This window comes from Accipiter gentilis, chromosome 4 (assembly GCF_929443795.1).
Source record: "Accipiter gentilis chromosome 4, bAccGen1.1, whole genome shotgun sequence".
Classification (NCBI taxonomy): Eukaryota; Metazoa; Chordata; class Aves; order Accipitriformes; family Accipitridae; genus Astur; species Astur gentilis.
In genome coordinates this window covers 21,401,251-21,604,915 of record NC_064883.1, presented here as the reverse complement: position 1 = coordinate 21,604,915, position 203,665 = coordinate 21,401,251, and the positions used below count along the sequence as shown (strand labels likewise).

The 203,665-nt window shown below is 39.0% G+C and overlaps 4 protein-coding genes and 1 pseudogene across 5 annotated transcripts; 2 read left to right on the top strand and 3 right to left on the bottom strand.

Annotated features, from left to right (window-relative positions):
* Positions 1–19,650: 19,650 nt before the first annotated feature.
* On the bottom strand, positions 19,651–24,305 carry LOC126037948 (sterile alpha motif domain-containing protein 9-like; annotated as a pseudogene).
* LOC126037796 (sterile alpha motif domain-containing protein 9-like) lies at positions 23,649–26,783 on the bottom strand. The gene is given in 8 exon segments (XM_049798570.1): positions 23,649–25,202; positions 25,205–25,254; positions 25,256–25,400; positions 25,403–25,777; positions 25,780–25,863; positions 25,866–26,092; positions 26,094–26,212; positions 26,214–26,783. Coding segments are annotated over 8 exon segments (1,956 nt in total). The 5' UTR covers positions 26,622–26,783; the 3' UTR covers positions 23,649–24,654.
* A 19,896-nt stretch (positions 26,784–46,679) lies between these two features.
* HEPACAM2 (HEPACAM family member 2) lies at positions 46,680–70,373 on the bottom strand. Its single transcript, XM_049798580.1, has 9 exons — positions 67,843–70,373; positions 62,037–62,387; positions 60,636–60,920; positions 53,742–54,038; positions 50,389–50,514; positions 50,280–50,304; positions 50,119–50,156; positions 48,713–48,786; positions 46,680–46,796 (listed from the first exon to the last, which is right to left on the bottom strand). Exons 1-9 carry the CDS (start codon positions 67,910–67,912, stop codon positions 46,680–46,682), a joined length of 1,383 nt encoding a protein of 460 aa, XP_049654537.1. The 5' UTR covers positions 67,913–70,373.
* A 62-nt stretch (positions 70,374–70,435) lies between these two features.
* Positions 70,436–172,875, top strand: VPS50 (VPS50 subunit of EARP/GARPII complex). Of its 2 annotated transcripts, XM_049798566.1 has the most exons (29): positions 70,436–71,135; positions 73,463–73,531; positions 82,197–82,319; positions 82,930–83,001; positions 87,661–87,714; positions 90,921–90,991; positions 91,410–91,527; positions 91,613–91,648; positions 94,726–94,808; positions 99,774–99,816; positions 102,798–102,896; positions 104,837–104,977; positions 110,446–110,581; positions 117,760–117,851; positions 118,616–118,710; positions 119,387–119,485; positions 122,842–122,932; positions 124,464–124,640; positions 132,300–132,418; positions 133,942–134,048; positions 142,596–142,717; positions 143,695–143,751; positions 148,212–148,292; positions 160,296–160,444; positions 161,559–161,655; positions 161,801–161,959; positions 164,347–164,468; positions 167,627–167,816; positions 169,281–172,875. In XM_049798566.1, the coding sequence occupies exons 1-29, from the start codon at positions 71,103–71,105 to the stop codon at positions 169,398–169,400; spliced, it is 2,955 nt and encodes a 984-aa protein (XP_049654523.1). In that variant the 5' UTR covers positions 70,436–71,102; the 3' UTR covers positions 169,401–172,875. The 2 variants fall into 2 exon arrangements, with proteins under 2 accessions (XP_049654523.1, XP_049654524.1); XM_049798567.1 differs by lacking the exon at positions 143,695–143,751 and having other exon boundaries at positions 169,281–172,874.
* On the top strand, positions 144,450–145,381 carry LOC126037802 (DNA replication complex GINS protein PSF1-like). The gene has a single exon (XM_049798587.1). The coding sequence runs from the start codon at positions 144,450–144,452 to the stop codon at positions 145,071–145,073; it is 624 nt and encodes a 207-aa protein (XP_049654544.1). The 3' UTR covers positions 145,074–145,381.
* Positions 172,876–203,665: the final 30,790 nt, after the last annotated feature.

Here is a 203,665-nt window from a genome sequence, read left to right as displayed (position 1 = left end):
CTTGTAGAAATTGACATCTACACAAAAATCTTAAATAAGGCATACTGATTAAATAATTGCCAGATCTAGAAACATAATGGAGAGAAGTGCATCTTTATGAAAAGAATCTGAAATCTGAAAAAAATTTTGAACAACCTGAAGTAGTTTGTGAACAAACAAGAGAACAGAGGTAAGTAATAGGCCTTCCAAAAGCATTTTTTCCCCAATTACAGTTGTCAAAAAAGCATCCAGAACTTTATAAGAAAAGATCTATTTTCTTTTCTCTTCATGTTTTTATACTGCAATTTTTTAAATCTGCAATTGGGGAAGTAAGAAGATTTGATGGAAACAGTCCAGAAGTTACTAGTACTGGGAAAGGGACAAATTCAATTAAAATAAAATCAAAGTTCCAGTATGACTGGACAGTTTCAAGTGTTTTGAATATCAATGTTTTGTCTTAGTATTACGATCTCAAATAAGTCTCTTCTGACCTTCACTTGCTCACACGTGATAAAACCTAGCTGAAGTACTTGTACATCTGAAAGACACCTAGAAATATAACTATGATGGGAACCTATGAACCAGAATAAAGCAGAATTCACTTTAGGGTCAACTTCTTCTTTGGTTATGACAAACAGTCCTCAAGTGAGAGTTAAAAAAGTACGGGCCTTTTACAGCTGATCAGTGAAGATAATCTCCTAAATATGGCCTGCTCTGAATTACTCTAGAAGGCACTACTGACTATAAGACAGTTTAACCTACCAATTTATTAAAATAGGCAAATCCTCCAAACAGAAATCCCTGTGCAACAAACTGACCACAGATGTGGTCAGGCTGCCTCCTGGAATTGCCTGTGCCCAGGGCCAGGTCAGCTTTTCCTAAAGTCAGCACTAGGTGTGACTGCACAGCATCGCAGAAAGTTAGATCTTGAAAGATCATACAGGCTACCTAAGCAAATATCACTGAAAATATCTGCTGCACACTTAGGAAAGTAGATGGTGATGGTACTTTAATATTAAGAACATAGCTTACATGGATTTGTTTCCATATATCAAGGCAATACCTGGGAGCCCAAGGGTGGATAAGACCCCCATATGAAGTTATACAGACACAGCACAAAATGATGGACCCTGGCTGAGGAAACTTAAAATCTGAGGATGGTGTTTCTGTGAGTTATGTGTAAACTTTTTTATCTACTAGTTGCATGGTGCAGTGAATTCATTATGTATTCAGGTAGATAACTGGGCAGTTGCTCTAGGTCAACCAGGTATGAAGCAGCTCTGATCCTGAAACAATTACTGTAGTGCTGAGATGCCATTAAATGAGGTCTGATTCAAAGCTAGAGATATGTGATTACAAGGCTTCTGGATCAGCGCTGGCTTTCCCTCAGGTGGTTCGGAGCACAGGGGAAGTGGCCATGCAGTTGTCTTTATTTCTTTATGCAGATATGTTCTGCAGATGTTTGTTTCAAGTTTCAAATGCTTTTAAAAATTTTCTTTGGGGAGCAGGTTAGGGTAACCTAAAAACCCCCAGAGCTTGGAAAAATACTGGGTGGTTGGGAATCTTGTTAAGCGTGATAAAATTGTATGTTACTTCAAGTTGACTAAAAATCTATTAAGTCAAAGAAAAAAAATCTATAAAGCAAACATAGCCTTGAGACTGATTTCATGCTATCCAGCACCTACTACCTATTTGAAAACGGGTGTAAAGTGCATGGGTGCACACTTAGCACTGATCACTTACTATGTACAATTGTAGGTAACTTCATGCATTGTAGGGCCATATCTCTATAGTGAGTCTGCAAGGTAATGGCTTGATCTTGTGCCTTGTACTATCAATGGTATGGTTTTCAGTGCCTTCAGTCATTTAGGATCCAGACACTGGAATGACATCTGGTAAAAGCCAGTCTGACTGTATTAACCTAGATTCCCAAAGTGATGCTTCAGCAGCCCCTTAGAAATCCCATTGCCTTAACATTATGCTGCAGCACATTTTATCCCAACACTGTTTGGATGTATGCTTCATGTCATCCAGAAGCACGCATTCTTTTAATGTATACTGTTTACAGGGCAATCACACTGACACAAAAAGAAAAGGAACCACTTAAAACAAGGTTTTGACATTGAGCTCATCAGCACTGTCTGGGATTGATTATTCTTCATTCAAAAACAAACTGAAAGGCACAAATTTTGTGAACATGACTTCTTAAGCATTTTGCAAGTAGAATTCCCTTTGACAAACACTCCTTTGGTGGCACAAAGAGCTCATCTTGCCCCTTTGCACATTAACTGGTGAAATACACCAAAGACTGTGTAGCTCAATTAGAAATGAGTTATAAGACCACCTTAAAATTAAGCTAATTTAAATTTGCCTTTATGTGAAAAGAATGGCCCTGCTTTCCACAAACATAAATTCTAAATTGTATCGAACGATCCAATATTTCCTACAGCCATAAATTATGTGGATGCTGTGTGCAAGCTGTGTAAATGAGTCTGTAAGACTCCAGTGCAAATGCTGAAAAGAAAAGAACTGTCCATGTTTGTGGAAGATCTCATGTAGCAACAATCTCAATCTACCTTTCTCTCAAATGGAGAGTATCCAAAAGTTAAACCATCTGCTGGGGGCTATATTCAAGATTAAGCACTCAGCCTGTCAGCCAATAGGCATGACTGATTCTTAATTTTAGGACACAAAAATGTTAATGTGAGATATATATTTTTTCTTATGTTTTTTTTTGGTGAACATTTCCCTTTTTAACCTGAGCCCTTTTAGGACTAATGAGATCAGCATGGTTTGTTGTACCGAAATACTTGTTCTACCTGCAGACACCTGAGACTATTTTCCCTCTATATTGCATGTCCAGAAAGAAACTTTTTAAAAAAATGGAAAAATGGTGGGAAAAAATTTTTGTACAGGAGGTGGAGCTGTCAAAGAACATGCAAATCTGAGTTAGCTTCTTTTCAGGTGTAAACAGGTTCTTCTAATGCAGCATGACTTACATTTACACACCTGGGCTATTATGTACCTCTCAAAGATTGCCACAGTAAACTTTTCAGTTTTAGGAATGTTAAAAAAATTCTGCTTCTTAACCAGCCATACTTTTAACTTTATTTGCTTGGGGAAGAAAACCAAAACCCTCATCCTTTTGTTCTAGGAACAAGTGATTCTGAAATAATAAAGGCTTTCTGTCTCTCCAGAGGTTCTTAGGTCCTTATTGCTTTTGGATGATGGTCACCTTCTGTTTAGATTTGCTGGATGCATTTATCCAGGCTGACAGGCCTTCTAATACCTGTAAAGTTGACCGTAGGGTTGTGTGTGCAGGCAAGCTGTATGGATTCTAACAAAACATGTTTACATGGTCTGTCCCTAACCAGGGACGTGCTGGTTTTTTTCTTTTGTTTAAGTAATCACCAAAATGACTCATTAGACTAAATGACCTTATACTGCTGATAACAAATCGACTGAAGGAGTATTGACCACAAATACCAACCCTGATATTTGTCATTCTCTCTTTGTGGAGCTTTCCAGAGGACACTCCATTTCCAGCTACATAAGTATCAGATCTGCACTGATGTGACTGAGTGGAGCTGTGACTGACTGATGTACAGGCCAATGATGACCTTGTCAAAGCCAGTGCTCAGACTTCTGCTCACCACGCATGTGTGTTTTTCTTGTCATAAGCGAGAACTAGATGAGAGGAGACGATTTAGAAGCTGATCACAGCAGGACCCTGACTAAAATATATGCCTTGACTTCTCCTCTCAGGGAGCCTATGTCTCTTCATTAATCGCTAGGAAGCCTGGGGAGATCAGCCAGGTACCTAAGCAACTGAAACTGGAGAATTTAAAAACCAGCCTCCCCATCATGAGTCAGGTGAATTACTGGGGCATCCATCCTGCTGGCTGATTTTTTGTGGGTGAACTGAAAAGTTACTATTATTTGCTACTGTGTATGGTGATGTTGTGTGATTAAGTTCTATTTAAAAAACATTTTAAAGGTGTTTTGTGCAGTTAGAGCTACCACTGCTTACCTGTTACTAATATAGCATTACAGTAATGTAGGCCTCCCTGTAGGCACAGTGACTGAAGAAGAAACTGCTTCAGGCTGACTGATATGAGTAAGCAGTGATGGAGCATTTTACGTGGGAGCAAAATGCAGCATGTGTGTGTGTATGTGTGTTTTTTTTTTTCTCAAAGGAATATATAAAATCAGTTATCCAAGATATCTATGCAAAGGCTTGTTTCATGTTCATTATTCAAAACACAGTATTTGCTACAGGCTATTTTTAATACTGTGCAAATTAACTTTCACCATTTGCTTACACCTATAACCAAGACCAATCATAAAGATAGTTTCTAAAGATATTTGATGTGAAAACCACTACAGATAGCTACTAAAAGAGCACATGCCCTCTATAGTTCTCAGTTTAGAGAGCTCAGTTACACCACATGTATACATATACAAATATATACAAGGAAATGCTACATTAAATAAAAAGTAGCAAAAAGGAGTTATTGAAAAGTCAGAATTCTTTGAACAGTTTAATCCTATGATTCAGTTCTAAAAGGTAAGTAAAATTATTGATGTGCATTGTGCAAAATGCAGAAATACTCAACAAATATTTCTCTCCCCTAGCTGGAAAGAAACAAGATTACACATTTCTCATGCATTAATGATGGAGTAGTCTGCAGCCCATTAGTAACTATGGAGGACGTTAAACAACATCTATTAGAAATAAATATTTTTAAGTCAGCAAGCTAGATAACTAGCACCCAAAAGTCCCTTAAAGATTTGGTTAAGGAAATGTCTGGTATGCCAATGCTGGTTTTTAATAAATCCTGGAGTAGTGAGGAAAGTCTAGAAGAGTAGAAAAGAGCTAACATTGATTCAACATTAAAAAGAAGGACATAAAGGAAGGCCTGAGTACTTATGCTGCTTTGACATCAGGCCCAGACAGAATAATAGGAAACAGGGCATGCAATTGAGTTAATAGAGTGAATGAATGGGAATGAAATTCATCTTTTTCAGTAAAGCTCTGGTTTCTTTAGATTGAGGATTTTAAACTAAATTGTTGCCATTTTTAAACAAAATTCCAAGTTTGCTTGGTACAGGTAACTGAACAGGTAAACCAGTGTAATTCATAGGATGTTTAAGTCTTACCTTGGCTCTCTGCTAGGCATTGCCACTGTTCAGTGCATCACACATTAAAACAGTTCATGAGCAAGTTTCACAACAGTTTTAAAAAGTAATTGACAAATCAGAACGATTTTGCCCTGGAGACTCATTCTGCCCATATCATGCCTCATGCTATTCAGCAGTTTTGCAAATGATCTGGGAGTAAATATGTGCTAAAGCTAGCAGGCAAATAAATGTTTGCTGGACTAATGCAGAGGAATCAGATTAAGTAATAAGTTGATTGTATTCCAGCAAGACACATTTTAATAAAGCTAAATAGAGGACATACAGGGAAGAAGGCGGCATGATGACAACACCTTCTGACTGGGGAACAGCAAAGAAAATTTTATATGGAAAAGGTTACTTTAGCTGTCCTAATAAAAAGACAATACTTCTCCCTGTATCTTATCTTGCTCATATCCTTAACTAAATCAGGACTGCAAAGCTGCAATGCTTATACAAGCAGAAACACGCAGAAGGTACAGGTCATGCTGGAGATAAAAGTTTCACATGAACACCTAGTGTGATACATATGTCCTTGGATACATTTATTTGGAGTATTGAGCAGGATAAGAGAATGATGGCACCTCTGTGAACTGTGTTGGCGTGGCCGATATTATGATGCTATACACAGTCCTGCGATGGAATTTGTCTCACTGAATCACACACACTCACAGCATAGACTTCTGCATGTGTTAATCTCTAGATGTCTTTCATAGTTAAAGGAAATGAGTTCATTTAACGTGATGGTCTTTTCATTATAAAAGGCATCCTAAAATAGCTTGAAGATGGCTGGCTGTGGCACACCGTAGGTGCTTCTCCTTAGGTTAAATGATTGCCATCTGTGGTGTCAGATACTTTAAAAAATACTGAGAAACTGCAGAGCATCTGCAGTTTCAGAGCAACTGCAAAAGTTATTCCAAGCTGCCTGAGAATCATGTACAAGAAGAATCCACATTTGTTTATGTTATCAGAAAGCTGAAAAATGACTTCTTAGAATAAAGAAGAAACAGAATAACAGAAGTATAAATTGGTGGTAGCTAAATAGGGAGCAAACTACTAAGGGGAAATGGAGAACTCTCCTGTCTGAAGAACAGTTGGGTATCTTCTTAGAATACACAGTTTAGCTGAAGACAAGATAGAGTACAGCGATGTATGAGTGAAAAGCGATGGCCTGTGTTGTACTGATTAGACTGGATGATCTAATGTTCTCTTGTGATCTTAACCTTGACAAGACAATAAGCTTCTCAGTTTACCTGCAGGAAAGATAAGATTCTGATGCAGAAATGCTCTCAGTATAAGAATGGAGGCATGCTTATTGGCAAATAAAGCTACTTAAGACAAGCTGCAAACCTGTGATTTAAAGTTTATTACATGTTAGTTAATAGCATTTGGTCCTTTCCACAGAGTTAAATTTCACAGCTTTCTGTGGGTCTGCTTAATACTAAAGCTATGGCACAAATGGGGTTTTATTATGGGGTGGGGACCATACAGAAGAAAAAATAATTATTATACAAGTCTTTTAGAATGCAGGTGGAAGACAAGTAATAATAAAAGGCAGATAACTCCCAGGTTGGCCTGTCTTAACTAAATAGTTATGACTAGCAACCCCTTGCCTATATCCTGGAAATGTTTGGTTAAAGATAAGCAGTCTTCTGTGTTGTTAATGCATCAAATAATATATTACCAAGGCACAGCTTTGTCAAGTGCATCTAGATAGCTACAGCTCTACCTCTTCAGGCTTGCCTTATGCTGCAGGACAGTATGTGTATGTCCATGCAGACCTCCATACTGGGCTGAAGTTTGCTTCTGTCAGTTCTCCAACCTTAAAACGGGGCAGCTCAATTGAGTTGGTTGCTTTACCAGTAAATGAGTCTCCTCAGGATCAGCTCTTTCTAAGAAACTGCAGCAAGCTGTGTTCATATCCACAAAGCTCAATAAGGTAGTAAGAAAATGTATGGTGGGTAGAAAAAATGATCAGAAAAGATTTGCAGAAGTATGTTTGGCTTTGTTAACTTCATCACATACACATGCAGGGCCCTGTAAAATATGCAACAGATTAGGAACTCCACAGAGAAAGTAACATCACTATTGTTTCCTAGAAACATGAACAGAACTCTGGTAATAGGGAATGAACATTTCAGCAGTGAGTAAAAAGACCAGAAGAAAACTTATCTGAATGTGATGCATACACTGATTTAGCCTTAACTCACTGCTGCTTCTGATGCATGTCTAGTCCAGAATTCACAGCACAACTCACAATTTGTTTTCACTTCTTCTAAATTAACCAATGCCACTCTAAAATATGCAGTTGAATGTTGATGAAAGAGCTAGTAAGAAAATAAAAATCTCCAAAAGCAAGTTGCATTGTCCTCCAGCTTCTACAATTTTTTCCCAGCCCTTGGTCTTGTACTCTTGATTTTCTTATATGGAGTAAGTATCAACCATTGTTTTGCTAGCCTAAGTAAGCCACCCTCTATGCTTCATTCTGTCCCCCTTCAGACCATGTTAGTCCTTTTCTGCAGCTATGCTATATAGAGTTTTTCTTGCATGTGAACGCCCATGGCTCTACCCAGCACTCCTGATGCTAAGAGGTTGCCAGATGATAAGAGATCTGATCATGGATATGATAGAGCTCACTAGCCAGGGTGGATGCTGTACACTGTGTAGATACACTAAGAGAAAGAAGCTCTTCTTTGAAGAGCTGACAATAGACATATAGCTGAGATGGACAAAAGGTGTGATGAGAGATGGAAGGTCTTGCTTCACTAGGGTGAGGTAAGAAGCTGAGGGCTGATATTGAAAAATACTTAAGGGTCTCAAGTAGATTTGTAGTAAGAGTTTAAAAAATGCTGTAGCTGATTAGGCACTTAAATCTTGGTGATTGCACTAGAAGCTGGGTTCCTTAACTGTCAACTGCAAATCCACAGCTTCAGGAAGTCTCTGAGGTAGCAGAATGAGGCAGTGGATTCCTCACAGTTTCTGCGATTTTCACTAGTTGCCTTGTCCTACTAGTTTGGAGATGACAGAGCATTAACAGTTACACATTATAAACCAGAGAGAAGTGTAACACCAAGTGAATTAACTCCTTAAAACATAAGCTCCTCCCTGTCAGGGAAACCTCCTCCTGAAAGCTGCCGTGCTGTGATGGTGCAAATAGGTGGCAAAAAGCCAGGTTCTAGGCTAGGTAGTTTATTTCCTAGGCACAAACATGACCCATTTCTCTAGAAAGAGATATTAATACCCCCTCTTATGATAGGGCCAGCATCTATCAACTCCATCGATGTTAGTTTTAAAAACCTTTACAAACCATCACTAGCTCGCCAGGATCACTCCTGAATTTTCAGGAAAAATTGCCGTGTGATCCGACATTTCCAAATTCATATTCAGTTGGACATATATTTGAAGTACCTAAAGTAATTTGAAAGGGAGGAGGGGAAGGAAACTCCATCTTATTAATACAGTGCTAACATTGTTAAAAAAAGTGAGCATGCCAATTGTTAATGCAACATTTACAAAAGTCTTTGCAGCTTTTACCCAAACTGTATCCCTGTCCAGCTAGTGAGAATGCTGTAACCTCCCACCCAAACATGCCCCTCTAACCCTTACTAATTCCTACATTTTTCTCATTCCTCTGCTGTAATGTTAGTTTGCTTACTAAAGTGTGGGTACCTAACTTGAGATCCAGCTGCTACTGTTTGTGAGCCAATCCATAGGACTGTGCATATTTTTGAAACACTGAGGCTGCTGTTTCCATGTAAAAACTAAAGCATTTCCCTGATAATGTGCAACCAGCTGGCTGACCAGTTTTTGCATATGCACAGTCAAGGTCTATTGTTCTTCATTTTGCAGTGTTCTGAGAGATTCACCACTGATTAGTGTCCCGAAAGAAAACTTACCATCTCTTAATTGATTCACTTAGAATTCCCAGGAACCCTTAAATTCTTCATGCGTATCTCATCAGATCTTAAAAGGAAACAAGAGTAGAAGATGTATTACTCTCTGACCTAAAGAGATTTATTAAAGATATTTTATGCAGGATTTAAATAGATGTTTATAAAGCAAGATAAACTTTGAAAACAGTAACTTTGTATGTTACTACAGATAACTATGGATAAATACCTAAGGAAAAATAAATGTGATGAACTGTGGTATGAAATAGTCTAGCTTTTGTTTAAGCTGAGTTTTAATGTCTTAAAAAGACATTTATGTTGTGGTATGTTTCCTGGACTGAATATCTATGTTATATAAAGGCCACTGAAGTGCTCCCTTCCCCCTTCCGTTTATAGCCTTTTTAGTTTAGATCAATTGTCATCCATCTGAACATGAAAAAACACTTCTGATATTTTTCCCTCAGTGTTTTCTCTATCTGCAGCAATCAATAAAAGAAATAAAAAAATATAAAAAGAAGAAATCAATGAAATTTTATCAAGCATGAAATGGCGTTTTAACAAAACAAGGGGTTTTGCTGAAGTAATGTTTCAGTAAGGAAGGAAATACCATTGACTTTATTACAGCTGCCTAATGTTTTCCACGAACTGCAGAAAATAATTCATTGTATCTTAGTGACCTACAATAACAGCTGACTGCTTGCACTTGATGGAAATGTGATTTGTGCCTACTAAAAATTAACTATTTAACTTCTCCATATTCTTCTCTCTGGTAACTCATTAGTTTCCTTTGCATTCTGTTTTGAACTGCTTCCTGAGATGTGAACACCAGTAAACACAAACACCAATTGCTATGCAATGTTCTTCCATGGAAGAAGAAAAATACAGGCAGACTGCACATTTCTGTGAGCTGTAAAACCCATGCTGGGCTTTGAAAGACTGCACTTAGATGAGGCCCCTTCTTTTTAACAGTCATTTTATCTCAAAGGTTCAAAACATAATAAATATAAAGGAACATTTCTGACAGTTGCACGTGTGTAGACACATGCATACACATGCACAATCAGCAGAAAGTTTCAGGGTGAGAATGTTAGAGAAGATGCAAAACTAGTAAAGGTTCAGGGCGGGACTGGATGAAGTGACATTGTAAAGGGAAAAGTAATAATTTGTCTAAGTAGTGTGGAGAAAAATGAGTGGGGATAAGGCAGGAAGATTGGGAACAAAATCTTTGTCTATTGAGACTTGTTAGAAGATTTACTCCCACCGTTGTTGCTGCCTCTGAGAAACAGGAGATGGATGCAAGCTGTCCTCCTGCAACTGACTTTGCTGGAAGTCCGACAGATTTCATATTTGCCATGTAATACCACCCCTTCATTACACAACTTACAGAATATGTTTTGTCCTTACTTAGACACCAAGATATTGGTGTCTAAGCAATATAGCACCAAGATATTGTACACACATCTGTGATGATAATACTGTACATATACACAGTATCTATCCACATAGTGTAAAACTGTATATGTAGGTACATCACATATACAATATCTATGAACATATACATCTACCTTGCATGTATATACAACTGCTAATGGATAGCTGTGCTGTTTACTAGGGAAGGAGAATTTGGCCAGGGATCATGAGCAAATTTTACTTCAATAGAAGGTGACCTGGGATCCTTCATGTCCATTCAGAATAAACAAGAATGAACATTTCACCTTCAAATTTGACCAGTAGTGCATGCCCCCATAATTTGTGTGAAAAATAGATATGAAAAAGAGATATATCTACTTTTACTACATAAAGAGGACTTTCTTCACACTGTATGTCTTTGAAGTGCTCTGCCTTATTTTTTTCTAGTCTTACTAGTTCAAATTAAGATAACTAGCATGAATCCAGCATTACTTCCACTGAAGTAATGCAGCTACACAGAGATAAAACTAGTGCAAGGAGACCCTGGAGTCTCCATTCTACCATTCCACACTGGTGGGATTTTGTTTCATTCTTTCAAATTTGTGAATGGAGGGACCACTTCACATTACCGAGGTGAAACAAGACTGTAAGCAAGAAAGTGTTAAGATATTACTGGAAGATCAGCCCTTTTAAACTGGTTGAACCACTGTATTGTTAAGATTCTATAGAAGTCTAGATCTCCATTTTATATGCTAGTCAGAAAATGTCATAGTGAACACTACAGTGGGTCTCATCAGCAAAGAAATTGTTTTGCAACGCACTCATGGCATGATGTCAGGGTACCACTCACTGAAACATGCATATCAGTTCCTCAGAGGTTTATGTTTAAAATATTAAGTAGGCCTGCTTATGAGATGAGCTCCCTTAATATCAGAAGCCAGGAGAACATGCCTGTTATTTAACCCTACCCTTTCTCTATAACATCTCTATAACTTCTTCACTTCATTTCCCACCTGCTGCTTAACGTACTGGACCCATATGTCACTTGCCTCTATGCATGTCAAGATGCAACTGGGCTCAAAGAATAGTTGAAATATTGAAGTGAGAAGGTATCTGTGGTTGTCGAACCACAGCAAGCTTATATAATGAAAAGTTTGACTCTTCTGTCACTGGGATGTCATTCAACAAAGTTCCCTGAGATTGTTCAGTGTTTTGTTGTGCTTTTTATTTATTTTATCCTTCCTGTCAAAGGGAAATGATTGGGTAATCAATTGGCACAGCCAACAAGCAGACTTAATGCCCCCACAAATACCTTTATATTGAATTCACTTTTACCTCGTGAAAAGAAGCTTCCATTTGTATAGACCTATATTCTTCCTTACCAGGAATTTAAATGAATGAAGAGAAAACACATAATGTAAACCTTGATGAACAGGTTTCAGAATGACAGCCATTTACTTAAATATAGTGAAAAGATTGCCATTTTACTAGACCTTTTCCCTCTTTTACCAATGCTTGTACTGATTCATATGACTCTATTTTTTTCTCCAGGTTAAACATCAGGAGATGAAGTCTCAGAATAAGGTCTTAGAGAGTCCTAACCAAATATTATCATACTACAGAATTTTATATTCTAATGTTGTTATTAAAAAAATGCCTTAATGGAAAAACTCCACTGAGAAATCTGCACAAAGATTACTTACAATACCAGTAGATAACGGTGCTCCCAGTGGCACCAATGCCATCAGGAATGACAGCACTGAAGTAAATATAGTTACAAGACATAGCTGTATCAGTGCTAAGGCAGAAAAGAATAATTCCCATAATCTTTGGTTATATGTTTGCACAGTAGTATTTAAAGAATACAGCATAAAGTCATGAGTATTCCCCCCCGCCCCCCGAAGGACATCTTCCAGATGAGCATGTAGTAATATCTATCTTGTACACTTTTTCATTCCTGTGTGTCCATACATTGTCCAAAAATGTACTGGACGTGTTGTCTTCTAATGTCAGCATAATTGTTCTTAAATACAGTTCAGAAGATGAGATGGTTAACTAACTGTGCAATTTCTCAGGTTACAGGCATTGTTAAATACAACCTGGGAAGCTGAGAAATTACCCTTCACTGAATTTACACTTGTGCACACCAAGTCAAGAGCTGTAAAATTAATCCCTGTAGTGTTGTAGACATTTAAAAGTATTTCAGTCAATGGTTGCAATTCAGCCTCAGCTTGGTGTTTCAGTATCTGATACATCAACATTTTCTTACTGTAGCTTCTTAACAGAAGTTGGGTATGTTTCTCTAGTGGAGTTAGATGCATGTAACTGCAGCTATGTCAATTACTCTACTGTGGGTGTGTAGCAAAACACACCTCCAGTGTTCTGCTTGGCATGTCTTTAGTGAGCTGCCAGCTTTCCAGACAAATGTAGAAGTCTAGAGGGTACTGTAGGAGAGAAACCACAGTGGAATGCTACCATGAAAGAGTTAAGATTGGAAGCCCTACAAAATATAAAACATTAATAATTATACTACAAAAAGCTACTCAGTAAATAACATGTGGTAATAAACTGTATTTTTGCATGCTACACCAATTGATCTTCTGTGGAAATATAGTCTTCTCTCATACTTGTTAAATATATCCAGACAATGAGACTGCTTGCTTGCCAGGTGGATTTTCCTTTTTTTTTTTTTTTTTTTTTTTTTTTAAATCTCGTGGAATAGTAGAGATAAATCCATGCCGAGATCACCACCCTAATTGCTGAAGAGAGTGATGCAAGTCATGCACTGTGATGCCTGTCAATCCATGCACTCGGTCCTCCACAATGAATGCAGGCAAATGGGACATCTCTTTTTTTCACATGCTAAAAGGACTCAGTGTATGTATCTTGCTAGGAGCTGGTGCAGGCAAGCAGTTCCTGGAACGGTGAGACAGCTCATCTGTAAATTGCTTTTGCTTCAGTTCCACAGCTGCAAGAGCAGCAAGCGCTGGAGCCAGATGAGTCCAGAGAAGAGACTTCACTAAAGGCTGGCCAGAAAGCCAAGCCACAGGCAGAGACACTGGTACATAAAATGCATTCCAGTGGTTGGCATCTGGGCCCTGCAGCTGCCAAGCACACCCAGTGTGTGGCTATGGGTGTTGGCTTCAATACTAGAACACTTTGAGGAGGAGGCCAACAACCAGTAACCAGAGAAGACAGCGCCAAGTTACTACAGAAATTACATTCATGTGCCAATTTGCTTGCTATTTCAAAAGGCAAAATTTTATCTCATAAGTATTGTTTTGAACATACCCACATGACAGTTAACAGAAATATGCTGATATTTGCTAGTGGGGGGAGGGGTAAACTACTTACATAAATGAAACGATGCTCCTTGGGGCACTGGTTAACAAAACAAAACCATACCCATTATACTATTCCTTAATTAGTGCACGAGTTTCCTTAGAGACCACAGCTCTGTTGGGGGACACAAGTCTGGTGTATTTCTTTCCAAGAGACAGTGTGGGGAGAGTTATATAAAACAAAGATAGAGGTGAAATGAAAGATATGCAACAAGGCTGAGCAAGCTTCAGCTCCAAAGACAGGCTTTGTGCACTATTAATGTGTGAGCACGTCAGAGCATCATGTAAAAACAGAAAGGTTGTATTAAACCTTTAAACATAAGAGAACTGAAGACATGGTTTAGAGTATAGTATGTCTAATGGGATGCATGCTACACAGTCGCAAATTGTATCAGGCCGTATATCCATCTCTCTTCACTGGAGATTATGTCACAACAGACGATTACATTTAATACTGTAATTATTTAATTACATTTAATAATGTATACAGGGTCAATGTATAAGCAGAATCTTTGCCTCCCTCCTGGGACAGTTACCTTTAAAAAATAAAAGCCCTTAGGTACTGAAAATACTTGAGCTGTGGTAGCAAAAACTTCACACAGGCTAATTTACCAATCAGATCACATGTTAATTAGCCAAAGGGATTATTGTTTTAAACACAGCGTTCATTTATCTTTGAGTGAGGCTTGAGCATGTTGCTTCTGCACAATTCTGCAGTCCCTGTCTCCCCAAGCCCAAAAGCAAAGCTGGAGTGCAGTGCTACTCTGAAGGAGAGCTCTCTCAAAATGTGAGGGTAAGATCCCATCTCAATGCCTCTCTCAGACCTCCCACCAAATCTTCTCACTTAGCAGCATCTGCAAATTCAGTTAAGAATCTGAATGTCAATCAATGGTTTTCTCTGGCTCAGTAATCATTCACAATAATGATTTTGTTATTGAAACTTCAGCACCAGTTCTGCTGAAGATTTACAGGCCAGAATGGAATCCAGCTCTCTGGCCTTTAATTATCCGAGCTGTATAGTGCCAAAAAAACCTAGAAAAAAAATATCAAAAGCCACTGAATTGGGCACTATAACTTTACAAGCTCTTGGGACATATTAATTGAGAAAGACAACATGGCCAATTGAAATAAAAAATCCTAAGTTTCTATCATATATGGACTTGAATAAATAAAAACAAAACAAGAAACCTCAAATTGCACCAGAAACCTGTCAACAATCTACTCTCATAATCTTCTTCTGAGATCTTGGCTTTTAAATGCCTATCTCATTCAGACTATAAATTAGTGGTGAACTCTTCAGCAGTTAAAATGGCAAGATGTAATAATCATCCTAGTTAATAGGAATGTTTTCTTAACTCAGTTAAAGACTGCAAAGTGAGAAACAACTACCTTAAATCCTCGTTTAACTCAATAATTATTTTGCCTCTGAACATAGCTGTTGCATATTAAGTGTTTGGGTTTAATCCCTTTGTATAACCAAGAATTTACTCACCAAATTACCATGTTCATGTCAATATAAAAAATATTGTGTGTGTATCACAGCAGAGCCTGTGAATTCAAATGGTAATGAGATCTTTTCTTTTCTTTTCTGTTCCTGTGTTACTGGACTAGATTGTGCTGTACTGGGGCTTCTTAACAGTTTGATGTCTGTGGAACAGATGGCTGAACAGAATGAGTTACTGATGCAGATGCAAAGTTAACACAGAAACATCTCCAGGCAGTGATAATAGAGATGGATGGCTCTGTGAGGGAAAGTTCACACATCGATGTGTCTTATCAGCACACTGTAGATCCTAAGTCCTTGACATTTCAGCTTGTTCTCAAGAAAGATGACTTCTCTTTGCTATTATGCTCATTTTGTTTCTTTTGATATTTGCCTTTTCATGACAACTGCAGGCTGAAGAAATTTAATGATAAAGATTAGTTGTATTTTCTTGTTCTGTAGGAAGCCTACTTGCAATACTTGTTACAAACAGCTTGACTAGGCAGGACTTTAAAACGCCAGTTTGTTTCTCCTTTTAACAAGACTCCCATTCCTGCTCTGTCTTTGCCTTCTACTTGGCCTTTTGGGAGAGTACGACCATATACCGACACATAAGTCCCAAATGATCCCTGTGGCCACACTGATCATCATTGTGAAAATCTCCTATACACTGATGCCAACAGGAGCTTTACCAAGGTTCTCAGTTGTTTCTTACATTCCTCTGCTGTGCAGTCCACTCGTCAGTCTATCATGAGGTGGTAACTCATGCAACATGGCATTCATAACATTGAGCATGTTTGAGGTATTTTTTGTAACTCTTCCTATGTTTTGTTTCATTGGAGAATCCGCATCCCATCACATGCATAAACTGGATCCCTCTTGACTGCTTGAACTAAACCAGTTAGTTTGTGCTGTTTTCTCATTTCCCTGAGTTACAAGACTCAAATACAGAAACTATCACTGAAGAAGGTGGGAAGCTAGCACGAGGACAGGTCTTCTTCATTCCCTTCTTTCTCACTCCTTCTCATTATCACCATTATTAATTCATAACTTACTGTATTCTTTGCTATTGCAACTTTTTCCTTCAGTGTCCCATCTGCTGCAAAGCTAGACCTCTCCCAATGCAGCCATAGCTGCACTGAAGCTGGTGCTACAGTTTGGCTCAGCAAGAAGTGATGGAGCCCTAAGCTCCTCTCAGGGAACACAGCTGCTGAGTAGGAAAGAACACATTTTTCATTATAAGCTTTTAAGCAACAGCCAGGAACAAGCAAGTGACTATGAAGAGGAAGTCAGAAGTTGTCTTGTGACAGGTTACATAAACTGAAGGTTTGTGGTTCCAATAGGCAAAGGGAAACCAGAAAAAGCTTTCTGTAGCAAAGAGTGCTCAAATTAAAGCAATATGGATTTGTCACAGCCAACACTCCCCTCAATGGAGGGTGAGTTGTGCTTCTAGCTGGGATCAACCCAAAGTGGGAAGACCCAAACTCCAAGCTGGGTCTCCTTGGTGCCCTTGGGTAAGGGTAAATCCCTCCAGTCACTCTCCTCCCGTCTTTTTCACTCAGGATGCATTAACTCTTGCCACACAGCCACCAGGATCGGGCCCTGTTCAAAGCATCCCAGCTTGGGTGTTTTGTGGTTAAACAAAATCCAGGTCATTCATTGCAGCCCCATCAGTCTCTGGTCCTTTGCTCAGCATCTGCCAAACGGGTGGCAGCGACGGAGAGGGCCTGCCACTGCCCTGGCACAGTTGACATCCTCAGACAGGCCCACTCTCGGTCCCCTCATGACACCGCTGGTGGTTACCCTCACGTGGGTTTGCGATGCAGGAGCGCGGTGGTTGGGAAGGGGAAGGCCCTGTGCCACTCAGGATGGATTTTGCTTGTAGTTGCTCTTGCGCAGCTTCTGGAGCAATTTCCCCACAGCTGTGGGTCTTCCCCTGAGGTGGCCCCCCTGCCGCACGTGGATGGCGTTTTCCTTATCCCTTTCACGCAGCACGAGTGGTCTCTTGCTAAGGTGACCGCAGCGCTTCTCTCTCACCCTGCTGGCGTCAGCGGAGGCAGCGGCGCCTTCCCCTTGGCCTCTGGCGGTTCGACGGGACACGCGTGACGGTGGCGCAGGAGGGCGGCCCACGCACAGCCCCCGCGGGCCGCGGCGGGCGGTGCAGCGCGACGGGCGCGGAGCAACAGCGCCGCCTGCTGGCCGCCGCCCGCCCCGCCGCCGAGAGCCTGAGGCGCGGGCGGGCCGCAGCTCCCCCGCGGCTCCCGCCCTCCTGCCATTTTGTGTCCGGAGCTGACACAGGCCGGGAGCGCTCGTTTCTTTATCCTTTTTCTCTCCTGTGGCTAAAAATTAAGTATCCGTGGCCTTTTTTATTTTTTATTTATTTTTTTTTATTGGTGGAAACACGTGTCGTTGCATGTACCAAAAGCCCCCAGATTCATCTCTCGTACAGCACCTGTATGGGTGAAATGTGTGGCAGCGGCTGGTGGGGAATGGCCTCTTCCTCAGGGCCTTCCTCCCACAGCCTTCCCTGCGCTGGAGGCTGCTCCTGGCCTGCCCAGCACTGGGCTCTCATCAGGGTTTCACAGTTGCTGCATTATTATGTGAATGATCTTGGTTGCTCCTGCCACACAAGACTGCATCATTACCTGCCTCATTGGCGCTGTAGATAAGCCCAGCTCTCATTTGTGATGAAATTCTTTCTGCCTTGTTTTCCTATTCCATAGATATTTTAGTTTATTTCAGCCCTGATCTTTCAAGTCTTGTACACTTTTGTGTGAGAAAAATACCCAACAACCCAGCAATAAATGTAAGTGTATATTTGCTCTGTGGAAAGCCTTGTGCCACACCATTTCGGTTTGAAATAAAAGTGTGAAGCATGAGTGACAGAGATACTGCTCCTTCCACCAGACAGAGGCAGGAGGAGGACTGGACAGCAAGAGTGTGTTAAATTTTAACAGGCAAATATTAAGTTATTCTTACATCTTTACTATGAGTGCATATGAATATTTTCCATTTTACATATGGAAATATTGGCATAAAATTGCTTACCTCATGTCATGTGAAGACTAAATGACAGACTTGAGATTTCAGTTCAGGCATTACCAGATAACGCGTGTGGTGCATGCAGCTGCCAACCTCAGATTTATGAAAAGAGGTGTTTTCCTATTGAGTAGATATTCATTATAAAGAAATATCAATGAAAAGGATCATATTTTTTACTCATATCATATACTTTGACAGAGTAAGCGAGTGGTAGTAGTAAGAGAGTGGTAGTTACTGCCACTGTTCCTATCCTAAATCGGAGCAGCCGTGCTCCAGCAGTTTGTTTCCCCTAAGATCTCCTTAGTGGAAATTTTCCTTTCTGTTACTAGTTGTGAAGCCATCTCTATGTCCTGTGCTTCTAGCTCTGATTTTAGACAAAGAAGGATATTCAGCACTCTTAACTTCCACCCCCTAAACTGATTTTTGCAGGCCTTGCACTCCTCCAGGAGAGGAATCCTCGGCTCCTGTTCCTACACAGGAGTTCACAGTCCACAAATGCTGCTTGGGCGCAGCAGGGACCCTAGCTGCTCCATCAGCACAGTGGAGGGAGCTGCTGAGACAGCATCACAGCGGTTTGTAGAAGTCACACAGCTTCTTGGTTGGGCGTCCCTGCCTCTCCTCCTTCCTGGAGAGCTGGTTTTGGCTCCTGCACAACCAGGTTGTATCAATCAGGTTGTCTCCTCCAGGTTTCTAGACTCAGCACTGACAGTGCAGGGCTGAGCTTTTAGCTTTGACTTGGCCCATCACAGCCCAGACCTGCAGCTTCTGGGGCTGTCACCTGTGTATAGGCTCTGCTGTTAGAACCTAAATTTGCATATGTCCTATATGAAGGGCAGTCTTTTCAGGCCTTGCAGCTGGATAAAATTAGACTTGTGCAGACAAATTTCCCCTCACATACACCTTTTTTCTCCTGTCAGAGTAAACCCTTTTTTAAACACCACTCCAAAGAATTCCTGAGTGTGCTGGAAAAAGCTGGTAGAGTTGTTTAATACGGGCAACACAGCATATTTTTTTCTTGACCTCACACTTGGAAGCTACTGAGCCCTTTGGCTTTAATTAACACAAAATACGTCTGAGGCAGATATTTGGCATGGGAGAGCTTAGTTTTCAAAATACAAAAAATAATGAAGTTATGAGCCATGAAAAAAATGGTCTTACAAAGTAATAGAAAATAGGAAATACTTGTAAAAAGCAATTCTGTCAGCCTTTGTGTGTGATACATATCACCAAATACAGTTCCACACTGCAGTTGAGGATGTTATCAAATATATGTATCTACTAATGAGCTACTGCTGATAAAAATACAATTTTATAACAAAGCCTGATATATACAAATAATAAAAATTTGTGTTTCTGTAAACTCACACAAGGATATAGTGCGGTGTCTAGCACGTAATACACTGTGCCAGATCCCAAGGGTTATTAGTAAATGTACACGCCTTGTGGGCAAAACAGTCTCAACTTAGGGAGTTTCACTTAATTTATTGCCAATTAACCTAAATGTTTAATTACTGATTGGGGTATTGAGAAACCAAGAAGACAAACAACTAAGCAAATACTTAGGGAAATGCCTTTCTTCCCCTTTCAGCTTCAGTCCAACACCTCTCCTTCCCCCTGCCGAGCCACAGCTCCCCTTGTTTTCACCTCTGCTCAGTCCTTCCCAACCCCCCAGCCAAGGCGACAGACCTGCAGTGGAGGAGGTCGGTCTCAGTGTGTAGTGGTTTATTTTTGCCACTCCTCACTTCTGATCCTTTTCTTCTGCTTCTCCGCTGCTCCTTCCTTCTTGTGTCTTCTGCCCCTGCGTGGGTTGCCCATGGGCTGCAGTCCCTCAAGGGTATCCCAGCCCTGATGTGGGTCACCCCTTTCCAGAAGTGTGTCTCCAGCCATGCCCCAACAACGTCCCCTTCCACATGTCTCCGACAGCATCTCCTCCACCATTTCTCCTGCCTGTCACAGCTCCCACTCTTTCTTCAACTTGTAGGATCGCCATGGGCTCCCCTGAACGGCGGAGGTTTGGCGGGCGACAGGGTGCTCACACCAGCGCTGGAGCCGGCTGGAACTGGCTGCGACCAGCCCAGGGCAGATCATGGCCTCCCGCCGTGGGGCACCTCGCAGCCGCCCACCGCCGCACCCTGCCGGGGGTGCCCATTGCACCCTGTACAGCTCAGCTGAGCTTGAGCACGTAGAAATACTTGCAGTTCTTAGGAGGCGTGACTTACTGAGATGAGATTCTGTCCTCCCACAAGATGTACAGCTCAGCTACTGATACAGGCCCATATACAAATGCATTACATTATTAAAGGATGTACAATATCAACAGAGAAAAAATGCTGCTTTGCAAATGAATGGCCGTTTACATTACCCATGTGCCAAGATGATGCCAGGTACGATGGAGCATCAGCAAATGTTACATGATACATGTTTTCTAACATACATTCCTTGTTCTTACATTACTTACACAAGAGTGTGAAAATCGTGGTGAGACATTCTTCATTACTAGCAATGGCAAAAAAGCTAGCAAGATAGTAGTGTTCTTGAAAGTGATGGTATTTAAAGGTAACATTTTCAAAATATTCTTTTTTAGTTTTTTGGTTTTTTTTTTTTTTGAATGATTTCTCATGTTGTTATCAACCAAAGAACTCTGAGTAGTAGTGACCAGTCTACAGGACCAACTCCCCCAACATTTCAGTTTGACTGTCCAAACAGCAGTTATGACAGTCGAGACACAATTCTGCATGGGACTGAAAGACTAAAATAGTGAGGACGGAAATATAATGGACAGCCCGAGGTTGTCATTTGCAATTGTTGACCAAAAAAACCAACAAACCCAAACCAAAAACCAGTTAAAGGATAATTTTGCCTGAAAAAGCCTTGTAGCTGAGAAACTGCAATAACTATTGTTTTAATTACAGACTTTGTGTGTTGTAGGCCAGGAGACAAGCAATGGAAAACCCAAGGTAAAAAGACACTCTTTTTATGTTTGGGCCATTTTTCAATTGGCATGAGGGAACAGGCTGCACTGGTACCCTAAAGTTTTCATTGCTGCCACAGTCTACATAGATAACCCTACCCTTCGCTCTTACATGCTAAGGAAGCAGAAGATCTTGGACAGCCTGTTCCTTCCAGATATTTCCACTCTGTCAAAGGGAATTCAGTTTCTGTTCTGAAAGTGAGCTAAAAAGCTGATCTGTTTTTCCTTTGTGAACAAATCTGTTCAGGCCACTGCCTTTCGCTGGATAGAAAAGAGCCAGAGGCTGCCTGGGACGATGCAGGGTTCCACAGAACTCCTTGAAAACCTCACTAAAAAACCTCACTAAAAAATGTTTCCCTTTTCCTGGAATCTTCATTTAGTTGTTTTCTATTTTGGGGCCAGAACAACAAGGAGGCTAGGAAGAAAGCCTCTACACATGGTGAAGTTTGTTCCACTTCTATAGAATGCTTAGAAGCAGACTTCTTATCACCTTAGAAGGATGTAACTTAGCGGATTTAGGTTTAATGCAGTTCAGAAAACATTTGCCAAAATCAAATTCTGTTTGCCTTTCAGAGTTGCTTGTGCACACTCCTCACACAAAAAGCATATGCTTCTACTATGTCTTCTATTTCTCTGTTAGCATTTTTGTGATTTCTGTGGAGGTACTCAAAAATGCCAGAAAATGAGCCTGCTTTGGAAGCCTCTGCAGTGTCCCTCTATACTTCTATACATTGAGATATGGGCCACTTCGAGATCTGTTTACTTTTCAGTTGCTCAAACTGAAATCACAAAATATTTCTGTGTATTTGGTAAAATGTTTTGAACCTTCTCATACAATTTTGCTTCTGCAATTTGTTTTTCATTGGTTTGTGTTTTGAAAAACACAAAGTAATCTTCAAAAAAGTCAAATGACCTTTTCAACTGTGATCGCAAATTACATAAAAAGCTGGAATTATGTTCAAGAACCTTGAACATTTCAGTCTCTGTGTTAGGGTTATCTACATTCAAAAGACTATTTCCTGATAGATACTTTGTCATATTTTTTCTACACTGCAAGTCTTTTTTGCTGAAAAAATGAACATGCCAAAGGATGTCAATAACATAAAGACCAGTCTCTATCTCTCCCTGATAACCAGCTGTATTTTATGTTTGAAACTTCCTTTTAAGCTTTTGATGCTGCAAATATTGTTCATTGTCTAAATTTTCAGCTTGCCACTGAGATTCTCTGAAAGGCTGTGAAACATTATCAGCAAGCTCTAGCAACTATTTCAGTTCCTCAGCTATCAGGACTTCACTCTTTGCTTTGCACTCTACGCAGTATCTTAGCTTACTTCTAAACACTTGACCTAGAGTATCTGATACGTATGAATTGTGTTGTGCTCTTTGTTTGGCTCCTTTGGCCCAGTATAATGCAGAGTCAAATTTCCTCTCTTTAATGTAGAAGAATATTGCTAAGGCTTGGTAAATGTAACCATTTTGCTCAAATCTAGTGGATCCTTGTTTTAACACATATTCCACATTACCACACTTCTCTGCTGTATGAATGGCTTCAGTTAAGGGGGAAACCATGTGTCTGACTCATTGCCATGTTCCTTGTGCTGTCTAGTAATCAGCGGCGTTTGCATATCGTGAATAAGTTTGTCTTGCTTTAACGAAGTCTCATAAAATAAATCTTCTTTCAATAACTGCAATGTAATTTCACTTTTAGGCAAGTCATAGGTTAGTTTCAATTCTGTTAGGCAGTGAGATGATATCAATGGCTGAATGATATGAAGACCTTTGTATCTCATGTATTCATGTACCTGATCATATATTAGAATATTGGAACAAATTCCCATCTTTTCTATTAATTTATCTTTACTGCAGCCAATCTCTTGAGAATTAATTCCTAAGAATTTTTCACATAGATATATTGAAACTGTAGATGTTCTTACATGTGAGTTTAACAGTGTTAGATAGCAAAAAAGTTGTGCTAGTTTAGAGGCAGTAGCCAAGTTGTGCAAGGTACTTTTTACCACTTTCTTATGTACTGTGGATCAAAGTTTTTCTTCATAATCATAAATAAATAGAAATTGTCAGGATTTGGATGCACCTTTAGAATATATTTTCATTTCTGATCAAAGGCCCTTTGCTCTTGTTTTAAAGAAATGCTGTTCAATAAATTGATTGTTGAACTTTCATCAGGATTGTGAGATCTCATACAGTTTAGAATGATCACTAAAGGAGTTATATACTGAATGCATTTGTCTGTTTGTGGTGGGTTGACCCTGGCTGGACGCCAGGTGCCCACCAAAGCCGTTCTATCACTCCCCCTCCTCAGCTGGACAGGGGAGAGAAAATATAACAAAGAGCTTGTGGGTCGAGATAAGGACAGAAGAGATCACTCACCAGTTACAGTCACGGGCAAAACAGACTCAACTTCGGGAAAATTAACTCTGTTACCAACCAACCAGAGTAGGGTAATGAGAAATAAAACCAAATCTCAGAACACCTTCCCTCCACCCCTCCCTTCTTCCCAGGCACAACTTCACTCCTGGATTTTCTACCAACCCCCCCCCCGGCGGCACAGGGGGACGGGGAATGGGGTTTACGGTCAGTTCATCACGCGTTATTTTCTGCCGCTTCATCCTCCTCAGGGGGAGGACTCATCACACTCTTCCCCTGCTCCAGCGTGGGATCCCACCCACAGGAGACAGTCCTCCACAAACTTCTCCAACGTGGGTCCTTCCAACAGGCTGCAGTTCTTCACAAACTGCTCCAGCGTGGGTCCCTTCCATGGGGTGCAGTCCATCAGGCACAGACTACTCCAGCATGGGTCCCCCACGGGGTCACAAGTCCTGCCAGAAAGCCTGCTCCGTGGGCTCCTCTCTCCACAGATCCCAGGTCCTGCCAGGATCCTGCTCCAGTGCAGGGTTCCCACGGGGTCACAGCCTCCTTCGGGCACCCACCTGCTCTGGCGTGGGGTCCTCCACGGGCTGCAGGTGGATATCTGCTCCACCGTGGACCTCCATGGACTACAGGGGGAAAGCCTGCCTCACCATGGTCTTCACCATGGGCTGCAGAGGAATCTCTGCTCTGGCGCCTGGAGCACCTCCTCCCCCTCCTTCTTCACTGACCTTGGTGTCTGCAGGGTTGTTTCTCTTACATGTTCTCACTTCTCTCTCCGGCTGCCGTTTTCCGTCGGTCCCAACTTTTTTTCCCTTCTTAAAAATGTTATCACAGAGGCATTACCACCATCGCTGATGGGCTCGGCCTTGGCTGGCAGCAGGTCCGTCTTGGAGCCAGGTAGTACGGGCTCTGTCGGACACAGGGGAAGCTTCCAGCAGCTTCTTACAGAAGCCACCTCTGTAACCCCCCCTGCTACCAAAACCTTGCCACACAAAGCCAATACACTGTTATAGCTGCCTGAATTACTTTCTGCAGAAAATAGACATTTTCTTGCACTTCAAAGTCATCCATGAGAAATAACACTGGTAAATACCCTGTGTCATTGTTTGCTCCACATGTGAGTAAAGTTGTCAGCTGTGTTCCAAAATCACTTGGTTTGTTTTTCAGAACAGTACATCTGAATTGCTTCCAGAGGTCGCAAAGGATATGCATAGCTAATGTTGTCCCACCACAGTCTGGGTGGTGATAAAGGTTGATAATTTTTACAGGTGATTGTTTAGCACGGTTAAATGAAGACACAATTAGGTGTTCAAGCTTTTCATAACTGTCTCTTCTGATAAAATCTCAAGTATAATTTTCATAAGAAAAATAGAAATTTCACCATGATACTTTACCACCTCGGTAAAAAAGTTCTTCCCGCTCTTTCAGAAAATTTGTAAATTTATCTGCATCCTTCTCTATTCCGGTGTCTTTGCATTCATTTTCACAAAGTATTTCCAATGTTGCCATGGAGTCTTCTTTAGAAGAACGGTAGAATGACCAACAGAGGGCAGAAGTCTTTCAGAAAACTGTCACTGATTTTAATTTTATGATGGTACCATTTACCATTTGCAGGGTTAAATTAGAAACACATTTGTTTGAAAGTGCTTCCTCACTAAGGCCTCTAGCATGCAGAACATCTTTTGATTGCTGGTATGGACCTGCACCAATGCAAATTAGACCATGTATTCTAGTCCTTTTAATTCTTGGTAAAATGTCATAAAAGCCTCAGTAAGGGGATCAGCTGAATCTTCCACTGTGGAAAGCAAAAGAAACACCATTAAAAACTTTCCACTCTGCTTTACATCTTTGTGTGAAAGAAATGAAGTAATTTTTCTGACACAAGCAGTTCTGTCTTGTGATGAAGTGGGATTTAGTGGTAGTTTATTATTGCTTTTGAAGTCAAATCCACCACTGCAGAAAATCCAGTTGGTGTCCTGATGTAGTTTCAGATTTTCAGCTTGTTCAGAAACTAAACCCACCTTGTTTACATGATCATCTGGGAAGTAAAGTTTGGCATTTCGATTTTTTTTTTAAGTCTTGAACACACCATTTCTGATTCAAAATCAAAGTCAAGCACAGCAAACCATTTTATTTCCTGTAAAAAGTCTAAATGTGAAGTTTGACTTGGGTGGCATTTGGTGATACCAAACTGTAGTAGTCATAATAAGAGCTATCTAGTGAGATCCTGTTACCTGTGAGTAGACTAACTAGCTTTAGTCCTTCATTTATTGACTTCTTTTGCTTTAACTTAGATTCTTCCTCTGCTCTTTTACAAGAATCTGCTAAAGCTGTCAAGATGCCTTTAAAAGTTTCAAATTCTTTTGTATTTTGAATATTTTTGGAACTAACACCATACTGGATGAAGGCAGCTTTTTTTCCAACTCTTACTCTTATATTCATATGTGTTGGTACAGAAATATTTTGTATCACAGATGCAGTGTTTGGGAACTACATCTATTTCAATGGCAAACATATGTGGTGGAGTAATAATTTTGTAATAATACTTTCAAAAATCTAAGTTCTTTAACGCAAGCATTTGCAATGCTGGTGTATTGCTCATTAAAGTACTTTCCAGTTAATTTATTCAAATGGTCAATGTATGCTTCTTTCTTGGAAACTTTTATTCCTTTAATTTCCCCACGTAGATTGTCACGTACTCCAAAATGAATAGTGCCATTTGTGCAGGAGTTCATACAGGCTGCAGCAAATCTAGAGACTTCATTGCTAAATTTCATCATGATATCCTCTTCTAGTGCCTTCTCTGTGTTGGTAAGTAATTCGAATTCATGTGCTGGATTGATGAGATTGAATGGCCCTGTTTCAAGGACATTAAGAATATTATACTGTGTGTATAGTGTACCATCACTGAAATTATCAAAAGGACATGGCATACACATCTTTCCAGTTGGGTGCTGCCTGTTTGACAGCGGCTTCCCTGATACATTCTCTTTGTCAGCTGACTTAATTGCTTTTTTGTATTCTATGGGCTCTGTCTTAGAATTCTTCAGTATACTGAAATTAAATGACCCATATTTCTTCTTGCACTCTTTCTTTGCAATTTCTTCATCTTATCCTTCTCTATCAAGACTCTATTCACTATCTTCTTGTTCTACAGCCTGGCATGAACCTTAAGCTAGAATGTCATGGTGTTTCAGGAAATACATTATTTGAAGAGCAGGCCCATGAGGTATGCCCCTTTCCACAAAATCTGCTTTAGGCATCAGTTTCAAAGTAAAACCAGTCACATCTTGGTTAAACAGTATTTCTGCATATTTCTGGTTAATCTTAACAGCTTCAGTTGCCCATTGTTTGACTTCCTCTTTTGTCCATTGTTCAATATGTTGATAGGAATGTGATTTCTCATTTTTTTTCAGTGTTTGCATTTTCCATTCTTTAAGGAAAAAATCACAGAATTACTAATCGAGTGATTTATAATAGCCTATTAACTAAATGACACATATTTCCTTACTATTATCAACCATTAATTTCTTCATTAGTGTAATCTGCCACATGGAATACAACAGTTCAATTAGGGGACATTGTGGGAATGTGAAGTAAGATCATATATAAGGCATTAGCTACTTCTAAGACAGATTTATTACAGAATGATTTTACTTGAATCCTGTTTTTAAACCACTTCTGTAGCTGACATTACACAAAGATTGTGACTGATACCTATTTATGGTCATTTGGACACCTATTTGTGGTTTTATGAGCTATCCAATAAAAAAAAAAAAATCATAAAATCACAGAATCATAGAATATCCTGGGTTGGAGGGGACCCATGAAGATCATTGAGTCCAACTCCTGACTCCACACAGGACAACCAAAAAGTTAAACCACATATCTAAGAGCATTGTCCAAACACTTCTTGAACACCAACAGGCTTGGGGCCATGATCACTTCCCTGGGGTGCTTGACCACCCTCTCAGTGAAGAACTTTTTCCTAATATCCAGTCTGAACTTCTCCTGACGCAGCTTTAAGCCATTCCCTTGTGTCCTATCACTGGACACCAGACAGAAGAGATTAGCACCTCCCTCTCTGCACCTCCCATGAGGAATTTGTAGACAGCAATGAGGTCACCTCTCAATCTCCTCTTTTCTAAGCCAAACAAACCTAGTATCCTCAGACACTCTTCATAAGTCATGCCCTCTAGTCCTTTCACCATCTTTGTTTCCCTCCTTGGGATACATTCTAATATTTTTATATCCTTATATTGTGGACCACCAAACTCCACACAGTACTTGAGGTGAGGCCACACCAATACTGGTTAAAATGGGACAATCATTTATTTTGACCAGTTTGCTATACTGTGCCTAATGCACCCCAGGATATGGTGGGCCCTTTTGGCCACCAGGGGCACATTGTTGACTCTTATTGCACTTACCATCAACCAAAACCCCCAGATCCTGTTCTGTAGGGCTACGCTCCAGTCTCTTGTACTCCAGTCTATACACACATCCAGGATTACACTGTCCCAGGTGCAGAATCTGGCATTTGTCCTCATTAAATTTCATATGGTTGGTGACTGCCCCACACTTTAATCTATCAAGAACTCTCTGTAAGGCCTCACAGTCAATGGTTCCTCTTAATTTAGTATCATTGGCAAACTTGCTTAGTGTGCACTCAGCTCCTCTGCCCAGGTCATTGATAAAAACATTGAAGAGAACTGGCCCTAAAATTAAGCCCTGGAGAACACCACTAGCGACTGGCCACCAGCCAGGTGTTACTCCATTTACTACAATGCTTTGAGTCCAACTCTTTAGTCAATTGTTCAGCCATCATGTTGTGTACATGTTGCAGATGGCTCTCATTAAGTTTCCAGTTTGGTGAAGAAGAAAAATAACTGCACACAGAAATCCAACCTTTTTTTCACCCTTAGATGAGGTTAGGTACAGAATTTGCTTGAATAGCACTGCAAAAATACATTGGGGTAGAAAGATACTGCTGGGATTACTTAGCTGTTGCTGTTGCAAATGAAAGGAAAATATTTTCTGTATTACCTTTTCAGTACTGTTTGAGTTCACTAAGGTTTCTCAAATTAAACAAAAGCAAGTAGTCCAGCAGCATTTAAGTGACAGGAAGATATGCATCTTACATTCCACTTGGTCTTAGTAAATGTGGACTTTTTGCAAAAACTTTAAAGAAAGAACCAAAATAAAATAAAAGAGAAGAAAAGAAAAGAAAAGAAAAGAAAAGAAAATCATTTCCCTTAACCTGTCTAGTTTTACTTTATCCTCTCACTTTCTTTAGGAGAATTATATTCATTCATCTGAAATATTTACTTTATGGAATTGCACCCACCTACAGTTGTTGCATTAGTGGTAATGGTCTCCTCCATCCATCTTTTCTTATTCATAGCTGAGTGTTCCTGAGATAAAATGACTTCTTAGATTTTTTCAGCGAAATTTTGTTTTCTGAAAGAACACTCGCTTATCTAAGCTACCCTAGCAACATGCTTTCCTCAATCTATTATTTGATTTCCTAAACTGTAAACTTTAATGGGAAGCAGTAATAAATATTTTTTATAGCTGTCCTACCTTTGGCCAAGCTGCCTCCTGATTTAACTAATGAACGTGAGGGCAGAGAAAAAAGTGGGGTTGCAGGCTACGGAAGCCTGCAGTTACTTTTTCTCTTAACAGACCCTCCCTTTTGCTCACAGAAAAAGAAAAACTAGTTTCTAGTTCTTTAAAATGCCACTATGGTAAGCACATATTGTCAAAAATTGAGGCTGCAGGGGGAAAGAAGCTCAATGTTTTTATTCCATGACTGAAGTAGCTATGGTATTCACCAGTAACTCCACCCAGGGTCTCTAAAAGCTGAGAAAAGAAACTGAAACTACAGCACTATTGCTCAGAGACAGTGTTCAACCCAGCAATGTGAAAGTATGGTTTTAACTCCCACCAAACTTGTACTTTCTAATAGAGATACAATTTACTCCTAACATAAAAGCAAACATGTTTATGTCCTTAAAACAGTTACTCCATCTTTCAGTGTTTGGAACCCCCCTAAAGAGATAAAGCTCCAGAATGAGATACTTTTATTTTCTTAGACTTGATGCTGTGTTTCTGTGTTCCATGTTGTTGGCTAGTTAATGGTTCTAGCCTACTGAAATACGTTCAAGATGTCCTTTTCCAACATGAAACAACTCTATCATAGTATTTCTGCAGAATAATTTATTTGAGGACATATTCCTTGGGGTATTTCACTGTAATCTTGTAACAACCACTTTTCATTTGCAGATGTTTAACAGATTTGGAAGAGTTTATTTTAGTAGATAATAGATAATTTTATATATAAAATTAATGTCTAAAAAAAATTTATCAGACTAAACCATCAGGTCTTCAAAAAATATTCCAGCCTAGGAGTAAATATGCATGTACTTATTTTAACTGTTCTGTTCTGCAGGTATTTTCCTGTAGTTGTTCAATACAGGTGTTTTGTTCAAGCACAAAACCCAACAGCCAAAATTCAGCTGAACTGCTCTTCTAAAGTATAGGAAAAAAACCCCTAAAATTAGTTCATAAACTTCTAACAGAAGCCTGGGGTCAGAAATAGTAGGAAGGAAAGAGCATCGATAGACATATGATCAGTATTTCCCAGTGGCAAACACCCATCTCTAGGGGAGAGAAATGATAGTGCCTGCTAGAGAATATTTATTATTCCTTACCTTTTCCTTGCGTGCTTCTAATTTACCCTTCCAACACAGTGTCTAAATGCTGTAGACTGGGCAAGTCAGAAGCTGGATGTTGCAGAGAAATAGATGCAAGGTGTTTGGGAGGTTCTACTGCTCTCATTCCCTTTTGCTTTCTCTTTTATGAACCAAGGTTGCTTCTGGTCTGCCTCTCCTAACTTCCTGTTTGGGAAGTCTTTGTTCTCTTAGGAAATTAATGCCAGAATTCTGTTCTAGGATGCCTTTATTAAAACACTTACACAACACTGTCTTGAGGTCCTATCCAGAAACTTCAGAAATTAGGAAACACCGTCTGAGCAATACTTAGTTAATAAAATGCAATTAATTAGACATGTGGTCTTAAACCAGCAGAACTTTCCTGGAATGAAGGGGGGGAAAGGGAAATAATACAAGAGATGCTTTTGAGAAATGTGAATATTCTTCAATATAGGCACTTTTGAATAATCAGGCTTACCAACTTGCTCCTCATCTTGGTTGTTTGACTTCCCACACTGCAAATATGTTAGTTTATTCCTGGTCTCCTTTGGAGCAAACAACTAGTTTGATTTGAAGTGTAGCTTGGGTATAGTTCTGTGGATAGTTTACTCCAGAAATGTTTTCCCTTAGGCAGTGTGCTCATATTCCACTGTACCAGCCTCCAGCACCCAGTGAAAAAGCTTTATCTTGTAATACCCTGCTATTGACTGCTTCTACTTCCAGTGTTTCACGGTACTGACACCAATCTTGCAATACCCTACTCCAGTGACCATTGCCATTACCCTGTTTTTTCATCCTTTGCCCTTGACTGTCTTGAATGACCATGATAAGCAGCAAGCATCTGAAGAAGATAATGAAGCCCATTGAAACACATTTGGGAGGGTGGCAGCAAGAGTGCTTGCACTAGCAGTTGTGTGCCCAATCCCACAGATTAAGAGGTTGAAAATCCTTGTATAGGGCGTAAGGACTCACATTGGAGCAGTTCATGAAGGACTGCAGCCTGTGGGAAGGACTCAACCTGGGACAGGGGAAAAGTGTGAGGAAGAAAGAGCAGCAGAGAGGAACAGCTATGGACTCACCAAACTGTTACAAACTGACCAGAGTCCCCCGTTCCCCATCCCCCTGCACCACTTGGGGTGGCGGAGGAAGGAGGTGGAAGAGTTGAGAAAGAAAGAGTGAAGTTTAGCCTGGGAAAATGGAGTAGGGTAGGGGAAGTTGTTTTAGTTTTTTTCCAGTGTTTCTCACCATCCGACTCTATTTTAATTGGCAATAAATTAAATTAAGTTTTCCCAAGTCAGGTCTGTTTTGCCCATAATGGTAACTGGTAAGTTATCTCCCTTTTTCTTGACCCAGGAGCTCTAGCACCTTATTTTCTCCCCTGTCCTGCTGAGAAGGGGGAGTGAGAGGGTGACTGGGTGGGCATCTGGCAGTCAGCCAAGGCCAACCCACCACAATCCTTTAGAATGATACCTGTTCTGAGGACAACTGGGTGAGGTCACCAGGGTACTGCAAGTTTTAGAAAGCAAACAGCATCTCCAGCCACCACAAAGCCAGCTGTGGAAAAGCCAGCATCTCTTCCAGCTGTCGATGCTGATCATAATACTATTGTTTCTATCCTTATATGCTTCCCTATGTATTTTAGCTATGTGTATTTCTTAAGTCCTGGCATGCACCTGTCTGCTATTGCACAAATTCTTGTAAGAAAAAATATATCACTATTTGTTGAATCCCTAATTGCTGCACTTTTCAGGAATGCATCCTCAGCAGATAGAATGGTATGGCTGTGCATTAAACACTCCTGTATATTCTCATGTCAAGGCTAAGGGGTACAAAGTAATGCTTGATGTGATGCAATAAAAAGTCACCTTTCCAGGCTATGGTGCAGGTCTGACATTATTTTAAGCACTCTTGTATGGAAAATTATAAGAAATAATAATACTGTCTTTGACTCAGCATGTGAGAACATCAAGTGCCATGAAGTACAGCAACTTATTTAGATGCTGCTGGCCGTGAGCACTGTGGACGTGAACCACTGCTGCACCCTTTTGCTTGGGGGAGAGTGGCTGCTTTCTCTGGCAGGTGCCTTTGTTTATAGAGGCATAGCCTTCTTCCCTGGAGATCATCAGTTTTCTCCCTGCAGCTGTGTGTGCTTGCTGAGGCAGCTGGTTACTTCTCATTTGTAGGAATCCAAGCAATGCCCAAGTTGAGCTGCTGCCCCAGAAGGGCTGTTGAATTTCCCCAGCTTTATCCCAGTTAATAGAGTCACAGCCCTGCTGCAAGTTAGGGGGACTTGCCTGGTGTTCCAGGTTACCTACCCCATGCTCGAGGCTGCTGGCTGGGGGGCTGTGCCAACAATATATCCTCATATCAACCAGATCATTGTTGGTATACCTGGCTAGCTGTGTTTTCTCATCTATCATTACCACTAGTCAGGTTCGATCCTATCAGTCTTGTGAGACAGACTCCTCTTTAGCTGCTCTGGTCTCTGTGCTTTGACTAAGTTGTTCATCCATTGTTTTCACAAGATTTAGGGTTTGAGGTTTTTTTGGTGTTAGCTATTTCCGTTAACCATGTCTGCTGTTTTGGTATGGTACTTCTTGCCTATTTGGCCATCAGCAGCATCCCTTTCCCACAAGTTTTTTCCCTTCAGATGCCATTGGCAGACATTTAAGCATGAAGTTTGTTGGTGTGGTTCTCCAGCACAAAATCAACTCTTCTAGAATCAATTCATTATTTATTAAAATAAAATTCTTATTGCACATCAGGTCTTACCCTGTGGTCTCATTATTCAGCAAAACTGAGTCAAAGATACTATCTTGTTTCTCAGTGACTGGTATGGAAACTCAGCGCTGAAATCCTGTCCCCTGCTGCAACTCATAGGATTTGTTCTCTAAGATATATTAGAAGTTCCCGTAATGACACCATTCTTTCTGCATTTTCTTTGCCTATTGAAATTAAAGATCACTGTTCACATCCAGGGTGATCTGTAGATCAGACTGCCAGCAGTTCTCAAGTTTCCAGTTATAAGAGCTTCCAGAGTTATTTTGATTCCTGCTATTTCCTCTAATTTCTTTATATTTGTCAAATCATTATATGTACAATATTATTCTGCCATTTCAAACTTTATCTTTTGACACATATATTCAATGATTATTACCTCACTGTATTTCTGTTACCTTAATAATTCCTCCTATCACATTGTGCACCAACACTTGCAAAAATCCAGCCAGCTCCTTGAATTCTTATTAGTGAAAAAAACATCTGCATGATCTTTTACCAAACTTGTTTCTTCTTCCTTTTTTTTCCCTTTTTTTTCTAATTCAGCTCTGTTCCCTAAGTTCCTACTCACCCATTTCTCATGTTGTTTCTCCTTGCTGATCTACTGATACCTACTGATATTTATCTGTTCCAGCATCTGCTCTATTTTTCAGGTGTGGAGGTCACACAGAGGCCTCCAGAACTTTTTATTTTCAGAGGCAAATCACTTCTGTGTCTACTCTGGCAATAGCCTCTCAACTTTTCTTTAAGAAGACTTACTAGTCACGTAGGCCTGTATTTTCCTGATGCTGATGTGACTGGCCATCTCTCTCATAATTTCCTCTGTTTGCCCATCATCCTCCTTTAAGTTCTTTCTTGAAACCTCCTGCATGTTACTTTCTTCCATTCTAGGGTTGTGCTTCCTGAGGCTTCTCTTTAAAGAAAGGAAATGAAATGACAAATACCAATCAGAAACACCCACAAATACATATACAGTGATCACTGCATTGTATTCTTCATGTTTTTCTGTCTGCTGCCACTGGCCCACAGGAAGGTATGTTCCCTGGCATTTACTTAAATTCTCAGTTGCTGAATAGGGAAAGTTGAGTGAAAGGCATATGACCCTTTTACCTGAGGACGAACCTTGCAAGCACTGTAATGCTAATAGCAACCAGTCCAGAGAGAGTGAGACCTGCTAGTCTTTTAGGAGCAGCAGGCAGGTCAGCATAGATCACTTCCATGTAGTTCTTGGTTTATCAGCCAGCAGAACTGATGTTCAGTGTGGGACTCACACCAGCCTTGCTTGGTTGGGCGCTCTGGTGAGCTCACAGCCTGAGGGAATCTCTGCAGGCATAAGCCTCTATCTACATAATCTTAGTGCTCATGTAAAGAGCAGCTGCACTCCTTTGATTACTGCAGGCCAGTTATCTGTTGAGCCACTCTGTGGGTGTTAGTTTCATTTTCTTAAATTGCTGGCTGTTTCCTGATTATATGGTGTGGTGCTGTTTCCCTGAGCTGTGTGGTATGGGCTGATGTGACAACCATTCATTCCCTGCACCAACATTTAACAGATGGCTCTTAACCTGACATTCCCCAGCAGCTTGTGATCTCAGTGGGGTCTGAAGCAGTATCATCCTTCTCTGAGTTCTGGCCTCTTTTCTTGCACTGTATGATTGTGTGGTGAGCTGGCCCAAGGAACTGAAGCACTCTGTTATGTTTCAGCTTACTCTATGTGCAGATCAGATCTGGTCAGCTTTCTGTGAGGTTGCTTGAGCTTCTTACTAGCGCAGGTCAGACCATTCCAGTGGAAGGTTCTGTAAAACCACATATTGTATGGACATGTGTATTTGCAGGTTACCAAAATCTACTCAAACAACAGCTGAAATTGTTAGGCATATTCTTTTGTGTTCTGCAATGTCAGTCAAAGTATGGGAAGGCTCTAACAGGTAATTGCAAAATGGCTCTGATTGCTCCTAACTTGCCTTGTTCTTTGCTGTTATTTTTTGTAAAGTAACTGGCTGCTTAAAAGGCTTGGACATTGTAATCTGAAACATTGCTGTTACCTGGTTAGCTGCTTCTCTAGGAAATACACAGCTCCCTTCTCACCCTCACAATTTCCCTCTTTGTTTATGCATTTTGTTATAAAATTATACCTTGCACTTATAATATACAAGGCACTTGGGGAGTCAGAGAATTGGAGGAAGCCGGGCTACCAGGTGTCTCTCGGGAATGAACCTGCAGACCTCTGAGACAACCCAACCTATTTGATCTAGAATAGACTAGAATAGACTATTTTTTCAGTTGGAAGGGACCTACAACGATCATCTAGTCCAATTACCTGACCAGTTCAGGGCTGACCAAGTATAACCACGTTGTTAAGGGCATTGTCCAAATACCTTTTAAACACTGACAGGCTTGGGACTTCGACCACCTCTCCAGGAAGCCTATTCCAGTGTTCAACCACCCTCTCTGTAAAGAAATGCTTCCTAATGTCCAGTCTAAACCTCCCCTGACACAGCTCTGGACCATTCCCACACTTCCTGTCACTGGATCCCACCCAGGGAGAACAGATCAGCACCTCCTTCTCCACTTCCCCTCCTCAGGAAGCTGTAGAGAGCAATGAGGTTGCCCCTCAATATCCTTTTCTACAAACTAGACAAGCCCAAAGTCCTTAGCTGCTCCTCATAGGACATTTCTTCCAGCCCTTTCACCAGCTTTGTTGCCCTCCTATATGTACTAAGTAGGTCTTTCCTTTTCCTTGTCTTATTAGAGATGGAGGAGTGATCACAGCCCCTTTTGTTAGAAGAACTTTTTCTACATACTAGAAGACTTATTTCGTCTTTCATGGTACCTTTTCCCACCAAGATAAAACATTATTTTAGGCTTTTTCTAAACCTTTTTTTCTCATTTATGTTGCTTCTCAAAGGCTTTCCTGATTTGGCTGTATCTTTCAGACACACTTGAAAGGAATTTCAAATGGAATCCAGTTTTCTAACTGCCCTAGCTTGCTCCTTAGAATAGTGATCTGGAATATTTGAATGTAATTGGAATGTTCTGTAATTTTAGACACAACTTGTGGATGGGTCTAAGCATGACAGGCTTAAAGGACTTGGAAAGTGCTTGAAAGCCAGGTTTTAAATTGAATATGATTTGATAAATGTAAAAAATCAGCAAGGTGAAGTTAAAGAGGAAAGTGTAGCTGTAAGGAAAACGTATGAATGACGTCCAACACAATTTTGGTTTTCTCCCACGTAAGCTTTTGTTTTCACTTAGCAAAACAACCTTATTCATTTACTATTAAGATGGAAAAAAGCTATATAGAAGCTACTTTTCAGAACTACAGGAAATACAAGAGATGTACCTCGGTGAAAATCTCAGTGTTGACATTAGGCAGTACCTTTCTAAGAAGAACATGTGTTCATTTTTGGTTGGGGTATGCTGTTGTATTGAGGTGCTCTAGTTCGGAAGCCCTGCCCTAATAGTTCTACATTAAATTGTATCTGAGTTATGAGATCCACTGTGACCAGCTTTGTACTTTGCCCTGGAACGCAGCACATAGCCTGAAGAGATACATACATATTATCTTTTTAGGTGGAGCAGGATTTCCAACATGCTGGTATTTGCATTGCATGTTTAACTGAACTGTGATGCAAATTTATACTTGAACAGACTCCTTAGATGTCTAATCTTTTATTTGTCTTCTATGCAGCCTTGTCTATTGTTTATTTACCACAGATTCTAATCAAGAAATGATCCTTTGCTTTTTTCCTCATTATTTTAACCACACAGCACAGCTGTCACTTTCTGTCCTGAGGCTGTATCAGTTTCGTTGCTTACAATGTGATCCCTTTATATCTGTCTGTGAAGTGTTTGAAAACTTTTGCTGCAGTTCTGTGCCTCTCTAGAAAAGCCTTACGGCCTCCACAGAAAAGCAGTGAGGGAGCAGGGCTTCTACTGTGTAGGAGCTGGGCTCATTTCATGCACTCAGTAATTTCCCTTTATGAGGAACTACTTGTTGAGCAAAAATTTCTGTATAGACTGACATGGACTGTTAAATTGTCAGCCAGTGATAAAGATTGGATCTTGCACTTTGATGTTTTTAAGAGATGCTTATGAACAACATTCTGCAGTTTTTCATGTGTGAGTAGAGAATATACTCAAAAATACACCATGACTTACTTAATGCTCAAGGGCATTCTAATACAATGGTATTAAAAAAAATCTTTGGTTGGCTGCAAAAATATTCTTGTCACAGCCATTTAGCTACCTACAAAGTAGATGTTATAAATCAGGAAGCCTCTTAAAGGAGGCAGGATTGAGGAATCAGTCCCCCTTCAAATGTACAAGTCATCTGGGACACGCTTACTTCACATGTCTGTCAGAAAAAGTTAGTGTTTGCTAGTATTAACTCATTTCCCTTTCTCCTTCTCTCTGTCCCAAGCATAGTTACCCAGAGCGTCCTGATATCTCCTGTGGGAAGCCATTGCCCTCTAGCTTCCAGAAAGATGTATGATAGAGATGCATTGATAGCAGCGTGATGACAGATTTTCAAAGGAATTACGTGAACACTGAAGAAAGTTCACAGGAAAGATATGATTGTATTTTATCTGAGTAAGGCAAAAAGAAATAAAAAAGAATTAAGCTACTTAAAACAAAAAAGTTTTTAAACTTGAGATTATAAAACAATGAGCTCTTTCCTTTTCAAGGTTCAGCTTTCTACAGATAAAGCTTGGAGGTACATGCACAGTGCTGTGCTTGTATTTTGCCTTTGTATCTAGCTTAGCTGGCCATACATGTTTTAAGGGGATGGTTAATGGAAGCATACATTTTCTTTATATTAACATGAACTCACTGTGTTATAACTGCTAGTGTCATTTTTTTCTGAGAACTATCTGCTAATCATGTCCTTCCCTGGACTCACAGAATCACAGCATAGCTGAGATTGGAAAGCACCTCTGGAGATCATCTAGTCCAGCTCGTGCTCAAAGGAGGGTGTTAGGAAAATCTCATTCCCTAACTATTATACCAATTAATCTTTATAGTACAAAATTTTATTAACTTTCTTTAAAAAAAATATATATTTTACATTGTATACTGAATAGCCATGCTTAAGCAAGCAAGCTAAAGAACACCAGCTCATCATAGGGAGGAGGGCGGCCTAGCCTAGATAAGACTTTGCTTCTCAGAATCTTAAAAGCTGTCGATGAAGGATAAAAGATACCCCTGGACAACCAAGATAACACCAGCATCCTAGCCCCTCTAACACATCTTTGAAACCGTCCCATTGTCTGTCATCATAGATAAGTAACTGTAGCAAGACCTACTCCAGGGCCGTCTGATCAAGAGAAGCAGGTGGATGATGACACCACAGAAACATAGTTGCTCTGCAAAGTTTTACTATGATTAGTAAACAGTAAGATGTGTTTGTTAAGTAGCAATTAGTCAAATTGTGTTGCACCTAACATTTGAAACACTTGTAAAACTACATTCAGGTGCCCCAGTTTGAATGGGACACCTCATGCACATGAATAAAAGAATTACTCTTGTAATTCTATGCTTTGCATCCTAGCCTCATTCCTTAGTTGGCATGGGCCTGTTGCAAATTATCTTAACAAGGGTCAGCTACAGCAGGTTGCCCGGGACTGCATGCAGTTTGGTTTACAGTATCTCCAAGGATGGCAACTCCACAGCCTTTCTGGGCAGCCAGTTCCAGTGTGTGACCACCTTGACAGTAGAAAAGATTTTTCTTATATTCATAGAGTGTTTACTGTGTTTCAGTTTGTGCCCATTGCCTCTTGTCCTGTCACTGGGTACCACTGAAAAGAGCCTGGCTCTGTCTTCTTTGCACTCTGCTTTGAGGTATTTATAAATATTGATAAGATCCCCCTGAGTCTTCCCTTCTTCAGGCTGAACAGTCCCAACTCTCTCAACTCACCATTGTATGTCAGATGATCCTTCATCAACATTGTAGGCCTTTGCCTGATTCAGTCCAGTATGTCCATGCCTTGAACTGGGGAGCCCAGCACTGGACCCAGCACTCCAGATGTGTCTCACCAGTGCTGAGTAGAGGGTCACCTCCCTTGACCTGCTGGCAACGCTTCTCCTAATGCCAACCAGGATACTGTTGGCCTTCTCGATCTTGCTGTAGTCCTAATAGTATTGTGGAATATTAGTCTGTTGCCCTGTAAGAAGGGGTTAATGTTTCAAAGCCATAACGAAGTGTAAGATAGAGCATTCTCATATAAGCAGTGGTGAAAGCCCAAAGTGACATTCTTCAGTATTCTTATGAATTGCCTTTAAGCTATGTAGTAAGAAAAGACCAAGTTCTACACACCACCTTGTGATTTGTTACAAGTGCCTGGAGCTGCTCTGACTGCTGTTGCTGTTCCTACACTCTGCGTCCAGTTATGGCTTATCTTCCCTACCTTGATCTCAAGTCCACAGCCTTACTTCATCAAAGCAAGCCATTCTTCACCCTCATCAGTGGGTAAAAACCTCCACAAAAGGGAATGAGAAGAAAACGTGACAGGACTTTTTCTGATTTTTTCCCTCACATTGCAAGTTTTGAACATACTACATTCTCATTACCCCCATCTCACATTTGAACAGCCAGATGTATACATCATCTAGTTTCATGGACAAACTCTCCATTCGTTTTGGTAAGATTTGGAATAGATCTTACAGCAATAAATAAAAGATGAGCAATCTCTTTTGAATGTGGTGGTACCAGTGAGAAAAGGCCAAGAATCCAATATGAAAAGGTTTTCTTTTTCAGCCATTAAAATTCTCTGATGTTTCAGAGCTGTTTTCTCCCCAGAGTTTATTGTTTTTATGCCTCTACCAAAAGCATTTTTCCACCAGAAGTAGCTAAGTGGACTGTGCAAATTTTGGAAGAATAGTAAAGAATGAGCAGTTTGAATAGGAATTTAAACCACTAGTGTGTTTTTGCTTAACAGCCAGTAACACACAAGACACAATGAAACAAAAATAGATGAGAACACTATAATATAAGCAGGAGGCAACTTGCCTGTGTTTGCTCTCTGTCTCTTGCCATAACATATTTCTATTTGCAGAGCTAGTTCTCCTGTCATAGCTAGAAGAATTATTTAAGCCAGTCAATGAGCTTTTCTTCTTTCTACAGCAAAATAATTTTCCCTAGCAGTTGAGTTTTTGTCAGTAAATTGTGGTTGTGAGGAGTAGGAACATGGCTGCCATGACCTGCATACACCTTCACATTTTTCAGAGAGGTTGTAGCTAGTTGCAGAGAGGAAGCCCCGGGGTGGCAGGGGGGCCGAGGGGTACGGGAGGGCTGGGGGTGCTCTCCTGTGCTGCAGTGGGACAAGGGAAGGGAGAGGGTGTCCAGGGGACATTTTGCTTGACCTTCCCCAGAGCAACAGGCAGATTTTTTTTCCTTATTTATAAACCTAGTGATATATGTCCTTTCCAGTGAAAATGCATTGCCATACAGCGACCTACAGAACTATTAGGCTTTATGTGCTGAATAAACAAAATTATTTTATTAAAATATTGTAAAGGTATTTTGCAGAAGTTTAAAAGACTGTTAGGTGGACTTTTGGTTTAGATTGCTAAAGTCATCTCACGTTATTGACAGATGGCTTAATTTGAAATGGCTTGCTGATCTATTACCAAGACATAAGAATAGATTCTGAAACAAAACGTTTCGGGAGCCTTATAATGCACTTAGGCATGGGCCAAATATGCCTACAGTGAGCTTAAAAGAATGAGGAACAGAACTGATATTGAACTGATTTATTTTTGTTTGTCATGAAAATACTTAGAACAATGTATACTCCTGGCAGTTTTAAATACAGAAGCTCCAGAGGTGGAAAACAGTTATTTCTGTAAATCCATGTGTATTTTTTGTCCTGTGGCCCTACAGTGACATCAAATGTGGTAAGATGGAATGGTGTCGAGCACATCAGAAATCTGTATGCTCATTTCAGAAAAAATATCCACTTCAGCAAGATGAGGATAAAAATCAGACTTTGCACATCCCAAAGGGTTGTCCCAGTTTGAAACGCACAGATGAAGTCAGCTTTGAATGAATGTTGTGGTTTAACCCCAGCCAGCAACTAAGCACCACGCAGCCGCTCACTTACTCCCCCCCACCCAGTGGGATTGGGGAGAAAATCAGGAAAAGAAGTAAAACTCATGGGTTGAGATAAGCAAAGTTTAATAGAATATAAAAAGAAGAAACTAATAATGATAATGATAACACTAATAAAGTGACAGCAGTAATGATAAAAGGATCGGAATGTACAAATGATGTGCAGTGCAATTGCTCACCACCCGCCGACCGACACCCAGTTAGTCCCCAAGCGGCAATTCTCCTGTCCCCACTTCCCCCAGTTTTTATAGTGGACATGATGTCCCATGGTATGAAATACCCCGTTGGCCAGTTTGGGTCAGGTGCCCTGGCTGTGTCCTGTGCCAACTTCTTGTGCCCTGGCTGGGCATGAGAAGCTGAAAAATCCTTGACTTAAGACTAAACGTTACTTAGCAACAACTGAAAACATCAGTGTGTTATCAACATTCTTCTCATACCTAGCTCAAAACATAGCACTGTACCAGCTACTAGGAAGACAATTAACTTTATCCCAGCTGAAACCAGGACAATGAACCATGGAGGAATTTGTGGGGATGGCCCCTGAGCTTTTCTATCCTTCAGGACAACTTCAGTACTTCAGAGTTCTGCCCAAATGTTTCTACCTACAGCCTCTGCCTGATGCCTTCATGTCAGAGGGTTATTTCTTAGGGAGAAAATCTGGTGACTACATTTATCTTTGAGATCACTTCAGTACTTCTCTTGAACCTGGGCAGCACCAGCTGCCTCTGTGAAGTGCCAAGTCCTCTTGTCCTCACACACAACAGTGAAGTTGTCCTTTTCCCTTTTTTTCAGCATCATGAGATCAGAATACTCATTGGAAACAGTGCTATTTTTCCTTGTCTTTGAAAGAAGGAGGTGGGAAGAATGTTTAGTAAACATGGATTAGGGAGGTATTTTAAATAAGTGCAAATTATTTTTCATAATACAGAGAGCTTTAAATGATCCCATCCAGCCTGTCTGAAAGGGTGGACACACTGTATGCTTTCTCATTACTTACCCTAATGATTTTCCACACATTTAGCTGTTACTGAAGTATCCTTTTTTTCTGTATATTATTCTAATTAAATTCATAACTCCTTTTTTCCCTGGCTGCAGCTAACTGACACCATCTAATAGCTGACCCTGTGGAAATAATAATGAATTTTCCTGCAGGATTCAGACACCTGCTAACAGAACTTCTGGAATAGGATTTCTCTATTTGTGAAGGGACTTGTAGCGCACTGTCTGTTTAAACAGAGTAAGATTGGTTTCATTTGCAGCAGAGAATTATAATTTTAATATATAAATAGCCTGAACATTCGGCAGCTTGCAGAAATTACTTGAATATTACTTGCTCTTCTAGTCAATGAGAAACAGGCTTTTCAGCAGCAAATAGAAAACCAGATCAAATGCAAAGGAAACAGAATTTAATGAGAACACATTATTTTGAATAATATACATATGTACATTTTAAAATTGTAACTGCCTGACAGATCAGTTTCTATGTTTGTAAATTAAAAGAAAATGTTACATTAAATGAGTTAAAAGAATGACTTCATTTTAAACCCCAAATGTATTTTGCAATCTGACATATTGCATTTATTACTTTCCAAGCCAATATGGAGACCTTCTCTTGTAAAAGTCAACCCCAATGAAAAACTCCCATATACATTCTTTTGCCATTTTTTTAATAAAACAAGTGTGGGAGGCATCTTGGGCTTGACTCCTCCCTGTACCTCCCACCAACTATTGTAATAAAACATATAGGTTTTACACTGCAATTTTTAAGCTGTCCCTTTGTCTTTTGTAGTCACAAAAAATGAAAAAAGTAAGGAATGAAAAAACCCACCATATTATTCAAGAAAATATTAATTAAAAAGAAGAAGAAAAAAAAAAATTTAAAATGGGCAATTTGGAGCACCCAAAGGAAAGGGATTGTCAATCTGAAGAGAAATTGGTACTTCAAGAAATGCTGGCATAAGCCTTTGCCATTCTTGCAGTTGTTGGCATTTCCTTTCAAAATATATTAAAGAAAAAGAAGTCAAAGAAGTTTTGTATTTTCAGGTGCTTTGATTTCCTGTTCCCATGTCTTCATATACATCTAGGAAAGAACATACATGTAGAGAGAGATTGATAGACAGATAACAGTTGACCACAATGCTGTCTTTCTTTTCTTTAAAAAACACTGTTGCAAACATATAAACAAACCAGCAGTTCTAACCACAAAAGTAAAATAGTTCTTCAGCCTGAATGACAGCTCTGGGGGCTTATTTGTAATGCACTGATATTTGACTGAATTTTTAGTATGCATAAGTTCTCTAGTTTTGAAAAGATAAGACAGGTCTCAGCCATAAATAATATAATGGCTAATATAGCACCTCGCATTGCTGCTTTTTCAGTACAGATATTTCAAGTTGCTCACACATTATCAACAATAACGTACAGGAGCACCTGCAATAAGGTAGCAGTAATGGTAGGCTGAGTCAGTGTAGTCCGCAGTACAAACCCCATGCTGAAATGCCTGTCAAGGGTTTGCAACCTTATTGCTCTTCAGCAGTTTGCAGAGCAAAATTTGTTAAATGGTTAATGCTTGATCTGAGAGAAACAGTGTGTATGAGGGGTGAGGGAGATGATAGAAATTTATTCTCATTTGAAGTGAAAATGAAACCTAAGTTACAACCAGTTTCTGCTTGCAGAAGAGCTGTGAGCTGTCAGTGCTTATGTACAAAAGTTGGCTAAACTTCTTGCTCATTAGCTTTTGCAGCCATTTGCAGATTTCCTTCATATGTGGAAGAGCCCATAGTCCAGTTTGTCGCAGGATTTACATTTAGTTTAAAAAATGTGCAAGGGTCATACCCCTCCCCCCCGAAATGGCTTAAAAGAGTGTGTTTAATGAAATAGTTGAGTATGTGGCAGCCACATAACACCCCGTGACTGTGGAGCCCAGAGATGGAGCAGAAGAGTTTCCTCAAAAACTTATTTCACGTTTTCCCTTTGATTCTTTGGAGGAGCAGGGGAGGTAAATCTGCAAAAGACTGTTGTGAACAGTGACTAATATCACCATGAGAATGTAAAAGTACAAAGCCAGCCATCATCTCAGCTCATTTTTTGACTGCAATTAGGTTATGAGTCCATCAGTCCAAACCCAAGAGAGTTTAAGAGTTTATTTAGTTTCCAGAAGTATTCTTACTTTTTAAGAGCTGGGGCACATCTAAAATTTTGTAATTATATAGAGCATCAGATGCATATGTGCATGTGTGGATGAATGGATAAAAAGGCTGATAAAAGCATAAGGAAAAGTGGAAAGAAGCAGCTATTCCCAGTGTGTTAGGCATTGGCTAGTCTGTGAATTTGCTGGTACTGTCACTGGGATTTCTAGTAGCAAGAGAGAGAACGTCAGCTAACACTGGTAGATGTTAGATTCAAAGAGAGGATTTGAAAGATTCTCAGACTGTAAATCTGAGAATGAAACACTGTTCTTGACTTATTTTTCTTTGCACATTAATTCTAACAAATGTATGAAATTACAGCAGTTCCAGTCAGACCCACTGGGAAGAAGAGTAAAATGATCACTTTACCAACAAACCTGTTTGGCACCCATAGTATCCGTTCTTTTGTTTTGCACAAGGAGAAATTCCCACCGTAAGCAGAGTGCAGGCAAGTTCTATATCATTTTTCCCATGAACATTGCTGATTACTGTACCGATGGCTGCATACCAAGTCCGTGGGATCCATCCATAAGCAATCATCACTTTGCACTACAGGAGTTTAGAATTACTTTCCCAGCTCCATTCCCTGTTCTGTGGTGTTTTGTTTTTTCCTTATACTGAATGCTGAAGCATCCTGCTGCAAGTGCCAGTATCGACTTAGTTGTCCTTATTTATCTCCCACTCAGAGTGCTCCTTCGCAGCAGGTCAGGAGTTGGAAAATTCATGAAAGTGATCTTTCTAATCTGAGTAGTTTACCCATTGTCATGTTTAGCGGATTTTTTTAGTGAAAATTTTATTCCTATGTTTCTTTTTAAAAATCTTGATATATGAAAAGATCAGCAAAATGGGTTTATGCAAATGAATCCTTTACAACTATAGAACATGTTTGGCGAAGTTTGAGCTGAAATCTGAACTGTTAGAAAGTTCAAGTTACCTATACTTTGAATTTATTCCTTTTTTAGAGGGGTCATGTATCAGTGAGAAAGTTGAGAAGGAAGATATGTAGGAGGAAGAATAAGAAAAGATGTACTTTATGAATGCTATTTTTTACATCTGGTTTAAAAATTCATCTTAATGTTCAAAGGGAGTAACTCCAAGCAGAACAAAAATGTCATTAGTAATTCATTATTGCTTTCTCACTGATCAGCTTGCTTTACAGGCATGGCTTGTTACGTCTGCATACATAATTTGGACACACAGTTGAAGATGTAACCTGCACAAAATTTTTAATAGTGTAAGTACTGAATACTAATGCAGTCACATAAGCATTGTGATTACTCATCCAAATGATTAGTATGTTGGTAAGAGTGCATATTTTCCTTTTGAACCATAAAAGAAAAAGAACACATCATAAAAACATGAAAAATGTGATATAGTAGGCTTGTTACCAAATAAAGTCTTGTGTGCTGTTCTTAATTTTCAAGAAATACTGTTGATATTCAGAACAGATTTATGGCAGCTATACCACAATTACAAAAACTTTACAGTGCATTCACTCTTCTTATGCCAAGAAGTGATATGAAGTAGGTGATTTGTACAAAACCAGGACTACCAGACACTAACTGCATAAGCACAATGTGCCGTGGTCTTTCTGGTATTTAACTCAGCAAAAGTGTTTTTGTGGAGTTCCCGACCAGGGTACTGCAGAACAAGAATTCTTTTGCTTTAAACCATTAGTTAAGATACAAATTAAGGCATTGCTTACTCAGGTAACTAAGCATCATACATTAATATTTCAGTGACTTTTTTAACAAACACTGGTTATTGATCAGCTGACCAGTTTCAACATTGCAACTTCCCTCCCCACCCCAGTTCTACTTGGCACATGGTGGGCAGGTCTGGAAGCCGTGCTGCCAATTAAACTGCTTTGATTGAAGATTTAACCTCCTCAGCGGGAAGTGCTGATGTCTCAGTGCCATGAAACTATAGCCATCCTCTTAAAACATTTGGGAATTTTCATTTGAAATTGTGTTTGAAGATCTTAGCTTTTGTTTTTCACACTTAGACAAAACTGGCACGATGAGACAACAGACTGGAGTCTTGAGGAAAAGTGAGGGATTGGATAGGAAATGGTAGAGGAACTAATGTAGCTTATACATGTTTTCCTTACACTTTTCACTAGAATCAAACACCAGCTACCAAAATGTAAATTGTTCTGGGTACAAAAGTATTTGTCTTTGAGCTACCACATGAGTGCACATGGGCTTTAACTTACTGTTGATGGTCTTGTTGCGGCTGCTCAGGAATATGCTGAATAACTTCATAAACCGTACTAAGCATATCCTGGCCTGGGACAAAGACAGAGCCAGGAACAGATTGGCTTGAAACCTAAAAGTAGCAAGGAGTATTCCTACTGTAAGTACAAAAGGGAGAAGATTCAACAGAAATTAAACTGATAAGGTAACTTCTCATTTTTTTAACTTTTCTCTACCAATGATTTGCATATGTATTTAACAGTTCATCTCTATTAGTTTACATTTCATTTTCAGTAAGTTTTCATCACATTTATAGTAAGGCAAGCAATAGTTTCAAATTCAATTAGGATCTTGGAAGAATTGGGATGCAGCTCTTGCATTTAATATAGCACATATTTTCTATTAGTTTACCACAAGTCAAGGAATGAACATTTAATAAAGAGAGGAGGAGGAGAATAGATAGTAAAAGAGGAGAAAATATTCAGGGAAACAGTTCAGCATAAAACTCCCACCAGCATGTCAAAGAGAGGGAACTGCAAGGAATTTCCATGAATGAAGTAACAATGAAATTGTTCAGTATGTCAAGTATACAAATCTGCTGTTACGTCAATACAACACCTACAGTCCCCATCCGTAAGGAATTCTCAGTCTTTCTGCTTATACCCAACCTTGATTATCTGCACTTTCTTATTTTTCCTTTTTTCTGCTAACTAACTAAAATGAATCAGTGGATCAAATGCTGACTTTTTCTGCAATGCCATAAATCTGAGTAACTGAACAAAACCAGTGGAGTCTACCCCGTTTCTTGAATTTTCACTGAAAATCAGAATAGATTTCATTGCTTGTACATCCCTTCTGTTGTCCTTGTCACCTCTGTCTCCCTCCTGACCTACTAAGGCCCCGATTCTGCAAGAATGTGACTTTGTGATATGATCAGCCTAAGGGATGTCACAATGTGCTTAAGGCTGTGATGATTTAGGGCCTGATCTCCATACTTAATAAGCTTCCTAAAGTCACAAACCTTCACAGATACAGTTTGGCTCCTCTGTTTTCTAAAAGCCTTTTATCTCTGCTGCTGTAAAAGTCTGTCCTCTCCACTAACCTTTATGATAGCACTCTAGCCCTAGAAATGTCTATTTCAATCATCTAACCCCAGCAGAGAAAAGGGTTTATTAATGCATGACTGGGTTTTGCTAATACATCATGTATTATGAGAACTAATCATAACAACAAAATAGGTGTGACTGTTGATGTGACCCTGTGTGATCATGTTTTAAGAGTTCGCCCTTACCTGACCATACTGATGGTCTCCAAAGGTACAAGATTGTATTGCCAGAAATTTTCCCTAGCAAAGGGAAAGTGTTGCTTCCACTTCCGGCTAGTTTCAGTCTGTTGTCCTTAAATTTTGTGGCCCTATTTCTCATTTTTTCTTTGTCCTTTTACGCCACATCAGAATGATCTCCAACTGCTATACAGTAATGTCAGCAAAGACACAATGCAGAGAAGTAACATATGTAGTAGGAATTTTTCTGCTAGCAAAATTCCTGTGCTTAACTCCTCCCCCACAATACATGAGGCTAACACAATAATTCTTGTGAAATATAGCTGAGACTTAGTTTGCATATGTTTACAATGAAAACTTTAAAAACCCCCTTGAGGCTTTTCTGCACTGCCAAAGTTGTATATTGCATGAGCAGGTCCAAGGTAGAAAATGGTGTCGCAATAGTTAATTTGCTTGTGTGACACAAGTGGTTCAGTGCTGCCCATCTACCCAACACTACTAATATTCTTTTAATATAGGGTAGCTGAACTGAGAATGTTCTTTTTAGAGCTTGTTGAGTTCCTTACTGTACCATGTTGATACAAGTACTGAACTAGTAACACAGTAAAGAAAGTGTAAGTACTGGATAAACAGTAGACATGAATATGTCATATAGACATCTGTAAAAAGCAACAGAAGCAAACTGACAGAAAGATTCTAGTATGGATATATAGTACACCTTAACAAATAGAAAAGAAACCATCAGTTTATGATGTAAAGTCACATACCCTAGAACCACTGGCAAGATCAGGAATAGCGACAAATTCATATATCCCAAAGTCATCCAAAGCACTTTCATGTCCTAAAGTTAGAACAAACATGAAAAAAGGTATCGGGATGTAATATGAACCTGGAAAATAATGACTGGCAAAGTAATTTGGCCTAGTTTTTAAAACATTTAAAAATTGGTTGTTTGATCTTCTTTAAACTACTTCCCTGCCAAGCTCCTAAGCCAGTGTGGAGCGAGGCAGGGCAGCTACACAGCCAGCATGCACAGTGCCTTGGCTATCTCCAACAGCTTGGACCAAGTGAGGAGCCTCTTGCTAACCTCAGTAACAGTTTTGGTAGAGCCCTTAGGACTTTCTTTGCTGGAAGGCTAAACAGACTGATTTACTTTCACTTCCCATAGAAAAGAGGCCCAATCCATAAGCTCAGCACATCTACACTGTAGTGAGATGGTACCATCTGAATCTTTCATAATGCTGAGAATCAAAAAAGTGAACACGATACTAATAGGTGCCACATTATTAAACCAGTTGACAAATTATATCTGGGACTTGAGACACAACTTTTAGTTAGGGTGGGAGTCTCTTTCTCTATCTTCCCACTGTCCAGGAGATCCGAGACTCTGTTGTCTCTTGTGCATCACTCCACAGCAAAGGGTGCAGCACTAAAGACAGCGCTGAGATTCTCTCCTCCGATACCACTTGCTGGGGTGAAGTATCCTCTGTGCTCAAGTGAATTTCTTACCTTCCTAAGCTTCAGGTACTTCCCTATTGTCTTGTATGTAGCAGTTTATTGCTTATTTTGATGCTTTGGTAGAAAGGGATGGGAATAAAAGTGCTACCCTTCCAAAGGATGGCTGGTCTCCAGCCTCTCCTGCCCAGGATCATGTAGGAAGGATTGTGGGAGGAAAACAAGCAGTGAAAAAACCACACTAGGTCCTGATGACACAGAAAAAGGTAGTATAGAATATGGTAGAGGTTAAAATATATATACTGTAATATCATGTTATTATCTCATGATTTTGGTATCAATTGGTGCCATGAACATTTAAAATTGTGATCCTCCCATGGCGTATCACCTCTTACTACTATCCCATAGTAACACTAATTTATTTCATATTGGCAAGAACAGTGGAATACAGGTGATTCTAATCCCAGAATACTGGGATTAACAGCTAGAATTCAAACCAACAGGGTACATACTGCTGCGAACTCCAGGCATGAGCTAAACCCACGCTGACCTGTGTTCATTTTGGTTCTATCTTAAGTAAGCTAACATTGAAGTGTCCATCCCAAGTTAAAAGCACACTTCCCTTCCTTTCCTTCTTTCTTTTTGTATGTGCAGATGCTAATTTTTTTGCAGGAATGGATTTTGACCTTATGCTTACATTTCTTTTAATTAGCATTACCTGAAAATGTCTGCGCCTTTCTGTAATCAGCTTCTGGCCTAGAAAACATAAACATGTTTTTCAGTTTGATGTCATAAGCCAAGGAAAGAAAATTAATATGATAAAATGCAATTCTCTTGATGGAAAGGACTTCCAGACCTAGGAATGATTTATTTTTGTACCTGCTCTGCAGCTTCTGTTGTATCACTGAAAAGAAGAAAAAAAGAAAAATCATTCTTTTTGTTCTGATGGTCCAAAAGAAGAGCTGGAGCATGCTTAACTTTTACATACCTTTATGTGGCTGATATCTTTTCCATATGAATAAAAAGGCCATAGCTAGGATCAAAAATAATGAAATTCCTGTTATTACTGCAAGAGATGACAAAGATTTTCCTTTTTGGGCCAGCTTTTCCAGTCCTGTGACAAAGAAGGTGAGTACTGTATTTAGTCTCTTGTTCTGTACAATGTGCTACAATGACACTGAAAAATGTGTCTTTTGAAGTCATCTGAAGCTAGTCATCCTGCACAGAGATACAAAATAGATACAAAGTTTGGGTTCATATGAACGGGTAATATTTTTTTCCCCCCACAAACCTCCTGAACTGGGAAATTAATGATATGCAGTCCAGAACAGATTGGTACCTAGAGCTAAATGAAGGTCAGTAAACGTAATCCACAAATTACAGTACCACAAAAAGTAGATGAATATTCTAATTCTAGGCAGAGAGACACCAAACTACCATGCAATTAGGTGACAATTAGGTGAGCAGTTTGTGCTAGAAGGGAGGAAAATCCTAGCTATAGGAGCTGTAGAGTAGGAGGGGATAACTGAACTATTGTTATTTTTTCTAAAGATTTTCAGGTCACTGACAGTCTGGTTGTCTATCAAATCCCATCAGAAGCCAATAAATTATGTTTGTTTGTATTCACGTCTAAATATATCCAAAGTATTTCTTTCCTTTGCTCAGATCTTTTGGTAAGATACGCATTAGCAGCAGTTCTCCAGCAGGATTTACTGACACAACACAAATACAATATGTATATAATAACATACATAAAAGCATGTGGAAAACATTTGCATAGAATTTGCAAAGAGACAAATATGAAAGTTAAGAAAAGCAAGACATAGTTGCTTGTGCACCCTTAATTTCCTCCTCCTGCTTTGAATCATGCAGAATTCATGTAATTAAGGGTCATGTCACAATCCATACAGTAAATTAATGCTGCATATTTGTCAGTGCCAGCTTTATTAGTACAATTCAAATATGTATTATTTAGCTGGATGTGTTTCCAGTACTTCAATGAACTCCTGTACAGAGAGCTAGCATTGCTTACATCTACTTACACCTCCATGTAATTCACTGGCATTTTGCTGGCTAAATGTGCAGTGGTTATTGCAAAGATTATATATGTACATTTCAAACCAGATGCATCCCAAAGATACAGAAAAATAAATCACTGCAATTTCACCATATTTCTTTCATACTCCTGCAATGTACTGCCTTCCTCAGAAAAAAACCCCAAATGCTGGAGAATCAGCTGAGTCCTTAAAAATGTTCTTTAAAATGAATAATTTCAAATTTAGGCTCAATAAATCTTTCCTCCACAGGCATACCAGTATAGAAAACAAAGATGTGCTCTTTGTGTGCATTTAACACACTTAAGTTGACTCGAGAACCGAGCAATGACTTGTGTACATAACGAGATACCACTTCCTCTATTTTAAAATCTAACTAGTCTTGGCTAAAACTGGGTAACAGCTTAGTGCAATCATTGATGTAATTGTAACTTATTGATTTAATTGTTTTCTTGATGATTTTTAGCACTAATTAGGCAGCTGTTTATAGCACCATATAGGTGAGTTTCAGTCCCTTAGGTGAGGAAGTTGTGTAAGGTCTTTTGAAACAACAGAGTTCCTGTCGCTGCTGAAAATGGGGTTTCCAGTATTTTGAGAGGCACAGTCCAGGCCCTGTATCTAGGATTATGGGGGCAGGGGGAAGGGGTATGGAATAATATTCATAGTATTTCCTTAGTGTGTTTAATCAGTTGCAACCAGAATTTAGCCTGAGCAGGATTTCTGAGGTTTAGCCTCGTGTGTGAATTCATACCTCTTAGATTCAATCAGTGCTGCATTGTAAAGTGTAGGCCTGACATCTAGATTTAGTGCTATCTGAATAAATACTCATCAAGAAGAAAAGGGCTATAGAGAGGGAAACTGATATTTTTAAATTTTTGAATACACAGGATAAAATATTTTAAAAATATTTATTTAGGCAAAATATTTGTAATTAGGAAATGTATGATTTTAAGTGCAACTAAACATGAAGCTGTGGAGTTTTCCCTTCTTTTCGGCCTTTGAAAGGAAATGTCAGCTGAATTTCTTAACACTTACTGATGAATATTCAGATATATAACATAGCTTACATGAACTTCCTGGAGAAATATCATGTTTATTTCTACTGACACATAGCTCTGGCTGCATTTTCTTTCACCACTAACCACAATGTTTAGTCTTAGAGTGCAGTATTCTCATGGTAAAATTTCAATGCATCTTCTTTCCAGTACTGAAAGCCATGGATTTGTGATGAATCTGTAAGTCAGCCTGAATGATGGACATCTGCTCTCCTTACTTACCTGACTAACAAATGCCTGAGCTTTTTGTCTGTACAAGTGAAATTGCTTTGTTAAAGTTTTCTAAAAGGCAATCTATTCTATCTTGTTGAACATTAATAGCATACATTCCTTATCTGAAAATACTTGTATAGATTTGTATTAATAAGACATATCAGACTTCCTCAATATCTTGTTCTTTGCTGTATGTTTCTGGAGATTTTCTGAAAAACAGCTTTGTTGCTGTTCAACGCAATCTGATACAGGAACTGAGGTTATAATGTATGGGAAATAAAGGTGGGCGTTCAGCAGAACCTAGCAGTCAATCCATAGATTCATAAGTATGACAGTGGAATCATTTTTATGAACAGATTGTAATAAAACCATTCATCATCACAGCTTGCATTATTATCATACACTGAACTAAGGTTCTTATAACAGCTAACCACACTGGAAAAATATTAAAGACCTTCATTGCTGTGAGTCTGTGCCTGGTTATTTTAGTCAGTGATGTATGCTTGAAACTCTCCCATGCACTGGTTGGCTGGTGGCCCCAGGGCTCACAGCTCCTGAAAACTGTGGGGCAGTGAGCCTTGGAAAAAATCTGCCCTTGGGAGGAAAGACCCACCTTGGCATTCAGCAGATTTCCACATCATTCTCTTCATTCATCTTTATCATTTTTAAAGGCAAAAAGTAAGAAACAGAATAAGAGACATATAATTTTGCCATGTTACTTGGTCATGATGAGGTCTGCCTACTGAGGAAGCTTTTCTACACAGGGGATAAAGTTCCAAATGGCCAAACATATTTTAGAGTCAAACTCCCACAAAACTTCAGCATCTTGGTGGGTCTTCTGCCCAGCCACGTCACACTGCGAGTAAAACCCAGATCCCACTGAACGGCCAAAATCCTTTTACTACATTGTTAGCAAGACCTCTCTTCTGATACATACTCTCTCTAAGAATTATTTCCTTCTTCTGGGGTTGGCACTCTGCTGAGACGGTACAGTTACAGCAATGAATTAATGTTCTTACCTACAGAAGTAACGACGACTGTGAAGTGAGTTTCATCTCGTTTTCCAGTCGCATTGTTGAAAGCACAGCACATGTAATCTATTGTCTTCTGGGCCACTTTATCAGATACAACTTCCAGATGGGGTCCATATTTGATTACATGAGTGGTATTGTCAGCCCTTTGAATCCACAAATAAGTATTTGGTGGATTTGAATCTGCTGAGCAGTCAAACAGTACAACTTCCCCCATGTCCACTGTAAACACTGCCCCTATATTCAGACCTTTATCTGATTTAACTCTAAGTCCATAAGGTCCATCTGCATTGAAAAAAAAAGAAAACACAGTGGAAAAATTAAAATTAAAGTACATAATTAAACTTTAAATAGAAGCATATCTCTAAACTTAGAATTTGTAAGTTAGACTAGTCTTTAGAACAGCTGGCATTGCATTCAATCATTTCAATTAAAAGGCTTTCAGTTCAATAACTTGACCTGTATTAGGTTTATCTCAGACTACACCCACTTAATACTGATCTAATCACTGTTTAGGGAAAAAGCACAGGTCTATGCATTGTTCAGTACGATAAAAAGAACGAAAACTGAAAACAGTTGGGAAAAATGTGAAGTAAAGCAGCATGTCTTCTTCAGGGGCATATCTGACCCTTTCTACTTAAATGCCAAACTTATTGTCATAAGTAATTTCTCTGCACATTTAAAAGTGAACAAATTAGCCTTGAAATATATAAACATTCACTGTAATGCTTTGCAGTATAATAATTATTTGGGGAACTATTCTAGAGGCATAATATAGAGTGGGGTGTGCCTTACATAACTTCAGAAAAAGTTTTCCATAAATAAATGCTAAAATAAACTTTAACCTTCCTTCCACTTTAGTAGGCTTCTATTATTTCAACATTTATGTTTCTTTCAAGAATAAGCCCTTCTGCTGAAAGCAAGCTGTGTTTCTGAATATAATTAGAAGAGGCATATATTGTCCAATAGTCATAGGTTTATTATTCAGAAAATTGAGCAGCTAAGTATTTTTAGGGTAATCTTCATGGGAAAATGGGAAGGGAAACTAGATATTTAAATACGATATTTCCCATGCTATTTTTATTGATCATTTCATATCATGGGGTTTTTGTAACTTTACATGTTAAAATCTACTTTTTACAGGGATCTAAGTATAGAAATTAATGTAGAGAATATAATAATCAAAATGTGCCTTATTAAATTACTTTTTCCAGTCAAAAGAACTAATCATTTTAATGTTGCTAATTTCCTAAGGTCTTACATACATAATCAAAAATGCATAGACCTAATATTGACAGAAGCCAAAAGAAGAAAATACGCAAAACATCTTTTGGGTGGGATCCCTGAAGTTCAGTAAAGCTGCTGACAAGTGCCTGACACAGAATGGCACAGCAAAAAGACAGATAAGTAATATTATGCCCATTGTAGACAGTGGAATAAGTAATATTTCCACCTTCCTATGGTTGTCTGGAAGCATTAAGATAACGTAGCTGGGTTTGAATGTGAAATTCCCTGCTACATGAAATGGCACACTGGCACCAGAACTTCCTCTAACGTGCACACTTCTATTTATTGCCTGTCTTTTTTTATGAGACTGATTTATTCTTCAGGAACACATAGGCAAACACACTTCCCTATTTGTGAAGGCTTAGACAAGAGAATGTACACCATCACGCCATGACCTCAGTTCAGTCCATTTTTAAACAAATGTCCATATTTCACAATGTAAACTTGCCAACCTTTTTATTTTCTCTACTTATTTCTTAGCGGTAAGACTTTTGCAGTCTCGTTTCCAGGAAGGCCCAACATCATGCATAATATTGACTTGGGAAATGCCATACTGATTCACTTCAGAATGAATTAGCGTTGCTCCCACCTACATCACAGGGGCCACTGAAGAATCAAGGCATTTTTTAAACTCTAGATGCTGGGCTGCTTCTTCACAGGCTCTGCAGTTCCCGAGCCATTTGCTTTACTGTATCCAAGAGCCAGCTGACCCTGTAATGAGCATTTCTGGGAACTGCAGATCTATCACCACTGCTTTGGCTTGGCTGACCTCACTCGGGCTGCACGTTTCTGTGGACGGGAAGCGCTCCCAGAACACCAGCCTCTTACAGGGGCTTGCCCCTTAGAGGTATTTACTTCCCTTTTTTCAGATGGGAAAGGACTGGGATGTACTGAACTTTGACTTTTTCATAAATGAAAGTAAAAACCCTCACACACTATTTACAGGCAGGAATGCACTTTTTTACTTTTCAGAGCAATTCAGCGGATCCTCCTATCCATTTCTTCTATCTTAGAAGAATTAGCTTTTATTTTCATTGATAATATAACTTTTTATGTATGTAAACAGAGATTAATGGTAAGAATAGCTGACTGGTCTCTGTGCCCCCTCACTAGACTGGGAGATTTGCCACAGTCTGCAAAAGAATCAGAAATGAGTTCTGCTTTTTTATCAGTATCATAACAATGCAGCGTAGACAGACAACACTAACAACGTAACTACACTTTTGTATGAGACCTGCAAATTGAAAGAAACGATTATAAAAACAGACACACGCTGGCTGGGGAACTATGTTTGAAAAAAACAAAGAAAGGTTTTCTTAAGACATAGTCAAATCTTGGCAAGGTCCGAAAAGTGGCATTCCCTGATGAAGACAACACGAGCAGCGGGTAACCTTTTTGCTTCGTGTGGATCGGTCTTTTGCCTCTCCTGTGTACCGTGTACATCATCGAGATCCCTAAACACTGGGTAGCTGAGGGATATACACAGCTTCGAGGATGATTCTGAAATGCAGGTAATTAACCATTTCCTCTCTAGGACTAAATATATTCTAGCTTTGGGAAGTCTCAAGGAAGGAATCCCACTTAGTCTGTTAAATTCAACTCCGTCAGCACAGTATGACAGTTTTCTGCTGCAGCCTCCATGACAGCAGCTTCTTCCAGTCTTGAAATAATTTGTTTCTGGGTCATGCTACTGCAAGAGCCATGTTCTGGGGTACATTATCATCGCAGCTAATGGAGAAGCAGAATAATAATGAGAAATGAAGAACAAAACACTTTTGATTCTCAGTAAAAAAACACAGTGACAGCCTTCGTGGATCCCTCGGCTCTATTTCTCCTTTCTGGTATTGTTCTCAACAGAAACCTGCCTCTTGTCTCAGTAAAGCCAGTTAACTAAATGACTTGTAAAATAATAAATCATCCGTTCTGAGTAACAATTTACTGCTCTGTGGGAATATTTCCAATTTCTCCTATCACCATGAGACTATTACAGTTTCCAAGCAGATGGCAGGTATTTACTGTGAGTGACCTTTTTTTTATCACCTCCAGTAACTCCCCCGCAGCAATGACATATGGCACATAGAGATCCCGGGACCTGTTCTGGATTGTTATTGACAACTGGGAGCTGGGAGACAAACTACCTCTGCAGGCAGAGGTTGGACCAAATTATGTGACCTCGTATGGCTCAGAAAGTAAGACCTGAGCTCTCATCACTAACTTGGATATGGATAGTAGCGCAAGTATGGCAGTCTTTCAGCATTGCATTGTTTTCCCTTAGTATTTTTTTCAAATTTTAAATTATGCACAAAGCAAACCCTCAGTTCTGATGAAATAAAAAGTACATTCTGAAAATGCAAATACTTATAATAATACTTCCACATGTGGAGAAAAACTGAATCTCAAAGTTTGATCTTTTGAGCTGTATATCACAATCACTCGAACAGCAAAAGCTTCCAGAAACGTGGACACCAAAGTAACTTTGAGATTTTAAAGTTCTGCTAAACAATGGGTAAAAAATAGGTTTTCAGCTTAGAACTTGAAAAGATTTTTCAAATTTGCTGGAAAATACATGTAATTGAAGGAGGGAGAAGAGAGGAAGCCGTACCATAACTGAGACTGAAGGGGCACACACCTTCAGTCAGCACAAGTGACCCAGACACCCGCCAGCGCGGTAAGTGCTCTGGAGCCAATCCTGTGTGCAACAGGTCAGAAATGAGAATGCCGAACACGCTGTGCCACAAACAGAAAGAGCAGTCTGAAAGGTAGCAAGAGTGGCAGATACTTTTCTAGCCTGACCTGATTTTACTGCATTGTAAGAAGGCTGTCAGGTTGTGCTGGATACAGTGTCCCCAAGTTTTGTATAGGTATTCTTTGAAGAGAGAGGTGTATAAGGCCCATTCATAGCTTATTAAGGTGAGAAAAGCAGCAGAGGCAGTGCAATCGTATACATGCAGCTCTCGTTCTTAGCACCTTAAGCACTTAAGTGAGCTGAGGTTGTGATTGTACAAAAGCAGGCATTTAAAAATGTGCTACCTTGAGGAAAGAATATGATGATTATGTTTTTATTACAGTAATGACAAGTTAAAACTCCATCGGTGCTGGCTATTTCCTTGTAGAGCATATTGTCATGATTCCTCTGTTTAATGTGATGGAAGCTCAGGTCACATCTGCCCTGTTTAGAACTGTTTGCAGACGATCCTTCATCTTCATATCTGCATTGCTGTCAATTTTATAAGCTGCACCTAAGGGATCAGCTCTCATCTAACAATGTCCTTGTTGGTCTTTGCTAATTTAGGCAGTCTCTTTCTCTTCTCCTGGTGCAGTATAGAGACACACACATTTTAGATGCAAGACACCCCCTTATCCAATTCTTCCAAGTTAATAATTAAAAATAAATAAGTAGCAGAATGGATAATCAGAGATGAAAGGAGGAGGAAAATATGACATAGTAAGAGTTACAGGTTCTGAATATACTGGTAGTGCAATCATACCAGGTCTGGGGCATGGGCTGTCTACTGGCTGCCAGATTACAGAGCCTGGCAAAAGCAAGAGGGAGCACCAGCCCTTGGCTGGACAGGAATCCAGTTCCAGCCCATGCACTGTGCCATCCGCACAGTGCCACTGGATAGACTGGTGTCCTGGTTTCAGCTGGGATAGAGTTAATTTTCTTTCTGGTAGCTGGTATAGCGTTATGTTTTGGATTTAGTATGAAAATAATGTTGATAACACACTGATGTTTTCAGTTGTTGCCACGTAGTGTTTATATTAAGTCAAAGATTTTTCAGCTTCGCATGCCCAGCCAGCAAGAAGGCTGGAGGGGCACAAGAAGTTGGGAGGGGACACAGCCAGGGCACTGACCCAAACTGGCCAAAGGGATATTCCATACCATGGGACATAATGCCTGGTATATAAACTGGGGGGAGTTGGCCGGGGTGGGGGCATGGATTGCTGCTCGGGAACTAACTGGGCATTGGCTGGGAAGTGGTGAGCAATTGCATTGTGCATCACTTGTTTTGTATATTCCAATCCTTTTTTTATTATTATTGTAATTTTAAAAAAATATTATTATTGTCATTATTATTTTCATCCTTTCTCTCCTATTAAACTGTCTTTATCTCAGCCCACAAGTTTTACTCCCCCCCCCCCCCCCCCCCCCCCCCCCCGATTCTGTTCCCCATCCCACTGGGTGGGGGGAAGTGAGCAAGCAGCTGCCTGGTGCTTAGTTGCTGGATGGGGTTAAACCACAACAACTGGTTATATCTGGACAGGACTGGCGGCAAGTATATCCTGACCTGTCTGATTTCAGCTCTCATCTGAAAAGGACAGTTCGACCCCTGAGGACATGAGGATCAGAGCCTGGCAAGGTCACATACGTAGCATGTGCTACTTGCAAAACTTGGGAGGCACTAGGAGTTGACACTACAGGAGGCATAAGGAACAAAATGGGAGTGCCCTTCCTAAGATTTAAAGTATCGTTGTTGAATGTTGACTAAACCAATCTTTTGTTCTCTCCAACTCATTTTGTTCATGAATTCAATCTATGCTCACAGTTAAGTTCCCCTCTGCTATTGTTTCCGGTCCAAATATATGGCTAGCTTATAGTCTATTCTTCTGTCAAAGTTGGTCTTTAAGCAACTCTTCTCGTTCCCTCATGTTTCCCACTTGATGTGGAAAGCAAAGACTCCTTTCAGCTCTGTTTCTGCTAAACCAGACTGAGGTCTCTTCTCCATTCTTTTCTGTTCTGCTTCTTTTGAGTTCAAGATCATTACTCTGGGATGTGCAGGAACTGCACACCGTATTCTATATGTGGTCTCATCTTCCATGTGCCATTAGTATTCCCCTTATTTCCTTGTTGGAAATGGTTTGCCAACACACCCTAGAATTACCTATGTCTTTCTCATGCCTGAATCACACTTCCAGTTTACAGACATCTTGCGATAGCTCAATCACCCAGGCTCGCTGCTTCAGTTATTTCCCAACCAATCTCCATCTTATCAGCAGTTCATGGTTTTTATTCTCTAAAAGTGCGTGCCCATTTATTGTTTACCAGCAAATTTCATACCAGTTCTATTACTCTGTCAGTCATTCAGTCCTCTCAGTTTAATGCCACAGGTGAACTTCAGTGACATACTCCCAATCTTTATGCTGAAGTCATTAATGGAAGTATTAAACAGGACTGGACTCGAAATGATCGTGGGGAAAACAACTAACACCAGTCCTTCAGCCTGGTATTTTCTGTACTTAGCTTTTTGACACTGTTTGCTGTCTCCATTTTCAACAATATTTTCATGTATACCCATCTGAATATTTTTTTCCTTTGAGTCACATCTTCTCCAGATCTAAATATGTCTGTACTTTGGAATTCTTGAAGTTCCTATTTGAGTTCTGCAGTTCAGACTCATCTTCACAACTATGTAACACTGAGTAACTTCTTATTACACTGTTCTATGTTAGAGCTGTATACAAACAAGCTCATTTTGAATGCCAGCTCACATATAATGTTGACTCAACTGTTTTCTGCCCGTTTCCATAGTTAGAGGCACTCTTTCCAGCCAGATCATTTATACAAAGGTAAATATGAATATTTCATATACTCACAATATATGGTTGGTGCAATTATCTCACTTTCCAGTGCACTGACAGGATTAGATACCAGACAGCTGTAGTTCCCAATGTCTTCTTTTACAACAGGAACAATTAGAACTGTTGCATTGTTTGATGAAAAGGTGTAATTAGGGCTGGCATGGAGAGGCTTCCCATTTTTCATCCACTGGTAAATTACCCTTGTACCTTTTTCCACAGTACATTTTAATGTAATATTCCCTACATACTCCACTACCCCTGAAGATGGTTCACTATGTACAATTGGCTTTGTGACAGGAACTGTAAAATAAAAAGATAAGAAGAGTTATAAAAGTGATGAGCCAGTATATTACAGTCTTCACTGCCAAGAAGATACAAATAGCAGTCACCATCCTCTCTGGAAAGTACTCAGATTTCAAATTTATTTATTAAATGTGGTTGAATGTTGAAAAAAGAAGGCCATATTCTCATCTGGTGACTGTAAGAATTGTTCTAGTACTTAAATAAAACTTTACTGTTTATATTACTGGTAATACAACAAAGGCTGCAGCCAGGTATACCATGGCCTCCAGCTCCTGCCTCATAAGCAGATCCCTGAGGCCACAGAAACGAAAAGAGTGCAAAGCATGACACTGCCCACAGTGTGCAACTTCCTCAGCATGGCTGCCTGCAGCTTTGCTGGCAGCAGGCACTGCTGAAATACACTGTCGATCCGGTCCTGAGGATGGCTGCAAACTGGGACAAGTATGGGAGTTAAATGGCAGCCTCAACTTTGTCACGTCAATATGTCATTCATTTAATTATTTCAAGCCCAACAGTTACAGGGCTCGGTCTGTATAATGCATAAATTATAACAGCCTCTTATCATTCTTTTAGATAATTTTTTCTATTCCCCTCCCCCCCCCCCTTTTTTTTTTTTTTTATATCTCCACAACAAGGAGCAGAGTACAAAGAGGAAACTTCAGTATTTTAGGAATTCAGATCTGGGCTTCTTTTACAGACACAAGGTCACCGGCAAAAGTCAATAACTGCTCTTCGATAGTTACAGAAAGTAAAATTGTTCAGGGAGAATGACTATTTGAAAGTTAATGCATCCTCATGACTGATAGCACAGCAGAGCCTTATGAAACAGTAATTCTTAGAAGTTTGTCTAATTTAGTATTAATTATTGGTTTCTATAATCCTTCATTTTTTACTTATGATCCAGAAACTTTAGTCAATATATTAATTTTGTTTCAAGATGACATATTGTAGGATTCCCTGCAGCAGCAGTGGAAAACAACATAACTTGTTAGTATTTATTCAGGTATGGTTGGATTACATTGTACACGATTGTAACTGGATACTAAGAACTAGTACTTCAAAACTATTGCAATTTTATTTTCAAAATGAAGATACTGTATTTTACTAACTTACCATCAACAGCTACTTGAATCTTTTGACTGGCAGCTATTGTCCCGTTTCCACGGACATTGACTTTTACAATATAATTGCCCTCATCACTGATACGCAATGGATTGATCATCAAAGATGCATTAGGTGGCATGAGGGTAAACTTGTGTTGATATTCCAAGTCTGGAACTACTGTTTGATTTACAGAGCCAAGCAAGTATTTTGGATTACTTTGAGGCCTCTCAAAAAGCCAAATTATCTGGATTTCAGAAGCTGTAGCATTGAAATTGTAGTCAACAGTAAGATGGAGTGGTTGCCCTGCAATACCATGGATAGTATGAGATGGCACTGTCAACTTTAAGGCGGAACAAATACCTGCATAAAAATGAAAGAACAAAAAAAAAAATAAACAAACCCAAACCACAAATGGAAACACTAGAAAACCTCAAATGAGAAATTGTCACAGAGAAAAAACTCTCAGAGTTAAAGCTTACACTTTTTTGGGTGTAAGATTTCAGAAAGATTTCAGAAAGGGGCAAACTCTCATTGACCTCAGTGATGTTGCATCTAGCTATAGAGCTTCAGTTCTAAAATATATGAAAAGCCAAAGGAAGGATATTTGCTATTTCTGTGCAGAGGATCTTTTATTGTTGAAAGTCTGACATAAGGCCAAAGGTTTGCATTTACCTCAATGTTTAAAGTATTTTCCCTTTAAAATAATTCCAATTTCTAGAGCTTATATTGTCTAACAGTCTTGGATTGGAAACTCAGTTTTTTAAGATTTTTTTTTTTCCTGAGTTTAGCTAGGGAGAAATTTCTTACTGTTACTTTGCCAGTTATACTCAGAAACTGACTGAAAATCTAACAAGCAGTACTTCCATGAATTTGTCTGATTAAAATGATGGATAGTTGTTATTACTGTCTGCACTGTACACATAAGACTAAATTCAAGAAACATTACTAAGCTTGCAAAAGTAAAGTATTAAAATTTTAGGAAAGAGCAGAATTAAGGTTTGCTGTCGATATGCACGAAATAAAAATTTTCAGCCACATGATTAATCCTGTTCTCCGAGAATCCTGCCTCCCTCAGATGTGCAATGAAGGCCACTCCTGAGTTAATCATCAGTGTTGCTGTGTTCATTTTAATGAGTAATTTTTAATTGTGTCAGCTTTAGACAGATTTATAGAACATTATTAAAACTTTACTCTTAGGACTGAGTGATCAATTTCCACAACACTCACAAGTACAGCAATGGTGTGAAGTGTTTACATTAATGAATTGATTTCACACCACCATTATTGTTTTCACACCACCATTATAACTGATCAGACTTTACGGATGAGGAATTTATGCACATAGAAAATTAACAGCAAAAATAGCCACTCATTTTGGATGATCAATTTGAAATATTAAGGATTGGATTTTTCAAAATACACATAAACAGATTTTAGTATGTTCAGGATGCAACTCCTAATGACTTCAGTTGCAGGTTTCAGCGCTCAGCTTTGAGTGCTCAGTATTGCTGAAAAACACACTGCCAAGTGCTAAGTCAAAACCCTGGGAAAAAAGCAACCTCTGATTAGTAATAACGTAAAAAAAAATTATTTAAATAATCCATCTACCACTGCACAGGAGCGCACTGGAAACTGAGAGAGAGAATGCACCCACCGCCCAGGGCAATGTGCAATGCTTTCACCATGCACCACCTATTCCTTTCCTCCTGCTGAACACCTTCTTTTTGACATGCTTTCCAATACCTGTAATAAAAAAGTAACTCTCCTGCCGAAGTACATATACCCTTTACCTGGAAAGGGAGGCAGAGGAAGATATGTGTGAAAAATACGACTGTGCTATTAAAGATTAATATAATGCAGAGACAACTTTGGTTTTTGCATCTCCTACCTTCATAACATTTGTCTTTATAACAAAAAGAAATCGTTAAAGGTTCATTTGTGTCTGATTTCCTAGGTTATATAGCAGGAAAAGATAAAAATGTCAGTTCAGTAGCATAATATGGTATCTGTATATGTCCTCTGGGTTATAATCTTCCCATTTCACTGCACAGCTGTTTGCCACTTGAGCTAACAGCAAAGAAAACTGTCGCTGGGGATCAGGGTAGGGACACAAAAACGGTGTGGGGGTCACTGATGTAGCATGACAATATGCAATACCAGTAATTGATGTCAGAGGTACTCTGGAAGGGCATGAAAAGTAGCAGAGCAGAGATGCCATGGAAGGGGACTGGCTTGTGGGTAGCCAGCAATGTTGTCCATGCTGCTGAAGGTGCTGCACAAAACCACATCAGAGATACTAGCTTTATTTCAGGAAAAAACCCTATTGCTAAGAAATCTCGGGTCATATTCTGTCCATTCTAGTCAGTTTTACAGTCAATACAAATCCAGCTACAAAGTCTACCTCCAAAAAAGTAATTTTGTTGCTGGCTTCACTTTTCATAAAGTTGAGCAATACTATACTCAACTACAGAAGTCAGTTCCTGGCGTCTCTGTAGGTAGGACAGGAAAACCCGAGGAGAACGTGGCAGAACACTATAGGGGTGATGTGTATAAAGACAGTGAAATCCCTTGACAGAAAGACTGGTGAACCTACCTTCTCAGGGGCTAAAGAAGAAGCGAGCGAAGGATTTCAGGTTGCATGGGCACTGATGTGGAAAGGACGGTTGGGGGTCAGCTGAGATGGGAGAAGAATGGGACAAAAAGGGAGGAAGAGTGTAGAAAAACTACGGAGAGACTTAAGTGGAGGATGCCCAGGAGAGAGATGTTTACATGCTTAACTTTTTCTAGATCAAAAACCTGAAACAGCTGAAGCATACCAAACTGAACCCTCCTCCCCTACCCCTCTTTAAAAATATTTTTGGCCTGGTGTTCTTCCACTGTTTTCCAATGCTGCACAATGCTTAGGGACTTGCTAGACTCTGGTTAATGGGAGATTAGTTTTTTGGGATTTGTAACATTTCTCAGAGGCGAAATCCCCCCTGCAAACCTTAAAATGCAAATCAGATTTAAACTGCTGTCGTCCATTTGAAAAAAAAAGAGCGCAATTCCTCAGTAAAATCCTTCACAAAATATTCAATGTAGGAAATATATTTCACATAACCCACCAAGTACATTTCAATTTTTAAATCTCCTTGACTTAAGTCAAAACCATCTCTCAGACACTGGGAGATCTGTAAATGATCAATTAAAAGATCTGCCCATATCCTTCCCGATTCTTTACGCATGACATTGCTTGATTTTTGGGTTTATCTAGCTGTCAATAAGCAATTGTGCTGTAGGACAAGAAGCTAGTAACAGCTGCAGAGTAACCATAAAATATGTATAACAAATAATATTTCTCACAGATCCATTTGTGCAGAAAATTAGCAAAAACCAAGCAGGTCTAGTGAGTACAAGGAAAACCAGGGTGACCAGTACAGAAGGTATCACCATAACAGAGTAAGATAATTGTGGCTGGAAAACTTAATTTCTTCTCAGTTAAAAGAGATGGGAAAAGAAACCGTAAATCAACTCGGTTCCACTTGATTCTTGGGGAAAAATGGCTCTATGTAACCGCTTGGAAAGACATTTTGATCTGCAGTTAAGCAAATTCTTTTAGCAAAGACCAGCGGTGGTCAGGGAAGAAACTCCGTTTTCCCCTGGAGTCTGTTCAGGAGTGGCTTTGGGTGAGTGCAGGCTTTGCTGCTCTGCTGAGGTGATTTCACGGAGTGCCATCCACATGCAGGAGCTCCCCCGTAGCTGGCAGGGCCAGAGGCAAAGCAGGCTGAGGCTCGGGGAAGCTGTTAGGAGACAATGGCGCTCTGTTGGAAGGCTAAGTTTTACAGGAGCAAGGCTGAGAGACTTCTAGCTTTAACAGAGACCTAATCTTTTGCAGTCTGGAATAGTAAACTAATTTCATAAGTTTTGATTTTTAGTCAAAACTGAAGACTGTTAACGACTAATCCTTGAATTAATGTAAATAGTGAAATTCAGCCAATGTGCCAAACTCTTACTTCATCCTCATGGGGCACAAATTCCATATAATTTAAGCCTATCTCTATAGCTTTCTACATATAATACCCATTTTTCCAAGACAATGGAATTCCAAAAACTAGTTTTTGTGTAATAACCATCAGGCAAGCGGGCTGTACCAAAATGACCTCCACTTGGGGCTCAGTGATCTGTGCTTTGCTTCCATCTCACTTTGCTATCACCAGTATTAGCAAGCACAACAGAATTGTTGTTGACATAAAACAAAAGCTGCAGCTTTAGTTTAAATAAAAAACTATGACATAACTTTTGAGTTTAAGGCACAAACTGAAACCCGCTTAGCAAGGTTTTGTTGTTCTCTGAATTTAACATGCACATCTCCCTGTCAAAGTGAGTTTGCATTCTCAACTGCTTTTCACCAGAATGTTTATTTAGCTCTTCTGCTCTCCAAAAACCCCGAACTTGGAGTAAAATGTAATTAGATCAGTGGCAATAGTTTTCACACTTTTTGGAAATACGTTCATTTGTGAAAAAAAGAGATATAATGGACCAGGAAATTTGCAATTCCTATACCCGCAGTTATAGCAGCAGGGACTGAGGCATACTCTTCCCCACTTTGGGATTTTTGCTGCAGAACAAGGTCCACTGAGCTTTGTTATTTGACCTAATTCTTGCCTCTGTGGTCACTATCTTCTGTGGGCTTTGTGTCATGCCCCCAGTGCACCCGATTCTTGTTGTGAGATAAAGTACAAGCTGCGCATTTCCCATACTAGGAAACATGTATCTCTGAGTAAGAGTATATGATGAGACTTCCTGGTGAACAACTGTGTACAATAAAGCACTCTGCTTGCATACCAGTATCTCTTGTAGAATTTTAATAAAAAATGTCAAAGTTGTAATGTAGTTAAAGTGAATATTTACAGTATCTTGTTATCAAACACTGTTTTCATTTTTAAAGAAAAAATCTGATGAAATTCATATAAAACTGCAATTGTTACGAAGCCAAACTCTTGGCAAAGTATTTAGCTTAAAATCAAGGAAACTAGCTGATGGTAGATGAAGCTCACAAAGGTGGTTAAAGAAAAATTGTCCTTACACATGAATGAGTAGAGGATGCACTACATTTTTAATAGTATATATTCCCTCTGTTGATATTTACAAAAACAATTAAATACAGAAAAAGTGAACTACAAGAGTTTGTAGAAGTTTATCTAACATTTGATCACGATATTCCTGTTAAAGTGCCTAGAAAATCTATTTTTTTTATCAACTGCATGGATAACAAATGTATACTTACAAAAACTGCACCCAGATACCAAACAAATGTACTATTAATGGGAACACATTCTTCAGTTGATTGAAAGCTTAATTTAGTTTTAATACCAAGTGCATTTAAATATTACATACAAATTTCCCCTGTTAACTGTAAGGCATCATAATGAATTGAAAAATAATGTATCAGCACTGTCTCAACATAATGCATTTTTAAGGAGATGTGTAACAGCTTCTGTATAAACTTTGGTTCAGAATCTGTCCCGCCTTACTTGGTAAAAAGAACGCACAATGTATGTATTACTTAATAAAATGTGACAATATATATATATATATATAACCAATGCCCACATTTTATTTACAGATTATGTATAGTGCTAATTTTTGTCAGTTGCTAAAAAGTTTCTAGCTCCACTCATAAAACAGGGTGACACTATCTGATTAAAAGCTTTTAGGCTACCTTCTTAAAATAAAACATCTGACAGTACAATAGAAATATCTTTAAATTTAGAAGTATAAAACCAATTCACATTTCCACAATGACAATCAAATATAATTCATAACTGTTTCTTACCCACAAGCAGAAAATATATTTTGCACTGTAAGTCCCAAAATAAGTTGGCTAAAGGGCTCCATGAAAGCATCCTGTCCCACACAAATCCCACCTTCTTCTCAGTGCTAAGCCAGGGCTTGGACCTGCAGCTGCTGGTTTATTTGCTAGGGAAATCAGCAATGAGTTAACAGGCCCTATCCTGTCCCCTGCCTTATGTGATTTGAATATGTGTATACAAAGAACAAAGGGAGTGGAGCACCTGTTAAATGAGCACCCATCTTCATTGCCTCTGACTTTATCGTAACCCTTCCCTGGCAGTCACAGCAAATATGACACAGAATGTAATAAATGAGGCATAGAATACAAAGTACGTTCAATTAATAAAAATAAGTGAATGCATCCAATGTATGGGTTATGTAGTTATTAACATCCTTTGGTTACTGTTTCATAAAAAAATACCGTGCTGCTAGATGGTTCTGCTTATTTAAAGAAGCATTCAGAAGATTTTTTTTCAGATCTTGTCCAGTGACAGCCTCTCCTTTCCTGTTATAAAAAATATTAAAAGCCTTCCTTAAATTTTTTTCGAGCACTTTCAAGCCCGTAACTTTTCTGTATCTTTCCTTGACGTAAGAATAACTTGGCGATGATTTTGTTCCCTTTCTCTAAACAACATGTAATGTGAAGTGTCTATCAGGCATCTTCTAACAAAAAATCCTGTGGCTAGAGTGGACAGCTTACTACAGTTGTTGAGTTAGCTGCTGATTACTGTTTATTCTGCATTAACTTACATTGGTTTAATTAATATTAATATTAACGTATGATTTGGATTTTGTCCAAGGCTGTCACTCACTGTACAAATCTAATCAGCTGCAAACCAGGCAACCTCCCACAGTTGCATGTGCAGTAACAGTTTGCAACAGCAAATATTTGCATCGACAGGGATGGTTTATTCATAGAAAAACACACTAAGTTTTTGCTAAACAGCACTTAACGCAGACTATTATGGATTAACAAATATTAGGCTAGACTGCATCCTGCCTTGTGCAGGAGGAATTGGTAGCAAGGAATTGCCTCCCCCCACTGCAAGGGCCTTGCAAGGTGCTAAGCCCCCACCAGAAGGGCTGAACACTCAATTTTTACTTAAGGGAGGTGAAAATACCCAGATCCTTCTAGAATTCTTAGCAGCTCTGTACAACCAAATGTAAGAAACATGAGGGTTGTTTCAGGTTAACAAAAATCCAAGTACAGCACTCCCACCAGAAATAATGTCACCACCCGTCATGGGCCAGTAGACGAAGAGGGTATTTTGCATATTCCCAAAGGCTTCCCCGGTCCACTGTCCTGCCCCTCCTGAATGCTGCTGTTTATAACCTGTTTAATCCATTTAACTGTAGGCTAGATGTATCAAATTGCAACCTTTTACAAAACCTGAGTTAGAAATTATTATCTAATTGGTTTCAACATGTAGTGAGTCGCAGATTCCAATTTCTAACTGAAACGAATGGGAGCTTTCACACTGGGATAAAGTCTGTGTTGGTGTTTTAAATGCCCTATGTTGGCAAAGAAAATTAAAAAAAAGAAAAAAGGTATTAGCAAAACTATAATTTTCAAGTGTGTCCCCTTATTTCCAGCATTTGGATATGCTCTTGATGTCATTAATATGCTGCAACTTTTTACACTAACTTACACAAATAAAGTGGCCGCTAAAAAAAGTACATTATTTTTTCTATAGGATTCTAGCTTGTGCTGGTTGTTAAATGTTGTTTAGACTTAATCAAACCCCACTCACTTCTTTTTAATAAAAGCAACTACATTAAAGCAACTTTATTTGCAGCGGTAACATTCTGAATACTTAAGTATTTCTGAAAATTTTAGTTATTATTAACAAGTAACTTTGCTATGTGCTAAACCTGTTAGAGGTTTTCCACAGAAATAACTATGGATTATATTCCCAACGGTAGCCAGAATTAATTAATTCTTGCTAAAGAATGCACAGAGGGGACCACTATTCCCGACTTCCCTTCATCACTATGTCAGTGCAAACGGCGAGCAGCATGCTTGCTTTTACGTCACACCCTGCAACAAGTTATGGGCCAGCTGGGGAGCTAAATAACAACGGGACTAGAAAACACACGCTGAGCTGACCTACGTGCAGACTCCAATAATTCCAAAAGGAAAGACAACCTTTTCTGCAGGCATTACTATGCTGCAGCGGATGTGTTGGTAGCTTTACTATTGAATGTCATCTCCAGTTAAGCAAAGATTATAGGATAAGTTCCTCCTTTTTTTGTATTCGTGTAAAATATTTTAAAAGTTATCAGCTTTTATTTTTTTTAGTTGAGATCTAGACAACCCAAGTATAGAGACACACATGCCTGTTTTGTGACGCAAAAGCATCTTCCATGAAGAGCTCCAAGGCCCTTGTGCGTAACACCTGAAACAACCCGAGGCAAACAGAAAATTGTCATTGTCCAAGCGTATTTCCCAGCTAGTCTGTCTCTTTAGACAGCGCCTCATTTCGTCTTCTCAGATAACTGCTTTCAAAGTCTAAACAAGCGAACCCCAATGCTCAAATACTCTATGAGCATCCCCTAAACCCCAGAGGCGCCCTTGGCCTGCTGGGCCACCAGTGCCGGCCGAGGCGTTCGTGGATACAAACGCAACGAAGAGGCCAGGGCAGAGCGCGGGTTTTGGCGACACGAGTAGCAGCGCCTTCAAACAGCAGACTGCCAAACCGCGAGCTCCTTCCGCTGCTCCGGAGGGCTGCCACAGCCCCACCGACGCCGCCGTCCACGCCGGCCGGAGCCCTTCCTCCTCCGCGGCCCAGTTCCGCTTCCCCGGGCGGAGGCGCCTCCCGCAGCCACGGCGGCGGCTGGCTCCCCGCTTGCCGGGAACGGCCGCGGGCCCGCCCCACGTCTCCTCACGGCGCCCCCGCCCCGCTCCCCCTCACGACGACGACGCCCCCGCCCCCAGCCCGGCCGCCCCAGCGCCTGCCAGAGAGGAGCCGCCTCAAGGCTGCCGGCGCCAGCCAGGCGCGCCGCGGCGGAAGGAGCCGCCCCCACCCGCTCCCCTCTCGGGTGCCCGCCCTCCCGGCCGTGCTGACGGGGGTTGTAGTTGGGCGCCGCCGCCCGAGGACTACCGGTCCCAGGGAGCAGCGGGCGGGCTCTGTCAGGTGGCGTCCAACATGGCTTCCCCGTGCCCGTCGGGGCCGGAGCCCGCCGCCGCGCGGAGGTGCTGAGCGCTTTCGGGGCGGCGGCGGCGGTGGCGGTACCGGTGCCATCATGCAGAAGATCAAGTCGCTGATGACCCGCCAGGTGAGCGGCGGGGGTCGGAGGGCAGCGGGGTCCCGGGCTCTGCCCGGGGACGCCGTGGCCGGGCACCCAGCGAGGGGAGTGCCGGTGGCCGGCGCAGGCGTGTGCGGCCGTGCCCGGGCACCCTGATGGGCCTCCGGGGCGCGGGCATCGCCCTCAGCCCGGCTTGTGGGGAGAGGGACGTCTTAGTGTGTCTTAGCTCTCGGTACGCATGCATCTAGCTGTTTGTTTGTTTGTTTTTGGTTTTTTTTTTCCTTTCTTTTTTTTTCTTTTCCTCTTTAAATCAAGAAATGGAAGCATGCATAGGTGCCAGCGTGTAGCTTGTGCCATAACAGACAAATTGGTGTTGAAGATGACACGACTGGTCTATGTCAGTTTCCTTTTTTTACGTACAGTTTTGGAGTGCTGGGCCGTGGTACTGGGACATGGCTTTGTCTGAAAGCAAATGCTTTTGATCAAGACTGAGGCGAGGCTGTGGAGGTGCCGGGGAGGTATTTGGGTGGGCACATATTGAATGTGTGCTACAGTGCTTAATGTGTTTCTGTTAGCCCACTTCTTTGTACCAGTTGTGTCTAGGATTATGTAGATCTAGTCTATGTTTGGACCAGTGTTTCTAAGGTTGAGAGCCTTTTTAAAGGAGTGCATTAGAAGAGGATTCGAGTCATTTGCATATATGAAATACCTCAAAAATGAACCCTCTTTGACCGTGTGTCTACATCTGGGAGACTTGAGTCTCCCACCACATCAGGTATTGTAGACAGTTATAGAAAATAGTGGGAAAAGCAGAAACTGAACTTTGTTTTTTTTTCTAAACTATGCCCTCAGAGTTGTCATGCTTATGTGGGAGACAGGGCTTAAAAATGGGCACCGGCATGGAAGCTGAATTTCCAAATAATGTTCTGGTCCCCTTCAGTATAGGGGTAAACAATCAGTTTTCAGCTTGACTAAGAGGAGTTGTGGGAAGCCTGCCCAGTGTGGAAAGGTTGTGGTCTGAAAATGAAGCGACTTACACAATTTTCAGCCTTTGGGAAGGGTTAAGTTCCATTTCGCATTTGATAAGTGAAACTTTTACTGCTTCCGAAGATAAACTGCTAGTAGTACTGCAGATTTTTGAGAGGATGTGTAGAAGATTTCATGTGAAGTATGAGAAGCTGCAGCAGTTGCTTTGGTTGTTTATTACGTTGAATTGCTGATGGATAGAGCTGAGTCACCTTTGGTGGTGGTAACTGGAAGGGGAGGATGTTTTGAAATGATGTGCAAGGAAATCTGAGAATCAAAACCAAAATGAAGTGGGTTTACATCCTAGGAAGAGGAAACAATTGTAAAATGTAGTAGTTACCACAAAAGTGATGAATTTGTAAAACACTTTATCAGTTTCAAAGGATAAATACAAGATTTTCTCATCATAAACTCACATAGTAATTGCATAGGTCCTTTTGTTTCAAAGAAAGTGTAGGTATCCAGGGCCTGAAAGGGACTTGGAAGCAGCACTGTTAGCATCAACTGGAAGAGTAGGAAGGAAGTCTGTCTGAAACTTGTGGCTCCTGTGAACACCCTGAAGACTCAAGAGAACCAAATCTGAAACTTGAATGTTTAGATTCACCTCTGCCTAGGGAGCTGGTAGAAAATGTGCTAAGCAGCATGTTCTGTGGTATTGCTTCATAGAACTGTGAGTGTGTTCGATATTCAGCAAAAACATACTCAGCTGATTAATTGATGCTTCCTGTACAAAGCTTCAGTCTACTGGAGCTTATTCCATTTATGTGGCTTTATGTGTCTTAAAGAGTAATAATTATATAAAGCAGCTAATGTGGATTTTGCATCTTCTTCAGTTTAGTTATGCATAAGGAAAATCAGTCCTGATAGTGTTATATGGTAGACAGACAAATGTACTATCAAGCAAAAATAATATAATTTTGCACAGAGTAGGTGGCACTTGACTTGAATTCAATTATTTGATTCCATTAAACCATTAAGTTAGTGGAACAAAGTATGTTACGTTTTTTGGACACATGCTTTTTTAAATTTTAAATAACATCTGGAAGTTGAGAGGAGGACCCCTTTGTGAAGGGAATGTTAGTGAACTGTACTGAAAAGGTACTTATTGCATCACAAAGCTGGAAATACTTAGATGTTTGAGGAGCATAATTTATACACCAATGGTCTTGCTTAAATGTTTATAGAATACGGTCTTACCCTTTCAGCCTCATGTCAGTGTAATTTATTAAGGACTTCTAGGTATACATTCAACAGCAGGTAAGACTTGTGCAGTTTGATTGCAAGATACATAAAGTAGTCAATCTTAACTGACTATTAAAATTCTTTTAAAGGGTCTAAGAAGTCCTCAGGAGAGTGTTCATGACCTCAGTCCTATTGAAAGCTTTCGGATTCCTAGTAAGGTATGATACACAGTCCCTCTATTCCCACCCCCTTCATTTTTACTTTATCATTTTATAGTTACACGACACTTAGTTGTTTCTTTTTTTTTAACACCAGGTTTGCTGTTGTTCTTTCTGACAGTTTTATTTCTCGCTGAAAATATTTTTTTTTTTTTTTTATGAAAGAATTAAGTGATATGAGGCAAAACAGTTCACTGACTCAGAATGAACTTGCATTAAAATTTCTTTCTTGGAACTTTTGAGTTGTCACTGGATGCTGATCTTAATATTATATAGACTTCCTGCTGGAATGAAGGAAAAAAAAAAGAATGAAAAAGAAAAGTGCCCTTTTTTTTTTTTTTTTTTTTACCCCTTTGGAAAGTAGATACTATATGGGTAACCTGGATAGTTCTAGTCTTGATGTTTAAACTCTTCATGGTTTTGGTGTGGTAAGTACGTTTCATAGTTTCATGATTTTAATCTTCAGCCATATACAATTAACTTCATGTTCTACTTTAAATGCTATAGCTTTATAATAACAATATTTTTTTGGCTTTTTTGGGGGGTCTCACTACTTAAATGATGCCAGCTCACTGTTGTCTCACAAATCATGCTGAATAGTCTGGGTGTGAGGGAAAAATTGTCACAATATTTGACTGCTCCTTATACCCTCTTGATCTGAGTGGATGATTCACAAGGCTTGCTGTGGATGTTTATTATTTTCTCCTAATTTGGATTTTGCCTTTAACCAATGAGATATTTAAGTTACTGACTTGAATTTGGATGCCTTATTTTAAAAAAACCCAAAACAACCCCCTCCTTGTGTTTCTTTGTCTCTGTATAAGTGCTGCATAATATATTGCTTGTGCTGAGACAGACCAGAAAATCAGCGTTGCTGTATATTTAAAAAAACAAGTAACAATTTCTGAATTGGTACATAATACTCTGTTAAACACTGGCCAATATATTGATTTCAAGGAGTGAAAGTATTCAGTTGCAGCAATGTTGAAAGCACTGTCTCATCTCCGTGGCTTAGATTTCAAGATTGCAGATTCCTGCCACCCACTGAGTATCCAGTTTCAAACTGTCTTTTTTGCCAGGTTGACTCTCCAGGTAGGAGTAGATGTAGGATATCTTGCCTGAATTTCCATTCTTTAATAGTTAGATGTTATATGTCTAGTAAGCCTACACCTTGTATCAATAACAATGGGAAAACAAATACTTGTCAATAATTTGTAATTTTTTCATACATTTATGTCAAACATTTGTAATGTGAAAACATTATCTGCAACTGTTTGGGATACAGAATATCCTTGTAGTTATGAATTCTGTGCCTGAAAAGACAACATTAGAACTTGTCACCTGATTATTATTTTTTTAAAGCTGATAAAATTAGAGTATTATTTTCTTCTGTGCCACAGATTAAGACTTTTATATTTTTCATTCTTCTAATCTGGTTTTTTTCCTTCCAAAATGTTGTAGGTGACTAGTTCTCAAAATTCCGAATTGCTTACATTAACTTTTTCTGTCTCAACAAGCTGTATTGAGTGAAAGTATATAAAGTTGCATGACTATGTGATTAAATGAAAACATCAGATCACAAGAATCTTGAGAAAAATTACTGTGTTTTGAACAGTTTAACTCCTGGCTATGGTCCCAGGCCATTTGTCACAGTCACTTTACTTCCAGCCCTTTTCTTTTGGAGGAAGGATTTATATCGTCATGCCTCCTTAACTGTGCTAAAACCTTTATTGTAGGATTTTACTTTTCAAATTATAAGACATCAGATGAGGCACTGTAATGTGTCTCCTGTCACTGTGAGCCATAGATTCAGATATCCTTTCTTGAAAACAGGCGTTTTTTGGGGTGAGGAGGGGGAGATATTTTCTGTGTTTGTGGTATGAGTAACCGTCAAGGAGATTAAGTTTCAGTACTGCACAGAGGTTGAAAGTCATTGAGCTTTTGGATATTGGTATTCGTTTTGAACTGAAGCTATATTCAATGCCATCGCAACATACTGATGTCACAAATCAGAATTACGTTGTAATTATAGGATCAAGCAGCTTTGCTGGATATAAGCTAAAGCCCCTCAATAATTATTTTATAATACTGGACAAGTTTGATGAAGGGAATTCCCTTTTGAATGCAACAGTAAAGACTAAAGAAAAAGTGGAGATTTTTAAAGGCAACAAGTAAAAGCGTAACTTCATAGTGTTGCAGACTGCTATTTGAAAGCATGTGTTGCTCTCTGCTGCCACATTTAAGTAACTATTCTTGTTTATATCTTGAATAACAAAAGTCTCAAGCTCACCAGCCAAATACTGTTTTGATGATAGAATGGTTATGATGCTGCAATTTTCATCATCACGCTTCCACATTCGAAGTGGTATCTCCAGAGTGATTTAGGGCAAGTGTTACTGAAAGTTTCAAAAGCTGAGTTAAAGCTCTAGAAAGGTATACAGAATGAAAGGCTGCAGAGCCAGCATGAATTACTGGAAAGAGCACAAGCCATTGATAGATAATGATAACTCCAGGGACAAAAACATGTTTTTGAAATGGGGGACTGTCACACTAGTGTGGCGGTCAAATGGGAAATTCTAAGCACAGGAAGAAAAATATGTTGACATTGCAGCAAAAGTCATTTGAGTCTTGATATCTGAAAGTTGTTGGTTTGTGGACTGGTGGCTTGCTGCAAGCATGTTAGTGATGACTGTGCTCCTCAATTTTTTATTTTTAAACAATGAAATTATTTGCTACCTGAATATTTTACTGGATACCTCCACGTATATGCACTTGCATTAACCAGTATTCTAGTAAGTTCTGCAACTATCTCAAAAAATTTCAATTTGCTTCTGTCATATGAAGGCAAATCATAGCAGACTTGCTTTCTGTTCTGTTCTAATACAGACTCATACTGCCAACTCGGTCACACAGAGAAGTAAGTGTATAATAGTTTAATTCGGTGATATAGTCTGTAGATACGGCGAATCCTGCAAGGCTGGGTTTCTAGAAGAGAAAGTTGTCTGCAGAGGGATTTCATATCTTTATTGATTGAGATACCTTACTTCATCTGTGTGGCCTGATCGCCCTGGGGAACTGTAATTCTTTTTGAACCATTCTGTTATTGTCAGCTTTGTTGTTTCCCAAGTTGGTAACGGGTAGATTCTGTCACAAAAGGGTGAGACAGGTATTTTGTACACTTGAATTCAAGTGTGTGGGGTTAATAATGAGTTCATGTTGAATTAGATTATATTTATCTTGATGATAATCAGCTCATACGCAATATACAAATATTAGTTGACTTCGTGGCTTATGATGGTGAACCACACTGAAAGTCTATTTTTTAATGCTTTAGTCTGTGTGGGTTTCTATTTCCCCAACAGTAGCTGAGTGCTTTTCAGGAGTGCATTAAGCAGTGGTGTGACTAATACCTGTTCTATGGATCAGGCTTTGTTGTTCTCTCCACCAGGAGAATTGTTTTCATAGTGTAATGTTTGTTTTGGTAGAGTGAGGGCATTTTAATAAGTACACTGTATGCGTACCGAAGAAAGAAAGATCAAAAGAAGGTTCTGGGCATTTCATGTGAAAGATAAGGGAATACCACGAACTTCCCCGTGGGACTACCTTCCCTAGCTGTGGATTAGCTGGGGGGGGAAAAAGGGGAAAAAAATTTTGGGGCGAGTTTATAGATATGGATGTCTCATAATGTATGTATAACTGTAATATATAAATATATCTTTTTATATAGATAAAAGATTGTGGGTGTATATATATTAAAAAATACTTCTGGCATTATTTATTTCTTGGTGGTAGGATGTTGCAATGTATCTGCTGATTGAATCTTGAGCAGGGCCCTCATCCTGGTATTTAGGATTAGCTTTTAACATAGGTGTGATCCAAGTTCAGAATGGAGGGATATAAATTGACAGCATGTTCACTGGTATGTTTTTGGCTCATGACAAAGAGGGAAGCTGTATCCAAATAAGTACAGTGCAGACTTGGCCCCTGGCACTCTCTGTGTAGAGGTGCATAGGCTGTTGCTGACCTTTAGCTCTAATTAGATCAGAAACTTTTTAGATTTCTTTTTTTTTTCTCCGAGTAGTATCAGTTAACTTTTTTTCGGTGTCTTTGCTTCCCAAGTCTTTTGGTTGATGATGACTGGAATGCAGAAGGTGTTTGCTTCAACAGTCTACCAGTAATGCTTCATTTGACAGAGAAATATTGGTTTTGGTGTTAGAGACAGTGTAGAATACAAAGAGAGTGGGAGTGTGACGCACTTGGGAAATAACTGGGTAAGTCATCTAAAACTTGCTGAACTGCATTTCAGATGAGTCTGCAATGAAATGACTCTTTTGAAATATATTTCAAGGAATTGCCATGGGCTCTGAGACCTGTAAACTTTTATTTCTGTAGAACAGGAAGGCAAAATGATGTGAGAAGTGTGTAGTGTGTGGATGCAAACACTGTGTTTTATTTAGCAATCACTTATTCAAGTATGCAAAGCTGTCAGACTGATAGAGTTGGGTGGTGTTTTGGCTTTTTGTTTTCTCCCCAGAAACTGTCTTTCACTGATCTATTTAGGTGGCATTATGAAAGAGAGACCTGCTGCTTAGGGTTGCAGTAATTGTAACCTGAAGGGAAGTATGTTTGACAGGATAAATTGTCTTTCCATGAAAGTATGATCCAAAGTACTGGCAAAAAAAATTTGCACATTTGGCATCACAAGTGAAGCAAGTTTTATGTAGAAGGCGAAGTCTCTTGCTGAAGAAAACTTTGGAAAAATGAGTAGCCCATGAAACAGCATTTTAGATGGCTGTGTTGGCCCATTACTGCTTGGAGCATTCCTGCTGCTGAATGTGTGTATTAACCTGGGCAGGTGGATTGAAATGACTACTACGGGGCCCAGCTTGCCGATGTGCTGCTCTTCCTGATCTCCTCTGTAGCCAATTCATTCAGTTTAGCAATAGCGAAGTTCTCTGTGCGATTATCATCGTATGATTCCCTCCGTCCCAATTTTTTATAGATTTTTCTATTCAGAATAGCACTCGGAATGGCTGAATTTACATAAAATTTACATAAATTTTCCTGACAAGTGTGTTTTAATATTGACTTGTTCTTTTTAAAGGCAGATATTTAAGTGGCAATAGTTAGAAAAGTTTTGAGGTGGAAAAATGCCTTCAGGAATTTAATAGAACTTCTCTCCCTACCTCTGCAAAGTGTGTGAGTACTAGCTCCAAGTGCTCAATCTGGCCTTCCCTGAGGCCCCTGAAACTATGGGCTTCATGTGTATATAGTACGTATGTATCTCTAATTGAAGGGATGAGGAAAATTGAATATCAGCAAATAAACTTTAGCCAAGGACATTTGCTTCCTTCAGTGGTGAGTGAATAGATTGGCCTTGAGCATGTTAGTTATTTGAAACTAGTGGAGCATGATGTACTGGAAGCTGCAGTTCATCATGGCATAAAGTCTGGTGGCAGGTAGTATAATTTATATGGGAGCTGAAGTTTATCCTGAAGAGTTGGTCTCACTAGACTGTTTTTCTAGAAAGAATGAACAAGATAAAGAAAAACCCTGTCCATTTAATAAATATTTCCCTAGGTAGTGTTTTGGCAAGAAACACCAAGATGAACAATCTTTCTAAAACAGGACAAAATTGTTTCCTAGTAATTTTCCTAGCCATATCAACATCAGTTTTATTTTTGTGGTGAAAACTGTGGTCTTCTACAAAGATGAAAAGGCCATTGATTAGGTTTCATTGAAATGCTAATATTGAAAACAACCCTCCCAATTTATTATCACGTGGCACTAAATCCAGATGCGTCCATGATGGCTTTCTTAATACGTCCTTGGGCGATGTCAGTCACCATTGACATACAGCATTGACGTATCATTTCACCAACATGACAAGATATCAATAGTCTCAAAATTCAAACGATCCTGAAGATTTTTCCTTGGGTTTAGTTTTTCTTCTTTCTTCTTTTAACAAACCATGCAGGAACTTGTAGTATCAGATGATAAATTAGATTATTCCATTTGCAATGGTTCAGTGGACAAATTGAGCTGACCCTGTTGCCTGCCTTGGATAATTTTTAATTTTAGTTTTGTATAGCTAATACTCAATGTACTTACTGTAGGATGTTAAGCTAATTTATAGAGGGATGTACACCATAAAGCTGCCATTTGTTAGGGAGTCCAGAGGGAAATAATTTTCTGTTTGTTTTAAAGGGCAGGAATACACATGGTTAGATAACAGTTTCGTTGCTTTATAAATTAAATTATTGCAAGAGCAGTATGCCATTGAATCTGACTGTGTGTCTTCTGCCAATGCGTGCGCCCTCACGTGATGGCAACTTCAAAGCCATAGATTAAAAAGTTGAAACAGACTCTGAAGGGACTATTTTTCAAGAATCTTTTCCTTCCCATCCCTCGTAACCTGCCCCCCGCTCCTCTGTTTCTCGTGCCCTTCGTAAAGCTGAAGCGTGAGGCGGAAAGGTGTCGCCGCCGGGCGAAGGGATGGCTCTGCCTGCCTGGAGCCCTGCCTGTCCCTCCGGTGCCGGTGTGGTGCCGCAGGCTCTTCCCTGCCGGCTGCCTGCAAACTTGTCGTCTTGGTACCACCTGCTGTCACCGCCACGGAGCTAACCAACCCACCCTTTGCCTTCGCCCCAGCAAGGCGCTGCTGTGGCTTGTGGCGTCGCGGATGTGTGCCCGCCAAGAGCGGGACCGTGCTCAAAACCCGGTTTTAAGAGTTTGTCTGAAGAGAAGCATCGTTCTGCTTTGGTTTCGTTACGTGTTCTTGTCGTACTGTTGCTTCTGCGTGTTGTTTCCTGATTTCTCTCACGTCTGTGGGTGCGCTCCCTCCTCGGTCCGTGCCTTCCTCCTGCCGGGCCCGTCTGTGGTTGGGAGGCAGGTCGCTGCCTTCACCCCGCGGGGCGAGGCAGGTTTCTCCGTCTCGCTGCACGGCAGCCGGCCGCCGCCGGGAAGCGCTGGCGGCAGCGACTAAAATCAGGCGTTTTCAGCCGGTCCCTCTGCGGAGATCTGAGGCGCTGGCGGCCTCACGGGAGAGGAAGACGGTGGCTCCTCCACGGCTTTTCTCCAGGTCACCCTCTGCCCCATCTCGGCTCGAAGCCGCCTTCCAGCTGCGTCTTCGCCCGCGCTCCAGCGGGTGGCGCCCGAGCACCGCCCGGCGCCAGGGGGCCGGGGCCGGGGCCGGGGCCGGCACCAGCCTGGGGCGGTGCGGCGAGCCGGCCGCCCTCTCCTTTGGCTTCCGTTGTGCCCGCTCGTGTCACCGAGGGTTCCCGCCGCTCGGGGACACGAAATCCGGTTAAAATCCGGTTTTCTCTGTATCGGAGCCATTGCTTTTCGCCCCCCCCCCCCCCCCCCCCCCCTTTTATTTTCTTCTTTTTTTTCTGCGAGAGGTATGTTGGAGGAGCAGCGGCTCCTTCTGATGCTTTTCCAAACTCTTCACTCGTCACCCCTTGGCTACCTCTAATTCCGTAGAGAAACAGAACCTTGCTTTGTATTGAAAATGTCACTTTGCCACATAATGTGCATGCGTTGACCTTCTTTCAATTGATGTACAAAATAAGCAAGTTAGTGGTTGTTTAGTCAATAAATCTAATATCTGATGCCTCTAGCTGGTGAAATAAGCCCTTGAGCTCTTGGTGATGAAAATACCAGCATCTTGTCCCACTGTAACAGCTTGGCATTGTTGGAAAGCTTGGGGTCTTTATGGGACACTCAGTCTGCTGGATCGCTTTACCAGGGTTAAATTCCAATATCGAGCAATTTGATCCATTTTATATTGATTTTTGGTGAAAGCATATCCTGGCATTTCTCCCTTTTGAGTCTCTGATAAAAGATTTTCGTTCCTTTGGGGGGAACAGCCTCCAGGAGAGGGCTAGTGTTAGTTGAAATGTCCAGTATAAGAGGGGAAGATGAGGCTCAGGCTCAAGTCCTTGGTTTGTTGCAACCAGTGGAAGCAGCTGGGTTGTTGAGAAGACCTTCCAGGGGAGATCGTGACAGCAGGGAGAGGTGGATGCTTACCTCTTGAATACTAGCTTTCAGAAAGCTGACAGCACATCTCTGCTTAGACCACCCTACTAGTCGGATAAAAATCTGAAATCTGTTGATTTTGTGCAAAGAAGGCAGATCTGTTCTGGTTTTGCCTGTAAAAAATTCAAGTATTTAAAGGCATGGCTTTTGTTACAGTGAATTCTGAGGGCTGAACTGAAAAGTTACACGTTTGTAGTGACACTATTTACCTTAGGTTTACAAAGATGGTTCTTCTGGTTTAAAAAATTGGGGTTTTATTTGTTATGTTTTTGTGGGTTTTTTTTTTGCTTCTGGAGAAATAACCTGCCAATTTAGTTTATTATGAGAATTTCTAAACTTAAGGAGGAAAAAACTGTGGACTCAACATGCATTTGTGCCATAAATGTATTGATGAAGAAGTGTTTAAGCGATCTGCAACACTGGTGTCTGCACTATGTTCTTTGAGAATTTTTAAATATCTTACTGTTCGTAATGGGAAGAACAAGTTGCAGTGTACTGATCTTTCTATTCTTTGCCATTGCTTCTTATATTAATGTTGTAAATGGCTTTTGAAAAGTGTTTGTTATGGTAAAACATTGTTCTTGTTAGGATGTGATATTAGATCATGGAAATCCTTTTTTGTTTTGTGAAGGAGGAGCTCAGAGAACTACGTGAAGAACCAACTGATCCTCAAGCTCAGCAAGAAATAATTAACAGCATTGAAGAAGTTTATTTTTCCAATGATTCCTTTGATATTGTGAAGTATGAGTTAGAGGTAAGCTCTCTTCTTAAAAGAAAAGACAGTAATATAACAAAATGAGGGTCAAAAGTATGCTTTTTTCAATGAGCTATTTTTCGTTTTGTTTCTTATATCTTGCATTAATACAAAACTGTACCCTCCCGCCTCATCTTGCTGTTGTGGAGCTTCTAGCATATAGTATTGGTACAGAGGCTTTCTATTAACGTGGTAGAATTAGTATCAGTTGTGCTAACAGGCACTTCATAATTTAAACTACAGTGAAAAAGCCAAAATAGTTGGAGGAAAAAAAGAAATCCATTCTGTATTTTGGGTATTTTTTTAGCAAACTGACTGAGACATCATAATTTCAATGATTAGGGGGGTTGTGGGTGTACATATATGGCTTAAAATAAGATAAATTTGAGGTAATTACGATATTATATGATGTAATTATGATAACACATTGTTTATTTGAACACTGATTTGTTTCAGTATCCATCATTTGAAATAGTGGATTAATTCTGCAAATTAGATTGCAGAAGCAATAACAATGTTTCTTTAATGGAATTGATTGGTTAGTTAATATTACGTATGTATTTAACATCCTTTAATTCCTCACTGAATTTAATTTGTTGTTTACATGCAGAGGCTTCCTCCAGTACTTAGTCTTCAAGAACTGGAAGAGTACAGAGACAAATTAAAACAACAGCAAGCTGCTGTAAGTAAAGTTGTTTCCTCTGCCCTCAGGCAATTTGTTGTATTGTCTATAAGTCTAGCCAGAAGTGTAACTGAAAAAGGTTTGATTTCTTAAACATTATATATTAAGCATTTTTGTTTTAATATTTTTTTGTGTGCTTTTATAGTGGAAAATCATATCAGTAAATCATATAATCGTGTGAAATCATAGAAGTAAATCTTGGCAATAAATATTGTAACAAGGAGCTAATGTGCTGTTTCTTTAGAAATGTGATTTTCTGAATGTTCAGCTTTTCCTGTGTATTGCAAGAAAAGTAATGTTCAACACAGTGCTGAATAGTGCAGTAGTATCTCTTTTTTTGAGGTATTTCTGGCAACGAAAAACATAAAATGTTTTAAAAACTCTTTCTTTAGAGTTGCTATTTTATCTTCTTTTTCATTGCCAATTTGTTAATTGTCAACAAGGGTTTCTAGTGAATACTGGTACAGAGTTATTACATAATGAAACAAATGAAATGTAAACAAGAGTAATAACTATAATTTACGGGGGAAATCAGAATTGCAGCTTCTGAAAGGTACTTGTTACCTTTCAGGCTTTTTTATTTTCTATTCATACATTAATTATTGATTCATTGCTCTTTAAAATATGAATAATATGGTACAGGAAATGAATGTATTAACTGTGGCATTTGGAGAGTACCTGCAAGTAAAATAACAGTAATAATCCTAATTCATGTCTTTGAATGAATGAAATGTATAGAAGGAGAATATTGGGTCATTAACAATACATAGAGAAAAAGTTCCTTCTGCCTAAGACTGCTTTTGCCAGAATAAACCTATGAAATTTTGTAAAGTATTAGTGAGAAGTTGAGCAAATGAATATTCCATGTTTCTCATCAAGAGGTATAAGGGAAGAAGTTGAAAGTGGGTGGAGGTTTTTGGTTTTGTGGTTTTGGTTGGTTTTTTTTTTGGTTTTGGTTTGGGTTTTTTTTGTTGTTGTTTTGGTTTGGTTTGTTTTTTAAAGTAAGAGGACATCTCATGGTGACCTAGTTTTGCAAGAACATACACTAATGACCGAGAGACAACTTCAGTGAGATATGCTGGATAATCCTAATACCTGTTGTCAGTTTCTTGGCCATTCTGCCTGCATGATGGGAACTGGCTGCAGCTGGGGGAATAGTCTCAGTGCATGGGTGCTGCTGAAACATGAGAACTGGAAAGTGTAGGAAGCCAATGAATAATAGGGTTGAGAACTGAGCACAAGGTTTCCAGTGAATGTGGCCCAGATGTGTCTTTCTTTTAGAAAACGAACAAAAACCCTCAAAGCTAAAACTTTGGACAACAAACGTGTCCAATTCTTCCCCCAGCACCCCTCCCCAGTCGGGACTGGGCCTTTCTTGTGTCTTCCTTAATCTAGTCTAACTGATTCTGCTATAGGAAGGAACTGTTGCTTGGATTTATTTTCTTCCTTGGGCATGTGCCAAGTTGCTAAAATTTCTTGTGTGCTGTATATAATTTCCTTGTGTTGTATTTCCAGGTGAGTGTGAGAGACTGTTGCATGTTTTCTTCTCCTGTCTCAATTATTGTCCATTTATCTTGTGATGTATCATTTAGATTGCTGTCTCTCTTAAAGGACGTTGGTGTCCTTCATGCAAGACTGTACTGCAGAATGTTGTACGTTGTTAGTCCAGTCCCGAAAATATTTCAATGCTGATTGTGGATAGATTATTAGATAGAGGACTCATGAAGTCTGTTGACAGATCATACAATACCTCTGCTTTTGAAAAAGAATAGGTGCTGCCTTTTTCACTTCAGTGCCTGTATCTATAGTTGGCATAGGAATTTACAATAGTGGTTCAGAGATAATTCCAACTTCTAAATTTTGGTAACACAAAGCACTCAAATGACTGAATTATAGGTGATAGGGCTCTGATCTTCCACTTTTCACTGACTGTTACTTTCTGCTTTTGCACAGCTGATCTTGGTCATGCCTTTGGTTTTGGGGTCACTATAGACTCTGTATTTTCTGTAGGACTCCCATTACAGTTTTCCATTCCATTGGATGGATTTCAACTCACTCAAGACTTCTTTAATATGTGTATCGTAGCTTTAATTTGTCTAATCAACTTGGTACAGACAATTTGAATTAGGAAGCTTTTTTGTTTTATGTCTGTTTGACTTAATTTTAATTAGTTTACTGATATCCTCAGCTGTATCTTTTTTTTTCTTGAGGAGATGAAATATTTTTTTCCTGATGTGATTAGGAAAGAGAAAATTGTTTGGTCCTCTAAAAGAACATTGTTGTTTGCATGCATTGATAACTGCAGTCATATTCATTGCTAGCAATTGCAATTCTGGATACCAAAAGTTAAGAATCACACAATTGTATGGAAGATGCCAAAAGGGATGGGACAATTTGGAAATGAATGGAAGTTACCTGGGATAGTATCGCTCATCCAAATGAAAGGAAAGCTTGGAAGGTCAGAATAGTAGTATCACTATGTTCAGGGAAAGAAAAAAACCCATATGGCTGTGGCAGATGCTTGACAGTGTTGAGGTTGTTATTAGTCAAGGGTAACTGAGAACTTGCAAAAAAAACAAAAGCAGTGCTGCCTTGGTTTAACCCCAGCCAACAACTAAGCACCACACAGCTGCTTGCTTACTCTGCACCCCTGCCCCAGCCCCCTCCCTGGTGGGATGGGGGAGAGAATTGGAAAAGTAAAAGTGAGAAAACTCATAGGTCGAGATAAAGACAGTTTAATAGGTAAAGCACAAGCCGCACACACAAGCAAAGAAAAACAAGGAATTCATTCACTACTTTCCATCGGCCCGCAGGTGCTTAGCCATCTCCAGGAAAGCAGGGCTCCATCACGCATAACGGTGACTTGGGAAGACAAACACCATCACTCTGGATGTCCTCCCCTTCCTTCTTCTTTCCCCTAGCTTTATATACTGAGCATGACATCGTATGGTCTGGAAAACCCCTTGGGTCAGTTGTGGTCAGCTGTCCCAGCTGTGTCCCCTCACAACTTCTTGTGCCTCCCCCAGCCTCCTCGCTGGTGGGGTGGGGTGAGGAGCAGAAAAGGCCTTGGCTCTGTGTAAGCACTGCTCAGCAACAGCTAAAACATCTCTGTATTATCAACACTGTTTTCAGCACAAATCCAAAACATAGCCCCATGCTAGCTACTATGAAGAAAATTAACTCTATCCCAGCCAAAACCAGCACAAGTGTAAAAACTGAAAAAGAAATGCGTCTTTTATTCCTGTGTACTGTTTGATGAATCCCTTTAACAGTGAAGAATCAAACTTCTAGACTTGTACTAGTGCAATGTGTGACTAGCAGTTATATCCCTGTCCTAAATCTTTTACAGGTACAGCGCTAGTGGGAAGAACAGGTTGAAAAAGGGACGTAAAAATTTCACAGCATACAGACTGTGCAGTGAACAAAGCTTCTTTAGAGCCCCAAGTTCATGTAGGCTTGTGTAGCATTTGGCCTGATAACATCCTTTCCTGCCCCCAGTCTGCTCTGGAGTGGTTCTTTTGCTGTCCTGCAGAAGAAAGCTTTATTATTTATAGAACAACCTAGAGGTTTTAAAATTCTTTCGTGATTTTTGGCCATTTTTTAATATGGAAGGAGGAAAGCATAGCTAGTTGTATGCCCCTTGTCCAGATTGCCAGCTGATGATATCAGGGTACTTTGAAGACCGTTTGTGTGCAGGTGCTTTTCCAGAGGATGGGAGCTGACCTGGTGGGGCCACTGTAAGTTTGTTACAGGAAAGCTGGTTGAAGATCCCAGCTTCATGCTATGTTTGACTAAGTAGTCAGATACATAAAAATCTCCTCATCTCTCTTCCCCAGTAGCGCATTGTGGGCTGGCTGACTGTCACGGCCAGTTTTATTTTATTCTCATTTCTGGGAGTATTGTTCCCCAAGAATATAGAGCAATACCAATAATTTTGTTGTCATGTTTGAAACTATGTTTGTAGTCCCTGCTGAAAAATGAAACAAAACACACTAGTGTCAAGCTTACATTTATTAGACTGTTACTGTTGGATTTTTTTTAAAGCTTGTGTGTGCACAAGAGACTCATCAAGGAAGCAATCCCATTTTTAAATTCAGTAGAGAGAGCAGTTCTCAGAAGCATTCCACCACTTTTCATTCAGAACAATGGAGAAAATTTTAAAATATGCATGTTCTGTGTGCTAAAGAAAGGGTATAATGCGCACAGGGTGAATATTCCTTTTGACATGGATTTTATTTAACACAATATCAGTCTGAAAGGTAGGTGTGCTTATGGCTTGCTTAGATCTCCACAGTAGATGGTTAACTTAATTTTGTACTCTAGCAGTAGCATAAGCAGAATGTAAACACTTGCAGTGTCCCATATTATTTCTATTTTCTATTCTAGCGTGTTCCTTAACAAGCAGAGAGGTAAGGGATTAATTTAAAAATGCCCACTAATTCCTAGATGGAACTGTAAACGTTTTTCTTTTCTTGCTCCTAAGGAAAGCTGATTGTCATTTTTAGGATTTTTTACCTTGTTGTGGCATATTTATTAATAAATTGGAAAACTACAGAACTAAATGATACAGAATCACAAACTTCTTGTAGAACTTCAGCATAGGGATGGCCTACTTAATTGAGATTGCTATGTATCCCATGCAATATTCTTCTTTTTAAGGTATCTAAGAAAGTTGCAGACTTGATTCTTGAAAAACAGCCTGCATATGTTCAGGTAAGACAACTAACAGTCACTTTTTAAGAGTAAATTACTCCATTTTGTGCTGTTATAATGCTGCACTTGTTTCATTGGGGATTAAACGTACTAATTTGTTAGTAGAGATGCTAGTGCCTGGTTGGAACTAGCTGTCTATGTATGCTAAACCTGTTATCTGTAAAGAATGAAGGGTGTATTGAGCTGTAGGCCCTTAGGATGATAAAGGCTTTGGCATATGACCATTTTAAGAAGGCTTTCTGAAAATATAAATTCAGAGGTTTGACTAATACCTGTAATGGACTTGAACAGGAGTTTCTTTAGTGCCTGTGTTAGGAATAGTTTCAGATCTTTTTCTGTAAGAGACCTGCCACTAATCTCAGGCAGTTGTGACAAGAAAGCATCTAAGAGAAGACTGAGCTGGAAGTAGAACCTCAACATGTCACAGATCTCCAAGAACAAAACAAAGCAAAACTACTTTAGCTGCTTGCAGTAGAATATTGGCACAGCTTTTCTCATTGCTCCCAAAACATAATTGGAACAGCTGTCATAATGATTCTCTAAAGAGAATGTGTTTTTTTTCTACCCATTTATTTTTAATAATGCCCTGATACGTTTGGTCAGCTCTGCCTGATTTTATCTGACCTTTCCAGGAAATGACAGAATTCTGCAAAGTGAAAACTTGGGATTGTTATCAAAGTAGTCTGAGAGTTATCCTGTGCTGGATAATTCTGTGTGTGTACAGCACCTTGCAAAAGCATTGTCATACCAGTGGTTAACATTCTTCCTCTTGGGTCCCTCTCTTCCTTGCCTCCTGCTTCTCAGCTGGTATACGCTGTTGCTGCAGGCTAGGGCTTGAACCTCCTGGGTGTTAACCCACAGTAGGTATCATGGAGCTGGAATTACCTTCCCCTTTCATCCAGAGGGCACAACATCCTCTTCTGCTGCTTGTGCTCACGGCCTGCACATCTAGCCTTAGTGACCTTGTGAGTGTCCCATCTGTGCTCTGGCATTTTGCTGGGTAGAAGGAGGAGTGCTGCTGTTTGAAGAAGAATGGGCAGGGGGGTTGTGTGTGAGCATTGGTTGCATCATCTCCTGCAATAGCTGTAAGAGTAATATTATTTCGGTTTTAATTAGAGGCGTCAGGTGGGAGGCTATTGCAGAAGGAGGCCGGGTAAGTGCTACAGTGGGTTGAGTCCTCATAAGATAGTGTAGAGGGGGGCAGAAAGGGTAATTGTACGGTATCAAATCCTTCTGGTATAGTTTTGCTGTTGTGCATGTTTGGAATTGATGTTCATTGAGTGCTGCTTTTTCTGAATCCACCAGCTTCAGTTTGGAAACCACCTCTCAATGCATAATAGTACTGTGGAGAATGTGCTGCTTGCTTTTTGCTGTGTAATGTTAATATTCTTATCCCAGCAACATCTTAGTGAGGTGTACATGTTTTATGCCAAGACATTCTTTCAGATGTTCCAAAGGGACAGTTAAAAATCCATCATGCCAGTAAGAATCTTTTAAAAACGTTTCTCAAATGTATGTTGTCTGATTAAGTCAATCCTTCAGTGTTACTTCAGGGCATAGGGTTGCACAGAGTTACTCTTGTCAGTAGACATACTTACCAGAGATTTCTGGTGGGCATCATGGGACTCACCTTCCCACTCACTCATGAAATGAATCTCCTGATGTGCTGTGGGTACTTTGGTAATGGCAGCTCCAGTTCAGTGTCCAGTGACGGTAACAGCTCATTAGAAAAAGCAAAAACGGAGTTGACTCTTTGTCTCCTGGACACTGTGCAAAGCAAAGTGTGGGGAAATCATGGTTTGCACCCCATTCCTAGTATGAAGTACTGGTCTAACAGGCACTACTGTGGGCTGAGAGAGGCATGGCACAGACACAAGGCAAGGGATTTATAGTTTTCCCTTCTCCTTAGAAGGAAAGGCATGCTTTAGGAACAACCAATGGGTGGAAGATTGTCTTTGAGAAGAGAAAAAATGTGTTCAGCCCTAAATGCTGGACAGAAGACTCCCTCTCTGAGGACTGTTAGGCTGCGCTCTCTCCCCATGCCTCTCCATCCAACGTTCAAAGGAGAGATTTTATAGATTCTTTGCAAGAGGCAAGACTGGAATGGAGTCGCTCCTTATTTTATGCGTTTCCTCATGAAAAAGGGAGCAATGGCCTTTTGAATAGCTCTGACATTTGCAAGGTATGTTTTTAGTGAGAAGTAGGTACTGAGGAAAGTAATCTTTGAATTTGGTTTCTTAAGATATTACACATATCAGCAACTAAGCTGTTACTTTTCCAAAAGCAACGTTGGTAACGTAAAGGAGGAACTGTTTTTGGTGAAAAGTGCAGCTCAGTGATTTGTTAGAATTACTTGTATCTTTGGAGACTGACCAGGAGCCAATCTTAAACTGAACTAAACTTTAAACTTGTTTTTGCTTGTCATATCTCTAGGATTACCTCAGTTTTCAAAGTGAAGGTCTCCCTTTTCCCCATGGAAAGCACTTGATACATTTTGAAATTATGAGTACTATTTAAAAAAAAAAAAGTTGTATTTTTTTCTGTAGCATGGGGACAGCATTCACTTTTCTGCAGTGCTGTTCTTAACAGAAGAAATCCTAATAGGTATATTAAAAATTTTATTTTTTTAAAGGAGATCAGATTGTGCTATGTACTTCACAAAGTCAAAATCAAGCTAAATTCAGGTCACCTGTGCTGAAGAATTTTCAGCTGAAATTTAACAGGATACAATTAACGTTCATTATGAAGTGACATCTATTAAATTGTAGAACACAAGTGCTTCTAAACGAGAAAATGCTGTGTGAAACTTTTTTTGCTTGTTTCTTTGTTTTGCTGCTCTCTGTCATATTAATGCAAATTAAACCCTGTGCTTCTGTCCCTGGAGGATTGATCATTCTGCTGTGGTGCATTAATGGTATAGAGATTCCTAGGCTAAATGTACAGTATATAAATGTATAGGGTCCCACTGCAATGAAAATGGATTTCAACTATCTTTCTTCAAAATAAATGTGTATTTTAAAGGATAGTTCTATATTAATGTTACATTCAAGTGCTTAGCATATATAAAATGATGAAACAAATAATATATAAAGTAACTCTACGAAGTCATAATAACATCTCAGGAGAACGCTACTAATCACTAGTCTTCACTGGTGTGTAGCATGACTTTAACTTGTCTATTTATTTAACCTGTTGTCTCTCTGTAGGAACTTGAACGTGTTACATCATTGCAGACTGGCCTTCAGTTAGCAGCTGTTATTTGCACAAATGGAAGAAGGTATCTTGCTTAAATAGTGGCAGAGATTGAAAGGGGGGAAAAATAGGAAGAAATCTGTAAACCCAGGAAGTTTGCTTGCTGATGATATTTCCTATTTATGTGCTGAATGGAATTAGCAATAGTAGTTAAAGATACTGAAACAAATACCAGCAGCTTTCCCTCTTGCAGCTCTCACTTCAATTGGGAGTTCTCTTTTAAACATGAACCTTTTGAGGTACACTATTGATCCACAGACAAGTTCTGGAGAAGGGAGAACCTACCTTCTTAGTAGTCTGTTGGTATCATCTTAATTTCTGGATTTCTGTAACAGTGCTGACAGTCTTATTTTCTAGCATGTATTTTGAGGGACATGTTAGAATTAGAAATAAGTTTTATTTTACATATCATCAAAGATTATGTTCATTTTTAACTTTTGCAGACACCTGAATATAGCAAAGGAAGGCTTTACACAAACTAGTTTGGGGCTTCTTGCAAACCAAAGGAAACGACAGTTGCTTATTGGACTGCTAAAGTCTCTGAGAACAATAAAAACACTGGTATGTACAGTTGTTTTTGTTCAGTGGCAAAATATTTTTCTTCATTTCTGTGTAGTTATCACTGTTGATTTTTTATTTTTTTTAGCAAAGAACTGATGTGCGTTTGAGTGAGATGTTGGAGGTAAGTCCCAGCCAGACTCTTATAATTTGAAGCTATTCTAAGTCTACTTTTGTCAGTCATCTTAGTTTTGTCCCTTCTTTCCTTCCTCTTGCAAACAGGCTATGGGTATGTGCATGTGATGAAATTATATTTTTGTTCTTTTTTCAAATGTTGTGAGAAACACTTCATATCAAATTAGATAGCCCCTGTGCTGGGGAGGGAGTATTTTCTGTCAAAGACTTACTCCTGCCTTTATATCTGAGCACCAAGTTCTTGAGTTAGTTCAGTAAGAGTGCTGTGGAGTCTTCACTCCCCTCCCTACCCTCAACTTATACTTCTTCTCTGGCCTTAGCTTGATATTTGGAAGAAAAAAGGTGGTGAGATTTAGCTGACTGTTGATATGCTGGGTCTGGATAAAGTACATCTACTGGTATATTACTGTACAAATTTATATATGGGCTCCCCACTTAGTATTTTATTTGTAAGTGCAGTAGCTTCAGTCCTTATTCAGTGGGTTGGTTTTTTAATAGTCTGTTGTAGAAAACATTGCAGCATGCAGGCCATGACACTGAAAATGCTACTGATACAATATATATACTGCCTAATAATGCAGTAGATACTGCATGGAGCAAAAATAAGATCTTGTCTTAAGGTGATTAATTGTATGAAAGACAGCTTCAGGATTTTGTTGACAACTATGTTTTAATCATGTAACAATTTTGACTTGATAGTTTGCCAAATATTTACAGCTAATACTGGATGGAATGTCTTTATGATAATCCCTAGTTACTAAATTTGGAAATTGAGTTTTAATAATTGTAACTCTTAAGATTCTCTGAGTTTAATTCCATCTTGGGTGATACACCTTGTCTCAGCACACATTCTTTACCAAGCAAGAATGTATTAATTTACAGGCTGCATACACATTGCCTTCAGCTCAGTAAGCCATATAGAATGATGTTGTGGTTTAACCCCAGCCAGCGACTAGGCATGACGCAGCTGCTTGCTGACTTCCCCCCCCCCCCGCAGTGGGATGGGGGAGAGAATTGGGGAAAAAAAAGTAAAACTTGTGGGTTGAAATAAAGACAGTTTAATGGGACAGAAAGAAGAAAATAATAACAACAACAACAACAACAGAATTGGAATATACAAAACAAGTGATGCACAGTGCAACTGCTCACGACTTGCTGACTGATGCCCAGTTAGTTCCCGAGCAGCAGTCTGCCCCACCACCCCAGGCAACTCCCCCCAGTTTATATACCAGGCATGACATCACATGGTATGGAATATCCCTTTGCCCTGGCTGTGTCCCCTCCCAACTTCTTGTGCCCCTCCAGCCTTCTTGCTGGCAGGACATGAGAAGCTGAAAAATCCTTAACTTGGTATAAACACTACGTGGCAACAACTGAAAACATCAGTGTGTTATCAACATTCTTCTCATACTAAATCCAAACCATAGCACTATACCAATTCCTAGAAAGAAAATTAATTCTGTCCCAGCTGAAACCAGGACAAATGATTAGCTTTTAATTTCTGTGCTGTATTTTTTTTACACAGGAAATCAGCTCTTCACTGTCTACTGGTAGGAGTTGTCTTGAGACAGAGGTGTGGGTGTTGCATTCACACACAGACCCTAATGTCTGATTATCATAATTTGCCAGTGATTTTTAAATGTTAAGGGCCAGAACTGCCCTTCCTGACCAAGTGCAGTTTTAGAGCTGCAGTCAGTGTCTGCTCCCAATAAGGTATCCCAGTTATTGGCCAATTTATTGTCTTTACTCCAAGAAGAAGTTAGTAGCTTGGAATATGCGTGAGAGCTATTAGTGGCCATTCACAGAGGAATATTTAGATGGAGTTCCCAATTAAAAAAAGACCAGACATGAAGCTATAATAACTTACAGGGGTGAGCTGCATGTGGAATATATTAGTAATGTATGTTATGCAAGCAGGCTTTCTGATTTGAGCTCTGTTAGACTTAATGGAGCAAGTACCAGGTTTCCAATGGAGAAAGGTACAAAGAGCTGTAAATGCAGCAATCATTATAGACCAATGTACTGTTCTGTTTTCATCTAACAGATAATGTATGTGGGGTTTTTTGTTTTTTTAGCTAAACTTGATCTGCATTAGAATGCTGCTGTTAAAACCAATTTCGTTTCAGAAACTCCTTTATGATAATAGCCAAATATAAATTGCCCTTGCGTTTTTACTCTTCAATCAATGACTTTGAAATTCCACTAATAGGTTTGCATTTGAGCTCTCTGAAGCACATAATGTAACGGATGTAATTAGGACAGAAAAGGAAAGCTCTTAGCTATTAAACAGGGTTTTCCTTCCTCCAAGAGCCTTTCTGGCCACATATCTAATAGAATAAAAAAGTAGTAGTTATATCCAAGGCACTGCCCATGTTCTGTTGGCAAGATCCTGGGGTTTTACAATTTTGTGTGTATGTTTTTGTTTTCGTTTTATCCTGGCATCTTCATATACTTCCTGATGGATCTGTCTACCTATTTGATATTCTTCCTATAAATTAGGACAATATTTCCATATTTTTTTCCTAAAGTATGTTCTTATTGTCCTGGGGCTTTGTATGACCCAGTTTTCTTTAATTTAAATTTCTAATTAGGTAAAGAATGTATCACATTAAATAGTGTTTATTTGGGCATAATGTTGGAGTGTCTCCCTTGTCTCTTTTTAGGTTTTGTAAACTATGGTAACAGCCTGCCAGTACCTGAACTTACCTCTTTCCTTGCTCATGAATAGATCATATTGTATTAACAGAGGTTTGAAAGTTAACTGGGAAGATATTAGTTGTTTTGTAATAAAAACTTTCTGACATGTTTTATATGAATTCATAAGGAAAAAAACCAAGTCATTTGCATAAGGTAATGTAATACATAGTGTTTTCCGATGTTGCTAACGTTGTCTGTTTCTAATTCTAAACTGCTTGCATGTTAAGTTCTGCAATAGACCCTCACTCATTAACTTTACTGCAAAATATTTTGTTCTTAATGTTTATATGTAAGCATGCAAGCAAAAACTGGGTGTTGCGGTGATTGCTTCAAAAGCCAACTTAGCTTTCCATTGTATTTTATCCTAAGGAAGAGGACTATCCAGGAGCTATTCAGCTGTGCTTGGAATGCCAGAAAGCTGCCAGCACTTTCAAACACTACAGTTGTATAAGGTAGGGTGACATTGTGCAGATTTCAGCTTCTGTATGATTTTACTTGTAAATGGTATAAAACAGTGATCATTAATTCTCATTCTCTAAAGCAGCTTTGATTGAAATGTAATTTTCTGCTTAGAAATTGAGGCATTTATAAAAGCATAAGCATGCTCAGTAGTTTCCCCCTCCCTATATAATCTATGTTTGAACTATGTCATTGTTTTGCAACTGTTGTAATATGTTGGCAGGTAAAGTTTCAACTAAGATTGCATTATAACTCTGCTACAACCTGCAGCCTAGAGATACCTGAGCTAATTTTTTAATAAGCAAACTTATATTCTGGAATTAATTTACCTACAGCAAGACGGCTTGTGGAGGATAACTTACCCTGATTTCTTGGTAATGAAATTAGCAAGTGCAGAGCTGTCATGGAGAAATTGCTTTCAGAAGTGGAACTAATTCGAATATCTGCATTTCCTAGCATAGAAACACTTGATGTTTCCACTGCTTTTTAGAAAGGAAAAAAAAAAAAAGAATTGGGTAAACATTAAGTTCAAATTCATAATAGATATGACAATAAAGGAGTAAAATGAAGTGAATTTTGGTGTTTAATCCACTAAGATCATTAGATTTTCTGTTATTTTTAATTAGACTTTTAAATTTGTGGGTAAAATTCTGACATTGTTAGATCTCCTGTCAGAATGGTCTCTGACTTAGAAGGGCCAAAATCTATGAAAACACATGCTTTGCCTTCCGCTGTGCTCTAAATGGATGCTTTGTTGCAACTTCAGAGTAGTTACCTATAATCCTCAATTTCAGTTTAGGATCTGCTTTTGAGGTATAGTTGTTTCAGGATCTGAAGATGCACCAAAAAATGTGTGAAGTTAGAAGTTGTACCTGGAAATAAGCCCCTCTCTATTTTGAAGTCACATTTCAGGCCTGCTTTTTTTGCTTTCTTTTTAGTTCTGTAAAACTTGTGTGTGTATATAAATTGACTGTACAGCCAACATTTGCCTAAATATATTAAAATTTTGAATCCCTTCCTTATGTAGTAGTAAATGAAAACTATATTTATTTGAATGAGGAAAAATGACTGTGATTTCCCACAGTCCTGGACAATTCAGTTGTTTAGAAGCAAGATGACTCTGGAACAACTTCTGCTGTGCTCGACTCTACCTTCTGTAGAGATGGCTCTTGCAGTCTTCCATACCTGTGTCCCATCTATACTGTTCAGTATGCTCTCCTTAGTATTTATTGCTCTTTCAGATGCTCTGTGGCTCCAAACATTAATCTTATCTCCTGCATTTTTTTCATCTGGAGAAATTGGCAACATTTATTCAGCTTGAAAAGGCAGCTTGATTTCTTAGAGTCTTACAGTGCTCATGTGGAGAACCTTGCTCTTTCAAGGTTTAGGTTAAATTACACAGTTTCTTTGACATAAATTCTCTTTTGTGTAAATGATATGAAAGTTTCTGTTTAATGTTGAATCACTTCAAGTTTTTATTGCAGCTTCAAAGTTTATCTCCACTACGCTATGTCCATTATAGCAAAATTTGGAACTTAAACTAACAGTTCATGTTTTTGCCATTTGGAATATTTAACTGCGAAAGTCATACTGTTTTAAATCTGATAGCATACTGACAAGATATGTGACAAATAGCTGTGAGGATTTACTTTGTTGTTGCACTCAAAAGGATATCCTTCCATCCAAGAAGACAGATTCTTGAAAGAAAGGATGATGACAGAAAAAATCAGCACAGCTTCTTTATTCCGAGAGAGTTTTTTGAGCTTGCTTGTTTGCATTGTGAGTGCAGAAGAACATTTTAGCTGCAAATCCCAGCCCTAGTGTGAACATTTCAGTCTCTGTGCACAGTTTTACTTGCTGAAGTCTGAGAGAATATGCATTGTATGGAATAATGTCTCACTAGCAGGGGATTGGGTTGAATGAATAAATAGTTCTTTTCTATTTCTGTTAAGGACTGCAGAAAAAACAGCTAGTCAAGAAAACAGACACATGCTAGCACTTACAGCGTTCTTATATGAGGCATCACCTCTCTATCTTACCATGAAATTTTTACAGTATCCCTTTGATTGTCCACTGTCCACATGACAAAATCAGTGCCTTCCTTTGTACAATCGTTCTTCACATTTTTCTTGCTAGATGGTGGTAGGAAATAGGTGTAGCTCTTAAACAGCAGAGGATTTAAACCTTTCTATGAAGCATATAATTTTTTTATTTTGGTGTCTACATAATCTGAAGAGGCAAGCAGATTGGCTTCTCTGCTAAGACTTCTTTGGTTTTAAGAGTGGCTGCTCATCCTCCTTTGAAATAATAGGATGGATGTCTATTATTTTTGTTCACCATTGTCGTATTTCTAGGGAATGCTTGCATTATGTGATTCATTTTTGTTTAAAAATAGAAATCAAAGTCTTTCGCCTTCTGCTTGTTGATCAGTTCTGATATGAGTACACTCTCTTGAAAAACCTGAGGGAAAATGTAGTGTCAGATAATGGGATGACTCTGTCTATTGCATTTGGGTCGAAATGTTACTTCTGTTATATTGCAGTAATGTGCCTTCTGAAAATGCTCTAATTTAGATTTGTATGGATGGGGATGCAAAAAAAAGACTCCTAATATGTTTTTTATTAATGAAATGAATGCCTTGAATTAAATTCTCAATTATGGTAAATGGGCTTTCATAATAGTCATGTAGCCATTGTGTCCAAGCACTGCCTTTATAATTCTGGCTTAGAAAATATATACAGATTTAGCTGGACACTGCGTTTCTACATTTTCACTTCAATACTTCATCAAAGTTACTTTTCTTATGAAATTTTGTGATTGCACCTTCTTTTCCTGAATTAGTCAGCATAAATGTAGGCTGTATTCTTGCAAACATATCCATATATCATAGCTTGGTTGAATAAATGAACTATGAATGTGTGTCTTTAAAATTGGTGCTTGAGCCCTCGCATGAAGGGGAAGACAATGCTGTCACAGGAGTTGCACTAAATGGTAGAGGTAAGAAAGATGTGGCATTTTTACCTTGGTTGCGTTTCCTGTGGAACAAGGTCTTTTTAATTTGTCCCCATCCTGCTCTTCCAGAAGAAAAGAAGCGTACACTATTCTGGAATGGCCCAGATCCTGGGGCATTTGCTGGGAATTGTGACATGAAGGCTCAGGTCCCAGAGCTGCCCAAACCTCCTGTGTCACCAGGTGATTGCAAGCTGAGGCTTGCCTGGCATTAAGAATAGTGGAAACAAGGAACTAGTTTTCATGAGGATCTATGATGGTGTACAGATGAAATTAGTCAAATGTGATCGCCTGCAATAATCAAGAAACGGTTTCTGCAACCCAGGAAGTTTTTCAACCCTACTTTGCAAGTTCTTCATGTGTGTGAGCAAGTTGCCTGGCTGAAGTGAAAAATCCATGTGTATTTTTAATTTAATTAGAAAAGGTAAAGAAATGCTAGATTAGCAGCAGCATGTTCATGACATTTGTTTGAAAGGAATCATAGTCTTGTGTTTATGTTACCTGCTACCATTAGGGGCTTTGTGAATTTTCATAGAACTTAGAGCAGTACAACTGCTTAATTTGTTCAGTCTGTGCAGAGACTAGCTGTGCGTTGCATCATTTTTTGCTAAAGTCAGCAGCTTCTATATTTTAGACCAGTTAATTTCAACATGTAAGCCAACTATGTTTTTATACACAGGGGATGATGGTCTATGCTGTACCTAGTTCTAAAGATGGAAAGAAGGAGTGATTCTGTGCACAGAGCAAGGTTTTTAGTCTTGTTCTAATGTCTTCTTGCTAGCTAAAAGAACTGGAGTAACAGGAAATGCTCATGAACTCCAGCAGGAGATGTAGTAACATGAAATTGTTATGGAGGCTTTTCTGTTTGAAGGCTTGTTGCATGTGGAGGAACAACAAAGAAATACTGGCTGCTCTATTTAGTGTTTAATGCCCGTTCTTTCTGATGCAGTTTTTTCGATATAAACCTTTCTTTGGAGGGTGTTGTATACAGGTTATCTAACAGAACCAAAAAAAGAGGGGTGATGGGCATATCACTTAAGTGGAGAGAACTGGGTAGGGAAGCTAGAATCTTTCTTTTGATAGTTAACATGATCTTTTCCCTTAGGAAAAGATTCAGAGCATGGTAGGAAGTTGTCTAAAATCAGTTATGGTGATTATCCCATGAAAACTGCTTTCCATGCTTGAAGAGAATATCCTGCCTGTTTCTTGGTTGCTTCAACCCTTCCAAACAAAAAGATAGTGGTCATATTTAGTGTCTTATTTTTCTGGCTGGTGTTCTGAAATTTTTAAAGCTGATTGTTGGAAAGGAGCAGTTGTGCCTTTCTTTGTCCTAAATAGTTTATCTTATGGTAGCTATTTTTGTTAATCTTTCTATACCAAATATAGCTCAGAGAAGTGAAATGATAGTCTTAAAAAGATTTTCTGAGAGTTGTGTAAGCTTAAGTTCTTTTTTTCCTATAGTGTTTATGTAAGGGGTTCCTGAGCAACAAATAGAAGTTACTATACCATAGTTCACAAAGACTTGACAGCCCTGACCTTTCCGGGTATATTCTGCTGTAGACCACAGTGCCAAATGAAAACATTTGGAGCATAAGTTCCTTGGGGGTCAGGAATGTCTTTGAATGCTTGGCTAAATCCTAGCAGGATGGGGTCTTGTCTGGGCCCTCTTAACACTTTTGCATTATAAACCTAGGATAATGTGCTGCTGCAACAGATATTTTAATTTGAAGTGTTAAGAATACTGCAAATGCCTGCAGTAAGTGCCTTTCAGTAATAACAGTAGTGTGGTGATGCTAGTCTGACACAGTAACAGCAGGTTAATGATTTATGATAAATTACTACATTGTGGCTCTGAAGCAGGCAAATCTGTTTTTTGGAAATGAGAAACTTGGTGTGAAATGTTAATATGAACAGTAGTTTTATTTTAAACGTTTTTCTTTTATTAATAGTGAGTTGAATTCAAAACTGCAAGACACCTTGGAACAAATAGAGGTAAGAATTAATACATTGATGTTTAGTACATGTTAGTATTTAACCTCTAGGTACTAGAGCTTTCTAATACAATGTTATTAGCAATTACAGAACATCCACATTTCTTTCAAATACTGTCTTTGGAATGCTATAGTCATTGCTATTCATGTAGACTTTTGTGCTGCAATCAACCTAAATGCTCTATAGTATGTTATTGAACTTACGTGCCCAGCTCACTCATTGTGACCACTTTAAGTAGTAAAGCAGTCAAATAGGCACATAAGATTTGAAGTACTGGAGCAAAGGTTATGCTTCCTGTATGAAGATGATGTGTGGTGGTTTTCAGTCCTTGAATTGCTGTGAATTCTTAAGATGATTCCTAAACAGTTGTGAAAAGTAAATTAGCAGCACGCCAATAGGTTTGGATAAGCTACACAAAAGATCACAGTTTCAGTGGAAATTTTAGAGGTCAGCAAGCTGGAAACTGCTGGATAGGGCCAGTCCTAAGCCATAGGAAGTAAGACTTGAATAGCTGGGAAAGATGTGACTAAGGTCAGTTTAAATTGATGGATAGTATTGCAAAAGCAAATGAATATAAAATGGTAAGTGTCTTGCTGGAAATTGGTGGCAAAAAAAAGTTCATGAGCAATAGGAGTTCTTTTAAGTACTTTACTAGGTAATTTTGAGCTGGAATTTGGCAAGTTTTTGTAAGAAGTCAAGTAATGTAGATATGTATAATGTATGTGTAGTGCATGTTATGGCTGTACATGTAATGCATAGCAGTAAGCTGAATTAGCTAGCCCAGCAGCTCTCTACGCATCTGTTCATGTGCTCTTTAGTACATGTATGATCGTACCTCGTTATGCGATTCCCTGTACAATTAGAACTTAGTTAAATTTCCTTCATTTATGCCTTTGTACTTTCGCTTTCTTGCAAAGCTTTTTTTTTGTTCTTTTTCACTGATACGTGCTCTATTCAGAGCATGGCTGGTTCACGCTCGCATAGGCTAGTCATTAAACTTGTCTTTGTTTTTTTAAGATCACTCTGTTTGCATTCCTATTGCTTTCATTTACTTTCCACTTATTACTTGTGAGGAAACATTGATGTTTCTTAAAATGAGACATGCATCTTTACTTCCTTCCAGTAACAGCTTTGCAGAGCTAATTCTGCTCATACTAAAATCTGGTAAAATGTGCCATGTTCGTTGGCGAAATCAATTCACAGCTAGCTAAATAAACATATTCAAGATTTTTATTTATTACTTGTGAATTTATAAAAATATCTTATCTTACTCCTGTGAAAGTTATCTTATTTTCTACTGGAATTATATCTATGCATATGGGAGAAGTGTAAGCCATCCTGCAGTTCACAGAGTGTTCCTGTGAAATACATGCTCTAATTAATATAGAATCATATTCTGCTAATTAATATTTCAGTAATGAGTCTTCCCAGTAGTTGAGTGCCTCTGCCTATGTCCATTCCTTTTTTTTTTTTTTTTTTTCTTGTAATTTAGGTTTTAACATTGATCTTACTTTTATACTATGTTACAAATAAAATGCAAGGTGGCTATAGTGGAAGGAACCATTGAAAAACGTGGCTGAAAAGATTAATGTACCTTGTGTTTAAGAACTCTGTTCATGCACAGCTTGATATCCCTGTTTCTCTTTTTGTACAGCTGTTCTGTGTGAAATAAGAGGAGAAAATAATTTTGTCTTAAAATCACTATATGGCTGAAATTCAAAATGCTGAGTAAACTTTTAAAGAAGTTCTGAATCTTTAGGTTACTTCTCCTTTTACCACTTTGCTTAGGAAAAAAAATGCACGTTTTGATTGTATCCTAGTCTCCTTTGTGCTTAAAGAAAATATTGATCTGCTTAAAAATACCAACAACATACACCCCCACCCCCCCCCACCCCCGCAACAGCAACAAAACCCACCCACCAAATCTCTGGGATTAAAATCTATAAATATTTTGTGGCTAATGAAGTATTTAATGAATATTTTCCAGTGGAGTAATTAAAAGTACATAGGGACTAAACAACCATCTCCTGTGGATTCTCTTTGCAAGAGCAAGACTACATTGCAAGATCCTTAAATAATAAAAATTGAAATGGCTTTAGTGACTAGCAAGGAGAGAAAATATCTGCTAGCTGTCTATATTATATGTTAATGATTCATGTTTTCTTTTCTTGCATTGTTGATTGAAAATAACTACAGTTAAGCTGTGTATCTCTGAATATATTACAGTGTCTGAGAATTGTGTTATTAAGCTACATAGTCAAATTCTTGAAAGCTTTATTAGTTAGTCATTAGTATATGATCCTATTTTAGGGTTTTTTTTCATTCAGTGAACGTAATAGATGAACTTCATTTACTGCAAAGCTGTTCAGTATGCTCAGACACAGCTCTGATGGCAGAACTAATAATTGTGTGTGTATGGGGTTTTTTTCCCTCTCCTATGGTAATGATCATTGTGCTCGTATAGTACTTCATAAATGACTTCACAATGAACTTTTCAGTCAGTGTTAGTTCCATTTAATAGATGGCAGTCAAAGGGTTAAGAAGTATGTAATTGAATTGGTTGAGCTGAAACACCTGTGGAGCATTTTCTTCCCCCCCCCCCCCCTCCGATCTGGGTTCTTCTTAGGAGTCAGAGTAAAGTTAGAAATCCCAGCTCTCCCATATTGGAGTACTAGACCTTCTCAAAGTAAATATCACTTTGAATTTGATTTCAGCAAAGTAGTACTTTTTACTGTGCTTGTTCTTGGAAATGGTGGAACTGTTTGGCTGACAGAAGCTTCAGAATGAAGTACTTTAGACTGCAAGAAGTAACATTTGAGCACCTCAGAATAGTCTGCTAATGTACAGTCTTGGCTATTTTACAAGCATAATTATCAGATTATTTAAATAAACATCTTTTCTTCACTTGCTGTTGTTTAATTAATGTATTACTTGGCCTGTTTTTATTCAGTGTTTAACATTTTTTTCCTTCATTTATATAGGAACAATTGGATGTAGCGCTCTCCAAAATATGTAAGAACTTTGATATCAGTCATTATACAAAAGTTCAGCAGGCTTACAGGCTGCTTGGAAAAACACAGGTTCGTACTCATCTTCTGAGTAAGTCGCAAAGAACAGTAGCATAACAGCGTGAAGCTTTGAGTACTGTGATGGAAGTTTATTTTCCTAATTGTCATGGTTTAACTCTAGCCAGCAATTAAGCAGCATGCAGCTGCTTACTCACTCCCCCTGCCTGGGAGGGGGAAGAGAATCAGCAGAGTAAAAGTGAGAAAACTCGTGGGTTGAGATAAAGGCAGTTTAATAGGTAAAGCAAAAGCTGCACACACAAGCAAAACAAGTAATTCATTCATTACTTCCCATTGGCAGACAGGTGTTTAGCCATCTCCAGGAAAGCAGGGCACCATCATGTGTATCAGTTACTTGGGTAGACAAACACCATCACTCTGAACGTTCTCCCCTTCCTTCTTCTTCGCCCAGGTTTATATGCTGAACTTTGCCTCAGGCAGGAATAACTCAGTTTTCCCTAGCATGTTTTTTTATGTGCACTACAGGGACTTTATCCCCTTCTACAGTACATAAAAGTTTTGATTGGTCATAATAATAACAACAACAACAGTACTGCCTCTGACGATCTGATCCGTTTTCATACCGTAGTGAGGCTAAACATGGTGGTGCCTGTGTAGCAATGTTTTGCTTAGAGAAGACATTCCTCCAGAAAGCTTTAGGTGCTGAAGATTGTATCAAAGTGCCTGTCCCCTGATGAAGACAGGACAAGAACCCTATTCGTTCTTTATTATGCTTGGGGTTTTTTAATGTTTCCCAGTATTCAGAAGTGTGGCAGACATTAGAATGCATTTTTTGAGTTTGTTTTTAAATTTTTGCTTGTTTTTTGTTTCTTTCTAATTAGAACCTTTCTAGCAAAGTGGTTTTGGGTTTTTTTTCCATGGCTTGACTGTGGTAAGAGTGCATCTCTGCAATAAGATAGAAATGGATTTCTCTTCCCATACTTTGACAATGTGCAGAATTATTGGACTGCCTGAAGACTGCAACTTAAAATCAGGGGAGAAGCTCAGTTAAACTTTTCCTTTGTTAGTGCATTGTGTGCAGTTGTATGCAATTTCTTTATTTACTGAACAAAAGTAGATCTAATGCATTCACTGCTCTGAAGTCTAGTGCATGGTACGTTGAGAAAGGCAGACTTTGTTTGAAATATCTCCCATTTTGACCCCTTCTCATTAAACAAAATGACAGGAACCTTCAGTATCTTCAGTACTTCTCATGTTTTCATTTGTCATTCTGTTTTCTTTGACTAATTCAAGTTAAGACTAGCTGCAGAAGATTGGTTATTTGTGATAGGATTGAAGCAGAATTGCTTGTTCATTTCTTATGGGGGTGATTGAGTTCTCAGCTCTTGTCAGTAGCAAAGAATGTCAAATAGCAAGTAGTAAAACAGAACACTTTGAAATCTGCAAGATCTGATAATTTCATTCTGGCAAATCAAATAATATTTTTATCAATTCTTATGTACCATATATACTGATTATTAGCATATCTTGAAACAATGAGAAAATTCAGTTTCTGAAATGGACTAACGTTATGTACCAGTCTATTAACAAAGGGTCGATAGGATAACTAGGGAAACAGCCTGACCTCAAACTCAGGCGTGATTATAAAACATATGTTATATAGTCATTAGTGTTTACTACATGTACTGAAGTTTGTTTTTCTGGAAAAAGTAAGCTTTGTTAAATGTAATTTTTTTTATTTTACTGCAAAGAGGCTTTTCATAAGAAATTTATCGATATGATGTGCATGCCTTTCTGTAACACTTAATCCTTTATATTCTTCAAGGAAGAACTGAGTTTAGCAAGCGGGTGAATTGAGGACTTTGTAGTTGTTGTTTTAGTTTCATTAATTGCAAAGGAAATATTTTTATCTTAGTTGGAGGTGTTTCCAGTGGGGAAAAACAGCACTGATCTCAACTCATTTCTCTTTGACACATTCATTCCTTTTCTTTTAGACAGCAATGGACCAGTTACATATGCACTTCACTCAAGCCATTCACAACACTGTGTTTCAAGTAGTCCTTGGATATGTGGAGCTGTGTGCAGGAAACACAGACACCAAGTTTCAGAAGTTACAGTACAAAGACCTCTGTACAGTATGTAATTCTTGCATATACTTATATTTTTTAATCTGAAGCTTTCCACTGTTGTAAGTGTACCTTATGTAAGTAGGGACTTGGTAATTAAAGTAAACCTGCAGCTACTATAGTTTCTTGATACAACTCATAGGCTAATTGAGAGATCAGTTATTCACAACTTAATGCTGATTTTGATTGCTCTAAATCTTAGCACTTTGGAGTTAGTATATACACCATCTAAATAAATGTAAAGAAGTAAATCATAGGATACAAACAGGAGACCAACATTTCAAAACTCCCATGTCTTCAGTATAATATGCTAGTTACTGGAATCACTATTAGCTTTGAACTTTATTTCGGTGCATTTAGGCAGTATTCACAATTTCTATAGTACTGCATTTCACTAAGGATTCTTGTAAAGATACTAACAATTGGAGTCTTCCCATTACTCCTAACTTTGTATCAGATGGATTGCACTTTTGGTATCAAGGCAAGGGACAGCTGTAATACTGAGATGCAAAAGCCTGATGATAGGCAGATCATGGATTGGTAATAACCATGGATTTTCCTCTAGTATAGATTTTAGGTGCAGTTTCTTGCATGTGTATATTTTGTTTTATTTTTTAAAAATGCTGTTAGAATGAATTACTGTATTTTGATTAGTATTTTTAGTTTACTCTTTAATTCTTTCTCTTGTGATTTTACTGTTACACCCTGAGAAATTTTCTTAAACTTTAGTGGTGGGAAGGGAGAGTGTGAGATATTTTAGGTGGTTCTAACATTGATTTGAAATTTGAAATGATGTTTCTATCTTGAACATTCTTCAGGACATTTGTTTCAGTCACAGGCTAAGCCCTCATCATACCTCATCAACTCAAGGATCCACCTGATCAGTTGCAATTTATTAAAATTTTATCAAAGTACAGTCACAAAGAGATTGAAGTTCATGTTCTGATCCATTTTCTGCTCTTTCACTTCTCAAATCTCCTGGGATTGTGCAGCTTCAACTAGTAAACACCACATCTGCATTGAAAACCATTTCATTTTGAAGAAGTGCCCTTTTGACTTAAGAGGCTTATGTAATCTAAAAGGCTTCATATGAGTGAAAGTGGATTATGAAAAATTAATTTATTGGGAGTAATTGACATAAGTATTAATGAACAGAATGAATAAGGTTCCAGATAGGTGGTATTTGCACTTCACTGAGATGAGTTCTAGTGGAAGAAAGCCAGCAAACCCTGATCTCTGTTCTCTGGACTGCAGCCCTTTCTGCTTTAAGTCTTCAGAAGGTGGTTTTGTTTTCATATCTTAGTTTCTAAAACACTTTTCTGAGGTTTTTTTTTTGCTTTATACTTCTGTATGCCCTTCAGTTTATTTCTCATTCTTTGCTGATGTTTATAATACTAAGCCCATTTATTTACACTTAGAAACAGTACTACTGAGTGCCTCCTGACATCTTCTAAAATACAGATTGTGTGCTGCTGTTGATCCTTACCCTTTTGTCACAACCCAGGCTGGACAGACCAGGGAGTCCTGTTAAATTCTGAATTCCCTCGGTCTAAATTAAGGTGAAATGACACCAAACGATCAGTTAAAGATTTTATTCATGACAGAAGCAAACTGAACTGGGGAGGCATGATTGTAGGTGGTAGGGTTTCTCACAACAGGAACTGGCATAAGACAACTACTGTAAACTGTGTAACCCAGGGTAACCATATACATCAATTCAGGGAATAAATTAAAATAAAATTAAAATAAATCCCTCCTGTTGAGTGACGAGGTTCAGAGTAGACCCCCTTTCTTTCTAGACTCCTCCTCAGAGAAGGGCCCAGAGGTGTCTGGATCCACTCTTAGTCCCAGACTTGGTCAATGGTTTTATGTCTTAAAAGGATGAGGTGTAGGGATTGTGGAAAAGGAAAAGGAAAGACAGAAGAAGACAGAGAGAGGAAAAAGGAAGCGAGAAAGATTTCACCTGTACTGGGTCCAGCGTTGGTTCAGTCAGCTGAGGGGTCCAGTCCCAGTGGGCTTGCGCACCTGGGGCTTCAGTTGGTGTCCTTTTATCATCCTTGCCCCTCCTTCAGGTGGGCACCTGAACTCGTCAGGTTAATGAGCAGTTTGTGAGCCTTTGGGTTTGAGGGTCATTTGTGGAGTAACTTCTCCTTTCCTGCGGACTGTGGCCACTGTTTGATCTTTGTATCAGAACAGCTTAACAGAACAGGGAGCTGCGCACCCTCTAGCACGCCCTCCCTCTCCTGTTGCTGATGTCTGAGCTGATGGGCTTTTCACCTTGGTTCCTTGCTGTGTGTACAGGGTTTGTCTTTAAGCAGAACTTGCCCCACCACAATGTTTGAGACATTAACTCTTTCAGTCTCTCACACCTTTACAGTGCAGGAGGATCTTTCAGATCACTGGAAATACTGCATTTCATAATACACAGAAAGAGAGTAGCTTTAACTGCATGGTTACAAAACTATTACCTCATTATGTCTGTTTGGTTTTCCTTCTGCAAAACCCTCATGAGATGCTTCTGTAGTTATATGAGCCTGCAATATCTGGAATATGGCAGACTGTATAAAGGATGCTACTCAAACTTTGGGACTATAATGTACTATGAATACTGGTGTAATTTCCTTGAAATTTACTGATTTTTTTATTATTATTTTTTTCATTACTGTCTTGGTAACAATTAGAGACAGACTGCAGATGGGAAATTTTGGTCTCTGTTACAAACCATGCTGTTCAGCGTCGGTTGTTACCTGTTGCAGTGCATTTGTGAAATCAGAGCACTGAATAAGCTGGACTATCATAGCAATTCCATTTCTAACTTCCCATAGAAAAAATACGAACATATTTTTATCTCTTGCATTCAGTTGTCAGGGAATAAATTGTTTAAGACTAAAATATGGGCCTTCTTTCTCTGTGTCTAGTTCCAGTGAGAACCCGTCTGTCTACACCGTTAAGCCAGGATGCTCTTCACGTATAAGTGTTTATGGAGTACTTACTCTAATTAAACAATGGAAATAATATAAAATTAAAGTTTTCCTTTTTGGGCAGACATCCTGTTGTGTGTTTCTAAAAAACTTTCTAAATGAACTCATTTAGCTCATTTCCATTTTACATGGGTAGTGGGGGACTACAGTGAGTTTTTTTCTTTGTTTTAATTTTTGTTTGTTTGTTTCTTTCTGGAAGTCAGATACTAGATTTTATAATAATGTCAGGTTTTTTTAAAGAATAATGTTTTCGGTAATTCTTAGGCATTTATGTAAGTTTTGTGCGTGTGTACTTTGAGTCCCTCTTTCCTTGTTGAGCATTTCTTTTCCTAGTGATTCACCTAACTCTTACATCCTTTCTCTTTTTGAATACTATTGGAGCAGGGGAGAGTTTGGCTGCTTCATCTTCAAGTTTTAATTTTCTTTATTCTAGCATAAGTTCAAAGAAATTCAGTTGTCTGTTTCCTTAGTCTAAATGGAATTATCTTGGTATTTAGTAAGTGAACCTTTCTTCCTGGCCACCTGGAAGCAAATATGTCTTCAAGTATAGTTATCTGCACAATCAAAGTTTAGCTTTTATAGCTACTAAAAGCCCTGAAATACAGTAAGAGTAACATTGCCTGATGAGTTGGCAGAGAAAGTTGCTGAAACAGCGGTTGAAATGGCAGGACAACTTACTGTTTAAATGATAAACTTACTACATTATTTTGTTCCATTGTTAGCAAAGGTCTATAGTATCTGAGATTAAAGTGTCTCAATAATGCAGTCACTAATGTACATCAACTCTTCAATTAAAGGATGTTTTAGGAAAAAAAAAAGTGTTCTCAATTGTTCCTTTTTTTATGTACCAAGAACTTGACTTTCTCTTTTTTTATTGGTGTGTCCAGGATGCCTAATTTGTATCCTTGAGGCAGCTCTGGTTTGATAGGGAACAGAACCAGAGTAATAATTCGTTTAAAAAAAACCAAGCAAACTGAAAAGACATAATGATTAATATGAGGCCTCCAGATACTTTTGCTAGTGGTATCTATTAATGCTGAGGAACAGTTTTTGAGTCCTTAACCATTAGCAGAGTGTTAGAGAATATGGCTTGGGCAGTATATGCTACTGCCAGGAACATTATTTAAGCTTAGGAAGCAAGAGAACATGATTAAATAGAAAATAAAGATGTGCAGGTTTTTTTTTGGTTTTGTTTTTTTTTTTTTTTTAATCTGAAAGCTGAAAAATAGGAGGGGTATAAGTGATGCATCTGCATTTGTGAAGAATTCTGTCCAGTCTAATGTTTATTCACCATCAAACCTAATATTGAAGGTTATCAACATTTTGTTGCAGTTTGTTGCTCAGGAAGGACACTTAGTGTTTAGAAAGCCACGGTTATATCAGTGGATGAGGGTGCAGTTCAGAGGGAATTGATTGCTTTGATTAAGGGTTTGCTTTCTATAGAATCCATGGTGGATTATTTTGGTTACGTTGACATCACTGTTGCAGAAGCTGTTACTATTTTTGAAGAGTTTTGTTGTAACTCTAATGCCAAAGCATTTATATCATCTTGGATATACATTTTTGGGTTAGCATGCAGTACCCAGATGGTAAAACTAACTAGCCTTGCAGAAGGCTTGTGGACACTGAAGTAGCAATGGGAAAGTATGAACTGTTTTCCGCAACAGTGTTAGTTTAAAGTGCTGATTTCCAGACTTCTCTGAGAACCTTTAAATAATAATGTAATTGAAATCCATTTGTGCTGCTGGACTTTGCCCTTTTTTATAAGCTGTGAGACTGTGCTTCTTCACAACAAGTGAGAGGAGGGTGACTTACCATTGCCACTCAGATAAGCAATATATTATTTTAGTCTTTTCTTTATCCAGGAAGACCCCTTCTCAAATTCATTCCTTTACCTGACAATCTCATCTTAGATATTTCTACTGTGTATCTATCTCTCTGATAAAATTGATACTTTTCACCTAATGAATATCTTAAATCATAAGTGGCTCTTTGGAGCAGGATGGATTGGGTGCCATCTAAGTTTGTTTATTTGTTTTTATACTGCTTCTTTATACAGCATTCAATCCAATGGGACATCAGCCAGGATGGCTTCTATGTACTACTGAAGTACAAGTGTCTGTATCATTGAATTGACACGGTGTCTGCATGTCACAGAGGTGGCTGCATCCCTCTTTGATGGTGTGATGTGCTGACTGTATGGTTTTACTTCTGTATCTACCTTGCTGTTCCATAAATATAAGAGAGGTGGTTAATATATGGGCCAAGTGACAGAAAGGAAAAAAAAAAAAAAAGGTGCTAACAAACAAAGTTTACACTTTTAGACAGCATTTGATTCGTTGACTAAAATCAGGCATTCATCAGCTCTCAAATACTTTTAAAAAGGAAACTGATATACATCAAGCACCTCAGCTGTATGAATACGGAAGTTTTTGTATTGTCTCTTCAAAAAATGAACATAATTAAGTTTCACAATATTATTTTGGTTTTCTGTAGCATATTACATCAGACAGCTACATTCCGTGCCTTGCTGATCTCTGCAAAGCCCTCTGGGAAGTCATGCTCAGTTACTACCGAACAATGCAGTGGCATGAGAATCATGACCAAGATGAGGCAGTAGCTGTGTCTTCTGGTAAGAAACTGTTCTGGAAACAAAACTTCTGATATTTCCAAATAACTTTTCTTGTGTTGAAGTTGTTAATTTGTGTGTTGGTACCTTTGTGGTCTTGACTCAGTGCCTTCAGCATTATTGCTTAGAGTGTGCAGTAAGGACTTAAATACTAACTGGATTTTTGTAGTCTTCAGCGTAAGGTTCATTTTTTTAATGAATATGTGTATGTGCCATTATTACAGATCTAAGCAATTTTATTTTAAACAGTGCTTATTGTTAAGTGGGAAGTCAGCTGTGGTAGATGACTTCAAAATCTGAGGATTTTTCCCTTTAACATAGGACCAATGTGGAATTTCAGATTTGTTTGATCAATGTTGAAATTTTCACTGCATATTAAGCTTAGTAGATTGGGATACTGGATTATGTACTAAGAAAGGTGACTGAAACAATAGGGAATGAATCTGTTGTAAATCTGTTGTGATTTTCAGGAAATCCAATTTCCTGATATGTCATATCTACTAGTGAATTTTAAATTTAAAATAACTTTAGATAATTACATTTACTTCTCTTGTTTTCATTTTGTTCTGATCTTTGCATGTGTAAAATAAAGCAGGTACCAAAAAGAGTTTATTGCATAGAAACATTATTATGGTAGACTTGCTCAGCTCCAGATGTAATTTTTAAAATAGTTCCCCTTAGTGTGGTTACTTGTGATATCCTGCAGAAAGAAAATCATTTGCACTGCAAAACCTTTTAAAGGAACCATTAAGCCTAATAAAGTCATATATTCAGTCACATGCATAATTTTAAATGCATTGTTTTTTAAATGCATGCCAGAGTGTTTTGGTATGTTTATTACTAATCCACTAACTCTTCTGTCACTCAGTTTTTAAGTTTCTGGAGAAGACATTGTGGCTTAGCTGTAATGTACAACTAGAACATATTTGAGCTACTGAATCACTCTTTTAAATACCTCAGCAATGATAAAGCGCACAAAAGGGAATTTCACAAGTATAATTTAATTTCAGAGGGACTATAAATATCTACCAAGTGAAGTCATTACTCATGCTGTAGTAATTATTAAACCTGTACATGGAAGCCTCATTCCATATTTATTGATTTAATAGCTGTGATATGTGCTAAAGCCAAAGAGTAAAATCCTGTAGAAAGGGTATGTAGAAGGGTATTTCAGAAGGAACCATAGAAGTAGTTCAGGAGATTAAGCTAAAATTATTCTCTCAATTAAACCCCATAGACTGGAGCAATAGAAGAAGCAGTCTTAACTGTTGTATGTGTATCTGGCTTTTATAATTTTGAGAACCGAAGGCTGTCCCACTATTTTTCTCTCGTTGTGCCAGTTAATGTCAGCAGTCTTACAAAGTACCATAAATGGGTCAAGGGACTCTTGATCTTAGGGCACAGACCCAGCGGTAGAAGTGAGAAGCTGGATTTAGAAGACATGAATTGCATAGCTCTGTCTATTTTAATTGTGATGCTTATCCAAAAGAAGTCCTGCATGGATTATGGAAAGGAGGGTGCAGTTCATCTAGATGGTGTGTTGTGTATTTGTGATTATTAATGCCTGTTACAGATATTAAAATGTACTTCGCATAACTTGGAAATAATTGCTGTTCTGTATTTCTGAGGAAAGAGGTATGTCTGCTTTATATTGTTAAATATTCTGCTTATTTGTGTTCTGGAAATTAGTCTAGTTTGAGACTGACGAGCAAAATGGAATAGAAAATACTTTCACAACAGGATTTTTTTGGGGGGGGACATTTTTAGGAGAGACTCTGAGATTGAGGCTTTTTTCTTTTTTTTTCCATAGAATTGAGTTCAGAATTTGCAGTTGTTCTTTCAGTTATAGTGTGGACTAGTCTTTGGGGATTACTATTTTTAAGATCAATTAAAAAAATACCTAACTTGGAATAAACTAAATGGAAACAGATAATTATCCCTAGATATAAATGCAATCCTAAAAATTTTTAAAGCATAAAACATATTTTAGTACCTTTCATGAAATAGGAAATACTAATGAGATTTAGTTTGCTGAAGTGTTATGACAGAGTGGCAGTAAATCATAGTGAAATGTATGGTATTGATAGTTCTATGAATCATCAATAATAACACTTAACTAATTGCTCTAATATACTGTTGGAAGGATGGAATTAAGTGTTCATATGTAGGACTTGTTTAATCATACTGAAGATAAAATTAGTGAGCTAAAAGTATCAACTCCATAGCATAAAATGAGTTCTAAGTCACATTTAATGAACTGCTACTTATTCTGTGATTTTGGTGTTCGTATAGAAAGCAGCAAATTGCCATGATACAGGTTTTCATCCCTGAAAATAAACTGCTTACTGGAATTTTTTGCATTGCACTGTTGGTCATGGTCAAAGTATTGTTTGTGTTTGTAGTATAGAATCAAAGAAAAAATTAGTTTTAAAGGGACCACTGCAGGTCTTATTGTCTTCCCTGCTCAAAGCAAAGTGGACTTCAAAGTTGCATTGGTTTGTGTGAGGTCCTGTCTGGTTCAGCTGGATTTTTGCATACCATAAAATTTACTGTGATGTTGATGTAATTCACATGTTTTTTAATTTAACACTAATTTAACAGAAGAATTGAAACTAGGCAGTAAAATGATAATTATGGCATTTAAACTCCTGATTTCACAAGTGTAATCCTAGTGGTAAAAGTTGGTAGCAACTGTAATAGCTGTAATAGATTCAATGAAAAGCAAGAAGAAAATGATGTAAGATGTAAATTTAACTTCAACCATTTTAATTTTCAAAACACTCCATTAATAGTGTTGTGTAAATTCTGTGCAAGACCTGCTTGGTATTCAAAGAATGAAGGTAGAGGACAGTGATTTGATTGATTTCATGGTTGGTTTTTTTCTCTCCTCTGCCTAGTGAGGATTAAACAAAAACCTTTTGTTATGACCGAAGGCTGCCTTCATGAATTTTGCAGAACTACTGAGAAATCTGAAAAATTACTGTATTTAAATCAGGCGTCTAGAATAATAACTTCTGGATGCTTCTGATTCTTATTTTTATATGAGTTATGAAAATTTATGTATTCTGCTACCTGTTCCAAATTTTTTAAAGCAGAAAGTGTAACTGCTTTTGGACCTTTGTCCAATCCTTGATGTTCAAGGAAATTATCCTAAATTCAGATGTTTGAATGTATGAAATTAGCTGCAGTACAGTTCATTAAAAGACTGGAAGCAAGACCTTTTAGCATGACTGGCCGTAAACCAGGAGCACGAGGTGATTGCCATAGAGAATATTGCATGTATTTTTATTGAACAGTAGCAACCATGTCCAACCATTTCTTCATAAATGGCAGTTCGTGAGGACAAGGACTGTGGTGTTAATCTTGAGAAGGGATCAAAGATACTGACTTGTTTAGACTTGGCTTCACTCTGCAGAAGTATAGAAGAGAGGAGGTTGCAGAAGCTTCTAAAGAGGATAGTGTGACTGAGATAGCTGGTTTTATTTACACATATAGTCAGAGAAAGGATAAATCCGCTTAGTGTTTCTCTGGTTGGGTTATTCTTTCTGTTTATATTTTGTTTATCCTTCCGTGATAAGTCACTTTTGAAAATGCATTTGTCAGAATTACTGCTTTCAGGAGAAAAGGAGCATGTTTAGGTACAGTTACTAAATTATAATTTACATGTACACTGGCTAATATTTGTTTTACGATTTTTCTTTCATAAGGAAAATTTTCTTTGAGTGCCCTGCAACAGTAGATGTAGTATGGAGTTATGTTTGAGTCTTGTTTTCACATCAGGCGGCCTTTTATCTTCTCATTTTGAGTAATTGGGTAAATTCTCAGCCTGCAAAAGCAGTCTCAATGACCTTAAACAGGAAAGAGCTGAACACAGCTTTGCAGCCTTGGAAGAAATTAATATCTATCCCTACTATAAGGCCAAATTCCAGAATGTATTTCGTTATGTTTTTAATTGTGAGGAGGATTTAATCAATTGAAAGTACCAGAGCTTTTACATTCTGGCTGCATATAGTATTGTACTCGTTCTGTATTCTTGAGGTTTAGCCTCATGGGCAGACTGATTTTAACTTAACTGGCTTGAAGATTCTTCTTGGTAGTATTCAGATGTTCACTATCGTAATACCCAGCTTGCAGGTGAAGCTCCCTCAGTGTTTGGTAAAGATCATAATTTAATAACATGTCCAGACACAACAAACAGCTCCACTTGAAAGAAGTTAAGCAAGGCCAGCATCCTTCTCAGTAACCATATTCCCCGCGTTTGCTTAATTTAAATGGAGCTACAGGTGTTGAAGGTTTCATATCTTTGTTGTTTCTCTTGCTTTGTTGTCATATAATAGATAATATATTTTATATATGCAATATCTAGAATTTTTTTTTATTTACATGGGAAATCCAAATAGTTCTTGTTCTGAGAAACATACTCTGAAAAGTTCAAAGCAGAAAACACATGGTTGATGCGGAGAAGGAATACGCATATCGTGCTCTTCTACTTACAGAGAGTCTGGCCTAGAACTGGGAGTATGAGACACTGGTAAGTGCTATTTAGGATTAGTGATTGTTACAGAAGGAAGCTCTGCTCACTTGCCAGCGAGCACTGGATGATGTAAAGAAAATACGGTCAGAACATGGTCAGACTCTGCTGTGTTCTTTTGTATTTTGGTTTAATTGAATTGTCAGTATCTGATACCAGTCATAACCATTCTTTTTCAGTCATAGCCATTCTTTCTTCTCTTAAATATGCAATAGTCCTGACAATGCTGCAGAGGTCTGTTCTGCACACATCTGTAAAGGTTGATTAAAATCTTGTTGTATTGGCCTCCCATTCCTTACTGGGCTTATTAGTAAGGTGGCCACAGTATTTACGTGATATTCAGCTAGACTGCATGGTCTGGATTCAGGGCAAGGCTTGCCATGGAAAGAGCATTTTGTCGTTGACAAAAAATATCTTAGCATTGACAGATGGAGGTTCTTTATGGTTTTGTACTCTTCTTCAGTAGATAGCAAATTAGACATGAAAAATTGCTACTGTCTCTGAGGAAAGTGAAATTAAGCCAGGAGGCTTTCTGGAAAAAAAACTATGAAGCCTAGTAATGAAGAACTGCAAAGGTCAGTCAGGATTAGCTCTCACTGTGGTCCTGGTAGCACATTACTACCTAAGGAACACTATTGTGACATGGATTCAGGATGCAGGTGGTGTTTTTGTCCTTGCTAGTTTTGAATGACCATATAAAATCCTGTCCCTGCACTGAGATCTGCTCATGAATGAAAAGCTGCTGGAGCTGCACCTGAGCTGTCTGGCAGCATCACACAGTTTAACAACTGAACATGCTTCACAGCCTCAGTGCTGTCTCCCTGGGTGGAAGCTGGATGTAATCCCACTGAGGCAGTTCAGTCCATGGCCTTGGATCACTTCTGAATTCCTTGCTGAGGCTAGAAATAATACCCACCCCCCCCACCCCCCCGCCCCATCAAATAATGTGTTCCACAAGTTAGGGTTGGCCAAGACACTACTGCCAGTTGTTGAGGATCTGTTAAATGTTCTACTCTTTCCTTTACCTTCCTGTTTGCGTTATAGCAGTGATGTGTCTACCTGGTCATGAAGTCCAACAGGTTAAAAAAGGGAGTCCATCTTTCAAGAACGCAATCTAAGTCAAGGGTGTTAGACAGGTGCTCGTCTGTTAGACATGTCCTGTTGCTCTCCACGTAGGCCCAAATTATAGGTAGGAACTGTCTTTCCCATGATATCATAAGGAACTTTCATTTATTTATTTATGTATTTTTTCCAGTTCCCTCTCTTGGTTCCTGCAGGATCAGGACTTTGTGCTGCCTGTTCCCGTGAAGCCTAGGCAGCAGGGATGGATGAGACTGCCTGATGTGTGTGCAAAATAATAGCTTGGAGCTGGGTGGAGGTTCTTGAGAGGAAATGCTGGAATCGGGGAAAGAAATGGCTTTGAGTTGGGAGCCTGTGTGTGGAGGTAGAGAGACAAGACCAGCTGGGCCAGGAGCAAGGCAGTAAATAGTCTTCTCAAGTACTGAAAATTAGGTGGAGGTTGCAGAGAAGATGGAAAGACGGGTCTGAGCTGCATGGCAATGCTGGGATACTGCAGGCAATCTTAATTCTTCTGTATTAGCAGCCTCTTGAATGATGGGGTAGAAGGAGGGCTGTATGTTTTGTAATATTCCAGTGTAATATTTTATGTGAGTTTTTATCTTTCTTGTCAAATCACTAAATGGTTTGGGCTTTAAAGGACATGCATAGTTGCTTGTCAGGAACAGCAGATTTTGCTTACCATGGGGAAACTTTGTATGTATAGTCTGGCTAAGACAGAGCTTTCCTGTCATCAGTCATAGGCTGTGAAGCAAACTGCATGACACTGTGCCATCACAGTCTGCAAGCATAACCACAACTGTATATTCACAAACCACATATAAAATAGTACCTTCTCTGTTTTAGAATGGAAATAAAACTTATTTCCCCCATGGGCAGAGGGAGGACCACATACAGGAGAAGTTTACCAGGCATTATAGTGCTTTTTTGGAAAGTGATCCAGTGCTACAGGAATGAAGGTTTTAGAATTAAATAAAGTAATTTGGAAGAACGAAAGACACCTGCTTGTATGATTGACATTATTTTATGCTTAAGCGTAGATTAGAATGAGAGGGGGGAAAAAAAAAAAGAAAAGAAAAGAGCATGCTATATTGTTTACATAGTTAATGAAAAAGTTTCAGTATTTTTCCTCAGAGTTGCAGACAGAATTTACCAGGGCAGAAAGTTAAAAATCTTACTTCTGAAATCTTTACTTTCATAATTCTTGTCTACAAAGGTAGAATATCTTAGAGGATCTTGTTGTAGAGAGCATTGCTCACTTCAGCATTGAACTTTATCTTGTGTATTTGAAATATCAGAATCTGTTACTCTCATCTTTTTTTGATTTTTATAGAATGGGGTATCCTGCTTACATAAAAGCAATCAGAAGTTCTCCTGGTCTGCATTAGCATACAATATTTATATGTGCTTTATTCATTTCCTTTCAAAAGTTTAGAGCAATGGAGCTCTCCTGGAGTTTGCGTAATGGGTAATATGATAGTGGCTAAGGCAGAAGTTTCTTTATAGGTAGAAAACTAGGATACATTTCAAGGCTTTTGGAAATACATACAATACCTTTCACCTTGAATTTCAGATGGCAGCAATGTGATTGGAACTGAAGAGAACAGTTTTGACCGCAGCTATGTAAAAAAGAAATTGGAACATGGGCTTTCACGAATATGGCAGGTATGTTTTTGATTATTTTTTTTTCTTTGTAAATATTTATCTCCTCGCTGCTGCCCCCCCTCCACTGGTATTAATTACAGTTATATTTATATTGATCTTCTTAAAGAAATCTCCCCAGGGATTTTTTTTTTTAAGTGATTTGTTTTGAGCTAAATATATTAAAAGCATGGAAATACAATTTCCCTGACTCAGTTACTGCTTGGTCACTATGCTTACAAACTCAGTCAAGATACCAGAACATAGTAACCTGACTTGCAGCCTGATTCCACTTCTCCCAAACTGTTTGCTGCCCCACAATCTATTTTCTTTTCATGTGCTTCTCTCTGTTATCACAGTCATACTGCTTTATGTTTCTGGTATAACTGTAGCTATGGAGAACCTGAAGTCACTTGCCTGGTTTTAACAGTATTCCTGGTCTGACTGCTGGGTCAGTTTGATGTGCAGTGAGACCCCAAATGTATGATGAAAAAGCTGTAAACCTTTTCCGTGGCTGAATTGTAATCCAGAGCTCTCTTTTTGCAGCGGCAATAAAGCATCTAGGATTGACCTTGTGTTATAGAGTGTTAAAGAAACTGATTCTAATATTATTTTAGAAAGGCAATGAGAAAGCACTCATGTTACAGAAAATGGAGTTCTACTCTAAATATCAAAAAGAAGCTGTAAGTGCAAACAAACCAAAAAGTGATAATGAACCAGGCATCTGAGCCTTCACCTTTTTGTCTTCAAGTGTATTAACTATACAAAAACTTGTTTGTGTTTTGTAGGATGTTCAACTGAAAGTGAAAACATATCTTCTGGGAACAGATCTGTCTAACTTCAAATATGATGACTTCATATTTGTACTTGATGTTACCAGCAGGTACTCTGATGTGGTCATAAGACCATTTAATACATGTGCACAAACTTGAACTCTGATAAGACAGCACAGTTAATTAAGGCTGATATTTACATTCTGATGCCAACTTTGTTCATATCTACTGACAGTTTGAAGACTGCTTCTTCTTTATGTGGGCATTTATGAGGATGTATTTGGGAGAGGTAGCATAAATTGCTTTGCTGCTCAAGTGGCGCTGAAGTGCAATATGATTTCAGTATTGTCCACCTTTAAGAATTCAGATGTGCAGATCTGACAATTTTGACGTTTCTAAAAGCTTTTAAAGGGACTCTCAGTCAAGAGCAGTAAAATACTGTGATACTGGTAACCTGTACAGTATTATAACCTTCTGTTTTGCTAATAAAATAACAAATTCAGGCTGTGAGCTGTACAGCTTGCCCTGCATAGCAGGATCTCAACAAGATATTTATTTTGCTTATGGCTCTTTGTCTCTATGTGTATGGGACATTATGATAGGATTTGGAGGGAAATGAGGCATGGACTTTTGTAGAATGAGTGAAGTGTTTGCAACTTAAAATTGGTGCTCTGCTTTTATGGAGATAGATGTACGCTCATGGTAACAATTGAGGCTTGTAATTCAGGTTGGAACAACAGTATTAATAAACCAATAAATATTTCTAAACTAGTTTTATTGTTACAGACTGATGCAAGTTGGAGAAGAATTTTGTGGCAGTAAGTCTGAAGTTTTGCAAGAATCTATAAGAAAACAAAGTGTTAACTATTTCAAAACATACCACAGGTGAGACTACTATATGTGTAGTGGATGAATCTAATGTCTTTTTTTTGTTGATTTTAACTTTAAATGCTTTCCAAAGGAATTCTACTGCATAATGTTCCTGCACTGAGGTTGACAGATAGTGGAATATATTTCATTATGAGAATAGGGCTCTGAATCCTGGAGAAGGGGAGAGGGTGGAGAAGCCTTTGCTTCTGCTGTGGTTGTGGAAAACTCTAGTTCTGCAGCGGGCAAGCCAGATAAAGATGAAAAACTTTTTACATAGAATTTCAGCAGTTTTTCACGCTGCCTCTTAAGCTGTCTCTAGGGATCCTGAGGATGAATGCCTCTGACGTCCATACTTCCTAGCCAAATTGTTACTTCTTTTTCTGTGCCATTACTTAAAAACAGCTGATCATGTATGGCTATGAAATGTTTTTTTTCAATATGCAATTTTGTCTTGTATCAAATGAGATGTTTAGAACTGAGTCCATCCTTTTTAGTCACATTTTCGTAGTTTTTTCATGGCAGTATCTAATGTTTTGGTCAGCTCTACTATCATACCTGAGGCCAGTGCAGTCATATGCAGGCAGTCTCTGGCCTCAAATATGATATATGGCTATGACAGCTTCAAGACTTGTCTGTCTGTTTTAATTGTCTTGATTTCCCAAATGTTTTGGTTCGGATGATTGACAACTCTTTCATTCTAGTTATCTAGTATTTATCTTCTTTCTGGGTGTAAAAAGCTAGGAAGATATGAGAAGTACAGTGTTCCTTACTCTGAGAAACTCTTACTTTCCCAGTCTTGATCTGTTGTCCTGTTATATGGGAGCTGTCATACAACTAATACTTCCAAACCCATTTGGTCTGAGACTTTCTGCCTAAAATGCATAAAGTATAAAAATTATGACAGGAGAACATGAAACAGTGTCTAAATTCAGAAGCTGAGAATGTGGTCTGGAATTTTTTCCAGCTTTGGTAGTTTGTAGTTAGGATTTCTTTCTGGACATTTGATTAAGACTTCAGTTCCAGTTGTCTAAAAAGCTTGAGCCTTAATCAGATGCACATTATGTCTTGTCAGGAGATGAGTTGATTAAGATGCCACGCCCCCTATCTTTATTTCTTGAAAGCATTTTTGAACCCTGAACTGAATTTCGTGAACTGATTTGGAAACTGAGCTTGCAGCTCTAGGCTCAGAAGAGGTGCACTGGTCTACGTAACCATCTTTTACTACACTGACTTACCACATAATAACTTACTTGTTTAAGTAAATATCGTATTGACCATTATGGTTTTGCTTGTGCTTAAAGGACCTATTTAACAGCTTAGTTAGGGAATCAAACACTAATTTTCTGAATTATCTTTGAGTACAATAAAGGTTAAGGAACACTGATGGAATACGTATAGAACTAATACTTTTCTGAAATAACTTCTTGTTTTTATTAAGGTAACATTTCTTGTAATTCTTGTGAAAATAAAAGGAAATACTTATTGATATGACTCAAATTTTGTGAACCTTTTAATACTTTTTACATGTTTTATGCTGTGTGGGTATTGTAAAGATTAATTAGGTGATGTTTTCATCCTGAGAAGGAACCTCTCTCTCAGCTATATCCCTCAGGTTGATTTATATAAAAGCTTTAAGCATCTTGCCTTTTCAGATCAAGTTAATGTGGCTTTCACTCCCTTTGTGTACTTAATTGGAGGGGGGGCGGGAAGCTAGCGCTTTTAAGGATTCATTAGTACATAAAAGCTACATAGAGCTGAAATGCTCAGAGTCCAGGAGTTATCAGTTCTTTGATTGTGTAATTTGACATACATGCCCTCCTGGGTGATGTGGTGTTTTGGAGAACTGCCAACATAGAGAAAGTATTCAAAGGAAGTGGTCATGTCATTCAAAAAGAGTAGAAGAGCAATGTAATACTAGAGCATACATGAAGCCTTTTTTGGGTAAAAGTTGGTTATTTTGAAAAATTAGAGTGGACTTTTGGCAGAGAACATCGTTAAAGTGATTGGAATGCAATTTACTTTTTGTTCCAATACATTTGTAAAAAGGTGTGTCTGATCGCTATAAAGCTTTTGAAGAGGAGGAATGGATCAGACCTTCCATGTGTGCCACTTTCTAGACTTGTATGCTGGTGAAAATGAAGAGCATTTGTTCAACTACTTTGTCACTGCATTAATTTCAGCTTTGAAATGATACAAAAACTGGTGCTGTGTGGCTTTTAAATGTTTGCTTTTCTAGGACTTTTTCTCCTTAGTTGCTCTCAAAGAATTTTAATCCATAATGCTAACTTTCACAGCATCTCTATCTGTTATTTCTGTTGGCTTTGCTGCGAGAAGATCTGCAAGCTATGGGTACTCAATGCCTTGAAAATACCATTTGAAGTCTATTTGCATTTAACTGGTGAATATAAACAGACACAGCAAACTGTAGTCATAATTCAAGACATTGCTCATCCTATTGAGGCAAGAAAATTTTAATTGTGGTGATTATAGTTTGTTATTGAAATAGTGGTGTTTCTAGAATATTTTACTGCCTAATTAGAAACGCAGTGCATAATTTACTAACTGCTACTTGTTAAATAAAACAATATAGCGTATATTAAGAAGAAAAGATGCAGCAATGTGACCTCAATGAGCACTCATTGCTGTCTTTTCCTATATGTGTTCCTGCTTATGTGGCAAACAGATTTTCTTTAATAAAGATATTTCTGCTTATGGCTGAACAGAGGCTTTTCTAATGATTTAAACCATAACAGAAACAATGCAGAGATGTAATGGCTTGGTTACGTTTCCCTAATACATGTTCTATATTAGTTCCAAGGTAAAGTTAAGCTATGAAGAAAAATATAGCTTAGGAGATTAATAGCCATTTAACTTTTTTCTTTTTTGAAAAGTTGAGATGTCTGTAGAACATTAGTTCTTTCCACTTCCCTTTGCTAACTGTTGGCTTCAGTGTGTTTGAAAGAAGCATCTATCTTGTGTGGGCTCACAGAAGCTGTTGTACTGCTAATAGAGTGTTTGTATATATTATATTGCTTTCTGCAGTTTACACAGAAAAAAAAGGTCCAGTACTACTGCATAATCACAGATGTTTCTCTATACTTTCTAATGGTTTTGACAAAAAAAAATGTTTGCAAATTTTGGAGATTTACATTCATTGAGAATTTCTCCAGAGGTGTTGTAAAACATACACTGTGTTAGTAGCCACAGCTTTTAGGTGGTCTGTCAGTTGAAAGGATGGGTTGAATATCTGTTTTCAAGTGTGACTTTTTATACAGTTTTTGAAGTTTTTTTTCACTGCATAAGTTGAATAATTGTCTACTTCCTGATTTACTCTTGCTGCCAATTAAGAGTATTCATTTGTTGTATTTCAGAACCCGTCTTGAAGAATTAAGAATGTTTCTGGAGAATGAGACCTGGGAACTGTGTCCTGTTAAATCAAGCTTTAGTATTCTGCAGCTTCATGTATGTTCTGTGAATAACACATACAAATGTAGTAATGGTTTAATGGCTAAGAGTCCAGGTGTTCTGAGAAGTAGTAAGATCTATGAACTACTGTGCAAATGTTTTTAATGGCTGCTAAAACCCCCTAAATTTCACTTCATGATATTGGAAACTTAAGATTCAAATGCTTTCAAAACAGTAGTATTCCTGTTTCAGGCAAGTAGAGATTTACAGAAGATGCTAAAGTTGTAAGTATAATGTTAGCCTTTAATTTCATGTTTTAATGTGGTGTTAATATATCAGTTTTCCATTTCTAAATTATTTATCTGAGAGTAAGATCCTAAAAGTTGAGTGCCTAAAAGTAGTCACATGAGTGCTCAGTAGCTTGTACCAATTCCGGCACTGTTTCTGGAGACATAGGTCACAGTGAGTCATTTGAAAAGGGGAAAAAAAAGAAGTTAATTCTTCTGTGGTGAAGTCCAACTGAAAGCAAGTACTTGGTGTGCTCACCTGCTGTCCTAAAGTGATTTTTGTGAAGTTTAGCATGTGGTGGGTGAATTTCACCTGTTTTGCCAAATGAAATATGGATGCTTATGATTAAAGCTATCACAAGTGCAAAAATGGATGTAGCTGAGCAATCTCAAGCAAAAGACAATTTTGCAGCTTCTGTAGAGCTAACTGTAAAAGTAAGCAAGAGGCTACTGCGACAGTAATAGCACAGAGGGAAGAGGAAGGAGGACCGTCAGTAGCATCCAGCAGCAAAAGAAATAGTAATTTTAGTAGAGAAATGGGATTATAAATCCATATATATTGCTCAAGGGACTGGAGCAGCAGAAAATGTCAGAAAGTAACTGATTCATGTAAACAAACAGAAATCTAACATTGCAATCCTTCTAGCTGCATATGTTTTGATCTTTAAACCTTTAGATAAATGATAATGTACACTTTGCCATTTATGAAGATCAATAGCTAGAGTTTAATAGATAAAATTGGTAGGTCAACTGAGATAAGTCAAGGTTTTGTAGAAAAAAATGTCTAAATCTGTGCACTCAGCTGGTCATCAGAAACCTCATGTGCAATGGGTTTGAAAAGTAATAAATTTTGAAAAGAACATTTTAAAAATAAAATATTAAGAAAAAAATTTCATCGTTCGTTAGTGAATTACTAGGTAACTTGTGTAAAGAAAACTACATTTTTTTGATAGAATTTAGGTCTTGTTTTATCTCCTAATTTCTGTGAAATAAAAAATCCACTTAGCTTTCACATAGTTTTAGAAGTGAATACTTTCAGAATGCAGGAGATGTATTGCATGTCATAGCCAAAACCTGGTAAAATTAGAAAGACAAGCAGTATAAGATTGCCAATTTCAAGGTTAACTTGAGCCAGCATGAAAAGCATGTTTAAATAGACCGCAAGCTTTGGCTGAAAGTTTTTGTATCAGGTTAATTGTCCACAAGTTTGTTGTTATGCTCTGTTTTTATGGAACTGGAGTCATAATAATGCTGAAACTGTCTTGTTGGTGATTAAAATTGTACTTTATTTCTATTAATAGGAATTTAAGTTCATGGAGCAGTCACGTTCCCCATCTGTGTCACCTAGTAAACAGCCTGCTTCAGCAATTTCAACAACAGTAACGTTATTTGAGCAGTACTGTAATGGAGGAAACCCATTTGAAATTCAGGCCGACAGCAAAGATGATGAGACAGAAGACGTGTTAGCTTCCAATGGGGTATGGAGTATTTCAGGAAAAAAAAAAGGAAAAGCAAATCTTGCTCTCAGTAAATGATGATTTATTTTGTGTATCAGTGGTGGCAAAATGTCTTAGTACAAGGATCAGTTAACTGCAGTACTGTGTAAAATCACAAGCCACTTCTTTAATTAGGTAGGTTGCTTTGGTTGCTTTGCTTTTAACCATGCCAGAGAGCCAGGCATCCTGTTTAAAGTTCAATTTGTTTTGCAGTGGATCAATATTTTTTTTTTTCTGCTGCAGTCAAGTGTTTCTGAAGGCTAGCAATACATGTTCAACCTAAATTAGTATTTTTCCAGGGGTTTAAGTTAGCTTTCTTTGTGGAAGCAATTTTGTCATTTTAGGACTGGCTTTCTGGCTTCTCAGGAAAGAATCACTGTGGGTTGCTCCTTCCGTTGTATTTGTTCACAGCTATGTGATGTGCGATGGATTATCTGATGTTTGTTAGGCAGTTTTTAATTGTAATTCAAGTGCTCAGGACATCCACTTTACAGTAGGATCTACTATAAAACTGAAAAATAACTTTGTGTATTTTTTTTCAGAATGCTGTCAAAATCTAGTAGTGTCAAATATGTTTTAATGTAAAACTTTGTACCATTCTTTTAAATACTGCATTAGCATATTTTTGTTACAGCTTATGCTCTGTTTATCCCTTTGATGAATAATGTTTTCTTGGGCTTTTTTTGTGATAAGGTTGGGTTTAGTTTTTTGTTTAAGGTTAGTTAATCCAGCCATCACACTAATGGCTTTCTCATTTTCAGCTTCCTCTTGTATTCCCTGTGGAACTTGAGTTGCAGAGCAGCTTGAGCAGCTTGATCTGTATCTGACACGCTTGAGTGCGATGCTGCAGTGCCTTGCCTTCTGTGGGCAATGATGCAATCTCTTTCCTACTGTGTCAGTTGAAGAGAAAATACAGTTGATTGGCATAAAATATTGTTGCATTGTGCTTCAAGGAAGCTGCTCAAAAGCCAGTTTCCTGGTGGTAGTTCTTCCTCCTGTCAAGTAATAGAGCAGAACATATGTCCTGCCTTTTTCATATCAGCAAGCTGAGAAGAGTTGCATGGTTATCACTTTTAGACTTACACGTAGACTCCAAATGAGTGTGTTAAGCAAAGATGAATGCACTGCGGGGCGTGCTGAAAACTGCAGAATTCCATGGTACTTTGTAGAAACCCATTCTGAAACAAAGCTTTTGGGGAATCTGGACAACCGTTTGGTAGATATTTGCTAAAATGATCCTTAGTGAAATAAGGATTAATGATGATACCAAGAGTACTCTTGAAGTTTTCAAAATGAAAGCTCCCTCTACTGAAAAGTTCATTTCAGAGTTTTGTATATGTTTGTGAGTAGTTTTGCTTTTTAGAAGATTTTTTTGAAGGACTAGAAAATTAACTTAACTTTGGGGATTGTTTGTTTCTTTGGTTGTTTTTTGTTTTTTTTACCCCAAGACAGCTTTCTTCTGAAGGTTTGACTCTGTAACAAATGTGTAGAGCCATCATGACATGCACTGTGAGTGCAGAAATACATCTCAAATATTGCAGGATATTTTTTGCAACTATTTGCATGTAGAATAATTAGGAAGGTGTGAAATTATTTTACAAAGATGATGTTAACTGGAGCTACTGAGACTGTATAACATCTTAATAACAAAAAAGAGTAATTGTTGGAACATGATTTCCATCTCCTCTGATTCCTTGCAGGTTGCTGCTGGCAAATGAATGCAGACACTGTCCCCATATTTTTGTGCAGTGACTTGTAAGCAGAATACTTAGACTTGTAGAAGGCTAGAATTGTCTTCATTTCTTGACTATGGATATGTTGAAGAATTTTTCTTTCTATCTTCACACTTGTGTGAGATATGAAAACTTTGCACACGAGCTAGAACAGAGCTGCTTCATTCTTTCAAGTTTTAACATTTTACCCTTCAGAATCTGTTTCTCCTAGCTCAAGTAAAATTTAAATGACATCAGCTTCCTCTGGACTAAGCTTTTGCTTCTATAATCATGAAATCATTTGATGAAAAAGTTAGGTAGCAAATGCTGATGAACCTGTTGGAGATACTGTTTTGTTGGCTCTTGCCAGCCTGAAGCATCACACTGCTGCCAAGCAGACTGCTATCAGTAATACTCTCTTTGGTCTTCAGTTGTATTTTTTTTCCCCCTGTTCTCCAGTGAAGAACCTATTTGGAGGATTAATAGAGCTTAAAAGAAAAAAAAAAAAAAAAAAAAAAAAAAGCTTTTGCTTTCTGTACAAATACAGTGTTTCAAGTACAAAGTCTGCATGCAGTGACAGTTACACAGGAATTGTCATATTATGCGAGACCAGTGGTGGTTCTCTTACAGCATCCTGCTTCTGGTAGTGGTTAGCACAGACACTGCAGGCCTATGAGAGGTTAATTGGTCCTGCAAGTCTTACTGGGACACTTTGTAACCTGCATAAGTTACAAAACGTAAATGTGTGGGATGGTTTTCCTTTATTTCTTCCTGTATTCTCTTGAGAAAAAGGCAAGGAAGCCACCTTCACCCCAGAACGACGTTCTTTATCGTAATGGAGTAATATCTTTATCCAGGTAGTTATCTGTTATCTTTGTTGCCTTATTACCACAGGGAGTCAATGAATTTGACCATCTAATCATCCTGGCTAAAAATGTCTCTTTCTTCTGAATTTGTCTCTAGCCATTGGAAAAAGCCTTTCTTGTATGTAAAGGTTACTGCTCATATATTGGTTGTTCACTGCTGTCTATTTTTTGAAGGTGTGTGAGGCTTAATCCCAGCCAGAGCTGAAGCTAGTTAAGACAGTAAGGATTAGTTCGTTGCTAAGGGATTGCCCCATTCTTTGCACGTAGGTGCTGCGGTCACTGCAAGCACCGTGGTGGAGATGGCGTTCTAGTAAATCACTGCCAGGATGCCGTTTGCCTTCTCGGGTGGGGCTGAGAGTGGCTGCCTCAGCGGTTCAGCAGTGGCAGGCTGTGGTTCTGGTAAAATAAGCTAGAGGGAGTCATGATTCCATCAATTACCAATAGGCTGATGTGTCACGCGTGTAGCGAAGTCCATGTTGTGGTTTCCCCGTCTTTAATTTTGAACAGTGTCCCATTTGGTAGGCTTGCACATTGTCAGGGACTTTCAAGGCTGGCTGCACTGTCCTCTTTTTTTAAAGCTGTGTGCCAATTTAGTGTTCTTTATTGGTGAAAGCTTAATATATTTTAAATTTGTAAAATCTGATTTTGTGCCTGATGAGGAGCTATAATGAACTTTGGCTTTCCTTTAACACCAGAGAGACAGAATGTTCTGTGTGGAAAAAGTGAAATATCAATTATGTGATTTAGTATGCATTTTTCTTGTGAAATATAGGTTAGATTTATAGTCATTCATATTATAAAATAGTGGCTTTTTAACCTTAAATGTAGTAGTATGGGGAGAACTTAGCAACAGTGTATAGAACCATCTTTTTTCTTTTTTTTTTTTAAACTAAAATACAAAGTTAAGTTTCAGTTTGCGTAATGCAACTTAAAATTGGTTATGGAGGATGATACTTTTGATTTTTCTTCCCTCCTTGTGGAAATAAGTTGTTGTGAATATTTCCTTTGTTTGACATGTTTCTACCAATGCTGTATATAAACAGGTTTATTTCATATGATAACTTCAGTTTTAATGCATTGGAAAATGGGAACTAATTGCTTTTAATACTGAAAGATGTTGAAGAAGATGAAGAATCATACTGAGACTGTGGATGGGGGTGTTCAACAATGCTAAGGCGGCACTTACTTGATTTTCATCAGTGTATTTGGCTGTTAACTCAGTCACTATAAGGATAAAATCCTTTCCAAAATATTTGTGAGTCAGGGAAGTATTATGCACGTTTACACAGAGAATTGAGGCACAGGGTAAGTTAACTAACTTGTTGCTAGTTGTACAGGACATCTAACCTGGCTGGTATTACAACCAAGGTTTCTTGTGACCCAAGTAAGTATGCTTTCCAGATGACCATTCTACCTTCCCTTTTCATATTTTTCATCTCCTCTCTCCTTTACCAGCTCTTCCAAAGCACTGACACATAGAAGGAACTCTTGGTTTAGGAAAAAAAAAAAAAAAAAAGTTACACCTATTTGGTTATCCTGTACATAGAAACAGAAATAACTTGCTTAGGTAATGTGCGATAACATTTCTACAAAGGTTTGAGGTTTTGGTTTCTTGACTGACCAGTTAAGGTGGAGGCACATCTTAGCACTTAAAATTGAAATTATTTCAGATGGAGGTTGCAAAATTTTGTTTCCAGAGGGTGCAGACCTGTTTCCAGATATTTCAAGAAATGGCATAACAAGGACATAAGCAATTGATTTACATGTCAAATGATCTGTAGGACGGTAAGAACTGTCAGAGCTTATTTTGAGAATTTTAAAATCTTTTTAACTCCTTAGTTGTTGCAGTTCTGGGCAACTGAAAACAGGCCTCTGGATCCATTCACCTCAGATCTATATCTTGAGCTTCAATGAGATGCTTTTTTTCTGTAGCTCTGTAAAATATCTTTGTTGCGATACAGTTAACTTACAGTTTTGTAACGCTCTTCAACTTTGATGAATCTTACCATTGTCCTGTGGGTTTGTTTGGGCCGATTGCCTAAACACTTGTGAACTGATTATTGCTATGAGATACCTGAATTCCTTTTAGCACTTTAAAATTTTACTGCAGACTGTGCATATTCAAAATGGATATATAAGGTCTGTTCAGGTTGAGGTCACTAATAGTTGTGAGTTACTTACTGCATACTTTAAAATGCAGATATTTTTATGTCATTAAATAACTTTTCCAGCTCATTAATAGTATTAGATTGAGGAGACTTAATAAAGTATTTTTCCATGTTAAAAAAAGAAAAATATTCTCAAAATTCTCTTAAACTGTAATGTTAAGACAGTTAAAATGTCAACCATCAGATTCCTATATCAATATGCATTGTACTTAACAATTTGTAGTCAATTTATCATTTTACTTTCACTGGATTTTAATTGAATTGGCATGTCATTTTTTATATATTAATACATAATAAGTGGTGGTGATTCTCCATGCTAATATTCCAGCCAAGTTAGTTAAACTATGACTCTTTGTCCTTAATCAAACCTGAACTCAGCTAATTTTTGAAATAAACTGCTGCTTTCATTATATGTTTCCTTTGTCCGAAATGTTCATGAAGCAGAAATTTTGCTTGTGAGTGCTAATGATCAGAACATTTCTTTTTAGTCTGTGTCTCATACTATGTTTTTTTGGCCATCTGAGCTGTTTTTGCTTTGAATTTGTTTGTACTGTGGGCTTCTTGCTTTTATAATATACTGCTTTCATAGTACTGGGCTTTAAAAGCCTCCGGCAGTTGCCACGCGTGACTGAAAAAATGTATTTCCTAGTAAATTTTGGATGATTGAGAGACTGGCATTACTTTCTTGTATCTTCCTTGGTTTCACCTCTGGAGAACGGTTGTATCCTTTAAAACCCTGCCATTTCTTAAGGATCCTGGAACCAGACCTTGTTTGTCATATGTCATTATTGACTCCTTTGATAAAATGGCTTCGGACCAGTGTACATGTTAAGGAAAAGCTAAAAGGAAAAGTATTGTGTACTCTTTTCAAGTGCAAGTGCATTCTGTAGCCTGATGGATATGCTTAATGTTGTGATAGCTGCATAGGTGTTCAGGAAAAAGGGTTATATCCCAGAGCATCAAGTATTTGTTTTCCTTTTAATCTTTTCTGGGTTAAGGAATTCACTTTGTGAAAAAATTTATTTCACTATTTATGAAGTGTTTAAAGCACCTATACTACAGAGCAACCTAGAACACTTGAAAAAGAGATTGACATTAAAGATTGCTTTTAATTGGAGTAAAAAAAGATTGCAAATTTGAGGTGTTTTAAGAAAAAAACCATCCCAGTTGTACACTTCTAATATATATGTGTAGCTTCATAATTACAAAAAGCATTTATTATCTGGATTTGTGAATAGTATTTCTCCACATAACTCATACTCTAGAAATAATAATACATGTCTACCATGGAAATCCTATATTGTATTATATGTGCTGTAGCCTGTGTTGCTCATTTTTTTCCAGACATCACTTGTTAGGCTCAAACCTTCCATCCTTGAATTGAAAATAATTTTCTTGTGATCTTTGAAATGCAATTCAGCAATTGAACAATGAAACAGTTTCAAAAAAATAAAAATGCAGCTGAGTGTTTGGAGGCAGTAGTTGTCAGTAACTGCTTGAGCTTCTTATTTTTCAAAAGGTGCAATTAACATCAAATGTTCCTCAGTATAAGAAGGCATGTCCCAAGGCAGGTATACGTGGTTAATTTATCTACACATTCACATTTTTCATAGAGTTATTCTGGAATAATTTGTGGCATTTGTGACAAATGAAGCAAATGGTGCATGAGGCTTTCTTCCATCAAAGAAGAATTGTTTCTCTCATAATGAGATAAATATTTTAAATATCTGGATCTTGGCCTTTAACTAGATAAAGAACGGCATATGTTTCAAAACAAAATAAACCCAAGAACCAGCACATGCAAATAAATAGAAGCATTCCCCAAACACCTAATCAAGTTTTCTGAGATAGCAAGGGGAAAAAAAACAACCTTTAAATCTAGCCCCAACTGATTTATTCCACCAATACCATTGAGTTATCTCATTAGAGTGTTTCTTAGAATAATATAGTGCGCTGTGGCTTTGGGTTTTGTTGTAGGTTTTGTTTTCCTCTGTGAGCAAACGTATATCAATTTTGGTTGCAGAATCCTGTTCTTTGCTTACTCTGCAGTTTTTGTTTGTTCCACGTACACTGCAAAGTTTATAGGTATAGAACATACAGATATATACGAAGTTACTGTTCTTGCTGTTGATGTAGATAGAACAGCATACAGTTGAAGAAAATAAGTGCAGAAAAATTAGTGAGAAAAAAACACACATGGTAATAGTAGCCATGAGAAATACTTATATTTTTATAGTAGCATTTGACTGCTTATTATTCTTGAAGTGTTTATGCTTAGTCAAAATCACATTGGTTTTGTAACAGGTTAAGTGGTTGACTCCATAGTAGAAATTTCTTTTGTAGTGTACTAAAATCAATTTTACAAACCACTGCAAGTTGTTTTTTTGGTGTTTGTTTTTTTTTTTTTTTATAAATAATGTGTATGGTATAAATAAGTATTTTTTTGAAGCAGTAGTTTAGTCCTTCTTGCATTAATAATTAAAGATTGTGTGGTGCCAGGTTTCTTTGGTTTATTGCCACCATATGGATGAATTTTGAGGTTTTATTACTGTTTTTCCATATTGTAAAGCAAATAATAAAAGCTGAGATACGTAGGTACTTGATACAGCAACAACAAAGTAAAAAAAGTTATCAGTAGCTGGGAGGAATAGGATGATGCAAATATTTACTCTTAATCAACATCTGAGAATAGAAGTTTGTTTAGAAATTCACTTACAAATAGCTTTGTATAATTTACCTGCTGCATTTTTAATGAACATTGTCAGCAGCCTTTCAACCAGCAAAGTTATCTGTATCCTGATCAAGGTAAAAGCCAAGAAGTGACCAAAATGCTACGTTAAATGAGTGACAATATTATAAGGAAAATAATGGCAGTAAATTTTTTTTTCTTAACAGTATGAATCGGATGAACAAGAAAAAAGTGCATATCAAGAGTATGATAGTGACAGTGATGTTCCTGAAGAGTTGAAAAGAGATTATGTGGATGAGCAGACAGGAGATGCTCCTGTGAAAAGGTAGGTAAACTGTATGAGTCCTTGGTCTCATTTACCTGCTTTTCATCTCAGTACTCTAATTAGTTCATTTTCTGTTTAATCTATACTCTACAACAATGGAATAATAATCAAATAATCTTTATGCTACCTGCACAGTTAGAAAGGCTCACCAGTTAGATCTCCGGAATGGGGAGGAATGTTAAACTGCTCATCATTATTGCAGAAAGAAACTTTGGAAAGCAGGATTTTGAAGGAGAATGAAGGCTCTCTGAAGCAGGTAGTGGAAAACTGATTAGCAAGCATTAGATGTTAACTGCAGACTCTTCTACAACTGCTCTTGTGCATATCTATAGTTTCTGTTGTGTCAAAAGCAGTTGTTTGTAGACAAATGGCTTGAGGCTTCAGCTTCTGCTTTTGCAGAACAACAGTAAACTTTTACAGATTAAAAAAAATTAAATTCTACCATAGCTTGAAGGCAGTCACTTGGGATTTTAAATTCTCTTTTGCTTTAAGAATACACACACACACACGTGAATATGCATATTCTCTTTTGAAAAAAAATATTATTTATATATATTCATATAAACAAAAGCCAACTCTGTAGCATTTAAAAGGATCTGAAACACAAATTTCTGTCTAGGACACTGTACTACTTAGATGTCCATTCAGACCTTGTGAAGCAGGCTAACATTATTTGTATGTAGAGGATTGCAGGAGAACTAGAAAGCCATCACTTGGGTCAAAGCAGAGGAATGTTTTTTTACAAAATAACTTTTCAGGATAAAATACTGCTAGCGTGATTTCATAAGATGAATCACATGGACTACTTCATTTTAAAGATGTGATGGAGATATTGATAAAAATTCCTTTTGGATTGATGGAGATATTGATAAAAATTACTTGGAACAAACCACAGTCACTGTCCATAGCTTTGTGCTGTGAAATTGAAGCATTCTGAATTTTTGGAAGAATATCATTTTGAGGTATAGCAGCTGGAAGAAGGTTTCACTTACAGAATCATAGAATATCTTGAGTTGGAAGGGATCCATAAAGATCGTCGAGTGCAAATTCCTGCTTCTCACAGGACTATGGTTTATGAAAAAATTAATGTCTTTTTAGTTTCATCTTCCTCAAAATTGTTTCCATTTCCAGACAGTCATTTTCAGCTCTAGTTTACTAGTCTGCCTCTGTTTTGTTGTGACTTGTGTTGTTTTATTTTCTTTACTTCGTGAACTATGAACTTGAGTCAGAGTGGTTAAAACGATTGCTGAGGCCAGACAGAGGCCTGCAGAACTCAAGACTTGGACTACAACTCAGAAACTCCTTTCTCTAGCACAATTTTATGTAATTTAGGCCAGGTGTCTCTAAACGTTAGAATCTTAACCCAGTTACGCTTTGGCATAAAGAAAATACTGCGCTGGAAGACATACTGTCATGTGAAAGAAGTGGGGAGGAAGGAGTTCTTTTCTACTAAATTTTATTTGTATGTCCTTGAATATAATAGACAGTCACATTTGGTGTATTTTGTTTTGTTTTCTTTAAAGTGTTTCTCGAGAAACTCTGAGGAGCAGAAAGAGATCAGATTATAACCTCAATAAAGTGAATGCACCTATCCTAACAAACACTACGCTGAATGTAATAAGGCTTGTTGGTATGTAGAACAATTGTAGTTTTTTTGTATGTGTTTTTTATTTTAATGCAAATCTTTGGATTATAGCAAATATGGATTTTAAGGCTTTTAAAAACATACCTAGTTGGGCTCTATTGCCACTTTTTGAAAATGTTAATAGAATAGAAATAAAGCACTAAACCAAAATATTTTTTAATTAGATAGACAAATTTGGTTATATCTTGTGAGTTATTTTTACTTTGAAAATTAATCTGCATGCATATAGTGATTTTAACCAATAATGGTGGATTATTTGTCTAAAATATTGAATGCATAAAACCAGTGAAGATAGAAAGGAAATAGATTAATGTTTTATGTTGCTAATGTGTTTTAGTGGATTAAATGCTTCATTTTCAAGTAGTATAGTTACAAAAGTAAGAACTTAAAGATTTTTCCCTTTCGTTACTCAAATTCTTACACCCAGAATAACTATTTTTACTACAGAGTAGACAACTAGAAGAAAAGTGCCTTCCCATACTGCTAATTTCAGTAATTAGAATGCATCCTAGTAATCACCAGGGAGTTTAGGGAATCTCTATCCTTGGAGGTGATCAAGACATTACTGGACAAGCCCCTGAGCAACCTCATCTCAGACCTGCTCTGAGCAGGAGGTTGTACTAGATGACCCCTGGAGGTCGTTGCTAGCCAAAAGTTTTCTGTGAAAACACCTCCCTTCAATTCTAGGTGTAATGTGATTGATTTTTTTGTGATCGTGACTTACATTTGATTATCTAGATAATTGTATGATAGCAATTTTCTGCTACTGACTTTCATTTTGTTTACAGAGAAGGGGAAGTAACTACCTAAAGTTATCAGGGTAGGCAGAAGAGAGAGGAATTTTGTATGTATTATACTAATGAAGTTTGTCTTCAATGTTTACGTGCTTCAAAATGATTGTGGTACTTCAGAGTAAGCTGTTTTTAAAAGACTATTCCGACACCTGGTTAGTACCTTTTTGCTGTCTTAGAGGGCAGCATATAAATCAGAAATTAGTTTTCTAAACCTTTATTTCAGTTTTTTTTCCTCTTGGAGTATCTACAATATAGACCTGAAATAAGAACTGAGATTATTCTGTCATAACTTTTCTGGTATTGATCTGTGAGTTAGGTTGGAGAGATTTGTTTGCTACCTTCCAGTATAAAGTTTTGCCCTAAGAAATGTTAGGATTGAGTCTAGAAATCACACATGGCACTTTATGCAAACCACCTGGTCTTCCCCCACCTCTGCCCCTGACCCCTTGTCCTAACACAGTGTGCGAGTAGGTGGAGCTGTAGTTCTAGTTTTCCAATTTCACATAAGGAGTCTTTAGATTTGTGCATTCTGGCCATAATCCTGAACTTAAACATTACTTTCAAAGCTCATATATATGCTTTTTTCCCCTTCTGGAATTATGCTTAATTTTCAATTTTTCTGCTATTGGGGCTGTTTTATATTGTTTCTGTAATGACTGATAATAGCGTTATTTGGAACATGGAATTGGAAAGGGACCTCCTGCAGCCCCTGCTACAGGAAGACATGTCATTTAGTACTGCCTATAAATATGCTTGTTTTGAGCTCCATCTTAAAAATACTACTGTTTTTGTTACCACCACTCTATCTAATAGGAGTTCTATTCCAGAAGTCTTATCAACCTAATGGTTTAAAAAAATAAAATAAGAAATTGTCCACCTATTTTCTGCCCACTTGATCTAACACCAAAATAAACTTTTAGGTTTAACAGATTGTCTTGTTCTTTGATTCATACTGCTCTGCTGTTTTAAAGAAAGCAATCCTATTTCTTCTCAGTCATTGATTTGCTAAACGAAATGTGCCAAGCTTTTTAATATCCTCTGTATTTATCTGCCAGAAGCTTAAGTCCCCTACTTTCTTACCAGTTCTTTTTCTGCTCTTGTTACAAACATATCAAAATCATGTGCAATACTTTGCATGAAATTTCACTCCATTGTGTCACTGTTGTATCGCAGCATCCTGGTCACAAGTTGTCTCCCTTTTGCACCTCTTTGCATTTTTCACAGCTTCGTTGTACTGGCAGTTCATTCCATCTGTAATGAGCTTGTACAGCCAGCAGGTCCTTTGCTTTCCCAGTTTTTTTCCAAGGGATGAGCTGCTAGTTTATAGTAGAAAGATGCATGTTTTTAATTAATTGGTCCCCAAATGCACAGCTTTACTTTTTGTACTACTGAATTTCATCCAATTTTTATTACAGCAGTCGTCAAGGTCCTCCAGTTCCTCCTGTACATTATTTCAATCCTTTTCTGTTTTGATGGTGCCTCCTTATTTTTTTCCATTATCACACTCTTGTTTTTGTGCCAGTGTCATTCATGAAAATACTAAAGACGATGCCAGTTGCTGGAACTCCACTAGTAGCTTTTCCAGATACCTCCCTTTTCAACACTCCATTCTGTCTTCTCTTTTATTAAACCCTTACTCATTTAAAAAACTCAAGCTTCACTTGTTTACTGTGCAATATTGTTAAATTAATACTGTCACTAAATCCCAGATAGATGAAATGTGCTGTGTCCTTTGTCTAGAAAATCATGTGGGTTCCCTAACAAGAATATGTATCTTAGTCTGGTACAGTTCACTTCTGGTAGATCCTTGATTTGTTTTATCTTAATTTTGCCTCTGTATTTCAGCTTCTGTCACTTCCATACTTTCTTCAAAACTAGATCTGAAGTCCTGCATCCCACAAATTAAAGCAATAGATCAATAGCTGCCTGGATGACTGTTTTCCCTCTTCTTGAGTATGTTTTTATTTGCTGTTTTTCAGTCATAGCGGTACAACCCATGTCTCAACTGCTTATTGCACATACAGGTTATTATATTGATTACGTGAGTGGTGATTTCATGTCCATTTTTTATTATGCCCTGATTCCTTCGCTCCTGTAGCTTAACTGTTTTAAGGTCTTTTCCAGCTCATTCTCAGTGTGGCTGAAGGTGGCCAGTTCAGTGCTATTAGTCACCCTGTTCCTGTTCTCCTCACTTTTCTCACCGTCAGTATCATTTTCCCCAATGAAAATGAAGGCAAACTATTCATTCTTGCTTTTGGGTTGTCTTGTTTGTCTACAATCTCTGTCCTGTCACGTCCGTGTCATTCCCCCCCCCCCCCCCCCCCCCCCCCCCCCCCCCCAGTTTGGTTGGCTTTTGTTAGTCTTCTGTAATTGGAAAACTCCTGTTTTTTACCATTTTTGGAAAATTTAGTTTTGGCAAGACTTTTGGTACTTCTAGCTCGTAACACAACTTCCTGAGCATATAGGTCTGGTTTTGTCCTTTGTCCCTGTTCTAGTCATTCTTTGCTTCTAGTTTCTTTGCAGTTTATCATGTTTCTAATACACAATGACCCTGCCTCACTTCTACCTTAATTTGTATCTTTTTTTGAGGAATACCTACCACTTGATATCATAAATGAAACTGATTTTTTTTGCACCATGTTTCTGTTAGACATAAACTGCATATTACACCTCTGCACAGAAGTTGAAAATGCTTTCATCTTTTGTCATTACTTTTGGCCTTAGCATACAAATAGTTCATTCACTACTTCTAGGAAGCATCCCGAGGGGCATTAGACACATTTCTTTAACTAGTGGTTAATGACTACAGAAACAAGAAACAAGTAAGATAGCACTTTTTAGCCACACTATTGGATTTATTAGTTTTTCCTCCCTTCTTGTCTCCCCTCTTGTCTCTTGAATCCGTATTAAACATGAAGATGAGCATGTTGTTGCTTGGCAGATTTGGCTGTGCAGGATGCTAGTTTGTAGGAGATCCAGGTATGATCCACTCCCCTGGATTTTCTCCCTGCAGACAGGAATGCTGTGGAACATGCCCATCTTTTAACAGCAGTCTCTGCTGATGCCATGGAAGGCTCAGTTTGTCTCGCACTGTCTCAGATTTTTGGCTAGGAAAACGCCACAGTACTTAACACTAATTTCAAGTAGTATAACTGAGGTGATTATCTAGAATCCCTTCATTATTAGTAGAAAACTGTAGGTAACTCCAGAAGATGGTCGAGTTTGTTAGCTGTCGTGGATGTCTTTGCCTGCATGTCATCTTGTAGATATCTTAGCACTTGTCTTATGGAGCTGCTTGCCCTCTGCACAGGAGATCTAGGCAACCAGTATGGGCTAAGGGTCTAGTTTTTAGATGAAGTTGGACAAAGTGAATTGCATATGCAAGACCAGTGGTGTGGCACCTCAAAATATGAGCAGGGGCCTAATGTAGTATAGGTGACTCCATAGATGTGTCCTATCTACAGAAAGCCTGTACTCTATTTTAAAGTTCTGCTCCTTGAAAATAAGGCTGTATTTTAAGAGACATTTGTTTTGGTGGCAGTAATGGGAGTACTTCAGTGGTTTTTGACCCTGCTATAATTTGTCACTGATATTCCTGCCTACTGTATGTTTCATCAGCATGACTTTTAGTAGATCTAGATCAGCTCCCTGATCTTAGTTAAAAACAAATAATGGAGGAATCTAGGTTTATAAAGGGAGTGAGATGAAGATGCAGATTTAAGTTGCCCAATCAAGTAACAGAAATTGTTGCCTGACTTCTTAGGAAAGTTATGCAACTACTAGTACTCACTGAATGAGTATAACGGTGCTCATAACCCATTTTGAACTATTTCTGTGTGCTGTATGCTTTCTGTGGAGGATAGATGAATAAAACAAAGTGTAGCTTAATATTTATAAACTACATAAATGATTTGCCTTGTATAACTGAAGTGGGACCTGCTATAACTTTGTTTAATTTGAATTTCAAGTGAACAGTTCAATTTATCTGGTTTTCACTAGAGTTAATAAACCGGGTAATTATTTCTCTGTCTCCAGTATAAAGTAACCATTAGATTAATTTATAAGGTTAATTTTTTCCTGTCAAGCCATTGTGTGTTGGCTTAAAATGTAAAGGAAGAATGAACCTGTGTTAAATTTGTATGGAATATTTTGACCTAGGTCCTATACATCAACAAGAATAATTGATGACTATGCCATTGTATATATTGATTTGGTGATTTCTTATTTTAATTAATATTGTTGGGGTTTTTTAATGCCTTTTTTTGGCCTTGTCATGGTTTAACCCCAGCAACTAAGCACCACGTAGCTGCTCACTCACTTCCCCCCCCCAACCCAGTGGGATGGGGGAGAGAATCGGAGGAAAAGAAAAAGTAAAACTCGTGGGCTGAGACAAGAACAGTTTAATAGAACAGAAAAGAAGAAACTAATAATGATAATAATAACAATAATGAAACGACAATAATAATAATAAAAGGATTGGAATATACAAGTGATGCACAATGCAATTGCTCACCACCCGCTGACCAATGCCCAGTTAGTCCCCGAGCAGCGACTCCTCCCACCCCCACTCTCTTCCAGTTTATATACTAGACATGACGTCCCATGGTATGGAATATCCCGTTGGCCAGTTTGGGTCAGCTGCCCTGGCTGTGTCCCCTCCCAACTTCTTGTGCCCCTCCAGCCTTCTTGCTGGCTGGGCATGAGAAGCTGAAAGATTCTTGACTTTAATCTAAACACTGCTTAGCAGCAACTGAAAACATCAGTGTGTTATCAACGTTCTTCTCATACTGAACCCAAAGCATAACACTATACCAGCTCCTAGAAAGACAATTAACTCTACCCCAGCCGAAGCCAGGATGGGCCTCATTTTTGCTTTTGCTGTAAATGTTTTTGGGGAAGAAACTGAGATTTTGCTTGCTTTAAAACTCATTAACTTTTAAGAAAATAATAATGGTGATGACAGATCTCACAGCAGAAATTTTGTAGCTGAAGTAAGTGATCAGTCACACAGAATGGGACCTCATGGGACTTAAAAAAGCCTAAATCATACAATCTTTCAAAATTATATAATTACAATGGGCTTTTCACTTTTTCCTTCAAAGTGGTGATTTAGCTCCTAATGTATGTCGTAGGAAGCTGCATGTCTGGTATTGTGAGACTCCCTAGGAAATTATTTAACTAATGACCACAGATATACTAAAACTCAAATATGTATTATTCAAGAGGTTGTGTGTTTATTTACCTTTTTGGTTTTAGTGATCAGTTTTATATAGGTTAGTCTGATAGAGAGTACTCTCTACTTACTGTCTTTAAGGACAAAAGAAGAGCTGGAAATAATACTTCAAAAGAAACCCAGCAAATGTTCAGCAGTTTTAGGTATTAATGGAGAGCCTCTAAAAAGTTAAGCTACTTTGAGTTGCTGAAACTCTATAAGTGGTGTTTTCAAGTATTTCTGGATGTTTCTAGCATGGTGTGGATTTGGGCTGTTAATGCTGTTTGGAAATGTTCTCATATACCCCTTTTTCACCCAAAATAGGAACTTTAGTGCAACTGAGTAACAATGTATAGAAGTTAAAAGTTGGCGTCCTGTTAGCGAGAGGAACTAGGAGGAAATGTTCTTGGAACACTTGTTGTGTCAAGATGCTGAGTGATGTAGTAATAGAGAAATGTTCTTGGCATCAGAAGATTTTTATAGGGACAGTACTTGGGCAGTGTGTGGTGTGTAGCCCTTTGGAAAAGTGTAAGATACTGCCCAAGAGATTACCTTGAATATTCATGCCAGCTGCAGAGATGCTTGGAAATCTAACTGTCCAGAATGTGACAGATCACCCTTATATCATGTATGGATTGCAGGCGAGTTTAAAAATGTGTTTATCACAGAGTAAGTGGAAAAAATCAGCCTGTGGCAATACAGAATGTTCAGATAGCTCATACAAAGGTGACAGCTGCTTTGATTAGGGTACCATCCTTTCCCAAACATCTGAAAATTTCCATATTGGGCTGTGCTGGAATTGGCTGCATTTGGTTTTCCCTTTTGGAATACAAATAGAATTTTTTAAGTCTGCTTTTCAGTTTGTTCATAATGCTGTGGGTCAAAACATTAATAATTAAGCATAGAATTAACAATTGGGTTAAACTGCCAAATGTTAAGTATTCTAACCTGTGTCAAATCTCCAAAAATAACAAAATATATGCTTGCGTGTGTTAGCAAACTGGGACACAGATGCATAGTATTCAAGCAGGGAGTATATGTTAGATAGAAACCTGGAACGTAGTGATGTCAGGTTATTGCTTGATTCTTATCATAGTGCTATATCATCTTACCATGTATGTAGTTGTATCACGTAATTGTCAGATTAATGTTGTCTTTACTGACCTATACAAGTAATTGCTTTAAAAAATTCAAATAACTCCCCCTGATACTAATAGCTAATTTTGTTTCTTTGTTATTTAATTTCTCTGCTTAAAACATTTTCTGTATAGATTAGCAAATTACTTTGATGGACACAGCATTAGCTTGAAAAACAGTGTTGACTACAGGAAAAAAAAATATTTTAGCACACTCATGTATTTTTTTCCAACCTGTCACATCAAAACTTGTCCGGAATATGACAATTTTGTTAAATGATCTGCTATATCCTACATGTTGGGTGGACTGCATTTACATTTTGGTTCAAAAATTGCTGTCTGTTACTATAATAACCCAAAGCTTATTATATATTCTTTCTGGTTTTAAGACACTAATAGGGCAAGCAGTATGTCATTTTTGAGCTAGCCAGCAGAAAATGTAGGGTCTCTGCAATATGAGGGTTTTCATTAAGTACGCTGCTTGTGTGACCCTATGAAAAGAACCATGCCCTATGCGAAAAACAAAATAACTAAAAACTATAGGTGCTGTGAACTAGACCTGTAGGGAAAAATTTCTTTCCAAGTCCAAATCCTGTAATCAGTTTGACTCAGCTAACATATAGATGAAGGTCCTCAGTTGTGGTATGTGGGGTTTTTTAATTCTTTAAATTTTTATTTTCCCAAGTCAAATGCACAACAACAGAGAATATGAAGGAAGAGAAGGAATTATTCTTCTCCCTGGATTTGCCAGGGTCCTAGCATCCTTGTTTTCTGTCAATCTGTCCCTCTAGAAACTTTTCAGACATGCATCTTAAAACTATTTGCATTTCTTACCTCAGGAGAAAAAGGAAGGAGAGCAGGAAATGCTATGTCACTGATGCAAAACACATTATTCCTAGAGTTGTTGGGTGAAATCCAATTTTGGGCCTATCATTTTTATACTGTGCTTTTCTATTGCTTGAAAAATGTCCGTATGTGCATATATAAATGCACACTAATACGTAAAATCTTCAGTGGCTCTATACGTCATTTCCCAGACACTACTTTAGGGGATTATTATTTTTTGGCTAAATGAAGCTGAAACTTGCAGAGGATCCAGAAGGTTGTATATTTTGAATTTGGTACTAGAAGGCCAAGAATGGTTCCATACTTCTTGATATGGATTAGTATCCACATTTGGAGAAGTCTTGAGGCATTTGTGGTGTCTTAGCCATCTTATTTAACTTTGTTTTTAAATCTCCCAATCTCTGAAATATTACTAAGTTGTTCTTAATCAATATGCGAGGCTAAATAATAAACTTTGTAAAGCTGGTTTTGAGTTTGTCAAACTCAGCACCCTTTTTGTAGCACTTGTGCTGAGGAAACTGATCTTCTGTATTTAATTTTTAAGGGAAATACATGCAGATGATGAATATTCTGAAACCAATTGCATTTGATGTGATCCACTTCATGTCCCAGCTCTTCGATTACTATCTGTATGCGGTGTATACATTTTTTGGCCGAAATGACACGGTAGGTGGAAACATTATTCATTTCCAGGTATCGCTGTACACACACAACGAAAAACAAGAGATTTCTTTAATTGAAATACTACCTAATATGTAATCACCAGAAAAATTAGTGGCAACAGAATGGATCCGAATGTAGGAATAAGAAAAGGCTGATTAGATCAGCAACAAAGGGAATAAGTACTGGGAGCATCATTATCACTGGAACTTGAATCCTATTATGTTTTAAATAGATTCTGTACTCTCTTTTCCAGCAGTATTTTGAAAAGGAGGAAACAGAACATGAAATACCTAAAAGTAGTGGCAGGAAGTGGGGAGCAAAGGAGCAATCTGCAGAAGGAGGGTGGTGGTTTGGAGACTAGAGACTATGAGGTGATTTAATTTTCCTATATGTTTCCCTAACTTAGATAAGAATAGCAAAAGGAAGAGGAAGAGGGGGCCATGAAAGTTAAGTAGTAACTCAGGCTCAAGAGGCTTGAAATAGGCTTTTTCAGATCTACTATTCTTCTGTCAAACTAACTGCATTAATGAAAACAAGGCGGTTTTTGAGTGATCTTGTAGCTGAAATAAGTGCTTGTTGGCAATATCTGTACATAACATAGATCAACTTTAAACAGAATTGTCTTAAAGCATTTATGAATAGCTGTGCGTAAAAACAATTTTCTCCTCTTGTGGCCCCTAAATTACTCCACAAGTAATAATATCATGGGGTTCCAAATGCATCATCATCTGCTGGCAAATTGTAATGGATTTTCAGACTCAACATATGGTTCTAAATGGTTTTGAGCTGTTCTCTTTGGCAGGACAAATGTACTTGCAGTTTGTTTGTGTTTAGAAGATGGGTGGTTTTTTCGTGGTGTTTTTTTTTGTTTGTTTGTTGTTAAGATAATTATTTCCATTGGCTTAGTCAGCTGCTCTGGTATTCAAATTGTGTTGCATTTATTTTTATTTTTTTGTACCTCCCATTTTGTGTTTTTAAAGCCCATACCGAGTTCCTCACTCTCTACTTCTAACAGAGAACAGCACAGTGTTAGGCAGGTAAACATTATAGCAGATGGCTGGTAAAATTATGATGTTTCTGTAGTGTGCCTGATTTTTGTTTTGACAGATGATTTTTCCATGAGAAACATAATGCTTACAAAGGGTCTATGAATGTAATAAACCCTCTTGTAATGCTGCTTAAATGTCCTCACTCCCCATAGTGTTTATAAACCTTTAGAAAGTAGAGATGGGTGATGGTATGTGATTTAGACCAGGAGCATTGCTGTTTTATTTCTATTTACAAAATAGCATCAAAGGGATTCTTAAAAGTATGCTGGTAATATAACTTCCTTAAATGGTTGAAATTCTTTGTGAATATTGTGCTTCTGTTGTATGTGTGAGTTAGTACACGTGTAAGGAGCGTGATTAATTGTACAGAGTTCATTGCCAGTTCAGTGAAAACCAAGGGTTTAAGATATACGTGTTGAATTCTAAGTCTGGTCATGATGCTAAGTCATTGCTCTTTCCAGACCTCTTTAGAATGAATATCCTATGTGTAGTTATTATTTGGCTTTCTTCGCTGCCAAAAGTTGCACACCGTTGTAACCAGAATTGCTCTTTCAAAACCTTTTTAATTTGTGGGATGCAAGTTAAGGAGGCCTTTCCTCCTTATCTCAAGTTATGGAGCAACCTAACATGAAATTAAAAGGAATTGCCTATATTTAATATCTACTTGTGGTGGGTTGACGCGTGGTATGGCGGGGGAGCGGGCGGCCGGTCTGGTGCGGGAGCTGCACCGTGCCGGCGGCAGGAACCTGCCGCCATTCCGGGCAGAGGGGCTGCGGCAGGCGCTGGGGGACATGCGGGCGCTCTACGAGTGGAACCAGGCGAACGTGTCCGAAGCGAAGTCGGGACGGACCGACCTGATTTTCCTCATCCGGTTTCGCCACTGCTGCCTGCTCCGAAACCAGCACTGCGTCCTGGCCTACCTGTACGACCGGTTGCTGTGGATCCGAGCACTAAGGTGGGAGTATGGCAGCGTCCTGCCAAACACCGTCCAGTTTCACATGTCAGCTGAGGAAGTGGAGTGGTTCAATCGGTTCAAAAAGTCTCTGGCTACCTACATGAGGTCAGTAGGAGGAGAGGAGGGGCTGGACCTTACACAGGACATAAAACCTCCTAAAAGCCTGTACATCGAAGTGCGGTGTTTAAAAGACTATGGAGAATTTGAGATTGATGATGGTACCACCATCCTGTTGAAGAAGAATAGCCAGCACTTTTTACCCCGCTGGAAGTGCGAGCAGTTAATCAGACAAGGAGTCCTTGAGCACATTTCTATCTTAAGCGTGCGGGACAGGGAGAAACAGCTGCCGGAGTGAGGAGTGAGAACATGTACGAGAAACAAGCCTGCGGACACCAAGGTCAGTGAAGAAGGAGGGGGAGGAGATGATCCTGGCGCTGGAGCAGAGATTCCCCTGCAGCCCGTGGGGAAGACCCTGGTGAGGCAGGCTGTCGCCCTGCAGCCCAGGGAGGTCCACGGTGGAGCAGATATCCACCTGCAGCCTGTGGAGGACACACCGGAGCAGGTGGGTTCCCGAAGGAGGCTGTGACCCCGTGGGAACCCCACGCTGGAGCAGGTTCCTGGCAGGACCTGCGGATCTGTGGAGAGATGAGCCCACGGAGCAGGTTTTCTGGAAGGACTTGTGACCCCGTGGGGGACCCACGCTGGAGCAGTGTGCTCCTGAAGGACTGCACGCCGTGGAAAGGACCCATGCTGGAGCAGTTTTGAAGAACTGCAGCCCGTGGGAATGGCCCACGTTGGAGAAGTTCGTGGAGGACTGTCTCCCGTGGGTGGGACCCCATGCTGGAGCAGGGGAAGAGTGTGATCAGCCCTCGCCCTGAGGAGGTGAAGCGGCAGAAAATAACATGTGATGACCATAAACCCCATCCCTGTGCCTCTGTGCCGTTGGGGGGGGCTTGGTAGCGAAATCCGGGAGTGAATTTGTGCCCGGGAAGAAGGGAGGGGTAGTGCGAAGGTGTTCTGAGATTTGGGTTTATTTCTCATTACCTTGCTCTGGTTGATTTGTAATAAATTGAGTTAATTTTCCCAAAATTGAGTCTGTTTTGCCCGTGACAGTAATTAGTGAATGATCTCTCCTGTCCTTATCTCGACCTGCAAGCTTTTTGTTATATTTTTATGTCCCCTGTCCAGCTGAGGATGGGGGAGTGATAGAACGGCTTTGGTGGGCACCTGGTGTTCAGCCAAGGTCAACCCATCACACTACTCACTAAAGTTTAAGACATTCATGAACATGTCACAGAATAGTCTTCCTTAGCAGAATAAATTTAAGGTGAGTTTAAATCTTTTTGGACAAGACATTATAATAATCTGTAAACCAATGGCCATTGCTATGGAAAACAATTTTTTAAAAAAAAATTTTTTTTAACTTTAAGGGGTTATGTAGAGTTGGTGATGAGTAAAATTATTCTGTAAATTGTCTAATGATCTGCTTCCTAGCCTTAATAGGTCATCAATTTGTAGAATTTAAATATATACCATTTTGCATATAGAAATAGCAAGAACTTCTATGAAGCAAAGCAGTTGTACTGATGAGTCACATGTTCTGTTTGAAGTCGTGAGCTTCTGTCCTTGTGGAAAAATGCTGAGCAACAGTGTTTTGGGGGGTTGTTTGTTCATTTGTTGTGTTTTCCCCCCCCCCTTACATACAGATGCACAGTTCTGATTTCAGGCTGTAACTGGTTGCCTGATAAATCTGAAGTTCTCGATATGTAATGTTTTATGGAAATTTAAGTTTGTTTTTACATTCCTTTTCAGGTATGTTTTAAATGTGAAATTGCCTGTTTTTAAAAAGAAGTATATCATTATAGAATAAGTAAGTGAAAGTTACTGATAGCTATTGAAAGTTAGTAATTGAAGGGCAGGAAGAGAAAGAATTAGTGGCAGATTGTGTGATGTGTAGTTTTGATGGTGCAAATGCAAATTTCTTAAAATGAAATTTAATGTCTGAAACTTGCAAATACATTTCTTATTTATTTTTTTTTTCCTTTAAGAAGGGTATTTTTTCTGTTTGTTCTTACCTTAACAGGGAGAATAGCCAGTCTTGAATTTGCAGTCCTTATGGCCATATCTTGAAAAAACTACTATGTGATGTTAACAAGGATAAAAAGATAATTTGGAGAATTAAGCGGGTGTTTCTTAAAGGAAAAAAGTTATTTTCTTTTCCACCCATATACCTGCAAAATCAAAGGCAGTTCAGAACTGATATTTCTACAGTAAAAATGTGAAGAAAAATACAAATTATTTTTTGTGAAAAAGCTTACTTCACCTGTGAAAAGTGGAAAAACAAAGGCATGAACACTTCTTTTTATCAAATATGGACACTAGATTGTGATTTATGGCTCCCAGATCAGGTTCTAGATTTCAGCAGAGTGTACTTCCTGTGGGAATTCAGCTCAGATGTAAATTTTCATTGAATATGTAGGAGAACTGGGGCAGATGGACATCTTCAGTTAGAAATGTTAGATTCAGTAAATGGAGACCCAAATTATACCATTTTGTATATAAAAGGAGCGGAGGAGATGACATGAACTTGAACACTTCCTTCCCTGATTTAGTGCACTGAAAGGAAGAGAAATAATACAGCATGCAACACTGCTCTAAATATTGTTCAGTAAATTGCCTTTTGGTGTGAATCACATACCAGAACCGTATTCAAATACTTACAGATTCTTGACATAAATGTGTGTTTCTTAGCTGTCCCATTTCCACCTCCTTTTTTGTGTTAGTTTGTTCTTTGTTTTTTGAATTGAAAGTAGAGGATAAGTAGCTACAATAATTATGCATGTCGAATCAGACCCTCAGCTGGTATAATTCATTGCATTTACCAGGAAATAAGTATAGCTATATTGATTTATCCCAGCTGAACATCTGCCCCATAATACTTCTGAGCCATGAGCATGAAGATGGCACATTTCTCAGGTAGATCTTTATAAGCGTTAAGTGATAATGACTGTTTTATAAATATCAGTGGATATAATTTTACATATGCAGATTAGGTATTTAATAAGAAATTACAAGAAATTTTATAGCTTCAGAGAGAAGTCAAGACCATTTGGCTTGGGTGTGGTGTGCATGCATGTCATGGTGGGGGCATCATGGTGCACCATTCTAGGCTCATGGCCCAAATGAGAAAATCCAGGGTCCTGCACCCAAATACAGTATTATAACAATAAAGGATACTGGTTGCTTATTGGTATGAATGGTAAACTGTCATCTTCATGAAAGGTACTCAGGTCATTCTTCACACTAGTGCAGTGTTGAGTGCTGTGACTTCTGTTGATTTTCTTTTCATTTTGTATGGTTGTGATCATGCGCTAAAACTTTAATGTAAGTGAATTGTAGCTAGTGTTTACAAAGTGAAATTTTGCTGTATCACTGTAAAGTTTAAACCAATGAATTTTCTCTCCCCAACTTAAATAGAATGTATTTCTTCCAGTTTGAATCAACAGGACTGGGCCTCAGCAGCAGCAGATTACGTACCACACTGAACAGAATCCAGGAGAGTCTGATTGATCTGGTAAATACCTCAATTTTGTTAATGCTCAGTGGGATAGAGGTCTGTGTAGGAAATTTAGGAATTGCATTTTATCGTGGCTTTCTGATTTTTAACTCTCTTCATATTCAGTGTCTGTAATGACAAAGGCTTAGTTTCATGGCATATCATGATATAAATAAATATCATTATTGTATGAAATCACTTGTTTCTAATATGCACAATAGCTTTTGCTAGATTTAACAACAAAATTGTGTATTTAAATCTTACAATGTATTATGGTTCATGTAATAAAGACATTCCAGTATTATCCTTATTAAATGAGATGTTTTATAAAAAAGAAAACAAACCCAACATAATAGATGACTCATTTTTCTTTCAGTAAAAGAATAGCAAAACACTAAGCCATCCTGAAGATCATTCACACTGCAAGATAATAGAAGTAGTATACTAAGTCCTTTGTTAAGTCATTTCTGAATTGTGGAGAATTTTCCCCGATGTATTTTATAGACTATATCCCATTGGTCACTTCATGAGTTATTTTCAGAATGTGAAAAGTAAATATGCTGCTTGTGTCACACTGATAGTAGATTACTGTCCTTTACATCACATTACAAAGGGTAAACAGGAGACTTCAGATAGATTTTGTGGATTCAACTGAGCAGCAGAGTTTATAAAGAAATGTTAAGAACTATGCAAAAATGGAGATTTGAAGTTCTTTTTTTCCATCTAAATATAAACCCCTTGAAACATTATGAAGATGTTTCCTAAGAGTATCATAAATGGCTTGTGTAGTTGTTAATACCCCAGATACTGCAGGGAGGATTTATTTTCTAAGTCTTGTACCTTAGAAAGAAGTAGAAGACAGATGCTCTACTCTGACTTTCACAAGCATTTGGCACTCCGTAGAATTGTATTTTTGCCTTTTTAATTCCTTAAACTATTATATTGAATCCTAAACTGTTCTTTCAGTTGAGCTTCATAAAGGGGTTTAGGGCCATTTCTTATAGAGTCAGTAGAGGGAGCATAAGATAACTAATAACCCCAGGCCTCTACAAAATAGAAAAAGGCTGGCCATATTGATATTCATCTCAAAGGCAGTGTATTCAAAAAGAAAAAATAATGCTAGGAAGATCTTGCAAATGAATCAGTTAAAGATTATGGAAAAATGGCAAGTTATGGAATGAATTTTTTAAACTTACTCTGTAGTCACAGTTCCTGACAGCGCTTTACAGCCTTGAATTTTTTTTCATGAGTTGAAATAATGTTTGAAAAATAATTTCTAGGAGTAAATTGGAAGAATAATAGCCCTTCTTTTTCCTCCTCAGTCATTTAATGGTGCTGTTACAGATAATGTTAGTGTCAATTGAAATTAATATCTGTGTTCTAGGTAAGATTTGAAAGGAGGAAAAAATCTTAGCTAATTGCTATTAACTTTAAGGCATTCCATGAGGTTTATTAATATCTTATGAACTTAGGCTGGTCTTAAACTATAAATGGAAATTTTTTTACTTTTTGATTCATGAGGAAGAAAATGTCTTCTGGGTATTTTTATTGTTTGCTTATTTTTAAGAGTTTGTGAAAGTAGAGATTAATCTTTACTGTGTCATAAAATGGGTATTTCTCATGATTGTATGGACTGTTCTGGACTTCTGTCAAAATTCTCCTCTCTTATCTTAGATTATTGTAAATTGCTTTCTGAAAATATTCATTTTTGTGTTGTGGGGTCCAGTCTCGTGGCCTGTTGGGAATTTTGGGTTTTTTTGCATTGTCTTCTATTCATGGTAACTTTATTAAGGGCTATAATTTCTGTTGCATTTCAGTTCCTTATGGCAGCATCTTTCACTATTTTATTTTCATAAAGATAGTCGGAATCTGATAGTTCTAAATCTGTGACTAAGGCTCTGCCAGAATTTCATGTAGATCAGAATAGTTCCTCTAAGCTGTCAGTGCTTGCAAAGGTTGAGCTCTATGATCTATGTCAAGATTCTTTAGTAGTTTAGACTGGATCATTCCTAGCTTTCTTCTTGGACTTTGTCCGTTCCTTTTTGAGATACCAAGTGGATGAAGGCCTATTTACTCTATATTTCTTGCTAGGAGTTAGAGGAATAATTGGAGGATTTAAAGGCCATCTTCTCCTGCTTTTTGTAGACTTTTTGTAGTTTCTGTTTGTGATTGAATTAATGCTATCTAGTTTATACCAGACACCTTTTTAGGATACTACTTTTATTATTATTCAGCTGAATTTTAAGCTTCCTTTGTGAAGAAAAAAAGCAAAGTGGAAGGGGGGGTGTTCCACCTCTGGCAAGGTAAAGCTGAGCTGCACTTAAAAGTTCTTTCTTGCATCTTTGTAGCATCTTCAGTGTGAAGAGCATGGAGGTCGATTGGAGGCATTCTCTGTAGCTCCTTATGGAGCTGCTCTATTAAGTTTATATTTCCCTATTATTACAGTGCAAGGAGCGTCTGCCCTTTGAATATGTACTGTACTTACAGTATACTAATCATAATTGAGAAATAAGTACTGTCCTGGTTTTCATTTGGACTACTTAGAGACAAAGAGTTGGGTTTCTGACTCACGGCCACTGAGGAAAAAGGCTGCAGCAATTTAAATTGTTTCCTCTCTTCTTCCCTGCATCCCTCCTCATGCATCGCATACCCCCTACTTCTGCTGGAGGGTCCTTGTCCTCTCTAGGCAGTATTCAACTGTAGCTGAATCACATCTCCACCCTTTCACAATCTATTACTTCATAGCAAAGCCAGCTGTACTTTATAAACTGCAGCAAGTCCCCCTGCAGTTTAGATTAATGTTTTAGACTGTGTACAGGAAATAGCTGAGATATGAACATGTGTTCATTCATGTTAACTCCACCCCAGGGCAATAATGTGACACCTCATCTGTGATACGTATTATTCAATGTCCGTATGCTGCTCCTACACTGACACAATAGTAAAATTATAGTAAAAGAACCTTACCACTTCAGTTGGAAGTAAAAGTGCCCCTCCTCCTCGTATTTATGATACAAAACCATATTTGTAATTTGGATGGTTTTTTTTTTTATGTGGATGTTCTGTATGATGACAATAATGAAGCGACTTTTATGATGACAAGGATGAAGGGACTTAACTCTTTACAAGATTGAGCAAGTATGTTCTTTAGGTGCTACTGCTTTAAATATGCTTCCTATTTAAAACTGTTATAAATACGCCAGTAATGAGGTTTTGTCCAGCTATGGTTTTTGTTAATCTCTGCACTGCTAATACTGATACTGGTTTAAGTATGGCCTGAAATTTCTTTTGATATATAAATGAAATAGGTTTAGTTAAAAATAAATAAAAGGGGCCTACCAATTAGTGAAACTGTCTTTATTTGCTTTCTTGTAGTAAGTTATGTGGAAGTGTGTTGGGAGCATACAGTGATTGAGTAACCAGTTTTCTGTGTCTAAGCTACTTGTCTTTACCTTAAGGAAATACTTGTAGGCTAACTCAAAAGTATAAAAAAATACAAGCACTTTGTGTTATTTGTTTTAAAGTTGATTAGGGTGCACTTTCATTTCTGAGAGGTAAGAAAACAATATGACTTTCAAAAATTTGTTTGGCTACTTTGTACTGAACTTCATATGTGTATCTGAACTTCATGTTCAGGACTTTCCACAGCTAGCATAAAGTAACTTCAGTAATAGATTTCATCTGTGCAGGAGTTTCAGAGCTAATAATTTGGATCCTCCAGAAATAGCGCCCTACAAGCTGTGTTTGATTCATACCAGCAGGATGTATTACAAGGAAAACACAGAGAGAGAAGAGTGAAAAGGGGCGGAAGAAGTGCTTTTGTTTCAGCCTCACTTAAAATGCTAAGGTGCAGTTTTGATTAGGCCAAAGACACTGAACCAAGTGCCTGTTTCTGAGCTGCCTATGACTCCTTACTGACATTTCCCCTGAGTGGGATATGCAGAGATACCTACACTCATTTGGTCCTTGTGTTTGTCATTTCTAACAGGAATGTGGTTTTGCAACAGTAACGATGTTTGTATTAGTCCACTGAGACCAGTAAGCCTCCAAATAGGTACAAGGCATCAATCAGATCGATGTGATCTATGATAATTGGTGATTTGGAAGGGAAATTTCCACTTCTGATTCCTTGCTTTATCTGTCTCTAAGCAGCTTCCTTATCTTCACAAAACGTAACTCAGTCATGGTACTGCCATTACTTAGATACTGTTTTTGAATGTCCTGTGTGTGCGCACATAGCTGCCTTGAGTGATACTGCTGCTTCCAAAGGTGAGATTTTGTGGGCAAATAACGATGGAATAGTCATAAATATTGAATTGCAAACTGGCTTGCTCAAGTAAAACTGAGATTTAGAATGAAATTTGTTAGAGTTATTGTGCCTTACAGCACTACAAAATAGATCACTGTGGTAAAGTATATAAGCATTGCAATGCAATGTGTAGAAGAGTAGATGGAAGGAATCACTGGTATAAAGAAGTATTGGTTAATGTATTTTTGATTCTGTCTTTACTTTAGCTTTTGGGCTTTTCCCCCATAAAGTATATATCTTTTGGCAGAGTAGGTTAGAGATTGATGGTGCAGAGATGTAAAATGTACATTTTTCAGCTGTACAAATAAGATAAGGAATAATGGGAGGAACCGGTTTTTTCTTTATGCCTGACTTTCCAACCCATTTTGGCTTTGACCCTTTGATGCTGTGGAATGGTACGGTTCAGTTATACTAGTCCCAGTTCTGGAAACAAGGGATTCAGTTTTACTTAAAATGTCACAGCACAGTCCTGCATTACTTAATGTGGATATGTACCCTGTTATGTCGTCTGGCATACCAGTGGCAAGCTCTGGTGAGTCTAGGCTGTGGAATTTGTTACTTGACATGGCAGTGCCTAGCACAGGATGCTGATCCTAAACAACATAGCTAAGGTCCTCGCTGGAATGGTAGCTGTGAGCAGTGATTGTTGGTGAGGTTTTGTTTGGCCAAAGATAAATTCTGCAACTTTTACAATCCTGTCTTGGTATCCTGCTCCTTCAAAGAAAAAAAAAAGAGGCCTGAAAACAAAAAAAAAGAAAATATGACAATTTGTGAGGTTTTTTCTTCCTTTCTTTGCAAAGATTTGTACAACGTACGTAATGACAATGTTTAAGGAGTTGCTTGTCAAGGGAAGAGAACTCTGTGTATACCAAAGAAAGTTCTGACATGACAAGCACTTTGAAAATATGCTAGGACTTCTGCAGCTGTTTTGCTTCCTCACATTATTCATTTAGAGCTCTTCATACAACTTTTTTTTGTTTGTTTGACTATTACCCCAGTAGACTGGAATGATTTACTGAGTTTTCTAGCTTATTTTTTTGAACAAATTTTCTGGGTTTTGGCAATTGCTTTGTATGTCTTTGGGCAGTCACTGAGCCATCTCATTTTAGTCACTTCAGATTCTTCTTGCTGGGCACCCAAAACTTGGGCTGATTCCTAGTCCCAGAGGAGTTCAGGTGACCACAGAGTTGCAGCTGAGCACCTGCAAACCAGCAGTAGCTCCTCCTGAAAATTTTTCTTTGGATAAGAAACATGCTGCAGTAAAAATGTGTGTGACTGGACCAGATTGGCTTCGTAAGGTAGTGGTTCAGGTTCCCAAGGGTGTGGCAGTGGGCATGCTTTTTTGCGGAGGCTCGTTTGATATTTATTTTTTAATGCATAGTTAATGACTCATTTTCTCAGTTGTCTATCAGCACACAGCGATTCCTGATAGAGGCCTTGTTGCGTTAGGTTATACAAGACAGTAAATAAACTTGCTAACTTTGGATCATTTTTTATGCAAAAAGTCTGCTGTTTAATGTTGAACACTAAGAAATAAATGAAATACAAAGATCCCAGAAGTTTCTATGCAAATTTTATTGAAGTCTGTTACTGAAGTCAGTGGGACTGACCCTACTGAAGTTTGGGACGTGTTTGTTTTGTGACAAGGAGCATGGAGGATCCACACTCTGAAATTGGAAACGTCATGCCTACCGCAAGGCAATGCTGATCAACTCAGCCCTGGGGCTGGTGCGTAGTGTGTGCGTTGTAAGCATTGGCAAGCTTGGGGATCCCTTGCATGGCACTTCATAACGCTGTAAAGGTATCACTTGCCTGAAAAGGATTGTAAATAAATAGCAAATTAATAGCATGGTTTCTCAAGATGGTTTGCTGTTTGGTTTTTAATGATCTGCTGTCTTAAAGTGTGTTGAGTGGTGATCATTGTAGTAGCTTACATTGTTTATGTTTGATTTCGTTTCCTAAGGGCTGAGTCAAGATTACCTGCTTTGTAAGCTTTGTGCCCCTCAGCAAGAAAATACTAATCTTTCAACTTAAAACATCACAGGAGTATTGAAAAGTACCATTTTTAAACCTTAACACATTTCCATCATATTCAAAAAGCACTGTTACCCTTGAATGCAGTGTGCTTTTACAATTGGCTTTACCTGTCATTTTCAACATCAAGTTTCTTTCTTCTAATAAAAAATTCTTGTATATTGGAGTGAGTTGAGCTTTTTTCAGACAGCCTTTGAATACAATAAGGGGTTATGCTTTCTTTGATCAGTGTTTATTTTCTTGTACTCTATGCTCAGGATATTACAGAAACTACCAGTTACAGTTTCATAAAGAGAGGTGATAGAGCTATCCTGTCTTAGGTAAACATCTGGGGTCAGTCTGCTTTTCCTTCTCCCATCAGTGCACATCAAGTTCTTGGTAACAGTGTTGGTATGTCAGAGCTTCTGTAGGCTGTTTGACTGCCAGAATGTTTTCAGATAGTCTGATTTTTTCCATGCCTTTCAAACACCACTTATTCCTTCAAGATCAGGATTTTTTCAGTAGCATTTAGAGGTATTGCCATTTTCTCATAGCAGAATCAAACCTAAAATTGTTCCTATTGTGTATGTATATTAAATCAGAACAATTCTACAGCTAAAGTCTTACACAAAAATTATTAGGACAGGAGAAGCTCAGTTTTGAAAGATTATTGGTTATTAGTGTAATCTGCAGAACTTTGTGTACTGGAAACAAGTTGTGGGGTTTACTGTTTTTTGTTTAAAGTTACTGTAAGTGGATGATTATAATTAACTGTCAATTTCTCCACCATAAATAGCAGATAATAAGTTATTTTGGTCATAAGTTCTGTTGGATAACTGAAATAAATACAAGTTTCTGAGCTTACGATGAGATCAGGCCCCTTAAAAATGTCTGTCTTGCAAATTGCATGTCAAACCTTTGACTTAGATAATTAGCTTAGGTAGTTTATACTTCTGATTTATATCATCTCTTCTTCCTAAGACGGAAGGCTTAACAGAGGTTTGCCACTGGGCTTAGCCAAACTATTGAAATGAAAATGTTCTCTTGTTACAGAAGACATTTTTTGAAAGAAGAGATTGAAGGAGAGGCTTGTTCCTTACAAAGATAGATTTATTTATTTTATTCTTCCTATTTATTAAAGAATTTCTTCTTGGGAGTAAACAGGTAAATGCTAAAGTAAAATACCCAACAATTAATCAAACAGTATCATGCTCATACTTATTTGATACCTGTTATTTGCTAATACATACCTTTCTGTTGTAAAAATGCATTCCAGATGAAATTTAATTCGAAGATAAATATTGCATAAAGATACTTACCAAAGCACACACTATAGCTCATACTACTGTTACTAGCAACCCTTAAACAGGTAAAGAAGTCATAAGCCTGCTTTACCTCTTCTGTATCCTGATATTTTCAGGCCTTTATAGCAAAGCAGCTTTTATAAATAATTGCTAGTTGTTGTATGCCAATCATATGTAGCCCAGAAAACTTTGTTCTTTTCCTATGACAGTATGAGGGGGTTAGACTAAGAATAGAGAAAACTGAATAGATAAGACCTGCTGTAAGGTGTTTGCACAGAATGCTGGTTAATCTCTACTGCTGTACTTGCTACAGTTGATTTGGTTATTGTTCAGGTAGGTTTGGTGCTTTTTTTAAAATCACTGTTTGGCAAGGAAGGGGAAAAGTATCTTGTAGTTTGCATCAGTTCCACGTGTACCTTGAAATTATTTTATTGAATCTGTTTTTTGCCCAGTTTGCTTACAAGGATATTATATGGGCTGTAATATACCTTGGATATATCACAATTCTGCTCTATCAGCAAGGCCTGCTACTCTGACACAGAGAAAAGCTAAGCAAGTTTGTTCTGCTTTGGCTCTCTGCACACTTGATGCTAGGTGCTACAGAATGTTCTCAGTGTAACTTGACATTTCTTGAAATTAAAGTTGGGCTAGCTGCTATTCAGTTTCCTGGCTTCTACTCTCCTCCTCTTCTTCCTCCTCCTCCTCCTCCTCTTGAGACCGGCGTCATTCACCCACTTTCATTTTTACAGGACTTTACCTGTTCTCCATTCTGCTCAAACGGACTCTCTGACAACAGAGATTGTCTTGCAGATTTTGTTAAATTACTGGAAGGGTTAGCTTTAACAAGTCCAGTCCATTGCAAAACATCTGATTTCTTTAAATAGTCTGTAGCCGTTTTTCCTGTTCCAGCCTGTATGTTTTGCCCCTTTGTTGCTGCTTTCAGTAATTTGATTGTTTCTGTTAATGAAGGCTGGAAGAAAAAACACATGCATCACTGAAGCCCTTTCAGAATGATCTTGTGCTGTTCTTGGGGATTGGCACACTGTCTGTTTCCTTGGGCTTCCTTTTGCTATCAACATGCTTTTGCAGTGCCTGCTTTTTAGAACAAGTTAGGAGAACGAAATGCTCATACTGTGTTTGCCCTGTATATTTGAACCACAGTTTGACTCCCTGGTTGAACCCTAGCATATCTTTGATTTAGCCAGCTGTTACATGTACATTTTGTGTCTTCAAGTGCAACACAATTTTGGCATTTAAAAGGTTCACAAGTTATTTACCTTCATGAGAAACAGTCGGGTAGAAATGTATCTCAATACTGAAATGACAGGTGACTTTGAAGTGCAATAAATATGAAATTAAGTCTTTATAATATTTGGGTTTTTACATAATTTGTAATTAGTCTTTGAAAGAAACAAAGATGCTTAAATCTTTACCGCTGATAGTCTTTCCCCAGCTCTGTGGCTCACTGTCTCTCCTAAGAATAAAGAATTGGTTGGTAGGCTGTGGGTTTGGTTTTTTATCATGTTTAAACATTTCAAAGTTTCTCATTTCTTTGGTTTGGTTTATTTGAGAATGACATGAAGTGAAAAAGAAAAAGATAAGGCAGATAAGGAGTGGATTTTGATAGTTAATCAATGGTGTCTTTGGCTCAGTTAATATTTTTAGAAAATTGACCGTTATAGGCCTAGATGATTAGATGTTATTGCCTGTGTGCATTATACTTGTAGATGTACTGGGTACGTATCTTCAGAACTGCCTGAAAGAGGTTACATGAGTTTTAGCAAATATCCAGGCCTTTTGGCTTTCTTATCCATTCTGATAGACTCAGCAGAATGCAAACTTCACGGTATTGTGAAATACCTGGCCAGTTTAATTGCATATTTATCTGGCTGAACATGAACATAGATGAAAGCAAAGAAAAAATTCATTTTTCAAATAACACAGTGATGTGGCTAGCCTTTATAATCATTCCCATGCTCAGTGCAACTGTATCTGATAGCATTTACCATAAGCTTCTTTTAGTAGTTTTATCTTCTGCTCATTGATCTATTTCTGTGAGATCTTTTAGTGCTACAAATGATATGTTGGTGGTATTGCTCAGTCAGCAGTCTTTGCTTTTAATGTCAGAATTTCTGTGGGGATCCTTCAAGGCTCCCTGCTTTATCCGCTTTCTGCTTCTGTAACCTATTACAAAATTTTTTTTAGAAGTCTGAAGATACTTTCCTCACCTTTGATAGTGAGAACTCCGCTTTCCCAGCCTGTGCTTTGTTCCATCTGCTGTAGACCATTTTTATGTTTGTGTTTGACGTCTTTGGGAGACAGAGAACTGAAAGAGCCTTTCTGATTTAGCAAATCCACCTCCCTGTTGCCTTGGGCTGTCACATCACAGGAGGCATCTGTCAACTAAAATCCAAGATAGTTAAAGTGGAACTTGTGATGTTCTTGTTCCTCCACACTTCAAATCATTTTAAACAGTTTGGACACTATTATCTTCCCAGTTGGCTTATATTCTTAACACATTCTGGTGCTGCATTGTCTATGGCAGCAAAGTTTTGATCTTTCTGCTCATTCTGTATCACTCAAATTCTTATACAAGTCCGTACACATTTTGACATAATCAATTTTCACCTGTCCTGTCCTTAATTGCTGTAGTATAACCATAATGGGTCTGTCAGATATTTTGCTACCAGAATAACTTCCCTCTTGTTTTTCCCCTTTTCATCTGATCATCTGTGCAGTACCTTTCCTCTTGGCTTTTCTAGATCTATAATACATATTCTTCCTTGTCTCAATCCTGATATTTAGAATGAGCGAGACCAACACTTGGTTCCATCAATGTTTCTAGTGCTCACTGCTCTCCTTTTCTTTGTAGGCAAAACTGTCTGGAAAACATGTGAATAGCAATTATTCTATTTCATGTCATTCCTCACAGTTGTTCTCTGCTGTGAAGCCTAGAAGAAACTCCTGGTGACTGTTGTGCTCAACTTGAGTCTGTTTTTCTTCATTCTGCTTCTGATTCTTTAGTTACTTCACTGCAATTGCCTCTCAATTTATTTCTATCTCCAGTTGGAAAAAAACCCCACAAACTGCAAAGCTGCTTTATTTATTATCATGTTTTTGGCTTCATCTTTGGCCAGTTTTACAGCAATCTGAGAATTACGCTAATCTGTTTTTGAGTCTAACCATAAATGTCATGTTTAAGCATTATTGTTGTCATATTGGTTGTGTGTTCATATGTTGCTCGTTGCTTTACAGCAGACATGTTGTGCAGCTGATTTTGCTTTTGAAGAAATTAACTTTTACCACTACTTTGTCACTGTGTTATTGACCAAATTTATTTTCATTCCATACAAACAGGCTGATTTGTTGTAGCACCTGTCTGGCCACAGAGTTTCTATCCCCAGGGTCATGGAAGGCTCTTACTTAAAAAAACAGTGCCATATCATGCCTATCTTCTTTATCTGTTCTGGGTTCTATATCACCTTTGCTTTGTAGCATTTCTCATATTTTTATAGCCTGTGTAAAGCAATAAGCATGGTATGAGTAATTAATCTAAAGCCAGAACTACATTTTTTTCATGTCCTGATATGGTTTTGGCAAATAGCTAAGCTTCAGGGGGTGTCCATTTATATACCTACTTAGACCAATATGATAGCTCTGGGAATTTCTTCCTTCTGTGAATCCTCTTCTAGCTGTAACTGGTACTTATGTTACTCAAATGTAGAGGTGGGGATTTTCCCTCCTTTTTTTTTTTTTTTTTTCCTTACCCTCTTCCTTTCCCCCCTCTTCCTTTCCCCTCTCTTTCTCTCTTTTTTTAAATTTTGCAACAGGGCACTGGTCTAACTTGTTTCTTATTACAGATTCTTTTCCTGTGCTGTGAACATTTCCTTGCTTTCTACGATCAAGATGTCTGCAGGATAGATATTTTCATGGAATGATGACTTGTTTAAAAACATCATTTGTATTTTCCTTAAGTTAGCTGCAGTTCACATAAGCAGTAAAGCCCATGCATAAGTAATATTTCTTTGGTTTGTCTCCTTATTTGGTTGCTGTCAGATTGAAGATACTATCTGCAAGAGTGAGAAGTCAGTCTCCTAGTAGGGAGTTGGCTAAAGCCTGCATGGGTGTTAAGGTGTAGTAAGAAGCTTTTTTTCTGGCCCTTTTTTTTTTTCCCCCTGAGATATATATTGATCTATGTGATATGATTTTTTTACCTGTTTGAACACCACACTGTTGAAGTAGAAAAATCTACAGTTGTCTTTTGATTCAGGCTTGATTTAAATGCCACTTTAGAATTAAAAACATTCCTTCCTCTTACCTGTCATCTGAAACTGCTCAGCTGGAGCCATTCATGCTGTTTTTGTGGTTTTTCAGTTGTTTAATTCTTTGTTTTAGGAGGTCTCTGCTGATCCCACAGGAACCCTCACAGCTGCTGAAGAGAGAAAGGAGAAGGTGCCAAGCCCACATCTCAGTCATCTTGTAGTTCTGACATCTGGCAATTCGCTGTACGGTTTGGCAGAGAGAGTGGTGGCCACAGAATCCTTGTAGGTTATTTACTGTACACTGCATTTTGTAGTCACTGGAAGCTATGGATTGTTTAAGAGATCGTGTTTACAATCCAAAACCTTCTTGAGAGGTGAAAAATTCCTACCTATCAATGTAATTTTAAATATGAGTGTTAGAGGTAATTTATTAATTAAAGGTAGTAAGGCCTAGCCATCTGGTCTAACCACTCGCAAGCACAAGCAATGAAATTTTACTGCAGCTGGTCCAGTAATTTGTGACAGTACAAGGAAAATCTAACAGGAAGAAGTTTAAAATTAAAGAGGCTAATGGGAGTATTTAATCTGTATGGTTCATTTAAACCTTATATTAAGTACTCAGATGGTGATGGCTGAGACTCAAAACTGCTTAGTTCATATTGATTTGGCTTGGATTGAAATGTTCTTTGCAATGGGTGGAAGTATACCTGTGAAGAAGAGATTATTATGAGCAAGTAACACAAAACTTAGGAAGTGTTTTTTATTTGGTCAGAACAATAGTAAGAGTTAGGTAGAAATTACTCTTTTCCCCACACAAAATGACACTTAAAGATTAGAAGTTCATTTTTAAAATGTATTTTCAAATGAGCTCTTTTTTTTTGCATTCATTTATGCTTAGTTAGAAATGTATTTATTCATTATGTTGTTATTAACAAATCCTACCCCTGAGAAAGAATTTGATCTCATATTCTGTCTTTGAAAGATTCACTAGTATATAAGTAATTAGGAATATTATTCTGGAATTTTGATATGGATTTATTAATATTAATGTTGACTGCCCTGCAGTATGGAAATTATGGGACACATTCACTGACTTTACTAGACTTTGGATCAGACTTTTGCAGTGTATCCTGAGTAAAATAGAAATATGAATTGTTGATATTCAAGCCTTATTCTCTATTCAAGCATTTTCTTGTTTGCAATCATATTTTAAAATTGTCAGAATTGAGAATACTTGTTGATATGCTGGTATGAAACTGATATGTTTCTTCTCTGGACTAAATTTTCAAAGATTGCATATCGTTATTGCCAAATATGTCAACTGTAGAGTAAAAGTTGTACAGAGACATGCCAAATGTTGCGTTTATTTCATAGTAAATTTTCTTTGCTTTCAAAGGGTATTTCTGGCTGAGCAGTTTGAGTTTCTTCAGCCTCATCTTGATGCGGTGATGCCAGCTGCCAAGAAACCTTTTCTTCAGCAGTTCTATTCTCAGGTCAGAATTGTAATTCACAGCTGATTTTTAAACAGAAGATTTGAAACTTGTACAATATGGTGCAAATGCTTGTACATCATAGTTATATATTGCTCTTATTAGCCAGAAATTTAGTGAATTGAATTTTATTTATATTCTGTTTCAGACAGTGTCAACTGCCAGTGAACTACGTAAACCAGTTTATTGGATTGTTGCTGCTAAAGCCATTGATTATGAACAAATGCTGCTTCTCATGGCTAATGTGAAATGGGATGTGAAGGAAATCATGTCACAACACAATATATATGTAGATGCTCTTTTAAAGGTGAATACTTTCTGGGAAATGGTGCGCTACAGTTTATATAAATGTTAAATTACAGTAATACTTCACTAAAACTGTTAAAGTAGCATGGTTAGAGCAGTACAGCATCCTGACAAATGGTAAGTTCTTATAAGGAGATCTGTCCAGAATTTTCATTATTCTTGCTGCTAGCAGATTGTTTTCAGTGATGTTTTTTTCACTACATGGTGGGTGAAAGTGACCACAGAAGTTTAATGAGTTTCATGTCTAAGTCTTGAATGGTGGATACATGTGTAGTAAACAGAGTACTATTGAGAAAAATCCAGTGGCCTGAGATAGTGGATTTTTTTAACAAAAGCTATTTGCTGTTCTGCATAATTTTAGCGGTTGTCTTTGAGATGTATGGTAGGGTCTATAGGTCAAACCAGAACTGATAATGATTGTGCACTTTCTAATTGAAGTTTCTATATTTAGAAGTTAACATTTGAAAAGGAAGGTAAAAGGGAAGTTATTCATACAACTTCTCAATTGCATTCAGTTGAAGTAGTTCTACAATTGCTGTGTGTTATGGCATATAGAACCATTTCTTGGGAGAATCCTTCTCTCATCCTTTTATATATGCCTAACATCCTTTTATATATGCCTAAATGGTGTTTCTGAAATCTTTAGAAGGAAGTTCTGGCAGTGGTAGAATTACACTAATTCTCACAGAGAAACTGAAAATTTTATTTTAAAGATATCTGCAGTATGTATCACAAAAAAGTTATGCATCTGTGCTGAGTAACAGTTTTGATTACACCTTTGTACTTTGTAGCTGTTCTCTGCTAAAAAAAAAAATCAGCGCAAAGAAGGGAGAATCTGATAAAGGATATATCATTGCACTGAATTTGACTGAATCTTTGTGACTACCCTTCTTTATGCTGCCATGGCTTTTTGAAATCAGTTTGTACTTAAAACATTTGGTCTCTGCAGTAGAACAACTTTATTTTCTGAGTGTGCAACTGCTGATGAATTTACTTCAGGACAATCAGGGCTAATACCATTTAAAACCACTTCTGGCCTCTACATTATATAGGTAATAAGAGTTGCTACAGCAGCTTTTAGATTACTGCTAAGCAGTTAGTGTTTGGCTGTGTATCCTGGGACTCCCAGAGTGTCAGATGCAAGGACAATGTTTAATGTAATAACATTAAGTACTTTAAGCCACATGCACGCATATGCAAAATTCTGTATTCAGCCATAGCATGTATGGAAGCAGATAAAATGGGGAAAGAAGGTTGTTCAAGAAATTCATTAACACGGAGCATTAGGCATCTTCATCTTCAGAAGAGTGAGTTGTATGCATGACTCCTTCCTCTTGCCAAATTCCTCTTTCAGAAAATTTGTGTTAAAAAACAACTATTTGGTCAGATACTAGGTTAAATTGGTTACTGAGATTCCCTCTTGATTTTCTTCACTTACTGAATTTTTGAGGGGGGAGGGCGGGAAGAGGGGGAAAAAAAAGGAGGGAAAAACCACCTCGATTAACAGCCTTGGAATGAAAGCACTTTGTTGGACAAGAAGGGTCTTAATAGGCTGCAGTACAAACTGCTTTTGCTGTTACACAGAGCAGTTCATTATCAGTGTGCTTTATATTTAAGTAATTTCATACTTTTTTTAAATGATAGAGGTGTTAGTCACTCACAGCAGACTTCACAAAATCTTTGTAACAGTAATTACTTTCAGTTATGACTGGCTTGTCACTCATAGTAACAGCTCAAATCCATCCAGGCCATTGATGTTTTAGGTAGAAACAGGTGCCTTCCCTCAACCTGAATTGTTAGCTGGTTTTGCAGTATGCTCCTAAACTGTTAATTTGAAGTCTTTTCAGTGGGTGCTCTCAGCTCTTTTTAAGGCACCAGGGAAGTATCTAATGTGAAAGTTTGAAGAATGAAAAGTGGTTACAAGATTTCTGAGCTTCTCTTTGAATGCTGGTGGGGCAGGTATTCAGAGGGATAAAGAGACCATCACTGGATTTTCTTAAGTGGCTGTATATTGTCTTAAAAAAAGTTATGATGAGTTTAGGGAGTGAGGCAATGCAAATGCTATTTTAAGGATTAGCTACTTGATTAATTTTCAGAGATGTCAGTTTTGCGGAGAACTAGACCTCTGGGGAACAGAGCAGTATTTCCTTTTAAAAAAAAATTACTAAGGTAAATGTAAATGATATACTAGAAAGTGATATGCTTTCTACGTTACACATTAAGCTTCTCTCTACAGTCTGTGCCTCTTAAGATTCTCTGCTTTGCTCTTATTTTTCAGTATTCCCTTTCACATGGATTTCTAATTCTTTGTTGTTGTTGTTGCTAGGGATGTATAGAGTATGATCCCTTTATGCTAAAGGAATAATGATTTTTTTCATGTTTCATCAGGAATTTGAAGAATTTAACAGAAGGTTGAACGAGGTGTCTAAGAGAGTCCGTATTCCACTGCCTGTCTCCAACATCCTTTGGGAGCACTGCATACGCTTGGCCAATAGAACTCTTGTGGAAGGGTAAGTAGTTCATGAAAGTCTTGCTTTTGGGTAAATATGTCTGTAATAACAACTTCTTATGGAATTAAAAGCTCTAATTTTGTAGTGCTGTGGTAAGCTCTTGGGCTTTTGGGGAGCCTAAAAAATATCAAGGCTTAACATAGTCTTTAGCAGTTGTTTCATGGAGTCTGGTACAGCATTAAGCCTAAAGGGGATGGTTTTGTACCTAGATGCAGTTATCAGAGAGTAGCCATGGAGCAGGATTTTTCCAAATTCATCAGGAACAGAGAGGTGTCTTTGTTGTCTTGGTCAATAGAGGCTCAAGCACCTTAGTCAGGAGCTGCTACACCTTGCTCATCTCTCCCTCTTAATCAGTGTCCCAGTCTTTTCAGAGCCAATATTGTAGCCTGAGTATTGTAGTCTATTCATCCACTGCATTTATTTTTGTGTTCTTGTCCCCTAGCTACATAAGTCCAGGCTCTCATCACAACTTCTTCTGCATCATAGAATATGTGCTGTCTTCCACTCCTTCTACATATGTTTCCTTATTTCTTTCCTGGTTATCTTTACCCTATGCACTACCTACTACCTGTTTTACTTCTTTTGATCCCACTCTCCTGCTGTCTGCTCTAATTTAGGACTTCAACAACATGCTTCTTCTCCAAGTGTTAGCTGTCTGTTGAGGATCATCAGCTTCCACTGCTTCCATCAAGCCATCATTTTTAAACTCATGCCTGTTTCTTTTCATGCAATCATCCTTTCGCAGTCTCTTCAGAGATCACTTTCATCTTCAGGGAGACTAAATCCAGCCATGACCTTCCTCTGGCTTCTCAATTCTTTCATATGACATATGACCTATACAACTATCTTTTCTTTGTGAAATTTTATTTTCCACTTATCATGCCTCAAATCAAATGAAGTGGAACAAAAGCATCTTTCTTCTCCTCCCCTTGTCCCCCTTTCCTTTCAAGTGGGTAACACCATCAGTCACTATCAACTTCCTCTGCCTCAACCCTTGTGCCTGTTTTGGACTTGTTTCTTTTTCTTACTTCACACTCTTACTCATCTTTTGTGACTTCAGTATTCACAAACCACTTAATTCTTAGCATCACTCATATGTCTTGCTCCACGCTGCAGTTTTGGTTCACACTTGTGACTTACCATGAGACTTTCACCTAAGCATTTCACTGACTGGTCAGAGTGGACTGGGAATACCTTGCTGATATGATTTGTCCTGTGCCTTTTCTTAGAGTGTAAAGAATGCTTGTTATCATCTCCCAAATACCTGCCAGTAATTTCTCATTCTTGCTCAGTTCTTTTTTTTCTCACATATCTCATAGTTTCTTTTGACACTGGGGAAAGGGAAGGAAGGTATTCTGAACAGCTGACTCTCTGAATACCTTCATAACTTCTTTCACCTTTGAATTCCATGAAGGTATGGAATTAAAAGCCATGAAGGAGGTTTCTACTCCAGTCAGCCAGTCAACTGAAATTGCTCTCATCAAGCTCTTTGCTGAGTGAAGAATCATCTCCAGTACAGTCAACCATATTCTTCTTTAAATTTTACCCTGCCCTATCTACTAGCAATATGTTGTCTCCCGTTTCCCATCTGGCTTCTTGAAGTGCTTCAGTATGTCCTATTGAGAATCACTGTCCAATCTTCTATGGAGCTGCAGAGGGCTTGTGCCTTGGTCCCCTCTATTTTTGCCTGTTATTTCTGCATTCTGCAAATTCTTTCTGTGTATTAACTGTAAGGGTGCAATTTCTTCTCATTCTTAACCTTGCTGTGTATCCAGTTTCCAGCTGCGTGTTTCTGCTGCCTCCTTTGCATCAGACATAATAATCTAGAGACTGTATAATAATAAGGATCAATTTCATGAACCAATGGAAAACTGACCTTGCTCTAAATTTGGTACAAGGGAAGAGTGGAAACAGTGGAACAGGATTGTCACTTGTGGCAGCAGCCTGTGGGTAGGCTGGGTTGTCTATTAAGACACTGTGCCCCAGACCAAAGCTTTTTTATTCCCTGTACACAGCTGAAATTGGTACTGTTAGGGGCATTGCAGTGTCATTGCCTTTGATTTTGACAAATGCAATTTCTTATCCTGCAAAGATCATTTTCCTCATTGGTTGCCTATCACCCCACTGTAATCCTTCCTGCTATTACCCTGCCCTAATGGAGACAAAGGAAGAAAATTATAATGCTAATAATAATAAAAGAATTGGAATATACAAAACAAGTGATGCACAATGCAATTGCCCACCACTTGCCAGCCGACGCCCAGTTAGTGCCTGAGCAGCGATCTTCTCCCCCCTCCCCCCAGCTCAACTCCCCCCAGTTTATATACTGGACATGGCGTCCCATGGTATGGAATATCCCTTTGGCCAGTTTGGGCCAGCTGCCCTGGCTGTGTCCCCTCCTAATTTCTTTTGCCCCTCCAGCCTTCTTGCTGGCTGGGCGTGAGAAGCTGAAAAATCCTTGACTTAGTCTAAACACTACTTGGCAACAACTGAAAACATCAGTGTGTTATCAACATTCTTCTCAGACTGAACCCAAAACACAGCACTATACCAGCTCCTAGAAAGAAAATTAACTCTATCCCAGCCAAAAGCAGGACATACTCTCACTAAAACATTAACCTCTCACAGAAATTAGCGAGTGCTGCCACTCTTTATTCTCTGGTTGTTGTGGGTGTTTTTGAACAAACAGCTTTGTGCCTTTCTCTGATGCTGCCACTATTGGTTCAGCAAGCTCCTGGTGACCATTCCTAAAGCTGCCATGTTACCTTTCAGACTTCAGTGGTCATGATCACTTGACTAGAGCTGCTGTCTAGTGTGCTGATTGGCATTGATTTAATTTCCTTCAACCTATTTCTAGTAAGTTGTTCAGTGTAGGATTTTTAGTGACTTTTGGTGGGGGGGTGGGGGAGTGGTAGTGTTTTTTTTAAGTATCACTGGGTACTATGGGGTTCTGTTCTGAGTGGGGCTAAAACATATTATACTAATGCAAATAAAACTCTGCATCAGACATCCTAAGAGGAGTTCTGGTCTGCTTTTAACTTAAACCCATAATTATTTTCCTCCCCAATGTTTGAAGGACTAAGTTAAACAACTTTGAGAAGTACAATTCATTTTTATTTCCTTCTAAGTTTTACTTTCCACTGTGTTCCTCTTTTCAGTTATGCCAATGTAAAGAAGTGCAGCAATGAAGGACGTGCCTTGATGCAACTGGACTTTCAACAATTCTTAATGAAACTAGAAAAGTTAACAGACATTAGGCCTATTCCAGATAAAGAATTTGTGGAGACCTACATTAAAGCATACTACCTAACAGAAAATGACATGGAACGCTGGATAAAAGAACATAGGGTAAGCGTTAAGTTTGCATTCTTTTAGTATCTATCAGGAAAATTCACCATGATTATAGAATCATGCTAGCAACTATAAATGATCAATGCTTCTATGTGTTAAAAATTAATATATGCATATATATGTATATATTCATTTATTATGGTCAAATCTGTATGGGAAGCAGTATAAATATAAATGTGTGTGTGCACGTATATGTTCATTATATTTATTATCATATGAAGTTAATATGTGTTTGTACTGATTCAACATCTGATGACTGGGAAGGATTAATAAGCCAATCACATCTACCTACTGTATAAAAAACTGTAGGGAACTAGAGCAAAGTGAAGTTGAAAACGTATCTGTGCTGTTCAGAATAAGCTGAAGTGCACAACTCGATCATCAAGAAGTACTGTTTGAAATCACACCATGAAGTTTTACTTTGCCTTTAACAGTGGATTGCTTAAACTAAGTTGTAAGGCTTAAACTAAGTTGTACGATGGATAAGCGTAATTGCTTTTTCTTCTGTCATTTAATAATATGAATCAGGATCAACATAGCTTTCGGAGATAAGTCTTCATTTGTGTTTTGAAAGCGTTTAGCATGCTTTCGTGATAGCATAACCTAACAGTTATAACAAGACTGTGTAAATAATAGTCACATGCTATTGGAGCTGCCCATTGTTGAAGTGAAAAGTCTTTTAAAATGGAGCACTTTGAAATCTGTATTTTGGGATTACTTTAAATCCCACTAGAAATGGATGAAAGAAATATGTCTTTAATAATCGTTTTCCTTGTTTTACCTGGAGCCACAAGAGAGATTGTGAGCTGTTGTTTGGTGACCTACATGGAAAAACTCTTGTTTAAACCTACTGGTGGAAGCTATATTTTGGATACTGTTAGGTACAAAGGTAGTACTGGCAAATGTGGTGTTTTCACAGGTGTTAAGAATTCTCGACTTAACATTTTTGTCTTTTTTTCCTCCTTTATCATGTACTGAAATTAACATTGTTTGGAGACCCTGTAGACAGAAGTATTTAGAATCTTATTGGAAATGAGAAGTCAAAATAAAAAATACCATCAACTTTTGTCACAGTTTGTTTAGAAAAATGTTTTTGTGTTAAAAGCTTATCCCATTTGCATGTGTATTTCCCACCACACCTCCCAAAGAATGGAAAATACATTAAAAATTGATTTATATACATACGTATTCACAGAATTACTTTCTGTCAACTCAGTCCAACATTACTACAGTTGTAAGCATTTTCCATTATAATCTGCCATGTAGCAAAATACAGTTTTGTCCTCTGCCTTAGCTATGAAAACTATCCAGACCTCACTTAACTACCACTTTAAATCTCCCTTGTGTGCTGACTGCTTCTATCAGTTGAAAAGTCCACAGTCTGTATGTCTGCACTTTTAAATTTTCTGTCTTTGTCTGGTGTTTTATTCTGCCATAACATGATCTGCTTTTATTTGCCAGGAATATTCCACTAAGCAGTTGACCAATCTGGTGAATGTTTGTCTGGGCTCCCATATCAACAAAAAGGCAAGACAAAAGCTGCTAGCTGCTATTGATGACATAGACAGGCCTAAAAGATAACTGGAGAAAACTACTTTCCTTGTGACTTGTACCTTTTTCTGTTCACATGAAGCATGCAGACAAATCTCTCATGGACTGACAACATTCTCTTAAAAAACATCGTGCATGACCTTTCTTACCAGCATTGGAGACACTCTGAATGGCATAATGTTCTAAAATATGACTTTTCTAATCTGCAGAATTCTTTTCTGTTATATTTCTTTTTTTTGTTTTGTTTTGTTACTTGCCCTTGGTAAAGGGCCACTGTTTGTGTATCATTGGTGAGCTGTATATTTTGCAACTGTATACTGTAAGTAAAATCAAAATCGGAGAGAAATACATTGGCTTAATATATAGTTGGTGCTCTTTTTTAATAAAAGGGCTACTTGAAAATATGACTTCTTTCCTCCCTGCTTTCACCCTCAGAAATTGTGCTTTATTATGGACTAGTGTAAAATGAAAGGAAATGTACAATATTTGATTGATGTATCTTGCATGTGGATTAAGAGTGCAGATCAACTAAATACTCTCATGTTAAAGCCTCTCATCTTCATATGTATTTAAAAATGTCTGTTTATTTCAGAATTAATCTAGTCATATCAAAATGATTGACTTCAGATTAATAGAAGGTAATAAATACTGTACACTAATATGATTTCTTTGTGAGACTTTATTTTCCTAATTCAACAATGCAAAATGTCATTTACAATAGAAATTAGTACTGTTCCTTTCATATTACCTCCCTTTTGTCCCTCTGCCAGTCTTCCTGGTTCCGAAGCCATAGTGCCGGGGAATAGGAATAATGGTTTTTGGCCGAAGTTTTGGATTGATAGTAAGATAATCTGAATATTTCCCGCTCTGCTGTAGACACCCCGAGTGATCCTGAGCAAAGCAAAATTGCTTGGCTGCATATTTGTCCTAGAAATCGATTTGTCAGAGCATCACTGATTCCACTGAAGTTTTCAGATTTGTCTTTGTTTTTCAGTACATAAAGTTTTAGATTTTTTTTTTAATTACATAATAAACTTTTTGCAGTGCTCTCAGACCTTTTAAAAGGGAATATGGTAGCTAACAGGTAAAATAATTTACATAAGGTACAGTCCGCTAATGTATACAACACGGTAAATTCTCAGTTTCAGGTTCATACTTGCCATTGTACTTTTAATTCAAACTTGGGAGAGTCAGGACTTACTGAACAAAAGCAGTACTTAGTGACAGAAAATTGCCCTGTAAAATCATTATAATTGCTCTTTTCTGTAGCTTAATTTCCTCTTCAGAAGTGGACTGAGCATCATTGTGTGAGTTCAGTTAAAGCCTGTATACAGTTTTAGAAGAATGATAGAATTTACATTTTAAATATTGACTGTGTAGTATTCAGCTCCCTTGTTCATCTGTATTTTAAAGGAAATAAGATTTAAATTTAACACCGTTCTTTATTGACCATGCTGTCATGCTGAGTTCCATTTAAAACTTGTTTAGCCGCATGTCAATGTATATGTTGAAGCTGAATCACTTTTACTCTCATTAAAAAGATGGTTCAAAAAAAGAAAAGTGTAGTTCATGTGGAAAGTGTGGACTTTCACGTCAGTGTTATCTGCCCTGAAGTCAGATCCTCTTGGAAGACATAGAAACGTGTCAGAGACAGTGTAAAATCTGTTTCAATTTTCTTCTCGTGGATGAAAAAAGAAATTTAAGTATCTTTACCAGAGGTTTGGTGAGCTGAACACATGGTTAATTTCTCCTGAACTATTTAGGTTGCTGTAATTTGATTGCTTACCAAAAGGTAGGAGTGTAAGCACTGACTGGAGTGTAGGGGTTGAGGAAAGAGGTGAGCAATTGCATGAATCATAGTCAGGAGTAATTTTTTGTAGTATATCTATAGTTTGACTTGTTATTTTTAAGTAAGCTCCCAAACAAAAGAAGGTGTAAGATGTAGTGTTAAACCTGTGCAAAACCTGTTTGATCCTCATTCCTATATGCCTCAGAAACAATCATATTTTCCAGAGGAACCTCCCCTTGCTGCCCAGGATTGATGCTACAGGGGAAGCTACATAGCTTAATGGCCTACACATGCCCTTACATATATGATTTAACTTTCAGATTGCCCTGTGTGGAGCCAGGAGTTGGACTCGATGATCCTTGTGGGTCTCTTCCAACTCAGGACTTTCTATATGACTTGGTCCTAAGTGACTAACGAAGCCACGTTTTGGCTGAATGTTGAATTATTAACTTACTAAGGGTCTGTTTGGTAGTTTCCATGCTCTCGTGTGAGAATTCTTTACAAACCATTGATTTTCGAGCATCTCTCTACATCTTCATTCTCCTATGGAATAAGAAGCCTCTTACACTGCTTTTTCTGCAATAGAGAGTATGGCTTAAATATCATTTATGCTTTAGAGGAGTGTTTTGGAATACTCTAATAATAGAAGATTATTTCCTTCAGTCTCCAAGGAGAATGACCAGCACTGCAGAGGTGGGGGATGCATCTGTCAGTCCTTCTTCAGCCTAATCAAGAATTTAAATTCTGTTCCCCAGACACTGAATACTTTCATATTTACCAAACTCAGCTGGAGCATAAATGACCAATTTTCAAGTCTCGTTGTTAGGCAAAGCCTATCCCTGCCCTGATCAGCATGAAACTGGCTTTTCTACGGTCACCTTCTCTCAGTTGTATCTAATGGTAATGCTGTTCTCCAAAGAAGCAGCTACTGGGACAAAAATAGGGGAAAGCCAACTGATCAGTTGCTGTACACTGGTGTAAGATTCAAGTCCTTGCTTTGGTGTAGGTTTAATTATTCAAAGCAGAATGGCATTGATAGGAAAGACCATCTTGGATCAGCAGTGCTTCAGCTGATGGGATAGTGCACAGAGCAGTCCCGGGAGGTGTGAATGCAAGTGCCTGATCTGGGTAGGGACTTGAATGCTCCATGATTTCAGATGAGTAGCTAGGTTTCCAGAACTGATTGTTCTGGATTCCGTTGTTCCCACAGGGGAGAGTCTTCCCACGTGTAAATAAAACCTTGGCTTGCTTCTGATCTGCAATGGGAAAAACTAGGCCCTGGCCAGATCTGCTTAGCAAATACTAGGTGTGGGGTGAAGATTATAGCTTGTTGTCCTGGTTTTGGCTGGGATAGAGTTAATTTTCTTTCTAGGAGCTGCTATAGTGCTATGTTTTGGGTTCAGTCTGAGAAGAATGTTGATAACACACTGATGTTTTCAGTTGTTGCCAAGTAGTGTTTAGACTAAGTCAAGGATTTTTCAGCTTCTCGTGCCCAGCCAGCAAGAAGGCTGGAAGGTCACAAGAAGCTGGGAGGGGACACAGCCAGGGCACCTGACCCAAACTGGCCAAAGGGATATTCCATACCATGGGACGCCATGTCCAGTATATAAACTGGGGGGAGTTGAGCTGGGGGGAGGAGCAGATCGCTGCTCGGGAACTAACTGGGCGTCAGCTGGCAAGTGGTGGGCAATTGCATTGTGCATCACTTGTTTTGTATATTCCAATTCTTTTACTATTATTATTGTCATTTTAGTATTGTTATTACTATCATTGTTAGTTTCTTCCTTTCTGTTCCATTAAACTGTCTTTATCTCAACCCACGAGCTTTACTTTTTTTTCCCCTGATTGTCTCCCCCATCCCACTGGGGGGCGTGGGGGGTGGGAAGGAGTGACTGAGCGGTTGTGTTGTGCTTTTAGGGGATAAAAAGGGATGAGTAATCAATGGCTGCCTTAAAGCTGTCTGTGAAAGGTTTGCAGCCCCTTTTAATTTTCATAGATGTGCATGGCGAAGGCATGTATCGTGATACCAAATGCAAAGCTGTGGATGTGGGTTTTCCTCTTGACTTGTCCTGGTGCCACAGAACACACAAAATTATAAAGATCCCCTTCTCTTACTGTGAAAGTGATATATTTGGGGTCTTTCCCCTTTAAGACCTTGTTCATGGTTAGTGTTTATGAAATTTCTGTATTGCAGTTGTATTGTTACTTGGGTAACTCTAACTTTGTATAAAGCCCATGTCTTAAAAAAACACAAACACAAAAAATCCTCAGAAACACACACACAAGAAAACTCTCCACTCTGATTAATCTGATATATAGTGTTGTCTCTTACCAAAATCCTCAAAAGGCTAAATGTCAGCAGGCACCTGCTATATTACAAATGATGCAAAAAGAGATGGACAAAAACATGCTGATTTATTGTGTGTGGTTGATGGTATCTACACTGGTTGAAACAGCATAGCATAAAGACTAAACATTGCACTAGACACTAGGATTATGGTGCAAGTATGGAAATAATGCAATTTGCAAACAACAAAGTTTCAGTGCTTGCTGGCTATTTAAGGATATTTGTGAGCATGTTGTTTTTGCAGAGCCAGAGCTGGTTTTCATCACAGTGGGGACTTGGTTTTTAAGGATCTTCTGCTCTTCCATGAGATCCTGAAGAGTGATGTGGAGCAGCATCTTTAAATGGTACTAAAAACTTCACAAGTCCGTGTTGTTTGTTTTTTTAAAAAATAGGCATTAAATCAATAACATGCTATATGATAAAGTATATGCCTGAGAAAGTAATGAGGAGATTAGTAACCTCTTTTTTTGTGTGGTGAATCCATTGCTCAATTTTAGTTCGGTGGAGTTATCTGTCCAGTCCCAGAGAGTTTACATATAGCTTATAAGCTAAGCTAAAAATAGTTGGGTGTGAACTAAACTCGAATCTACTTGGCTGTCCTGTTAAAGAAAGCCCCCTCCAGTACCCCTCAGCTCTGCTGGATCCATCTGAAACTTTTGATCTGGATACATATGTGAAAGAAAAACAACTTTCAGAGCAGAGATGTATAGAACAATGTGTTACATTTGTAGATTATCTTACATAGATTTCAATATTGTCAGATTTAAAACTGGCAAAGAACTGTCTAAATATATGTTGGATCTTTGAAAAACAAAATATAAGAGCGAGCTGAAGATCTAGGCAAAGAGATACACTGGAGTGCCTCTTTTCACTAAGCACAGAATTAATGGATGATCAGATGTGTAAAATGACTGCAGGCATTTCTGAATATGTTTTTTATAAGTAAAGCCAAGGTTCATACTTCTATCTATTTCCTGTCCTGTATCTCTAGTAATTTTTATTCATAAGAACCACTGTTCCTAAATAAAAAGTCAACCCATTCATTGTACTTCGGTAAAGACTAAAATAGAAGTGTCTCCTCAGCCTTAAAATAAAAAGGATCCTTGAACAGGGAAGAAATTATCCTGTGGCAGCTGTCTGAGAGCTGCAGGGATGTCGCACAGAATATGCACCGTAAAACTGTTGCTTTTGAAATTGATCCATATATTATAGTGTAAATACATACATGCACACAGAGCTTTGTGTGCAATGTGATTCAACCCTGGGGACCACAAAAAAGAATGGCAAAATTCAACAACAAGCAACACCTTGCTGGTGTCTCTGCCATCACTTACATTAACAGCTGCCACAAGCCTGGGTAGGTAGTGCAGAGGTGTTTCCTTGTGTGAGCAACTGGTGCCCACTGAGGGCAGGGTCATAGCCTAGGTCTGAATTCAGAGCTTTGAGTACATCCGAGTACTGCTCCCACTGCTGCTGACTTTGTCTGCCCCTGACGTGTGCTGTGCAGGAAGCATCAGAGCCTGCTGACGAGGCGCTCCAACCCAGCCCAAAACACTGTAAGCATCAGGTTGGACACTGTTGGTGGAGCATGATCTCCTGCCCTTAAGCTGAGATTGTGGATAGCAAAACTTGCTGTCCTGGCTGCCCCGGGGGACACCTGCTCCAAATGCACGAAACTTGTGGGTTGGAGGATGGGAAGAATCGGGCTGAGAGGTGGTGGTATGTCAGCATGGTGAGCGTGCAGCTCCGGGACAGCTTGCTGTTTTCTTGAAACCTGAAGCCTCAATAAACGTGGGTGTTGTCATTGCCTGATGCAGTTATTAGCACAGTACTAAGCACCTGTGAGTTTTCAGGATCGTTTATTTCTTGAAGTGTAGAAAATGTCATTGATGTAAATGGGTTTACAGCAGGGTTGCTTCCTGGCCCTGAGCTGCCAACATCTGCCTCCTCCAGAGCAGTTAGTGTATTAAAGCAGCCAAATGCTCCAACCAGCTGAACCTTCATGGGCGGTTTATAACGTGCTACATTTCAGCTAGACAAAATTGTTGCCGTGAACAGTAATGCCTCATAGCTGTAATGTCATTAGCCCTTCCTTCCCCCCCTTGCACACACAGCCCAGTGCTGTGCTGGTGTCTCTGCTGTTTGACAGAGCACTTCTTTCCCAGTTTACTGAGCCTTTATGCTGAGGTCTGTTTATTTTTAGTGATATGTTTACTGCTGCTTTCTATTGCTCAGAATCTCTGTGGTAAGATGCAGGGCTCTCGGTGATGCACATGTGGTTTTTGCCTGTGTGCACTAAGAAAGCTCGTGCTGTTTGTGTCTGCCCTGGCCGGGGGGAAGGAGCTCCCCATGGCTGGCACATTCGGTAACGCTTTAGAGATGCTACGTACCACAACGACCAGGTCACAGACCTGTCCTGAGCTTTGATTTAGGTTGTGCCCTGTGTTGGTGCCTGCTGTAGGGAAGTTTGTTTTGTTTTCCTGTATTTAGTCCCCTAGCTATAAAAGGAATTATATTATCTGATGTTATCTACCATGTTTTATAAAGTGCTATCAGGCTGTGGCTGTGTAGGCATGAGCTTTACTTTGTAGCGGGAATCAGTGACTTAACCCCAGGGAAGTTGAAACATCAAATCTTCATGGAGAAGAAGACATGCAAGGAAGTTGCCTTCCCTGTTTCTCAGGCATTTTAGGTGCTCTTTCCTTTCCATTAGGACAGAAGCCAGTAATCTCATGCGTGTTACTTCTTCTGACTCTATGCTTCAAACTGCACTGGGCAGTGCCATTGCATGTGCTGGAGGCGACCCTGCTATGGACAGGATTCTTCTAAGATGAACCTATGCATGACAATAATCTGCTACTGCCAGAAATAATAAGCAGACATTAGATAGGCAAGACTGTGAACAAAATGAGTGAGATTTATCTTTTTTAAAAAATGGAAGTATGAAAGGATATTAAAAATACATACATGCGTCCTGATGTCTGTCCTTCTATACACCATCAATAAAAGTCCATGCCTTCCATGTGAATCATGGGAACAGTTAGATACTAAGAAGATAAGTACCCTAGAAACACCATACAGATGCAGACTGAGACATGGTTTATTGGGAGAGATAAATTTCCAAAGACACAAGCTGTAAGGAGGCTTGCAAATAAGACACTTGCAAAGGAGATCTCATCTTTTTTTGTGATGTTCAACATGATTTCTAGGTAAAGGAAAATGTATTTTGGGGAGCTAATCAAGGCATTTTTCATTTAGGGTTCAAGCCTTTATCCTCCCCTTCTATACAGGAGGGCTTCATTGCATCAGTGCCTCTCCCTTCCCATTCATGTGTACCTGTAGCCCATATTTTCCTCCCTACACATCCAGACACCTGGATTCACACAGGGACCCTTCCAGAGGAGGCTGACCTGGGGAAAGTCTACCCAGAGGAGTCCGTGGCAGTGCTGCTGGCAAAACCGTTCTCGGGAGAGGGGCCAAGGCTGCCACAAAGGCGCCAGGCTCCATGTGGGACATCTCAGGCTAGTCATAGGTATCTGCTGGCTTTATGAACCAAACGTTTGCTCTTCTGCCAGCAGAACCTCTTACCTCTTGGAAGAAAGCACAGGAAACTCCAGGGACCACCTTGATTTTATTTTCCTTGAAGGATAAGTTCTTTTTCTTAAGGTGCTGAGTTACGATCTAAATGCCAGACTCAACACACAAAGGAGGCAGACCAGGAGGGGTAGACCAGGAACAGTATTGACAAGATCTCGTTTGCTCGGAGAACCTAGAAAAAAACCCCTCCCTGAGCATTTGTTTTCTTTATGAATAACTTTGTAAAGCCCAAATCTGAGACCAATGGCTATCCATGTTTTTTAAAATCTGCCTATTCAATAATGGGAAGTGATGGGTTAATATCTCTAGAGCTTTTTTACTTTGTAGGCACTAAATTGTTTGATTAGCCTCGGTTGCCTGGGTGAGTGTTCAGACTCTAAGCTGGTAGGCTCTGTTTAAGATTCTGGGTGATTAATTCCCATGAACTTGTGTGCTCTTATGTCTTTAGGTTGAGACTCATTTCTGTATTAAATTTCAGTTTTCTGCATTTGAAAGGAGTGAATTGTATGAATAATTAAAACACATTTATTAACCTCTAATGAATGGTCAGTAAGGCTGGGAATTGGACTGACAGACATGCGTGCAGGAAGTTTTGAAGCCTGCTCTTTGTAGGAATGAGAAAAAAAAAATCTTGAAGTTAAGTAAAATTTCCTGGAGGTCAGTATGTGCCTGGATCGCAACCTGAAAATTACAAGTACAATATTCTCTGGAGTTATCTGGTATTTTGTGATGAATCCTTCTTCTCTCACTATTTCATGAGGTCAGTGCAGGCTTTTAGGCTGAATTTTTCTACACTGTACCTTCGCATGCTTTCCTGAAAATGGGCTAGTGTTCATAGTTGCTCTGTTTACAAACATTAATTTTTTTAGGAAAAGTAAATTAAAAAAAGTGCAGAAGACTGGGCTTCTTTAAATATTTTATTAATATGTTTACCTTGCTTTACTTTTACCGTATGGAGTAGAACAGAGATTAAAGCATTAGCTGCTTTTACGTAGAGCTGACAGGTTAATTTTTGGCATTTTCTTTCTTTTGTATTCTACAGCGCATTGCATAAACAAAAAGACTGTATTAATGGTCAGTGGCAGCTTGTAGGGGGGAGCCCTCTTCATTGACATTACTTCCAACTTATATGACTATTGCAACAGCACTTGGGTGCTCCCAGTCATGGACCACATCATCACCCTGGTGGGCTTTCACTAAAACGTAGGGAGTAAATGGTTTCTGTTGCCTTGGTAGGGCTTGGATCTAAGAATAACATAGGGGCGACCCAGGAGCCTGACTGACGTGGGAGTGCCAAGTTGCCCGGTGGAGCAGGCTCTCTCCCCATTTACTGCCCGAGTCTGAAGAGCCTAACCTCCAAGGCTGCGAGCACCTTCTGCCGAGACAGTCAGATCTAGCACCGGTATCGGTGAGGGTGGAGACGTCAGCCCCCAGAGTTGAAAGCAGAATCCAGCCCCACGACTGCCAAGGTGATGAACCGTACCGCCGTGAGATCTTTTTGACCTTCTGCATTGGGCCACCCGTTGTGGCTGTGGTAGGCTTCCAAGGAGAGGGCTGGACACGGCAGGGGCGGCTGGCCAGGGGGGGTTGCGGGGCAAAATGCAGGCTGTGTGACAAAGACCCAGGGGCTGGTGATGAGAGGAGACCTGGCTGCCAAGAGAAAGGCATTTTCTGGTTTGTTTTTCTTCCTTTCCCACGCTGTTGAAGCAGACTGAGGGGAGGGCACAGAGGGCTGCCGCTCTCTCCTGGAGTCACAGGCTCTCTGCCACGGTGCCCTGGGGGGACATCCTTCCTAATGAAATCACCAGCCAGTCTCTGCCGCCTGGCTTTTGTATTAGCAGAGTTTAAATTAGGCCAGCACCAGCCTCTCTTTGCTAGTGACAGGTGAGGAGATGCAAGTATAATCAAAGGAGCAAATTAATCCGATCTGATCTATCTAAACTTGGTTCAAATGAGAAGCTCCAAGGAGGCAACAGGGACTCGCTCTCCAGCATAGGCTGGAACTGAGGCTGACCGAGGGTATCAGCGGGGTCTAGGATGCAGACTGGCAGAGTAGCCAGGCCTCGGGGCAAACAGGGCCACCGTCTTGCAGGGACAGTATTTCCAATACGTTCCTGGGCTGGAGAGGGGCAAACGATTGGGAAACAAGTGGCAAAAATCCCACTACAAAATAGAAAACTTTTTATATTGACTTAGTGATTTTGTGGTGATGAGGCTCAGGACTAGTGCAGGGAGGGACCAGAGAAAGGGAAAATGGTTTTCGGGTTTGATAGGATCTCCCACGATCTACCCCAATATATGGAGAGGAGGAGACCAACTGAACAAGGCGGCCTTTCTCACACCTGCCATGGAGAGGGAACAATAGCCCTTCTGGTTCCTCTCCTCCACTCTGTTAAATCAGCCGAATACCTAGTTTTTCATATTCATCTCGAATCATTATTTCGTCTTCAAACCTATATAAATGGAAATTAAAAATATGTTGAGCAATTTCTTCTGGAGGGTACAGAAAACATTGTGTTTAGATAAGCAGTCATTCTTCACTGTGCACTATATACCTGCCTGGGTATCAGTGAAAAATAATTTGCAGAATGGGTCTATGTGTATTGTCTGTTGTTCAGAATGCCTATTTTTGTGAAAATTATGCTAGTCCAAATAATTAGGCGTAATGGAAAGGAAGTATATAGATGCTACAAAGTGCTACAAAAAGGCTGAATTTGCTCTGGAAGAAACCTTAAGATTTCATTACTCCCATTGCAGTTTCTAAGAGCAAGGTAACCTGGAAAGGAAAGAGACTACTTTGACAAATCACTTTTCTTTTGCTTCCTACAATAACTCATGGACAAAAGCAGACTGGTTTTTCGATGCACTGTGTCAGATAATCTCTCTTCTGACTCAGCCACCCTGCCCCAACCTTAACTTGGCTGAATGGCAATTGGATTGTACGTATATACATCCCACTATCTTTGTAAATGTGTGCCTCAAGGTTTACTACAGAACCATAGTCTCTATTTTCCCTATGGAATGTAAAGGTCCCAAACGGTTCTGCGTGTACAGGGGGAGAGGTGGGATTGGGCAGGTGCCCTTGCCCTTGCAACCAGCAGCAATCAGGCCACTGCCAGTGTTCCCTTATGATTTGATCTCGTGCCCATAACTGGAGGAAGCGAGGAAGAAACCCGAGCAAGGTCTAACAGGTTTGGAAATGGGAAGTTTTTCTGAACGTTGGGGCATTTAGTCCAATACAGAAATGCACAATGCTGGCCGGGAGCTGAAGCCAGTCAGACAGCTTGGAAGATAAATTCCCATTGTAAGGGATAGAATGACCCACAAATGGGGAGGAGACCAGAGGAAACAGTGAGGGTCCCTGTTTCCTACAATCTTGCAAACAAGGTCATTGGGTTTTCTTAAAGAGCTTTCTTGTAATGTTAACCATCTGCTGTGACATGATATAGCTTCAGTGTCAGTCTGCTGTTTTGGGTCAGAAAGGAATATGACTGAAACTTTCACAGTTTCTCAAAGTTAACTTTGAAGGTATGAAGAAATAAATCCCACAATACAGAAGAGACCATCTTGACTGAGATAAAGAGGACTGAAGTAGTGAAAGTCCAGAACTGTTTCTCCAAAACACCAACAAAGCACAGAAGGAGTGGAAAGGTGGCAGAGGTCATCTTCGGCCAATGCAAAGGCAGTGAAGAAAAAACTAACTTTGCAGGGAAGGATTTGGAGAAAAAAACCCTGAGCAAAACATTAACTTCCTTCTGTCAAAATGTGTCTTGAAATAGTAAATCTAGCAACTGAATTCCCATTACATACAAAAGACTCTGAAACGAGCCTTTGAGACAAGAAACACTAGTAAGGTAAGAAGGAAATGTTTTCCTCCATGGAAAGTCAAATGTACTTTTTATTCCACAGAGACATGCATGTATTCAGCACCAGTGCTATATGTGAACTCTGTCAGAAGGATATTGTTTCTCCATCCTAATCCATTTGCAAATTGAATCAGTGAAGTACCAATTAACCTCAGGTCATTAATTTTAAATACACTATCAATTTTCTTCTTTCCTTGCTTTTTCTTTTCTTTGACTTGTGTAATGGCCTGTGGGGAGGAAAAAAAAAAAAAAAAAAAGTTGCTTGGGTCCTTAGCCTTCAATAAATCTTTTCTAAATGCACCAATACTAGGGCTCAGATTACCATTATCCTTGGCCTTTGAGCTGCTGAAGACATTTCTATGCCTTTAGTTTTAGTCTCCATCCTCCACTTTTCCCAGCTGGGATGTTTTACTGGGTGGGGGGGAGTGGGTTGAATTAGTCTCAGCTCTTATCTTGGTTGAGAATGTGGGTCTATTTTGGTTTTTTGGGAGAGGGAGAAGGAGCAAGAGTTCAGGATCCAGAAAAACAAATTCCTGCTTTTGTTTCTTTAGTGTCATGATTTTATTTTAATTTAATTTTAAAGATGTTTTCCATATTTTTAGGTCTTACATTTCATTTTTTTATTTTCAGAGGGTTCTTTTTATTTTAATTGAAGGTTTAAAAGAATAGGATATTTGTTGGGTTTTATAATGTGCCAAGAGATTCTCTGTTGTGAGCTTCTCAGGTGCTTGGTAGTGTCTCTTGATCTACATTTATTATTTTATGTATTTATTATACAATATTTAGCTCCTCTTAAGGTTTTAATTTAATGGGGGCTACACAGAGAATGATCAGCTCAGTGACCATCTCTGAGTTAAATCTTTCAGGAATTAATAGTGCTGAGTGGAATAGGGATCCCTCATCAGCACCCCCTTGTTCTGCATATAATCAGATTTTCTGACCTAGTGGGGAATGCCTGGAAGATTTGGCCATGGCTAAGTTTGCCCTAGGGGGTCTTCATGAGGTTGACCTAACCATTCTGCCTAATTTAAGCGATACTTAACAGTACTTAATAGTGCTATAGGGATTGCTGAGTTTTATGGGAAACTACACAATTCTTTGATTAGGAAGGAACTCTTATTTATTACCTTTAGGAGACCCATCCAGTGGCTCGCTAGCTGCTCAGCTCAGTTGCATACATGACTTATACCATGGGGAGCTTCACTATGCAGCTCCTGAGGACAGGCAAAAGTAGACTCTAATGATCTAAGAGCTGCCCTGTAATGGATTCTTCTGCTTGTGAAAGAAGAATGATAGTGTCATGCCAGCTGATTTTACTCATTTTCTTATCAGCTATTTAAAAAGCCCAAGTGTTTAAATCCTAAAAATTAACCACACCAAAAATAGGAAGAAAACTAAAAAAACAAAGCCCCCTCAGAAGAGATAAAATCCACAGTTTACTTCTGAAATTTTTCCTGCATGCAATTTAGTAGAATAAATCATCATGGAAATTACATCCTATGTCACCGAACAATGTTATGGTATATGTAGATAGGTGGGGGTTAAAGTGATTACACGTTTGAACACAGAAAAAAAAAAAAAAAAAAAAAAAAAAAAAGAACCAATGGTGCTTTCTCTCGAACCAGACAGGGCCAGTGACTTGTTGAAATATGCCAGGGAAAGTCTGCAGAAGAGGTACCTGGACGTAAATTGACCAGATGTATCTCATCTGCCCCTCAGGCTACATTCAACATGAACAGACCAGACACAGTATTTTCTAGCGAGAATATTGCAGCTCAATGAATTGCAATACCTGCTTCGTTTTGTTCCTGGCTCCTAACAGTCCCCTGCTTCGGGCTCCCAGTTTAGACCACAAGCCGCAGGGAGGCATCTGGCCGCAGTGTGCACGCCGAGGTCTCCTGTGCTGCCAGAGGACGGAGGGAGGCAGGTGTTAAGCAGAAGTCAGTTAGCAGGCCAGCGGTCTAGCGAGTTGCCAGCCTTGTTTCGACTTATAAAGTGACTACACAAAGTGTGAGTTGGAGGCCCCGAGCTTCTTGAAGGTGCTAGACTTAGCAGGCACAAGATTTCTAATATATACATGACTGCATGGGATCGCTGGCAATCCTGTGTAAATCAAAATGACTCCCTGTGAGTTAAACTACATGTTGACCTTCAGTGACTCTTCCATGACTGTGAAAGAGGGCTGGCTCGGACCTGTCATGCTTACACACACATTTTCTGAAACCATCAGTGAAAATTCTGCATGACCAAGAATGTGGAGTTGTTCCTAAATTGATTTATATTAGCTCAAAGAACATGTGGAATGGATCTGTCCTTTGACTTAGGAGCTTGCAACGTTGTTTCTCAGAAACGTATCTTTCTTAGAACCTGTAATGTGTTCCTACCTGGCACAAGAAGGATTTCTACTTGCAATATTTCATGGAATTACAGCTTGTATAATTCCAAACTTACATTAGGAGCTGTAGCATGTTGTCTCTGTCAAAAAATGTTAAAACAGTTCTGAATAAAATTAGTCTACCAATACTTTGAAATAAACTGCATTTTAAAAAATAATAATTTGTGCATATTTCTGTACTTCCTGTTTCTAATGCAAATCCCTAACTTTTATGGTAGAGGTTTTGCATTTCTGTTAATTAATATTATTTAGTTTCCAATTGCTTGGTAACTGTTGACAGGCTTATGCTTGTCATATCTATAAAGAATGTAGGAGAATATATAACATAAGCGTGAGTCAGTTGTTCTGCTGTCTACTCAGTGCCATCCAGAGCAATTCTTCAAGCTGCTCTAGAGTTTAATTCTGTATCTTGCTTTATCCTATGCCCTTTTCTGGAATCTACTTGGATGCTCCTGCTCCTCTCCTCTTTCTCCTGTGCTCTCCACTGCTTTCTTCACCGGGAAAAAAAACTCCTGAAATTGCCCATTGCACTCAGGTCCTATGTCTGTAATGACTAATTCTTAACTCTGACTTTTATTCCAGTGTGTCAAAAGCTTCGCTCGCCCTGTGACTGCTAATGAGCACCTTTGGCTTTTCCTGAGACATTTGCTACGCAATGCAATGAATCATTCTCTGCAATACAGTGGCATTTGACAGCCTGAGAGAACACAAAATTGACCCAATCTAATAACAGAGTAACTATTCCCAAGAAATACCCTATAATTGATCTGGGTGGGAGATCAGCTGGGTAACCAGTTGGGTGGCGAGGAAGGAAGCACTTAGGAGGACTTTACTCTGTCACTCCAATTCTTTTTATGGGCAAAAGGAGAACACAACTTGATATGTGAAAACAAGAATTAGTTGTTGGCTTAATGAAAAGTTTTAGGTAATAATAATAAGACAGATTATTAGTCTAGTTACAATTCTGTATAGTCATATTCCATATATTTACTTCAAATCAATACTGGAAATCCTTGATAATAGAGTTAAAAATGTTAGGAAAGAAATTCTCCTTCCTAGTATATTTGTTATGCTCATACTTGCAATGCTCTTCCAGGTGAGAGGCCAACAGTTTCAGTGTATGCACCTGTGGAGGGGTCATGAGGAGATGCCAGTGCCCTGCAGCATTCACTGGGGAGCAGATGGGTGTTTGGTCTCCCTCCTCTTTGCCAAGAGAAATGTAGTAGTAAGTTTTCTTACTCCACTGTCTTGGGATCCACCTGGGTTTATTTTGTTTGGGTTTTGTAGCACAATTTGTTTCTGTGCTCTGTTCACTGGTTCCCAGTTACTCAGTTTTTCTGTTCTCTTTGTTCCTGCTAGAAATGGTTTTACCAGAGCAATGCAAGCTTGCGCTCCTGTAGGGACTGCTGACTTGATCAGCATGATTTGTTTAAAAATATGTGACCTCCAGTATCATCCTGCATCTGCCATCCTCCACACCAATTTCATTCCAGGCAGTTCATAGGCACTTCGATCTGTATAGCATAGCTACTCATTAAACTATAAACTACAATCTACAACTCAACCAAAACAGGCTTAGGCAACAGGTACCAGATGTTAGACACTTGTTGTCACAGTTAAACAGCTAAAACCAGCTCCATCCAAGGCTGTGCCTCAGCTTATGCAATTTCAGGCCAATATAAAGCCTATAAGTGATAACGGCAAAAATCACATTTACTGGCCTATATTATCTGGACTCTGTTGTTCAGTCTTAGTGTAATACCTTGGCTTTGTTGGACACTATGTTGAAAGGCTTAGACAGATCCAACTATGACCTTCAGGCAGACCACAATAAATAGGCTGACTAGTTTTTATAGATGTCAAGGTGTTTTTTTAATTGTGCATGATATATTGAAGGATAATTAGTTGTCAGATGGGTAAGAATGGCATGCTCTGGAGTCTCTGTGCAACTGTCTCCATACTCACACATCAGCCATGGCAAGCAATCCCTTTTAGCAGAGAAAATCCATCAGTTCCAGTCACATGAATTCCAGATACTTGTGATCTTGCCATTTACCTTCAAAAACTACCATAAAAGTGGTGTTGCATTTTTGCCAGCTTTTAGATGAATGATGTGCTCCATACATGTCCCTATCCCCAATGCTTTCTGAGACAAATAATAATGCTTTTTTATTTAGGCCATTCTTCTCACAGTAACATCAAGTTTTAATAAAGAATGGGCTCTGAATGTTCAAGTGACTAGGGCGGGGTGAGGCAAGGAGTCTTGAAATAGCCCAGTTTTCACATCTTGGTTGATTCTTCAGCATTGTTGGGAATTCAGACAAGGAGAAAATCTGTTCATGTGAAAAACTGTTGCCAGTGCCACTGGAAATTGGGACATTGCCATGGCAAATACATTAGGTTTCCATTTTGCTCCTGGCAGCAGGGGCCGTTCAGGTTTGGAGGAGGTTGGTATGAAGCAATTTTCTAGGAGTCATCTTCAGTATAGTGTGACCTCTGCACCTACGTGGTATTTGCCTATTTTGTATGCAGATTTTTTTCCTCTTTCAGGCACAGTTTGACAGTATCCATCCTCTTGTAATTTAATTCCAAGTCAGTCTGAAATTTTATGTGTGTAAACTGAGTGCTAGCTACCCAAACAGGTCCAATCCCATGAGTACACAATATGATTAATTCTTTGTGTCTGTTTTAGTTTAGATAATCATTGCTGAGTGGTTGATCCAAAATACACTGAGTCAATGGAGAGATCCACATCAAATCTTAAATCATTAAACCCTCAAATCCTCAAAGTCTTTGCCTTTGACTGTAGGAGCCAGGTTCTGCTCGCTGTTTCACTAAGGGGAGTAACATGGAGGGTTCATACAAAGGAAGAGCAGTAAGCCCAGACCAAGCTCTTGTGAACACTGCTGTCTTACAACTTATTCCTATTTCCCTCTCTGCCTTCCCAAATGCTGCTGTGAAGCAGAGATTCATTTTCTGCATGTAAAGGGATGCTTAACCTTTTGGTTCCATTTCCCTGATAAGTTGTTTGGATATTTTGTGTATGTTCACCAAGAATAAATAAGTTGGGAGCAGACAGACCAAAGGATGTTTTATGGTTCTGCTAGCAATGAAACTCCTGTTGGGTTTCAGATTGGAACCTCCCATCAAGCCCCGGAAAGAGAAACCAACCCTGGGAACTCAGATATGGCAAAGTCATCAAACAAAAAACCCACAAGCAGCAGATCTGTGGGAATATAAAGCCCTCAGAAACCTTCCTTATATTAAAGCCAACATAGCTTCATACTGCTTATTTCTCAATTTAAAATATGGTTCCTTGTAAAACAAAAATTCAAAAGTATAAAATAGCTCCAAACTGGTTTTTGATGCTTTGTGCAAAAGTGCTCTGAGTACATACATTTGCATAAAATTTGAATGTTTCATATCGTACTGCTTTCCTCATTATATTATAGGAGTACATAGGACTATATTTTCCCTCTCTTTCCATTTTATGAAAAAAAAAATGGTCAATGTAAAAAGGAGTAGCTCTGATGTCCACCAGCAGAGAAGCAGCACTTGTGAAATTCATTTGCACTTAACCACAAAGCACTGAAGTGTATGCTTCAAATCTTTTGACTTTTGTGCTGAAAGAAATGGGACCATTCAAGCAATTAACTTCAGGTGTTTGTTTAGGTACTTTGCTGAATCAGGGTATAGTTTAAGTGAGAAAATGTTATCTAATGGTCGATCTTCAGAACTCTTCACTGCAAAATATATTGGCAATATAAAGCACTACTATATTAAACACAAGTAAATCAGTGAACTAGCGTGAGTCAGAAGGCAAAACTGAGCAATGGCTGAGGCAGCGGCCCAGATTTTAGGCACTGCCGGGCAGAGTGGCTTCCCTAATCCTGTATTGTGGTTTTGATCTGTATAATGCCACGTAGTGCACAGAGGACACCTCAGAGCGCCACAAGGCTAAGCCAGGCAGGAGTGAAATGTCCTGGAAAAGGGCTGGACTCAGGTGGTAAACCCTGGGGCCAGGCTGTGCTCTCTGCTCCTTATTGCTGTGAACCTCTCCTGGTGTTACACACCTAATCCCAGTTTTCCCATTCATGAAGGACAAGTGCAAGAGTGTATTGCATGTTTAAAGGACTTAAATATATATATGCATTATATACAAAAGCATACAGTCATCTATTAGATAGATGCAGAACAGATAGCATCTTCCCGCTCAGGTGAGAGCAAGTCCCCTTTCAATCTGCTTCAAACCAAGGACTCAAACATCCATGTGCTGCTTTGGCGCCTGGCTGTCAGGCAGGATTCCTAATGCGGTAGTAGGAGGTGGTATACAGGGAAAGACCTGACTGAAGTCATCGTGGGTAAAGATTGGGTGTAGACAGATCCTATGAAGCCACAAATGAGAGCAAGTAGCGTCAGAGTCCTCTAACAGTAGCTTCCATTAAAGTGCTTACTGTGGGGAATGGGCTCACCCACTGCATTTTGATAACAATTTTCTAAGGTAATTTCCCTGTTTCAATTTAGCTAGGAGTTGGAGAGACAATTTCTGCAAAACATGGCCATTTTTCATCTCATCCTGCATATCCAGTGCATCCTTTCCCTTAGGTTGCTCATTGTCATTCACAGTCTGCCATTCACAGACGCTGGAAGTTAAAGATGTCTTAAAACTTTCCTCATGTATTTTATCAGTCAACAAGAAGAACGACGCCCTGGGGCCTTGGCGTGTAATTATGGGTGAGACTAGCCATCCAAATGAAACACCTGCGTGTCCCTTCTGTAAACATGCGCTGCTTTTCTGTGGCAACTTGGATCATAATTTCAATAATGAACCTCCTGTCATCTAATTGGAATTTGGTTTTCTATGTGGTGCATTCCAATCTCTTTATTTTCAAGGAGATTTTGGAATGCTGATTTGTAGGTGTCTCTAATACCAGGTTGAACTTTTTCACTCAGTTTTGCTCAAATAGCAGCTGTCAAATTACAGACCAAATAAAGAAACTAAAACTACATTAAACATAAAACAAAAGGTAAATGCCATCACTCTGAACAATCTAAATAATAGTAAAAAAAATCTTGTTCTGAAGTACTAACTATAGACTCATCTCAAAAGTAAAGTGAACTTGTCCAAAACAGTCAGACACAGTTAGCCCACAACTCATGTTCAGGAATTAGTGAAGGTGAGTCAATAAGAACCAGGTCCAAGGATTGAATAAGTCAACAGGACTTTTCCCTTCGGCTTTGAAGGGCTTTGAGTCCGGAGTTCTTGGTTTTTTTCTGTCCCTTCTAAAATCAGCATCAGAAACCCTACTGATGTCAGTGACAGAAACTGGTGGCAGAGGTACTATTTCAACACTAAACCAAAAATCTTGTAATTTCAATTGGAATAAAATATCTAGAGCTAGATGGACAACGAGGATGTAAGACCATGACCACAGCCTTTAACTTTTAGAGGTCTTTCTGCCCTGTGTAATTCGCAGCCCTGAAGTGTGGGGGAAGTTTGCTGTTCTAGCTACTGTGTTACTGTAGACATAACTATTTGAAGAAATTTAAGCTCTTAAAGTCATTTACTGACAAAAATGTATCACGTAGTCATGACATATTGTGGTAGGTCGACCCTGGCTGGATGTCAGGTGCCCACCAAAGCTGCTCTATCACTTCCCTCCTCAGCTGGACAGGGGAGAGAAAATACAATGAAAGGCTCATGGGTCAAGACAAGGACAGGGAGAGATCACTTGCCAATTACTGTCATGGGCAAAAGAGACTCCACTTGGGGAAAATTAATTTAATTTATTACCAATCATATCAGAGTAGGGTAATGAGAAATAAAACCAAATCTTAAAAACACCTTCTTCCCACCGCTCCCTTTTTCCCATGCACAGCTTCACTCCTGAATTCTCTACCTTCTCCCCACCAGCAGCACATGGGGACAGGGAATGGGGTTTATGGTCAGTTCATCACACATTGTCTCTGCCGCTCCTTCCTCCTCAGGTGCAGGACTCATCACACTCTTCCCTTGCTCCAGTGTGGGGTCCCTCCCATGGGAGACAGTCCTCCACAAACTTCTCCAACGTGAGTCCTTCCCATGGGCTCCAGTTCTCCACAAACTGCTCCAGTGTAGGTCCCCCACAGGGTCACAAGTCCTTCCAGAAAACCTGCTCCAGTGTGGGCTCCTCTCTCCATGGGTCCACAGGTCCTGCCAGGATCCTGCTCCAGTGCAGGGTTCCCACGGGGTCACAGCCTCCTTTGGGAACCCACCTGCTCCGGCGTGGGGTCCTCCCTGGGCTGCAGGTGGATTTCTGCTCCACCACGGACCTCCCTGGACTGCAGGGGGACAGCCTGCCTCACCAGGGTCTTCCCCACGGGCTGCAGGGGAATCTCTGCTCCCATGCCAGGATCATCTCCTCCCCCTCCTTCTTCACTGACCTTGGTGTCCGCAGGGCTGTTTCTCTTACATGTTCTCACTCCCTTCTCTGGCTGCAGTTTCTGCGCCTGCCACAGCTTTTTCCCCCTTAAATCTGTTATCCCAGGGGTGCTACCACCATCGCTGATGGGCTCAGCCTTGGCCAGCGGTGGGTCCATCTTGGAGTCAGCTGGCATTGGCTCTGTTGGACACAGGGGAAGCTTCCAGCAGCTTCTCACAGAAGCCACCCTGTAGCCCCCCTGCTACCAAAACCTTGCCACACAAACTCAATACAATCTCCAGGACCAGATGGGTTTTCAGGTTCTGTACTTTGAACTTACATGCTTAAAGTGGAGCTTGAAGAACTGTAGCATGTTTTATAATTGATGCTTTCTTTTCTTACTTGTAGTAACAATGTTAATATATTCCTTACTTATTTCATATTTTATTATGCCTGAGGAAACGCTAATGTATTGCCACTTAAAGAATTACAAGATTAATAACAAGATTAATTACAAGATTAGTGTTTGCTTAGAACACTACATTGCTCAGAATTTTGCAGATACTGAGATTCATATTGCAAATAGAAATTCTTCTGTCATTGTATCAAAACTATTAAATTTTAAACATACTGCAATAAAAATAATTGACAATTTTTATGAGTCGTAACATTCATGGTTGCTATAAATGTTAATGAAAAAATGAAATTAAGAAACTGCATAAGTGATAAAAGTCATAACTTATACCAGACTTAATTTGCGTATTCCCTATAAACTCAGTCTTTTATGGATCCACAGGTTTTGTCTGCTCTGTTCTGGCATGCTTTTTCAAGTGTTAGCAATATTGCAGCACTGCTGTTCCAAACACTACTACTATCATTGTGGGGCCATTCTCTGTGGACATAAATTATTTTGGCTCAGACGTGAAGCCATTAGCAACTGATTAACAAAATTAGAAATCTAAGGGCTCATGCTATTGGAGCTGAAGCTTTCCTTGGGATGAAAGCTGCACGGAGATTTGGTTTCTGTTTGCAGATTTCTGTGTCTTTGAAGACTCTCTCGTACTGTGATAATGAAACATGAACCAGTGTGGGCTGGAAGAAACATCTTGACAATGCAGCCAAATTTTGAATCAAATGACTGTCAAAAGCTCTGTAAAAGCACTGGCAGACTCAGATCTTTCTCGTCATGGAGCCGAGAAGGACAAAGAAAACAAATGAGGCTTCTGAGTGAACTAACCAAAGGTGTGTCTGCTGTTTTCTGTGACACTTCCAGAGAAAATTTGCAGTTGTTTTCCATGTCCAGGAGCTGCTAAAAGAAAAAATATTCCCAGATCAAGAAAAAATGTCACGGCACCTGAAGTGAAATGGAAATATAGGCATTGTTTTCCTGATGCAGAATGAAAGGTATTCATACAGACTTACTGGTAAAATTCACACATACCCTATTTCTGAGAGGAGTGAGTACCGTAGCCTCACAAGGAGGAAGTTTCCCTATGTGAATGTGAAGTAACATTCACAGATTTAGTTTTGCTTTAAAAATTACTTAGCATTAACTACCAAAACTCTGATATTGTATTACCTCTGTAAATGCACAATTTTTTTTTTTTTTCATTTTGCTAATTTTTTTGCCTCAGTATTGCAAGGAGTCCCAAAATTTTGGTTAAATAAATGTGAAAAGTATTCTTTTAAGTGAGTTTGAATATGCTGCCTTTCGATTCTCCTGCATCTTCTAGAATGGAAGTCCTGATTAAGTTTTTCTGGTGCTCAACATCTTAAATATTTTCATCAGACATCTTTTCAGTGATCCTCTTTCCAACATAAGCATTTCCAGACTATCTGTCTTTCTCAGAAGGGAGAATTAATACTTGTTCTCTCAATTCCAGTGAGAAAGCTCAGGTATTTAGGGTATTTCTTGCAAAAGGTAAAGCCAGGCTCAACTTCAGGACAGCCAGCCTGCTCAGGTCAGGTCTACCTTCAGAAGAGGTCCTAAATGGGCAGCACCACATGGTGAAAGGGCTCAAGCGCCCGCAAAAGATAGTCACTCAGACAGGACTGTGTCAACCGCTGCCTAGTACCCAACCTTACTTTCCTGTAAGCCCTTTTAGAGGCTTTGTCTTTCCCCGCTGGTGTTATTTATGCTTTGAATCACTTTGTAAGCACCACTTTAACCACTTCCTTTAACACTGATGATACCTACATTTAGTGGCTAATGTGGGCATTTTAAGTCTCTCTCGAATACTTTGGCTCCTTCAGAGTTCTTGGCGATGTACTAATCCCTCTGAGGAATATACAGAAGAGTAGACCCAATGGGAATACATTTCTGATAGAAAATCATCTGCCTCCTCAAAAGTCTTCCTGGGAAACCCACAGACCAACAGATTTTTCCATCATTCCGCATCCAACAGATTTGCATCATTTCTTTGATGTTCATGCTTGCTGTTGTTTTCTCTGCAAAATCTATTTTAGCTCTTCCAATTTCCCTTTAAAATACCGCTTGTTAAAATTTATGTCTCTTTTCAGTAGGATTTGTGTGCCTACTTGTTGATAGAGAAGTACAAGACTTCTGAGTGTATGAGCTGTCAGAACATTAATGGACGTGCCACATTTTCCCACTGGAAGGCTCTACAGCAAGATTGGTTGCCTTTCGCAAATCATGTTTATAGCTTTGTCTCAGAATTTGTTGTCCTGATGCAGCAAAAAATGAACGTAATTGTATTGTTTGTGTTGTGAAGAAAGTCTTACTTAAAAAAAAAATCATAGTTATGCCCTTGACTCTAAAATGGAATTTCTGGTTGTATTAGGTTGTATTTAGTTGTATTTTGTGAACATACTTCAAACATTTCTATTCAATCCACAAACCTTATCTCTTATACCCCTGAAAACCAGCTACTAGCTTTTTCTATAATGATACTTCGGGGTATTCTCCTAACTGGTTTCAGTGTGGTTTGCATGGTTGCTTACAGAGTCTATTACCCACCTAATAACTCTTTTCTTCCAAGAAAAGCCCAACCAAACTCTTCTGCTTCTTTTTCTCTCTCCAACCAATACCAAAGCCATTTTACAAGGGCAATCTTTTTTGGCATTGTCGTGGTTTAAGCCCAGCTGGTAACAAAGCGCCATGAAGCCACTCGTTCATGTGGCCCCAGTGGGATGAGGAGGAGAAAATATAAAGAAAAGCTTGTGGGTCGAGACAAGGACAGGGAGGGATCACTTACCACTTATGGTCACGGGCAAAAGATAGACTCAACTTGGGGAAAAAACAAAATCAATTTAATTTACTACAAATCGATTCAAAACAAGGATAACGAGAAGTAAACCCCAAACCTTAGAACACCTTCCCCCCACCCCTCCCTCCTTCACGGCTCACCTCCACTCCCAGTTTTCTCTACCTCCTCCCCCCCAGTGACACAGGGGGACAAGGATGGGGGTTGCAGTCAGTTCATCAAACGTCGTCTGTGCCGCTCCTTCCTCCTCAGGGGAGGACTCATCACACCCTTCCCCTGCTCCAGCGTGCGGTCCCTCCCACAGGAGACAGTCCTTCACTAACTTCTCCCTCGTGGGTCCTTTCCACAGGCCGACCTTTCAGGCACAGGATACTTCAGCGTGGGCTTTCCTATGGAGTCACGGCCATCTTGGGGGCCATCCCCCTGCTCTGGCGTGGGCTCCTCTCTCCCGGGGCCGCAGGTGGGCATCTGCTCCCCGCTCCCCTCCGTGGGCTGGCGGGGGACAGCCTGCCGTCTCACCACAGGCTGCAGGGGCATCCCCTCCTCCGGCACACCTCCTCCCCTCCTTCCTCACTGACCTTGGTGTCTGCAGAGGTGTTCCTCTCACATTCCAACCTCCTTCTCCACTGCAGGTTTCCCTTCTTAAATCTGTTCTTCCAGAGGCACTACCATGGTTGCTGATGGGGTCAGCCTTGGCCAGTGGTGGGTCCATCTTGGAGCCGGGGAAGCTTCTAGCAGCTTCTCACAGGAGCCACCCCTGCAGCCCCTCCCTTGCTACCAAAACCCTGCCACACAACTCCAAAACAGGCATCCACCAGGGAGTCCACCAGTGGATTGGAAGCACCAGCTCAAGGAAGGTGTGGAGCACTTCTCTTTGCTACCTTGCCAGTCAAATGAAACTTTCATGCCAGACTTGTAACTTCAGAGGAAGGTCTAGTATTTGCAATTTTGATATTTTAAGATGTTTTTCTCTCAACTTACGGGACTATGTGCTGAAAAGTAAGGCTGGTAAGGAACAGTCTGGATTGAAAGTGAATTGCTCCTAGCTCAAAGATGGAATAATTTCTAGTTCAAACTCATATGTATGTTTTATTGTTATAAACTGATGAGAGCAGAACTGTCTAGATATTATAGTCAACTGTTAAGTTATATCATCAGCTAAAGAATATCCAGGGTGTTGCATGTTAAAGTAAGCTTACTAGTAGTATTAAGAGCTACCAATTATATGCAACTCTCACAAAACTGCCCTTGAGGTATTAGATTAAAAAGCCTGATACATAAGTATTTAGCTACTCTAAGTGAAAACATCCAAAGAGGGGAAGTGCCTTTTCCAAGAGGTTTGAATGCTTTTGAAACCTCAGGGCTACCTTATGATTAAATTTTGGGGAAAAATACTTTTAGAAAACTTCTACGTAAATCACTGTGGTATGAAAGCTGGCAGGGATTGCTGGCTTTCAGGCACTGTGTTAGCTCATGGCTCTCCACCTTACCCACCGCAGCGCTGGATTCACTTTGGTTTCGCACAGTGTTTCTAAAGGTTGCTGCTATGTTTCTCAGACAGTAAAGCATCTCAGCAGTGAGCACCAACCTCATGTGACAACTAATGCATGTAGAGACGTCCAAGAGAATACTTATCACAACATGCAGCCTACAACTGGGCTGCCAATGCAGTTTGTAACCATGCTAACCTGTATCGAAACACGTCAGCACTGTTTTTTCTCGATGAAATCTGTTTATCTTTTCAGCAGAGTTCTCCAGGAAACTGCCTGCCTTGCCTCTTCTGTAAGCTGTGTCCTCACTGCAGACTTCAGTCAGTGTAGCTAAGTGAGTTGGGACAGGATATGTGCAAAATGAGACCCACATAACTCTCCTGGACAATATCTTTGGTACCAACAGTCATATATATCATGGACTGCATGGAGGGTCTGCAGTGAGCAGGCAACTTCTCTCTCTCTGTCCTTTGCTGCTCCCCGGTCCTCTATAACATCAGATCTGGATCGCCTCTCTTCACTTTGAGCCCAAGAAGTTCACCATGGCCTATATCCTGCTCACAATGCCAGCTGTCCTTCCTATATTGACCAATTTCCAAATGACCATCTCTGTGCTTTGTCCTATTCTGTGCCTCATGTCTGGGGAAAAATGTCTTGCCAGTAACACCCTCCTACTGACCATGCTGCTCTTCTGCAAATCACTCCTTACAATTCTTTCCTTTGCTTTGACATTTTTAAAACATAAGGAACTATGAAGTTCCTTATGTGCCAGGACTAACATCTGTCATGGTGACCAGCACCGTCTCCCTTGTTTCCTGGACTCCCCGGCTGTCTGTACTTGTCTTTCTACAGTGCTGAGAACGATGACTTCTCATGACACCTACACAGCAGCATAACACAGAAACAATAACAGCATCTCTTATAAAATAATGGGCCAGCCGTTAAAATAAAAGCATCTATTAAGGAAGCTGAGGGGGAAAAATGGAAGTCCTTAGCTGTTTGGCTCAATTCAGTAGCAAGTGGACAGCACAGAGCAGAGGACAAATGTAACAGGAATATTTATGGAAGGATGACTGTATGATGCACAGATTAGAGGTATGTTCTTTGATGGGAGAACGGGCATACCCCAGATTTTTCTTGGGGAAGGCAGTTTCCTAGGAACATTGGGAGCCTTGTTGACTAAGTTCACTCTTCGTATACGGTCCTCTTGCTACTGCCTAGTCACCGTTTCTGACTATATATCTCACAATTGAGCACCTTATGCAAGCATTTTTGTAAATATACACTGCTACAAGCCCACCTCTCCACCATGAGAAGACTTGTGCCCTGTGGTCCCTTCACCACAGGGCAATCTGCAATCTGTATCATAAAATGGAAATTGCACATAGAAAAGAAAAAAAGATGTATGAATGAAAAGGCATGAATCAGATGTCTCATCAGAGGAATTTGCGTTACCCCAGAGGCCCAACGTGTCTGAGATGTCTGATTGGGACTGGCGAAGGGGACACGGGAATCTAAAGAAAATCCCTGCCTCTCTGGAGGGGCAGCAGGTGGCCAGGGTATACCAGGGCATCTAACAGTGCTAGATAGGACTTGTGCAATGAACAACAGACTTGCTTTAGTTTTTCTAGACCTCAGTTTTGGGTTTTAAGCAAACAGGAGGTTTTACAGAAAATACAGGTCTTTCTGAGAAATTGCTTTAGCAATGGGGTTTTTAATCCACCAGTATCTGTAAATTATTGTTATTGATGACTACTGTTTTCATGTGCCAATCATTAAAATGCAATTTCAGGATGTTGTGATTTTTAGCTGAACAAAATGCATATGATACCAAACAGAGCATCCTGTGTTTGTATGCCCAGTTAAAAAGTAACATATGCTCACCATCACTTTTTGAATCCCTCTATATATTTTATTTTGTTCAGAAACTTTTTTTAAAAAGTACTATTTTTCTGTAGGATAATAATTTAAACCACTTCACTAAAGCTGCTGGATGTGATACATGACTTCCAGGACAAATAATGGGACCATTAAATGCCTCCTTGTTTAGCAATAGCTGTGAAAATGGGAAGCTTAACTTCATGCAGGTTTAAGCAGGGGCTCAGGCAGCTGACTGAACAGATTCCGCTAGGGACCTGACACTGGATATAAAGGTAATTTATATTTTGGTTTATTTTACTCTGTGTGTATTGGTGGGTGTACAGAAGTGGCAGAAGAAGCAGAGAGAGGGCAAGAAACTCAAGAAGACATCCAGAGCAGGTGCAATGATGGCAACCTGGAAGCAGATGAAAGACTGAGAGGGTGTGTGACTATAACTTTTTGGGATAAGATGTGGCTGAAGGAGACAGAATTAGGAGGAAAGGATCTGCCTTGCTGTGTCTATTGAAAGAAGCATAGGTGCATAGCCAGTAATCTTGCTTTACTAAAATAAAGTTGTTTGAGAAACTAAAGATCTGTGGACTATAATGAGATAGACTAGAAATTCTTCTTAAACCACAAGACATAACCTGAGGCTGGTGCTTTCTAAAGGGAGTGAGAGAATGAATGCTCATCTCCACATAATTTGGGGGGGAAAAAATAAATATAAGAGCAAAGTTGATGTCCTCTAACTTCAGCCATATGAAGTCAGCGGCCATGAGTAACCTCTAGAAATATGTCTTCACTCTCTCTCTTCACTTGCTGTAAATGAAATTTAGGTGGTTAACTTAGACTACGTACAAAATAAAGTGAACAGGGAGCTAAAGTGAGGTGAAGATAGATTTCACATATGCTTCTTGCATATCTAGAAGGATGATGTAAATCGGCAAGATCCTCTGAGTGGAGGAGTTTTATTCACTCCAACAAGGACTGATGGATTATTGTTCTGTGTAAAGGACTATCATTTAGAATTTTTTTTTTTTCAAGTTTCACTGTTGTGTTTGGGATGTAAATATACATAAAGAAATCTATCAGTCTAGACACTGCCTGCTCTGCGTTGCCACACTTCATTTGGTTTTTGAGGGGCAAACATTAGGAAAAAAATGAGTAACGATGGTAAATCTGCAGGCTCTCTTCAACATTTGTGAAAACATGCTTAGGAAAATGAATTTTAAAGAGCTTGTGGCCATCAGACTATATACACCACAAAATGACAGGGACAAAATTAGGCAATGACTTGCTGCTGTCTATATACTGTGATGCTCTGACAACTATGGTGAATTCAGCTCCAAAAAAGTGAGTGTTGTGCTCGTGTGGGAGCTGTGGGCTACTGACTGAGTGTGACGAAGGATAAGCCCAGACCGTCACTTTTTCTGCCATGAAAGACTTTCCTTGATCACCTATTGGTGAAAGCAGGGACTGGCTTTGGGGAATTTTCAAGCCAGCATTTTAATTTGAATATGCATTAAAATACTGATAAAATGCCCAGTCACAGCGCAGCATGCAAGGCCATAATTACAGTGAGACGGTAACAGCCACTTTTGCACACAGGAGAATGACCCACAACTGGTACAACTGATTTCTGACAAGCCACTACATTGCATTTCCCAGGTCTTAGAGTTACATGCTCAGCAAGCTGTCGACCTGTGCCCTGGGACGTGCTGCTTAATGCATACAGGTAGGTGGCCAGATAAATGTCAGAGCAGGGGGAGCTGCTGGCATGGAGGATGCAGCACCTGAGTGACCGGGTTGAGTCACTCCTCGGTCCCAAACTCTTGCTGCCTTCGCAAATGGGACTGCTGCTGAGTCAGGCACAGCTCCTTGTGACTAAGGGCACAAAATTTAATTTCATAGCCGAGGTAGGCATGTAGGAAGGGCACCCTCTATCAGCCCTGATAGGTAGGGAGTAGCATAGACAGCTTCTTAATTTCCTCTGTCCACATGCATGCACAGGAATGAGCTCGCTGCATTGGAGAAGTCCAACCTAGAGTGGGTCTCCTGTTGAATGGTGGCTTTCAGGAGGAAAGAGTTATAAGCAAATAATTACCATCTTTAGGATGCTCCCAGTTTAAGTGATGGAACTGATGAGAGGAAGGCAGATCTAACGGAAAATTCGAAAATGCATTAGTTGGCCCTGAGATAGAAGGAACAGTGAAAGATTTCTTCTAACAAATTAGAACCACCTAAGATTTCTTTTCCCCTACATTTTAAAATAAATTATTCCTTCCAAGCCTTTCAAAATGTGGTGAGAAAATGAAATTAGTAAATATTGCTTTTTACATCAAATTTCAACCTTTCAACCTATTTGTATAAGAAAAATATTTACTAGAGTAAGCAGTTCAAGAAGAAAGTTGCATGACTTATTTTTCCTTATTGTTATATAGTGTTTCTGCTCTGCAGATATCAGATAGATGAAGTAAAATTGTCACTCATTTCACTGAATAACTTGTGACAATAGGATGATGAAAAGAAATATTTCAGAGGATTAAGATCACTATAAAAAAGCTCCATATTTTTATCAGAGTTCCTCAAGATTTCCTAGAGGAGTCTTTGGACAGTTTCAGAGGCCTTTCCTCTGCCTGTTTATTAAATCTTTTTTTCTGTTAACTTTAGGGAACCTTTTGCGTGAACCATGAGGACTGCAGCCCACACCGAAGGGTCACACAAGTCTGCAACAGGTCAAATCCTAAAAGTCCTGCTACATACGTCCTCAATTTAATGTCACTGCTGAAGTCAGGGAGAACTTAGTCGCTCCTTGGGCTAAGTGAAGACTTCAGGACATGAACAATATCAGTTTCTTTCATTTGTCTCTAGGCAGGGAAAATGAATACATTTTACAGTACAACCACTGGATTTTGAAAAATAATTGTTAGGGTCTTGCTTCATTGAAACACTTTGGAAAGTGCTTAGCTAAACTTTAAACAGGAAAAAAATTTTCAGTGTTTAATGGCCACTACATTGTTTATCTGAACAAAACTATTTTATTTTAATTCCTTTTAAATGACCACCTTCTTTCAATGGCCAGATCAGTTTTCAAACCTGTGACTTCAGCTGTATTGAATGAAGAACTGAACAGGGTGGGTGTTCAGAGGAGGAATTCAGGTTATTGGAGTCTTTTTCATCAGCTACCTTTTCTTTAGGTAAATAAAATAACTGTTATTTAGCTTAAAGATTATAGCTCTATCATTCTTCTTTACAGTCTTGCTGCACCAAGGGAACAGCCTTCACAGGGTTTAACAGCTCGGGAAGCTGGAAGGTATCCACTTGTGCTGTTTGTGGCTAGAGCCATCAATCTTGATGAGAGCTGGCAAACATACCAGGCCTTTGTACCACTGTCTGAAATAATATTCTTCACTGATGAGTAACAGAGCCATTTGGGAAAATTTCTCAGAGACAAAATCGACAGCTTTTTCTCCTCGCCCCATTAATTAAAATGACCACATTCTGCCTGTTGATATGTTCTTTGGAGGCAGTGGAAAAATGAAGAGCTGATTTTTGCCTAAGGATGTATTAGATCCAAAAGCAATGTAGTTCTGCACTTGCAGAGTGTTTCAGTCCTAAGGGTCTGTCCACTTGGCTCACTGCAGAGTCAGAAAACTGAAACATTTTTCCTACACCTTGTCATCGAGTTTATCTATAAATGATCCAAAGACAGTAAACTTTCCCTGTTATCGGTAACTTTTCTGAAGCGTATCAAATTTGCAAAGCTTCAGGGAAAACCATAACTTGTCCTTAAAATGCCCTTCTGTTTTCATTTTTCCTGTTGGTTACGGAATAGTTATTAAGGCTGTTTGTCCCGCTGTGGTGTGCTTCTCACATAGGCACCAGAAGGTATGCTGTCCTCTGGTGTAAGCTATAAAATAATAGGAGCAAAACAGGCAATTGAATATGAAGCTGAAGTAAAAAGGAATTTTATCCCTTTCACCGGAGTCCTCCCCACTTCGTCCTTTCATCCCACCCCTCTCTGGTGCTCCTGCACCCCTTTGCTTATAGGGAAATCTGTAGTCCAGACTACAACTGAGGGTGAAAATGGTCCTCTTATGTGAAAGCAGATCACAAGTCAGAAGAAAAGAGCAGGGGATGGTGCCACAGAAGCAGCCAGACCAGGGACCACACTGTTCATCTGAGCCCCATGGTGTCTGGTGTTTTAGTTACAGTCACCACTCTGGGAATGAATGGCAAAGCAAGAGTTTCAGTGAACCAGTTAGAGAACTCTCATTATCGTTATTTTTCCTAACACTAACTAACACTAATATTTGGTGCTGAACCTAGTGGATTTTTGAAGGCAAGGGTATTGCAAGGAGAGGGGGTAATTCTACTTTGCAGTGTCTGGCCAAATGAAACCTCCAGAAGTGTAAGCTTCTCTTTGCCTAGCCATCTGCTTTTATTCTGTCATTCTTGAGAGATTACTTGTTCATTTGTCTTAAAGGCAGGGGGAAAATTGTCAAGATTTTCTTAAGAATAACTGAGCTTTTGAAGTAATGTTAAATAGCCTCAGAAGATTTTTTACTGGTGCAGAGGTGCTGCTTCTCTTTGATAAAAAGAAAATCAGATGATTACAAAAGCAGATTTAAAGCTGTTCTGCTGAAGACAGGCTAGTGTACGCGTTGCAGCAGCATCCACACGTGGGTGTTCTTGCCATGTCTGCAACAGAAACCTGCACTGACATTGATCATCTCATCCATCTGGATTTCTACTCGCACTGCTGCATCAAATGCCCTCTGTGTCACTGGCTCCAAAACCCCTGTCAGGTTTATGAGGAGATACTTGTCCAAGTTGTATTCAAGAGATCTCTGGAGATTTCAGGAAAAACCTCTGGGATCCTGTGGGGAAGTTACACCTCACAGATGACTCTTATCTGCTGTCAGACGACAGATGGTATGTGTATCTTGTCTTAAATAAAGCTGCAAAGAGCTGCAACAGCAGGACAAGATTTGAAGTATTGAGTATTGTTTGTTGAATCCAGGGAGCCCGTTACATTTATTACTTACTCCTTGAAACCTTAGATTTAAGCACCTTCGCTGAGGTGGCACAACAGGCTTTTAGACCTCACTAACTCCCTGGCAGGGACCTCCTTGCTCTGGACAGCTTCACAGCCCATAGGGTAAAAGATCAAATGGTTTCCTCCTCTTCTGTCAGCCCCATCTCCGAAGCGGGAGATACCAGGACCAAGGGAGAGGATGCCAGGCTCTGCCTCCCTGCTTGTCTCAGCAGCAGCCGCCAGACTGCCATAGACTGCGGGTGAGCTGGAGCCAAGGGCTGGAGGTTAACCACTTTTATGTGCCTATGTGGCAGAGAGCCGCTCCACCTCGGGAGTCACGGCCCTGAGTCTGAGCAAAGAGACCTTGCTTTTCCTACCCCTTCCTATCCATCCCACCAAATTTTAGAGGTCCCATTTTTGCAAAGAGGACTAGCTGGCCCTATACCCCCATGTATGGGTCAGGAAGGATGGGAACAACTGCTGTCATTCAAAGATGAACTGCCTTGTTCATAAATCACAACGAGCCGATCTGAGTTACCTTTGTGACCAGAAAGCAGTTTTGATGGGTTGTCCAGCACTGCACTCGAGCTGCTTTGCCATGTCCCTGACGGGATGTGTTTCCAGCTCAGCAGCCAGCTCTGAACTATCTCCTGCCAGTTGTCTGCACTATATTGTTAGGTGGTGTACATCCCTCCAGCCATCCTCCAGCTAATGGTGCTCCCTGCTCTAACATATGTTCGAATGAGTCGGGAATCTGCTCACTCTGCTTCATTTTAATGAAGCTTTGCGTTCCTGTGAGATGTGACTTTCATCTCAGGTGCAATGCTGCTATCCAAACCTCTCTCCTCCCCCCCCAGCTGTACTCAACACATTGAGGTACGGCCGTAGAGCTTGGATCCCAATCTAACCATCTCCAGCATGTAGAATATGCACTTAACGTGTCCTTGGTTGGCTCGTTGGGAACAGGAGTCCAGGCGAGGAAATTCATCTCAAAAGGCCCAGGTTGGTACGGGCAAAGGGAAGGCAGCTTGGACACAACGCTCCTTTTCATGTGTTTGAAGTGGATGTCTTTTCTATGAGCAATTTATCCCAGATTGTTTTACAATATGTCTGCTTCCTGGTCTGCTGACTCGCTGCTTTGAGGCTGTGCCAATGAAATAAAAGACTAATTTTTACGTGAGTTTTTATTTCCTCACGAAAACTGCAATACAGGTTTTTTCTCCCCTGATATAACTTGTATCACCGGTGCTTTCCCCTGATGGCAACCAGAAGCCTGACACGAGGCGGCAAAGCGACCAAAGAGTTCAGCAACCAAACAGAAGTGCTGGTGCCTATTCCCACCTGCTCAGGAACAGCACAGAAATTGCTCAGGGGTACACTTGCTCCACATGGAGCAGAGAGCTGCTGCGAACATTGCCAGCTTGCTGAGCCGGCTGCTTGGGCAACAGGACTTGGGGAACTGTGGATCTGCCCCATTTTGCCCAGTTTAAGACCTCATGGGCTTCTGGTGGAAATTCTGATTCTCACTTTAATTGCCCACGCAGTTCCTCTCCCTTGGTAGTGTGGCTGGTGAATTACTCCGCAGTTCTCTTCTTTACCTTACCCTAGCTATCTCTATGGGTATCCTTCTCCAAAGTGAAGTTCTTGCTGGTATTTGATGGGGGTTGTTTCCACTCCATTTGCAAAGCATTTGTCACCAATTACATTATATTATATATTATTTTATTATAATATATAATAGTAATATATTAATATATACTATATTGGCTTAATATAGATATTATATTATATTATATTATATTATTTATTATGGCTTCCCTGAGACACCCTTCAGTGCAGATGTACCCAACCCAGACTCTGTTGAGGATTTGACCTATGAAAACCATAACTCCTTTAAGGTAAATCCAAGCCTGGGAATCCTAATTGCAGTAATCCAAAGTCACTAATAACTTCTGGAAAAAAAAATTCTGTTCTTTCCTTTGTAAGATCCACACAAATATTTTTTCTTTATTTACACAGGGCAATAATACAAGAGTTTTCCTTTGTTGTTTATTTTCATGGTAAGCACATTTTTGCGGTTGATATTGTATGTTTTGTAACCAGAGATAAAATACTGTTTATTGGCTTCCTTTACAAGATTTCTGGATAAAAGTAGTTGCTACTGTTTATTTTCATTCAATGATAAGATTTTTCTTTCCCCATTTCAATTATAGAGATTTGGAGCATGTAATCAAAATAATTATTATATTAGCCTTCTGGCATTGGATTAAGAGTTGTTAAATTGATTG

What these genes read in the sequence shown, in the direction of transcription:
- HEPACAM2 (XM_049798580.1), bottom strand. Translation starts at nt 67,912, where the DNA reads ATGCTTTCATGGAGCCCTTTAGCCAACTTATTTTGGGACTTACAGTGC. An exon ending in GATTCAAGTAGCTGTTGATG is followed by an intron (nt 60,921 to 62,036) that starts GTAAGTTAGTAA and finishes TTTATTTTACAG; the next exon opens with TTCCTGTCACAAAGCCAATT. An exon ending in AAAGGCGCAGACATTTTCAG is followed by an intron (nt 48,787 to 50,118) that starts GTAATGCTAATT and finishes TTCTAACTTTAG; the next exon opens with GACATGAAAGTGCTTTGGAT.
- VPS50 (XM_049798566.1), top strand. Translation starts at nt 71,103, where the DNA reads ATGCAGAAGATCAAGTCGCTGATGACCCGCCAG. An exon ending in AACAGCACAGTGTTAGGCAG is followed by an intron (nt 143,752 to 148,211) that starts GTAAACATTATA and finishes TATTTCTTCCAG; the next exon opens with TTTGAATCAACAGGACTGGG. An exon ending in AATAGAACTCTTGTGGAAGG is followed by an intron (nt 164,469 to 167,626) that starts GTAAGTAGTTCA and finishes TCCTCTTTTCAG; the next exon opens with TTATGCCAATGTAAAGAAGT.
- LOC126037802 (XM_049798587.1), top strand. Translation starts at nt 144,450, where the DNA reads ATGGCGGGGGAGCGGGCGGCCGGTCTGGTGCGGGAGCTGCACCGTGCC.